Source organism: Neoarthrinium moseri, assembly GCF_022829205.1.
Source record: "Neoarthrinium moseri strain CBS 164.80 chromosome Unknown scaffold61_Wmoseri_CBS_16480, whole genome shotgun sequence".
Taxonomy (NCBI): Eukaryota; Fungi; Ascomycota; class Sordariomycetes; order Amphisphaeriales; family Apiosporaceae; genus Neoarthrinium; species Neoarthrinium moseri.
Genome location: NW_026055175.1, coordinates 1 through 219,872, shown reverse-complemented (window position 1 = coordinate 219,872; position 219,872 = coordinate 1). Strand labels below are relative to the sequence as shown.

The window sequence follows — 219,872 nt, the reverse complement described above, 5'->3', positions numbered from 1 at the left end:
CCCCCCCCCCCCCCCCCCCCCCGACATAGCCGCCCAGCATGGGTCTTGCGTACAACACGTATCTGGACAGCAATAAGATCTACGGGTGCAAGAACTGCAAGGCGCACCTGGCGAACCATGAGGACATAATCAGCCGCGTGAGTGTTTTTGTCTTTCCCCCGGGGGGTTGATGGTCCTCTCTTTCCCCATCTGCTGGGTTCCTGCTCTGCTGACATGGGATCTTTCGTCGCGCCGCAGAGCTTCCGCGGCCAGCACGGCAAGGCGTACCTCTTTAACAGTGTGGTCAACGTCGACGCCGGCGACCCCAGCGAGCGGTCCATGACGACGGGCCGCCACATCGTCCGCGACATCGCCTGCAAGCAGTGCAAGGAGACGGTCGGCTGGAAGTACGACAAGGCCTACGAGGCCAGCGAGAAGTACAAGGAGGGCAAGTTCATCCTCGAGGCCGAGCTGCTCTGCAATGTGAGTTAGTTGGCTTGCTGAGGGAGGGAAGAAACCCAGGCGCAGGGGCCTGGCCGTGGACGTTCGGCGGTGGTGGTCGTGGTCGTGTGTGGCATCTCTTGCATTTGGCTCGGCGTTGTTGGACTTGGTTTGTTTTGGGTTAGGGACACGGCAGCGAAACTTGTTTCTGGGAGGTTTCTGGATTCCGGGATGTCATGTTTCTACGGTCATGAGAAAGGGGCAGATCTGTTTAAGTAGGCGGCATGGGCCAACTAACGTTCTCCCTCACGAAGTGGTGCGGTCATATTGCTCCAGAGTGCATTGTCGAACCTATCTTCCTGTTCGAGGCGTCTTCCTTGTGTAGGAGGTACCTCCTTCTGTTTAAAGACCCCCCCGGACTGTTCTCTCTCCGCATTTCTTTATCGACTCTTGGGTTTCAACCCGTTCCTCTCTTTCCTTGGCAGGCTCCATCTTTATACCGTCTTTGGCTCTTCCACCTTGTATAGCAGCAGCTTAGTATTGCTTGGGCTGTCCCTTGATGTTGCGAAGGCGATGTACCTCGCGAAGGTGGCGGATAAGGTTGTGCCGGTTGCTGAACGTCTGGTTGCAGTCCACTTCGCCGCAAGGCAGACCTCCGCTCATGTCCGCGGTTGCGTGGCGCTGGTACGCCGAGTTGCCGTTGTGCTGCCTATAGGGGTGGTCACGCGAGTTAGTTTAATTCAAGTACAAATCTGTCAATAATCGAGGGGGGGAGAGCAGCCCGGTATCTAAAGAAGACAAAGAAAAAAAGTGAGGAAGGGAGCACCTACTTGGAAACATGCGAACGAATGTTGTGCGCTTGGTTCTTCATGATGGCGCTGCACTGCTGGCTCTGGTCGGTGAGCTTCCGGTGGCCGCAAACGAAGCTGCCACGGTAGTAACCACTAAGGATCACGCGGCCCGGGGTGTCCTTCACGGCAGGGGTCTCCCTGATCACTGTGTCCTATTTGCAACCGTGAGTAGAGCGCCATGGGACGGGTCGAAAATCGTTCTCATGAAGACACGAAAGCCGGGGTGTGAGAAAGGGTTACGTACGGCTGTCATGCCCGGGATTTTGAATCCAGCGTTGCCGCCCGGCGCCGCTGGAACAACTGAGTCAGGCAATCCCGGAATAAGCTTGCCATGCGCGGTCCCGTCGGAATCGCCCATCATGTCGCACTCCAGCTGAACCGGAGCCGGAGCTGGAGCCGGAGAGGCCGAATCGGCGGCCTGCGCGGTACCAAGACTTCCGTCGGAGCCGGCACTGGAAGTAGGGATCTAGATTAAAGTATCAATATGTGGCAGCTATCAAGACGGGATCCATAGTGATTGTTTAATGAAAGGAGGGACAAAAGTGAAGATGTGCTTGACGCGACCTTGTCCTGCCTTTGGTAGAGGAACCAGTCCAGTTCTTGGTGAACACGAGAATGGGGAGCAGAGAAAGGCGAAGAGATAAGAAGATATGGAACACTTACTGAGGATATCTTCAGCAGACCTTGCTTTGGTAGGCGTCGGTGGGTGTTGATAGCTGTCGGTTACTGCTGATTGCTGTTGTTGCAGTCATCGACGTTGCTACAGGCAGCGTGGGAAACGAAGACGCGTTTTTATAGCAAGGAATATTTTGGGATCACACTGTCCTTACTACTCACCTACGCACGATTTTGCTCGAAGCACAAATCAGGCCGATCGATTGTTTGCTTGAGGAGACAATCCAAACCCAATTTCCGTGCTATCCAGGTCATTTCATCCATGGGTGGTGAGCTCAATAGCAACCCTGTGATCGGCTTTTGACTGCCCAGTGAGGGCAGATTGTTCTGGGACGCATGCAGAGTGATACGAGCAGCCAAATTGAGTCTGCTTTTGCGTACCAAGCGTGTTTCAATGTAAAAGCGGACCCAAGATACATACATGGAGTGTCATTAGTACATATATGAAGGGCGGAGACCTTAGGTAGCAGAGAAGGGTTAGGGGGCATCGTCTCCAAGCTGGTGTGTAAACTTTCGTCAGCGGACCCTGAGCACAGCGAGCTTCCAAACCGTCAACTCGTCTGCGCAAGCCTCTGGGCGGATCCTGAAAATTATCGCCACACCGTGTTAGGTCTACGTTATTGAAAATATCGTATCTCGTCACAGCGATCCCTAGCATGTGTGTCTGGATAACTGATAAAGAAAGGAGATATTATGAATGTTAACACTAAGGGGTAACTGAGATGAGAAGATAAAAGTGGATGATATCTGTATCTCCTTAGGTTACACACGGTGATATGCGACGTGGGTGGTGAGCTTTTAAGCACTGGATCTCGACTCATTGACACTGGTTGTTTCTTCGCCCCAAGCCAGTGTGCAGGGAAGCCACAGAGATGAAGCCCGTGGTGCCTGGTCGATAGCATGCGAACAACAAGTTGAGTGCATCCGAGGCAAGTTACGTACACTCTTCAGAGTTCCAAACGAGAACCAAGTCCTCTCTGAATGAGGCTCGTCTGCTCACCTTCCGTCTCGAATCTTTAGTGTGATTCATCATCATGCACACCTCTTTGCTAATTCTCATAGTACCACTGAATTGACATGAGGACCGTAAGTGCTTGGATTATCATGGGTACTGGCTCCTATCGTCAGAGTGCCTTGGATGAGACTGATAATGAGACACGGTGTGGAGACCATCCTCTTAGTTTCTCTCATAGATATCGAACTTTTCAATTCCGCATCCTACGTTGAGACCTTTTAATGGGGGGGTCGCGCTCTTTATGCTACCAACTCTATTCTGCTGATTAGGAATCGGATAATTGGCCGCGACACATCCGTAATAGTACCGCGAGCAGGTAGTTGTCAGAAGCAAACCGCCGGACAGTCAAACACTGCAGGTAAATTGGGTATGTTGCCCTTCTTCATGGCCGGCGAACTCTCTTGACATCTTCCTTGGCTGTCCAGAAGGTATTCTGAGTCCCTTGAACTGGATATGGGCTGGACACGCTTGAGACTGCTGCAATAGTTACCCATGCAAGGAGAGCACATAAGACAAACAGAGAGGGGACAATTACCTTTTTGAGGGTGGGCAGTCATCTATTACTATTCCATTTACACATATTCTCAAGCGTGGTAACAGAAAACCGGCGAACAAAGTTTGCGGGTTGAGCATCCACTGTACACAGCTCGGGCACAAGGTGAGATCTCACTGTTGTTTTAATAGAACAGTCATCTGCTTGGAACGGGTATCAAAAATCTAGCTCAGCATTGTGGTATCTACGATGGCCTAAGAACAGCCACTTCAATACCTGCAAGTTCTTATGGAAAAAGTCGCTCTCTGCATACCAGAGCCCATGTCTAGCGGCGACAATCATTACGCAGTATGCTCAATGGGTGTCAACCGACGACCCCGACCGAGTCATCAGATCTGGATCTTGATTGTCAGAAGCTGGGTAACAGCATGATCTGGCAGGGATAGGAAAGAGCACTATGGTATCAAATTTGGAGGCTGTATCTTCAGGAAGAGAGATATAGAAAAACCATTGAGACACATTCAGATACTGAGCGTAATCTCTAGACTTGCCGGGCTCGTTGACGGCTATGGGCTTGTAGGCAGTCGCGACCAAAGCAGGCATCTATTATCCTGGGTGACACGAGTTAAGGATCATGCGTTCTCATGTACGTCCACATGCATGGCGGCCTTCGAAGCCTTTCGGAGGCATCGGTTCTCTCCTTGTACTGCTCCGTGGGCTGATATGCCACGGGGTGTGTGGCCTCTAGGCACATATGTCTCGACGAATGATACACCTTTCGATACTGGCAAATATGCCGGGCATGTTCACGGCTCCCATTGCTACACTCTTGAATCTCGTGACGCATTACCCGGGGCGAGAGCACTTGACTATGGTGACATAGAAGGAGCTGTATTGGTGTCCAGGTGTGTTGCATGGCACTTTTCATGGCCCTTTTGATGGCCCAGGGCTCGCAAAGTATTGCACCCCGCAACTTTCATCCTATCATATCCTTGTCTTTCGACGTGATCGCGGGCTGGACGACTATACAGGAAGCTACGACCATCTGGGTTAATGTGGGATGTTGGTTCCTCGGGTGTTGGTCGCTGTCATCTACGACTCCGCCCCACAGTCCGACCTTCTCTCTCACCTTTCCTTATTTTCTTCACACCGCAATCAGCCCCATGCAGTGCAATGCCTTCCTCGGAACAAGGTCGCAGCGGGCGTGGTAGTTTTCCTCTGCATAACGGCTCGTTCTCGTCCGCTCGACATAATTCGTCACTGCCTATGCAATGCATAAGTCGTGGGCGAATAACAGCATCTCGCGGAAACTTGAAGGCCGGCCAGATCTTTCCGCGAAGCTCTCAAGCCGGCGCCACCCACTCATGGCTCGGAGCAGTACTAACATGATGTGACGATGGGGCCGGAAATGCACAATGCACGACATTGATCTCCACCAGCTGCAATCTCGGCCAACTTTCCCTGCATGGTACTGCCGAATTCGACAAACCCTTGCGCGGCGCTCTCGATTGGGTCAGGCTGCTGCCGGAATAAAGTGGTTGGAAACTCGCATTGCATACAATCTGCACCTCTGGCAGTAGCCAATGGCTCTTTGATGCAGTTGGAAAGGCGATATTGGCCGGAGTCTTCGTGCAACACTCCTTGTATTGATCCGACGCGGTACGATAAGCAGCATCATCGTGGTCAGTTGACTTGATTCCGGCCCGCTCGGACGGCCACTTGCCTCGGCCAAGGTGTGATGGTCTGTTTCGCTCGCGGCCGTCACTGATTAAGTTTGTTGCTGCTGAGCGCCACGACACCCCGGCATATCCAAACTGGGAATAGAAGTAGCGGTCTGGATGCAGCCTTGTGAGCATTCGCTGTGCCTTTCAAAAGTACGATCCAGCTAATAACATAATGCAGGTCAGTTGTCATAAGGCGGAGGGAGTGTCTTCTCGACATGTGAGCCCGCTTCTGACCTTGTGCCCCCGTATCCCGATGAGTTGGAACTTTTGTCCCGGCCATTTCATTTGTTTCTTAGGGTTCATTGAGCGGCTAAGGCGCTGTCAACGCCCTAGTGAACTCGCCTGATTGGGCCTGCTCCAGGGTGGACGCGCTTACGCTCGACTTAGCAGCCGCGAGGACTATAAGAAACAAACAGTTTAGCTACATGTCCATTGCCGATATCTGGTTACACGTCTCGAACCCAAAAATTAATATCATTGCCTTCGTCCGCCATACGAACGATGTTTTCGGCAATCTGAGAATCTGCCAGCCCCTCAACTCGCTGCCTGCTCTGTTAAGCATGCGGCGGAACGCAACGACGGTGGAGCCATCTCGCAGAATTATGGGTTGTCGCCTCATATCACACACATCATGTCTTTTGACGGGTGTTGTCTCGTCTATCAAGGGTACTACCACATTGAATATTATCATTGGAGCCCTAAAGTAGTCTGTAATCTAGCGAGGAGGTGATATAACGAAATGGGTATGCGCTGGCCTCGGTTGCCCGATGAGCACAACGGCGGACCGGCACGCTTCCGTTTCGAGGAACCTGAATCTGCAGACCAGTCGGGTATGATTTGGCCTGCAACCCGGCCAATTCGGGTCCTGATACGCCTGAATTTTCTGCATGCACAGCCCACCACACCTCGGATCATAATCCCATGGACACAGGCTCAGGTCACAACCAGTAATAGTGCCCTGTTCCTAGAAACAACCCTATTGGGTCTCCCGCAGGGGATCAGGTCGATGGGGATATTATCACGCATACATATCTCCTCACGGCGCAGTCCTTGTGTCCAGGGAACTCAACACGGTTTTTTTCTAATACTAGGCATGGCCCCCACGAACTAGGCCGAAAACATTCAACACGGCATCACAGCAGCTCGCCCAAGATGATTCAGACAGCAAAGATTCCCAACTTGATCCGCGCTCAAGATTCGTTCATGCCGATCGATTCGAGGGGATTTCTGTCGAATTGTGCAATCAAAAAAGACCGAAACGTCATTTCTTGCGAAGATGTAAAAGAGCCCACCAATACAGCCGATGCCGATATTGAAGAAGCAGTCACTACCAGTCGACCACTGGCTGTGAGGGGTCAAGGAAACTACATGTACCTGGATGATGGCCGCGAAATATTGGACTCCTGTGGTGGTGCCGCCGTGGCTTGCCTTGGACACGGGGTACAAGAGGTCATTAACGCCATGATGAGCCAAGCGGCTGATATATCCTATGTTCCATGGGGATTCTTCGAAAATAGAGCTAAACTAGCTTTGGCCCAATGGCTTTCCAGAAGCTCAGGGGGGCATTTTCAGAAGACTTACATAACATGCTCTGGTATGTCACATCGTTGAAGTTTCGGTAGAACTAACATGGTGACATTGATTAGGATCGGAGGCTGTCGAAGGAGCCATGAAGCTAGCTCGAGAGTACTTCGTCTGGAAAGGGCAGCCCCAGCGCGTGAACTACATCTCCCGTGAAGAGTCCTATCATGGAATCACCATTGGCTCTCTGAGTTTGGGTGGGCACCTGTCAAGGCGGGCACCTTTCGAAGACTTACTTCTGTCCAAAATATATCGCATCCCTGCTTGCAATGCCTATCGACAACGACGCCAGGGTGAGACAGATACGGCCTACGTCGCTAGGAAAGCGTTGGAATTGGAAAACATGTTCCAAAAACTCGGCCCGGAGACAGTTGTGGCCTTTATTGCCGAACCCGTAGTCGGAGCTGCGTCAGGCTGTATTCCATCAGTTCCCGGCTACATCAAGGCAATGAAAGCGATATGCGATAAACACGGGGCCCTGTTCATTTTGGACGAAGTCATGTGTGGCATGGGAAGAACTGGAACCACACATGCCTGGGAACAGGAAGGTGTTATGCCAGATATACAGACCATCGGCAAAGGGCTTGCAGGTGGATATCAGCCCGTGTCCGCTATCTTGGTTGGAAAGAAGGTGTTCCAGGAAATGGAGATGAAGAATGCAACGTTCACGCATGGCCACACCTACCAGGACCACCCGGTCGGGTGTGCTGCGGCCTTACAGGTCCAGCAAATCATTCAAAGAGACAATCTATTGTCGAATGTCCAAATCCAGGGAAACCTCCTTGCAAAGCTCTTGAAGGAGAAATTGGGTGGTCATCCACATGTTGGCGATATACGGGGCCGCGGGTTGTTCTGGGGCATTGAGTTCGTGGAAGATAAGGAAACCAAGAGACCGTTCGAGCCAACTCTGCAGATATCTCACCGTGTACACGACGCGGCCATGGCACCGCCAAACAACCTGGCCATATACTATGGCCAGGGTTGTGCTGGAGATAAGAAAGGAGATCATGTCATGATCATGCCTGCTTACAACATTGACCGCGCCACAATCGAGGTTATTGTGGACAAGACCGTTGCCGCGGTGCAGAAGGTTTTTGCAAAGCTCCATTAAGAGCGCAACTGATACGTTTTCCATGGTGTATCCCTTTCCACGAGTGTCTAAGGGTCAACGAGCGAGTAATGTGTTCATAAGGAGGAGGACAATGGGAGATTGGATCCGCATGCGCCATTATAAATGCGCACTTTGAAGAGAGATTCGGGAATTACTCCGCGTATAATATTGCTGATGTATCCTTTTGCTTTTGGCCCTAAACAAATCCCCTCTTTTTCACCCGTGCGTGTTCTTGGGAGTCCGTTACAGACAGTCTGATGCCGACGGGAACTTGGCCGACTCGCAACCCAAATCCGCAACCAATCAGTGACGACCCGAGCGATGTAACTGGGCCCGCCCTGCAGCAGTACCTAGATGCCGAAGTCAAAATAGGCTACTTCCATGGGTTAACTGCCAGCTCGCACCCCGGGCGCTGAAGAAAACGTGCATGCGTAGGACCGCGGGTACTGCACCCAGACGGCGCCCCGTCGGCAGGTCTGGCCCCAGTAGAGTGTCTGCCTGGCCGGGTCACAGGCTCAAGGCGATCTATTCGTCCGAGTATATGCAGACCGGGACTTGATCCATCCCCTGCTTACTACTCGCGAGGTTGCCGGTCTGATTCTTCCCGGGTATTACCTTCAGGGTCAGCTATATGATGAAACTAACATGGATTCACAGTCGGTATCGAATGGTCTGATGCAAGGGCAATGTCTAGCTTCGTCATGGAAATTTATTGGGTACTTCATATCTCATATCAACTTGTACCCAGCATGCCCATCCTTGCCTGCATTACAGATGGGGGATCCAATCCTCAGGCAAGGGGAACCTATACACATCTTGGTGGTTTGCGACTGGCGAGGGTAATGTCTGCTAATCTGGTGCTACTTAGTGTTACCACCGATGCTGCACAATATTGCAGAAGCCATGTGCTTCTGCTTCCCTGGTTCTCTTGGTCCATCAGCGCTGATATGTAGCCTAGTCCAAGCCCACGACACAAGCTCAGCTCCTCCGTGTCCTTTTGGTGGCATGCCTTTCAAGCATCTTAGAATCCAGAAGTGGGGAATGTCACGGATTTGAGCTGCGCGTTCAAGTTGTAGCGGAGTGGTCTATCTTGACCGAATTGAAACCACAAACGGTCAAGATATAGGGTATATTTCAACCCATTGGCGCGTTCACGTCGTTAGAATTTGCTTGCGTATGTCGACCTGAGAGGACCGGTCATGCTATAACCGCCTGGGTGTGTAGTAAATAGAATTCTTGGCCACCAGCCGAAGGTGCTCTTGAATCCCGTAAATAAGTGGTTGTGTGACCCAACAGTGTACTGTGTACATCCTGCGAGCCGTCTCTACGGTCGGGAGAGACGGACTCTTCGGCTGCCATATCAAATCCCGTCTTTCTTGAGAGATACAAGTCGTTGGGCAGATGTTTGGCCCTAGTCACTTTCACCTGCGCCGGCGCTTCATCTTCCCACCACGACCACCACCGCCGCTGCCCTGGATCTCCTCGACGTCCCGCTTGCTCAGGCGCAACATGCCGTTGCGCAGCTTGCCGACGGCGGGGGCGTCGACGGCGCGGTCGCGGCTGCCGAGGCGGCGGTCACCCTTCTTGACCTTGGCGGCGGCGGGGCGCTCGAGGATGATGCCGTTCTCCTTGGCCTCGCGGCGGCGCTTGGACTCGCGGGCGGCGGCGGCGCCCTCGATGCCCTTGCGGTGGGCCATGGGCATCTTGGCCTGCTTGTAGATGCTGGCCTTGGACCCCAGGGCCGCCAGGCGCAGGTCCGTGGCCAGGTGGCGGTTGCGGCCCGCGTGCGCCGTCGTGTCGACGCTGGTCCCGATCAGCGACGACGACACCTTGGACGGGTTGAACAGGTGCGACTCGGACAGCAGCCGCTGCAGCGCCAGGTCGTTCTTCAGCAGGTCCGCGCTGTCCTCCTCGGTCGGCGTCGGCTTGGCCTTGGCCTTGCTCGCGGCCGACGCGGACGAGGCGAGCGACGTCGGCACGCGCGACGACAAGTAGGCCTTGGCCTCGCGTTTCGAGAGCGCCGCGGCCAGCGGGTTGGCGGTCGAGGGTTTGGTGTGGTCTACGACTTCGACTTCGACGGCGGCTGCCTCGGGGGTCTCGTCCGACTCCGAGAGCCCGTCCCACTCGTCGCCATCTGCCTCTTCGTCTTCTGACAGCGACAGAAGGGAATCTGCCCGGTCGTCCTCCTCCTCTTCACTATCGTCCTCTGCGGAGGCCGAAGACTTCCCTGGCTTGCTGTCGGGGAGCGGTGCGAACTGCGCCTCGAAGTGTCGGCGGAAGATGGCCTGGGCCTCCTCTTCCGAGACGGCGGGCTCTGCGGCGGCGGCAGACCGCGATTTCCGCTTGCCGAGTACGGTCGCCATGTCGCAGAATCTGAGATTGCGCCAAGAGCGTGGTTCGCGAGACGTCGTTACAGAATGTCTCCTGTGATGGGACGATCTGAAGGTCCTCGGAAACTTTTTTTTTCTTGCGTTTCGTAGACTTGGGCAGCCTCGTTGCACCCGCTGGAAGCTAGTGCTTTTCGGCCAATTAGCAGTGGTTAAGGTGCTGGGATATGATCAGGTACAGCAGTGCCCCGCGGCAGCCTCGCCTGATTTGGGGAGCTTTTTAGGCGTAACCCCACCATGAGATTGAGTATGTGGGTGAGTGAGGCTGGCCATAAGAGAGTTTATGAGAACTTCATCAATAGTCCCTATTCTGGTGAGACGGAACCATGACCCGTTTTCGCCCCTGTATAGACCTGCACGCAGGCCAGGTCAAACAGATCGTGGGCGGAACCTTGGACAGCACCACCGCCGAACTGAAGACGAACCATGTCTCGCTGCATCCCGCGGGGCACTTCGCGAAGCTGTACAGAGACAATGCCCTGACGGGGGCGCATGTCATCATGCTGGGCCCCAAGAATGATGAGGCAGCCACCGAGGCGCTCGCAGCATGGCCTGGCGGCCTCCAGGTCGGCGGCGGTATCAATGACCGGAATGCGAAGGAGTGGATTGAGAAGGGCGCTGAGAAGGTGAGCGAGCACACCATCCTGCCGTGACCATCGCCACCACCATAGCACCTCCCCAGGTTCACAGTGAGGCTGATAGATTGCCGTTAGTAGGTCATCATCACATCCTACCTCTTCCCAGAGGGCAAGTTTAGCCAGGACCGGCTTGACGCCGTCCTGAAGGCCCTGGACGGGGACAAGAACAAGCTGGTCATCGACCTAAGCTGCCGGCGACAGGGCGACGACCGCTGGTTCGTCGCTATGAACAAGTGGCAGACCATGACGGACATGGAGGTCAACCAAGGTAAACTGCCCATTTTTTTCTTTACTCCATACTTCATATATATCACACGGGGTCCCGTGTTTCTCCGTCGGTATCGGGCAGCCAAACTAATCTCCGGGGTTTCGCTCTTGCGCCCGCAGAATCCATCCAGCAGCTCGAGCCCTACTGTTCCGAGTTCCTGATCCACGCGGCCGACAACGAGGGGCTGCAGAAGGGCGTCGACGAGCGGCTGGTCGGGCGGCTGGCCGAGTGGTGCAGCATCCCCGTGACGTACGCGGGGGGCGGCCGCCACCTAGAGGACCTGGACCTGGTCAAGCGGCTGAGCGGCGGCCGCGTCGACCTGACCATCGGCAGCGCCCTGGACTGCTTCGGCGGCGACGGCGTCAGGTTCGACGACTGTGTCCGGTGGAACCGGAGCCAGGAGTGAGTGCGGAGGGGAGGGGGGCAACGCTGGCTTCGTTTCGACTTGGGGAAAGGGCTCGACTGGAAGATCTGACTAGGGCTCACTGATTTGCGTGGACGAGGTTGCTGCCATCACAGGAGGTAAATTTCCTCGTCACCCAGAGCGCCATTGGCATACGACTACCAGGTTTTATGTTGGGAGACTCGACGTCATATGAGACAGCAGACAAACAACATTGCTCTGATAGGTATTTGAATAAACCCTGGCAACAAAATTCCTAGAAATTCGTTAGGATGTATGTGGTCGTCAACCATGTTCATACATGTATTGTAGTACGAATGCAACCATTAAAATTGGCACATTGCACTGTAAAAGACATCTAGTATGTGTGAACACATCAACATTTCTATGAATCTCTCAATATTTTACGTTGTTTTGATCCTCGTTCGTGATCTTTCTAGGTCTGTTCGACCCATCTCGTCACCTGTCCTGCTCTCGTGCGATGCCTGGTATCATCTGCGGCTCGCCTGCCCCGTCCTTCCCCGACCGCAGTAACTACAAGGGAAATAAGTCTTAACAAAAAAAAAAAACCAAGTCAACAAGACTATATATACACATGGGTGCGAGGCCCGCCGCCCATTCCTTCCATCCCTTCGATCGGCCATGCAAGAAAAAAGCAACTCGAGTCCAAGGACGGGACCGAACCATGGTGAAAGAAAAAAAAGAAAATCATGGAAGCAGAAATATCAGCCGCCGCTCTATCGTCGCGTTTTGGTATCCCTCAACTGTCGAAATGAAATATGACCGAAAAACAGTGTCGTTGACTCGAGAAAAGAAAATGATGCGTGTGGGCAAGCCAGGTCAGGCGAGCCGCATTGCCCCTCTCTCATATGGCGACATCAGACGCCGCTCGTCTCCCACATATGCGACGAACCCAGTCCACAAAACCCCGTGATGCCAGATGCCCGCGTCGTTGGAAACCAACGAGCTAGTAGTTCGTGAAACCCTTTGGAGAAAGGAAAGAAAAAAATCAAGGCATATCCGATCATGATGCAAACCCGCTGGAAACGACAAGAATCTAAAATGACTGCGACCTCCTACATCATCGCACCGGCAGGCGTGCTCATGGTCATGGGCATGCTCAGAGTCTGGAGACTGTTGTAGGATTGTTGCGACATGGTGGTGGCAGGGCCGTGAGCCATGGAGTTGAGCGACGCCGGCATGTAGCCGTTCTCTGACGTTGGAGAGGCTTCCTCGAGGGAGCCAAGATGGTCCTCACCCGAGTACTCCTCCTCGTCCTCGCCCGACAGGGGGAAGCTGCCATCAGCGCCTTCACCGCGGTCGTGTGTTCGCTTGTGTCTGCAAGGAAAATAGTTAGTCTTGAGTCCCTCGTTGTTTCAAGCCGCACTGTGAGAGTTTGATGTTGTGGTTCGTGTTGTGACTTGGATTGCTGGTTCATAATTTCGCATCTTCGAGCTCGCACCGTACATCGTAACTCATCACAGGTTTCGTGCGTACAAAAGAAATATACATGTAGGAAAAGGTTGGGGTCATACTGTGCTAGGTTGTCGGATCTGGAGAAGGCCTTGCTACAATATGGGCAGATGTAGGGTCTTTCTTGTGTATGTGTTCTCACGTGTCTAGAGTTCTTGGTTAGATACATGCGCGGCGCAACACACATGAATGAAGAAAAGAAAAGTATCGGTCTTACCGCTTCAGGTGCTCTAGGCGCTTGAAGAGACGGCCACAAGTGGGGATAGGGCAAGAGTGCGACTTCTGGGGATACGGGCCGAGCTCCATGACCGTGGCAGATCGGGCCCGCCTGACGACGCTGGGTGCTCCGCCGTGCATCTGGCCACGCTCACTCATGGCGTCGCCGTTCATATCGTTGTGGCCCATCTGGAGGTAGTCCTGATGCTGGAGCGCCAACGGGTTGAGGGCGGGGCTGCCCTCGACAGTCGACAGGGGAGTGCCATGTCTCGACATGTCGAGCATTTCCTTGTGCTGCTGGCTTGCCATCGACATCTGCGAGTTGCTGTATGCCAGGCCCGGTGGCGATGTCTCACCATCGTCCTCAGCCAGAGGGCCAACGGACGCCGAGACGGATCTTCTCAACTCAGAGGGTCGGTGTGCGGCAGCCTGGACCTGAGCAGTGGCGGCAGCGATGGCAGACATGGAGGGAGGGATGGAAGAGCGACGTCTCCTCTGCTTGTAGGTCGGGGAACCTTCAATGACGGAGTAAACATTGTTGGCACCATAGGCGCGAGAGAACTGGGGGCCGGCCAGGTTGGACGGTGGCAGCTGAATCATGCCGTTGAGTCCGTTGACACCACCCATGTGGTCGGGAATGGCGGTGTACAAGCCAGTCTCCTCGTTGGCAATGTACGCCGGCTCGGCGCTCATGCCCATAGCCTGCTGAGGAGGGGTGATGGGCTCGAATGAGATGCCGCGGTTGCTGTAGTCCTCGTACTGCGAGGAGACGAAGGAGGGTGCTGGCGAGTACTCCAGGCCGTAGGCTGGCATGGAGGCGTGGCGCTGGTGGCCCTGAGCAATCGGGACTCCATTCTGGTTGTACTGGACACGAGCGTATTCAGGTTCGCGCTTGACCATCTGCTGGACTTGAGGAGGCATGGCCGGGGCCATCGCCATGGTCTGCTGATACTGAACCATCGTGTCCATGCCATCCGCTAAAGGGGCCATGCTGTGGGGGATCATCTGGGGAGGAGGCATCGAGTCCATTGCCCTCATCACTGGGGATGGTGCCTGGGACTGGGGGAAAGAGACCTGCTGGGCGTTGAAGGAAGATGAGTTGGCCTGCTGGGCCTTGGTGAGCTGCTCGTAGAGCGACTGCGACGAGTCGTACTGGAAAGACAGAGCAGGCTCGCTGACGGCCATGGTCGTGGCCTCCTGGCCCATCTTCTCCCTCTTCAGGTCTCTCTCCAGAGCGTCCAGGAAGAGGCGGTCATGGGGTACGCTATACCAGTAAAAGACCTTCTGCTTCTTTTGCGTTCGGATGCAGTTGTTCTTGTACAGGAAGTCGAGGAAGGGGCTCTTGGGCTCCTCGAGAGATGCATCAGTGCCGGACTTCAGATTTCTCAGGTCCGAGAAGATGCCCTCTTCGAACTTCTTGGAGTTCTTGACGGGTCGGCCAAAAGCCTGGAAGCGGAAAGACAGGCAGCGGACAATGTCGGTGCCGGAGATGTGGAACAGGTTGTTCCATAGCACACAGGAGACATATTCGCCGGTGGGGAGCAGAAATCTGCGAATGTACTGATCCGGCTGCCAGTCGACAGGGGCAGAAATGAGGAAATATTTCACTGCGGATCGTATAAGCTGCCTGCATTGCCATTTTTGCGGCCCACGCGAAGGAGGGCAGAATACTCACGGTTATCAACTTGTTGCAGAGCTACCTGCGCATCATGTGGTAATGCTTGTTGGGCCTCTGTGCTCAGCATGAAAGTCTCTGGTTTTTGGGGTGCGGCCGCCATAGCTGCGGACTGCGTGTACATTCTCTGTACAAGCGCGACTGCTGCTCAGCGGGACAGGAGGGTCCAGGTATACACCGGGTCGCTTACGCAAGGTAGAGGACCACGATCCACCAGGGTGGTGTTCTTGATTAGGTAGTAATGTAAATGGCGAAAACAATGACTAGTGGGTGCAGCGGCAAGGTGCTGCAGGTTCGTGGGTTTGGCTGCTGTGCTATGGGCTCCAAGGCGCTGCCTTTCCGGACAATAGCGTTCAGCAGTGGTGGGGTGGATTTGCTTTAGAAATACGTCGAGTCCAGCCCGCGGGTAATTTTTTGTTGTTTAGCACACGATGATTACAACGCCCCAATTTGCCTCAAGCGAATGGGTAGGCGAAGCCGGTCGGTGTGAACCTTCAAGGCGATGTAAGTTGGTCGAAAAAACGAGGCCAAATGATCCGATGCGATCCTCCGTCCGTCAGTGCGAAACTGTGCGCCGAAGTGCGGCGATGGCGTCGTGTCAGTAAGCGCGAACCCGCTGCTAGACTGGTGTCCTCGACGGCCCAACGCGGAGCGTGGAGCGGGGACGACGAAGGGCGAGGGCGAGAGTATCGAACCGAAACAGTGACGACCGGAGAAAGCGGCAGTGTGGTTCGTCGTCGTCAATTGACCGGCAAAACAGACAAAAATAATCAACAAGACTCTCCCGAGGACTGTGAGTGATGGGCCACGCCGGGGCTTCGGGGGACTGATGTCGTGGGTGAAGAGAAGCGTCTCGCGGGACTAGGTGAACTCTTTTTGAGGGGTGTGCAGCTCTCCGGAACAGATGATGGAGAGAGGAAGTCTGCAACACAGCAAGTCACGAGACGCGAGGGGGGGAGAGATGGAGAGAGAGAGAGAAAAGGAAAAAAGAGCGAGTATGTCTCGAAGTGAAGAATCACAAGAGAGTCAAAGGGCCGGGAGAGGTGGACGAGAGGTGACGGCGGCGGACCTGGGGGTTCTAAATGAATTCGACCCTCTGCGATGGGGTCCCACGGGTCTGGCTGGTCTGTCTGGCTGGTCCACGGCCTGCCACTACTACTTCAGCCCGGGTACCTTGACGAGAGAGAGACAGGACCGACCGACCAAAGAGATTTGGGTGGGAACCTGACCACAGTCCGGCTGGGCCCTGCTGGGCCCTTTGGTGCTTGGATGGTGGTGGAAGGGCCAGGGAAAGGATGCGCAGATGGGGTGCCACCCACGATTGGGTAAGTCTTGCCCACACACGGCCCTACCACACCAGAGTAATACAGCGGTACAGCGGTACATCCACCCAGCCAGACCAGCAGACCAGGTGTGCTTGATGCGGCGCGCGCAGAGCCAGGCCAGGGCATGTCGATATCCATCCATCCATCCATCCATCCACCCATATCCATCCATATCCCCCATCCCCCATCCCCCATCCCCCTCCCCATCCTGGATGGCATGGCAGGCATGGCATGGCATGTACTTTCCGGACGGTACCGCAATTCTGCCCGTTGCATGTACTCGCTGCCCGCACTACGCGCGCCGCCGGGGCCCAGGTACCTGACCGGCATGCATGCCATGCTGCTCGTCCTTGCCCGCGCGTGCGTGCGTGACCCTCTAGCTACCCTACCTACACAGTAGCCTACAGTAGTCACTCAGCCTATGCCAGATACATAATATAACAGCAGACGCCAGCCAAAATGAGCGGCTTCGAGCGGTCACTGCACAGAGCAGCCAGCGGCGGTAGTCAACGGTGTGTGCTTTTTTAGGGGACCACGCTAGGGCGCGCGGTCGCAAGGCAAGCCTCATCTGCTTCTTCCCTTCTCCTCCCGCTCTTCCAGCTCTTTTCCCTGTGCTGGACTGGAGACAGCGTTGAGTAGCAGCAGTAGTACTTTTGCCCGGCTTCGGGCCATTTTCTCGAATGGTAGTCCGTCTACCCTGTGAACAAAGCTTTAGTGGGGATCTGCTGATGGGAAAAGAACTGCGCTGCGCTGTGCAGTACATGCGAAAAGGGATCGCGGCATGGTTGAGGGTACATGCGAGGAGGACAATGCTCAAGCACCCTTGCTCCGCATCCCAGATCCTAGAGCGCCCCGAAGCGAAGATCGCTCGCTCGCTCTCAGCTCAGAGCTCAGTGCATGTCTGTCACCTGTAGCCCGTAGCCTGGGCGAGAGAAAGAGATGCGAGCGCGACCGAAAAGCGAGACATTGCACTGCGACACCCACCCATCCACCCACCACATCCAGCCCATCAGATCACGATACCCAAATATAGGCTTGAGCGAGAGTCAACGTCATTTGTGTCAACTGCCTAGCTGTCTGCCTAGCTCCGGCCCGATGCTTGCAACGAGCCCGTTCTCCAACTCAAATTTTTCTCCCCATCTCATTAAAGTACAGTAATGGCAATCGTCCAGAGGCTGATGGACCTGCTCAACCGTTGTGGGTTGTGTCACCGGGGGCCGGCGCCCAGGGATTGCTTTCTGTGAGAGAGCGAATGCTAGCTTGGGTAGGTACAACACATCAGCCCACAAGGATTCGTTCTGGTAGATTACACACGGCCCTTCTGGCTTGCATTCTCTCGCCAGGGGTGTTCTGCTGGTTGCTTGCTGAAGATGGTCAGGAACGGCCGGCTTCGACTTCTGCAATGGTAGGGGGGACCCAGGTTGCCCTTGGCGGGCAGCTTTTGCCAGCAAAATGATCGTGGCCAGTCGACCCGCTCCCAGTGTCACCGTCGTCGTTCATGCTCGCTCGCCAAGTGGATGCACTATGGCACTTCTGCTCGTGAGAGAGTCATGAAGCGAGGGCTTGTCATTTCTTTCGCATGCCACCTGTCCCGCCATTTGGGCGTCTAGCTGCTCCTCATCATCAGCAAAGGCGTAACGCTCTGAATTGTCCCATTCTGGCCGCCAAAAGTGGTCGCGCTCAATCAAAGTAGTGGTCCAGAATAGATCATCCCGCAAGCCCGCGAGATCGTGATGGGGACTTTTACTGGGTCCCCCGATTAGAGCCTGGCAGGGATTGTACCCCATCACGTAAAAACACAGCAGAAGAACTTTCTACCGTTCCGCGGTCAAAGCGGCAAGCCCGGCTTGTACAGGTACCAGCCACCAGTTTGTCAGTTGACTATGCGGTGTGCTATGAATAGCTGACCCAACTAGCCCGTCCTCTTGTCTCTCTGCCTTCACAAAGAGATCTCAAGGGACAGCCCAAAGACAATGTCGCGGGTGCTGTTCTGCCAACATGTCACTTGTCTGCAAAAGTATATCAATCAATCGCCCACAGAAGTCCAGACTGCACGCTGTCTGAGACAATGCTTTGAAGAAGTTGTCATCATGTCCATAGAAAACCCCACACTGCACAGAACGTAATAGGTAAGCGATGTAGTAGTATGCGGAAATTGCGCTGAGCCATCGCGCGGAAGGGGAGATTATGTAGAGACCAACTTCCAATGCTACGCAGACCGCTAGTCCCAACGGTTCTCCCGGTCACTCCAGTTCATGAGTCGACGGTGTCTTCTTTGAAAATGACACCCAGCCCTAGAAGTCCGCTAGAACCTAAGGCTGAACAGAGAAGTTGCGCCAGTGTGAAGATCGTTCAGTCATGCCCGTCGCGTGGATAGCAGACCGGAGAATACCATCAGAGATCGACCGCTTCGGGTCTGCTAGGCTGGCCGCTGTCAACAGTATTACGAAATGGCCGATCAGGTGAGCCATGTCAAGATGCTGATCCAAAGATCTCCAGGCTCTATTGTCGACTAGGCCTAAACTTGAGATCCGGCTATAGAGCTGTCTGCGACAAGAGACTCTTTTTGGGAGCGCATACTCTCTGCCTTACCACCCATAACCATTCAAACATATCGCCCGGCAGTATCGGTACTTTGACAGCACCGCGTGCTAGGCGCAATGATTTGTCAATTTGCGCCGCTGCTTTAGTCTGTCCTCTCCAGACGGGCAACGGTGGTTGTTTTTCTGCGCGTCGTCCCTCGTCCCCCGCCGTTGGGCGCGCACAATTGGCTAGCTCGCCAACAGGGGGGGTGCCGGATCCCTGTTTGTTTTAGGATTTCTGAAACCTAGCGCCAGCTTTTGCATGGGCTTCAGAAGCGATGCCTGGTTGCTGTTCTGGGACTTGCATCCCATCCCATCCACTGCCAGCCATCCACCATGCAGCGCATTCTGCTTCCCGCGTGAGCCCATCGAGCAGCAAAAGTTTATTCCGTCATCCTGGCAAGCCGGCATAGACGCTGGCATGGCTGGGATGCCCGCCCCCTCTTTCTGGACGAACCACAGCTCCGCGCGCCGTGGCTCTCTCTATGCACTCTGATCATCTCCAACCACTCGATGGCCGACGTGCATAGTGGTTATTATCGCATGGCTGGGGGGAAAGTCTTGCGCAACCTGCAGATTGCTGTGGCTTAGGAAAGTCACAATTCTCTTGCATGGATCTACACCAGTAGAAAGCCAGGTACTATGGCTAGTTGCGTATCACGATTGTAGCAGTCGGAAGCCGTTGGACTGGAGCATCTTTTGTCCCTGCTCTCGCTGGAGGGGGGCTGTGAGCGACTGCCTATGGCCTCTCGACCAGAATTTGCTTCTCTTCTGAGAAGCCCAGAGTTTCCTTGGCCTGTAGCTATGCGCTGGACAATCCCACTTTGGCCCGTTAGCCTGCCGCTTCCAAACCAGATAACGGGCTTGGTTGTGCTCCAGGCCACTGGGTCAAACACGCAGCGCAGCATGCACACGTTGACGTCGACGGCGCCCGTCCGAATATCGTGGCAGCCGCTGTTGCCCTCCGTGCGTATGGCTCTTTGACTTTTTCGGGCGGTCAAGTGACAGCGAATGTCGAGAAACCGGAGGGCCAGCTGGAGATCACGGGCAGCCTCTACCGGCCCCAGGCCCGAACGTGCACACGCTGATGCATGCGCGAGCAAGCAGCTCGAGTCCCAAAGAGGTAGGCGGCCCTGTTTGATCGGCATTACCAGCATAAGCCGAAACTTGAAACCATCACATATCGCGCCTCGACGATGGGCAGCATTCAAAGCCCGCCATAGCAACGTGCTAGGCCCTATCTGCTTGCTTGATCGTCCCGTTACCCTTGCATGAACTCATCGCTGAAGCACGCGAACTATTCCTACTGGAGTAATCGGTTCCCAAGAGCCTCGCAACCCGCCTTACCGGATGTGAGCTCCCAAGGGCGCTGGTGGTGCTCGTATTCAGGCAAGCGTTGTTTCCTGGCAGCGAAACTCCACAGCGCTAGGGTAGCATCGTCGGACGCAGAGCTCCTCCGCAATTTCAGGTCCTGAACAGAGGAACGGCAAGGCGTGCAAACAAGCGTGCGCCGGCAAAGATCCCCGATCAGATCTAGGAGGAATGTTCCTCGTCTCAACTGTTGCACGAAACAATTCGTCACTCTCGTCAGCAAGCCTCACGATCCTCCGTCCGGTATGGCGCTGGCGCAGTCTACACGCAACACATGCATGCGCATGCCTGGATAACGCACATCATGACTGTGATGTGATAATCCCGTATACTACTACTCCGCCGCCCGACGGCTGCGACATCTGGACCCAGACCAACACATCCGAATTTCTTACTATGCTACGATAGGTCGGGGGCGCTCAGCCTTTGGGGCCGGTAAGACAGCGCGTGATGTTTGAAGGGAACATTCAGGCGTCACAATGAGCTACAGGCAGCCTTCCATCGTGAGCATCGTCGTGTGACCCTCCTACCAGAGACAGATGTTGTCGTCCAGACGGAGTTGTCTCTGGCGCTTGAGTGCAATTCGAGAGAAGTCGTGTTTCACCTTGCGGCCGTCGGCCACTATGACCAAGCTTAATTTTTGCATCCGAGGAGCACCACCAATTGGTTGTTCCACGAACCAATGACACCGTTGAAGAGCTCATGACCGCCCCTTTGCGTATCGCCTGCAGTGCAGGCGCTTCGGCCGCCTGATTGGCTGCTTTCGAGCTTTGCTTGACTATGCCGTACTTCGTGTGGAGGAGTGCAAACCAGAAATAGAAATTCGGCAGCAACTCTCATCCACTGATTCTGCTCTATCCGCTGGCCGCTTCCCAGACGACCTGCTTGCCCGCCGGATGGCTGCAGATTAGTCCACGGGTGTATCCTCGTTGCTACCGAAGATGAGATCTGGCGATGCTGATTGCGTGTACCTGCGTCAACGAAAACACTACCCGCAAGTTGACAAGCCGCCGGGAAGGGATTGGGTATCGACAGCGGACTATGCTTGTCTGCTGGTGCCGGGCCAATAGCAAGACGACGACACGGCGGCTCTGGCAGGGGCCATCATATCACAACTACTGTCAAACACTATGTACTCCCGACTGATCAGATGCATAAGACCGGGTTATTTTGTTCAGATGAAATGCACCAGTGATCAGGCAAGCCAGGTATAATGACTTTGAGGCCGGGTAGTATACGTTCCTGGTGGGGTGTGCTGTCAGGTAGCTGCCCTCTGTGCACTCCTCAAAGTAAAGATCAACACAGGTGTGATGATTCAGATCATGTAGGATTGTATGCTGGATACGGCCTCAACCCAACGAACTGTACTTCGTCATTCGGGCAGTTACCGAGATGCAAGCATGAAGGTCGCCCAGGCTAGACGGCAAGATGATCGTCCGTGATGGAAGATCTGCTCTCTACCGGTTCCTGCCATTGCAGGTGCTGAAACACCGCTCACGATGGGATCGTTATCAGACAGCATTGTTGAAACAAAATCCCAACCCCATGTCAACGCACCTCACGAAGGCTCACCCACTGTAGCTCGACTCTGAAGCCTGCTCTCGGTCGTATCAGCGGACTCGGTTGCAAGGTACAATGGATCTATGTAGCAACGGCCAAGCAGCGGGTGCAGGCGCTCCCAATTGGTGTTCCTGAGATCGTTGCAGGATCCGGGGCGATGACCAGAAGGGCCGACCTGCATTTGCGCAGGGATATACTCACTCCAGCAACATAGCGCCGTTTCTTCGCAGGGACTCACCCGGGCGGAATTGATGACATTCTTTGCCTCGACAGCCGCAAAAGGGCACGTTCCCTCTCAGGTGGACGCGCTGGAGGACGTGCGCTGGAGCGAATGCTTGGCAGCCCACCCTCAGGGCGACCATGGCTTCATGGCGTCTTGTCTCATGTTCCTGGCTATGGCTATTCTGGGACTACTGAAACGTGCCGCAGGTTTTTCTGGCCCCCTTCCAGAAGAACGTCGTGATGTCAGCTCGACGGGCGATTCGTACGAAAGCTACCCAAGCCAATCCACAACAGCCAGCCCAGCCATGCTCCGCAACCGACCCAGTCACGCCTAGTCTCGAGCTGACCTCTATAGAGCTCCCCACAACCTGTTTTAGGTTATACCGAGAGCCCGCCAAAGAGAATCAAGGGTCCATCACATCTGCCTCAATGACTTCACCCCACGGCCTAGGTTCGGGCCCGGGGTTTGGAATAGATTGCTCGCTGGCCACTGGCGTGTGGTAGTGCCGGCGAGATCGTGGAGAGGACTCCCTCCCTACGAGGCTCGGCGGCAAGCAGCATAGCACGGTTCGGCTGCTAAATGAATTGCCCTCTGCGGCGGCGGCTCCGGCACAGGAAGCAGACTCGGCTCTGCTGGGCAGCGGGCTGTCTGGGGGCACAGCTGGGTAGGGTAGGGCCTGCCCGCCGCATTCGGCATTGAACATGGACTGCTGATTTATGCCAGCAATAGGAGCCTGGCGCCTGCAGCATGCCGGGGCAGCGTCTTCGCACATGCAAGCGCGGTGACGAGAGTGTGAACGGACAATGCATAGTTACACATCTTACCCAACCTAGCCACCGCCGGGCATGATCCAGCTTGATGCTACCAGACGGGTAAAATAGCCCGAACTCGTTGCCCATGTCGATGCTGGCGCTTGGCCAGTGCTCTGCGCTCTTCGTGTTTCACCTTGTCGGTACCGCCTACCATCACGAAGGGTCCTCTTGGCGTTGGCATCACAGGTCCCATTCGTTTGGTCCCCTCCGGTTGGAATTCCGCACCAGGCGCGCGCGCCCAGGAAACATGGCGTTGGAGGATGCCAGTTCGCTCACGCTCAAACATCCATCGTCGTCTAGCTTCTCGATCCCAAGTGGTGGGGCAGGTTGCGATCCGTATGTTTGGCCTGTTCGTGTTTGTTGAAGATGGATGGGCTATCTGAAACCATGACAGATGGGGGCTCTGCCGTTACAGCACGAGTCGCTTCCTCTCGCTGTTTGGCTGACGCGGACCTGCTCGCCGCTAGCTAGCCGACAAGACCGTAAGGACGCTGCTGGCACAAGCGTGTCAGCGATATGGGAATTTGGCGGTACACAGTATAGTCATCAAGATCCTGAACTGGATCACACGACGCTCACAGAAATCCTTTCCTCAGCTGTGTTGCCTCTGCTGAGGTGGGTTGCAGGTGAGCGTTCGCCTCCCAATCCTCCCGCCCCCCTCCCTCCCCTCGTGGCAACCCTCATGTCATACATCCACCTCGAGCTTCGTCTGCTACCTTCTCGAATCATGACAACAGGCCAGCCCACATTTCCATCCCAGTTCCTCGCGTCCAAGACCCAGATCTGCGTTGGCAGAAGCCCGCGTGAGCAGGGCTGGCCCTTCTACCGGAGAATATACCGGTCTCCACCGCCCGTCCAGAAGGGATCGGCTTCTGAAACCGCCAGGGGGTCCCTCCGCCGAGAGCTAGCAAGCTGGCGATAGTTCAGAGGTCCAAGGATGGTGCCTGTAGGGTGTGAGCTGCGGCATAAAGCCTAGAATCCGCAGAAGAAAGCCGGATGGATGGGCTGGGCGAATGGGTCTCCAGGGCACTAACTATAGATCCCTTGGCTTGGTCCACCGTGAGATGGTTCTGGCTCGTCGACGATCAGCGGATACTGGACAAGGAAACCAGTCCATGGTCGAGGAGTCCAAGTTGGACCCTTGGCAGAGGACTCGGTCGTCAGGGTCTTGTGTACCGCGCTTACTGTGGTGTGTGAAGTGTATGTCGACGTGGTAGTCTAGGTAGATCTTGCCCGATGTGCAAGTACCGCGTCTCGCTCTGTTCCTGAAGGGTCCGCTTTCGGTCTGGGAGACCAGGTTTCCGAGTGGCAAGAGCTCCATCCTGTGAATGGACATGTGTGATCCTGCGTCATGGACTACGAAATAGCTTCCAGAGCGCGAGTGCTGCTGATCTTGATGGGTCTGGCTTAAATCGATGAAAACAGTGCGGGTCATTTGTTTTGTGTATGGCGTTATTCTGGATATCTCTGGTCAGGATAATACCCAGATTTAACTTGGGAACGTAAATCGGGCGGCGCATCGGCCGTAGGTGTAGCTGTCGTCGCCTTATGACACATCTGGATATGAAGAATGTCTTGTATCTATACATCGATAAAGTCCCAGTTGCGGGTGATCTGATATGAATACCCAGGAGCAAAATAACTTGAATGGTTCCTAAAGTGGCCAACAAGGTAATATATGGTGGCACGTAATATCTACCAGTGCGCTGCAATTGTACACTTCCATTCCTCTGGTTGTGATATTCCCGCATGTAATAGTTCCGCTCATAGGATACTCAGTAAAATTGTGACCGCCAGTCACTCTAATTTCACGCATAATTAACTATAAGACGGAAGAAAAATTGGAGGATCGCATGTCAGCTTTATAAATCGGAAAAGTCTACACTACTAAGTCAACGCTTCCGAACGACTGAAATTATGAAGCTTGAAGACATGACCAGGCTGTCGGTGATGCCTTGAAGGATACAAACAAACAATGCGCATGCTGCTCTAGTTGAGCATCGTCACGAACTTGACCACACCGTTTATGCAGGCCGTTTCTGAAAGTTACATCTCTGGGACATAGAAGACATTTAAAATTTCATTATATCAGGTCTAGAGGTTTACGCTTGTACTGAAACGATGGTCAGGACGTTCCTGAAGTTGCTTGGCGAATCGATGGAAATGATTTGGTCAGACTTAACGATACTGAACGGTTACGTCCCGCAAAACATTCATAGTCATACGGTTTTATATGCATACAGAGCTTTCTGTTTGATATCATGCGAGCCAAACTCGTTCATGGATACTGATGGAGATTCCCGACTATTTTCAAGCCACTACCCCTGACCGTGGGCTGTACCTCTTTCGAAAGAAGCACAGAACTCCTCCTTTTCTTTTTCTTTTTGATTTTCGGGGTATTTAGTCAGTCTGTTTCATGAGGTATTCTCAGTCATTGTCCAAGTTCACTTTTTGACCTGCCCTACAACTACGCTTCAAACCCCATTAATCATCCTCGTCATCGTCGCTGCCGCTGGACCAACCCTCATTGTATCCTTCGGCAATCTCGGCTAGTTCGTTGCCAATGTCCTCCCTATCCTCAAGGCCGATCGATCGTACTACTGTCGCTCGCAGACCCTTCATGTTGTCCGTCACCGACGAGTCTGCCGAAAGCACGGTGCGTATCGACAACGGTTCTGTCAGACGATTTTCGTCGCTATCCCGGAAGATGCGTGGATAACTATCTAGCATTGGGAAAGACAGATTCGATTTGAACCTATCGTGGAGGTCAGCGCTGCGTACCCACAAGCATCCGAGAAGGTGTCGGATTCTCTTCTATAGGGGGGGGGAGGGAGGAACCCGACGACTCACCGGTGAGTCTTTGGCCGTTCACGGCCACGATCTTCATCGTCTACCTCATCTAGGTCATTAGCTTTCGAGGCTTCGTCCCCTCTCACCGTGGTCAGCTGAGAGAATAGGTATGGTTTTCTCCGCGGCCTGAAGCCCACCGGCGGAGGCATACCGCCATCCAGCGACGACAGGTTAACATCCAAGGAGGCAACACCACTCTGGGGCCCCTCGTCGGATTGGTCCTCATACTCCATGGCGTTGAGGCTATCGTAAAGTTCCCCTCTCCCAGTGGGAAACTCCATACCTCCATTGGTGCCATTGTGTGCAGGTTTGGGGGGGTCTACGGAGCTGAACTGGAGGTTCGCGATGGTCTGCTTGCCGAAGACATTGAGTAGGTCGGTGGCGGTGCCAAACGAGGTAGAGTTCACTTGGTCTGACGTCCTAATGCGGGTATATAACGACGTGCTCTCAATGGCTGCATTGAACAAAGCAGACACTTGCCATAGAGAAGACCGATCTAGGGAGATCTTCGAAGGTAGCCTCTGTGGGATAGATAGTGGGATAATGAGCGATGCCTGAGAATACATATCGGCAAGAGCTCTGGCTTTGTTTACAAGCCGGAGAAGACGTTTTTCCTGTGGGGAGTTAGCGGTGAAGTCGCTGATTGCAAGAAGGCCGGCTTACCCTTGGTAGGTTCATAACCGGTTCTTGGAGTCCCCAGACCCAGATGGGGATCTTCCCATACTCGTCTCTGAGTCGCTCCAAATACTTGGCGGCAAAACCGCCCCAGGCGTCGTCGATACCGGTCATGATCTGAAGTCCCTGCATATGATCCGCCTCTTCGGCGAATGGCCGCAAATCTCGGTCCACGATATCATGGTCCTTGTCAAGTGAGGAGAAAAGCTCCTCGCCCATGGCCCACTTTTCGAACGGCATCAGAGATGAGTTCAGCTCATACTCGTTCAGTTGGACAATGGACCTGGGATGGTAGTAGACACGACTGAAGTCGGACCAATACCGGACGCTACTTGACGTCAGCTCGGGAGCCGCGGTGCCAGCGTCGAGACTCTCTTGATAGGCACTTTGCCCAATAGGTTGTTGCCTTTGCACGACCGTTTGCCCGTTCCTTGTCCCGTTAGCAAGTACAACCCCTCTTCATAACGCCATGTCCATACCATAACGCAGTAGGTTCTCCATCTTCGGCCTCATAGAGCGCATTGATCTTCCGCATCGACCCGAACCCTCCTTTCAGATCGTATATCACCGTCCTTGGCATGTACGTCTCCGTCCCGTCGGCGCCAAGGCCAGGCCTGAAATGGACGTCATGGTCCACAGGCGACTCCTCCTCTTGGCCATACGTGAAGTAGGATTCCTGGGTATCTATCAGTGCCTGTCGGGTTCAGCTGCTTGAATGGCCGGCCTTACTTGAGTATTCCAGAAGTGGGTACCTAGGTAGTTGCTCTGCTGCCCAAGCTGCAGGGTGATGATTTCACGCATACTGGTTCACCAGCACTCATGCGTAAGCATGGGGGATAGAGGATAAAACGGATAGAATCCCAAGTAGCAGCTTATGATTTCTCTCAGGATCATGAACCAGGATCATCGGCGGAAACTCCTCTTGAAAATCGGCCTCGAAGTGGGTGGGTGTGGCGATCGAAGTTCCGGCGGCTGTCCACAATTGGCAGCCGCATCAGACCGGCGCCATCCAAAGCTTCACGCTCAAGCTCGACGTTATGCCGTCATTTCATTCAGCCCATTAACACCGAAGACGCCAAGAACAGCCCGCAAATCATATACTCGCATCCTTGAATCCACCTGAAGCCGTCGCCATCGCCATCGACAGCGACAGCAGCACAGCATGTCTGCCGCACAGGAATGGGACTCGTGGAAAACACCACCGCCCAAGGATGTGAAGCCGGCACCCAAGGCTGGCGAGAAGGCGCCCGTCAACGAGAATCTCACCCTTCCGTCTGATAAACCCACACTGATTGTATTTCTGCGGCACTGTGGCTGTCCCTGTAAGTTCACGTTTCGTTGCCATCCTCTTCTCTCGTCCCTTTCTGCCCATATCTCCTTTTACGCGCCACCTTGGGAAGGCGGGGACCCACCGAGGTTAAGCACCTGCAATCCATGCCACCAAGGTACAGTATGGCAACCAATTCCAAACGCGGGCTGCATATGACAGAGCGACGTATAGAGGGCCACGGTTCTTATCTGCTTCCGGAATGCTGTTTTTAGTCTTATCACAATGGTTAGATGGCATCACGAAAGCAGTGTTTTAATAATAGCTACACTCGGTGCATCAACAGACCTTGAAACAAGTGGACAGCTTCAATACAATACTATCCACGTGCTCCGGATACTGACATCCCCACGCAGTTGCAGAGAAGACTTTCAAGCAGCTCACAAACATCTCGGCCATCTACAAGGGCGACCTCAACTGCGTGGCGGTCTCGCACTCGTCGCAAGAGGCCACCGAGCGCTGGGTGATCCAGGTGGGCGGCAACTGGGACGTCACCATGGTGGTCGACCACGAGCGGGAGCTGTACGCGCAGTGGGGGCTGGGCATCTCCAACACCTGGCACGTCCTCAGCCCGGCCTCGCTCTACAAGGTCTTCCAGCTGGGCAAGTCGGAGCACATCTGGAACCGCCCGACCGAGAGCGGCAGCCGGTGGCAGGTCTCGGGCGCCTTCACCGTCGACAGGGACAGCTCCGTGCGCTGGGCCCAGGTCGCCGCCTCGGCTGACGATATGCCCAAGTTCGAAGAGGCCATCCTGTCGGTTGGGCTTGACCCCAAGAGGCTTCGGGTGGGAGACGGCGAGCTCAAGAAACTACGAGCGGGCGCGGATGGCATTAGAAGGGAGGGTCTTTCTGGGTAATGTACCAGAATCAGGGTTTTCTCTTTCATGTACGAAATACACAATCTCCCAAGCAGCCTTGATGAGGTCAACGAGCGAAGCAGCAGGGAACCCACGAGTATAGTCATTCAACTCATATCTTGATTCAGGTCTAGGAAGTTGCCTTTGCTTATATGTATTAACCATGGCACACCATACTTCTGAAAGGAGTAAGCTGATACCAACGTCGTTCAAATCAGAGCGAAATTACGTCCATCACTTGACACCGACCTTTTTCCAGCTCTTGAATTCTGTAGCCGTAGGACTTCTTGTCCCTGGGAGAACCAGTTGAGACACATGTTCCCTGAACCCTCTGTCTCCTCCTGTCCTGTGCGATAATAGTTTTCAAACGCGCTGACAGCGCGCGAAGGACAGATAGCGAACTCTAGCTGCGTCCTGGCCCCCGGGAGGGGAGGGGCTGGGGGTGGTGAGTGTCCGCTCTAGTGCTGAAGCTCGCGCACATTGCACACCGTTGACTCCGGCGTTGGCGCGCCGTGGATTTGGACTTTTGGCGATATTCGTGGGCTGCTTGTTTACCACCATTTTACCCTCCAGACAACCGTTCAACGTGACGGCGCAATCGAGGAGGAATAGATCGTCCCTGTACTTGAGCATGACTGTCGAGATGCTACGGAATATGGTCGCCCCCATCTCGATATCATATAAAGGCGTGTAAGAACGGAAGGGATTTTTCGTTTTATGCCGCAGGCTCCACGCCGGGGTTGTGCGTCTCGAGAGAGGGTGCTCCAACAATATGACAACGGCCTGCTGACGGACTAGGACGATAGAGCCGAATAGGCATGCCGCCTTGAGTTGAGTGTGTTGCTCGCCACTGGCTGGATCCATTTCCAGCAGGTACTCGAGTGAGACTGCTACAGATTTGCAGAGCTCACGAAGCCCACACGCTCTCCTCTCATCATTGACAAAGAGCAACCGGATGTGCCAGGAATGCTACACCTTCTTGGCCCGCTGGGTTGAAGACCACGAGCGTGGGGCTGATGGCGAGCTCCCAAATCTGCTGGCGCAGCTCGGCAGGCAGTCGGGGTGGTTTGTTTCTCAAAATCCGTCATGATGCTGGCGAAACGATGCCAATGCCTGAGACGTTGGTGGGTGACGGAGATCCGACGTAGTTTTTGGTTCTATGTGGAGGCTGATGCGAAGCTAAGAAACCCGGGCGGGAGTTAAGGTGAATGACACGGCACATTCATATCGAGCCCTTGACGATGAAGAATGTCTGAGAGCTTCACTGTGGGTGACCGTTTCTGAGGGCAGCCTGAAGCACCAAAGTCCTCTGCTCTGACTGGTCAACGCAAGAGCGTCGCCAGGTTGGAATCACAGCAGAACCCTCAAGATGCTTGGAAGGAGCTACAATGCGATTTGTTTGCGGTGTGTCGAGGAGTCAAGTATCTGAGGTAATAGTGCATCTAACATTGATTGACAATGCCCATGCGTGCACAATCAACAAGCAAGAGCAGACATTGGAAGAATTTCTGAATTGATGTATTATACTCCATACACAAGAGTGCCGGTCCAATAGGACCAAACGAAGCGACCGTGAAACTCCGCCGTCCATTATCCGAAGAAGAACAGAAAATAAAAGAACACGCAGCGCAGCTCCATCGCAACTTCCATCCACTCTCATCCTCACTCTCACTCTCATCTTCTGTTTCTCTCTCTCCCTTTCGCTTTCGCTCTCCTCTCCCCTCCGCCGCCGCCTCGAAAACAAAAAACGGTCTTGGTGAATTGTGTTGTGTATCAAGTATGGTGGAGTATGCCGTATCATGGAAAAAACAACTTTTTACTCTCCGATACTTGCGTATGCAAAATAAGGAAAAAAAAGACAAATATGTGACAGTTGTCGTGCTTCCCGTGGCCTGACAAGAAAGCACGGGGGTTTCCCAGGAGAAGGACCTGGTCGCCAATCTTCAAGTTGACGATGAAAAATGACTGGGCTCGTATCCGGTTTCGGAAGGCTGAAAGTACAAACGGGTACGCAGAGATATACTGGGGAAGGGGGTTGGGGGGAGCCAAAGAACGCCGCATGATCATGAGCTTCGTCCTGGAATCGTAGATCGTAGCCCGCCGATATCATACCGGGCGTAACATACTCGTAATCAAGCCATGGCCAGTCTGTGACAGGCACAGCCTGCTTAGATAATCATGCTCTTGGTCCTCGAATGCGTGCGCCGGCCCTCCGCCTTCTTCCGCATGGCCTCCTCCCGCTTAAGGATGAGCTCGCACCACTTCTTCCTTGTGCTACCGCTGCCGTCGTCGTCTTGACCGTCACGTCCGACAACCTCGTGGAAGACCTTCATCCAGCCCTCCTTATCTTCGGCAGTGTCGGCGTAGAAGTCGATAACTTCGCCGTTGTTGAATCTGATGCGGAAGCCCTCTTCAACGAACATGTAGCCTTCCTCTTCCTCTGCAAAAGCAGAGCGGCGGCGCTTGCCATCTCGGCCAGTGGTGTTTGGCTGTGTCAACTGCCGCCGGTCATCAATGATCCTCTTGGCATTAGAGAGGTTGATCGTGGCACGAGGCTGGCGAGTTGCTTCATGGTACGCAGTAAGCTTCGTACCAACGAGCTTGAAATAGCGACGACGCCAGTACTATCTCCATGTTAGTTTTCTGATCTATATGTTCTGAGAATGAGGGGTGAGAACTTACTGGGCAATCGCCACCCTGCTGACTGAGATGACCTTCCCAGCACTGGCTCAGCCGCTCCTCGGCCGCCTTGAGCTCGCGGATGCACGAGTTCATGCTCTTCGGCATGTCATCATCCGAGGAGCCCTTTGGCCTGGGGACGAACAAGAGCTGCATCTCGAGCTTGCCGATCTTGTAGGGTGCCTTACGAACAACCGAGGTACTAGTTCCGGCGCGCTTGCTCTTGACGCTGCTGGCAAAGCCAGCCTCCTCGGTGGCCCACTCATTGAACGCAGCAATCTCAACCATGTACGGGCGGCCGTAGCATCGTGATTCGTGCTCCTTAAGGCAAACGTAGGATCGGGCGAAGCTGCCGTCTTCGGCAGCCAATGGGGAGAGGAGATCCCATGCTGTGGGAGCGACGTTTCGTTGCTTAGCTGCCGCGTCCCGTTGAGCTTGAGCATATGCCTCTTCCTCTGCCTTGAAGCGAGCCTCCATCTCCTTCCGCTTCTTGGGACTGGCAAAAACACGGGAGAATGTTGATGTCTTGGGCTTTGTCATCTTACTTGGCGAAGCCGGGAGACGCTGGGGCTCGGGACGCTCAAGTTTGACATTCAAGGTCAATTGGAACTCGAGATCATTAGGCACGACGAGTTCAAATTCCTGACCGATTGGCGCATTGCGCGCCATTTCGAGCCAAGCAGTGGTAACGCAGTGCACGCCATTATCGAGAGTAAGGCTGAACCAGGTGCGTTCGTCTACTAGCGATTAGTTCGGTCTGACGGAAACATGTGGGTGCTGTATGAATTAACTCACTCTTTGGGATGGGGAGGTCAAGGTCCTTTACGCCCATGACCTTGACGAAGAGCCTTCCTCTTTCTCCGGCTTCCTCGGTCGCTGCTTCAGGCTGCGGCTCCTCTTCAGCCAGAGTGTTGAGGGCAGCGGCATTGCTCTCCTGTCCAGGCAGAGGGGGAACCGGACCGCTCATGCTGGGTCCGTGGCGGCCCCTAATGCTGCGCTGTCTCTGCTTACCGTTCCATGGTTCGACGGTCCAGGACCGCGGCCGGCCTGTCTGCTTCACGGGTGAGTTGCCTGCAGAACGAATGCCATCTCTCATGTTTTCGTCAGAGTGCTTGTCGTTGGCAGTGACAACTTTGGTGTTCTGACGCATGATATATCCGCGCTGTTTACGAGCAGTAATGTTAGCATTGAGATGTGCTTCGCGAGATCGTCGACGACTTGGGGTGCGACCGGGGGTTTTGTCAGTCGCCACGACTATTTCTTGAGTTCCAGACACTTGTCTTGTAGGGCTTTCACTTGCAGCCAGGAACTGTTTTTCAAAGGAGAGTTGTTGGAATGCCACCTTTTGCGCCTCGATGACCCTCTCAAAGTCCTGATCAAGGCTGAGACCCAAGTCAAGATCCAAAGTCAGGCTACGGTTCTTCAAGCTGGGTCGGCGGTCTACAGCGCTTTCGAGTTTTTCGGCGTCGAAATCACGAGAGATTCGGTTTCGGTGCCTCTCAGGGATCGTGGGGATAGCAGGGGCGATCTCACGGCTGACTTGCCGGCGTGCTTCCCGCATAGTTTCAAGGTCGGATGGGGTGGCGGACGGCCGTGTCTTGAGCTTGGATCCAGAGGCCTTGATGGTGGCGACACGTTCGGGAATGGCTGGTGACTCGAGCACTTCCTCCTCTTCTACAAACGACTCCTCTTCAATCTCCTCTTCAACTTCCTCTTCATCGTCAGAAACCGGGTGGTGAATGACGGATTCGGGAGTACCAGGCATATCTTCCTCATCTTCAGGCTCGCCCCATCCCGAGCCATCATACAAGCCCCTAGGTGGTGGCTGTTCTGGGGTATGAGGCCGCTGGAGGTACTCTTGTGCTTCAGCCATCTTAAGGCTCTCAACATGGGTGGTAGCATCCCCGTCCTTTGGCTTGGGAAGCATGTAAGTCTGGAAGCTGCGGGTGAACTCCGTGTCTTTAACACCGTTCTGCACTTGGGGTAGCGTAGCACTGAAGTTTATGATGCCTTCCGGGTGCACTGGTGAGGCTGCCCGAGGTGTAGTGACTGAGTCATCCTCGGGACTTCCCAGCTGTGCTTTTTGGGCCTCATCTGAGTAATGACTGTCAGTGTCATCATCCTGAACGTCCTGCTCCGCCTCCGACTGTTCGTCTTCGGATCGCTGGTAGAGATCCAAGACATCGCTCTCTTTATCATCCGCACCATTAAGAATGACGCTAGACTCACTCTGCTCCGTGATATCCTCAAGAACTGAGTCCTCGATGCTAGCGATGGGAACATCAGGGTCGTAGGGCAACTGGCGTTCAGGGCTTGATGGGGCAGGGGAAGAGTTGAAGGTGTAGTCAGACTCTCGCTCAAAGGCCTTGTTGCCATTGACGCGGCTCAGAATAGACTGCCGAGAGATGCTGGGAAGCTGGTAGTCCATCTCCAGGGCTGAGAGATCGCCCACAGTGTCATCTTCTTCACCGGCTTCAGACTCGGCGACCTCAGCTTCAGGTGTGGGGCTTCCGACTCTATCGCGAGGCCCAGCTCGTCTCATGCGGCGCTCTCGCTGCTGTTCTGCGAAAGACTTTGCCGACTGATCAGACGCCTTAGGGCTGGTCTCGTCGGAAAGCATCATGAGCTTCAGACGCTCTTCCAACGACATCTTGCCGTTTCCGATGTTCTGGATCTCAGATTTGCTGGCCGCTGCTGGAGGCGGTGAGGGCAGGCCTCGTTGAGATCCAAGCATGCGATCGGCTGTGGCAGACAAGCCATTGGAGGAGTTTGACTGTGTCCTCTGGTGACCCATTCCCGGCAATGGAGGAAGGGGGCGATGTTCGCCGGAAGAAGTAGACGAGTCAGTTCGTCCATGCTGAGGGCGAGCAGCAGCAGGTTGCGAAGGCGCAGCCTCAGGCATGGGGCTGCTCTCGTAGTGAGGCTCATTGTCTTGACGCCAGTCATCGGGGCCGACCACCGGGGTCTTGTCCGTGTCTTCTAGAGTGGCGTCAAAGCTATCCTCATGCAGGTCGGCGTCCTCAGGATGATAGAGGCCGTAGGCGTGCTCCTCGTCATCTTCCTCGGTGTCATAGCTGCCCTCGCGAGAGTTGGAGCTGATGGAGGAAATGTCAGGCGTAGCCATCTCATACTCATTGATCTGAGGTGGGGCATTGTCGAAGGTGACGCTCTTCATGTGGCGGTTGAGAGTCTTGCCCAGGGGAAGCTCGCGCTCGTCGAAGGAGGTGTCGAAGGACACGTCAAACTGAGAGTCGTGGCTGCTCTTGAAACGCGATGTCGACATGGATGACTTGATTGGCGAGCCCTGCTCTCTGCTGGGAGTCGCAGGCTGTGAGAAAATGGGCTTGGGGCTCGTCATGGTCCGCGATGGGCTATAGAGTGTTGGGATGCTGTTCTGACTCTCACTGCGAGCGTGGCCTCGGAAGCCAGCAATGCCAGTGCCGCCATAAGCATTGCCCTGGACCTTGGCGAGTGGTCGTTCGAGAGTGGGCACGCGTGTCGGGTCATATTCCTGCTTCTGCTCGCGGGCAAACATGGTGCTATTCTTGACGCGCGAGGCCTTCTGCAGGCGCTCGATCGATGTGCGCCGCGTTGGGGATGGCGACCCTGACCGGCCACCATACAGGTCGTTCTCACTCTGGGTAGGTCCATTACGACTCTGCCAGAAGAGGCGTGGTGAAGTGGTGCTGTCTAGGGGCGAAGACTGGAATGGGGAGGAGTCGGTGTTGAGGGCCATTTTCTAGATGTCGCACGCGTTAGACCAAGCTATCCTCGATGGCAGTGAATCATGGCGACGGGCTGGTTGGTAACTGACCTTGGTTGATTGGTTCCAGCTTGGCGAATTGCGCCTCTTCTCTGTCGCTGGAATCTCCGAGAGCGGGCGTGGAACGCCCGGCGAGGATGGTGTTTTGGAGATGCGCAGCGGCTGCGTGACCTATATGGGATGCGTCAATGAGATGTCCGTCCGATCCACGCCGGCGCGATCAGTCTGTACTTACCGGCTGCTCGGAAGCCATGTTGGTAGTTGATATGTCTGATCAGTTGTCGCAAAGCTGCCAGCTCATCTCAACTCGAGGAACACACAGAGCGGTGGCGCCAGTCGTGGTGGGACAGCTCTAGGCCGTGACGGTTGACCAACGGATGGACGCCGGGCCAAGCAAGACCGCCTGTTGGGTGCGATTCTGCAGTAAACAACTGCAACGTGGACAAATGCAATGCGATGGATGCTGTACAGGGCGAAGGCGCGGTGCTAGTAAGCTTGCGCTCGAGCAACACCGGCAGGTCAAGTCAAGCGGAAAGCAGATAGTAGGGAATAGACGGAGTAGGTCGCGATGCCCAGCTTGCAGAGGGGGGAAATCACACAACGCAACGAGGGGGTATATCGAAAATCGATATAACCACTTGCCAGAGAAATCCCTTGTGAGAAGGACGAACAGAAGGGTTGCGTTGGCGAGCTGGAGGTCTGCGAAGCGAGTCGACTATTATGAGCTCTATGTTTGTGGTTGCATGTCCGAGAGCTGTGAGACGTCGGCGGCGGCGGGCGCTGATTGGCCCGGGGGCTGCGACGTGTAAACAGACATGCAGGCCAGCCGCCGGTTTCGACAGCTTCCCCCGCTATTGTGCTTGATGCCGCCGTTGCCCCCTCAACCGACCAACTTTCAGCCCGCCCTGCCGCCATCCCATCCCATCCTATCATCCATATCCATGCTCTCTCTCCCTCTCTCTTATGCCTGCCGGGCACACCACTCTGCTGCCCAGGTGTTGAGTCTCTTGTTGCTGCTGCCATTGCCCGGCCCGGGCGCCTTGCCTCGTCTGCCCCCTCCCCCTTCGTTCGCTCGGCATTGACCTCGACACCACGCCTAGGTACACTGTAATTCTTGCCCTGGACAAGGCCGTAGAGAACCAATCCACTCCTTGACAGGGACATGCCACTATCCCAACGCCTGAAATGCTTGCGCGCAATCTTCTCGCCACGACAACGCATGTTTGTTTCCCATCCCGTAAGCGTCGATGAGATCGCAATTCGCAAAAGACGCATCGTCCCGTCCCAATTGCCATGGTCCATCAGCTAGCTCCGACTCCAGAAGGATAGAAGTCGACCTCCCGTTCGGAACATTTTCATGGGGCTAAAGGCGGGCGCTCCGTATCTGCTCGTCCCCCCAAAGCTGTGTGGAGCATTCGAGGCTTACTATGGACTGCCCAGCTCCGCAGGCCTGCAGTAGGCCATCTTTCTGAAGCAGCTAGCTACCCGGATCACCTCATTATGCGGTGTACACATGTAAGTAATAATAATATGCGCATCATCTCTTGTGTTGCACGTCCTTTGCTGTGGTAACCTGCCCGGCCGCACTCGAGTGACGAGCCTGCGCTGTGACGGCCCAATCGTTGTATATCCTCCAGGCGCATTGAGCCATAGGTAACCCACAACCTTTCTACCAAAAGTAAAAAATATGGGCATCCCCGTCCTCAACAACGCAATGCCACAAGCATGATTGGGCGACCTGATCCGGGGTTGGGCCTTGGCATAGGAATCCTTACTTTCTGTTGAAGATGGCGAGTAACTCAAGCTTGAACTGAGTAGGCTGCTCTGTCAGTATGAATGCCGTATCTTATGAGCTAGGTTGTGAGTAGTTTCGAAGTTGACTTGGGTTCTAAATTAGGAAAACTTGAACGGCGGCCTACGGGCCGCTTCAAGTCGCCTGCTTAACTAGTACAAGTCTACGCCGCTTTGAAGACTTTGACGCCACAACTCGAGTGATTCTCAGTGATCTGTGCCTTGTCTCTTAGTCCTAGAAATCAAAGCCTTGCCTCGCAAACTCCAGAACCTAAAAGCCAAGAGCGAGTTGTCTAGCCCAGTCTAATCGTTGTCACCATGTAAAGGGAATGTTTACCAGCGTTGCCATCTGGTGAGACCGCCCCACTTAATCGACAACCAGCATTATGCCTACCACCCGAGCTCGCGAAGACCAATCAACAACCTGCATAGGATCATGTCGCTTGTAGGAGTTCACTTTTCAGCGCTTCTCTGCGTTGAATAAGACCTCCATTCCTGGTAGCAATGCCGGCTGTTTACTAGTTCGAAGACTCTGTCTAAATAAGCGTAAAAAAAGTGAAACTAATCGTGTACAATCTTTCATAGCCTTCCCTGACAGTAATAGCGTAACCACAATACAAAGAAGTATGCAATGCTCGTTCAGAGCTGATGTGGGTTCTGACTTGATGTTAGGAGACTGCTTTCATGTGTGAGGAGCGTGCTATTCGGGCTGCAGAGTACCCAAAGCTTGTTCATGGCATGGTTCTGGGTTCTGGATATGTTTAGCATGGAGTCACAAAAGCATCACAGGGGCTGCAGTAGCTCGATAAATCTTAGAACCATGCCTTGGTTGACAGTTGATTACAGCGTCACGAATGATCACGTCGCCCATACCTGTATATATATCATTGCAGGTTGGGGCAGAGGCAGATTATCACAGGGCGTCTCTTGGAACGGCCAAACACAAATGCTCTTTTCCTGTCGACAACAAAACTATGTCGCGTAACCAACCAACGCCGTGTGCTTGCTTCGAGCAACCGGTCACATTCCATAGGTTGCCATGATATAGACTAATTTGAGTCATCGCCGAAGCGCAGTGGGAGCGCGTAGCCCCCGTGACAAACCCAATGCAGTCATCACAGCCCTGCACTGTACCAAAATGACACACCCTTATTCGTCGTCAGCATCCGCCATCTCCTCGTCCGCGTTATCGACGTCAGACTCGCCGCTACCGCTACCACTCGACTCGTGGGCCGAGTCGTACTCCTCGGCGACATCCGACTCGGAGTCTGCTCTGAAGTCCTCGTCCACACTCTCCTCATCCTCATCGGCAGAACCGCGGTCAGCGCGTGCGCCTACAACTTCGTCCTCACTATCAGACATGGCGTTATCACGTAGGGCAGCCGCAATCAGGTTGGCGTCTTCATCGATCTCGTTCTTAACCCGCAGACCCTTGTGCTTGAAGAAATCCTCGAGCGCCTTCAGATCCTCACGATTAATGTTGCTGAATTGGGTCGCAGCACTGCCGCCCTTCATGTGAACGGTGATATCGAATGTCGAAAGCGTCGAGACAGCACCTCCTACGCGAGAGAAGGTGACGCTGGCGGTCTGGTCATAGGAGATATATGTCGCAGGCTTGGGGACGAACATGAAGGCCTTCTCCAGGCAGTATAGGAAGCCCTCGCTCGCCTTGATAAAGCACTTGATACCCGTCTGCTGTCTGTGGGTCACAAAGTCCTTTGCGGGGGAGACGATCTTCTTGTTGGCCAGGCCCTTGAAACAGTAAGTGATAACCTGGTGCAGAGGCTGTTCGTAGTGTGACTGTAACTTGTCCTTGTAGCTGGCCTCCAGCTGCTCCTCGGTGAGGTTCAGGTCGATGGTGACCTCCTCGTCCTTCTTGCACTGCATGACCAAGAAGGGGTAGCGCGTCTGACCCTGGCGCAGGGGGGGATCCAAGCCGATGCAAAGCATGCAGTGCAGGTCGTCGGGCTTGGGCAGCACCATGAACTTCTTGATGTGGTCGTACTGGATCTTGTAGTCGTATGTCTTGCCGCGCAGGCGGAAGGAGCTCTCGTACATGTCGATGTCGAAACGACCTCTGGGGGTGAGGTGCAAGACCTCGAGGAAGGTGGCGATGGCGTCTCCGGCGGTCTCGCCAATCTCGGCCTTGTCGATGAGGGTTTCGTAGAACAGGGTGGCGGCGTTCTTCTCTTCGCCGCCCTCGGCGTCGCTACCGGCCTCCTCGCCCTCTGTCTCCTTGCGGGTGGTGACGCCGGGGACGTAGAAACGCATCTCGACGAGCTGGTCAGCGCCGGCGCCCGACTTCTTGCCCTTGCCGCGCGCGCCGCCGAGGTGACCGTTGGTGCCGGTGTCGGCCTCGTCCGAGGCGGCGAACTCGATGGCGACCTCGTTGCGGCCGGCCAAGTTTGTATTTGTGATTTCCGAGTAGGGGATCTCGAAGCCGGGGCGGTTCTGGACGTTGAAGACCAGCTCTGCCTTGGTGAACTCGGTCTTACCCCAGTTCCAGCCTCGCAGGGCGTGCTCCTTGGTCTCGAGGTTCACGCTGTACCAGTTCTTGAAGATCTTGCTGATGCGCGACAGGTCCTCCTCGAGGAAGCCATCGATCTGGACGATCTCGGAGGACCGCTTGATGATCTTGACCTCGTAGCCCTTGGCAGCGCGACTCCACTGGGCGTTGGCGATCTCGCCGCGCTCGAGGGTGAAGGTGTTGCCGCCGCCAGACGGCTTCCAGCCGAGGCCGTTCTCAGAAAACCGGCATTTCCCGCTGTCCTTGGAAAGGTCGAGGTAGATGTTGTCGAAACTCTCTCTGCCGGGAGCCATGGCGGTCAGCTGGGCTGTTGAGAGGTGCACGTACGGATGAATAGATGGATGGGGAGACAAGATGGAGAGAGTGCAACCTGGGATGGGGATCGGACACAAGGAGATTGGCAATTGCAACTGCCGAACTGGAAGCGTACTCACATGGCCGACATGTTGAATCTCTACACACCACCGAGGTGCCGGGTCGCAACGCTGTTGGCTGTTCCGGTGCCTGGGCGGGTTTGCGACGGGTGCCCCTTCCAGTCGCCGTCGGATGGAGCTGGGAGCTGTACCACGGCAGCTATTCGTACTGCAACGATGCGCAACTGCGGCCGACGACTGCGACAAGTGCCGGGACCAGAATCAGGATGGCGACGTGGAGGCCGCAGGAGATGGTGAAGGAGAGAATGAGGGAGTGAGTGGGTTGTGGTCGAGCTCCAGCTTTGGTGCAGCGATGTGCAAGGCTGGGCTCTCGATATGGACGAGGAAAAAGTTGGGTGTTGCCCGCCAACGCCCGCTGCCCGCCCGCCGGCCTCGCGCCTGCCAGCCTCCAACGACGCGCGACGTCCAAGCTTTTCGCGTTAATGGGCGGGCAGGCCACGCCGCACGTGATGGCTCATTGGGGGAGTGCCTACGGAGTAGTCAAGTGCCTAGTCAAGTGCCTAGTCAAGTGCCTAGTTAAGTGCCTTGAGAGCGTCAAGACTCCCAAGACTCACCCAATACCTACTCTAAACTAGGTACTTATGAACTTACGAACTTAAAGTACACTGCCTGTCCGCAAGCACTCAGAAACCTTTGATAGGCAGCCAAGTAGATTCTTACATACATCCATATAAAAATACATATATGTGTGTTACTGTCGCAATACGTCCCAGAGAGCTATGTTTTCCTAGATGCCCAGTCCATTCATGACTTACTATCAACCTGACTGCTGTTAATATACCTTGGAATATCCTCTCTCACCTCGCTGCACAACACCGTGCCGCACTGGCAAAGGTCGCCTACAGAGCTCATCCATCCTTGTATGCTTGCCTGTAACATGGAGATGTCAAATTGTTATGATCAATGAACTGTCATCTTGTTTTATGCCTCGGCGCTGCTCAAGGGACAATTCGCAGAGCCGAATGCGCATCTTGCAACGCTGGTCGCAATATAGAACCACCCACCAAGAAACCCACCTGGTTCATAAGTCATCTTATAACAGCATGGGAGAAATAAAAGGGGGGGGATGGGGGGTTTCGATATGGGACCTCGCGAGAAAGAAGAAAGAGGCTTAGCTCTGTCGGCGGCCTGGACTTGACCCCACTAGATTGACAGCTGGAAGAAGGCGCCCCATGGCCCAAGTTAACCCCCGAGTTACCTACAGCAAGTTCCCTAGCCCCCCACTGGGCATCCCTGATTCTGGGCCAAGCAGGACAAGCAGGACAAGTAGGACGAAAGCTGGTGTGCTTGGCTACGGGCTACGTTAGACTGCTCCCATTGAGCCATTGAGAAAGGGCTCGAGGCGCAGTTCGCCATCAGGTTTCACTTGACTTGACGTACGAAGTACCTCGTGAAGCTTTGCGCTCGCCTTTCGCATCCCCATCCCCATCCCCATCCCCATCCCCATCCCCATCCCCCATTCACACTTTGTTCCTCCCGTTTTTGCTTAGGCGTCTAGCTTCTGTTTCTTTTGTATGCCCGCAACCCCCCTTGGTTTTCTTGAATATCCCCTCTTTCTAGTATCATAGATCCCCCCCCCTCTTCAAGCCCGACCACATCAGCAAACATGTCTGGCCGATTTGTGCGGGCTTCCAAGTACCGTATGTTCCTCTGAGCCGTGATCGCCATGGCCAACTGCCTCCAAATGCTGACTCTGCCTCCTCCCCAGGCCACGTCTTTGGCAAGTCTACAAGGAAGGAGTCCTGCTACGACAACATCCGCATCAGTCGCAATGCCTGGGATACCAACCTGGTCAAGGTCAGCCGGATAGCCCCCCCAATCGCAATCGCAATCGCAATCGCAATCACCCCGTAGGCTATGCGCCGTGCTGTGCAGCTGCTGACACGAGAGTCGCAAAGGCCAACCCCGAGTACCTCTCCGTCAATTGGGAGGCCAGCGGCGGAGGCGCCTTCGCCGTCATCCCCCTGAACGAGAAGGGCAAGCTCCCCGACGTCATCCCCCTGTTCCGCGGGCACACGGCGACTGTCCTCGATACCGACTGGTGCGCACGCGACCTCGAACCCTCGTACACACTCCGTTGACCCCAAGTCTGACTCTGCTCAAGGAACCCCTTCAACGACCGCATCGTGGCCTCCGCCTCCGACGATGGCAAGGTCATGATCTGGGAGGTCCCCAAGGGCTTCACCCTCTACACCGACGCCGAGGAGCCCGCCGATGTCTCCCCCGTTGCCAAGTTCACCGGCCACTCGAGAAAGGTCGGCCAGGTCCTCTTCAACCCCGCCGCCGAGAACATCCTCGCCTCCGCCTCGGGCGATCTCACAATCAAGCTCTGGGATGTCGCCACCGGCCAGGCTGCCCTGTCCATGAAGCACCCCGACATCGTCCAGTCGCTGTCGTGGAATGCGAGCGGCAACATGATGGTCACAACCTCCAGGGACAAGAAGCTGCGCGTGTGGGATGTCAGGCAGGAGCGCCCCGCCTCGGAACACCAGGGACACGACGGTGCCAAGAACAGCCGTGCCGTATGGATGGGTGAACAGAACAGGATCGCCACGACAGGTTTCTCCCGCATGAGTGATCGCCAGCTGGCTCTGTGGGAGCCCGGCACCACCACGCCCATTGGCGGCTTCACCACGCTCGACAGCATCTCTGGCGTCTGCATGCCCTTCTGGGGTATGTTTATCACTTCTTCTCTCTCGGTGCTTGGAACAACTATACTAACGTCTGGATAGATGATGGCTGCAACTGCTTGTACCTGGCCGGAAAGGGGTAAGCACACCAGGAGTCCCACTGGCCATTGTCACGGTGCGCTAACATGCAGTATTAGTGATGGAAACATCCGCTACTTCGAGTACCAAAACGACAAGTTCGAGTTCTTATCCGAGTACAAGTCCGGCGAGCCCCAGAGAGGTCTGGCGTTCATGCCCAAGCGTGGTGTCAACGTACGCATCCCTATAAGACCGAAGAACCAAGCACCCGATATGTATCACTAACACCCCTGGCAGGTACACGAGAACGAGATCATGAGAGCATTCAAGACCGTCAACGACCAATACATTGAGCCCATCTCTTTCACCGTCCCTCGCCGCGCCGAAACCTTCCAGTCGGATATCTTCCCTCCGGCCGTAGGATCCAAGCCGGGACTGAGCGCGCAAGAATGGCTGTCTGGCAAGACCGCCCTCCCCTCCAAGATTGACTTTGAGAGCATCTACGAGGGCAACGCCCCGGTCGAAGTCCCGTCCGACTACAAGCCTCCTGCCGCTGCTCCGGCCCCGGCGCCCGTCTCGAAACCCACGCCCAAGAAGGAGCCCGAGCCCGCGCCAGCTGCCGTCAGATCGCCACCCCCCACGATGAAGGACCAAAAGCAGTCCATGGCCGCCCTGGCCTCCAAGTACGAGGACCATGAGGAAGAGGAGGACGACGACGATGACGAGTCGAGCTTCGAGGAGATCTCCAAGCCCGTCCAGCGCAGCGCCATGCCCGCCAAGGTCGAGACCCGGGCGCCTCCCCCGACCAAGACCACCTCCGCTCCTCCACCCAAGGCCGCATCTCCCATCAAATCACCCACGTACGCCCCCTCGCCCGTCGCCGCCGCGGCTGCCACGCAGTCCGCGCCCGCGACCAGCGCTTCCTCGGGCGGAGTAGAATCGACCCTCGACCAGATCAAGCAGCTGCTCGAGACGCAGACCAAGATGATCAGCTCGCAGGGCCAGCAGATCGCCAACCTGACGGGCGAGGTGGAGAACCTGAAGAAGCGCGTCGGCTCGGGCTCGCAGGACCAGAGCGAGCGCATCCGGCAGCTCGAGCTCGAGCTCGAGGCCCTGCGGTCCTAGAGATAGATCCTCCCCGAGATAAACGAGATTGGCGTGTCTACGTTCTCTTTGCAGGCAGGCGATAGGATACGGATGGCGAAAAGCTTCGTTGCCACGTTTGAAAATAGAGCTGGTCCGGGGGTTTTATATTGAAAGGAAGAACGGAAAGCAGACAATGGAATACCGGGCACCGGGGCCGTGAGCTAGATGACGCCCCAGCCGAGAAGGAAAAAAGAACAATGGATGGATGCATCATGAATCTTGACGAACGAGCGGGGGACACCCTCCCCGTCTTTGTAGCCTAGGCCGGTGAGGAGGTTAGCTGTTATACCAAAAAGTTTCGAAACCGCCCCTTAAGATCGTGTCTGTCGCGCCTGTGAAGCTATGAAGCCAGTAGTCTTGGCCGAGATGGAAAATGCTGACAGTGAGAGGCGTGAGGACAAGAGATGCAAAAAGTGGGTATCAAAAGATCGCTCCTATTTCCTACTCTGCTGCTGTGCTGCTGCTGCTGCTGCTGGTCTTTACTCTATTTCTTCGACCTCGGCCTGCCCCTCAGCGTCTTGAGGGGATTGGACTTGCGGCCACCGCCGGCCTTGCTGCCGCGTCCCTTGAACGACCTCCCCCTGCGCCCCTTTCCTTCGCGGTCCTTCCGGAAGGGCACGAAGCCCACCTCGTTGGCCGTCAGGGCCTTTTTGCCCTCAGCGGGCAGCAGATAATCTGGGACGCTGTTCCCCCCGTGAGGTTAGCATCGAGCTTCGTGGGTATAGGTGTTTAGGAACAAGAGGAAGAAGGGAGGGGTCTGGGGGCTTACTGCTTGAGATGGGCCTGGGTGCGGGCGGCGCGCAGCTCCGTGTCGTGGCGCACGAGGTGGGAGAGCTCCTGGGGGTTCTCCTCGAAGTGGCGCTTGAGCTTCTCGCTCTTGGCGAGCTCCTGGCGCAGCTCGCGGACGCGGGCCTCGCGGACGGCGACGGTGGTGACGGCGCGCAGGGCGTCGTTCATGCGGTAGCGGAAGCTGTTGACCTGCTTCATGTCGAAGGCGTACGGCTTGACCTCGCGGCCCTTCTTGGCCTGCTGCTTGGTGATCTTGGCGAGCACCTTCTCGTCGTGCTCGGCCGACTCGACCGACGTCGGCATGTGCTTGCGGTACTGGTCCTTGGGGATCACGAAGGACAGCGCCATGCCGTTCTGCGACGCCCTCGCCGTTCTGCCTATACGGTGTTCGTACGACTTTGCCGTCGTGGGTAGATCGAAGTTGATGACCTTTTGAGGAAGGTCAGACTTGGCACCGGCGTAGGAAAGAAGAAGAATGACAAAAGATATGACTTACACATGAGACATTCCGGAAATCTATGCCTCGCGACACACCGTACTCCTTATCCTTGGATGCCTTGCGCTTCTTCTTTGGGGGTGCGTTCTCGCCCTTCTTGGACTTTGCTGCGCCGTCTCCTTCCTCGGCCTGCTCGTCATCTCCGTCGCGGGGAGATTCCTCATCGGGAATCACCTCGTTCTCATCCGAGGCGATGATGATGTTGTACACGTTACGGTTGAACTCGGACACAACGTGCAGCCGCGAGTTGACGGGGAGTTCCGAGTTGAGGATACAGCTGCGGATGCCGAATTGCTCAAAGAACAGCTTCAGCCTGTAGCTGCGATCAACGCTCTGGACAAATATGATGGATTTCCCCTTGAACAGCTGGAGCTTGTAGGTGACATATGTGAGAAGAAACTTCTCGTCTTCAGCACACCTGGTGCGTGTCAGTGATGATATATTGCACAGAAAAATGTGGGCAGACTCACTTGACAACAAATTGTGTCAGCGTGTTGGTTGCAGTATCCTCATCTCCAAGGTCCAGCAGGGTCGGATTCCGGCAGAAGATGCCCTTCAGTGTGTCGACCTCGGCGGTCAGGGTGGCGCTCATGAGGATGGTCTGGATGCCCTTGGGTATGGTGCCGGCGATGCTCTGCAAATCATCGTCGTAACCGTAGCTCAGCACCAGGTCGGCCTCGTCCAGAACCAAGTGTGTGAGCTGCTCGACAGAGAGCGATGCGTTCTTGATGTTGTGCAGCGCGCGGGCCGGGGTGGCGACCACGATGTCGGGAGCGTTGGAGAGGAGGGCCTTGGAGACCTGGTCGGGCACGTTGTCCGACAGCTTGACGACCTGGATCTCCTTTGTGCAGTAGGCGGCCAGGGACTCGATGACCTTGGTGACCTGCTGAGCGAGCTCGCGGGTGGGCACCAGGATCAGGGCGGCCAGCCCGGGCGAGGCCGCCTTCTGGGACTTCTTCTTCAGGATGGACTGGAGGACGGGGAGCAGGTAGGCGGCCGTCTTGCCGGAGCCGGTGCGGGCCCTCGCGATGACATCCTTGCCGTCGAGGGCCAGGGGGATGGCCTTCTGCTGGATGGGGGTCGGGGCCTTGAAGCGCTGGCTGGCGACGGCCTGGAGCAGGCGCGGGTCGAGGTCGAAGTCTGCAAAGGTCGGCTCTTTCGTCTCGGAAGGGTTTGCCTTGGTGTCTGTTACCTCGACACTGGGAGCACTAGACCGGGTTAGCGGTGGGTTGGCTGCAGACGGGGCTGCACATGGTACGCACTCGTTCTCATCAAGCTTGCGTTTGCCCATCTTGAAACGTTGCGGGTCCCTGTGATGTATGGATGGCCGTGATGCGATGTGGTGGTGGTGGTGGTGGTTGCTGCTGCTCTGCGGCCACCCAAGTGTAGCGGCCTGCACTCATGAAATTTATTTCTTATCTTATCGCCATCGGCCTGGCGGGTCCCCTCCTGGGCAGTCCATTCCTCTGGTGGGGTCCAGTGAGGCCCGTCCAGTGCTGGAGGTCGTCTTGGAGATTTTTTGAGCCGCCCCCCTGTCCGGCCTAGGTACTGTGCCACAGCGCATACATACCTTACAGGTAGGTAGTTCGTTAGTGGGTTGCTTGCTTGCTTGGATGGAAACGAAACATCTTGCATGGGATGATGAGTGGCAGGAATTCGAAGACACTGGACCTTTGCCTTCTCGCCCATCCACCAGTCTCACAATTCTCGGGCACGGCTGCTGTTGGTAGCAGCAAGAGTCTCAACTTGGTCTACTTGCTTGCCAGCATCGGCCAATGGCCAGTGTGTGGTCTGGTTGCTATTTACAGCAGACCAATGAGTTGACCTGCTCTTGGATCACGGTCAACACCACGAGACGGTCACTTCTGACGTTCCAGTCCTGACGTTGATGGTGCGTTACTGGACTTGGACCACATCCACACGTGCCCAATGCAAGCCCGCAATTCAGTACTTTCAACCAATGCCCACTGCACTTCGGCTCCAGGTCCTGTCTCTGTAACCCGGCAGTTGAAGCTTTCAACCCCAGACTTTCCCATCTTTCCCCAGAGACACGTCCACAGCTGCCAAGAGCCTCGATTTCGAGGCCAAACCGCAGTGTCACCGGCATGATGCGCCTTGTTCTTGGCTTCGAGGCCGATCACTGCACCTCTGGGAGACTTGACAAGCAGGAGGGCCATCGCTCATAGGCCCTCCCCTCGTTTTGCGCCGCTTGGCTTTGCTGCGACTCGACGACTGTTTTGGCCAAGGCCGAGAGAGGAAGCGAGGCAAGTGCCGCGCCGGCCAGTCCCAGCTCAGTCCCAGCTCCCAGCCCTGCCAGCGTGCTCCGGGCGTGCCACAGACCCAAGGGCCGGCAGGGTCCAGTGGTCCACCGCCGCTAGCTCTGCCCGCTGGTGAGACAAGCTCTCAGTATCGCAAGCCTCCAAGGGTCACACTCGTTTGATCCCCTTCCCGTTTCATCAACCCGGGCGCAGACGCAGACCGCGCCCACAATGCCCACTCCACCCGAACGCCTATCTTCGCCCCCCATCTTTACCGTTGCCCGCCCAGCCATCCAGAGGGAGACAAAGATACGTAACTCGGCGGCTGTAGATGGGGGACGGCGACTGTAGCTTGCCATTCCGCAATCTCGACCAGTCTTCCGCCTGCCACGGCCGCCCGGGATCGGGCCTGGACAGAGGTCAGAGCGCTCGCGGGCTAATCCCAACACACACATCGGTTGCACATTCTCATACCCGCCCGCCCGCCGCAAGGCAACCCTACTTACCCATAGTAGGTAGCTATTCACATGGGGTGCGTATCCTCATGGGGGCCGGAGTTGTTTCTCTTGCACCCTGCGCAATGGAGCACCATGGTAATACTTGGAAAATCCTCGACAAGCCTCAACGCCCCGTGCAACTCGGGCGTACTCGGGTTGTCTGACCCTTGCGCCGCGAGCGAAGGGGGGCGATGAGTCCTGGGCTATCCTGGCGCCGGGCGGCGACACATGGCGATGGTGCCGTGAGCTCCTTGCTGTCAATCATTGCTTAGTTCCGAGAGCCCTTGAACTCGCTACGGCGGTACTACTCTGTGTCTACACCATGTTCCGCGAATAGGCACAGTATGCACTACTTGCACGCTGCTGCATTTTGGTTCCTATGCAGGCCAAGTCTCTGGTGAGAATCATTAAGCCTTCATGAGCGGCTTGGCAGTCCTGTCGCTGTTTCCGTTGCTGTCTGACCTATTTCTAGTATAGATGATCTGTATCTCCTTTGACCTAGCGCCGATGTGACTTGAGCTGGAGATCGTCCAAGTGGCCTTGTCCTCGCGCGCGTCTCGGACCGCTTGGCAGCCAAATGTGTTTCTGTAGTCGCACAGCGCCCTTCTGTTTCCGGACGAACAAAGTACTCTATACAACCTCTGATAGGCCGCTCCACGTTGCTGGCAAGTCTCTCGGCGGTCTAGCTTGGTCACGTGCCCCCCTTGAGCCGCCAATGGGGACTGTTTCAAGTCCCATCGATGCTGAAACTTCGACAGGGGCCGTTGTCTCTCTGGGGACTCACAACTCCCACGGACCCTTCGCTGTCTCTTCTCTTTCACCCCATTCGCCCAACGTGAGGCATTTTCAGATGTGCGGGACCGTTATCCGCCTTGCTATAGGGAAAAGTTGAGCGTAGCCAAAATAGTCCGCTCGAAACCGATCGACAAGTCGCATCGGGCTCCTTCATGTCAGAGCGACCCTGGGGTGTTGCTGGAAATCCAACCCTCTGATAGGCCAATTCATCTCATCTAACATCCCTACCGTGGACGGCAATCCTCAGTTCGTAATGGCAAGCTCCCGTAGCTTTGAGCCCTTCGAATGGAGAAAAAAAAATCCCTCCACCAAATCCTAGTCTTCTGTCTTCGCGGTGGACCTCTCCCCCTGCAGACCTCCAGTATACCTGGTTGCTTCATGGGAAACCGCCAAGCTCTTGGCCTGGGCGGTAACGATTTTGCCTTCGTAGACTGTAGCAATGATTCCCTATAAGTAATCTCAAATCCCATCCCGGGATGACGGGTTTGTTCTCTCTTCTCCTTCACCTCACTCCCCTTCTCCTCTTCTCTCCCTCTCCGCGGCCCGGCTCCCGGTGTTTGTTGTTTCCTTTCCTTTCCTTCTCTCTTCTTTTTTACAGCTGGTCTGTAGCGCGGGTCGTACTATGGCGCCAAACATTAAGAAGGTGAAGATGTTCAGGCAACACAGGGACGGGATGGGTGCCCCCGACTATCTCGGTCCCTCGATAGACGAGACTACCAACGCCGACCTGGAGTCTGGTAGCTTCTTGACTGAGAACCAAAGGAACAACAACATTGACAAGCCGGCTGGCGACAACAACCATGGCGACAACCCGTACTTGGACGAGTACAGAGCGTAAGTCTACTCCTCCCCCCCAATAATCATCCCATCTTCCCACGATGGGCTAGAAACGGTTCGGTCGTCTGATGATTGGCATAGTTTGGTTCGTTACGTCGACACCTACCGGGATCCGAACGCCGCGGCGGAATCAGGGGAGGAGGACTTCGCAGAACAGAGCAAGCCCCGGCCATGGTGGGCCTTCTGGAGGGGAGGCAAGGCTGGATACGCTTCGGCCTCGTCCAAGAGCGATTTCCAGACCCCAAGCGACTGGGTGAACACCGACCTCCGAGATGGGCTCAACGACTTGGAGGTGGAGCGGAGACGCAAATTCTCCGGATGGAACGAGCTCACCACGGAGAAGGAGAACATGTTGAAGAAGTTCATTGGTTTCTTCCAGGGACCTGTCCTATACGGTAAGACCATGTGCGGAACCCTGTGAAGATCTCCGTCTAACAGCCCCCTAGTCATGGAAGTTGCCGTCATTCTCGCTCTCGGTCTCCAGGATTGGCTTGATGCTGGTATCATTATTGGCATCTTGCTTCTCAACGCCATCGTCGGTTGGTACCAGGAGAAGCAGGCGGCCGACGTTGTGGCTAGCTTGAAGGGAGATATTGCTATGAAGGCTCGTGTCGTGCGAAATGGTCAAGAAAGAGATGTTTTTGCTAGAGAGCTTGTTCCCGGAGACATCGTAAGTCACACTCGACAATTCTGCCTGATATCTCATTCTAACAGCTGCAGATCATCATTGAGGAAGGCCACGTCGTCCCGGCTGATGCCAGACTCATCTGCGATTACGAAAACCCCCACGGCCAGGCCCAGTACAACGCTGAGCTGAACGCCCAGGATGTTACTTCCCCTCGCCGTGAAAAGTTCGAGGAGGAGGATGAGGAGGGCACCCCCCATGTTGGCCACGCCATTGTTGCTGTCGATCAGTCTGCCATGACCGGTGAATCCCTTGCTGTCGAGAAGTACATGACCGACACTGTCTACTACACCACTGGCTGCAAGCGTGGCAAGGCCTACTGTGTCGTGACCTCCGGTGCCCAGGCTTCCTTCGTTGGTAAGACTGCCTCGCTCGTCCAGGGCGCAAAGGACAGCGGTCACTTCAAGGCTATCATGAACTCGATCGGTGGCACGCTCTTGGTCCTCGTCGTTCTCTGGATTCTGATCGCCTGGATCGGTGGCTTCTACCGCAACATCCGCATTGCCTCCCCCCAGGAGAGCTCCCGCACACTCCTCCACTACGCCCTCATTCTCTTGATCATCGGCGTCCCCGTTGGTCTGCCAGTTGTTACTACCACCACTCTGGCTGTCGGCGCTGCCTACCTCGCCAAGGAGAAGGCCATTGTCCAGAAGCTGACTGCCATTGAGTCGCTTGCCGGTGTCGATATCCTCTGCTCCGATAAGACCGGAACTCTGACGGCCAACCAGCTGTCTGTGCGCGAGCCGTTTGTCATGGAGGGTGTCGACATCAACTGGATGATGGCCGTGGCCGCGCTGGCCTCGTCGCACAACATCAAGGCTCTTGACCCCATCGACAAGATCACCATCCTCACCCTCAAACGCTACCCCAAAGCCAAGGAGATGATCAGCGAAGGCTGGAAGACCGAGAAGTTCACGCCCTTCGACCCCGTCTCCAAGCGCATCACGGCCGTCGTCACACACCAGGGCGTGCGCTACACCTGTGCCAAGGGTGCCCCCAAGGCCGTCCTGGCCCTGACCAACCCGACCGAAGAGCAGGCTGCCCTGTTCCGCGAGAAGGCCGCTGAGCTCGCTCGCCGTGGTTTCCGATCTCTCGCCGTCGCCGTCCAGGAGGAGGATGGCCCCTGGGAGATGCTCGGCATGATCTCTCTCTTCGACCCGCCCCGTTCCGACACTGCTTCCACCATCGCTGAGGCTCAGGCTCTGGGTCTCCAGGTCAAGATGCTGACTGGTGATGCCATTGCTATCGCGAAGGAGACCTGCAAAATGCTGAACTTGGGCACGAAAGTGTTAGTATTCCTTCTTCATCAACGGCGCTTGGATTCGTAGACTAACTTGATCCAACAGGTACAACTCAGACAAGCTCCTTCACAGCGGCATGGTCGGTACCTCTATCCATGATCTCTGTGAGCGTGCCGACGGTTTCGCCGAAGTCTTCCCCGAGCACAAGTACCAGGTCGTCGAGATGCTGCAGCAGCGTGGCCATCTGACTGCCATGACTGGTGACGGTGTGAACGACGCTCCCTCCCTGAAGAAGTCGGACTGCGGTATCGCCGTCGAAGGTTCCACTGAGGCTGCCCAGGCCGCCGCCGACATCGTCTTCCTTGCCCCCGGTCTCAGCACCATTGTCTCGGCCATCAAGATCTCCCGCCAGATCTTCCAGCGCATGAAGGCCTACATCCAGTACCGTATTGCCCTGTGTCTCCACCTCGAGATCTACCTGGTCACCTCCATGGTCATCATCAACGAGACCATCCGCTCCGACCTGATCGTCTTCATTGCCCTCTTCGCCGATCTGGCCACCATCGCTGTCGCCTACGACAACGCCCACTACGAGAAGCGCCCGGTCGAATGGCAGCTCCCCAAGATCTGGATCATCTCCGTCGTCCTCGGTGTCTTGCTCGCCCTCGGAACCTGGATCCTGCGCGGAACCCTCTGGCTGCCCGACGGCGGTGTGATCCAGAACTACGGTGGCATCCAAGAGATTCTCTTCCTGCAGGTCGCACTCACCGAGAACTGGCTCATCTTCGTCACCCGTGGATTCGAGACCACGCCCTCGTGGCAGCTGGTCGGAGCCATCTTCGGCGTCGACATCCTGGCCTCCATCTTCGCCCTGTTCGGCTGGTTCAGCGGCGGCGGCCCGTCCGAGTCCATGGAGACGGCCGTCTCGGTGTCGTCCAAGCTGTCCGAGAACGGCGCCACCGACATCGTCACCATCGTCGTCATCTGGATCTACTCGATCGCCGTCGTCATCGTCATCGGCATCATCTACTACATGCTGACGGGCTGGTCGACGCTCGACAACCTGGGCCGCAAGAAGCGCAGCAAGCAGGACACCATGATGGAGAACATCCTGACCCACCTGAGCAAGGTCGCCGTCGAGCACGAGCAGGACGAGAAGGGTAGCGCGCGCTACTACATTGCGCAGAAGCAGATCGTCGAGGAGGAGGAATAGATGGCCCCCCCTCTCTCAAGGGAAAGAGGAGAGGTGAAATAGGAAAAGAGAAAAAGAAAAACCCAATACCTGCTACTACTACCGCTAGACAGACCTTTAGACGCATTACTATATTTTTCCTTGGAGTGCATTTACTTGTACACTACCATCTGATACCACGACGGTCATTACAGGTCTGCGAAGGCTGTGGGGAGAACAAATATATTCTTTATGTTCAATTTGCTGGTTCCAACTCCGGCCACGTGAACACTAGCAGTAAATCAAAACCCAATGAGAAATGCTAATTTGCAACTGAATCGCTGGATCAGACTTAACAACAGCAGCTGGGGGACAGTTCCCACGTTATTGGCTTAGTAAGACCCAGCCTCTCTCCAGTTTGCCGGACGTCGGTTGTAAGGCGTAGAATGAACGTCCGATAGTTTACAAATATTGCACACTCTCTGTGTTGTAGGCCGGCAGCGAAACCCCGTATGGCTTATGAGCCTTCCTCGAGGATGTGTATTTGGCCAAGCTGAATTTTTGATCATTGTAACTGACAGTCCATCAGTCAGTAGTATTTCATTTTTGACCCGCATCCATACTTGGCTGGGCCGGTGTCTCCTGTTAGGGGGTTGGCAATGATTAGGGGCGATCTAGCTTAGTTTCACTAAGGATTGTTTCTACGACATACGACGATCAAGTGGTCAAGAAATTAGTGTACATCAATCATGCAGTATATTAGCCTAATTTGATATCTCGATCTCGCGGTGATGAAAATGCGAGCACAGTGCCAGGATATAACACAATGAAGCCAAAGTACAAGCCAAAGCCCAACAACTGCCGGATAGCAAAACACGAGCCACGGCAGTGTAAAAAGAACTCCGGAACCCCAGTCCAAGCATCCCCTCGTCCCCCTATTTCCGTCCTCGCCCTTCGGGAAAAAAAAAAAAAACAGTAATCGTTACCCGTGCCTTCGTGCCCCCTTGCATCTACCGTGGCGCCTGGCCCTCGACAAAGTCCAGCGCCTGCTCCGTGGGCACGCAGCTGATGTTGCTGTTCTTGTTTCTGAAGGTGACACCGTAGCACTTGTCGGCAACGTGGACGATCTCGGGACGGAAGGTGGTGCAGATGAACTGCGTGCCCGCCTCCTTGGAGATGGATTCCAGAAGCCCGGCGACTGCGGTTCGATACTGGGCGTCGAGGTTGGCGTCAACCTCGTCGAAGATGACCATGGGGCTGGATTCTGTCTGCTGCAGGGCAAAGATCAGGCACAGCGCGCAAAGACCTAGGTTCTCATGTTAGTCTGCTCGTTGGTTGTGGCTGGCACAGAAGTGATTGGACTTACTCTTTTGACCGCCAGAAAGTTGCTGGATACGTTGTTGTTCATCGAATTGTTTCGAGTTGAAAGAAACGCTGATACCGACGCCTGTGTAGTTCTCAACAGATCCGCGCTGCTCCTCGTCTGACTCTTCAGGGTCCATGCGACGATCAGCCTTGCGTTGGATCACAAGTCGGCCGTGGCCAGCTGGTACAAGACGCTCAAAAATGGTTGCAAACTCCTTGGATACCTGCTTGAAGGTACGCTCGATAGCTTCGTCTTTGCGCTGGTCCAAGTGGTTGATGAGCTCCTGAATAGACTCCTGTGATTGGTCGAGTTCTTTGCGTCGTTTGAGAAGTTGGTCCTGCTGGTTGGTGAAGCTGTTGTACTGCTCAAAGGCCTTCTTGTTGACGTGCTTGTACTTCTTGAGCGCGTCGTTGACTTTCTTGAGCCTTGTAGCAATCTGTAGACCTTGTCAGTGAATCAGCACAATGGCAAGACCGGAAATGACTCACGTTCTTGGCTTCCAGCCTCTCATACTTCTCGAAAGCCTCTTCAGGTAACACACCAAGGTCACGGATGTTCTTGGCGCACTCTGTTGCCTTTGTCGTGAGAAGAGCCTTCTTCTGAATGCTTCTCTCCATCCTCTTCTGTTGCTTCTGAATGTCCCTGGCAAGGTCTTGTTGCTCGGCATCCTTGGTAGCCTTCTGCTTCTCGAGGGTTGAGATGGAGGATTCTGTGCTGTCAATTTGTTGCTCGTTTTCTTGCAACTTGGTCTCCACCGAAGTGACAGACGACTGGGCTCGCTTGAGCTCCCGCTTGGCCTCCTTCAGGGTTCCACTGTTGCCGCCAACAGACGTCTCGAAAGCTTGACTTGTCAACTCGTCCAGTTTGCGGCGGAGGTTGTCACGCAGCTCGACATCTAGGATCTGTTTCCGCCCTTCTATTTCACGCCTGCCTCTGCTGACTTCGGTCCACTGCTTCTGTAATTCCTGCACTGATTGACTCAAGCTCTCGAGTTGCTGCTCTTCGGCGGCCGACAGCGCCTTCTTGAAGTCCGAGGCCAGCTCTGCCTCGTGTGCGCCAACAGTGTCGGCAAAGTCCTTCATATTCTTGTCAACAGCATCGCGGCGCCTGATCGCCGCCTCGAGATGATCTTGTTCCCGGCCGATCTGGGCAGTCTTTGCGTTCAGCTCGGCCTTGAGGGGGCCGTAGCCATCTTCCATTTGGCGCAGCTTCTGCTCAAGCTTCCGAACTTCACCCAGGGCGCGTGTAATCTCCTGGTCCTTCTGCTCAATCTGCCTTCTGATGGCAGCGGCTTCAGCCTCTAGCTTCTCGTATTGATCGCGCCAGTTGGTGACATTGCGGACGGCTTGTAAGCGTGACTTTCCAGGATCAATGTAACCACCAGTCATGGCACCACGCTTATTCGTAGTATCACCATCAGGGGTGATGGCATCACAGTTGTGACTTCGGGAGTACTGACCAGCAACTGTCAGGTTGGGACAAACAATGGTCCGTCCGAAGACTTGCTGCATCGCAGACTCGTACATCGGATCGTACTCGATCTTGCTGATCAAAGGAACAGCATCGCCTGCGCGCGGCAGGTTGGCCTGGCGCGGACGAAGCTTGCTCAGCGGAGCGAAGGTGACACGTCCACCACGTTGTCTTTGGAGAGCATTCATGAAGTATGTCGCAGTCTCCTCGTTGTCCACGATGTAGTGGAATAGACTGGCACCGGCAACCTGCTCAACCGGCACGCGGTAGGCCTCGTTGACGTTGATGAGCTCTGCAAGAGTCCCGTAGGCACCAGGCATATTCCGCTCGCGCTTGAGGCGTCTGATGGTGGCAAGACCACGAGAAGTCTCGCCATCCATCGTGTGTGACAACTCGCGCTCGGCTTGGTCCCGTTCCCTTCTAGCGTTCATGATGATGGTATCGAACTTGTCGTCTTCTCTTCGAAGAAGTTTGCGCTCCTCATTCAGCTTGTCGAAGGCGTCCTTGGCCTCGGTAAGCTCGTCAGCGACGGAGATGCGGCTGTCTCCAAAGCCCTCGTTCTTGGTCCGTAGATCGGCAACGTCCTTTTCGAGCTGTTTGATAGAGGTTTGCACGGACTTGACCTCTTCATCGGCATCCAGACGGTTGGCCTTCTGTTGGCTCAGGGCCATGTTGAGCTCGTTGACCTCCTTCTTCAGGTATGCATCGCGCTCGCCCTTGTTTCGGAACTGGCTGCTTCTGTTCTGCTTGGTGAACAAGCGCTGACGGCTCGCTTCAGCCGTGTCGAGTTCTTGCCTGATCTCGTGCTCCTTTTTCTTCCTCTTCTCCAACTCCGGGGAAATCTTGGCCAACTCGGCCTCCTTGGTGGAGATGTCGGCCTTGACCCTGTTGAGTTGAGCATCGTGTTCTTGCCTGGCTTGCTCTTGGGACGACATGCTGTCGTTGAGGCGCTTCACAGTCAACTCGGCCTTGGCCCTGGACTTGGTGCTCTCCTTCCTGTCCTCGTCTAACTGGCGGCGGTCTAGGCGAAGAAGCTCCATTTGCTGCTGAAGCTTGTGTATTTCGGCATTTAGGTTGGCAATGATCTTCTCGCCGGCGGTATAGGCCTCGCGGTTCTCGTCTGTGTCGTCGATTCCGCCCTGGCGAAGCTCTTCCAGCTCCTCGAGCGCATCTTGAACAGCGACTTGCTCCTTGTGATAGTAGGCATACTCGAGACATCTGCGCTCACGGTCCTTGTCCTGGTAGCCGCGGAGCTCCTCCTTCTCCTCCTCGAGCTCGCTGAGACGTTCCTTGATGTAGTCGAGCAGCTCGTCGATCTTCCCTCTCTTGTTGTTCGTGTCGGCCATGATCTTCAACGACTCGGTGCGGCGGGCCTCGTACAGCTGCGTACCGGCAACCTCCTTCAGCAGAGCCAACCGGTCGCTCTCCTTCATGTTGGTCAGGGCTGTGACGCGGCCCTGGGGCACGATGTAGTAGGGGTTCGAGCGCGAGAAGCCAGCGGCCTCCAAGAGCTGGTTGACATCCTTGAGCTGGGTGACCTTCTTGTCAATCGAGTATTCGTCCTTCTTCAGGCTGATGGTGCGGCGCAGGACGACCTCCTTGTTGCCGGTGGGGAATCTGTCGTCGCTGTTGTCGAAGATGACCTCGACGTAGGCGGACATGACGGCCGAGCCCGACCCCTCGTGCAGGAGGCCCTGGCGCTGCTCGCGACTCAAGTGGGTGTAGTCATCGCTGAGAACGAAGCGGATGGCGGCGAAGAAGTTGCTCTTGCCCGAGCCGTTGCGGCCGACGACGACATTGGTTCCGGGAGAGAAGGGGTCGATGACGGTCTGGTCCTTGTAGCTGTGGGCAGTGTCAGCGCTGCAATGCGGTTTGCACGAGGGTCCCGGCGTCTGCGCACCTCTTGAAGCCCTGGATGATGATCTGCTTGATATACATGTTGCGCACGACGCTGCCAGACGGGCAGCCCGATCAATCGCAATAACACGGTGTCTGTCGCATACGGTGTCGCGAGGTCCCCTGCGGAAGTGAGGGCGATGCGACGCGGCGGTTGTCGCGATGGGGCACTTGGGGGATGGGGGATCGCGGACAATGTGCAGCACAAAATCACGAACAAACGCGTCGCGATCCAGAGCGACAAGGTGGGGAGTAGGTACCCCCGTGCTGGGCGCCCCCCTTCCAGGTTTGGGGGGAACATGGCACCAACTGGCGTGGCCTGGCGTCGGGATGGCAAGGCACGGCCGGGGGGGCACAGCCACACCAACTCAGGGCGGATAGATGCCACGCCCTGTGTACTCCGTACCATACATAATACCGTAGTAAGTATGGGACGCCTGGAAATTGCGGCTTGAATCTCGGGAGTACTCCAAACCTCACGGTCTAAGATACCTACCGTCCGTAGCCAAGGCCATCTTCCTGGGCAGGTGTGGCGCATCACAATAGATATAGGCAACGATGTGGATGCCCGAACGTGGACTCTCATGCTTTCTCCAAGCCGGAGAGAACTATGGTGATTTTTGACTTTGGGTCAGGGCTGCACATCCCTCGACTCTCGCTCGCCATCTCCAGAGATGGGCCTACCGTAGATTTACAGCAGCACCTGTGTATACATCCACCGGGGTTCTGAGGTGTGTCCAGCTTAATGGGTCCTTGTTTGTGAACAGTTACGGGGGGTGGGAGGGGCAGGGAGCTCGAACTCGGCATGGTAGCCAGCTGGTTCTGCTCCTTGCTCTGCTGACTGCTCGAGGCTCCCGGTTCGGTCGTCGTCGTCATGAGAAGTTTGATGCGCCCCGCCAGATAGCTACAGTAGTATAGGTATTTGCTCATTGGATGTTATCCAACGGCCCGCTTGAAGTTGCAACCACACCGATCCAAAGTATGGGCCACTAGGGAGACCCAGCCCCTAGCTACTGTCCTTCGACCCTGACATCCGTCCCCGATTGCCCAGATGCCGGAGGCGACGAGGACACAGGACGCGAGAGCTGTTCGGACCCTCGGAACCGGGTTTCTCAGCGGCGGTGGATACCCCAGCCGGACCTTCCGGTGCTTGGCATCACATGTGGAATCTTGAGAACGCATTCCAGAATGCATCCGTCAGAGGTGGCATCAATGCACTGGGCCGGCCGGCCTTGTTTGACATTTGTGTCGTGGGCGTGGAGCTGAGAGGTTGAAATCGCGGAACACTGGGATTTGCTAGACTGATCGACACGACGACCAGCCCGGTACGTGGCTGGCAGGGTGGGGAGAAATGGAGCTCTTCAATGCCGCGGAGAGCGCAAGGGCCCACGCGACCCGTGCTGAACTACCCGTTGCAATATCCGCTTGGCACATAATAAGACTAGCCATGGCACTTGCCGACAGTCCAATAGCCATGAGGCTGTATCGGTGATCTGTTTGTGCGCAATGTTGCACGCAGTGCCGCCATGCTTTTCTTTTCTGAGGACTCGTCTGTCCCGAGGTTAGAGTTACAGATCGCGTCAAGGTTGCAGATGCTTTTGTTCTTCAGTGGTTTAGATCTCCAGTAACGCGGTCCTTGGCTGCATCGCCTGGGATCGTAGGTCGAGCGAGAAGGGAGCCTCCTCGCAGCTGCGAACTCTATAATCCCGGGTCCCTACGCTGCATACCGCTTCTCTATACTACCGACCCTGTACTCCGCACACAGAAATTGCACAATATCGAAACACCGCCGTTCGCTGATGATCTCTATATACAGAGCTTGCTCACACCAGAGTGTACTTTGGTTCCCTGCAAGAAGGTATCAGGCAGCCCCCTTACAGGTTTAGCAGGGCACGTCGAACTGCACAATCGTTGACTGCGTTGCTATCTGTTGATGTGAAGACCATCCATGCGCATGGCAAGTGATGGAGAACAGATGGAGCACGCCGTATCTGAGGAAAGCACTCCGTTCGACGGTTAGAATCGAAGTTGCGTACCGGTAGCTCACAGGCACGAGGCTCGTTGGACTCAGCCGGGGTATCGGGATGGGAGCTTGGGGAAGCTGCAAGGGTTTCTCTGGCTCAAGCTTTCCTCGACAATGACGGGTCACGTAGCGTTGCAGGACAGGGTTTTCGAATCGAATGGTAAACTCCCAATCGGTCGAAGTGGGAGTTGCGGTCTTTTTGGACCGGAGTCGTCTGCCATCCTGTCAGGACCTGCCTGCAACAGGACGTCGTTTGCCCGCCAGCTCGGCCGTGCAAGTGACTGCACTGCGCTGGGCAGAAGAGAGAGGAAAGAAAAAAGACCAGATCATCAAAAACTGGAATCGTCATTCCAAGGATCCAACCCACCCCCGTCGAGCAAAAGACGCCTGGCAGCGGCGTGCATGAGCTAACGGCACTAGCGCGATTAAGCGAGAGCAAGCATGGCCTGGCACTGCTGGCAGACCTGGGCGCGTTCAAGGTCGAGCAGCGAATTGGGCGGCGCGGCGGCCTCGAGGTGGCTGCCAGAGGTCCGGCGGCAGGTGGCAGGAGGCAGGGGTGGGTGGGCCAAACCCCTGCCGGCGAGCTTAGGCTTGAAAAGTACTTAAATATGGGTAGACATATTAATGGACGAGCTCGCCCACTTTGCGAAAGGAAGTCATCAGACAGGACCTGCAGCTTGTTTCCGCCGACGCGTTCGACCGTCCTCCGAACCACACCCGGCAACGGCCACGGCCACGGCCACATACAACCACGCACACAAGGCTCCAGCCCAGCCCAGCCCAGCCCAGCAAGGGCCCCCCCGAGCTTGGCCAGCCAGTTGCGACAAACGCGACTTTCCACCATCCCCAGGCCTGCCACATCCAGTACTGCCCATTTGGTCAGGATTGGGGACTGCGCACGCTCCACACCCGCAGTTTAACGCAGTACCACTTTGTGAAGCGCCGCGGCAACCATATCGCGTGCATCAAGCACTACGTGCATTTATCGCCAACTCGTTTTCAAGGCTGCATATCTCCCACGATTCCATTCCTGCCCACCAACGCAGAGTCACTGCTTCCATCGCCAACCCCGGGCCTCCCCCCTTGCAATACTTGGGACCTACCTGTCGCTTTCAAAGCATCTTCTGGCGTTGGCGGTTTTGTTGCGCGTCGCCGAGTCGACAAATCGATTCCCAACCTTTGATAGGTTGCACCAACTTCACCACATCGCATATCGGGTAAGTGCGACTACCACTCACCTTTCCGCCCACCCCTGCAACATCGCACCCCCACAGGCCCCATCCCACTTCCACTTCCACCTTGTCGCGATGCCAAATACGGCCTCCTTGATACTCCTTCAGTTCTGCTGCATTGCTCTCCATGTTGCACAGCCTCAACTGCAGCTACTCGGGGGCTCCTTGTGATTTCACCGCTAGCGCCACGTCAGTGTCGCTTTCAAAGGTGTTCCCTCTTGCGCCCAGGCCTCACTGCACGTAACTCTACACACGATGCTTGGCATGTAGCTATACTCGCTTGCAGCTAGGAGCCAAGCCCACCCTATGCAAGCCGTAGAGTACTCAGCCGTATAGTAGACTCTGCCAGCGTATTGCATCACTGTCACTTGCCGCAGCATCTTGCACAGTCGCTGCCTACTGTAACTGACAGTATCGCGTCATGCTGTCCATCTATAGGCTGCTAGGCATCCAAGCTTCCTCACACTGCACCCACTTCTAGTGAAGCGTTGTCCAGCTACATGGATATGAAATATCCAATATTCTCTTATATCATCTGATCCACAAGCGTTGCTGAAGCAGAAGCTGACTGTCTCAAGAAAATATCGCCATCGAGATGAACCTTTAGCGAGTGTAGGCCCCACAGCCTGCCATCGTGAACACCGAAGATGGCGTCAAGGTAAGCCGAGATAGACTCACCTGAAGGAACATCTGCTGACTGCCTAACAGATTGGATCGTCTCGTAACGTAAGTGCCAGTGGCCTTTATTCCTTCCCATCGCCATATATGCTTGAGACGAGCTTTCACCTGGATCCGACTCAGTCCGAACGACATGGTGCAGCTCAAAGTTCACTCGATTACACAATACGGCGAGGCATGCATCGAAGCTAATACCTAAGCAGGATCCTCGAGACGGGAAGCACAAAGCTGATCAAAGATACTGCCGTGAATCAGCTAGCCGACTGGCAGAAACAGCATCCGGAAGAGCTTTTCAACCTCCTCTCCAGGGTGGTACCGTATCTGCGGCACAAAGACTGGGACACGAGGGCAACTTCTGCCAAGGCGATAGGCAAGATCATCGAGAATGCACCTCACTATGATCCCAATGAGGATGAAGACTCCTCCGTAGAAAAGAAGGAGGAGCCTGCAGGCGAAAATGGCCACGTCAAAAAAGAGGAAGAATTGGAGGTGTCACTCGAGGCTGATGAGTCTTTCAGCCTAGACACCTTGGACATGTCGAGGATTCTGACTTATGGACGAGACTTGCTCAGAACAGGCAATGTGGACCTTGCCCTGGTGAGCCTGGATCCCCAAGCGCGGCTCGCTCACCAAAAAAAGACACTCATTGGGCGTCTCGGCCTGCTTGGCCGTAATTTCGAAGATGATGAAATACCCATCTCCGTCGAGAAATCCGCTAGCCCAATGACCCCTGCAGATGTGCCGGCCAGCAACGGTCTTGCGCGACAGGACAGTTTAGCGAGCTCGGGGCCAAGTCAGCCGGCAGAGGAATCAGGACTGAGCGCCCGGCAGCTTAACGTTCTCAAGCGGAAACGGAAGCGAGACGCACAGAAAGCGGCCCAAGGCAAAGGCGGTTTCGGCGATCTTTCAATACGCCGCTCGTTTACTGACAAGTCCGACTTCGATGATACGCCGATGCCGGATGCAGAAACCAAGAAGAACGGCAAAACAGACTACTTCTCACTCGACCGACCCGAGAACATTGATGAGGACTCCAAGGTCGTTTCCGAGTTCAAGGGTCCTGTCATCCCCATCAAGTCCGAAATAGAGACTGAGGATGAGCTTCAAGGAGCTGAGTGGCCATATGAGCGATTATGTGAGTTCCTCAAGATCGACATTTTTGATCCACAATGGGAAACACGGCACGGTGCTGCGCTTGGACTGCGCGAGATCTTGAGAGTCCACGGTGCTGGTGCTGGCCGATTAAGGGGGAAATCAAGGGCCGAGAACAACAAGCTCAATAAGAAATGGCTTGACGACATGGCTTGTCGCCTCTGCTGTGTTCTCATGCTTGACAGATTTACGGACTATGCCTCGGATACATCTGTTGCGCCAATCCGAGAGACCGTCGGCCAAACCTTGGGCTCGTTCTTGAAGCACGTCCCGCCCGAGTCTGTTTACAGTGTCTATCGACTGCTCTACAGAATGGTCATGCAAGAGGATCTCGGTTTGGAGAGGCAGGTATGGTCTGTCTGTCACGGAGGAATGGTGGGCCTGCGTTATGTTGTTGCTGTGCGGAAAGACCTTCTGCTGCAGCATAACGACATGATTGACGGCATCGTACGCGCTGTTATGAAAGGCTTGGGCGATCTCGACGACGATGTACGGTCGGTCAGTGCAGCTACAATCATCCCCATGGCAGAGGAATTTGTCACTCTGCGCCCTGCTGCGTTAGACGAGCTCATCAACATAGTATGGGAGAGCTTGTCCAGCCTTGGCGATGACCTTAGCGCCAGCACGGGTAAGATCATGGATCTCCTGGCTACTCTATGTGGCTTCCCTCAAGTCCTCGAAGCCATGAAAGCCTCGGCCGAACAAGACGAGGAACGATCCTTCAAGCTCCTGGTGCCCCGCCTATATCCATTCTTGCGCCACACCATTACATCTGTTCGCCTGGCAGTTCTGAAAGCTCTTACCACATTTGTTAACCTAGGCGAGGAATCCCTTGGCTGGTTAGATGGCAGAACTTTACGTCTCATCTTCCAGAACCTGCTTGTTGAGCGGGATAGCACCACCTTGAACACATCTATGGAACTTTGGACGGCTCTGGTCAAATGCTTGGCGAAGAAACCGGATCACCTCGCGCAAGAGTTCCTGCCCCACGTTGATGCTCTGATGCAACTGACACTGCATCCTGTCGGCGTGTCGCGCAACCCAATTCCAATGAACGCGTCTTTATTCCAGAAGCCATCTGGTGGCACCTATACCATTCCAGGCTTCATGTCCCAGGCTACGCGGAAGGGATCCGAACCGGAAGGCGAGCGGTCAGCAAAGAGAAGACGCAAGTCGGGCAAGGCTGATGACGTTCCGACAACGACGCACTCCCACGACCTCGATGGACATATGATGCAAGGAGACGTAGACCTCGTTGGCATGGAAACACTCGTCCGGTCCCGTGCCTATGCTTCTAGAGCAATGGGTTTAATCATGTCTCGAATTCCGGCGTCTGGGTTAGAAGCATACGATGCGACATTGCTACCCGGTTTTACCTCATCATACTCGTCAACTCAACTGACGTCTTGCATTATCATTGATGAGTTCGCAAAGAACAGCCCCAACGGCAGCGCCGAGACGAGATATGTCGACGAACTACAGAAGATCATCGAGTCCGGAAGACCTTCCCATTACCGCGACCTGGTTAGTTACGTGCAGCGGGTGCGTTCGCAGTGTTCGCAACTCATGAACTTGTTCCGAGATCATGGCAAAGTCTCTCAGAGCAAGTTGCCAACTCTGCCCGTGGTTGTCCAAGGTGAGGCAGAGGCTGGGCCCAATGCTTTCTCTGTTTCATTAGCCGAGAAATATGTTGGTGACGACTACGAGCGCCTTCGGAAAGCCATGGCACCCGCCCAACGTTTGATAGTTACCAATGATCTGGCCGAGGCCAGGAAATCAACGGTCACAGCAATCGACGAGGCCAAAGCCGTCAAGGAAAGCCGTGATGTGCGCATCAAGGCCGCCGCAGCTTGTGCGCTGATTGCCATGAAGGTCTTGCCAAAGAAACCGAGTCCTCTCATTAAAGGCATCATGGACAGCATTAAGCTGGAGGAGAGCCACCTACTGCAGTGTCGTTCCTCGGAAACTATCTCACGCCTTGTGCAACTCTTTACTGAGAAAGGTCGCCGTGGACCAGCAGACAAAGTTGTTGCTAACCTCGTCAAGTTTTCTTGTGTGGAGGTTGCCGAAACGCCTGAGTTCCCTGTACACGCCGCAAAGACAGACTGCATCTTGTCAATGCAGAAGGAAGAGGATCGCGTGGATCATGAAGATCCTGAGAAGTTCGCACGCGAAGCCAAGGCAGCTCGTATCACGCGACGCGGAGCCAAGGAGGCCTTGGAGATCCTGGCGAAGACGTTTGGCGCCGAAATCTTCAACGCGGTCCCAAGTCTGAAGAAGTACATGGAGGAGCCCTTGATAACAGCCTTCTCAGGCGATCTGCCCGCCGAGGCGCGAAACCCAGAGCTCACACTAGGCCAAGAAATCGTTGACGCCATGTCAGTGATTAGAACCATGGCGCCTACCCTCAATCCGGCTCTGCACCCCTTTATCATCGAGCAACTACCGCTTATCATCAAGGCTCTGCATTCCGAACTTTCTGTCTACCGTTATATGGCTGCTAAGTGCATGGCAACGATTTGCAGCGTCTTACCAGTCCAGGGTATGACGTCGCTCGTCGAGAAAGTGTTGCCATCTATCAGCAACCCGTTAGATCTCCAGTTCCGTCAAGGTGCTACCGAGGCAATATATCACCTGATTGCCGTGATGGGAGATGGCATTCTGCCATATGTGATCTTCCTGATTGTCCCAGTTTTGGGACGCATGAGCGACTCCGACAACGATATTCGTCTCATCGCAACGACCTCGTTCGCAACCCTGGTCAAACTTGTGCCACTTGAGGCCGGTATACCGGATCCACCTGGTCTGTCTGAGGAACTGCTCCGCGGCAGAGACCGTGAGCGGACATTCATGGGTCAGCTTCTCGACCCGAAGAAGGTTGAAAACTTCACCATTCCAGTGGCGATCAATGCTGAACTCCGTTCCTACCAACAAGATGGCGTGAACTGGCTCAACTTCCTCAACAAGTATCACTTGCACGGCATCTTGTGTGATGATATGGGTCTTGGCAAGACGCTCCAGACAATTTGCATGGTTGCTAGCGATCACTACAACAGAGCCGAAGAGTTCAAGAAGACAGGGGCATCGGATGTCCGCAGACTTCCCACACTTATTGTTTGCCCTCCCACACTCTCTGGCCACTGGCAGCAGGAATTGAAGACCTACGCCCCCTTCCTAAGTGTCACTGCTTTCGTTGGCCCACCCGCAGAGAGGCGATCTAAAGCATCCCAATTCTCCACCTCGGATGTAGTCATCACTTCATACGAAGTCTGTCGCAACGATACTGAATACCTTGAGAAACAGAGCTGGAACTACATTGTGCTCGACGAGGGCCACTTAATCAAGAACCCGAAGGCCAAGATCAGTGTTGCAGTCAAGAAGCTCCCAAGCAACCACCGATTGATCCTTACCGGTACGCCAATCCAGAACAACGTGCTTGAGCTATGGTCGCTGTTCGATTTCCTTATGCCCGGATTCCTTGGAACCGAAAAAGTCTTCCTTGATCGGTTCGCAAAGCCAATTGCGGCCAGTCGTTTCAGCAAGGCATCATCCAAGGAGCAAGAAGCTGGCGCCCTGGCCATTGAGGCCCTGCACAAGCAGGTGCTCCCATTCTTGTTGCGTCGTCTGAAAGAGGAAGTGCTTGACGATCTTCCTCCAAAGATTCTGCAGAACTACTACTGCGATTTGAGTGACTTGCAACGCAAGCTCTTTGATGATTTCAACAAGAGACAGGGGAAGAAGATCAGCGAGACAGCAGGCAGGGAAGACAAGGAGGCCAAACAACATATTTTCCAGGCGTTGCAGTACATGCGTAAGCTCTGCAATTCTCCCGCTCTTGTCATGACGCCAGCGAACAAGATGTACGACGACACCCAGCGATTGCTTGCCAAGCAGGGGACCAGTATCGATGATCCCGTGCATGCCCCTAAGCTCAGCGCACTCAAGGACCTCCTGGTTGATTGCGGCATTGGCGTTGAGGGCACTGACTCCAACGACCCGCTCTACCAACCCATCAAGCCACACCGTGCCCTTGTCTTCTGTCAGATGAAGGAGATGCTTGACATGGTCCAGAACACGGTCTTGAAGCGCATGCTTCCATCAGTATCGTATTTGCGACTCGACGGATCCGTCGAGGCCAACAAACGCCAGGATATTGTCAATAAGTTCAACAGCGACCCATCTTATGATGTTCTCCTCCTGACCACAAGTGTTGGTGGTTTGGGTCTGAACTTGACAGGCGCTGACACCGTCATCTTTGTCGAGCACGACTGGAATCCCCAGCGTGATCTACAGGCCATGGATCGTGCACATCGTATCGGTCAGAAGAAGGTCGTCAACGTCTACCGGCTTATCACGAGGGGTACCTTGGAGGAGAAGATCTTGAGGTAAGTCAAATCATTTCCCTCTGTTTACATCTGACCAAAATTTTGACTAATTCCTCGTTTAGTCTCCAAGCATTCAAGATTGATGTCGCCTCCACCGTCGTGAATCAACAGAACGCCGGGCTTGGCACCATGGACACGGACCAAATATTAGACCTCTTCAGTCTGGGTGATACGGGACCCAACCTCATAACTGATAAACCCAAGGACGGGATCGAAGGGCGCGAAGAGGATATGGTGGACGTTGAGACCGGTGATGTACGGGCTCCTGGCAAAAAGGCCTGGATTGACGACCTCGGCGAGCTATGGGACAACCGCCAGTACGAAGAGAGCTTTGATCTCGATGGCTTTATGAAGACGATGCAGTAAGGGGCGGGCTTTCTGAAGGCCGACCCCGGACTCAGATCAACAACGGACAAGGCTCGTGACTCTCGCGACTTACGGTAATGAAGGGACGGAGGGATGTACTGGTATAATGTAGCATATCTTATCTCGCCGGCAAGCGAGCAACGCGACTGTCTTCGCGTGAACCAAATGCGATTTGTTTTTTCTGTTCTGCGGCCGATGGGGCTGACAGAATTGTTATGTTCTACAATACGCTACTTTTCCGCATCGCAATGTTGTGACATGACTCTGACCTCCTTTTGTGCTGGGCGAAAACCAGCTCGAGTTGTGACATAGAAAATCTGGCAGTGCTGGTCTCGGCGGCGAACCAACTGGGAGAATGCTACACTGGGGATCGATTTCGGTATTTCTTCTTGATACTGCTGCCCTCAATAACCGCCAGCAGGCGGTTTCATCGGCGACCATTCTTTGGGCCTGGCACTACTCTGTCTGGCTAACGCTGTTCATGGGCCGGCCTCGGCTGTGCTGCCGGGCATCCATGAGTATGAAACGTGAATTTTTTCTTTTAACCTAGTTTGACCAACGAATAGCAATGATTGGTGGGTGGGTGAGTAGTAAGTATGGGTTGCACGAAGCTAGGACAAGCGGCGCCGATGCATCTTTTAGCGCCCATGGAGTAGCGATACTGCCGCTTGATGCTCTGGACGTGTCTGAGTTGATATAGCCTCGCCCAAGAAATTTCGCAGGATGTTATTTCATCAGCAGCTACATAGTATACCATAGACTGCATGTTTCGATACCACATTGGGTATCACGTTGAAGAAATGGGCGAAATCTACCGACCTCACAACATGCCCATGAATCTCTTCATCTTTCTAAAGCCAATAACGGCAGCGCTCTATCGTAGCTGTATATAATTTATTGCTCAACGCTCAATATTGAAACATATCTTAAAGTAATGTACAACAAGCTCACGAGGATCCAGCTGTACTTTCAACAGAATCAGACTCAATCGTATCAGAGCAAGTCGATCATCCAGTCATACCTCTACAATCAAAGATCCTCGAACAGTGCTTCCTGGTAGCGCAGCTTCTACAAAATCATGGCAAATCTTTCGAATAGGAGATGGTCGCTGTTCGTGTTTGCATGATGGCTTCCTCGCTGCCCGTTGCCGAGACGTGACCGGTGCCTTCTGACTTCCGACTTTCAACGCCGACGTGGTAATGATCAGGACTGAACTGATCTCCATATTCGATCTCGGCAATGGTGTCGAACTGACGGCTCCTTGGTGCGCCAAAGGTTCGCAATGGGAAGCTGTCCTTAGTGCCTTTGCCGGATGAGCTGCCCGCACTCCCTTTCTCGGTTCGGTTCGTTTTGGAGACGACGTGGTTGAGCCACACCCGGAAAGTGGGAAGAGAGCCGCAGAGAATGATCAAGTTGGACTCAACCACACTATGAAAAGTCAGCAGGGCAGAACATTACTGTCTTGAGCTTTTGAGGATCACTTACAGCCAGAGCATAGCATCAGCCATAGTCCATGGTGTGTCAGCGCTGTTAATCATGGACAGTAGACTGATCAAACGCATCACAGCTGCCGCCAATGTGATGGTACCGATGCCGAACCAAGCTATCAAGCCTGCCTTGCGCTTTGCAGACAGTTGTAATCCTATCACGGTTGGGATCGGCTGTATCATCAGGAGTAGATCAGTCACACCCCCAGTAATGGCTTGCAACATGTACCACGGCGGGCGCGCGATGCAGTTGGTACCGGTGTAGAGCCTGAGGTTCCACGCCGCAGCCACGGGCCGGCATGCGAACAGGACGGCGAACCATACTGAGCCAAAGCAAGCGATGCAGAGGAAGCCGGTAAACATGATGCCGTATCTATACCACCGAGCCGGCGACAGTCGATAGTAGAAGAAGCAAAGCGATAGTTTGGCCAAAACCGTGCCACTGTTGTCAATGTCTTGTCAGAGATGACCATGAGAAGGCAAGGGGTCGTTCAAGGGATACTTACGTGATGGCGGTCAAGGTTAGAGCAGTGATGACCTGTGGTTACTCCTGTTAGGTTTCATCTCTCTGATATAATCACAAGTTGCTGACAAACTGACCTCTGTCATATATATGCTCTTATCCAAGGACTGTTCCCAACCGTGGAGCCCGACCAGCCCTAGCCGCCACAAGTGAAGCATCATTACCTGTGTAGCTAGCAGAAAGCCCTACGCGAATGTGGTTAATATACATCAAGGTTGAGAACCGGTAGATCTTACTTACCCAGGCGATAACGAGCAGGTCTGGAACAAAACATGGGTTAGAGCATTCGTAATGGACACATTAGATTCTCGTTGCTTACAATCATCGATACGGAATTTTCGTAACAGATACGCCGATGTATAGACGCGCTGTATCAAAAACAAGGTTGCGATCGGGAACTCCACACCAAAAGCCCACATGACATGTTCTCTCGTTTGTTCGTCACGGTACGGGTGGGTGAAGTTGACGACCCAGCCCTCAGGCGGAGGCAACATCACTTCCGTGCCGTTGATAATGGGAAACGCCATGACTAGTTTTCCGGCAGCTAGATTGATGATGGCTATGCTGAAGGAGACAATCAACGGGAAAGGGAGCACAGGCTTATAATGACTGAGGGCGAAGCCGAGCGACAGTGATCACTCCCTTTTCGATCGACTGGCCTCGCGGTAGTTGTTGCATTTTGCTGCGCGGCAGCGACCGCATCAAAAGAAAGAGCTCCCTGTCCGTATTGGGATTGAGACCCCTGTTTACTGGTGTGATCACATCTTCCGGGAATTACAATATGACATCCGACGGAACCATGGCCTTAGGAAGCAATACTCAGAAGTGTGCCCAATAATCGACGACTGGCAAGCACTCTCTGAAACCAGGTATCTCATTAGTGAGTGTTTCTGCGGCGGCACAGATAAATCGCTGCGACCTCTCACAAGGCCAGCGGTTCAATATAGGGGGATATCAAGGGTTTCTTGATTATCATCATCGGCAGTGTGGTCACTACATGGGTATTGGTTACTAGTGCCATGGTACTGATTGGCATAGCATAGGTACGGCAGAGTCGATGCCACAGCCATGCATCGGCTTCGGCGTGTTCATCATAGGTTGCCGAGAAACGACCCCCACAGCCAAGTATAACCCCAGACTGTCTGTTTTTCCCCGACTGAGTGCCTGATTTGATCATCGCCTAGGCTAACGATGGTCAGATTTCATTACGAAAGATTGGCATGTGCATGCCGTTTATAGAGACAGCCATCTCGGAACGGTTTTGGAGACTCAAGAAAAAGCAATACTTGTGGAGACGGCTGGCCAAAGTAACCCTGCTGAAGCCGCATGCAAGGCTAGCAACGGTGCGTTACTGGAGGGAGCCCGCGACTTGATCAGAATCCTGGTTATAGCCCCCCACCTATCAGGATGCCGATCACTGGCATGCCCCCGTACAAAGCTGTAGTAATTACGACCAACGTCGTATCAAAGGAATCTAGCCCCTCGCCGTCTCTGAGGGGGATTTATGGGTCTATAAGTGCAAGGGAGGTGGGAATAAGACCCGGGTGCGGTTCCGCGGATGCGGGAGGCCCCACCCACGGGCAGCATCCTACAACGGGCATTCAAGCGAACCGACTAGGGCAATCTCAACGGTCTACAGAATACGACTGAGGTTAGGAGAATAATACCCTGGATCCAAGTCCTTTTGATGTTGATCCTCTCCTCTCCCGGGCTCTCCTATGCTTGCCCCCCGCATTCCAAGGGTTCCGAAGGAATATGACCAAGGCTCGCTACCAATCCAGATGCTGGCATATGTATGCGCGCCCTTGATAACGGCCATGTGCCCATTGTTGCAATTTGTGTCAGGTCCTGCAGGTCTTGTGTTCCCACCGCACGCGTTTGTGACATTTTCGTGGGTGCCGTGTTGAATGTGAAACTCTACGTCCAACTGGTGTATACCACGTCTTGATCATGCAGTCCCTCGTCGGTTCCCTATTTGCTTTTACCTCATTGATCGTACCAGCCGTTGCTTCTCTCTCTCGCCGCTGCAACATGCCAACCCCAGCTCCCGGAATCCCGAGCATTGACACGACAGTAAGTGAAGCTGGAGCACCAACTCGTCCGTGCTTCTTACTCTTCTTGGAATCTGACCTGTTGCTTCTCACTCAGTGCCAACTCTTGGAAGTCGCCGGTGTTAATGTATACCGCCCCAACAGCACTCAATATGATGATCGTGAAGCTGCTTATTACTCGGCATCGGCTCGGATGGATCCGGCCTGCATTGTGCAGCCTACGACACCCGAGCAGGTCTCTCAAATAGTCAAGACGTTGAATGCCACTGCCGCGACCAATTGGGCCGTTCGCTGTGGCGGTCATATGGCCTGGGGGCCTGCTGCCGACAGTGTGTCCTCTAGTGAAACATGGTTTATTGCATGAACTGATGCCGAAGCTGTCTAGTCCACGATGGGATCACGATCGATCTTGGTAAGTCAGACTTGAACCTTTAGTGAGGATTGCTCGCATGACAACATGACTGATGATCTACTTAGGACTCATGAATAAGACCGAGTACGATTCTGAGACCAAGATAGCCAAGATACAGGGGGGTTCGCTGTGGAGTGATGTCTACTCAACTCTCGAGCAATTCGGCGCTACTGCTCCCGGTGGTCGTACCTCGACCGTGGGAGTTGGAGGCTTCACGCTCGGTGGAGGTAACAACTTTTACAGCGGCAAAGTTGGGTTTGCGTGTGACAATGTTGTGAACTACGAGATCGTCCTTGCCAATGGGTGAGTATTATTTGACGTAATCAATCGACGTGCTCTTTCAGACACTGGTCAACTAACACAATCTCACCCTGACAGAGATATTGTTCAAGCCAACAGCACCGACAATGCCGACCTGTGGAAGGCTCTCAAGGGTGGCTCATCTAACTTCGGCATCGTCACGCGGTTCGACGTCCAGGCTTTCGATGCCGGAGACTTGTACGGAGGCCTCGTGATCCACCCGCTCAATACTACCGGTCAAGTTGTCACTGCCTTCTCCAACTTCGTGGACAATATTGTCAATTACCAAGCCGGCTCCGCTTTTAGCTTCTGGTCGTGGGTCAAGGGAGCCTCTGAGTCGGTCATTATCTCTGCTCTTCACGACACCACCGGCACCGAGAACGCGCCCGCGTATGCAGAGTACGCAGCCATCGAGCCTACGGTGTCGTCAACCCTCAGGCAGGACAGCCATCTGAATTTCGCAAAAGAGCTCGAATTTGCGAAGGGGAACCAGTAAGTCGCCCAGATCAGCGAGAAAACTAAACACCGTCTGACAAGCCTTCCAGGAATGTCTGGTTCGCCATCACAGTCAAGAACGACCCGGAGATCCTGCAGTTCATAGTGGACCAGCACAACGCATTCATCCCAGCCTGGCAAGAGGCGACGGGCGATGACTCGTTCAGCCTGTACACGGTGTTCCAGCCGCTACCGAAGATCCTCTTCGACCACGGGGTGGAGAAGGGCGGCAACGTGCTCGGCATGGACCGGCAAACGGGCAACTGCGTGCTCTTCCAGGTCTTCATGGTCTTCACAGGCGCGGCGCTGGAGCCCCTCGCCCGCAAACAGCTGGTGGCGTACCGCGAGGCCGTTAGGGAGCAGAGCGTCAAGACGGGCACCGATGTCGACTTTGCCTATCTGAACTACGCCGACAAGACCCAGGACCCGATCACCACCTACGGCGAGGAGAACGTCGCTTTCCTGCGCGAAGTCTCGGCCAAGTACGACCCGGACCAGATTCTTCAGACACGTCTCCCGGGTGGATTCAAGATACCCAAAGCGAAAGCCGGCACGGTGACGAGATAATGCGTTAATGTGTAGTTGTTGAGTTTTCGTGTGTAATAAAATACATAGTCGTGGCCTATTTATAGTCAGCTTTATAATGATATATACTTCTGCCAGTCTCGCACTGGCTCCACCTTCAAAACATTGCAATGCTTCTCTGCGCACATCATATGCACAGGACCAGAAGGAGGACGTAGGAAACGGCCATAATAGGAAAAGAAAATAGAGTAGAAATAAAAGAGATGGCCAAAGAACAAAATCAACGGTCGAGCAACGTCGATTAGGCCTACCTAGCTCGCAATCTCGTACTAATCTGCGTCCCCGAACGCTTTCGCTCTACCGCCCAGGCCTGTGCATGGGACTTTACTTGCCGTCGCTTGATCCAGTCGAAGGCATTGCTGCCGCAGGGATTCAAACACTGGCCATCTCCTTGTGGGAGCTTTGGGCACCAGAGAAGTGTTTTGCAGCACTACGTACCGATGGAGTTACGAACGACTAACCATGAGTGCGCTGCTGAACGGAAGAGCTTCAATTACCCACGTACTTTGATACACGAAGCCCTAGGATTCTATTCACCCTGCTCCCGACTACTAGTTATGTACCTCCGTTACCAAGATCCCTAGAGAGATAATATCATCGTATATAATCACCGGAACGTACGCTTACTACACCAGGGCCGATGTGGGCAAGACTCGGAATAGGACTTGATTTGATCTCCTATTTTTCGCCCTTCGCAAGTAAGTCCTCGACTCTCTTGACCTTGTCCTGCGCCGTCTGCTTTTTGTCCGTCCTAGAAGAAGTCAGAAATCCACATTGTCCTTATTGACTCGTCTAAGGGCATCACAACTTACCTCGTCCCGACTCTCATCGAGGTCTGCACCCTCAGGACCCCTTTCTGATGCACTACAGAATGCGCCTGTCCAATGACCCGCATGACCTCGTCCCAGGAGCCCTCTACATGTGGCTGATTAGCCTCTCGCTGTACGGGAAAGCAAACCGACAGACAGAACTCACCAACGGTAGTGCCGGCCGAGTGCATTGTGTAGGCGAGCCCGCTGTCCTTCAGCAGCTTCTGGACCTCGGCCACCTCTTCGGCTACCGAGACGTTCGCCGTGCCGACCTAGTGGGCTTGCGTATCAGTCATGGTCGCACTTCGTAAATCCTCATGGTCCATGACAAGTGCGTCGGACGGGGAATCCACCATCACTTCCGCCTCTCCCGCCGGATAAAAGAGGGGGGCAGCTCCATGCCCGAATTATTTCTGCAACAGCATCCCGTCGGGTTGATTAAGAGACGAAGGGAAGTCTCCGGAGAAAAGAGCACCGCCAACTCACAGGCACGAGACAGAAGTCGGCATAGCACCGCTCGGGCGTCGGGACGGTACTGTAGCCCATCCTCACGGCGCCTCGGCACGGGATAGCAGTTTCAAGGGCCGGGTAGCGCCAGTGCAGAGCAGCGGCGGTGGTGAGTCTCGCGGGCCGTACGACGGCGGAACGGAGCATGGGAACTTTCTGGCAATCTCCGGAAGGCCGCACTACCGAGACAAACTCAGCCCCTTTCGTATGGTTGATGGGGATAGATGCCGTGTATGCGCGATGCGTTGTAGCTTTTGGCTGTGAGCCCCCCGTGACGTCCGTCTAACTTAGTCCGCTCGGGGGGTTCTGCGGCGGCAAGACCCGGCACTAGGCCAACTCGGCTCTGAACTGGCGCCCCCGGCTTGACGTTACGTACCAAGATTGCGCAGCTCTGGGGCGTCTCAATCTCGACTAACGTTAGTGAAATAACACAGGTGAGCGAGATGAGGCGACCACGGCGCGCAGAGCCGAAGCAGGATTACCAAGGCAGGTCTCTTCGAGAGAGGATTTGGTTTGGGATCATTTGTTTAGATTGAGAATCTATCTATGTAGAATAATAGCCTGGAAATTTCCCTACTATGCTGCTATATGTCCCGTCTCGCAATTTTTTGGTTTTGAGACTGATGCTGATTTGAGATGTATGTACGGCCCCTTTTAGACCGAGAGGTTAACTCTCATGTGCTCAGGGCACCTCTGTCTCCTGATGTGCGCCCCCGTGAACCAATCTATGCCATCCGGCTGATGCGTGGGTAGTCCCCAAAATACAAGAGAACGCCATCGCTATGCATATAAGAAATGAAACAAAATGGAAAATGTGAGATCTTTGCATCGCCGTCTAGATGAGTAATACGGCACCGGCCAACGCCGCAACAAGGGCGCCAGATGCAAGACCCAGGTTGCGGGTCTGGACGCTGCCGCTCGTGCTCGTGCTTGTGCTCGAGCTGGTAGAGCCGCTGTCTGAGCGGCCGGTGGCAGTGATGCCATTCAGATTGTCGGCGGTGTCGATGGCTGGGCCCTTGTTGAAGAAGTCGACGAGCACAAACGTGGGGCTCTGGCCCCAGTCGCTGTTGCAAGTTTTGGCGTGCAGGCCCAGATTGCCCGCGGTAGTGGTGTCCGGGCTGTTGGTGGTATCGATGTTGGTAACATCGGGAATCTCGTAGCTCAGGACGACCGAGTAAGCAAAGTGGTTCATCAGGGGTAGCATGCCTGCCGAGATGGCGGCCGCGGACGAGGCGTAGCCCGAGGGCCGGTCGAGGGTGCAGTTGAAGCCCGAAAGCGAGGTCACCTCGTACGCAGTCTCAAAGACGTATGAGAACTCTGGCAGCAGGTACGGGTAGCTCGAGTCGGCGTCGATCGAGGCAATGAACGTGACCAGACGGGTGTTGGCCGAAATCATGTCGGACAAGGTAGGCCAGGTCGTGCTGTTGCCGGCGCTGCCACTGGGCGTGTAGCCATACGTGTCGATGCCCGAGGCCTTGAAGACGGTGCCAAAATCCGACGCCTTGAAGTCATCCGAGTTGACAATCAGTAGTGTCACCACCTCGTTGGGGTTGTTGTCCATCCATTCCTTGATAATCGAAAGCCAGGACTGCAGGGTTCCTGCATCGAGCAGCTCGCAGGTGGTGTGACACATCTCGATGGCGCCGTTCAGGTCATGGACTTGCACCTGAAGCAGGCGGAGACCACTGTTCAACGCATATGTAGCATTCAGGAACTGTGTCCCTGCTATCGAGTCATCCGTGCTGGAGTCTCGGAGAAAGGAGGAGTCATGAGCTCCCATGTGTGTGACGTTGTCGTAGGTGCGGCTGCACAGGTCGGGTGAGTTGTTGCATGCTGTACCCGACGACACGGCCTTCGCTGCGGATGATGCCGTAGAAAAGCCGGTGGCCGAGCTGCTGCTCGCCGAAGCATAATTTAATGCTGCTGATGTTGTAGTCGGTGTCGTCGAGACCGAGTTGCTTCCGCTGCCCTGGCCACCCTGGCCGCCCTGCCAACTACCTGATGAGTCGCTCCATCCTTGAGGAACTGCATAAGCTGTCGTCGACAGAGCGGCAGCAGCGGTCAAGAATTTGGATATCGAAGGAAACATCCTGACCGGGTCTGTATTAGAAAGGAGGGAAGAATGGACAGGAGAAGATTGTATGTATAACCCCCGTCTTCCTAGTAGCTTATTCACGAGCGATAGAGAATACGGCAGGACGAAGAAGTAAGAGACGTATAATAGATAAATAGAGAAGGAGTAGAAACCTTCCTACCTCGAGGCGTTTTCCGGAGGCCAGCCAAACCCATATATCATCTTACCTGGAGAAGGGGACCCATGGATAAACCCATCTGACGCATGATCCCCAACCATGCCAAGCACTGCGGGAAACAAGCAAGAGGCAAGGGGTCGGTGGCTAAGGTAGAGAGCCGCACGTTCCCGGGCTCAGCTCATGCGCTGGGAGAGAAACGCTGATCCCTTGATCCCCTGGGCCCCACGGGTCTGGCGGGTGCCGTGGGGCGGTTAGCCCTCTGGGCCTGGGCCAAAGGCGGGACCAGAGGCGGGACCAAAGGGGAACTGGGGAGGCGCAGTGCCCTGGTAGCGACGTCAGCTCTGGGCAACTGGGCCTCGTTTGGTTTCGAAACCAGGCCAGACGCGCGGTGCCCGTATTTTCATCTGAAGGGGCGACGGCCTGAGGCTTTAGTCCGGACTTGGGTAGAATGCTCTGCGCCGCCGAGGTTGACGAGCCTGCTCATAAATCGCATTAGATGTGTCAAGCGTAACTAACATACGTCGCTCGGCCGCGTCAGTGAGACCCGTCCACCCGGTCGGAGCTCTATTTTAAACTCTCTAAACTCTCTAGATCCTGTCCGCCCTGGCGCCTTGCACCAGCGGCCGTGAGCTGCCAAACGTTATACACAGTAAGCCAAGCAAAGTAGGAAGCCAGGAATAGCAAGCTTTTCAAGATCTCATTGCCACTAGGACTTGACCTGCGTATGTACTACCACAGCGTCAGACCGGCCAGTGCTACATACGTGACTGTCAAGGAGGTCGATTGGTCGACTGGGGGCGTCGCTTTGCTGGGCCATTAGACGAGATTCCCAAATGAACGAAAGAGAATAGTGACCCAGTGAACGAAACGCGCAAGAGCCAGTCTCTGGCGAGTGCAACCTGCACCGCCACGGTTGAGCATCTCGTGAAATTGGGAGAGGGCGAGAAAAGTAAGGGGGTCGAGGCGGTTGTTCGGCCGCTAACCGACAGCACCGCCGCCCATCCACCACCCTCCATCGTGTGCTGTTTCGCTGTTCTCTGCCTCCGTTGGCACGTTGCAGGTTTGTTAGTGGCCAGCGTGGGTGTCCCAGCCAACGTCTTTTTCTGCCGGGACCCACGTCCCCTGCCAACCTGCCGGCAGTGGTCGCCCCGTATGCAGCCTGGGTGGCAGGGGGCCGTCGATCTTTCAGGGTCCAAGGTTGCAGATTCGCCTTTCAAGATCATCGCCGATGGTTGGGATGGGTTGATCGAGGCAGTGGGACTGCGTCTTTTTCTTGAATTCTCTACATTTTACGATCGCATCGTTGTTTTGACATCATGAGGAAGTAGCATTCTATTTGTCGACTACTTTATGCATGTGTTTCCTGTTGTTCCTTGCCGATCATGACAAGTTTTCTCTCTCCAACCTCGACCTTTCTGTTGTGTGAATACGAGGTTCCACCGAGAGCTACTATACCTCGTCATTGAGATAGAGATGAGCATGGTCCCTGGGGAACCAAGCTGTTGGGTATTGGCACTGGAAACAACGTGAGACCAGCAACTATTGCCTTTGGCCCAACCATCGGTCCGGCCCCGTGATGTTTCTACTCCGGGTCATCGGTGTACGACTCCATTGCCGCCTGCTCCTCCATATCCTGGAGGTGCTTCTTGCCCTCTTCGGTGGTCGCATCGATGATCTGCTCCTCGAGACTGAGGATGTTGGCCTACAGTTGCATGTTAGTCATCAACTGACAAATTGCGCCCGTGGTTTTGACGTTGGGGGAAAACTCACCTCACTTAACAAGCCAACGAGCTCCTCGGCCTCGTCGACCTTCATCTTGCCCAGCACCTCGTTGACCTTGTCCAGGCTGCCCGTCTCGAGCGCCTTGCGCATGTCGGGCTTGAAGCCCTCGAAGATCTGGCGGCCGTGCTTCTCCGCCTCGTCCTCGCTGTTGGCCGGCGGGATCTTGATGTTGATGACCGTGCCCGGCTCCACGGCGTGGAGCTGGATCTGCTCGACGCCCTGGCCCCCGTTTGCCGCGTCGGCAGCCCGCTCCGCATTGATCTCCTTGCAGCGGCCCTTGATGCGTGCGTAGGTGTCCTGGACGTCCTTGTAGAACACACCCTGGGCGTTGTGGCCCTTGGTCGTGATGCGCTTGAAGAACAGGGCCACGCCGTCCTTGCCGAGGGCGCGGCAGTACTGTAGTAGTAGAGCCTGGTGAACGCAGTTCCGTGCGAGGTCTTCCTTGCCTTCGAGCTGTGCGTCGAACGCCATCATAAGAATTCCATCCTGTTCCTTCTCGGATATGATGTTGGGGTGCGACGAGATGAAGTTATTACTGTCTCTGTATTCTGTCGACTTGATCTTGGCGAACTTCTGCGCATCCGGAGATGCCTGGACCTCGGAATCGTCATCTGGGTCCGTTTGTCTGAGTGACTCCGGGTTGTTGACATCGAAGCTAGGGTTCAGCAGCTCGACCTTGCTCTCCTCCTTCTTTGTCCCTGCCTCTGCCGGTGTCGACTTTGCGACATGTGAACTGTCAAAGCCCGTCTTGTAGCTGTCGCTCGTGATCTTGCCCTTGTCGGCGTTCTCCAGCTCGTCCAGCTTCTTGTGAAGCTCCTTCTGGAGGTCCTCGACCTTCTTCAGGTGGCCGGCGATCTCCTCCAGCATGCCCTGGTACCGGCTGGCGGGCTTCTTCTCGTCCAGCGCCTTGTTGACCTGGTCCAGCAGCGTGGCCATCATCTTGGTGTAGGTGGGCGGGTTCTCGACCTCGGAGTGCACGCCCTCAGGCCGGGCCGGCGGCTTATCCTCCTCGGGGCTGCTGGGTGCGGACTCCATGACAGCCTGGAAGGCGACCTCGGCCGGGTTCCGCGACTCGGCCTCGTCGGCGTGGGCCTTGAGGGCGGTCAGGAGGGAGGATATCCGCTTGATGAGCCCATCGTTGATCTGGCGCTCGTACTTGAGGGTCTCGATATGCTGCTTACGCTGGGCGCGCTCGGCGTGGATCTGGTTCTGCTTGGCGCGGATGAAGGAGCGTTTGTCGACGTTGGGGTGGACTTCGACGTCCGAGTCGTCGCTGAGCTCGAGGGCATCCTGTAGGGCGGGGGTTGGCGTTAGACCATGATTATAACGACATGAGAGATTCCACGTGGACAGGAGGCCCGACGATGACTTACCCACTTGCTGTAGTCGACAGGCATCTTGGCGAAAGTCTGTGGTGTACTGAGTGTGTGGAATCACAAAAGCTGGCGGAGCTCAAGTGTAGGCTACGATCTGCCTAGAGCCTGATGTTGACCAGGTTGTAGAGAAGCTTCTGGACACCGATGTGTGGGGTTGCAAGGCGGCTTGCTTTCTGGGGCTCAGACTTCGTATCTTACAGGACTGGTGAGTTGAAAGAAAGACTCACATACCGAGGCACTGAGAGTTCTATACTTGTTCATGTAATAGTGGTCCAGACAGAGATTGTGTCTGGTAATCACAGTTGCTACACGGCGTGGAAGCGGGGTGACGAAATGCCCCGCGTTTTGGAAGCGCGCGTGAGGCCTCAAACTAAGGGCCATTGACTGTGCTATAGCACATGCAGATTACAATTGGAACCCTTTTAACACAGCCGAAGAGTATATGGTAATGAACTGTCTCATATGAAATATGGTATGCTATCCTTCCGTTATCACGACTTTCCCATGGTCCAGATACTTTTCATAGGGGTATTGGCGACGTCGTTTTATGAGTTCATTATAGGGCTGGGAGTATAACATGCCTCAACTGTGCAGTCTCAATATAAAAACCGTACTCACATCCGTAGGGAGTACTTTCACACACACACACACACACCAACGTAATTCCACAGGTAATTCTCCATCAAGCACTGGATCCAGACTCATGGTCTTGTTTCGTACATGCGCTCCTATCTAACAATGCACTTTTGTGTAACCTTTTGGGTATAAATCCAGTACACTTCCCTTGTTCTTCATTCCATCAGTCCAGCTACAGTACGGCTCCCAGTGACACTGCCATTGTCACCGCCTCGTCCCGCTCCCAGGATTCCCAACCCGTGTAGTTCTCAAGCCAGCTCCCTCCCGGCCGGATGCAAACAGTGCTCTACCCTCGGACGGTCTGTTTCTTGCTGGCCTTGCGCATCTGCTTCTCCTTCTCCTTGTCGAGGAACTTCTTCTGGGCCTTGGCGTCCAGGGCATTCAGCTCAGCATCGCGCTTGGCCTTGCGTGCCTTGTCTCGCTCCAGCGCACGCTCCTCGGCCTTCTCGTCATCGGCAGCCTTCTGGATCTGCTTGATCGTCTCGGCACGGATCGTGTTGACCTTGCGCATCACCTCGGCCCGGAAATGACCCGTGGCAACCAGATGGTCAGGGAGGCGCAGGAAAGCGGTGAACAAGGGGACCAAGTCGTCGTAGTTGTTGTTCGAGGGCAAGCGGTAGCGCAGGAAAAGTCGCTTGCGGGGAGTAGTCTCCTCAATACTGCAACGCAGTTAGCCAGATGAATTCGCTGCGAGGGCCAAGTTCCGGGAGCTAAAACTTACGTCGTAGGCCGCTCAAGGGGCTGGTCGGTGACGATGAGAGCCTCGAACAGATCGCCGGCCTTCTCCACAGCGGCAGCCAAGTCCTTGGTGAGGAGCGCATCGGTAATCTCGGCGCTCTCGCTCATGACAGTCAACCAGGCAGGCAGCTTTGCGTTGTCCTTGGTGAAGGTGATGGACAGATCGTAGCGATCATCACGGAGCTTCTTCATGTGGTCCTTGTTGACCACGGCCCAGACAAATCCGTCATAGGTGCTCTTAGCGTCCTTGCCGCGAAGCTCAGAAGCGCCGGGGAGGTTGGGGGCGATCGAAGCCTCCTTGCCATCGAAAGGATAGATGGTGGCCTCGACATAGTCAGCCGGGGCGCCGAAGCTGTCCATGAAGAAGCCGAGGATTGTCTCGGCCGTAGTCATGAGGGGGTTGAAGCGCTTCTTCAGCGTCAGGATGACATCCACGAAGGCGATGTTCTGACGGCCAGTCGCGTAGGTCGAGTACTCGAACAAGCTCTTCTGCTTGAGGAGCTTCTCAGGCTGCTTCTCGGCGCCGGGAACGCCATCGAAGCCCGTGAGCGCAAACTCGCTGGTCAGGGTGGGCGCATGGGCCTTGATCCATGCCTTGGCCTTGGACTTGTTGAGCCTGGAGCCGATGAAGTGCAGGGTGAAGATGACGGCGATGACGGCCAGAATGACGCCCTCAGCTTTGAACTCGGAGAGGCTGTGGCGCTCGTGGATGTTGTACCACTTGGTGTAGGGACGGTCCGTCACAGCAGGTCCACTGCTGGACAGCGTAGCGCCACCAGGCGGCTTCTCGAAGGGGACGGGCGAGGGGGAAGGTGCCTCGGCAAAGTCGGCGAAGTCTGTTGATCGCTTGTCAGTCCGTCGTCGTCTTCTCTTCCTACAGTCGGACGATACGAGGAGGACGTTCTCATGGAGACGTTGCCAGAGGGTGCGGGCGGCCAGTCGCGGACCGCTGTGCCTCGAGCCTCCGAGGCCGCTTGCGAGCGCGACTTGCTGCTGCACGGCCTGAGAGGGCAAGGAAACAAGATCAATTGGACTTACCCGAGTCGGCCGACGGGGCTGGCTCGCCAGACTTGCCCCCTCCGATGATATTCTTGAGAAAGTCCGCCATGGTAGCTGTCTCGGATGGCAGGCGGTTGAGACACGACGAAGGGGGAAAGGGAGCTGTTGCAGGTGGAAGCTCCCCGAATTGAAAAGGGTTCAGAAATTGGCCCATGCTGCGCGGCGCTGCGCCGCTCCACTCAAACCACTCGTTCTTCTTCTTCGCTCTTCCCCCCATCCCGTCCCCATGCAACAACCATGGACCTGGGTCTTGGCGGATGCGGAGGAAGCCGGCCTTTAGATCCAACTTAGAACGTCAGTCCGCCTGGACCGGTCTGGCCATCCTTTTTGGCCTCTCCTTTTCCAATCTAGGTCCACCTGCACACCAGCAAGACGACAATCAACATGAACAGAGAACACTTAGTTTTCTGGTCATGCGAGCGTCTTGGTCCGGTCCGTTGAGCATACCCCGAAATGGCAACGAAACCATGGTTCAGAGCGAAACGCAACCCTCACAGTACATCTCACGATGATCCTGGGCATATAAGTCGCCATCAAAGAGTCTCCAAAAATCGTTCGCTTCGGATGCGAGGCGCGCTTTCTTCTTGACTTGGTAAGAGCGTGTACAACACTATGCCATTAGAACTACGTCGTCAGTATTCCAAAAACCCAAATTGAAATATAAAGGAGGTCCACCTCGATACACGGTCTCTGTGACGAAGAGTCGCGTTGAAGAAGCCCAGATTGCCCCAATCTTCATCAGCAGCATTCTAAGAGCGCTAGCATGTGTCCAACATAAATGGCCATATCAGAACCATTAGCTGTCTTCCATCAAATCATACATGCCCGAAAGCATCAGGTATGACATGCAACTCCCGAGAACCTCTGGCTATGTCGTCCAAATCCCGATTACTTTTATTGGAGATCAATTCATACCTGTCTTGAGTAGATCGTACGGCCTCAGTGGATACCGGTACCAGGTGATTGTTAGCCCTGCTGGCTTGAGAGGATACGTCTTCTATCCGCCCTGCTCATCTTCTCTCAAGCAGATGGGTATGAACCTGGTCCACGATCAACTTTGGATCTGCTAACCTAGGAAGCTAGTGATTTGTTAATTGAATGAACTGACAGTGGAGTTTCGCAGCGCGAAAGATGAGATGAGGTCAGCTACATCCAGCGTATTCAATTTTGGGCAGTTCCAGACAGAGACCAGTTCTTGTTCTACAATGTGTGGTAATTAGCTTGCTCACTCGTACATGTACTGATGCCCTCGGAAATTATCCCAATGACGGATAAGGAAGTATTGCTTCTACTGGAGCGATGATGATTGATAGTTGAGACCTTGTGGTTCATCTTTTGCAACGGCCACAGCATGCCTGGTTCTATGTAAAATGACTGCTACCAACGCAATATCTTTTTAATCCCAACCTACTCTGGATGCATTAACAGAGGCGGTGGATACTGCTTATAACGGCATATGACTAAGGGTGAACAATACATCGACGACAATAATAATGACACGCCACCTTGTATTCACTACTCTTATCTCTTCATTCACTTCCATGTTATACTATCGCCGATATACCCATTCATCTGGTGTTGTCGCCGATATAGTCTCACGCACATACACCAGACGACATCCCACATTCACATCTGTGCCCTCGCCGACATAGCCTCAGACAGCCACATCGCCGATATACCCCTCGTCGTCGATGAGGTCTCTCCAGACATTCGATATTCACCTTGCGTTCAATGATGTCGTCCTTGAAGTCTTTGATCCACCATGAGGACTGATTGTCAACTTCAAAAGCTAACTCGCCCCCATCTGTTCCTCTTCTTCTCATCTCCTCTTTCACCAACGCACATCATCTTCGACAAATCTGCATTGGTACTACTATGGCGGATTCACGATATGTAAGCATATGCTTTCCAGCACTATCTCCTACCATGTTTGCTGACCGTTCCATACAGGCTTGGAACATGGCGTCGGCTGACAGCACTGATACTGCCGGTTTGGTGAGTGCCGATGCTGTCTCCGGTCCGTCTGATTCCGCTGCGGTTGCTTCTACCAGAGGCAATCTCAGTTTTGACCAGTCTGGTGCTGCCGTGCTGCTCGATCCCGGTGTCCATCTTGGCCATTACGGTGGCGACACTCGGTTCGCTACTGGTACTATCCTCGGCCAGCACGGTGGTGGCCTTCCATTCGCTACTGGCACTGTCCCTGGTCAGCATGGTGGTGGCCTTCCGTTCGCTTATGGTACTGGTCCCGGCCAGGCCATTGTCTATCCCGATGGCCAGCTCAGCACTGGTACTGCTACCGCCTCGTTCGCTGCGGGCATCCATCACAACCAGAACATTACCCTCGCTCCGTTCAAGGCCGGTTTCTATCATGGCCAGCATGGTACTATCCCTGGGGAGTTGAACGGTGGCATTGTCCCTGATCCCTTCGGCACTGGTGCCTATCTCGGTTCGTTCAACGCTGCCACTACCGGCCCGTATACTGGTCAGATCGATCCCACTGCGTTTTCTGCTCCGTTCGGTGCTGCTGATGCCCATTTCGATCCGTTAGACGTTGCCACTGCCGGCCCCTATACCGGTGAGCTTGGTGCTACCAATACCGGCTTCTATCCCGGTCAGCTCGATGCCACCACGTCTTCTATTCCGTTCGGTGCTGCTAATGCCCATTTCGGTCCGTTCGACGTTGCCACTGCCGGCCCCTATACCGGTCAGTTCAGCGCTACCGCTACCGGCTTCTATCCCGAGCCGTTCGATGCCGCCGCTGCTTCTGTTCCGTTCGGTGCCGGTCGTCCCAACAATCCCTGTCCGACCCCTCCCAAGCGAGCCAAGAAACGCAGATGTCAGGTAAAGAAACCATGAGTTTCATGAAGAATCGTCGCAAGCAGCTAATACCTATCGAATAGAATCCTCGCGCACCTGGTCTGGTTTCAACCCCGAACGATCGTCATGCGGCCTTGATGGATGCTACCTTCCATCCTTACCACGACGGCTTGAAGACTGCTATTAGCGACAAAGGTGCGTACGGCAAAATTGTGACCGTCGGCGACCAGGAACGCTTCATTTGTCACCGCGCCAGCGAGAAGGATCCGAACAAACTCTGTGGCGCGAACATCAAGCCCGAGGGCAAGAACCTCTGGAACCACGATCACAAGATACACGTGAAGACGTCGGCGTATGCGAGGAACGCAGCCGTCCGGGACACAGGCTTGCTTGTGTGTCCCCAATGCTCCGAACAGTTGGACAATGACCACAACTACGTGGCCCACATGCGCAGGGTGCATGACCTGAGAAACAAGCGCGGCCAGCCCAAGAAGTACTAGTCTCTTGCAACAGTTCTCCAAGACAGAGGGACGCTGGTAGAATGCACGCGGTGAATCTCTGACGACGATGGCGAAGCCTACAACTCGAGTAGGCTCGTGGAACGCGGCGTCGAATGTGCAGCTTTTGAAGAATAGTATACTCTTCAATAAAACCGTACATCTATCTGCTTCTTAGTGCCAGTGACATGAAATACAACTATGACTTGTGTGTCAATTTCTAAAAGTTAAGTTGAGTCGCAGTCACCATCGCCATCGCGAGTGACACTCATGGCAGTGGGCAGTCACATGCCAAGCGCCGTTGTCGTGCCAACACTCTAGACCCACATCAACACGACCACCTCGCTTAATGGAGTCTTCGTAGAACCTTGAGACAGAGGGTGATTAGTAAAAGCCAACTGAGAAGCAATCGATCATGAAAAGATGTCGAGACAAGCTACGGTGCGGAAATATGGCAAGCAGCAGAAGAAATCACGCTGTGACCGGCTTTTCGCAGAGCTGCCGCAGAGTCCTGTCCGGCCGGCGCTCGTAAGTGCGAATGCCGTCCAGCAGGTTGACGATGCAATCGGCAAACTAGCGGAGAGAGTCACTGCCATTAACATCCAAGACGAGAACGAAGAGCCGCATAGGTCTACGCCGTCTGCAAAACGGGCGCCTACCAGGCGTAAACAGAAGCCAGCATCACCAGAGCCAGCCCAGGAGCCGACGCCTGAGCCGGTCTTGGAAACCACGCCTGAACCAGTCCAAGAGCCCACTCCAGAACCGGATGAGCCTTCATATGGCGATTCAGAGGCTGTTGAATCCGATGCACCGGAAGAAGAGTTGAGAGTTCTATGCTGGTCTGAGGTATGTCCCCCAGGGGACAGGATCATGAAGATCGCGGAGGCGTCCTATGCGGAGGTTTACCGGGTCACGAACGAGCGAGGAACCAGCATCATCAAGGTCATCCGGATGGAGTCGCCCATAAAAGCGCAGACCAAACCCCAGCAAAAGTCAGGCCTGGTTGATGAAGAACCCCACTCTGAGGCAGATCTTCTGGGCGAGCTGCAGATATCCGAGTGGCTCGCCGACATCCCGGGATTCGTCGTGTACAAGGAGCGCTATATCGTCCAGGGGAAGGCGTGCAGGGAGCTTCTCGAAACGCACCAGGCTTATCACAAGAGGGCGAAGCGGCAGGATCCCGGGAGACTGCAGTTCTATCCTTCGCCGAGCCGCTACCTGGATGATACTAGGTTCCTCGTCATAGAGCTCGGCGATGCCGGGACTGCCCTTGAAGACTTCCAACTGCTATCATCGGACCAGTTGTGGGACATCTTCTTTCACGTAGCCATCGCTCTTGCTCGCGCTGAGGCCGAGGTCGAGTTCGAGGTAAGCCACCATCATCTCCAAAGAATTTGCATTCGGGAGCTGACACAGGCAGCATCGCGATCTCCATGAGGGAAACCTTTGCATACGGCAAGTTGGGGAGCCAGTGGCCGAGGAAGACAGAGATACAGCCGCATACTTTGGGCATTCTGGGTTCGAGATCACCATACTGGACTACGGTTTGTCCCGCGCAAGGGGAGATCTGGACGACGAGACCATCGAGCTCGTGGCCTACGATCTTGAAAGGGACTTGAGTCTATTTGCAAGCGAACATGCACCACAGTGCAGGGTTTACAGGCAGATGCGATCGTTCCTCTTGCGTGGCGACCGAGTATGTCTGCCTCCCAAAAGCCACAAGATCGCCTACGCTGAAGGTGTCGACGGCCCCATCAGCTGGGCGCTGCACGAGCCGTACACGAATGTTTTATGGCTTGCTTACCTCTACGACTACCTCGTCAGCAGCTTCCTTGGGCCGAAGAAGGAACTAAATGCTTTCAAGCGGATCACCAGGGACTTCTGGACGCATCTGAACCCTGAGGCGGATGACAGCATCCCTGGGTTCGCGAGTGCTAGCGATATAGTCATGTTCGCCGTCGAATCTGGCTGGATAGATGAGGACCAGCTGATGGGCGGCCGAAGCATAATCGAGAAGTCGATATTGTCCATCTTATCCACCGACGAGTTCGCCCGAGACTGTGACGACTTCGAAATGTCCTCACCATCAGCGCGGAGATCACCGAGACGGCATCAGCAACGGCACGTCATTGTATAAAAACTGTGGACGATAGATGGGACCTGGTGCATTGAAATAAGATATGGTGTTTATTGGGTTACGGTACTGACTTGGTCATTTGAGCGTCGCAGTTGCTATTCAAGATGGGGATCATGGTGGTGGTCGTCAGTTCTAGATACTGAGGATATATATAATGTGCTCTTACATATTAACGAGTCGATGCCTGGGCTGCTGCTGGACTATGAACTATGCAATACAAGCTTTGGCATTTATCTAATAGGGACACGTTGATCCAGACGATGGAATGCATGCATGAATTCCCGACACAGGATGGGCTTCAGAATCGCCTATGTCTCCTCTCACTTCCACAAGTACTAGCGTACGTCTGACACTCTCAGGACTCAGATGGTAGTGGGTTAGTCGTTATCTCGCTCCATTTCGTGCACGGAACACATCAATCCTGCCTGGTTCAAGTGCCTTGCCCGCATTTAGTTGGGATTGAATTATCTACCCCTCGTAAGAACCGACAAGCTGGTTCTGTATAAATGTAAGGGGACTCAATTGCGAGAATAATACATTATCCAAAAGGACCATTCTGTGGCATTGATTTACGCATTGTTATTAATCCAGAGGCAGAACCTTATGAGCTTGGCTACTTTAGCTAAGTCGGGCCTGTTTCCAACTGGGGCTCAGATTGCGGGGAATAGCTAAGTCGCTGGGCCTTGGCCTTGGCATTAGTTACAGAAATGTCCCGTACTCACTTGTCTACCTGTCTTCTGTAGCAACTAACTCGTGAGCTACAAGCGCAATAGGTAGTAGTACTTGCGTAGTAGGACAGGAAGCGGGTAGCCTGACCGGGCTGGCTGAGAACTACACAGCATACTCGACGTCTATCTGGGTAGCATAGTCACTGGCAGGCTTGCTAGAGAGAGCCGAAAGCCAGCTCGGCGTCATGGAAACAACGAAGACCGCCGCAAACCAGCCAAGGAAAGTTACAAAGCGATCGTCTAACGCGTGAGTTGCTTCCGGGTCCGCTACAGAGAAAACGTCTCATTGAACCATTCCTACAGGTGCACACGCTGTCGCAGACAAAAGATTAAATGCTCCGGGCTGCAGCCGTGCGAGGGTTGTAGGAAGCGGAAGACGACATGTGATTTTGATGATAAAGATGACAAGGTGGTGGTTACGAGGGCGTAAGTGGGCAATACTCGGATATCCTGATGGGTTAAGGCGGTTATTGATAGACATCTCCCAGGTTTCTCTTGGACCTGCAACGAAGGGTAGAGCGCGCCAACCGACAGCCTTCGAATGCAGGTGAGACTTCACAACCACTGCCTCACAACCAGTCGGCGGCCGACAGCGACGCATCGGCACCGCCTCTGTCCGGCATTGAGCATGAAACCAATCAAGAGCAATGTCAGTGACGCCGCTGGTACACGTTCAAACGCTTCTCACCACTAACTTGCTGCAACAGATGGGAGCCCAGATAATGACGACCTTACATCAATAGAGGGACAGAGAGCAAGCCAACCTCCATTCACAAATCCTCTCGCTGAGTCGCCATCCACCTTCATAGCAGCGTCAAACGGAAAACGGTGTTCGTACCTATCTTATCAACTTCTTCCCTTGGCCAGAGGCTGACAATTTTTCACAAAAGTCTATTTGGGCACCTCCTCCAATTGGTCGTTCTCGAGAAAAGTCCTCCAGTTGGCCCATCAAAATGTCCATCAGGCGCCACTGGCATCGGATGCTCTGCTTTTCGATGGGCTGGCCTACGATTTGGGCTGGCTTGGTTCTGATGGATCGGTCGCACCGGACATGCTAGCCATACCGACCCCCGATCATGCTATATATCTCATCAACGCCGTCAAATTCCATTGCGGCCATATGTTCCATTTATTTGAGAATGACGAGTTTCACATGCGGCTTCATCAGTTCTACGCAGATCCCGAGTCTACAACGACCACAACAGATCTATGGTACATCCACTTCCTCCTCATCTTGGCCTTTGGGAAGATCTTTATTATGCAAAAGTCCGTGGGCAAATGGCCAGCTGGTGCAGAATTCTTCCGGAGGGCTTTGCAGCTCCTCCCTCCAGCACATATACTTTGCCAAGATGCTGTGGTCGGCACCGAAATCCTGTGCTGCATAGCGTTGTACCTTCAATGTATTGACCATCGTAACGCAGCACATCTATATGTAAGGCTGCGGATCTTGCCCTTGCTTCTATCCGGGTTTCGACTGACAAGAGCAATAGATCGGCGACGCCATGCGCACTGCGCTTTGCTACGGGATGCATACGGACATGCCCGTCGCGCAACTCGGCGAGGAGCATGTGCAGCGATGCCGCAAGATCTGGTGGACAGTGTACGTCCTCGACCGGCAGATGACTTCACTAATGGGGCTTCCTCAGTCTGTCCGAGACCAAGATATCTCGTGTCAGGTGCCTATATTCCAGGAATCCAATCAGCGAACGACCACCCTTGGAATGCATATCCAGCTGGCCCGCGTTGTTACAGAAATCAATAATAGTTTGTCTCTAAATCCGTACTAGCAGCTTCAATGTCACTAATGCAGCGTTGCACGTTAGATGTATATGGTAATAATGGCAGACTGAACCGAAAGTTTCTAAGCAGTACCAAAGAGTGCTTGGAGGTCCTCGCGCGCCTGGCGCCTGACCTGAGTCAGACATTGCCATTGAAATTGGCTCAAGCCGGCCATGGCGTATCGAGAATCTCGGCCTCGATGCACCTGCTTTACCATCAGGTAAGAGTGCTATTCAACGTGCCGGTGAAAGACAATTGGCAGGGCTGACTTCTTGACTGTAGTGTATCGTGTTAGCTACGCGTCCATCAATATTTTGCTTCCTAAAGATGAAACTTGAGGTGTCATCATCCCGGACCAGCCCTGCACAACACAGTTTCGGCAATATCAAGAACGCGTGTCTAGAATCCTCTCAGCAAATTCTCAATATTTTAGAGAGCTTGGAGTCTCAGGGGCTTCTTGGTGAGCAGTGTCCCTCCAGAGTTCAGATTTGGTCATGCCCCCTAACAATGTATCCAGAAACATTCCTTTCCTTGGACTTTGACTCTTTGTATGTGTCAGCAGTCATATTGGTCATTGCCCCAGTCATTGACGAGAGCCATACGGGTAATCACATCTCCTGGGTGCAGAGATGTATGGCTTTGTTTGACAGATTGATTGCAGCCGGCAATCTGATAGCTGCTTGGCGCAAGTCAGAATTGCAACTGCTATATGAGATGGTAATACAAATACTGCGCTCACACACGACATTCGTGGACCCGCCATCCCAGGCTACCCGCGCAGCGGCATTACAAGTCACGGACCCTACAATTTCTCTACCAGCAGACTCGATCATTCAGCCGTTCGCCATGAATAGCCTCGGTAATGGTGACGATATAATAGCGGAGCAGATCATGGCGATTGCCAGTTCCATTCAAGATGAAGATATTGAATGGATGGATGATGCAATAGTCGAAAACAGTATCTGGTAAAGCATATAGGCCTTAACGAATGGGGCTGTGTCCAAGACCCTGTATCTTGTAAGGAAGCGATAAATTAAAAGTCAGCGCAATTGAGATACGCGAGGGACATCATCTTCCTGGTTTCGAAAATATACTGCTTTGAGTTGTACACACAAGTCAGTAGGAAATCAAGTAGATGCATGTTCTGGGCATTTTGTGAGCACTCCACTTAGTCACAACGGCAATATTTGATTGGCAGATTACAGAAGTGGGAATTAATACCAAATTTGCCGACGTTTTCACATAGTACACCTGTGCGGAACGTACGGCTCCTGTTGAGCGCTACAACCACACCGGCACCAAGCACTTTCTATAAGTATTCAACGAACGAAGTACTGAGCTCGGGTGGTGTGGCTTGTCCGGTGGCGTAGTATGGCTTTGCGTTCTATTTCCTATATAGTTGTCTTTGTTGCGTATGGATTCCAAAAAGACAACGCTCCTTTCACCCACATAATTGGACCCTGCGTTCTGGCGACCGACAACCTTTATTGTGCACGTTACGGAAGGAATTATCACTCTGATAAGTCAGGTCCCATTAGACAAAGTACGTTAGATTCGTCGGCAGTGACGTTGAAGACTACTTTAACTGCTGTGGACGTTCTGGGACGGCGCTGTCCTGGCGCACCACTCCAGTTCAGTACAACGATCAATGCGAAGAGTTTCTGGAGAAGGTAGAAATATAAGGATAAATGAACAAATTTACATCGCATGTGCATTGTGGCCTTGATGCTGTATTCTGATTTTTCAACAGAACCAGAAGAAGAAGCAGAAGAAACTGATTATGGTGCAAATTCCGATATCACGGCTATAGCTTTGACTCTACCTTAAACCTCCTAATATCTTTGTACTCTGTAGTGGTGCCAACACGCCAGCTCACAACATCACCCCAGCCACTGCCCGCCTTAACTTTCGAGGACTTCCATTTCCATTGCTCATTGCTCTGGGTTTTTTGTGGCCCAAGGAGGGCTAAAACCCATGAGCCTACAATGGGAAACATCTTGAAACCGTGCCCTGAGTCGCCAGAGAGGATGATCACCGACTTGGAGGAATTCGGCACGTAGTCGATGATGAAATGAGAGCCAACTGTGTCGGCAAACCAGCAGAGCGATTTCTTCACAAATGGCCGGTCCGCCAGCGCTGGCAGAGTATGGCGAAGGAGTTCCCTCAGCTTAGCCTCATCCTCCTTGGGGGGGAAGCCGACACTAGCATTTATCGGTTCTGGGGGGAGGGATATACCCGTTTCCTTGTTGGTGTTGATATAACCGCCACCCATGGGGCAGAGCTTGAGAAGGTTGGTCTTAGGGTCTGGCTCAAAATAGAAGCCTAAATCTCTGGCGTAGACAATGGGGATGCCACGCAGGGCCGACGTCTCTTCGTCCGTAAGCTGGATGTGAGCGACGGACCAGGACTTGGCTTCGACGGTTGTGCCGACCTCGGGGACCAGACTCGCAGCTTTTGCGCCGGTGGCGATAATGACTAATTCGGCTGCGTGTATCTTGCCATCCTTGGTCGTGACACCCTTAGTCCTCTTGCCATTTGGGCTTTGCTCGTACACGATGGAGTTGACAGTGCCAACGGACTCCCCAAGGAAAAATCTGACGCCACAGCCCTGGAGGACTCTGTATATTCCCCTCAGCGCGTCGGCGGAGTGAGTGTACCCATCGAATCGATTGAAGTAACCATGCCAGCCAGGGAGGTCGCCATCCAATTGCCAAGCCTGCTCCTGGATGTCGCTTCTTGAACTAAGTGGCACGACAAACTTGCTCAAAATAGGGTGGCTTTCTGCGGCCTTTCGAAATCTTTGCAAAGTGTCCTTGGCTCTTTGTTCAGCCTTGCCGGAGACACAATGCAGGAAACCTGTTCTATGGAAATACGGTGCAAATAGGGGCGTTTTCCAGGCTGCCATGGCTTCCTGGTTCAAGGATTAGCAATAGCTGGATTTGCGCTCCCGCCCCACTCTTCACTCACGATAGCTAGATTTGTATAGAAAGGATCTTCATACTCGGGTCGCATAATCTTGTTAAGGTCATTTGCTGCTGAGTATGGTGAGGGCACCTCATCACCCCGATCAAACACGGTGATGTTGGTGTACCCATCCTGTATGAGATGCAAGGCAGTGGAGAGGCCGAAGGCCCCGGCCCCCACGATGACAATTGGGCATTGTCTTGAGCCCGCCATGCTGATACTCTCGAGCACTTACCAGTGAAGATTGGTAAAGCGATAACGGCCGAAGAGCAGGTTGCCGGAAACAGAAGATACCCTCTGAGTTCAGATACACTATTGACTCTAGCATTGAGATTAGATATATGTATGAGTTGTGGTAACCCTGTAGGCTAGGCCGTAGCCATGTATTGTCATCATCATCACCATCTCAGTTGAGTGAGTTTGCGAACGAGCATGCGGATCTTGTTCCCGAGCCCCCATTACTCGGGCTCGGTGGTCGTCCGGCTTCGGACACGCATGAGATAGAGTAAGCCCCGCATACTCACTCCACTCGGAAATCAGGCCGATTGGCAGACTGGGGGCTATCTCCAAGAGGCTACTAACTAATTGCACGAGTGCGGATTGGGATCAAGGCGTATCACGAGTATGTTATTAACAGCTAGTGGATACTGTGCGGGGTATTTATCGCAGTCGTTGCCGACGCTAAAACATTGATAGCGTCAAACCCCGGGAGGAGTATACACAACGGCTCAAAGGCCGCGGTGATAAGGGAGATCTTTGCTAACCGCAAGCTGACACTTGACGGCAAAGACATACTTCGGTAACCAATGTTACTGCATATCTTGATTTGAACTACCCTATCGATTTGTTTCTTCTTCAATATTTTCTCTCCATTGGCTCTCGCGTTATCTTGCCACAAACGATCCGCAACGCCGAATGATGTGCACGGCATAATGTCATGCATAATCTTAGTAACCACGGACAATAGGAATTATATATAGTGATGTAGTGATATGAAACACGGATGTTACCAAGGACATTAGACAAATCCTTTAAGATAATTGCGGCCGGGTTGTCGAAGATCATGCAAATCTTATCTCGTTTATACACTAATGTCATATCGGCTGTCCCGCATTGTTCAAGCCTCCTCATGGTCAGGTGCTTGATAAGTTGCATATATGCAGTATTGCTTGCCTAGAGGTATGCTGGACCTTCCTGGACTGCAAGCAAAAGCGTAAATTACAAACCTGCTTGTAGTTACTCAATACAAAATTTCTTACGGCAGGGGAAGAACACAGCATGACTGAGACACATAACGCCACTCCCGTGGAATATTACACACAGGCTTCACTGCAACGTCAGCTGCCAGCAGACGGAGCGGCTGCAGTTGTTGCGGCCGCTAGTATATCATCTATCATCACAGTAACCGACAGGTAAGTGCCTCTCCATAGCTCTTGGATTCACCTGCTCAAGAGTTTCTACAGGTCGGTTGTTGAAAATGTCTCTACACGGAGCCCGCTCCTTAAGATAATGGCGAAGAATTTTGCGGGCATATTCACGAGACCCCGAAGCTTCTTCTCGACCAGGGCTCTCTACATAGTGTGTACCATGTACACACTCACTTATTTCACCGCAAATTCCAGTGAAACGTTGATCGATAACTTCACAGACACAAATAGAGCTCTTACAGGCACATGTGTCTCATCCGCAGTGTTCGTTGTCAACACACCGCTCGGTGTCTGGAAAGACGTCCGTTTTGCTCAAGTCTTCGGTGCGCGCCCGGAAACCGTGCAGGGAACTGGCTCAAAAGTCGTGGCTTCTTGTGTCAAGGCCCCCCGAAAGATGCCTATGTCGGTGACCTCTGTGTTTCTAGCGCGAGATTTCATCACCGTCTTTGGCTCGTTCTTTCTCGCCCCCTATGTTTCGAAAGCCGTACCCGATAGTTTGGTCCAGTCGGCCCATGCCAAGGCCTCAGTGGCTCAGCTGATTGTGCCTGGCTTGACCCAACTGCCGTCAACGCCAATGCATCTGTTAGCATTAGACCTGTACAGTCGTCCCAAGTCTGATGGTGTCTTGGACCGCCTGAATGCCACGCGGCGGAACTATTTCTCAATAACCCTCATGCGCGCTGCTCGATTAGTGCCAGCTTTTGGGGTTGGAATAATACTGAATAGCGATTTACGGCGAGCGTGGCGAGGCACTCCGCCCAAATACCAGCAGGGTGACACAGAGGATATCAAATCCAGGTAGATGAATAGACCTCTTCCCATTTTATAATCACGGCTGGATGGCAAGACTGCGGAGTGCGTCGGGAACCGTCATAGGTCGCTGTCGAGGATGCTAGAGAAGTTAGCAAGTCTTGATCAGCAACAATCACTATACTTTGGATATCCCGGGTTGGTATTGAGAATACTTGTGCGATGGGCAGGGAAACTGAGATCAGTTAAGAAGGTATACAATGGGTTCTCCCCGAAAGAAGTAGAATTTAGCACATGAAAATTCGACGCTAATTATACATCAGCGATATAACGTGAAGACGTGGGACACTCAATTTCGTACGAGGCTTGAGGACAACTTTTGAGACATTCAAGTTCTTATTCACGATTTTCGACTTATAAAGATGCTGCTTTAAACCTCTCAGCCCAGCTAATTGCTCATAAACATTTCGCCCACTGGCTAAATACGAAAGATTAAGAAAGAAAACTCTTTTTTAGGTTGCGAAAGTGTAAACTCCCATATTTCCAGACATATTCTTGAGAACTTTCAAGTAGGGAAATATAATTATGTGTTTTTACAATTATGGAATTTTCACCCAGAACAACTGCATTGCTTACCAAATGAAATGCTCAGATTTTAAAATCGATCGAAGCCCTACGTCTTGCGCCTTCAATCATTTGAATTATTTTACTGCTTAAACATTGCTAGGGTACTGGAATTCATGCTGCTCAAAGAATTCCTCTTTGATCAGCCGAGGACTTGTGAAACGTAACAGGACGTTAGAACTGCCGGCCTTGTCATTGGTGCCGCTCGCTCGGCTACCGCCGAACGACTGCTGGCCAATGAGAGCTGCAGTAGTCTTGCAGTCTATGAAAGTCAAAGGATTAGCATTGATCAATGAAGAGAATTCGCGGATATAATCACTTACTCAAGTACAGGTTGCCTGCGGAATATCGCAGGGCGTCCTCCGCCTCTCTGAGCGCAGCACGACTGTTAGAAAAGATAGAACCGGTCAAGGCAAAGCCGCCTCCGCTCTTGTCAACCTGCTCCAAGACAGATGACCATTTGTGGTCGGGGTACACGTAAATAACCAAAACAGGTCCAAAAATCTCTTCATCAAACAGCCTGTGTGTCGGCGAGTCTGATAGATAAACTGTCGGCTCGACGTAGAAGCCCTTGCAGTCGTCGTACTTGCCGCCTGCCAGCAGCTTGAGCGATGGGTCGTTGTTGCTGGCATCGATAATGGATTTGATCTTGTCAAAGGATCGTTGGTGAATAACAGGACCCATGAAAGCTGCAAGGTCTTTGTCAGGGTTACCGATGGTGATTTCCTTGACCTTCGACTGGAAGCTGTCAAGGAATTCCTTGGATCTAGATTCTGGAAGGTAGAGACGTGAAGTGGCTGAGCACTTTTGACCCTGGTACTCGAAGGAGGCACGAATAACGTGGTTCACAGCGCTGGGGACGGTGGCTGAAGGGTGGAGCAGGGTGAAGTTCTTGCCACTAGTCTCGCCCACGACTCGGGGGAAATCCCGGTAGACGTTTTTGCCAATGCCATCGCCAATCCTCGCGTATAAAGAGCGGAATACGTCTGAGGAACCAACGAAGTTCAACCCTGCGAACTCTCGGTGGTCAAGGACAGTAGATGTTACCTCCTCGGCATCACCGGGGACGAACTGTATAACATCGGCAGGGAGACCAGCCTCCAGAAGGATCTTATAGACGATTTGGCTGGCGTAGATGTTGGACGCGGATGGTTTCCACAAAACTACGTTGCCCATCAACGCAGGCCCTGAAACCAGGTTACCACCGATGGCAGTGAAATTGAATGGAGATACTGCATAGACGAAACCCTCTAGAGGCCGCCAGTCCAAGCGGCTCCACATTCCATCACTGCCACGGTCCGGTTGCCTTTCAAGGAGCTCTGCAGCATAATTGCAGTTAAGGCGGAAAATGTCGGCGAGTTCGGCAGCAGCGTCAACCTCGCCTTGCCAGATATTCTTGCCCTGGCCGAGCATGGTAGCCGCGATAATCTCATAGCGGTACTTGGTAGTTACAAGCTCGGCAGCCTTCAAGAAGATTGCCGCTCGGTCGACGAATGGTGTCTGTTCCCAGGACTTCTTGACCTTCAGGGCTGATTCAATAGCGTTGCTCACTTGCTCCTTACTCGCCAATGGACAGCTGGTGAAAGTAGTGGCATGCTCGCCAGGAAGTGGCTGATCTATTGCCTTCGAATGTGCTTGCGCTTGGCCATTCACGATAATCTTACTCTTTAGGGGAAGCTGTGATCGGAGCTTGGTCAAAGCCTCCTCGAGCTTCTGGCGCTCAACAGAGCCTTTTTTGTATTCAGGCTACGTTCATATTTGTTAGTGGTCATTTCCAAAGGGATAATTCGGAACACTCACATTGGGCTCATTACGAGGAGCTGGTAGTTTGAAAGGGACGGTGGCCCTGCCCCTCTTCGCCGTCACGCCTTGCAGGCTGGTGCGAAGCTGCCTCACACATGGCCTCAACACGAAAGTTCTCTGCATGTTGGAAGTTCCTGATAATCTAGCCTCTTGTCCTTTGTGCTGGCTGGGCTTAACTAAGGACAGAAGGTTCAAGGAAGAAATGAAATGGATTGTGATGGTGATAATATACTTGGAGGTCGCCTGAAGAGACTTTTGTAAACGAGTTCAAATATCCTTCAAGTCAAGGACCGAGATAGTATTGGTCACATCCCTTGACTCGCTATCGAAAGCAGCGTCACTAATGATGTTTCATTGGCTATACTCCTCGGACTCTCAAGCCGATGTCTCCACCAAGCATATCTTAGCACCCCGCGCTGAGACTGGGTCCATCTTCTCCACAACAGATTATAGGGCAGCTGGGTAAACGATACCACGAAACTTTAGTCAAACTGGATGCGGATGGCCTGCCGACGCATCTGGTCCAACTCCGCATCGGAGCAAGTCTGCGGCCACTGTCGGACGGATTGGGCCTGATAGCCCACTGCTGTAGCAGCTGCATACAGAGCGATCTGTTAGACGCTATGCAAACAGCTGAAGCCGCATAAGATATTGGAGACAACCTCCTGCGCCATCTTGGATGAAAGGATACCATTTCTTATTGAACACATTCATATATGATCCTTTAATATATTCTGTCAAGCTCTATTGCACCCCTGAAAAGTTTTATACGACAATGACCCAGAACATACCAGCCAGTGGGGTGTGGGCCCCAGCCCCGACATTCCTCAACCCTGAGACGGATAACTTGGACCTGGAAGCACAAGCTGCTTTCTATTCGTACCTGTCTCGAACAGGTCTGGCCGGGCTGGTCATCCTGGGAACCAATGCTGAGGCGTTTCTGATGACGCGCGAGGAACGCAAAGTCCTCGTTTCTACCGCCAGGACTGCAGTTGGCCCCGGTTTCCCTCTCATGGTCGGTGTTGGTTCGCATTCTACCAAGCAGGTGCTCGAGCTTATCGCTGATGCCACTGAGGCCGGTGCCACCTTTGTGCTTGTTCTTCCTCCGGCCTATTTCGGCAAGGCCACCACTCCTGAAGTAATCGAGAGGTTCTTCGATGAAGTTGCCAAGAATAGCACACTCCCAATTGTGGTTTATAACTTCCCGGGAGTGTGTAGTTTGGCTTTCCTCAGCGGTCATTGCCAAACTCGCGACTAAGCACAAGAAAATTGTTGGGTGTAAGCTTACCTGCGGTTCGGTGGCAAAAATCGCACGTCTGTCTGGTGCTTTGTCCAATTTCGCGACTTTCGGTGGTCAATCCGACTTCATCATAGGAGGTTTGAGCTCTGGGTCGGCGGGCTGCGTCGCAGCCTTCGCGAACATCTTCCCAAAGACTATTTTGAGGATATATGATCTCTACCGTCAAGGGAAATACGACGAGGCGTTCAAGTTGCACCGCATTGCTGCCCTGGCTGAACAATACATCAAAGAGGGCGTCAGTGCAACCAAGTATGCGGTGGCAATCCGAAGTGCGGCAGCTGCCGGAATCGTCGATGCAGTCACCAAGCTGCAACCAAGGCACCCGTATGTTGCGCCCAGTGACACTGCGAAGACAGCTATACGTGAAGGTACCAAAGAAATAGCAAAGATCGAAGACAGTTTGCCTCTTTCGGCATGATTCACAAGGCACAAGGCATGAGACACAATTAATAGAGAGAACATCAGAAAGTTAAGACTCATACCTTACTAGAGTTCGAAAAAAAAGTATCAGGGAAGTGATCGCGTTAATTACTTAGCTAGAGAATTCAGGCTTTGAAAGGGGCCCAGGGATTATATGGATCGTGAGGGGAGTCAATACCAGCCATCGTATTTCAACGTAAGAGGCAATCAATTGTATTCTAGAAGACATCGTTGTACATCGAAATTCTTAGATAATCTCACATTGCAACAATCAGATGAATATAGTAGCGGTAAAGACAACACATGCGCATGTGGAAAGCACTCGAAGGGCTGGACTGTTATGGAGCATACTCTTCGGTTCCTCATGTCTTCAATTCGTGTGAATGCCCTTGCCGATCGATCCAAAGACGCTTTCATAAAACCCGTTTGATTATGCCGCAACTTTGCTCGTAGTGATCTGATGCAATGGACAAGCATAGAGACATTCAATCTTCATTGAATACCAGAGAATTGATAGGGACCACTCTCATCAAGACTATTTACGACCGTGTGTCGTTGAGGTTTTCTCGCCCTGATCCCATCAATCTCGCGACCGTCACAGCCTCACGAAGACCACGACTTAGACCGCCGCGGACCCCTGTCTCTTCGAGAACCATGAGACCAGCAATCGTGCATCCGCCAGGGGAGGTACCCTGGTCCCGAAGGTCGGCGGGTCGTAGTCCGTTCTGTAGGAGGATCGCAGAACCCAGCATGGATTGCGCAATGATCGCATTCGCATCGCCCCTTGGCACACCTGTAGCAACAGCAGCATCAACCAAGGCGTCGGCAATCACCGCAAAAAAGGCGGGAGTGGATCCGCCGACTGCCGTGAAAGCATCAATACGGCTGGGGTCCAAGTGTATTGTCTTGCCGATGCAGCTGAAAACCTCGTCCGTGACTTCCAAATACTTGCTTGGGAGCCCTGGGCTTGGTGTTTCGATTGCGGTGATAGATTGAGCAACTGTAGCAGCAATATTGGGCAGAGTGCGAACAACCCAAAACTTAGAGGAGCTATCGCTAGAATGCGCAGTAAGGGCAGTCTCAATTTTGTCTCTCGTCCATCCAGCAATCACACTGATTAACAGCTTGCCTGCAAGAGCATCGGCCAGACCTGGCTGCCTAATGGTGTTTTCGACATCCGCAGGGTCAACCGCCAGCACGACATAGTCCGAGGACTTCACGGCTGCGACATTGCTGCCGCCGCTCAGAATTTCTAATGGGCCCTTGTAGGTACCAAATCGCTCGGACAACCGCAGCCGGGACCTTTCACTGCGTACACAGGCAGTGAATCTGTTGATTGAGGTCGAAGGAGCATCTGCCTTGGCTGCCTTAAGTAAACATTCCAGGATGGCAGCCCCGAGGTTGCCTGATAATTGTATTAGGTTCGCGAATCCCCGACATCCAGGGAAGTATCATACCACAGCCTAATATACATAGGGAAGTCATGATTTCTTTCCTTTATTGAGGAGAAAATGACATGGATTGGTTGAATAGCATAAAGTCTGTATCTGTGAGAAGATTATATATGACAGCTTGAGCGGTGGTGATGTGCAGTTGGTATGTCTTTTGCACATGGTAAGACAACTACCCTGGGATGACTGAACTGCCCATCTGACATCAAGCCCAAGTGTGCCAAGTCGCCTGAGCCTTACGGGTGAAGCGCAAGATCCCAGCTCCATCGCAGTCCCCCCTCCTTCGGATGGCGCACTACGGGTTCAACTACCGATCAGTCGGCTGCGGAGGCCGGCTCCAAGTGGGTCCACTTTCCATGAGTTGCATGGGCAACCGTGTTCGTCAAAGATTCACCCAATTCGATAAGAGATAATGCAGGTTTCTGTTCTCTACGTCATGTTGATGTTAGAACCAGACCCAACTCAATGAGTATGCGTTTTACTAGTGTAGCCAAAGGACACACCAGGTCAAGTTGTTGATAGTCAAAGTGCGATTCCAACTTGAGCAATCCTCGAAAGGAGTTTCAATTTGTAAAAACAACGACACCTAACGGACAAAACGAGCTCCCGACTTGATTCTCCTCCATAATTCAGACTTTAGCGCTGTAAACTCGTCGGTCGTGCGCAATACTGCATCGCGGTTCTCAACCGCCCTCCTGAGCATGTATGCCAAACACTCCGCCATGCTGCCCCAAGTGGAGCATTTAAATACTTCAGGGGTACGCCACATTCATCTTTCTCGGACAAGAGTTGGAAGCTCACTTGATCCGACATTCCGTGTAACTGAGCGAATCCTACAGGGACTGTAGGGAGACCTTGTCTGATCCGTTCTTGATGTAACCTGTGGGCCCCTATGACACTTTGCTTGTTGTGACTAGCAAGGAAGAGGTTGACAGATGGGAAAGGTTTACTGCCACTCTGTCCAAACTCGCCGATCTGCTGCTTCAAAGCTCCTGTTGTGATGTGGTTGTACGCATCGTCCGTCTCTTGTTTCGTGTCGTGAATCAAAGATCGATCATCCGAGAGCATGTAGGCGCCGCGGACTAGTTTTAGACCAAGCGTAAAGCCCTCTTGACTTGCAACTTCGAGATGTTCCGCAATAACCTTGGGGGTATGCTTCAAGTAGGCCTGATATGTGTTGAATATGATAGCCGAGCCGTCACGGTTGAAGCGGTTCATTAGTTGTAGAGTCGTAGCAGCAATACCTTTCTGAAAATGTTGAGATTCCCCATCGACAATGATACGTATCGATCGGGCTTTGCAAGCAGCGCAGATCTCGTCGAGCGCGTCTAGGAACTGTTGTGGCACCGTCTGTTCAGCGACAAAGGCAGCCGTAACCTTTGAACCAGCGCCAGTCATCCTAAAATAGCCTTCCGTTAGACAATGTAAAAATTCAAGCAAAGAATGGTCGACCTACTTCAAAGCAAGCATATCCCCTTCCGCAATCAGTTCGATGGTTTTGAGAGTGCCTACCCTCCACTCCTCAATACTTGGGCAAAAAGAGGCTTTGGAGGAGGTAGCCTCCTTGTCTTCGACCTCCTCAACTCCTTGCATATTCCCCGACTTGGAATCGTTATCGAAGACAGTCTCGCGTGCATATGTAAGAATCACACCCTTGAATCCGAGGTCTTTCAGAGCTTTCACACATTGTTTCGCCTGTGCTCGGGTCTCGCCGGCACAGAATTGGTTGTAAAAAGTCTTTTTGAGCAGTACATGGATGAATGGGTTCTTCTCGGGGTGCAACATGAATCCCCTGTCTGGTTTTGAGAAGAAGGATAGCAGTTTAAGAGAAGGTAAAAGCAATAGTCGTTTCGATGATATCGCCGCGATGAGGGCAGACCTGATCAACACGCCATTGGGCAATATGGCAAGGGGTGCATGTCTCGCAGCTTGAGAGGGCAATAGCGTGGTCCTTGATACGACTCCCAACATTCTAGAAAGCGGCATATTCTGTTCTTTAGATTCAAGTTCAGTAAGAAGCGAGGTCGCCATGGAAATACCTCGTTTGCGATATTGTAGCTCGTTTTATCTCTGAATATGCGTACGAAAGTATGTGAGTATGTAAGTCTCTCTTCACGACGCCGGCTTTGGATGCCGGAGGGGTTAATTGTCACTATCCAATACAGCAATCGAGACTATAGCATCCATCAGCAGCTCCACTGTTACCCCTCACGAGCGATAGTAGCTTTGGCGAGAAGGTGCAATTGGAATTGAAGCTGATGTCAGTCTGGGACACTCGAACTAATGATGGGACAAGCAAGACGACGTAGGAGGTCACATGTGACATCGGCCTTCCGGCCCTCCATCAGAACGTGTAGCGTCCTCATTGATCTAAGCCTCCAAGTCTAGCTCTGTCTACAGGAGTGACCAGGCGAAAGCGGGATTCCCTCCGACGCATACCGTTTTCTGAGGCAATAGATATCTACCGTGGTTGTGCTACGATAGATAAGTCATCTGCACTGGCTAACTACCGATCGCATGGACTCGACGCGTCGAATTGTGGCTTGTAAGTATGTGGTGGTTAGCTCGGGTGTTGTTCCGTTAGCGTATCAACCTACACAGTACCTCTATGGTCTGCGACTCATGATAAGCTGTGGGGCAGCAAAGCAACAGCCCCTGGGTCTCCCCAGAAATCTATTCGTTAGCTAAGGAAAGGAATACGGGGAGTAGCCAGGGAATTTGCCGTAGCTATTCCAACAGACCGTTACCACCCTGCAATAGTTAACCCGGCCATCTTGATAAACACCCAGGAGTTACTCTGCCTTCATAGTTGCCTACTTCCCCAAGCTTTCCTGGTGCGACGGGTTCTCCGCTGTTCCTCCATTCAATTGTGGTGTCACCACTTTGACATATTAGATATAGAACGTGAATAACTCTTTGCAACTCCGACTGTCTTTCATTATTCCCCCTTGCCGTTGCTCGTCACTTCAAAGCAGCCGCTGCTATATCTTGAAATCATGGGCATTCTCGACGATAAAACAGGTCTGGACGACAATATCCTTTCCAGAAACGAGACTCGCGGAGAGAGTGTCCACGTGGGCACAGTCGACGAAGCCGAGGATCAGTTGAAGCGACACCTTGGAAATCGACAGATTCAACTGATTGCCATCGGTGGCTCCATAGGAACGTCTGTCTTCGTCAGCATCTCCAATGGACTCATCGCTGGTGGACCAGGAAGCCTGTTTCTTGCTTTCATCCTTTACGCCGGTGTCATGGGTCTAGTAAACAATTGCATGGCCGAGATGGCCGTCTTTCAGCCCGTGACTGGTTCCTTCATCCGAATGGCCGGCAAATGGGTCGACTCCTCCCTGGGCTTCATGGCCGGTTGGAACTTCTTCCTCTATGAGGCCTTGCTGATCCCTTTTGAACTTACGGCCTTGTCGCTTGTCCTCTCGTTTTGGCGTGATAATATCCCGGTGGCTGCTGTTATCTCCATATGCCTCGTTCTATACTTGTAAGTCGTGCGGCACCCGTGTCTTTCCTTGTTTCAGACAGCTTACTCTTCTGCAGTTGTATCAACGCATTTGCAGTCAAGTATTACGGCGAAGTCGAGTTCTGGCTGTCCTCCGGAAAGATCCTCCTCCTCGTTATCGTCTTCTGCTTTACATTCGTCACCATGTGCGGCGGCAATCCTCACCACGATGCATACGGATTCCGATACTGGAGGGAGCCTGGGGCGTTTGCCGAATATATTACCACGGGCTCATTAGGCCGCTTTGAGGGTTTTCTTGGTATGGTCACCCACCAATTTTGGCAGTTTCTCTTGGACGAATCATCTAACGCGTTTCAGGTTCCCTCTGGTCTGCAGCATTTGTCATCGTTGGACCTGAATACGTGGCCATGGTCGCTGGTGAAACAAAGCTGCCTAGGCGATACCTGAAGGCTGCTTTCAAGACGGCGTATTGGCGATTTGCCATATTTTTCGTCGGAAGCGCGCTATTTGTCGGTATCGTTATTCCCTACAATGACAAGGACTTGATCGCAGTTCTCAGTGGCTCGTCCGGCGGGGCTGGAACTGCTGCAGCGTCACCATATGTGATTGCCATGAACAACTTTGGCATTAGTGTGTTGCCAGACATCACCAATGCCTTACTGGTAACAAGCATTTTCTCTGCTGGAAACGCGTATACTTATTGCAGTACGAGAAGTCTTTACGGACTTGCTTTTGATGGACGTGCTCCCAAATTCTTGCGCCGCTGCACCAAGCACGGAGTCCCCATTTACGCGCTTCTTTGCGTTATGGCCTTCTCTACTTTGGCCTTCCTCAACTTGTCTAGCAGCACTGCCTCGGTTTTAAGCTGGTTCGTCAATTTAATTACGGCCGCGCAAATTATCGACTACATCATTATTTGTATGACATACATTTTCTTTTACGCCGCATGCCGCGCCCAAGGTTTGGACCGCCAAAGCCTGCCGTACGTCGGATGGTTTCAGCCCTACTCTGCGTGGATCGGGTTGGTTTTCATGAGTATTATAGTCTGCACCTACGGCTACAGCATTTTCCTTCCCGGAAAGTGGGATATTAAGTCATTCTTTACTTATTACGCCATGGTTCTAGTTGCCCCCGTCCTCTTTTTTGGATGGAAAATCCTACACCGTACTAAGTTCGTCAAGCCGTATGAGGCCGATCTTGTATGGGTAGCGCCATTTATTGATGCTTACGAAGCAGCCTATGAAGAGGATGTCGTTGGTTTCAGGAGGGAAATCTTGAGAATTTTTGGCATTGGGAAGAGGGGCAAGGCAGATAATACAAACAGTGCTTCGTGAAGATAGCTATTGTCTAGTGGTGATGAGGCGAGAGCTTCGTAATAAAAAGCCGATGCAAAGATTTTAGAACGTTGGTAACTCTTGACCAAACCAAATGTAGGTCATAGGCAAATTCATGAGGCTAGTTGCTTATTAGGTACCTTACGTCTTCCATGCTACCGAATGTCACCCGAAGTACTATCTGTCGAAACGAAGTCGTAAATTTTGGACGGGTCTTGTTGTTCAGTCTTGGAGGCCTCGTCCATATTCTAGTACTGTGCTAGCATATGTATTAATGTCCCACCATTTTATTATCCATGTTTAAGAGTGCAGCTCCTAGCCTGCCGGACCCATGCTCACCTCACAAGGCCGATCTTGGCGTTGGGACTTATTGGAATGAGTAGGTTTCTTACCACGAGATGGAGACCATCACAAGAATGAGCCGGCTTGGGTTCATTGCGTGACATTACTCGCCCTGCTGGTCTCGAAACATTATTTTCTGTCTTGTTGGGCTGAGCGCGGCTCACTGCAACTACTACGACACCAAACACGGCGCAAATGTAGCAGGTATGCTGGGGACAGTGAATAAAGCCCCGCGGAGGAGTGTTTTCGTTTTTTAGAGTTGGTTGCAAAGTCCTACTGGTGCAGATATAGTAGCAAAGCTGTGGGAGCAACTGCCCACTGCGTGCTAGCTGCGTGAGGTGTTCCTTTCTTTGACATTAGGTGCCAGGGCCCCGAAACCGGGCTTCACGACATTGCCTACGGCATCCCATATTTCGCGGGTCTAAGCCTCGAGATAGTCGTGGCCCAGCAATTCGCCAACAGTTCTGGCTATACGGCGAACGTGCAGGCATGCTCCATATTGTGGGCAAAAGCTGGCAGAATGCTGACGACATCCACGATCAATTGCGCTCTCCTATTCGTTGGGAGTTCTCCTCGTCTCAAAAACGCATGATCTTGGGTGATACAGCTCTAACCTCTGACCGGGATATGGTGAGTCGTACCGATAGTGATGCACCAACTAGCAAGACGTGGCTATCAGTGGCGCAGAGTACTTATCGATTATGGATCAGTACAACCACGCAAGGGTTCTACTCGTCATTGTACCCAACCTTATCAAAAAGAAATATACAGTATCGCAAGTGGCTGTGTATCTTTCGTCGAGCGTGTCCATCGTATAAGTCCGTCGGAGCTAGCCGTCTCAATCTTTGACTTCATGTGCCCCAACTCAGTATTGTGCCTCTGATTTATCCTATAGTACGGTTCAATATGATCTAAAACTCCCCCCTCACATGTAGTGTGAAGTTTGATTTCCTAGCAACCCAACAAGAACCCAGTCCCTCTGAAAGATTGAGGCATGCCGTATGAGTATAGTACATCCGTTTTCTCTTGCGCTTGTGGCTATGACTTCAACTTGAACCTACCTAGTTATCCATGGTTGCGTCCTCCCCGCGCGCCGGCCCGCCGGTTTGTGGTGCATCCCCGTAATGCTGCAACTTAGGCAATGCTCAGCTGGTCTCGCTGATGCTACTTGCTCATGCCTGCCGACGTCAGGTGTAGATTATCGAGCCAGTTGTCGGGACCTATCCCGTGCCCGTGGCTGTCCCGGTAAGTTCGGCACACCCTAGGCAGCATCGGAACCCTTTCCGTCTCCGCAGAAACTCGGGACAGGACCCGATCCCCACCACCTGACAGCAACTTTCAAAATCTTGATTGGAAATTTGGCAGGCTTTTGAGGATAGGCTCAGCTTAGTCGGCATTACAGAGCCAGTCGCTTGTCGAACCCTATCGCGGAGCCGTAGATAGCTATTGCAATCGCCGGTAACGGAGGCCGGGCATTCGGCCGCCATTCTAGAAGTAATCGATGGAGTACCGTTATCGTTCACTAGTCTGCAATATGGACGGTTGTCTGTGATAGACTATTTTGAATGTCTCATTATCAGGCTACGAAGAGGACAGCAAGAGAATGATAGAAAAAAAGAAAATGAACCTTGCCGTCCGCATCTGCGTATGATTTTAGCTTTTTTGGCATGAATGTAGCGACCGGGCCTCTTGCGTTTTGTATATCCAATCCCAAAAGTCATAGATTTACTTGTTCTTCGTCAAACTATTTCTCTGCAGCTGCAATGGCACCAATTCAAGTGGGATGGATAGGACTAGGTTCCATGGGTATTGGCATGTCCAAAAATCTGCAGAAGCATCTGTCGTCGCCTGGCGCGCCTCCTCTGGTTTACACTAATCGAACACTATCCCGCGGTGATGCCTTGAAAGCACTGGGGGCAACTTCTGTCACAACCGTTGCGGAAGTTGTGTCCATGACGAACATCATATTCTCATGTGCAAGTCTACTGTGCACCTTTTCTCCGACGGTGTGTTCATGCTAATCAATCTTGCCGTCCAGGTTAGCAATGATGCGGTGCTGGAGAGCACAGTTGATGAAGCTATTGCATCGGGGAACCTTGCGGGCAAGATATACGTGGATTGCTCTACAGTACATCCCAATACGTCCATAGCGGTGTGCAGAAAAATCACTGAAGCAGGAGCTAAGTTTGTGGCTGGTGAGAAACTACGCCGTACATGGATAATTTGTTATATGTGTAACTGACGCGACTCATTAGCCCCTGTCTTCGGTGCATCGCCTGTAGCTGAGGCCGGTAGGCTGATCTTTGTATCTGCCGGCCCCGAGTCTGCTCGAATGGCCATCGACCCCTATTTGAAGGGTGTTATGGGACGCTCGGTTATTGATATGGGCGAGGATGTCTCCAAATCGAGCCTTTTAAAGATTGCCGGAAATATTTGCGTTATCTCTTTCATGGAGGCGATTGTGGAGGCCCACGTCTTCGCTGAGAAGACTGGCCTAGGGCCAGCTATCCTTGAGCAGATGCTGGGAGACAATTTCGGACCAGTTATCGAAAGCTACTCCAAGAGACTCACAACAGGTGCATACGCCCCTGCTGTCGACGCAAAGGCTGGATTCGACGTGGCGCTAGCTATCAAGGACGCCAAACATGCAATCAACTGTGCTACCGAAGCAGGCACTGATCTCGAGGTCAGCCGTGTGGCACTGAAGAACATGGAACTTGCATGCGAACTTCAAAAAGGCAAACCCTTGGATAGCAGTTCCATGTATGGCACAATCAGGGAGGATGCGGGGCTAGACTTCTACACAGATCTGTGCAAGAAACGCGACGGTGTTGCGTAAGCACGAGAGTACCATCAATCCTAGCGATATTATTTATATAGGAGAACAGACGGAAATGCCTCGTTTAGTGGGCATAACGAGACTGCCTGAGCTATCGTGCTACTTTGCCAGTCCAGAAACATGCATTATAACAGTTTTGGCCCAGTCCACGTTAGATAGTATGACCTGCTATTATAATATTCTCACTTAGCTTAGAGCCTACGAGTCCTTATGATATCCATATTCGAAGAAAGCAGGCACCTAAAACCGCCGATCGGGGCTAGGTGCTGAAGTTGAAGAGATAAGATAAGCCATGCACATACAGTACATTCCAAGTCTACTATGTATGGTTTTCATGCCCCGCAGCGAGACTCTTGCAATCCATCCGTCTTCCATACCCCTTTGAAACCCCTACCCTTGCGTACTTGTGTTTGGCCTTGTGAAAAGCAATGGTGCTGCAGAGTATATTGTAATTGAACAGATGCAGACTCTATTATCCATTTCTTCCATGATCAATGCTGTAATGTAGTCCCTTAATCAACCCACTGCCGCTGTTCTCGGCCGCTGTACTTCGGACCTCGGAGTCCGGAAGGCGACCAGGCCCGGGCCGGCAGATGGGCATGGCATTGACTCCAGTGATTAGCATTGGCACCTGCCGGGTTCGTCTGCCAACGTGAGTATTTGAAATCAACTGGCTCCATCACGGTCGGCACCTCGCCTGGGAGGCCTTGTTGGTCATGAGTGAAATAGGGTTTAACTTACTCTGTTTGCGCCCATGTCGCTCAACCTTAAATCATCCCAGCCCAACGTTCGACGTAGGCAGTCATAAGACCCCTGAGTTTGGACCATGTCAACACAAGGAGCTGCGACAATGCAAGCTGTGCCTATGCTGCGCTGCACGGAGCAGACTGCTTTGCTTGATTGTTCCTGCGTCGTGCATCCTGCCTTACTGCATTCCGTCCTCACTCCCGAGTTGATGGCACTGAGACCCGGAGATTATAGCCCGGGAATGCCCCGTCCCACGCTGATCCAGGAACGGGGGCAAGGGGCGGGCGGCATGGCCAGCATATGGTTGCAGCCGCAAGCGGGCGGCAGATTGGTTCGTTTCAGCGCCTCGCCTCACCCGCACGCTAATCTGGATAAAACCTAGGTACTGTACCTGGGGAAGCGGTAGCGGGCGACACGACGTCTAGCTTGCAATCGTGAGATTTACCTCATCAACGTGATGTGACAGTCTACCTCGCTTGGTGGCTACGACATCATATTGGGTCCCTCGTGTTATTGTCGTCTTTTGTTCCGCGGGCTGTTCGTTGGGGCACTTTCTTCCATTCTATCCGCGGGATCCGTATGTCCAGCCTGGCGCGTTTTCCCCGACTCCACAACTCGGCATGGCCCCCTGGCCTTGTCTGTCTTCTGCTGTCTACAGCATGGCCGCCTTGCTAAAGTACCATTCGACCATGATGACGACATTATCTTTGCAGTTATAGGTTCGACGCGACGGTTACCTGAGGGCCTGCTGTAATAGCAATCCTACAATTCGTCAGCCGAAGAGCGGCCCACAAGGCGTCTTGCAGCAAGGTTCCGTGATACTACACAGTACGCGGTAACTTACGGGTCGAGAATGTCCCTCGTTCAGATCGAGCTCGGGCAAGATCATCACCAGCCCGCGTTTTCACAGTTCTCTTATGTTGTTTCGACCGTGGTGCAGTCGTATGACGGGCCCCGCGCCAGCGGCCAGACTCGAAATTTCATCCCAACCCACCTCTGAAAAGCAATGCGGTCCGGGTGACTCTCCGCTCTTGTCCGCATCCTCACGGGATTCTCTACCAGAAACATCACCCCACGATGACTACCGGATCGGTGGGGGCTTCGCTGGCCTCGGCAGCCTGCGGGTGGCATCCTATTCGATCCAAGTGCCGTGCAAGGCGCTCAGGCGCTCAGGCCGCTGCGAAGCGCCAGCCTATAGACAGGGGGGTGCAGTTTGTACAGAAGGCCAAGACAAAGCCAAGCCTGTGTGATCCGAGAAACAACCCGGCATGCGTACATCCTTTCCAAAAGCCCAATTGAAGAACTGTGCTTGCCATGACCTCGTGGCATTGGCCACTAATTGGGATTTGTCCAGTACTTTCCTTGCCAACCCTCGCCGTCGTCTTCCAACTACAGTTGTGCGCGTGAGGAGGCAATCCAAATCCAATAAGCCCCGGAGCTTGAGTCCACTGTAGGTATTGAAGATTCCACATCGTTAACCTATTCCGGCTCTCGATCGTGCTCGATCCCAACGTTTCCCGCACCGGGATCCACAATTGTACAGAAACCCGATCGGGATGGCCTAAGAATGAACGAGTGGGTGTAACGTCATGCAAGGTCCCCAAGAGACTGGGCGCATTCTATCTGTACCTGGCCGTCGAAGTTTGCCAGGGATTGGTCCCAGTTCCCATAATACAATTTCTGGGCAACCTGGGCATGCAGAAGTCTGGCGTGATCACAACTTTCTGGAGCTTACACCGTACTTCCATGAACTAGTGAGTCGAGTTTGCTTTATTTTTGGTAGCGCCTTTCACTCTTGACCGATTACATTGCTCTATTGACATCACGGGACGACCCCCTTTCTTTCTCCAAGGTTCTTCTGTTCCATTTCGAGACTCGACCCGGGCAAGGTGTCTTCCAACAGCTCACTGTCCTGTTCAACTCATATGCCGGGTGCCGGAAAGTTTACCACCGCCGTCAATATCGAATATCCCTAACCAGGTTGACTTGCGCCAGCATATAACTACGGCCTGGGTGACCCTTTCACTTGGCTAAACCCGATTGTAACTTACAAGGGCTGCAAGAAACCATGCAGCCTTGTTGGTGCTTGGCGACAGAATGTGTGACTCCCCTGGGTGTACATTTGTGCTATCAAGTGACACTCCATGCAAGATGTTCTGCACTCATCACATGTAGTCCAAGAATAGCACAAGTCTTGAGATGGGTTCAACACTGCAAATGAGCGTACGGCGCAATGCCCACCTTGCATATGTTTCACGTTTCCTGCGCATATCTCGCTTGCATCCATGGCAGAGAATTAACGTTCGGCCTGATGAGGTTAGATATACAACCCTCTAATCTCCATAATCAGATCAGTGGAACGATGTCCAATTCGACCTACCCAGTATGTCTCTGGATGTAGGATAATCATCAACCTCATTCGTCAGTGCACGGATGGATCCCCTGTGGGTACCTTGCTCATGACTCCATGCCCACTTGGCCCGTCTATGTAAGTTGAGATTAGCTCGCCATCAACAGGGTCGATTGCCAGTCAGGAAGTCGAACCACATCCATGCAAGCACGAATAACGACCTTGCTGTCCCGCACGCGGATTAGAGCCCGCAGCTATTGTAGACTTGCGCCAGAGCCGCAGCTATTGAATCGGATGCTGTACTTTTCACCACGATCCGCAGCACGGCAGAGTTCGGCGCTAGTCTCAGAAGCAGGTATATATGTAAACAACCCGATCTGCCTCCCACCGGCTTCCAGGCTCCTGCTTCCACTCCTTTGGCACCATCCTCCTTCCAGTACTTCCAACCGATCTACACATCGGGAACACAGGAAAGGTTCAAAGTCAGCATCATGAGTCGCCAACTCCTCACATCAACTGCCCTCTTCGGGTTCCTGGGACTCACTACTGCCATCGGTTGCCCCTACGCCAACCCTGGCGCGCTTGCAGCCCGTGCCGATGGCGCTTCCGACGACTATCTTGCCCAGTTCACTGTGGACGATAGCGCTGGTTACATGACCGACGATGTTGGTGGTCAGATCTCAGACCAGGACAGTCTCAAGGCCGGCGCACGTGGAGCAACCCTTCTCGAGGATTTCATCTTCCGCCAAAAGTATGCATCCCGTTCGTCTGCTTCTGCGTGTTTAATGCTAACCATCGCATAGGATTACACACTTCGATCATGAACGTGTAAGTTGTGCCCTTTCCTGATCTCGTCACGGTTCAATATTTGAGTCCCAGCGGGGGCGTGAAGCATCAATCCTCGCCCCAACTATCTGGGGGACCACACAATCATGAGACTCTTCCTTGAGAATCCCCACTGACATGTTGTCACTAGGTTCCCGAAAGAGCAGTGCACGCAAGAGGTACTGGTGCTCACGGCAAATTCACGAGCTATGGCGACTGGAGTAATTTGACTGCCGCATCCTTCCTTGCTCAGGCTGGCAAGGAGACACCTGTCTTCGTCCGATTCTCCACAGTCGCAGGCTCTCGAGGAAGCGCTGATACTGCGCGTGATGTCCACGGATTTGCGACCAGATTGTAAGTAGTTCCCGCATTGAACCCAACTCAAAAGATGCTCTTTCTCTGACTCATTGCTCTAGCTACACCGATGAGGGTAACTTTGGTATGGGATAATCTACACAGCGCAAATTGTTATGACATACTAATGCCATGTCAGACATCGTTGGAAACAACATTCCTGTTTTCTTCATTCAAGATGCGATCCGTTTCCCCGATCTCATCCACTCTGTCAAGCCTTCGCCCGACAGCGAGATTCCCCAAGCAGCAACTGCTCACGACTCAGCATGGGACTTCTTCAGCTCGCAGCCGAGTACTCTGCACACCTTGTTCTGGGCCATGGCAGGCTACGGTATTCCCCGAAGTCTTCGCCACATGGTGAGTTCCTTCCATGGACAAGTAACATCCGCAAGACCCCTGTACTGATGTAATCCAGGATGGGTTCGGTATCCACACCTTCCGTCTCGTCACCGACGAAGGCAACTCCAAGTTGATCAAGTGGCACTGGAAGAGCAAGCAAGGCAAGGCCTCTTTGGTATGGGAGGAGGCCCAGATCGTCGCCGGAAAGAACGCAGACTTCCACCGACAGGATCTTTGGGAGGCTATTGCATCTGGCAACGGCCCTGAGTGGGAGCTCGCAGTCCAGGTTGTGGATGAGGAACAGGCCCTCGCCTTTGGTTTCGACCTCCTCGACCCTACCAAGATCATTCCCGAGGAATATGCACCTCTCCAGACTCTTGGTGTCATGAAGTTGGACACGAACCCTACCAACTACTTCGCCGAGACTGAGCAGGTCATGTTCCAGCCCGGACACATTGTTCGTGGTATTGACTTCACTGAGGACCCTCTGCTACAGGGACGTATTTTCTCGTACCTTGACACCCAGCTTAACCGCCACGGTGGTCCCAACTTTGAGCAGCTCCCTATCAACCGTCCTCGTGCTGCTATCCACAACAACAACCGAGATGGTGCTGGCCAGAACTTGATCCACAAGAACAAGAACGCCTGTAAGTCAAACTGCCTCATATTTAGTTCTCGAAAACGGTAATCTGATCTGCTTTTAAGACTCTCCCAACACCCTAAACGGCGGTTACCCGCAGCAGGCCGACCAGAAGAACGGTCGCGGCTTCTTCACCGCCCCAAGCCGTACCATCTCTGGCAATCTTGTTCGCGCTCTGTCATCCACCTTCGACGACCACTGGAGCCAGCCTCGCCTGTTCTACAACTCCCTGACCCCCGTCGAGCAGCAGTTCTTGATCAACGCAATCCGCTTCGAGACGAGCAAGTTGACGTCTGCCACCGTGCAGCAGAACGTGCTCACCCAGCTCAACAAGGTCAGCAATGACATTGCTACCCGCGTCGCTGCAGCCCTGGGCATGGAGGCCCCCGCTCCCGATGAGACGTACTACCACAACAACGTCACCGCCGGCATCTCGATTACCAACAACACCCTCCCCACCGTCGCTACTCTCCAAGTCGGTATCCTGACTACTACCAAGTCCCTGGACCAGGCTACCGCCCTGAAGGAGCGTCTTGAGGCTGATGGCCTCGTCGTTACTATCGTTGCCGAGACCCTGTCTGCCGGTGTTGGCAGAACCTACTCGGCCGCCGACGCCACCGACTTTGACGCCGTTGTCATTGATTCCGCCGCAGACCAGGCTGGCGTCTTCAACACCCCTTCTTCTTCGTCGTTCTACCCTCCGGGCCGCCCGACCCAGATTGCCCAGAACGCCTTCCTCTTTGGCAAGCCCGTCGGCTACTTCGGCAGCACTGCCAACGGCACGCAGAGTGCCTCCATTACCGGTGCCGGCTTCGTTGAGGGCGAGGACGGTGTGTACTATGGCTCTGATGTCGAAGGATTCGCCACCGGTCTGAAGGAGGGTCTGACTACATTCAAGTTCCTGAGCCGTTTTGCGGTCGACGCATAAATTTCATTTCTATGTATATATTCTACACGTTTCCATCTTGAAACCCCCACGGGCAGATGAAGCACAATTCAGAGAAGTTTAATTATCAAACATGAGCCCCATTGTGTGCTCTTGGTCATGAAGGCGTATAGATGGCTGTATTCATTCGTCAGATGCTCTTCCCATGTTAAAATTACGATCTTGCCTTCACACCCTACAGTCTGTTTGAGCCAGGGAGCCAATCTCCCATTTTGGTTAGCTTCGTAGGGTATACTGCCTAGCATTAAGCATACTATGCTGGGGGAAAATTCCGTGCCAAGCGTCCATTGCAAACTCACGCCTACTTCAGCCCTTCTCCGCCTGCATGGCGTATGCATAGCCGAGTACTAGTCCCGGCATTCACATGACTCAAGATCCACGTGCCTAGCAAAGAAAACAGTTGCATCAACTATGCACGACATACTTCGTCGCAGAAGACCGTGATCACGTGGAGAAGTACCCAGCCACGGGCGCCAGGCTGCATATAGGGTCGCAGTAGCAGCTCGCTTAGGAGACTCTACGGAACTTAAAGTTTCCCGTCCGTCTTGGCTAGGCTAGCCTGTTAGGACGCTGTTGAACGGGGGAAGCCAATGCGAGATATCGATTATACCAACATATGTCCTGCAGTCCAAGGAGAAGCGATACGTGAGTTGGTTATAGAACGGGCGCGGGAAATGCTGCGAGGCTGGCGGTTATGACACGATAACCCATAGCCTTGGGAGTTGGAGCACGTCTGATTAGAACTTGGAATGTTTGCTGGACCCCGGTTCCACGGTATGCAACATAATGCGACGCAGGTCTTCTGGGTGGTAGTCGGCGGTTTGTCACCAAGCTAGCTGATGACTAAAATCCTGACCAATCTCGTTGACCAGCGTGTCTTCCCCAAAGGGACAATCGGGCTGTGCATAGCATGGGATGCTGAGCGAATATTGGGCAAGTCAGCACATGTATCTTCGTATGCAAGCTTCTCCTACCATGCGCTTGCTCCAATCAAGTAGATGTGTGTAGTAAACGAGATACCTCTAGTATAACCAACACTGTTAATCTCTTTCGACCGTTCCTCAAGGCCACTAGACGCTCTTTTAAAGGATAAGCTAGCTTGCTGCTTATATAAAAGCCTTTAATGGTATATACATTTGATATACCAGAGAAACCCTGCTATATTAAATAACAAGTAAATCGCAAGTTGCGGGCTAAGCGCGCTCACTTGCTCTGCCTGGCCCCCAATGGCCATCATAAAAAGAGGCCACCAGTAACCGACTCGCATCTTAATTACCTAAGCCATGCAGCACAGCCTCTTCTCATGAGTGGGGAAAGGCTGCTGCGTCTCTTGTAGCCAGCTGAATGCGCTCACTACGTAGCAGCACAGATTCTCATTCTTCCCACTTCTGACAACTTTTCTACAGCGCAGTAATGTCATCGGACAGAAAGGTCCGTTTTGGCGAAGACACCAGCCATGGTGGGGTTAAGAGCCGTGATTCCGGCGTCGGATCGTCGAACCAAAGCCGTAACGCCGGAACAGACCGTAGCACAGAATTTGAGGGGCAGCATCTCAACATCCACGCTTTGCAAGAAGCGCTGATGGTTGCAAACGCAAACGTATGGAGCCAGAAAGCGAAGAATGTAGAGCTTGATCGGGCACTGTCCAATGCCCATAAAGCTGCGCGTGAGCGCGAGGCAGAGCTGCGGGGTCTGTATGATGAAATCGCTGCCCTCAAAGCGCAACTTGAAGATTGCAAGCATACAATTGACGAGTTAAGAACTGCTCCCAAGCGGTCTAACCAATCCAAAGACTCGGATGGTGTGATGAGCGGTAGAGCCGGCCCCCTTCCTTCTAGGCCTAGCAGGTCCAAGAGCAGCCGTGAGGAACCTATGAAGGAACGTCTGAAAGAACGCTTCAACAAAGACCACGAAGAGATATTGTCACAACAAAATAATGAGCCCGCCTTTCGCTATGTTATTGTCGGAGGAAGTAGCAAAAAGCAGTATCCGGAAACGAAGACTCATTCAGTGCCTCACCGCGCAGACCACACTGTTTTTATAGATGGCAATCCACAGCCTCCAAGTCTAAACCCCGCCTCGCAAATTAGTCTCCCTGTTGAGATCGTTCAGCGGCGGGCTTCTGATAGAGGTCTAAGAACTGAACAGAAAAGGACTTTATCTTCCGCTGTGCCGCCCAGCATAACGACCTCTACTCCTCGAGACCTTACACAAACCATTGACTCCGACATGAGCCAGGCCAATTCGGCTATTGGCACATTGGTTCTCATTATCGACCGCGCCGAAAACCTACTCATCAGAAAGACGAATGTGAAGCGGTATCCGTACGTGGCCCTGGAAGTAGGCAACGAAGTCAGAAATGCCTTCACAGAAATGCGAGGTGGCCGGACAATCAAGTGGTAGGTCTACATATGCAACTTGCACTTGTCCACTCTACCAAGGCTTTAACTATTTACCGTGAACGGTGTGTCAAGCTTTGAATTAGCTAACCGTTTGGCCTGATTTAGGGACCAAGAACTTAGATTCACAATCTACGATCTGCCCAATTATTACCAGCTGAAGCTAACTATTTTCAATGACGACGTGACAAATGAGGTGATTGGAGAAACACGGATTAACTTACGAGATATAATAGTACCTGGGGGTGGTCAAAACGATAGCTGGCGTGCTCTCGGTCGCTATGGAAGCTACGCAGGCGAGATCAAGCTCGAAATTACCTACTATGACACCAGGCCAAAGCTCAAGAAAGCTGTGGCAATTCAACCCAGTCCAGTTCGCACGAGTCCTTCAAGTTCAACTGTTCTCAGTGCCGCTTCCAAGGAATTTTCACGATTTCTCCTAACAAGGGAACTTCCTGAAGAATTGCGCATGGCGATGAAGCCTGAGAGAGGGACATCAGTGGATTGCTGGACATTGAATTCGTCCCCTGAGCTAGCGGGCTTCATCACACCCTTACGTGTTGATAGCTGCCCGGTCATCATCCCTGTGTCTTTTCGATACCCCTTGCACAATGCCCTGGGACCACCGCCAGATCCGCACCCACAACCGATATCACCTTCGAAAGTCATTACAGACGAGGTGGTTGCGGATTTATTCAATACTTACGACATGATTCTGGGATTTTATATTCTCCTCAATGGATGGATTCAGATTATTGTACCCGAGGATTTCGATTACAGTTACGCCCTTTCCCACCGACCGAGTCGTTTCGGCGGCTTATACGTCAGTTACATCCCAAGCATAAGAACTCCAACGGCGGAGCGATCTCAGGGAAACCCGGCTCTCCCGGCAGTCACGTCACCTCAGCCATCAGTCTCCTCAGCGAGGACGACAGATCAACAAACAGCGTTTACTAGTTCTAGCCCTGCAAGGCGGCCCGGTTTTTCACAGCGTGGCAAGACCAATGTCAAAATAGGATCTACTGTACGTTTGACGATAGGAGACCTGCGCCAACGTGAGAGGATAGAAGGAAAGATTGGCGTCAAAACTAGAATGGCGAATGGACAGCACTACTTGACCATTCCGACTCATATGATTACTGAGGCTATTAAGCTGTCAAAGGGCCCCAACTTCAAATCTGTGATCGATCGAGAAATGGCCAAGGTAATGTTTGGAGAGCAGGAGGTGAGCAGTTCTTGACATGGTACTGAAGTGTTTGCTCATAATTTCCCAGCTGGGTGCTGTTGTCCAGACGTTTGACTCGGATGCTGAATCCTTCCCGAATGGCTTCATGCATGATGTGAGCCTAGTGAACGTGAGCAACAATTCACCTTTGGTATCTGAAGTCAGTACACACGGGCAATTAAGCTGGATCTCCGAGGAAGAGTGGCATAAGATTCGCTTCGATACGAGCAAGGTATTTGTCCTCAATGACGCTGATATTGAGGCTAAGACTATTAGTATCAAGGACGAAAGCCATAATATTGTTGGTACTTTCGCTCTAGATTACAACAAGCAAACGCTGATAATTTCTTACAGATCGTTGGGCAAGGCATATTCAGGAATCAACCAAAAACAACCTGGAAGGATAAATTAAAAGGAAAGCCTAATGTAACACATCCGCACGAAACGTGGACGTCCATGGTCTCGCGATCGCTGCTCTATCGAGTAAGAATGAACAGCCCCATGGACCACAATGCAATCCCCATGAGCGGGTCAGTTATCTGCATCACTGATGAGGTAAACGGGCTCTCTGAACCAAAATTGGCTGGATTTCAATCTTTCGTTCAACCAGCCGGATTTGCGCCAAACTACGAGATGGAAGGCGAGCGTTTGTGGAGAAGGCTTCAGGATGGTGATGTCAGCTTCTGCGGTGCTTTTCAGCTTCCAAGGGAGCTAACGAAGAATCATGTTATAGTCTAGAGGTGACCATGAAAAGAGCGAAATACGTAGGTCTTGGTGTACATGAGCTAGATTAACTGGACGGCTGCCGCCTTAGATTATACCTCTATAAGCCCACAAGTCTTGGGAGAGTTTAAGTAGGAGAACAGGGATCGCTTCCATATATGGAGTCAAAGTTAATCAGTGTGCTGTGCATTTTGAATGCACGATATTAGTCTCCTTTGAAAGACCCTACAACTTGTGCAATACTCAGAAATACCTGGAGTATGGTGAGTATCAAAATCAGCGTTCCGAAGCTGAGAGTCAGTCAGAGTCAGTTAACTACCACGGAGTGCCTGGTATTAACACGGGAACTCACAGGAACGTCCAGTACTGCAAAGTGTCTCGGTTATCTCGAAAAAGGACCCAGAAGTTCCATGGCCGCGACCGGTTCATATGCTCGTGGAGAGATAATAGCCGGGGCCACAAGTTTGGGAACTCCGTGGGATCCCATGGCACAGCCTTCGCCTCTGCCAAAATGCTTAACAACGGGTCATAAGGTGGTGTGCTGGCGCGGTTGCGCGGACTCGATGAATCAATGTGATTGGCTTGCAGCTTGCGAAATTCGCGCGTCTTCAGTCTCCGAGACGAGCAACTGAGACACCAACACCAATAACCCATCGCTAGAATGGGCTTCATGATGCGGTGTATTCGAGATAATCGGACGGGGTTGAATAGGTTGGCATAGGAGGCTTTGATATCTTGCACAAGCTCGGCAGGTATTCCGCCCTTCTCAAGAACGTACTCCGCGCCGCCATGGATCGCACAAGGGATTGCGAATATCTCTAGATAAGTTAAGCCGCCTTGGTTAACGAGAAGAAGATGCCTGCAGATGTCATCGGTCCACTTGATGCGAACGCCACCGAGAGCAACTAGCTTGTATAAGTTGAGGTCACGAGCATCAATAGATAAAGACTCGATTTCATCCATCCGGTGTAGTTCAAACTCTTGGACCTCGTGTGAGGCGGGAGCAATAAAAGGCCTAACAAGAGGGCCACTCTCTGAAGGGTTGGGAAGCAAACAGCTCTCCTCCATCAGACGCGGTAAAGGTAGTTTAAATGCAATGCTCTCATCATAATTGATGTTTCTCGACTTGCAATAAGCTGACACGATATGGCGGTGTTGATCCCCGCGCGGCAAAGGCGTAAAGTACCGTGGCATGAGCGTCCAGGATCCTAGAACTATCAGAATGCTGCTAGTGACCGTTCTCGTCCGCACTTGGCCAGCCGGAAGGCCATCCTTGAAATACTCGTGGTCGGAATCAATGAAATGGTCGATACACTCCTGAACTGACACTGTGTTCCCGCCTCCAACCCCCGACGTCCCTGATCTGTATTAGCGATCGGTTTCCTACGGCCTGGCCTGACGCACCACTGAATAGCTTGATAACTTGAACGAGCAAATCGACGTAGGCCATCCGAGGTTCCCTGCCGGGCCAATGAGACAGGATACTGGCAATATACGGACTTGCAAGTTCTCTGTCGCGGCTGAAATCGTACCCGAGAGCCTCTACCAGGTCTTGCAGAGCCCTGTCGCTTCCATTAATGGTAAATGTGCGCCCGGTTGAGGGGCTACCCGTTGTCTCTGTATTAGCCGTTTTCTTCGCTAGCGCCTGCGTTACCGGTCTGAACCCTCCGCCCCATACCAAGCCTGACTTAGCTTAGCCGTAGTGAAGGACTTGACTGGGTGGGTTCTGTCTTTTTGTCCTCTGTGGGCCATTCATTCTAATAAGAGACGGTGGTGGAACCATGTCAGGGCCCCGCGTGCCAGTAAAACGCTGCATGTTTCGCGGAATCTGGACCGCTGCTCACGTGTCCGGAGCCGCGAGCTTCGGGACAGACACGAGATAGACCACGTGGTATAGAGGGTCGTCCAGGGTTAGCACGATACTAGAGGGTGTCCACCGTGTAATGGTTGGTCCGGAAAGCAACCGGCCAGAATGCGGTGCAGACAATATGCTTTGCCCAACGAACAGCTGGTTTCCAATAGTAGAGCTTTACGACAGTGTCGCAGGGGGGCCACCTGACTCGTAAGAGATGTGTCAGCTACAATAGTACATGAAGCCCTCCCGCATGTATGCCGTCGCGCGAGGGCCGACACTAGTGACCAGGCTATCCTGTAATTCGTTGTCGGGGACCAAAGCCTTACTCCAGATATGTGGCTGGTGGCATCATTCACGGAAATGATCATCAACAGTTCCCGCTGAGGGACGAATCGATATCTGAACATCCAACACTCCGCCTGTGGGCTGTTGCTTTTGTTGCTGGACTAGCTCACTGGGCTGAGACAATATGTGGCTTGCCAACTTGCACTCTGTCAAGGAGCAGCTGGGAGCCATTAGCAATCCCCACACGCGCTACAGAACCGCACTGGATTATGTGGGTAGGCGCTAGCACCGGGGACGCCGTATGCTGAGTTTTGATCACCATTTGTAACTCCCCATTTTGCAGCACTTGCTGCATCATGTCATAGCCCAATGGATCGATATCTTGATAACGGGGAGGCCTCGTGTTAGGCGCACCCTGACATATTTTCATCTTGATGTCGCCATTCAAATCCGGAAGAGTGGTGTTGGTGTTTCGTCCGGACTCTGTTACTGTAAGGCGTTGACGCATCTGGGCCATGTCAACCGAGCATATAGCGCAGTAAATGATAAGGATGTCGTCAAGAGCACCCAAATGGCGTGGTTCTTCCGATATGGAAGAGGGAAATTCTATCACAAGAACAGTACGTTTCACTAGCGAGAGGAGTGGTAGACAGCTTGCTGACTCAATGTACAGAAACCTCGGCCACGCGGGAGACCACCACGAGCATTGAACCGCCAAGACGCGGCTGCTGTACATTCACTGAGGACAAAGATGCAGAAACTCGAGGACAAGGTACACACAGTAAATCAGATGATTCAGGAAGAGTTGCAGGCGAAACGATCAATCAAGCAAAGCCCTGGTAGCTTGGAGGAAACACCGTCAATGGGCGTGGCCAGTAAGTACTTGGCGATGGCGGAGCAGTATTCCGAAGACGGCAACGACAATATAGGTCAGATTCATGCACATGTTACTTTCCAGCTGTCGATTTTCGTCTGAACTAGTACTTACGTCTTACAACATTAGATCCACCTGATGGACGACCTCTAGTTACTGTCGACTTATCTCTACAAGAAACAACCGTTTCAATCCACGATGCTCTCATTGGCCGATTTGTGGACTCGTATGGCTCGCCAGGAACTACGACATCTCAGCCAAAATACTGGATTCACGACGGGCGACCGTGGTGCCTATGGCGTTCTGGTGCTGAGATATGCGCCTTCTCTCCACTTCTCCACACTGCTTATCTTACAATTGCCACAGCTTATTCCGGCCTTTCGCTCAATGACAATCGCCTTACTCAAGCTGGGGCCCGGAGCTACCCTGTTGTTCTCAGGCAATTGCAGAAAGCCTTGGATGATCCAGAGAGAAGCAAATCTGACGCTGTTCTGATAACCATTGGACTGTGCATGACTTATGAGGTATGACAGAGCGTTATCAAACTTCACATGCGCTGAACATCAGCTAGGGTCGACTATCTCGGGAGGCGAAAGCTGGTTACTCAGTCCATATTTCTGGGCTGATGCGGCTGTTGAAATACAGGGGGGCATATGCTCACACATCTGGCATCTCGCATTTTTTCTTCGTTGACGCCCGGCTATATATTGTACGTTATTCGTCAGGGAAAGTGGTTTTCGCTAACAGGACATAGACTTGGGGCGCCATAGTGTCGAGGAAACCATCGTTCCTCGCAACTCCAGAATGGAAAACCATGCCCTGGTCTTGTGGGACTACCGACAAAGACCTAGCCCAATGTTTATACGATAAAATGCTGGAGATCCCAAGACTAATCTGGCTCTTTGATCAAGTCACCGCATGCTGCAACCTTCAAGAAAAAGGAAAACTACGAAAGGAAACTTCTGCATTAGCTAAAGACATAGCTCTGTCACTACACCAGTGGAAGGCTGATTGGCTGGACTGCGTGCCCCAGCGACGGCCCTACGAGAAACCACTTATTCATGAAGACCCAACGATACCCATTTTCCGATATCAAGATTCGAGTAATACCGACACTTTAATTGAGCCGCAAGCATTGTATTATCCAAACTGCGCAATCTTCGCTGCCGTTTGCAACTATTACGCGGCAATCTTAGTTGTCCTCGATACTGTCCGGCTCCTGAATGGGCAAGTACGGAACCAGACTCAGATGACCGTGGCATATGAGATATGTCGGTCCATGAACTACTTCTTAACACAGCTGCCGCCTAGTATGCTAGGGAGAGTGGCAATACCGATCTCGGCAGCGTACGATACTTTGCCGCCGGGGGGTGTTGAACGGAAGTATCTCGAGGATGTTTACCGTTCCTGTGTCGGTGGCACATGGCGCTCTTTCAAGGACTTTGTACAAGAGTTCTCAGTTTTAGAGGCGTCCTAGCATACACTTTAAACAAGCTCTATAATTAGTTAGTCGTACAGATGACCAGTCATTGTGATCGCACCGCCAAGGGCTGCATGACAATTTTTGTTTTTCCCCAAGCTGTTACCCTGCGCATTTCTACAGCCTTGCTATTTGTCCAGGTTCTCCCCATTGGGTAGTGACTTGTTGGGTAATGGATTCTGAGCGGCATAGGCTACTGGTAGAAAGATGTAGGAAGATTCCGCACGCCTGTCCCATAATTTCTCTTTTCCGAGGTGTCCCAAGTCGTCTACGCTCGGTGACGGAGACGATAGCCGACACTAAAGCCGAGCTACGAACCTGAGAGTTGCGACGTGACAGTCTCGGTCATAGCGCCGCACTAGGCTGAAGATCTCCTTATACCTATCTTTGAAAGGTAGACTCGTAATTCCGAGGTCACCAAATAAGCCAGGTCGTCGTGCGCAATACCTTTTATTTAATTTCAGGGCTTTTATGCTCACCCACGTATCTTCACTGCCATGGATCAATATTTATACTGGTTTTTGCTTCATTATATAACCTAGGAGGAACGAAAAAACACAAAGAACAGGTTTGTACGGACATTCAAGTATAAAAACACGATGGACCTGGTGCAATCTCAACTTCTCTCCTGAGCAAGAAACGGGGCTACGCACTTCTCAGCTGCTTGAACTCGTCCATCTCGGACCCTCACTTCAGATAATAAGCCCCGGATTTTCGGTAATTGCTGGCGTCTCATGGCCTTACGGCACGTGGCATCAGTATTCATCCCAAGGACTTTTGGTTGATTGGGCCTGACCAAAGGAGTGGGGTCAGAAAGCTTAAGAGCTGTCCGCCAATTCTCAGCTAGCGACCCCGCTTGATCGGGCTAAAGAGCCCCGGCACGACAACAAGACGCTTCGCCTATGTTACCATGAGCCAGCATCAACCTCATCTGGGTCAACTTTGCATCTGCTAAAGCCAAAATATTCCCAAAGGTCCCAGGGAGCGATTTAGAGCATGGTGGTACGTCCACCATTTTCCGCACTTCCACTGGATCCGAATGGCCCACCAGGAAATGCTTGGGGGCTATATGGTGACTTGGACCAGCTTGGGGCACTCAATCTTTTGACACCCGAAGTCGTGGCCAAAGCTGCATCCGAGATCCGTACAGGCCAGCGCGTATCCCTTGACTGGTCTTTGAACAAACCATCATATCCAAGCTTTGACAGAGATCCGTTTGAGTGGCAACTGAAGAACAGGGGTGGCCGCACTGTCAACGACGATCATCTGAATTTCAATACACAATGTAGCAGTCAATGGGACGGTTTCCGTCACTATGGTGAGTGGCCACTGCCCAATGTTCACATATGTGGGGCCAAGGGAAAGTTTTCTAAGAGTATTCCAGGTTACCAAAAGGCTAAAAGGTACTACAATAATACAAGTCAACAGGACCTCCAAGATCCTAATAACATTGGCATTGACGGTGAGACTCAACATCTGTAAGCCAATAAATCTTTTGAATGATGCTACTGACAGGTCATATAGCCTGGGTTGACAAGGGGGGCATCGTAGGTCGAGGTGTGCTACTGGACTATCAGTCCTATTGTGAAGAGAGAGGCATCCAGCTCTTCGCTATGTCCAGCTCCGCCATACCCTTGATCCACCTTAAGGATATTATTAAGGAACGCCAAATCACCCTCAATGAAGGGGATATTTTGTTGGTGCGCTCCGGCTTCACGAAGGCCTATGAGAAGCTGTCCATCAATGAGCAGAAGGAACTGGCGGCACGCCCGTCGCCGGACTTTATCGGACTGGATGCGACCAAAGAGGTTTTGCAGTGGATATGGGAGTCTGGTTTTTCTGCTGTGGCATCTGATGCTCCAAGCTTTGAGCGAGCCCCAATTGCCGGGCCTCATACTGCTAAAGGGCTACAGTGGGCTGGGGAGGAATGGGAAGACGAAATCATTGGTGGCGGGCTCTTACACCAGTGGCTGCTTGGAGGTTGGGGTCTGCCCATTGGCGAGATGTTTGATTTGGAAGCACTGAGTGACAAGTGCAAGGAAATGGACAGGTGGACGTTTTTCGTCAGCAGCGTCCCTCTAAAGGTACACGAAAGCTTTACTTCTGCAAAAGCATGAGTGCTTGGCTCGCCAGGTAACTGACATCTTCTAGGTTCCAGGCGGTGTTGCTAGCCCCCCTAATGCGGTAGCCATTTTTTGATGGTGTATGACCGTGGTCAAGGTTAATTATATGCTATTAGTATGAACCTGACTAATGCTTGTGGCACTTGACATTTCATGTGAATGTTGCCTTATGTGCCTTTGTATTGTCATAACTGCACATGCCAGCACCGTGCGCTAGTTTTTCGCATAGCGAAATTGTTCACCCAGTTGCACTATATCTAGAGAAGTTGATTGGCAGGCTTGCTCTGGGTCTTTGGGGCTCCCATGTTATACTGATGTGCAGACCCTCTCCTTATAAAGTTCTCCCCTGAAATTGTGATCTGGAAAGGTCAACGGTGTCGGGCATGTATACAACGAGGCAGTGTGGTGACAAGGGAGTAAGAAACCCAGAAACACAAGGCGATAAGTTACGCCTGAAGCCTTTGACTAGCTTATGATTGCTGAGGCACCAAGCCATGGCTCCAAAATAGCTGCCCATGACAATGTGGACTGACTCCCCCACTAATTCGTTTCCTGCCTCTGACCGCGAAACATACGCGTTGTGCTCAAGATATCAACCCGCGAACACAACTCACTTCGCCAATCCTACACCAACCGCCGCGATAGCAGCACAGAAACAAACGAACACGTTCAAGGCATCAAAGCCTGTAGAATATTCAGTGTACGCCGCACCCATTATCTATCGATTCCTCATACCCAGTACACATCATGGTTCTCCATGTGTATTTACGTGACTTTCTCGAGTGGAAGTAGCTTCCGAAGCCGTTTGTCTCGTTGATTTGTCTATTCAGTATATTGGATCGCGCATTGTGTCTCCTTACCTTGAACCGTCACACTACTTGTACTGCCACGATACCCCGTTGCGGCGTTGGGCTAACCTACTTGGCGTATGCAGGATCGGCTATCAAACAACATACTTATAAGCATCATTCAACGTGAGGATGAATTCCATTCAGGCCAAATTCGATCGATCCGATGAAGCCTGCGCAGCTTGCTCCATTTCGCATGAGGATGTAAAGTCTCCGGTCGGTAGGCCTTTGGTCGACTTCAATTTCAACCGCGGGATCTTTGACAACGCCGACTACTTCACCCACGATTGCAAGCCGGATTCGAAGAAGGACCAAAACCATGAGAAGCAAAACGCTCAATATTCGGAAGTCCATCGCGGAGTCCCTGCTCTGGTTGTACCCTCACCGATGCACACCAACTCCCGGCCACAGCGCGTTCCCCTTGGTCAACTCGACGCCTCGTCCTCCAACGCGAGGGTTTCCCTGGCGCAACTGCCACAAGCCCACGTCTTACCAAAGGCCCAGCCGGCCTCTGGTATTCAAGGCACAACGCACGTCTCAACGCCACTTCCTCGGTGTGCTAATTACCATGATGATGGAACGACGGACTGTCATTTGTCGATGATGCCGCGAGCACCAGACCATGCTGTCAATCGTTTCATTAGCAGATCTCATGCATCCGGATATGATAACACCAAGAAACGAACCCAGGCTATCTGCATAGATGTGCCAACCAAGACATCATATACGCAAGCCGCTTGGGATCGTCGGGATGACGACCGCTCACCATGCCTGACGATTACCGACCACGAACACATGACTGTTTTGTGCAACGATTCGTCAACCAATTTCCAATCGACAAGGCAGAACAACTCTGATGGAACCTTACAAAGCCTGGACGATTCCAGTGCCGATCATCAGAATGTCTCTGGCTCGGTAACTGCAGCTTGGGACTATATGCGAAAAGATGACGCAAGTCCTCATGGTCGCTATCCCGAGCCTCGTATTGCGTACACCCCATTTCATCCCCGTCATGCCAGTGCTATCAGCAATGAGCCACTTGATCGTCCTGCACGTGTCATTGGTGTCAACCAGAGCGGTAACCTGGACATGAGAAGTGCCGAAGCTTATTGTGAAACCCGCGAAGGATGTGGCGGGAATCACCAACCCACTGCAACCTACAGTCAATCAAGCGACATGACCATGGGGTTTCCAGAAACAGCGATGTCGATGTATTCCCCTACATCCTATCGCAACACGGTGTGCCCAGCCAGAGTAGGCCCTTCAAGCGATTCGACTGCTGGACAGATGCTCGCACAGCAGCTATGGGTACCCCTCGGGATGTCAGTCAATTACAAGGGGAACATTGGACTGAGAGCCAACCAATCTGCTGACATCCCCGACTACCTGTCATGTTCTCTGTGGATTACCAATCTCAACCTGTCTGCTGCGAACGGCGAGCATGACCTTCTCTCGCAGATCAAAGGCTGCGGCAAGGTGTATGCATGCGTTATCAACCCTCCGGACACAGTGCTCGGCCATACCACCAGCGCCGCCAAGCTGGTTTTCTTCCGTACAGAGGGCGCGGGTGAACTTATACGCCGATCGCAGATGGGCGACTTTGTCGTCAACGGTTACGTGCCCAAGGTGGTTTACAACCGCATCCGCACAGCCCCCCAGCAGCCCGGGCCCGAGTCGCGGGTCATCCACATTGATGGTCCCAAAGCCATCGTCGATGTAGACTTCCTCACGTTGTGGTTCAGTCAGCGATTCGTATTTCAGACAGACGAGGTTCTCGCACTGAGTGAGGAGGCTGGTCCCAACGGACGACGTCGTCTGGAGTGGCGATTTGGGTCGTATCGCTGCCAGGCCAGCGCGGCCATGTCCTTCATTGATAAGGAGCGCCGACGAGGCTACTGGAACATTGGACAGCACCACAACCTCTGGCGTCAAGTCCATACATATTTTGCGGTTGATCCGTGCGCCTAAGATGCCTCGAGACTCAGAGGAGGGATGAGAATGGCATGGCAATGCAATTGTGGGTTGGTTGGGACCACGAGTTACAGCAGGTTGCTGGCGGACCGGCCCACGACATCTAGTCTGGAGTCAATGATGCATGCAACCACTGTGCTGCACGATTTTGGCTATAACACACAAGCGATATGATACTCCATGGGGACGGCCGAAAGGGATTGACGCCGCAACGAAATGAGAGCGATGGGGTAGCTGGTCACATCAAGAAAGGTCATGATGGAACGCATGGATACCGGCTGGAGATTGGATAGTGTGTCGCACACAAAGAGCGACCAAAATCCCACGCATTCATGTACATATTGATGAATTGAGACTTCGTACCAAAACCGGCACCCTTGTGACTTGAGAGTGCACGAACGATACTTGGCAGGCAGGTTTGACGCAAAGCACCAGTGCGAGGTACACACACCAATTCACCAGCTGATAGCTTCCCTACGGATGCGGCATTTGTATGGACAAGGGCCGGGGCCAGCGCCACCCAACGCGAGACCCATCACCTATACCTACACATATCGAATATGCTATCGACAACACGGGTCGCCGAGATGGGTCGTCCAGACACTGACTAAGCAGGGCTTTGGGCTTTGGGCTTATCAGCATGTGATGTGCCGCCTTAGGGCGTATCCGTGGGGCGGTACAGTAAGTAGCTAAGGCACTTAAAGTACCTAAGATGCAAGGTCCACAGGGCACTCCGTACGCCGCGGCGCTTTGGCCAGCGGGCCCCCGGGGCCTCAGCAAACAGGCAGCCTGAGCTGCGTCGCCTTGCACTGCGTGCAGCACCTAACCTACCATAACTGGTGAAGGCAACCAACCTAGCGCGGCCCGGGATCGCAGCAGCTCAACTTAACCTACACCCAACTCGTACAAAGTACTGCAGCCCGTACCTCTGGAGCTTGACATCAACATCAGAATCAACCGCTTACCTCCCCCTACCCCCATCTCACCAACCGCCGTCAACTGTCCCCATTCTGCTTCTGATTCTGGCTCTGGTCCTGAGCATCCCTTCGCATCTGCGCGCCGACGTCCAGCCCGCCCCGCCATTCCTGCCGCTCTCTGGTGTCCGGATCATTCACCATGGCGGACGCAGCGTTCAAGCCCGAGAAGGACTTCACCAAGGAGGTTGACAAACAGATTCCCGAGGCCGAGAAGCTGGCCAAGGTATGCCCCTGCCCTCGCTCCGCCATTTGCTCCCAGACGTCTTCCTGACTGACAATCGCCCCCCGGCAGAACGATGTCACGGCCGCCGTCGACAAGCTCACAGTGCTCGAGAAGCAGACTCGTCAGGTCAGATTCACGCCCAACGACAACCCTCCGGCCCTCCCCTCCGGACCTCACCACGCTTGCTGAACTGACCCCAACCTAGGCATCCGACCTTGCATCCACGTCACGGGTGCTCATTGCCATCTGCAAGATCTGCAAGGACGCCGGCAACTGGAGCCTGCTGAACGACCAGGTCCTGGTCCTGTCCAAGAAGCATGGTCAGCTCAAGCAGGCCATCACCAAGATGGTCCAGACCGTCATGACCTTCCTCGACGACACCCCTAACCTCGATACCAAGCTCTCCGTCATCGAGACCCTGCGAACCGTCACCGAGGGCAAGATCTTCGTCGAGGTGGAGCGCGCCCGCGTGACCAAGATTCTGTCCGACATCAAGAAGCAGCAGGGCGATCTGAAGGCCGCCGCCGACATCCTGTGCGAACTCCAGGTCGAGACCTTTGGGTCCATGGAGAGGCGTGAGAAGACAGAGTTCATCCTGGCCCAAGTGGCGCTGTGCATCGAGAACGACGACTGGACGCAGGCCGGCATCCTCAGCCGCAAGATCTCGACGAGATACCTCGCGAGGAAACCGAAGAAGACCCCGGAGCAGCTGGAGAAGGAGAAGAAGGCTCGGGAAGACAAGCTGAAGCGCGGCGAGGAGGTGCCCGACGTGAAGGAGGACGACACCACCGACCTCAAGCTCCGCTACTACGAGCAGCAGATCATCCTGGCCAAGCACGACGGCAAGTATCTCGACGCCTGCAAACACTATAGGCAGGTTTTGGACACGGAGGCAGTAGAGGAGGACCCTAAGAAGCTCCTTCCTGTGAGTTGCCCCCGACGCCCCTCGCTTCGTGGCTCCCCGGCCGCGACAAGAGAGACTAACCGCACCTCCCCGCTTCCAGACCCTCCAGCGTATCATCTACTTTGTCATTCTCGCCCCCCACGACAACGAGCAGCACGATCTCTTACAGCGCATCTTCCGCGATGCGCGGAATTCGCAGATCGAGGAAGACGCTAGACTACTCAAGCTCTTCACCCTCCACGAGCTCATGCGATGGCCCGAAGTGGCCAAGATCTTTGGCCCACGCCTGTGCTCCACAGATATATTCGACAGCAAGTCAGACGTCTCGGGCGATGACAAGGCCTACCAGCGCTGGGAGGATCTCCGCAAGCGTGTCATCGAACACAACGTCCGCGTGGTCGCCAAATACTACACCCGCATTGGCATGAAGCGTCTCACACAGCTTCTCGACCTGACGCCCGAGGAGACGGAGAAGTACATCTCGGAGCTGGTCTGTTCCAAGACCGTCTTCGCCCGCATCGACCGACCGGCCCAGGTCGTGAATTTTGCCAAGCCGCGCGACGTTGACGATATCCTCAACGAGTGGAGCCACAACATGAAGGACCTGCTCGGCCTACTGGAGCGTGTTGATCACCTGATCACCAAGGAGGAGATGATGGCGCGCATCCAACCCGGCGCTCAAGGCAAGGGTGGCAAGGAGAAGAAGGGCAAGAAGGCCAAGGCGTAATCGGGGACGGGTTCAAGTACAGCAGCCGTACCTAATTCATGACTAGGCACGAGACGGTTGTGCTGAAGGGGAGATACAGGTCTGCATCAGGCTTGCGGAATGTACATTACCGGTAGATCAGAGGCATATCGCCATAGAACTGGGTTGCATCTGGCTTATTCTGTCTGTCTATCGGGGAGTGGCCTGAGGTGATTGTAAACGACTTCGGCCTTTGACACCCTTCCGTGTGGCCCCCAGCAGCACGCGCCTTGTAGTTCACCGACTGGCACAAATGATTTCATAGGGGTAGCGTTGGGTGTTATGGCCAATCCGAAAACCATGATTTTTCCGCATGTCGTCGAATGCAACTGTTTTGTGCTGCAAGTCGGGTTCGTATCCTCCCTCAGCAAGAGTCATGCCGGCCTCGGGTGTGGAGTCACCATCGCGAGCAACAAAAAACCCGGCTCACCGAACGCCTCCTCACCGGCGCCCTTCCGTTGGCGTGGATCGGCGAGGAGCGACCGACCACATAATCGGAACCTTTTCTCATTAACTGAATGCTGCGCACTTCTCGCAACCTATTCGCAGTCCTCAACCTTGCGAATCCACGCTCGTTCGACAGGCGATTCTGCATCGTTCCGATGTCCACCGCCGCGGCGCCAGGCTCGGGCAAACCAGCCATGAATGCGAAAGGAGGCGCAAAAGCAGACGCAAAGAGGGACCTGAAGATTCTCATGCTCCATGGTACGTATGATACTATACTTTACACTCCGTCCTGTGAGGGCTGGTTTGCCAGCGCAGTGCACTGGTCGGCCGAAGGAAGCAACCCGTCTTGCGCTCGCCCATGAGACTCTCATGCGGGATGCCGCCTCGCATCTCAGCTTCTTCCGCTAACTCTAGAACAAGGCTATACACAGTCCGGAACCCTCTTCCGCGCCAAAACAGGCGCCCTTTCCAAACTGCTTGTCAAGGCACTCTCCCCAGCGCCATACTCCATGACTCCCCAGCTCATCTACCCGACGGGCCCGCACCGGCTGCGTCCCTCGGACATCCCGGGGTTCACGCCGCCCGAGGGTAAGTCATTGGAAGATGTCGAGGGCGAGGCAACGGACAACTGGGCCTGGTTCCGGCGCGATGAGGCCACGGGAGCGTACCGCGGCTTCGAGGAGGGCATGGCGCGCATCGCGGCCACGATCGCCGAGAACGGGGGCGTGGACGGTGTCATCGGGTTCAGTCAGGGCGGGGCGACAGCTGCGCTCGTAGCCGCAGCGCTGGAGCCGACGCGACCCTTGCCCGAGACCCCGGACAAGGAGCCGGACTCGTGGGCGGGCAAGCTGCGGGCTGCCAACGGGGGCAAGGGGCTCCGCTTTGCGGTCGTGTACTCTGGGTTCTACGCCCGCGACGACCGCCTGGCGTGGCTATACGGCGGCGGGGGTGTCCAAACCCCGACGCTGCATTTCATCGGAGGGCTGGACACAGTGGTCGAGGAGGCGCGGAGCCGGGGCTTGGTCGAGCGTTGTGCCGAGGGGACGAGCCGGGTGGTAGTGCACCCGGGGGGTCATTATGTGCCGGTCAGTAAAGAATGGACGGCAGCCTTGGTCATGTGGTTGAGAGAGGTGTTGGGAGGGAAGACGAACGGGGAGGCAGAGGGCGAGAAATTGTAGATGGCTGGGTGTTTGAGATACAAGTGCGAGACACAAGTTGCAATATAGAGCCAGCTAGACCAAAGCGGGAACCGAGCAGAGTATAGTATAGGTATTCAGATAGATCTACAATAGCCCTGATAGTGGACAGAGGCTCATGGGCTACATATACACTCAGTAGTACACAGCATCAGCGTTCCCTGGGCCAGCAAAGAGAGTTTCCCAAAAGCAGACGCTGTGCTGCATAGTTGAGGAATGGCATCGGTGTGCAGCTAAAGAGCTTTTCATTTTCTTATCTCTTGCCGAGGGTCATCAGCTGATGCGCATGGTTGCTCAGGTGACTTCAGTTGCTATTCTTCAGGATGCGGAAAGAGCAGGCTTTCCGAGAATCGACCTGGAACAGGCAGGAGGTCAATGGCCGTGCAGGAGTTTCATCACCACCTGGCCTCGGGATTGGGCATCTCGTGGTCCAGGGTGAACCCGTGTTCATCTTGGTTCCAGTTCCTTTCGACGAGCGTGGAAGTTGGTGGCCAGCGACAGCGGGGAGCTCACACACACATGGCATGGCGGTCGAAGGGGTGATGTCAATGCAACCTTCGATTCGGGAAGTTGAAGTTGCTGTCTATGATACAGATCCGCTCCTCTTGTCTATGATGCATCTGGGCATGCCATTCCAGCTTCGTCCGGCCAACAGTGCCCTCCTCCCATCGTCAGGGCCCCGCGGTCCTTAGTGTCCACCAGACTTGGCATTGGGGTTTCTAGGGTCGTTCTTCCACTCATCGGCTAGGAATTGAGGTTATCAACATGGCCGAGCAGGCATGCCCACCGGGGCGGATTGGGGAGACATACTTTGCATCATGGCGTTCTGTGCCGAGTTGACACCGTAGGCAATGATGGCTCCTGGGCGGACGGTCAGTAACGGGGCCGGGGGCAGGTGTCCGGCAGGACAAGGGAACGGCATGGAAGCATCGCGTCGTACCGGCAATGAAGAAAGGAGCATAAGGCCGCACTAAATGTACAGACAGTCAGTAGCTGTAACCGCAGGGGGCGAAGGAGCATTGAACCGGGGGACGTACGGACGGGGGCCGGGAACTTCTTGAGAGGGGTGATTCCGAACCAAGACATGTTGACGGTGGTGCGTGAGGGGAAGGGTCTTGACGGTGTTGTCGGACGTGTGTTCGATGGCGATGTTGAGAAGAGGTCGTGCGATGCCGGGGATGCGTGCCAGAAAAGCCGCGATGCTTTGCTTCAAAGGTCTTGCTTAGCGTGCCGGGCTGGGAAGTTCTGGATGCCTGACATGTGAGGCGACGGTGTTACTGGGAGAACGCCGGGACTGGACGGGACAGCCGGGCGCCCGGGCTTCTCTGATCGGTGAAAGGTATTGCCGGCGGCCGACACAGAGCGACCTCGACTTCCCGCCGCTCAAAGCGCGGGCCCAGGCCGTGGCTAGTGCCGGCCCGCCCTAGCCTAGGTATGACCTGGAGCCTGCCTGGGGCCTGCCTGGGGACTGGGAAGCTTGGGGCCGCACCAGCTGCCCAGTGGGCAATGAGCCATGACATCACCTACCACTCCGCACGTCCACATGCGGAGTACGTGACTGGGCACTTGACTTGGTGACTCTCGGTTGTACTGTAGGTACCGGTATCATACAAGCCACATCAACTATAGGTGAGGTCGCCCAGCTGGAGCACTCGCTGCTGGCTGGGTGCCGGGTGCCTCCAACTGAGCTGTTAGCGGCCCCGCGTCGCGCTGACCCCCAACCAACCGCATGGAAAGGATCAACCGCCATTGTCCGGCCATCCATGCAATTGCGGAGGAGATACTGCGGACCGCGGGAGCTGGGGAGCTGGGGAGCTGGGAGCTATATGACAATATCCATAGGCTACACCCGACAGCTCGTAGTTGCTCGCGGCCTACCATCGAGAGTGCGGGGAGAGTCGACCATCCATCACCTCACTCCATCAGCCTCGACGGTTTCATAATACACCCAGCTTTACACACTTGGCACACCGCCCTCTTTTCTCTTGTTGCATTGAGTGCCTGGCACAGTTACGGTCTACGGCCAGCCCACGGCTTCGCTCCATCTCCATCTCCATTCCCATCGGCGCCACACGCCCCTGCACCTCGCAACATCACCGCACCTCAGCTCATCTCACGCACATTGAGTCTCGACGCAACACTGGACGTGCGTTTGGCGGGTCGTGTCGCAGAACCTCGCAATCATCATACGTTTCCTCCCGGTCTTACGCCCTTCCCGTCTTCTCAGCTTCGCACCGCTCGGTTTGTACACCTCGCCGCGACCCCCTTCCCTCTTGGACCTGGTGGCTGAACTAAACCCAGCTCCCCTTCCCTTTGTCTGGGCGCGTCAACGCTCCTCGCCTCGACTCGTCCCCCTCTCCCCGTCACATCCACCCCATTCCCACACCCGTCGCCGGCATCGAATACCGCCACGATGCTGACCCGACGACTGGCTCGAGTGGTGGCAACTGCGCCGCGCTCGCTGCGAGCTTTCAGCGCCACGACTGCACCCAAGAAGACGCCATCCATGTCCGATATCACGCCCGACCAGGTCGGCTCTTTTAACGCGAAGCAGAAGGCTTTCCGTGAGCATCTGGTCCAGGTGCAGAAGGAGCGAGAAGAGAGTACGTTCTAGAGCGTCATATTGTACTAACTGCCCTTCCCCTCCTATTCTCTACACCATGTACCGTAATCTCAGCCCGCCTCTCCTGCCTCCTGTCTTGTGCCTCGTACCTCGCAGCTTGAACCCAGCTTACCAGCCGTCCTCCCCACAGGACAGAAAGCCGAAGCTCGTGAGAAGGCGGCCAAGAACGAGCCCGAACGGCCCGAGGGCCTGCTCACCAACCTCATCTACGGCACCAAGGAGGGCCGCGAGCTGGACGCCCAGCTCGAGGCCTCCTTCTCGGCCGTCCTGGCACGCGGCAAGTACGTGCACTCGATCGTCTTCCACGAGGTCCGCCCCGACAAGGTCGACGAGTACGTCGAGCTGGTCGGCTCGTGGTACCCGCGCATGGCGTCCATCGAGGAGAATAAGGTCCATCTCGTGGGCAGCTGGCGCACCGACGTCGGCGACTGCGACACCTTTGTCCACATCTGGGAGTACCAGCGCTACCAGGGCTACCACCAGAGCCTGCACTCCATCAGCCGCCACCCGGATTTCCCCGCCTTCGACCGCAAGCTCAAGTCGCTGATCAAGAGCAAGCACACGTCCATCATGCAGGAGTTCTCCTTCTGGCCTACCACACCCCCGCGCCAGCTCGGCGGCGTCTTCGAGCTGCGCTCCTACACCCTGCATCCCGGCAACCTGCTTGAGTGGGAGACGCACTGGCGGCGCGGCCTGAAGGCCCGCAGGGAGGTCATGGAGGGCGTCGGCGCCTGGTTCGTCCAGATCGGCGACCTCAACACGGTCCACCACCTGTGGCAGTTTGCCAACCTCGAGGAGCGCAAGACACGGCGGGAGCAGAGCTGGAGAGTCGAGGGCTGGGCCGACACGGTCCACAAGACGGTACCCCTGATCCAGACCATGAAGTCGCGCATTCTGACCCCGATGCCCTGGTCACCCGTGGGCTAGGTGGGACCCGCACCTCTAGGACTGTGGCAGGTTCCATGTCTCGCTGGGAACTCGGGTAAATCAGGACTCGGGCTTGCAGCAGCAGATATGGCAGCGACACGGCAGCGATACGGCAATGATATGGCACCGCATGGATATTGGCCTGTACGAACGATTCTCTAGCCTGGGAAATGCAACAGGCGATCTTTGTACTTTGCAATCAGATTTGGCTAGCTTCTAGTCGCCAAAAAATAATAAACAAGGATCCGAATTACGTCAGTGTTCATATGCGATCTCCGGCTTGCCTCTTCGTATTCCCTCGTTCCCATCAACGTTAACAGATAGAGCCATTCTTTCTACATACTCAGTCTATAGGTCTTTACCAGGTGTCGGGATCCCTTCTCCAGGAGCCTAGTTAGGGTGAGAACTTGTCCACCCACCCAAGTAGTCAACTGCATGACTTGGGTGTAGAGTAGATAGCTATAAACTATCCAAGCGGTAGTACCACTACTGCACATGACTTGTGCCCAATACAAGCGTCAGTTCTTTCCCATTTTGCTTCAGCAGCGTCACTCGGCTGTGTACTTCTTCATGGCCACAGGACTGCCCACCGAGCACGTTCTCCACGCCGTCCCAAAATGTATCGCCCACGGAGCCTTGAAGGCCTCCTGAGATACTGCCTCATGTTGGCATCGTGGAGCCGCTTGTCTCCACTCTTGAGTAAAATCCATCCCTGGATCGCGGCACCGCCACGGGAGTAATAAGCATCCACGGCCAGGCCTCCGGTTCCCATCAGGTTCATATTTCTACTCCGCTACCTTGAGCTCGTCCTCGTCGTCGCCCATGACAACGCCCAGGTTCTGTCTTGCAAGGAGCAGCGTATGTCCCAGAGCGCCGAGCTTGGCGCTTACGCTCAACAGACTCGGGTCGGCGCTCTCGACACGAACCTTCTCACGGACGTATACCTGTGTCTCGGTACCACGTCCCTTGCCCATGCCGCCGCCCCTCCCGCCGGGTATCGAGCGGGTCCTCTCCAGCTTTGGTGGCACGTTGACGGAGCCGGACGCCGTGATGGGTGACTGGGCATCCGCGCCTTCGGGGCAGAAGCCAAACACGCGGTCTGCCTCGTCGTGCTCCAGGCGCCGGGCCGTCCCGATGGCCAGCGCCAGCTTGGTGCCAAAGTTGACGGGGGCGTCGGCGGGCTCGAGCACGCGGAGGTACAGCACCAGCGAAGCATCCTGCAGCGTGAAGTAGAAGGATAGGTTGGCCGGTAGGGGCGGGGCGAAGCACGACGGCGGCACCGAGGACGAGGTCCAGGCTGTATCGGGGACGGCGGCCTGGTCGGTCAGCTGGGGGCCCTTGATCAGGGCCAGGGATTCGGCGAGGTATTCAGACAGCAGGCGCAGCTGCGTAGAGAGGAACTTGGGATCGATGGACGCGCCGCCGCCGCCGCCTTTCCTGCTGTTGGTGGATTCTGACACGATGAAGCTGAGGATGTCGACCGACTGCGTCAGCAGCGTGTTCAGCGTCGTCAGCTCGGGGATGTGGATGGGGTTCGCGGGATCCAGCGCGAGGGTCTGGGCCGGCAGGGTCTTCAGGCGTAACTGGATGCTCCCCTTGACCAGACGGGTGCCGACGCGGGTCACATGCCCCTTGACGGCTTCGTGGCGGGGGGTGGAGACGACGAGGGTGCTGCCAGGGTCGGTCGGCGCGAGAAGGGCGTAGGTCTCCTCGAGTGACGCCTTTAGGGTCTTGAGGGTGGACTGAAGTTCGTCGAGGAGCCAGTTGAGCTCGCGCGCCTGGAAGGAGGAGGTCAGCGGGCTGGAATACGGGGGAACAAGAAGCCAGCCCTCGTCTGGCTCGTCTAGGCAGGGAAGAGAGGGCCAGGAAGATGAGAGGCAAGGAGGCGGCGGGACGAGTTGAGCCATGTTGGCGCACCACAGAGGGGGAAGGCAGGGTATGGGCAAGGGCAAGGTGACGACTCACAAGAGCGGCGTCCTCGTCGATTTTAAGCTGGGCCGGCGCAACAGGAGGCCAGATGTCTACAGACATGGTGTCTGGTCTGGTATCTATGATATTGCTGGCTGTTCCAACTTGCCGGGTGGCCCACCAGCTAGGCACCCACCTCTAGCACATATCGGGCTCTGGGACAGGGGTACCTGAAGCTCGAGAGGAAGCTGTGTTGCGATATAGCCAGATATCTAACAAGTCGGGGGGAGTCGTGATGGAAGCTTGCCGTGGGTGGTGATTGAGCAATGGAGCCGGTGCCCAGAGTGGAGAGCTTGAAGCTTGAAGCTTGACCATAACGACCAGGCAGCTGGGCTTTCAAGGCAGTCCGCTAGACCGCCCCTGGCATAAACCCGCTCCAGCGCTGTGGAGCCCCTGAACTCTCCCCCAATGCCCCCCCAGCGCCCAGTTGCCCAGCCCTGCCAGCACCCACCTGCAGGGTTTCCGAAGGCAGTTGGTACTCCTCGATTGTAGGCACACACAGTAGTCGACTTTACCTCAGGTTACTTTCACAGGGGGGCCTGGGCAGCAAGTAGACCTGATACGTAGCTAGTTTATGGAGTTGCATCCAATCGTTTGCACAACCTACTCAAGTACCCAGGTATGTATGTGTAGGTGTAGGTGTAGGTGTTGGTACCTTGGGTACAGTACCGCCAAACCACACCCCTCCCCCACCTTGAGCCGGAGGAGGACCAAAAGTTGGTGCTAGAGCCCGGGTACGAGCATTTTCCATTTCCAGCTGATCGAGCCCATTGCCATTATTTCCCTTCTCTGCCACACCTCGACACTCTGGCACGCGACCGACCTCCTGTTTGCCTTGCCCAGCGTCGACCGCAAAGCACATGGCGACCCAGTCACAGCCTCCCATGCTACCATAGGCTGAGACGGGGACGAGGACCAGTACGCAGCCGTTGTCTTTGACGCCCACGCCCAAAACAGGCTCCTCCGGCCCTGAGCGCCATCAAACCCGTCCCGGGGAACAGTCTGCCACCATGGCCCCGTCTACTGCGTCAGGCCAGCACTCGCCACGGAAGCTGCCACGAGTCCCGAAAGGCAAGCTCCCTCCGCTTTCTTGCCCTCATGCCCTCGCCGTGGCCCCCGTTCTAACACCGCTGCCCAGGGTCTATCGTCCACCGTGCGACTCTGTCCCCCCGCGTTCCTTCATCTCATGCCGCCTTCCGCCTCCATGTGAATCCGCGATCCCCTTTCCGCGCCGTCACCACCCGTGTGCGGAAGCAGCTGGACAAGAGTCTTCGAACCGCCTCCTCCACTCACCCCCAGGTTCCCACCGCCCGTCTGTCCGGAAAGGCCCTGCCTCTCTCCGCCAGGGTGCAGGCGTTGCAGCATGCCCAGGGGAGCGGCATCGGGCTGGAGCATGCCAGCAGCGTTGTGGTTGTGGGCACTGGCAGCGCTATTGAGAAGGTGGTCAACGTGGCCGCATTCTTCCAGCAGCAGGGCGATGTCGAGGTCCAGCTGCGGACTACCACCTTGGCCGCCGTCGATCAGCTCGCGCATGGAGCAGACGGAGATGGAGACCAAATAGGGGCCGTCGGTGATGGCGAGATCAGGGAGAGGATGGTCAGCTGCTTGGAAGCTTCCATCAGGTTGAAGTGACTTCCTGTGGGGTGGGGAAGCGGCAGGTTGAGAGGCTGCTCGAGTTCACCCTTACAACTTAAGCCATCCCGCGGTAAACTTGCAACGCGTATTTCTCAGGATGCGTGGCCACGCTTTGTCCGACGAGTTGCCCTCGAGCGGCTTTGGGCATTGCCAAGACATACTGACAAGACGTATCATCTTGTGCTTTATGTCAAGAGCTGAACCTTTCGGCCTGCCGCATCTGTTGAGGCTGTGTTGTGATCCAAGCTAGAGGCACATGTGACTTCTCATCCATAACGTCAATTGAGACCAGCCATGAACTATGTCCCATTCCTTCACGTGCAATATGACACTAACGTTACCGCAAGCAATGAGATAGCCCAGGAAAACGCATAGAAGGGATGTGAACGGGGAATGATAATGGAGGAGCATCGCTGGATGGTAAAGAGATCTCATTGCAGCTACTGAGAATACAGTCATGACGAAGCTACAGGCATTGATCTGAAGGTACAGTAAGTAGTACAGTGGTTGATCGTTTATACTCTACAGAGGAGCTTCGCCAGATGACGTATCTTGATTGTCGTGCATAGAACACTTGACCAAGCTGCAAACAGGACTGCCCGATACATTTGATGCTCGCGCTCTGATCAGTCCCAGGCTCCGCCAGCGATTATGGGCTGCATGTGTCCGCTGGTCATCACAGAGGCACTCTTCGGAACCCTGCAGATGCATAGATATGACTCGTAGGTTTGAAGAGCCAGTAGTACTCCGCCCAACCCGTATAGTAAAAGTTCCCGTTCTGGTAAAGGGAAGAAAGCTCACCGCGACCTAATATCACTTGACAATTAAGCTATATCTGGCTTCAGAGGATTTTATCTTCGACTCCAGCCTGAATACCATCCTAGGGACGTTTGACGTTATGATGGGCAACGTGCAACTTTAATGGGCTTGATAACCAACATGGTCAATACAGATTAGTCGAAAAGAAATCAAAAATTGAAAATAAAGGCTATTATATCATACGAATTTACACAAACTTCTTGCTTAGGGTATATAGCTTTGCTGCATAGCTCATCAATGACTAACCAGCCCCCAGTTCTCAGACCAACGCCTAGATTTAGTCGTGTCTTACGGGAGGGGTTGTTCGCATATGCATTCCTGTGCAACACCTGTCTCTTAAGGTGGCTTCTAAAAATCATTTGTGCTCCAAATTGTTAGATCGAGCAACGCCGTGGGACCTGCCTACTTACAGAGTCGCGCATGAGTTCTCGGGCTTTCATGCCGTCACTCCTAATCTTGTCTTGGCCCAGACTTCCTGATTTTGGGCTGTCATGTGTAAGAAACGATCAAGCTCATCCTGCAATTCTCTCTTCCTATCCTCCGGCAAGCGGTCATCGAGTTGAGTGGTTAGTTTCGAAAGATACTGATGTGCGAAGTCCTCGCGCTGCGGCTTTGCGGGACGTGAGTTGCACCCTCCCATTTCAGCTGCCAAGCGTGGACCGATGTTGACTTCGACTTGCTCCGGCGCACACAACACGTAGTCACTCAACAACGCCAGTGCTAGTGATGATGGATTGGAGAAGTCAGACATTGTCATGACCGTAGTGATCATGCACCTCAGCCGTCATGAAACTGCTCGTCAGCGCTGCGCCTCCCGCATTAGTCTGACTGGGATCAGCGCCGCCAACTGCCCAACTGTCAGCCCCTCTTCGTGCAATATCCCTCTGGCCCCCAAAACTGGCAACAAAAGTGTCAACTACACGTGACATGAGGTCCGACTACCCAGTTTCGTAGGCCGTCTGTAATCCACGCCAAATTTTTGTTGACCGTGCTAAACCAGTCGCCCTGTGGTGATATCATCCCGAGGTTGGCCTAAGTATCCATTGATATCTATTAGTGACATCTCCTCCGATACATTGGCATGGACACGGATATAGGCATTCAGTGATTCCGAGGGTGAACATGTGGTTGGCTTCTCGTCGATGGCAGCTGCTTGCGCAGTATATATAGAAATCTCATGTAATGGAATGAGGCTCAGATGTCTCAGTAGACTGAGAAACAACTCCTCAGTAGCCCTTCTAATCCGTCCACCTTTATACTGCAGAAACAATTATCTCGCTTGTTTGGGAATAGCCATCGACACTTTTAAGGGGTATTCTCTATATGATACACCTTTCATGGCGTCGATGGCAGCTTGAGCCTGTTCAGGTGTGGCGAAATCCACGAAACAGAAGTTGCGTCGCCCATCTCCCGCCTCGCGGGGGCTCACCCTCTTACTTACGCCGTCACTGGTTGTACGTCAGTCTGGAGAGTTGCACCGTGTGCTGGCAGTGCAACTTACATCTCGAAATCCTTGAAAATAGACCGCATCTCAACTTCATTCTCGGCCTGGTCAAGCATCCTGGGCAACCCTCCCACATACAACTGCCGCCCTTCTTCTTGCGCTTTCGATACCTGGAAATGCTTTAGTGCATCATTAGGGCCGCCCTTCCCTGGAAGACGAGCACCCGCCCGATCTTCACCTGGCTTTGAGGCATTCCAGTCACCCCAACGATTGGATGCAGTGCTGGCTCGATCCTCGTGTGGCCAGCGACTAGCTTGACGCACATCGCCTTTGGGCTGACACGGGCGGCATCTGACCGCTCTCTCGCCCATCAGTTTGCCATCCAGTGTCGCAATCGCTTTCTCTGCAGTGTCCGAATCCGGAAATTGTACAAAGCAATAACCAGGGTTCCGTCCTGTGAACGGGTCGACCGAGATGTGAACATTCTCAAACGCACTGAAACCATTCGCATTGAGGAACTCTTCGACACCGTCGGGCGTCGTGTTGTATAGCAGGTTGCCCAGGTAAACACGTCTTCCCTCTTCGATAGCTTTCCCAGCCTCAGCTCCATCTCGCTGTCGGGCTGGCCTGTGGACTCTTAGGTCTTCGGGGCGACTTCTCTCAGCTAAAGCCACAATTGGCTGCCGCTTGTGAGAGTCGCTCTCGCCAGAGGGGCGGTCTCTATTCCATGAAGCGGTGTTTCGCTCGGTTTTCGGTTTCTGAGGCTTGGGAGTAGATGAAGGGCTCCGCCAGTCTGAAGCGTCACGCCAAGTTCCCGACTCTGCCATTTTGTGCTGTCTCTGCTGCCGGTCGCACGTGTGGATGCTGTTGCTGTGAGTGAAGTTGAATTTAGCCATGGCGAAATTTGCTGCCAGAAGTAAGACTCGTCAGTAGCGGGCCGCTACGCTGGAAGCGGACAAGCTTACCGCGCAATCGGGTTGGTCGTCTGTCCACGCTGTTGTATTTGTTGATTCATCTGTCTCAGAGATTTTAGTTGTCGACAAATCGAAGACTAGCTATCCTTTCTGAGGACATGGCTGATAATTTATAGGTGAGTCTCGTTTTGAACATGTCGGAGCGCTTGGTAGGAACACAAAGCCAAAGCTGAAGAATGTATGTGTCTCGCAGCTGTAGAGTCAGGCACCAATCTTGGTGTTGGATACTTATATTACTGCGCCAGCAGTGGAACAGCTAACCTTAAAGTTCCCTGGAAGGTCTTTTTCTGTGGGGTTTCTCTGGGCTTTATGTGCGGTTTATAGAACAATTCGTGGCCGATTTGATTGAGGGGCCGTTTCCAACTTGGTTTCGTTTTTAGACTGCATAATCTTGAACACTGACATCTGCCCTTCGGATATTGTGCTGTGGGTGGAGGCCCAACTGCAAGATAATTCTTCTCACACCAAGTAGAAGTATTCACGTACAAAGCAGGCATATAAAGTTAAGACTACGAACCGTAGTCACATCGAACGTGGCCAAATCACCTGATATTGCTTTGTGCTCTGTCAGAATCGTCGTGGTGACCAACTCATGAGCCGATGACATTCATGTTCTCTCCCGGGAGGGAAGACTAATACAACAAACACCATCTCTAGACCACATCAGTTTTTGTGAAGGAATTCAGTGCGTAGTTCTTTTACTCCGGTGAGGTGCTATTTTAAGGTGGTGTGTTATTGGAAACCGCACTTTTAATAAGAAACCTTGAACATGATCGAGTAGGAACGGGCACGGGACCCGGTGTGTGTTCAGCCCATGGGCTACACAATTCATTAGACTATCGAACGAGCTCGTTGAAGCCCATGGTGATTTGAATTCTAGAGTCGATGGTATATTCCTTACCTGTCACAGATACACGGCTCAATGACTGAGCTACCTTAATTTAGCCTCTATCAAGGCCAACCATTATGAAGGTCATATCAGTGATCAATTCAGTTGCTGATTAAGCTAGTGTGCTAGTATCTAATAGTGTCCAATACAATCCGGGCAGTTTATGCTCGTGTGAAAGATACCGATATCTTGTGTCCAGGTTTATGATAAGTTATGTCCTAGTCGTGGCCTCGGAAATGTCACATAAGGAACCGAGTAAAGCTGAAATAAACGAATCAATTTGGCAAAGAAGCTGTATACCAACCAATAAACAAACCCAAGGCATTTGTGAATAGACAGTCCCTATATATTTATCCATCCACGAGCCGGCTGTCTCCGTACACAACTCTACCGCGGTTGAATCCCACCCAAAGAGAGTAATTAGTAGGAGTATTTGGATACTCTTCAGGCTATGCTTGCAAGCATAGATGAGTCTTCCTTGTTCCATGGGAACTACTCAATACCGGATCTCAGCTTTACAGCATTGGACTGTTGCTTGTATCATCGACACTAAGATTTCCCTCGTTGACAGTTTGTGTCAGGCTTTGCCTTTAGGAAAGCCGTTGTGCTGCCACCTGCCGTGACAAACCGCCCTGTAAGCAAGTTGAGACCGGCTTTGACCGCCCATATCGGGTTCCTGGCGACCTTCCCTGTCGTACTTCCGCATGAAACCATTTGGCTTAGCAGAATCCGGACTGTTGGGGTGATAAACTGCCGTCGTTCAGCTTCCAAGTCTGGATTGAGAGTGACTAATAGGCCAAATAAGGCGAGGAAGATGGCGGATAATAAGACGATCATGAGAGCTTGGGTCCATGCTAATATTGGCGCTGTGCGATTGATAGACTGCGATGCTTCAAAGGTCGCATTCATAAGTGGCTTCAGCTCCTTAAAGAGCGAAGCCATGGTGCCTGTAGTTGTCTCGGGGTAGGTTGGCTTGCTGTCCAGTAGAGCGACCGCGGCCGAATGTGCCTTGGTGCTTTGGTTGGTGTTCCAGAGGATCGGGTAGGTTGACGTGATTGTGAGATGTCGTGTCTCAAGCGCGTCACGGCTCAACTCAAATGCGGGGATGCGTATCCGTACAGAGCACAACACATTAAGGCAAGCCACTAAGTTAGGCGATCAGGAACTAACTTGGAGAGCGCTTGGGCTAGTGCCCCCCAACTCTCACCCAGGATTTATGTACTGCTGTTGAACAATATAGTAAGGCTGAACCCGCATACCTAGCTTGCTGGGTACTTTATGTCTTTACCGCGCATACCATCTCTTGAGTCGTAACTGAGAAGGTTCTCAAGTATATGTGCACTGCAACACGTAATAGTCCTGGCCCCCTATGCCTTAACAATGTTGACATTTGAGTCCATAACCGCGCAACTCAAAGTAATGACTCTCGAAAACAACCGACTCTAGCAACCAGTGTCAATATATTGTCCATGATTTGTTCGCCTGGCCTTCTCAAAAAGCGTTGTTGAAGCAGCTTTTCTGCCACGTGCCCGCGCCACACAGCTCTTTCTCCTGTGTGGCGATTTGACAGACTCACAATATTTAGTAACGTTGAAGATCTGCGCTCAAGTGCCGTTTACACACGACAACTTATCACATGTCCCCATCTATAAGACATTAATAGACAAGCACCTCGGCCGAAAGTAAGGAGAGGAGCCGTGCTTCGGCCATTGTGGCGAATTGTCCGCGTACTTCGAAAGCCTGGATCTGAAAAGACCATTTCGATATGTAGGCCCAGTGGCATAGATGCTTCGCGTCAGCAGCGGTGGATCCCAATTCGGAGAAGACGCTAGGCTACCGCCCCTCAAAAAGGAAAAATCTCTAGGATGGACAGGATGGAGCACCCCTAGGAAGTCGTGGAAATGCTGCTATGCGAGGCGCTTTTTTCATATTCTTTTTTTTTTTTTTTTTTTTTTTCATGACGCTATCCCCCCCGGCCCCCCGCTCCCCAAACCCTCCCAAACCCCCACCCTTCAAAACCAACAGCCGTTCTTTTAATAGCTGGCTTTGCATAAAAGAAGAAGCTAATGTACGGTGTTCTTAAGAAGGCCAATCAATTAGAAGCTATAAAATTGACAGTAGAGCACTTGAGTCGTGAGCTACTTGACGTCTCACACATAGGAGCCGTGAGTACTCGGCTGCATTGCACATGATTGCTGAAGTGGAAGATGTACATTCCAGGGGCAAGCTTTCATGGCTATTGGCTTTCTCGGGAGGATCCTTTTAGGGCTAGCCAAGACCTTCCGTCATGAGCTACTGTACCAATCTGTGATGGATGACTACGGAGATGGCGAATAAAGATTTAGCACTGCTACCATAGACTCTAAACGGAACGGTTCCCGCCCGTACGATTACCGCTTGAAAAGGGGGCTTGGAAGAATTATTTCCGGCCGTTGTCTCAATAGAGTTGCGGCTCTCGAGTTAATTCCGTAACTCTTCAGAGACTCTGGCGGCACCAACAGACGATAATTGTGGACCACTTGCAAATCCAGTGCGTTTTTGCGTTCCCGTCCACGCAATGTTTGCCAGGGCGTTAACCAATCGACGAGACTCCACTTGCGCCTCAAAACTCGACCGACTGGCACACGCTAAACATTGACACTGCTTTAATGAATGACGTGGTGGAAGGGTTCTAAGGCAAGCAGGACATTGGGCGGCAGTCATGAATTATGTAGGCTGAAGTCCCTGAACCTCGGGGGCTAAATCGCCAAATTCTCAGACAAGTAAGTACCTGCCTAACTTGCCTAAAGGAGGTATTTTTGGAGCACCTCAAGCCTAAAGGGCCCTGCAAATATGGCTGGGTCTTGTCCAAAGGTCGAGAAGGTCAGTCTTCTTCGGGCAGTGGGGCTGCTATGTCGCGCGTTGAAGGGTAGGGGGTTTTTCCATCCATGGATAGTACTGTGGGGGTGTGGTAACCCTGCCCTCTGTAGCCTGTCGCCTTGTAGCCCACCTGCGCAGTGATTAACTGGCTGGCGCAGATGACGGCCCGGAGGTTATCTGGCGAAATAGGGCAGCAGCGGTACCCTGAAGTGCGTTCTACTGCAACATAAGTTACATGATCCAAGCAACCAACACTGGCTGATCCCACGGAGGCGTTCCGGACGTCCCTGCAAGTGATCGGCGGCAAAGGTTGTGGCGCACGCCTGAACACTGCAAGACAACGGACGGGCAATCTTTAGATGCTCATGAGCACCTGGCAGAAATCGGGTTCTTGTTACCGGCTGTGGATGCGGAACATGGGAGGGGTAGACTCGTGCTCTTGACAGTCGCCTTTGAAGGGGGCCGGGTGTCTGGATGGGGTCGGGGCGACGTCTGTCCCGCACCGCACCGCACCAGCTTACATACGGGCAGCTTAGGAGTCAGGACTTGTCTGGCGATGGTGATACCAGGCCATGGGCTTATAAATCGCTGGTGACACAGGTGAAAACCCTGGGCACCTATGCCTAGGCTCGGTAGCAAAGCCGCACACAAAGCATTGTCGCGTCGCCTGGCTGGGGGCCACTAACGTGGTAAGCGCAGCGACTTGGCCCGGCAGCCAATCAGTGCTCAAGAGGAGCAATTGCTCCGGCGCAACTTACAATACTTTTGTGAGCGAGTGCGCTCAACGACTAGACATTATCTGCGGCGGCTGTCGAAGCCATGGCTCGCTCTGTATTCTGTAATTATTCTTGTATACACGTCGCCATCATCCGCTGGCCACCGCAGGCTTTCCAAGGGCTTCTCTGGCGACCTACGAGACGTAAGTGGCAAACACACGACCCCATACGGCCACGTCTTTGGTGAGCCACGGAGTGAGAGCCAGGCCTGAACTCTATAACGGCCACGCCTCCGACCTACTGCTGGCATGCAACGTGAGAGTTTGATGTCGAAAACAGCCCTGCTAGGGGATCTTCTGAAGCTAGGTCAGGTCCGCGCCTCACTGGCCATATCGAGTGAACGACTTTCATGTGTGCGGAGCACACAGCCGAGTGCCCAGTCTGCGGGAAACAATATCTTCTATACGTCAAGTTCTGTCAGGCCTACCATCCTCCACTGACTCGGTGTGCGAACGGCGTGTCCGAGGTTAAGGATGACATGGAAGAAGGGCAATGTCCAAGTCCTGTGTGTCCATATAGCCGGACTGGGGGATGTCAGGTTATATGATCAAGGGGCACTGCATGTGTGGCATTACTTTTGGACAAGTCCTACTACCACCCCGCGACTTAGAGCTTCTGTCCTGTCGGGCCGGTCTCCACGATTTGGTCCAGGCCTTGGTACGCCGGCATCTCGAAGTCGTACTTCTTAGCAATCGAGGGGGTAACGAACCTAGTTTTGAAAGTCATTGGTATGTCAACATTCACCAGACCCAGGGGCTACGAAGGGGATTCTCCCGCTTTGGACTTACCGGCCACCAATGAAATGCCTGCCGTTGAAATGCTCCACCAAGGGCTTAGGAGCAGTCAGGCTAATGAGATACTCAGGCATGAAGGAACTGCCCAGCCCCGACTTTGGTGGTCCTTCCTCAATGTTCCAGGATGACGGTGCATCGACCGATGTGACAGGAACCTTCGTCTCCTCGAGTGCCTTGATGACGGAGGGAAATGGTTCGCGGACCTCGCCCGAGAAGCTGAAGCCTGTGACCCAGTCAGCGCTGTTCGGCGATCCGCGATGCTGAAGCCTACCGAAGATGGCATCGACGATATGATCCGTAGACTTGATGGCCGAGCCAAAGTCGTCTACAAAAGGGACCTCGAGGTCTTCGAGCTGCTTAGCCAGCCGCTAAGTACATTCATGGACTTGGTCAGCGAATTGGGCACGGCGGTAGTAATGCAGATGCTGTCAGGGACGGAGACGTTGGAGAACCAGGAAGAGTCAAAAGTTTAGTCTTGCCGGGCCTAGGCCGGATGACGAGGCCAAGGAGCACGCGGGAATCCAGTGGAGACAAAAGTATGTCCAGAAACCACATAGTCACGAGAAAGACAAGTTTCTTTTCCAATGGAAGATGGTGTGCTCTGAAACTTCATGGGATGGGATGGGGCCAAAGTGAGGGCGATGAAGGGTGATAAGGACCATCAATTGTCTCGGTCAAGTCACTGGGCGGGGACACGCAGGCCCAGGTGATATATCAATGGTCGCAGACCTACCTGATACAGCTCATTCTTGCTCCGCTTTGGGTAGTAGATGGTAGGCAGGTAGCCGTAGTGTCTCAGATGACGGGCGGCGACGAGTCCGTCTCCTCCGTTGTTCCCGGGGCCACAGGCGACTAGGACGCGGGGGCCTCGAGCTGGTGGATGAACTCGGTAGACTGAAGCATTTGGTGAGCTGGCGAACATGTAAGCCGGTAGTTAGGGGGCCCTGTTACGCACCGGCTTGAGAGACCGACAGGCCAGCCAGCTCCATGAGCTGGTCGATAGAAAAAGCGCCGGTGCTCATGAGCTCCTTATCCAATGCGGCAGCGGCCTTGGCGGACAGCGTCTGGGCTGCGTGTAAGTGAAAAGGAAGCTCCACCGTGCGTGACGGACGGGCGGTTGGGCACTGCCTACCTTGAGGGCCATGGTTGTTTGCTCTGTGCTTAATCACGGGGTTTAAGTCGGCGACGACCGGAGTATCGCGTGGAGAGTGGTGCTCGGGGCAAGCTGAGGTTGGAGGCCAGAGAAAAGGGAAGCGGATGATATGGTCTTCGGACGAAACGCTCTTGGAGGACTGACATCACTTCTTTCCACACTGCAGGGCCCCAATTGACCATTTCAGTACCTAGCTACCACCTACAGCGACCAGCCGGCCGGGCTACAGAGGGACAGGGATGTCTCGGCGGCCACTGAGGACGATTGGCCACCAGCCCTGGAGGAGCCAGGAACTCCTAGTCCGGGCCACCCCGGGCCGTGACTTGCACGACGGACCTGGCGGAAGATTATAGCCCCGCCTCCGACAAATTTCATGAGAGCTCTCCCAGAGCAGCCATTCCCAGGCAGCGTCCCTCGCATCGTCGGAACAGGCGAGCAAGCAAGGCAGCAACGGGGTGACGCGCTACTTAGACACGCACCGGAGATGACGGTCAAGATCCGTCTCGCGCGCTTCGGCCGCAGGAACGCACCTTTCTACAACATTGTCGTCGCACATGCCAGGTGCGTCCCTCGCCTCCCCTTGCCTTCGCGCCGGCAATCGCCAGCTTGTGGGTGGCCCGACTGACTCTCTGCGCAGGACGGCACGGAACAGCAAACCTCTCGAGGTCATCGGGACCTACGACCCCATCCCCAAGGCCGACCCCTACGATGACTCCGGCAGACTGCACAAGGACATCAAGCTCGACACCCTGAGGGCCAAGTACTGGATCGGCGTGGGTGCTCAGCCGACAGACACCACGTGGCGCTTATTGTCCATGGTGAGCAGGAGCCTCGTCTGACCTGGTCCAGTCAGGTTGCTTCAATCGTATTCCAACAGCTGACATGTGCCATAGGTTGGAATCCTGGAGCCGAAGCACCGAAACCAACAGCCACGGACTGCGCCGGAACTGCCCGCCGACATTCGACAAGGAAGCTGAGCGGGTGGCGCCAAAGACGCAGCTTGAGGCAGTACCAAGGACGCGGTGAGGTGTATGATACTATGTGTGCATAGGGCATATTTGGCGTTGGGGGTTGCAATTGCGGAACAAAGACCACGACGGTACTATGCGACGAGGCAGCGGACACGGGCGCGCTACAACGGTCGAATGCCGCCTTCCGACTTGGCTCGAGATTGCAGCAATCCCGCGAGCATTCAGACATTGGGCGCCGGGGTTTAGAAGCGCGACCCGGCCGGTAGACTACGGGCATTCTAGCGTCTTGCCAACCACGTGTACCACCAATGGACGTTGTTCAAGACCATTCCACTATGGGAATTGTCTAATGCTTCAGGACGAGCCTCACGTATGACGATGACTGAGGGGCCGATGAGCTGGTGAAGCTGAGCCTCTTGTCTTGACTAGTTGTAGCGAGCTATTGCCAAAACTCCTGCGGTAATGCTCTTGCCCATGAAAATGCCCTCGGGCCCCAGTAGACAAGGCTCATGGAATTGAGTGGAATGCGTCACCGACCCGTGGCTTTGGCTATCATCTGGAAGCATTGTGACAGCCAACACAACCGAATGCTGGAGCTGTAATACTCTCGCACCCAGTCCTCCCGGACACCATACAATACACGTAACACAACCTTCCCCTGTCCATACTCATTGCTGTATGTCATTCGTGGATAACTATATAGTTAGTGCTCTAGCTTTACTACCGCAGCAGTCTTCACGCCCACATCACGATCGAGTGTCCCTCCGAGCCTACAGCAGTCGACCAGCTTACAACACCATTTCCGAGGACCAGTGACCAAAAAGGAAACATTGATCGCGGCAACCAAAAGACATACAACACCGGGGGTTCGCTGGTCGTCACCGACCCAGCTACTAATCCGGCGCTTTCTAGTTTATCTTTGGGAGAGCGGACGGGATCCCGAGTTCTCTGGAAGCTATGGTCGTATGTGCTGGTCATGGCACCAGAGACAAGTAATATAGCCAGCTGGGTAGACCCGCCGACGACGACGACGCATCAGACTGCGAGTATAAGTAACACCAGCCCCATTACAGAGTAGCCAACCAGGCCGGTCCAACCCAGCAAAGGCGTGAATACCGGTGGCGATATTCCGCGCAGTCGCTATATTCCATTGACATTTGCCGAGGTGCCGGCATTTGCGAGCACGTAGTCCGTGACGCCGCCCTTCCAGTCACTTGTCCTTATGTCTTTGATGTTGACCAGGATCACTCGGACTTCCTCGCCGGCAACGAAGCAATTCCGGCCACCATCTTCCTGCGGGCTCTGTGCTTGGTGCACGAACAGATCGCCGCCCTCGGAGTCGAAGGTGTTGTTCTCGAGGTGTTGGTCCCTGTAGAACTTCTCCTCGTCCGAGCCACGGGTCACCAGGGAAGCTGTCCCATTGATGGTGGCGCTGATGCTGCTGATGGCGCTCGTGTTCAGGTTGAGCAGCATGGAGGCGAGGCTCGACCTGTGTTCCGGGCCGGGCGACCCGCCCGAGGGTCGACGCCCCTGGGTCGGCGGGCGGTGCGATACCCAGTCGTGCACCAGCAGCGAGACGTTGGGGTTCTCGACGAGGTTGTTCATCTTCTTGGAGGAGGGGTTGGTGGTCATGACGATGACGGGGGCGGCCGAGTGCGGCGAGGACGGCAGGTAGGTGTAGTTCATCAGCGACACGTGCGGCTGGTTGTCGGTACAGGTCGCCAGGTGAAGCTATTCCAGGCGGGCGGGAGCACGGGGTCAGCTACCGCTACCGGGACGAGGGGCATGCCACAGCGCATCTAAGCTAGGGGCCAGGACTCACGAAGCGGGCATTCTCCAGACACTGCACCACCTCGGGCGGCAGGCAAGTGACAACCTGCTTGTGGCTGTCGCCGGCCGAGGCCTCGTAGTTGAGGGGGATCTGGTCCATGGCGGACTGGGTAGCTGTGTGCCGTACCGCGGACTCCTCGAGATGCTTAACTTGGGGTGGTCGTTCAGTCGAGGCGCGTTCCGTCCATTGGGATCCGGCGTCTGGGGGTCGTCGGTGTTGCACGATCTTCGGTCGGGATGGAGGGGCCCAAAAGTTGGCGAAGTGGCAAAGGGGGGCCCAAGGAGGGAGCTATGACCCTCCAGCGCTCCCCGGCTCCAGCACTCCAGCACTCCAGCACTCCAGCCAGCCGTCTTCCATAGGCTGGGCTGCTTAGGGCCCTGTCCGTGCAACACAGCGGATGACCTCACTGTAGCAGCGGGGTCAAGGTATCTAGCGTACCACAGTAGTCTGGTCTACCGGGGGTCCCAGGAGGCAGTCATCCACAGCACCTGAGCTGGGCAGTGGAGGACGTCTGAACCTGACTACTATGGTGAAGTACAGTTATTACCTCCAGCTTGTGCCCAACTGCTTGCCTGCTGCGGACTGAATCACCTCACAAAAGTGACCATGCACTGTAGGTAGCGTGCCAAGACCACTTAAGCCCACGGTAGACCCCGGCCCCCACCGTTCCCAGCGGCATCCAATCCGCCTGGGGACAGCCCCCGGCCCTGGCTGGCACCTTGGAGCTTGGAGGAGGAGGACCTCGGGACTGGGCGGCATGGAACGGCTCAGCGAACTCAGCGCATACCATCGGCCTTTAGCCCAGTCCTGGAAGGCAGGACGACGACGGGGGAGCAATGCACTTCAATGTCTTGCCTTGCCCTGCCGCGCCGACGATGGCCTCGAATTCCCCTTGACTTTCTGCGTCTCCGTGGCCATTGGCAATGTAGACCTGCCCGTTTCCCTTGACCCCCGACCAATCGCCCCATACCAAAGTCCGCCCTCACCTATATCAGTCAAGATGCGCTCCATCAGGCCGCGCCATGTCCCCCACGGCCGCCGTCTCTTGAGCTCAACCACGGCCACATCTCCTGTGCCCGTGACGCCCATCACGTCCCTCCTGATCGCCAACCGCGGCGAGATCGCGCTCCGTATCAACCGGACGGCCAAGCGTCTCGGCATCCAGACCACCACCCTGTACACGGACCCCGATGCCTCCTCGCAGCACGCCGCGTGCTCGCCCAACGCCATCGGCCTGGGTGCCGCAAATGCCTACCTCGACGGCGAGCGCATCGTGACCCTGGCCAAGCTACATGGCATCCAGGCCCTGCACCCGGGCTACGGCTTTTTGAGTGAGAATGCCGCCTTTGCCGAGAGGTGCGAGAAGGAAGGCATCGTCTTTGTCGGGCCGCCCGCCAAGGCCATGGCTGATATGGGCGACAAGGCCCGAAGCAAGGAGATCATGACCAAGGCCGGTGTGCCATGCGTCCCTGGATACCATGGTGGCGACCAGGGCGAGGCCGAGCTTCTGGGGCACGCCAGGGAGATCGAGTTTCCCGTCCTGCTGAAGAGCGTCAAAGGTGGCGGCGGCAAGGGGATGCGCATCGTCATGGAAGAGGGCGAGTTTTTGCAGCAGTTGAAGAGCGCCAGAGCCGAAGCCCGCGCTTCGTTCGGCGAGGGCGGCGAGATCATGTTGGTCGAAAAGTACATTGTCCGCCCGAGGCACGTCGAAGTCCAAGTCTTTGCCGACAAGTGGGGAAACTGCGTTGCCCTTGGCGAGCGAGACTGTAGCATACAGAGAAGGCACCAGAAGATCCTGGAGGAGTCTCCGGCACCCAACCTGGATGACGCGACAAGGCTTGATTTGTGGGAGAAGGCCCGAACGGCGGCCCTGGCTGTCGGTTACGTTGGCGCCGGCACGGTCGAGTTCATTCTCGACAAGGACAACGGGAACTTCTATTTCATGGAGATGAATACGCGGCTGCAGGTGGAGCATCCTGTCAGCGAGATGGTCACCGGAACTGACCTGGTAGAATGGCAGTTTAGAGTGGCGGCCGGCGAGAAGCTCCCGTTGACTCAGGACGAGATCATGCAGAGGATCCAGGAACGTGGCGCCGCTATCGAGGCACGGATATACGCAGAAAGCCCCGAAAAGGGGTTTCTGCCCGACTCTGGACGACTGCTCCACTTGGCCACGCCGAAGACAGATGAAGACATCAGGATAGACGCTGGGTTTGTCGAGGGCGATACAGTCTCGGAAGCCTACGATGGCATGATTGCCAAGCTCATCGTGAGGGGCGACGACCGAGAAACCGCGATCCGGAGGATGGAGCGGGCGCTTCGCGAATACGAGGTGGTGGGCCTGAGCACCAACATCGAGTTCCTGAAGCGGCTGTGTATATCGCCGGCATTCATCGAGGGCGATGTTGAGACTGGGTTCATCCAGAAATGGGAATCCGAGCTGTTCCAGCCGCTTGTTGCAAAGCCCGAGGTCTTCGTGCAAGCAGCTTTGGGACTTTTTGCCTCTTCGGCACAGGCAGAGACTGGGCCTCACGGACAATCAGTAGGTTTTGGCCAGTGCGCCTCACAGCGTACGTACGCCTTCAAGTCCTTGGATCCGCTTGTCACGGGAGAAGGGGAGATTATCAACGTCAGCGTCACCCAAAAAGGACATCAGCTCTTTGACGCAACGGTCAGTCAGAAAGATCAGAACGCTGCAGAGTACCAGGGTCTTGTCTCTACGCCTGTACCAAGCTCGCAGAAGACCAGTCTCACGACCTTTTTCCCGGAAGCGAGAATAGAGGCTACCGTCGTGCAGGATCCCAACAATGACAACAAAATCTCTGTCTTCCAGCACGGATTGAAAACAGAGCTATCACTGGTGTCATCGGTATGGTATGAGAAGGCTTTGGGAATCAAGGAAGCCACCGCCTCAGTCGTTGCGCCCATGCCCTGCAAAGTTCTAAAGAATGAGGTTCAGGAGGGAGACGCCGTTGCGAAGGGAGCCCCGCTTGTTGTGTAAGTCGGTTTTCACATCAAAGGCATTTGTGAAACGCTGACTAGTGGAATAGGATCGAATCAATGAAAATGGAAACCGTGATCCGCTCTCCCCAGGACGGAGTTATTAAGAAACTTGCACACAAAGAAGGGGTAAGTCGCCACATATATCGAGCAAATGGAGGCGCTAACACTCCTGCCAGGACAAGTGCAAAGCTGGAACGGTGCTGGTGGTGTTTGAAGAGGAGGATGTTTCAACTACGTAAGCCGGGACAGATTCTAGTGCCTATCCACAGGGTAAAATCGACATTGCCATGAATATGTAGTCTAAAGCTAAACAAGATCTTATTGAGTCAGTCGCTCACACTGCTAATATAGATGTGAAACCTCAAACACGGACATCATAGATTGTTCACCGACCTTTTATAGATTTGGCAGGTCGAGTAGTGCTCGGCAGTAGCGAGAGAGGGAACACGATGATCAGATGTGTCTGATGTTCTAGTAAACGGATGTTCATATACTAGTATTATGCATAGCAGAGAAACGAATGTGCTTTTTTTTAGAGTTTAATAGCGTCGACCCCCCGAGGAGTCGAGCTCCTGTCATCCAAGTAAAACCCTTATTCGCGGGGGCTTGCTCAAGCCTCTCAATAGTATATCAAATTCCTCACGGATGTTTGGCTAAACTTTCGTGAGAGAAAAGCTACATCCGTAGTACCATCAGTGACGTGTTTCCCATCGAAAGAAAGTGCCCTGTAAGCTGCCATGCTCAAAAGAAATGCGTGCTGTCTATATTCGTCGACTTTACACATGGTAAAATGTCTTGACCTTTATCCTTCCTAACATCGTATTTCGAATCAATAGACAAATATATTATATAAACACAAAGTTTCAATTCTGACTGATCATGCCGATTTCCACCTAAATGAAGAATTGTATATAAATGTGCTGGCAGTGATTTGAAATAGTGTTAAATCTTGTTTATTTGTTCTTTTCTATCAAGATTGCTATAGTATCAGAATTACTTAGCCCATTTCTCCGTCGAAGTCTTGGCAATCCCAAAACTCATGCAAGCTCCACGGGAATACTTTCAGCTGGAGCTTGTTTCCATATCCAGCTGTGGATTTTCTCTCACGAGGTTCTCCACGGGCAAGAACAGCTCCTGACTGCCGCTTTCTCTATTAGCCATAGATTTGATTTCTTGCCAGCTCTTCCAGGACCATCCCTCGCATTTGTTTGGCTCCAGCCTCTACAAAGGGACAATAAGATTAGCTTTTCAAACTTAGCAGGCGAGAAATGGCATGCCCATTGCTGACCTGTGGCTCTTGATTTGCGTCCTTTCGCACACATCTTGTGAACACGGTGACGTAGTGTTTATTCAACTCTGGAAACTTATCGTTGGTCAGTCCAATGACCTTGGTTGCCCGAATCTGGAGGCCCGTCTCTTCTAACGTCTCTCGCTCCACACAGTCGAAGAAGTCCTCGCCCTGCTCGAGATGTCCACCTGGGAAGCCCCAATGCCCTGAGGTCGCGGACAACGTACGAGTAAGCGCTTGGCCAATACGATAGGCTATTGGGGGAGCGTGATTTACCTTTGCCTAATGGGCTAAGTCGGCGCCCAATGAGTATGCGGCCTTCTTCGTCGCTGATGATAGCAAAAATACCCACACGCGGGTGCAGTCCGTTGCAAGCCATGTCTCCTAGGAACTAGACAGATGATTGGCCTAACTATGAATCTGGTTGCACTCCTTTCCTGCTATGTTTAAATGGAATGAGAGACTGAGACTGGATAGAATCCGAGAAATCGAAGAGGACTCGTTACCTCGAACCACAGTGGGGCAGCTAGGATCGCTGCATTGTAACCAAAACACGCTCTTGAAGGTGGTTGGTTACTTGGTTACTTGGCTATGCAGCACATTGTGTGATCCACGCTACTATCTGCGGGGAAGTTCGTATGGCCTATCTTCATAGGCCACTTCTGAGTGATACATTCGCGATAGACACTGCGCCGTAATCATGCAGGATGATTGCGTGTTATATGGAGTAAACTGCCCCACTAAAGGTAAGGAAGTAATTAACGCTTTATCCTAAGGGAACATCGGGGGAACTGCCGGCCCCTATATGGAATCTGCGAGGGGAACCTGTCAGGTTATGGTGCCAGGCTGGTGATAAAATGTCGCAAATATTGCGAATATGAACAGAATCAATTGACCATGCTGCTGAACATCCTTTAGAGCATGAGAAAATACATCAAAAAGAGGGGGAGTTCAACTTTTCGTCTTTCACAATGGGATCTTTCTATAGCATTCAGAGGGCAGCCCAGGGCCCGGCGAAGCTGTCTGGGCCATCCAAGCCCGGTCGCGACACCGACTTAGACCTCGCCCAGTAGGTTTTTCCATAAAACTTTGTTGCTGAATTATCCTGACTGAAACTGTTAAAAGGAGCCATTACATTCCGGGCAAAAAGGTGCGTCCTCGGAATGAGGCAGATATAGAGAACCATACTATGGGCACCTCTCTGCCACGATATCTTGAGATCAAGGTCCACCAAGCGATTTTGAAACAAGCCTACAGTGAGATCGTGGTCCGAGGTCTTTATTCGCGCTACTCGTCGGATTCCATTGCGTTTGACGGGGAGAAAAGAGATAAACCGTTCAACTGGGAGCGTCCAACAGCCCGTGCTGAAGGCGGAATACTCTACATTGAGTGCTTTCCGGGGTACGATCACGTCGAGCACTACGCCGAAATCATAGCCAGCTACCTCAAGATTAGGGAAGCGGAGGGTTGTGTCAACCTGACTCCGTCTTCCCGAGTTTCGTTTGTGCCGGCCTCATGCTCAGATACGCAGATGGCCCTCCAAGCCACCAATTTGGGTGATTTCCCAGGGGATGGAGTGGATACGGTTGTCCTTGGACTTGTGTGGCATCTACCACGACTGACAGGCTCCGCACAGTGGTGCGGCAGCGGTCCGTGGCAGTGGATTTTGAAATCGTTTGGGAACCGGCGGGTCGCATTTCTGGGATTTCGCCCTGCGTTCTGGGGCGACATCTCGGGGGAGGTGGTGTACAAGCTTGGATCACGCTTTAACATCAAGGAGGTCATCTACCTCGGCAAGCTTGGAGTTCTCAAACCAGACGTTGCGCCTAACAAGTGGCTGGCTACTGGGGGTACGTCGCTGGTCAACGGTCGGGTGATTGAGTGGGAGAATGCACTGGGACCGTCTGTCGAAAGTCGTGGTCAGAATTCAGTAATTGTTGGCACCCACGTCACTCTCGGCAGTGTCCTGCACGAAACTAAGAGCTGGCACGCTGAGCTAGTCCACGAGGTCGATTTTGTAGATCCGGAGATCGGGATGATGGCGCAGGCCGCCGTGAGGAGCGGAATACGCTATGGCTACCTCCACATGATTACAGACAATCTGGGTCACAAGTACGACGAAGACTTGTCGAATGAGAGGAAGGAAAATGTCCTCAGGCATCGTGAAAGACTTCATCAGGTGGTTCAAGACGTGATGGACGAGCACCTCACAAGATTCAGTACTGAGCAGGGTGGCAAGTAAGGAACAGAGCTCTACTATTTTCATGATACAACACAGCGCGCAACGTGAAATGTATGATATGTACTTGTAGTATGTCTTTTTGCAATCTGGGCTTTGTACCTGGCTACGACAACGAAAAGCCGACGCTTGGGATAAGTGGACATTTCGAACAGTCGTTGCATTGATAAAAGTAATAGAGAAATACTGAAAGGTGGCATGTTCATTCAAGTCTGGTCATCATGCTATATGGAATCGGAGAACGTCGATTTAGACACCTTGTAACGTTTTGCGATGCATGCGTTGACCCACCAATGTTCTTTCTGTGTTTTTAGGTCTGCACGAACTGAATATTAGCAAAATTCTATGCTAATTGGCTATTTATAAGTCTGCGAGATACTCCCCATGGTAATTGGTATAGGCGAATTCAAGATATGGTAACGACGCCACGATAGCATCAACCATCCACAATCATGGGAGTATGCACCGCAAGTCTTCAGCATAATGGCTGACCACATAAGGTTCTGAATTGTCCATCGCTAACTCAAAACCAAACACCACTGCATTAGAACCCTTTTTTCTGGCCCTTTGTTTCTAGGAGCTACCACTCGAGGTTATGGGGGAATCAAGGGACTAGTCTGGGGCTCCCTGTGAGTCTAACTTTTAAGGGCGGGCAGGTATCAATTACCGGTTAGAATTTTAGGCATTTTAACTATTCACATTGTGTAGATGCACTGGAAGGAGCGTTTAAGAAATGTACCCTCGAAAATATAGCAAGCATGGCTAGTGTAAAAGCATCTATACTACAGAGTTGAGGATTGATCACTTAAGCTGGTTGAGAAGCCTGGAGCGACACTGCGTGGGGATGCTGTCCCCCTTGCAGTTTCAGAAAGATTGATCATTGACAAAATGGTGGCTCTCAGCTTAACTGCGAAGGTGGTAACCATGTGGTGGACGATATGTGATTGTGTACCCCTGTGCCTAAACACTTATCCGTCCCTCACCTCAAACATGGGCCTGCTACAATACTTCTATTGCAATTTTTTTATGCTTCAGCCATTCCGCCGAATTCGGATCATTCAACCGGGCTTATTCGAAGGGTTTCACACTGAATGAAGCAGAAAAGCCACGCATAATGAAACTTTCTTCGAGGTTAAAATACTGTCGTTAGGAAACAAACGAACGGCGAAAATATACTACACAATTAAGCAAATCACCTGGAAGGCACACTAGGTGTGGCGTACTGCATATGAATCATGTAAAGTGGAAGGCTATGGCAGTCTATGCATTGCCATTTGAAAATTCACAGCCATGCTTACATATAGTACGTACTGAATGGTATGCGAGAACTTTGTAACCACTCAGGTCTCCGTTCAGTCACCATCCAGTGTTGAAGACTACGACAGGTGATCAATATGGGTATAACAAGCAGAAGTTGCACGTAACCCATTCTTATAGATGTTGGCCCTAGGAGTAACATATCTAATGGAACTTATCCATGAGCCTGGGTGGATGGGGAACACTGCCAGACTACACTAGAGTTCATACTCAAGTCACCACGAGGTCCAACCGCCTCCTGAGAGAAGTCTCAAATGTCGCTGAGCGTCGGCCTCCAGGGATATAAATCATTGTCTAAACTAAAACATTAAGCATTATTGCATCTAAGTATGGATTTGCCAATTGTATCGTCCCTAAGTAGATGAGATTAGATTCCCTAAAGCCCACGACTGAGCAAAGGAGGTGTCATATCTAGCATGGAGCCAGGGAAGGTCTTGCCATAAGACTCGTGTAAGCCCATCTCGCCAAAGCAGTACCGCCTTGCCCCACTTAGCTATTTACATGCAGGCTTTCATATAACTCGTGTGCTCATGAGTATGACAGACAAATCCATTCTAACCAAGACAACCGGATATTTGATTAACCCCGGACCACGGCATGGCCAGGGAATTCGGGGCATTGCCTGTGCCTTGACTAGTCTGCGTATAGTGTAGGGCGATACGTCAGTTGCGGCAGCGAACTTTGAAGGCTGCAAATGGAGGAATGGTTGGAGCACACTGAGGATCTTGTATTCACCTTCATTGCGGTGTCGGGAATATTTAACAACACTCGTCGTGGTAGGCTCAAAGCCAACAATGTGGACCCCGAGATCGAATGGGGTAGACGGCATCCAAAACCCGATAACCAGGCGCCCGTTGACACCCCTACGGCCCCACAACCATTACGAACCGACGTAGGCACCGAGGGAAAGTACCTAGTGGTATTGGACAGGGGGGGCCAGAAGGGGGGAATGGCTGGGTTTATGAGATTCTCTGCGGCTCTATGACAATGCCTGGTACTTTGTAGTGTTTTCCACTGTGATGTGACGATTTGATTGCGTCCGCTGGGTAGCCTAGCTAGCGCTTGTTTCGAGGACAGGATTGTGGGGGTTGCAATACGGGGTTACATCGTAGCACCCGTTACCTACATCGTAGAGCCTCAAGGTGGTATGCTTAATCGATGGCGCGATCTGTCATGGATAGGTCATCCAAATCGTTTAAATCGCAGACCTCGTCTCATGTTTTGGGAACTCCCTGCCCTGGAGCCCTTCTAGATCAGTCAGATAACCCACTAGAGATGTTGGGATGAAACAACTTTAATTGAGTAGCTGGTCAAGTTGAGACGCTTGGCAGAAGACTAGTGCACTTTGTCTGTCGACACGCAGGTCCTGCCAAGCAAACAATATTCACTGCCCCTGGACGCCTTGCTGATACATCCTTGTGAGCTTCGAGATTACGCTAATAGTAGGTATGTGCCAAACATCGTGGGGATTCTTTAAGCCTTGTATAAAGGCGAGGCATGAGAACGCGGATGCGGTGTCTAGATAGTCGCCATCTCAGATCTCAGTTCGCTTCTCGCACTTTCTTTACGCCCATTGACGTTCATTGACTGAGCCGTCTTCACATTCATTAGACTTGACGTCCTTACTCTTTTCCTGGGCTACTACCACACTCATTTACAATTCCCACAATGAAGTATAGCTACACTCTCTCCGTCGGGCTCGTGGGCCTAGCCCAGTTGGCTTCGGCTCACTACTTCTTCGATGTCCTAGTTGTGGATGGCGTCGCGTCCAAGAGCTACGAATATGTGCGCGCGAACTCGAGAGACAAGAAATACATGCCCACTAAGTACATCAACACCTTCGACAACCTTACTCCGGATGATACCGATTTCCGCTGCAACCTGGGTGCCACCAGCAACGGTAACACCGTTGGAACTGCCGAGGTGGCCGCTGGGTCTGAACTGGCCATGGTGCTGGGGGTTGGCGCTACGATGCAACATCCTGGCCCTGCTCAGGTTTATCTGTCCAAGGCCCCTGGATCCGTCGCCGACTATGACGGGTCGGGTGATTGGTTCAAGATTCACCAAGAGACAACTTGCACCGACGGTGACTTGACCTCAACAGCATGGTGTACTTGGGATAAGGATCGCGTCACCTTTACCATCCCTGCGGATACTCCCGATGGAGAATATTTGGTTCGCTCTGAGCACATAGGCCTGCACGGTGCTCACAATGGCGAAGCCGAGTTTTTCTACAGGTAAGCTTGATTATAATCGGATCCGAGATTCATGTTCTCATTGCTCATCGTTTTTGTAGCTGTGCACAAATCAAGGTTACTGGCGGTGGATCAGGAACCCCAGGTCCAGTAGTGTCGATCCCTGGAGTCTACAAACAGGACGATGCAGCAATCAACTTCAGCATCTACGGTACAAAAGATTACACCTTGACCCCCGGTCCAGCAGTCTGGGGTGGCGGTTCCAACTCTTCCAGCTCCTCGGGGTCCACTGGAGGTTCTCAATCGTCGAGCTCCTCTGCCAGCGCTTCCCCAACTACATCGGCCACACCCAAGGTCTCGGCTGTCCCCACCAGCACTGCGTCAGTCGCTCCTACTAAACCAACTGGTTTCCCTGGTGCTGGCAAAGGATCGAAGGCTTCCTGCAAGAGCGCTAAGTTCCGAAAGATGTAAGGCGGAGACGTTGAATAATGGCGCTTGAATCAGGGTTTGTGTGGGTGCTCGGTGTTTTTATTCGTCTACTTGCGTTGGTCACCCTTTCGCAAGCAACTTTTATCCTGACCTCTCCTTTGAGTCTGGGTCTGTACATTTAGTTGAGCTCTATTGTGAGACTTCGAAAATATGATATTGGAGTTTCTGATATGTACTGGGCAATTTGGGTGCGTATAACCTTGCGGCTGGCTTATGGATTTCGTCGCAATGGGAAAAAGTTGTTGCACGCATAAGTAATCATTTAGAGAGAAACACTATATTGAAGCGCAGCTGTATTTCATTGATTGGAGACTTGCACTATTGACCTGGGACTCTATCGCGTGCCAACATACCTCACTATTTTTTTGACAACGTATTTAGAGACACTCTGCGTTCATCATAATATCTCGGGAGGCTAGTCCGAATGCCTCATGTATCTTTGGGCGAGGATATCCTAATCCAGTCAGATCTTGTTCCATCGTAATTAGTTGAATGAATCGCTAGCTAGTCACTGGCGAGACAGGTTTCAATGTCAATTTCATGCCAAACTACCAGCTTGCCACGAGCACAGATATGGGGTAACAAGCTTTGACGATCCATAAGCTAAGCAGTGTCTGGGAGACTATCGATTGTAATGGTGACGGGAGTCACAGTTTGACCGCAGACCAAAGTTGGGCCACCACCGGCGCGGCAGTAAGTCGGAACTTCCCCAGCACCATAATAGCCAACACTAAGTGCATGATTCCAGTTAGTTATCATTTCTATTCATACCGAGCTGATTGCTCCTCGTTATACACATGGTCAAAGACTTACGCGAGACCAAGTTCGTGATACAGACGTAGCGTGAACCCGCTGGAACTGCTTTCGCCCGGATACAAGGCAAACCTGTACTTGGAGTCTCCACAGGTAAAAACTTCAGAAGGAATGCCAGTCTGTGCGGAGCATTCGAGGTTCGTAGCATTCTCGCCACTGAGCAAGAATGAGACGCCATCCACAGTCGCTTCCGTGGTACCGTTGATCAGGGCCTCATGCACATAAAAATCGGTCACCGAGATCTCTTCAGAAAAGTCCCTGGCGACAGGGGAGGCTATGGCGAGAGTGCCACAGGCGGCGGCGACACTGGTGAAAAAACGCATGTTGATTAATATGTGGTATGTGAAGTAGGTGTAGTTCGTGACTGGGGGTTTTCGGTCATAGTTGAGGGCAAGCAGCCAGTTTATGAATGGAGTGGGCGCTTTCTGTGCTTCTAGCAGCACTTTTTCCTTCTGGACGTCATTGTGGCTAGCTTCCCCTACAATGATACCCTGGCAATGGCGATTGGGCCGCTAGATGCAACTGACCAACAGGTGGGGGCGCGAGGTGCTGCCTTGGCCCACCACCAGTGTTACGGCACTGGGAAGATTGCCTGGCGAGTGGTTGAATACGAGGTTTTCCCCTGGCTCCTAACCATTCGTCTGCAGCATCAATTTGCTTCGATACGGAGTTTCGGCAAGCAGACCTCTTGTGCAACTATGGAGACATTCGGGACCAAGCTGGATGATCGTACACAGTACTAGTCAAGAAGAATGTCTAAGGCTTGTCCTGATTGAGACCCTGCCATGATCTAATTCCGTATGATCTCTCGCGGTGAACTATCGGCACGCGACAACAAACAATCTTGGTTGAGTGCCGGGGTCCAGCTTGCTTTGCCCGACGTAACGGCCCGTAATACAGCAAACGTAGATCCCTCAGTGGCGAAGATATCCGATTAGCCATTTTCGACACGCTAAGCAAAACACACAACTGCTTGCAATGGTCCTTCCTATTATAGTTGTTACAATGTACTAGACGTACCACGCGAGCAACAATTAATTAATTAGGTAGTTAATAATAATCCACTATTAAGTTTTGCGCACAATATTTATATATGAATTCAAAGTGACTTGAAAGCTTAAAGGGAATAGTATTTTTTATGAAGTATAACGTATTGAATTTGTTAGTAATGGTCTTGACGAGGGACCCGGGGCGGCGATGATGGGAAAAAGAAAAGAAAAAGGGTAATAGTCGCTACGGAGTACTCGTAGCGGAATTTACAATGCGATGTAAGCGATGGCTGAATACGGAAACTAGTATACGGTTGTAGATGTTGAAAGTTCCAATCGGAAATCCTGCTCCTCAGCATTGAGGCAGGTACCGTATTCCACGACCGATCATATCCCCCAGGTGGTGAAAATATAAGTACACAAAGCAGAAAAGAAACGTGCGTTAAAACTTGTACCCGCCGACCCACATCACTCGTAGGTGCTTTGCAACAGGTACGACAAGTTAACGTTAACTTCTTCCCGAAGCCTTGCGGGCGGCGCCGCCACTTGATGCACATCCCTGTTGTAACTCCGCCGGTCGCCAATTAGAGTGGGATCATTAGGCGTGTGTTTGCTCACTTAGGCACGACACGCGCACTCAAATACGCCGGGTGCTGATCTCACTTTCAGTTGGGCAGGCTAACTTAAAGGTTAAGGAGCAATCAGTTATACCTGTCGGGCGATGCATCTCAAAGAGGCAGATGCCCCATACCATGATGTGATTATATCCACTTAGCTTGCGTAAGCTTGCACGGTCTCTCTAGCGCTGTTCATGCCGACACGACGGCAGGCCCCCAGGTTTATTTCGCTGGATAATTTATTGACTGTTCCACAGCTTGTGATGCCGGATGTATCAAGGCAAGCAAGCACCCATAAATCTTGAGCAGCTGTGTGTCTAAATGGCTTTTCAGAAAGGGCCACGCGTCACTCCTCCCACAACCCGAGTGACCATGATGGAATGACATGGGCTTCGTCAAATTTGACGCAGTCAATTGTACGAGAGGCTGCGCCTGGATGATGTTTAAAAGACGGTAAAAGTACCTGGAAGTGAAATTGGTTTCTCGCCAGCTGGAAATTCGAGCCTTGTTTCTTTATCGAGCAACTTCTTGAGAACACCATCACGATGCAACTTAGAAAAGTCCTTCTCATGGCTCTAGCAGGAGAGAGGGTGATCGGGCACCCTGGCGCTGACCACTCTACCGAGGCGCTCCAACGCAAAGAGGCTCTTGCACGAACGCGCACTCTTGCATCATGCAGCACTGCGCTTGAGGCTCGTGGCATCCCCCAAGCCGCGGCTCGACGTCGGAATGTTCTGCTTTCAAGGATGCAAAAACGCACAATCCATGAACGCGATCTCGACAAGGCGCTTAACTCTACCCACCACTCCAACCTCACTGGAATCACAACAGAAACAGACCCGTCCATACTCTTCTCTGGAAACGGGTCCTGCGCTCTTGTTCCCGAGACTACTCAAGGTCCCTATTATGTCACTGGGGAGCTGATTCGCTCCGACCTGACTGAGGATCAAATCGGCGTACCGCTGTATCTGGACGTACAATTCATCGACACGACCACCTGCGAGCCCGTGGAAGGAGTTGCCGTGGACTACTGGCACGCCAATGCCACAGGTTCTTACTCAGGCATTGCTAGCCAGGCTGGACTGAATACTACCTGGCTGCGCGGCATTCAGATTACTGATAAGGATGGCGTGGTGGGCTTCCGAAGTATCATACCTGGGCACTACACTGGGCGGACCCACCACATACATCTCCTTGCACATAGCCCTGGTAACTGGTCCCAATTGGAGAACGGCACTATCACTGGCGGCAACAATACGCCGCACATTGGTCAGGTCTTCTTCGACCAGGATCTTCTTGATGAGGTTGAGACGCTTGAGCCATACACCCTCAATACTCAGACTTGGACCAAGAACGACCAGGACAACATTGTAGTACAAGAGGCTGAGGCCACTGGCGTTGACCCAATGGCCAACTATGTGCTGCTTGGCGATTCTGTCTCTGATGGCGTCCTGGCCTGGATCTCAGTTGGCATGGACCCTTCAGCCGTCTACAAAGTCGATTCCGCTGTTCAGCATACCGCGGACGGGGGTATCGAGGATCCATGCTTCTTGATGATCAATTTGACTCCAGACGATCCAGCACTTCCTCCTCTCCCAGCTTCCTGCACCGCTGTCAGCTCAACAGCTGCGAGTGTTACCGCCAGGTCTTGAATAAGACACTGTTGTCGGCAAGATGAAAGATGTATAATCCATCATAAAGGGAAAATTATCGAAACTGATGATGCGGGCGTGCTTGGGGGCTTGGTGGATAGGTACCACTGCTACTCTGATACAATTTTTCGGGGACAGACTGTACAGATCCATGGATAAAAAGCCGGGCCTGATAGAAGCTCTAGCCACGGCAGGGATGCCTTCATTGCTTTGCGGATGTTAGGCATATCAAGTGCCTGCATTAGCGATGATGTCGGTCTTTCTCATCTCGAGTATAGCCCGAGTTGTTTATTGCAAACATGATCAACTATGTAGCTCCAGGCAGGTAGACATCATCTCCGAAGTGATACGTTCGAGCATGATCCAGTCAGGAATACACAATGCCAAATGGTAAGTGCCAGATGGGCACAAAACCAATCTTCGTCAGTAGGCCTATTTATTTTCAGTGGCAACCTAAGAGCGCTTCGGGTCTGGTCCCATCAATCTTTATGTAATTACATGTTGACGCGTGACGTCGCTAGTGTTGAGTTGCGTGGTAGAAAGGCGATCTTGTGGGGCGGCAGAGTTGCAAGCTTGACGTGGAAATCTTTGAGGTCATTGGCTCCTCGATTGATGCAGGCCGTTGCTTCTCTCACACTTGAATGAATCCCGCGATTGGTGCGCTAAGATGTGCACCAGTAGGTGTTACTACTTGAAAACCGCAAGGGCCCCAAGATCCGCAATGTAGATCGTTCTCCCGTGTACACAGTGGTACCAGGACAAGACTCACCAGGTTAACGTTAAACGCGCCAATGGACATTTCTTGTTGCTAAATTTGATCTTACGAGGACTGACGAATCTGCCTAGGATGCAAGTTGTGAGCCAGTCACCGATTGAGGGCACCATCAGCATCCTTGCGCCCCGCGCCTGAAAAATCATAGGTACATCCTGATCGTCAACCCCACAGAGTAGCAAACGAGACTAACTACAGTAGTGACGCCCAGGGAAGTACAGGGCATTGTCGCATCTTGACAGAAGAGCCGACTTATGACAAGTCAGAAAGTTTTCGGGATATGCCAGATCTGCTTAAATGCTGGCATTGCCTCTGTGAGTTGTGGCCATGGCAACCTACTATCTGTTGATTCGAGCTCTCGTCTATGAACCCAACCCGTTCGGTCTTATAATGTTGTCGTCACTCTACTTGCTGTTAGCAACACCTGTTGTCTGGGCCGGGCCGACCGATCGGACTGGGGTCAAGGCGTTGAGCGCCAGGGCGTCTCTGCCGAGTACTTTCACTTGGAGCTCAACTGACGCCTTGATTGGGCCCAAAGAGGACTCGCGCAACCTTGACGCAATCAAAGATCCATCTATCGTGCAGTACGACGGAGCTTATCATGTCTTTGCCAGCACCGTCTCAGAGGCAGCTGGATACAATCTTGTCTATTTCACTTTTACAGACTTCTCGTCGGCAAATAATGCAACATTCCATTACCTCGACGAGACGGCAATTGGATCAGGCTATCGGGCTGCCCCGCAGGTTTTCTATATGCACTCTCAATCGCTATGGTATCTGATTTTCCAAAATGGCAATGCGGCATACTCCACCAATCTTGATATCAGCAATCCGGACGGGTGGAGTGAGGTGGAAACATTCTATGAAAGTATCCCTAGTTCGGTTACTGAGAATATCGGAAATGGTTCTTGGTTGGTTAGTAACCTTTAATTCCCTCTGGCATGCGGCTTGCTAACCAGTGCAGGATTTCTGGACGATCTGCGACAGTTCGGATTGCTATCTTTTCTCGTCAGACGATAACGGCCATCTCTACCGGTCTTCAACATCAGTCACCAGTTTTCCAAGCGGCTTTGGCGAGCCAACAATTGCATTGGAGGACGAGTCCAACATTTACGCCTTGTACGAGGCATCTAATGTCTACAACGTGGGCGGTGAGTACCTGCTCCTGGTAGAGGCTATTGGAAGCGACGGTTATCGATACTTCCGTTCTTGGACAACTTCGAATCTGGATGGCACGTGGACACCGCTTGCTGACTCTGAGAGCAACCCGTTTGCTCGCTCCACAAACGTCAACTTCACCGGAACAGAATGGACCAAAAGCATCAGTCATGGAGAGGTTGTGCGAAGCAATGTTGATCAGACGATGACCATTGACACTTGTGGTATGCGTTACTTGTACCAAGGTCTTAATCCAAGTGCGACAGGCAATTATAACGCGCTGCCATGGGAGCTTGGCCTTATTACATTAACCAATCCATCGTGTTAGACTCCAGCTGAGCATCCTTTCAAATAAGAAACTAAACTGAATTTAATAAGGACTGGTGTAAATCTTTCATTTGTGAAAGAAGATGCTGTGCATTACTAATAATAGTATACCCCATTCAAATGATGAGATCAAGAGCAGAATCGGTAAGGAGAGATGTACGCCTTGCCTCAACATCAGCCTGTACTATGTACACGTTCAGACGATGTCGTGATATTGCTTGGAAGTTGGAACTCACACCTTGAAATTTGTCATACGCATGTTATCTGCATGCTGCATCCATATCCATGAATGCATCCGCGCAGTCAGAATACCTAGAGATGCGCTGAACGTGGATATGACAGGCCGCCCCTGCTTGCCTGCTAGCTGATTTGACGCTGAAAGAAGCCCCGTAATTGCGTTTACATCCGACACCACCCCCCTCGCTATCACAAGCATTCTGGAGTAATTAGACCGCGCCCTGGCGCCCTGGGTGCGTTCTGTGCAGGGCACAACCTGCATTGTGTTGATCACACTACATACTTCTCGTATTGGTAGATCTCCCCTCCCGCCAAGGGGGGACCAAATCCTCAAGGCAAACTACCACTGGACGATCGGCAAACGGTACAGGAGAATGGCCATTTCATAGAAAAATGTCGGGATTGAGAAACAGTTTCCATCGATCGCAGTTTTACTCAACTATCACTTTAGTGCAAGAATGGGGTCTAGCACCATACCTACTGTGGTGGTGTCATGGCGAAACGCACCTAAGTGGCCAGGCTCGCTCAATGCGTTCGCGTGGAGAACGACACTAAATGGAAAGGATGACATCCGAATGATCCTGCTTGTTGTGGTACGTGAGGACGTATCACCTGCAGTGATTGGGTCGCCTATGGGTCTCGGTACTTACTAGGGGAAACAAGTGGTAAATAGAAAAGTCCAAGCACAAATGTCAGGATAACTTCCGTCCACTATCAAGCACCGTTAAGTTGAATGACCTGTTTCATGCGGCTGAGGGTCCCAGGGTACACGAGCACTAGCGTCGGCAAATTTATTAGGTACGTACACCGTGTACACTGGGTCAAGCCCACCAGGGCGTGTTTTACATGGGATGATTAAAGTGGGCGACCCGAAATGTAGTTAGCATCCTTTCTAACTTGTCTTTGGTTGTCGGAAACCTCGAGGCATTGGAGGAGTGTGATCGTGCGGTGGCCGCTGAGAGATCTTTATAAATTAGCTCGAGCCTTCTGCAATGCAAGCCACACCACCTGCGACACTAACTCTCTTCAACTCATATCCGATTTGTGTCTGCATTTCCATCTCGCTCCAAGATGAAGAGCCACGTTTTCGCGCTTTTGATTGCCCCACTCGGCGTCATTGCCTCACCATGTTCCTCTCGGTCTACCAACAGTACCCTGGGTAGCACTCAAGGTGCGACTGAGACATCTGATACTGCCGCTGTTGCCAGCGATAGCATCAACGACCTGTTCGTCGCCAAGGGCAAGATTTACCTCGGTACTGCCGCCGACAAAGGTACTCTTTCAAAATCACAGGTCTCAGATATTGTCAAAGCCGATTTTGGCCAAGTCACACCAGAGAACAGCATGAAGTGGGATGCTACTGAGCCGTCGAAAGGAAGCTTCTCTCTCGATACCGCTGATTATCTGGTCGATTTCGCAACAGATAATGGACTGAGCATCAGAGGACACACCCTTGTTTGGCACTCTCAACTGCCTTCTTGGGTCAAAGCCATCACAGATGCGAACGAGCTCACTTCGGTGATCGAAAACCACATCAGCACTATCGTGGGCCGATACGCTGGAAAAATTAGAGCTTGGGTATGTGATCGCGTTCTCGCCGTGAATTGTGAAGTGGGTGTCTAATGGGTCAATAGGACGTTGTAAATGAGATCTTCAACGAAGACGGCTCGCTCCGCAGTTCAGTCTTCTCTGACGTTCTTGGCGAGGATTTCGTCTCAATCGCCTTCAACGCAGCTCACAAGGCCGATCCTAATGCTAAGCTCTACATCAATGACTACAACCTTGACACCGCCTCGTATGCTAAGGTAACCAAGGGCATGGTAGCCCATGTTGAGAAGTGGCTAGCTGCCGGCGTGCCCATACATGGTATCGGTAAGCTTTCACACCTGATGTGATCTAGCCTGTAGCTAATTTATCATGCGCAAAAGGTTCACAAACCCATTTATCAGAAGGCGGCTCGAGTGGCGTATCAGGTGCTCTTACCGCTCTTGCCGGTACTGGTGTCGAGGAGGTTGCCATCACTGAACTCGATATCGCAGGTGCCTCCGCCAGTGACTATACTACAGTTGTCGATTCTTGTCTGAATCTGGCTAGCTGCGTTGGAATTACTGTTTGGGGGGTTAGTGATGCAGACTCATGGCGATCCGACAAATCACCATTGCTATTTGACTCCAGCTACGCGCCCAAGGACGCGTACAATGCGATTGTTAAACAGTTGAGCTAAACCTCACATCGGCGTCACTTTGTCTCATTTACGTTCAAGTTCAGATATGTATATATATTACGCTTTCCATTCAACGGCCAGGGTTTGGCTGCTCCACATGCACATATACGTGTAACCCTAACCGAAAACTCCAGCAAAATGTACATGTTCGTTCGGATGACAATTATCGGCAGTGAAACCTTGTATGCCGTACATAACTTCTGATAGAGGTCGCTTGGTGAGCTCATACAGAAAGGTTCCTGAAGTATTCTTGTGTGAAAGGCGAGTATTCACATCATTCCACCAGTGCCTGGCCGTCGGTTGGATACTATCTCACTATGAGATTAAGCTCATCCAGGTGCTAGAGACTCCTTATCGACTTGAGGTTAACAGTAGATACCAGTCGGTTACACCAATTCTCCAAGTGTCACACATGCAGCTACTTTGCGCAAGACTATTTATTAAGCAAAGTATATACCTCAAGCCATTCAGAGGAAACCAAGCACCGATTATAAAGGCCATTCAACTTAGATAATTACAGATATCTAAACTCAGAAGTGTTGTATTCGTGATAATTGCAAGGCTAATCATTGGAAGACTAAGCCTAGCATACCGGCTCTCACTTGACAGAAAATGGTCTGCCACAGCGAGGTCCAAGTTCCAGCTCTAAACGTACTCAACGCATATAACGTCGCCACCAACATCCATAACATCAGCAACAGTAACATTTGGAAGCATCTCGTACATAGACAAGACATGAGTAAGCGTGGTAACGTTGCCGGGGTCGCCGCTGTAATCGGTGAAGTTTGCACCAGGAGCATCCCAGTTGTTGGCAGAGTTGAACTCGTCAGTGGGAACATTTTGACCTCCCATATCGATGAGACGAGCTGTGAGATTGACGGACTGCCATTCCCACCAAAGTCGGTCGAGATTAGTGTGATGCAGAAAGAATACAGGATCACCAGGAGACAGCACCGGATCTTGCATCTACACGGCGTTTTAGCGATTACACGAAGAAGTAGCGGGCTTTCGTCAACTTACGGTCCCGCCGGTACCAGCGTGGCCGGCCGAGTGTGGGCCCTGTCCGTAGCATTGCCATGCCTCCTCGTACGAACCGAGCGCAAAACACTCGTCCACGGCCGACTGACTAGCTGATTGGAAGGTCATGGAACTTATGGAACGGTTTAAATGGTAGGTTGCGGTCTTTGGTATCACGGTGTTGAATGACCAGGCGCCAACATGGAGTTCCATATACGCAAATGGTCCGTCGGTGACGATTTGGCTGTCGGACGAGTTGCCATCACCTCCAATACCATACACCGAATCCCAAACAGAAGACAAGGTAATGTTGTCAGCATCGACCTGCTCATCCCAGTAAGGCATTCCGCCGGTGTAGTTACAATAGGTCTGCAATAGTTTCTCGTGCAAAGTCATGTAATATCGGTGCCAGGGTAAAAACTGGCCCTGAGAAGAATTAGTGTCTGGGAATTCTAGACGCAAAGCTGAAAAGCGCCTAATGCGATAAACTCACAACACCATGTATATAGTTGGACATGGTCAAGTGCAAGTACTGCTGCTCATCCCACAGTGTGGTTGCACCGTCGTAAAGTCCAAAAACAGCGTCATGAGTTGTCAAGCAGACTTCAGCGTCCAACCAAGCCAGCTTCTCTTCGTTGCTGAGGGAGGTGAAATTTTTTCGCTGTACCGGCGACTCGCAGGTATCTGCTACAGCAAGAGCCACGCAGGCCAACAAGACCAAGACAGACTCCATAGCCATAGCCAACGGTCGGTAAAGAGGGGGAGGCGACTGTCACCGTCAAAGGGTGAGGTAACTGACGGGTGAGATATCAGAGCAGTTGAACAAGTTAGGCTAGAAATTATTGTCTGACTCGTAGTCTCTCAAAGTTTAGAGCGGACGACGAAGGTTTTAATCTTGGTTGATATAGCTAAATAATCCCTATTGATTATTAGTCATAAGGAGGATACTGTTTGGATTTCTAGCCCGTCCAGATCCACCGTAGATGGGTCCGTTTGCGAATCGACTTCGTCAGCTGCATCTCGGCTTCGGACGGTCCTTGATCAGGCTCTTTGCAAACCCAGGCTCACACAGTCACCCTCAATGACATACGAGGTGCAATGAAGCCCCTGTTAGACCCACTTCATACTGAACTACCTTGGGAATAATTTGAAAGTCGATCGAGTAGTCAGGAGTAGCACAAGAATAGTATCCGAACACGTCAACCATTGGCGCAGATGGACCAGGCCCTCCACTGTGCAGTCGTCATTAAACTCATGGCCTAACCTTTTCAGAGGAAACTACCGTGTACGAAGGTAGCTTGTGTGGGCGCGACTGACAAGCGGGCGATTAAAGTGACGGCCCAAAGGTGCTAGAGTGCATACGAAGTAACTATGTCCTGCGTCGCATTACATACCGGGTGAACTGGGTGGCCTCCCAACGCGTGTAGCGGAGCCACAGAGCCTCAACATTACGTATGTCTTCCGGCTTGGCATATATGATGGGGCAACCCGCTCTGGCCCGTGCGTAAGACGTCAAAGGCCTGCACGTAACTTAAGTAGTCATGAAGTACGCAGTTGTGTGCTGATGGCGACTGCGCCTCAGCGCTTCTGCTGCCAAACGATAACTAGTGAATGTCCCGTGGGCATCAAACTGCAGCCAGTACTTATTGACCAGTCGGATAGCTCGAGCGTTCGACTCAGCTACAATAATGGGATCATGTTCAGCATTGGCGGGCAGTATTTTGAAGACCATGATTATGGTGCGAAGCAGATCCTCAAGTCTGTTGCTAGACGAGTACACAAATCCATTTCAGATATCTAAGTGGGCCCCCTGAGTGGACACCTTATTGCTAAAACGAGGCATTCCTGCCAAGAGACCAAGATATATCCCCAAGTATATATATATATGTAGGCAACCAGTTCAAGTGGCAATTCACGGCTCATGGTAGATGCCTCAATTGTTCTCTTCAGTTGAACCATACGACATTAGCGGGTTGGCCATCAAGATCCAGATGGGCAACTGGTGATGCAGAAGCCCCGTCGATGCGCCAGACTTCGATGAAATCATCACCGGAATCTGTTATAGCAAAGTAGTCCTCGTTATACGTGGCAACAGAAACGGAATTGGCATTTCCACCCGAGCCAGTCGTCTCGGTGATGAAAAGCTGCTCGACAATAGCGCCAGTCTCAGGGTCCAAAGAGAATGCTGTGACATAGCCCTTCTTGGTTTCGTCGTGAGAGCGAGTAGCAGCAATCAGATACCGAGGGGTCACAGTTGTATCCAGTATCGTCACCTCATCAGCCCAATAACTGCTCGTGTTGGTAAAACTTGCCGGGATGAGAGGATAAGTGATGTTGGTATCAAGCAGTGTGCCGGTCAGTTCGTCGCGGCGGAAAACCGCAAGCTGGCACGCCTCTTCATAAACCACGAAGACAAAGGCGCTATTGGGATGCACCGCTAGGTGTCGGGGATTACTGCTGGACGGCGCAGCAATGTACTGCAACTCCGTAACTGTGTCAGCATGTGCATCTACGCCGTGGGCCCAGACAGCATTGCCAGCATCTGCAGCAGAGTACACAAAGTTACCGTCGGCACTGAGGGCCAATCCATGGATTCCACAATCAGCATTGTATGTCAGATTTCCGAAGATCCCTGAGATGGAACCCGAGTCGTCAACATGCATGGCAAGCGCATCACAGCCAGTGGTGTACGGGACGCCATAAACCGGATACGGCTCGACATGTGATGCCGTGATGAAGTTGGAGTTGGAGCAAGATTCATTGGGGTTGCTGATCGCACTCTCCAAGTTGAGACTGAAATCCGTCCGGTTTAGCGAATAGCTGTGGAATCCACCAGTGGTGGTTGCATATATATTCCGCTTTTGCGCCTGACGTTGTGGTGCGTTAGCTTTGCCTAATTAGTTGGTGGAAGCATTATCACAATCTCCTACATCAAGAGCTATCCACTTCGGGTCGGAGGAAGAGACGGTGTTGTTGGCAAGCAGAACCAAGCTGCCAGCCGAATCATCAAATTCAAGGGCATAGATTGACGACTTGCTGAAAAACCCGGTGAACATGATGTGTGACTCTGCTGAGGCCAACCCTGCAGCACATGCCATACCCAGTAGAGCAGAATAACAGCGCAACATCATTGCGGTGGTGGGGTGAATTATAGCGAGGCTTGAAAGCGATTGCCAGGGTAGAGAGTTATATTCAGCGCGTTACGCAAGTCCTGTCTGTCAAAGGTCCTTCTTATACGTTATTCTGGGACTGCACAGGTTGTGGACCCATAAAAAAGTAGTCGTAAGATCCCCATAGCCAAGTGACCTTCTCATTTAAACCATGCCAAGCTCTCGGACAAGCTATGGTGGCCCGCGTTCAGTTTGGGGATGGAAGGAGGGTGTAGAGTGGCTCAGTGGTTTTGATTGGCTACCATGGCTTCGGTCCTACCCGCACCATTACGCGGAGCCGCGCACGATGGACAGAGCTAACTACGGGTTACGGGGCTTATCCCTGCACTTCCTACCAACGGGCCTCAGAGCCTGCCAAGCACGCCTATTGCCTGCTTCACATGGATAGGTTGGGAATCAAATCCAGAGCAACAGGGTTTAATACCTGGGGAAGAAGGAAGAGACAATGATGAGACTGGATGCAGCATCGGGAATATTTGGAGGACAACGTCACAGTCTACAGCACAAGGTTCTCCAGTGAGTCCAAGGAAAGGATCTTTGAGAACATGTCTAAGGGCCAGACCCCCATAGACTAACTCATCATCTGGCATGCTCCCACCCATATTTGTTCTGGGAGGGAAATATGGTGTAGCCAACGCCTTGGCGTGTGATTGACCATACACCCTTCATCGCCCTTTTTCAACCCTCGCTTATTCGCGTCATACTTATAATTAAGTAAAGGCATCTATCTACCTTAAACTTCGGAATCGCCGACGGTGAGGACATACTCCGTCTCTCAACACCTCACTTATATGGACGACTAACTGATCAATACGCCAAGTTCATGAAGGAGTGGCTTTGGGTGAGGAAGGTTGCAGCACTGAGAGGCGTTCATTCATAGGGAAACCTGGACGTCAGTCTCGCACAACCGTTAAAAGAAATCATGACTCCAATCCGTGGCGTAATACAGCAATTGAGCTGCTCCATTCAAGCTACATAATCCTTCGTGTTATTTCCCGCAAAAGCTCCTCTTAATTAGAGAGATTCCGTTTTACAGTAGCGAGCACTGCAAGTATGCTTTATCTACTTGCCTCAGGTAGCTATGCAGCTGTCAGACCCATACTGCCCAGTACCTGACCCAGCACCCAATGCGGGGATTGACCCCCACCCCTTGGCTAATATCTCCCCAATCTGAGAGTACGTGCCGAGCTCCCGTCCCGACGCTGCTCCCTTCGGTATAGACGTTACTTTTCCCTACATTCCCAGCAACACTATACTATTGCTTTCTCCGCTTATCGCCAGCCATATTGTCTTTATATCCGTTGGCAGTCAACGCATGACAAATTATCCTTAACACCGGGCATTGATCTGGGTGACCATAGCTAGCTAACAAGATACCCAAGGGTATCTCCGCAAACATCAGATATGTTGAGTGTAATCGACGAAGTCAACGCCGCACAGGAAGCTCTTCGCCGGCGTCTGGCTGGTGCCATCTCTACGCCACCTCGTGGGGTGTCAGAAGATGCCCTGCCTTCAGTGCCTTTGATCGACCTCAGCAAGTCCTTTTCTCCGGATCTGGCCGATCGTCAAGTTGTCGCTTCTTATCTCCGCGATGCCTGCACAGCATCCGGCTTCTTCCAGATCAGCAACCACGGCATTACCGCCTCCGCTATCGCTGGAGTTCTGGGGCAGGCCGAACAATTCTTCAAGAAGCTTAGTCCTTCGGAGAAGGACGCTTTGCATATCCGCCATAATCAGCTCTTTCGGGGCTACGAGGCCGGGGGCGATACCTACGTCAATCCGGACGACCACGATGGAACGTCCTCGCCAGAAGTTGAGACTAAGGAATGTAAGCTCAGCGAATATATTGCGAGCGCTCTCTAGCACTGCAGAGCTGGGCTGAATTTATGTGTTTCCAGGCTTCAACTGTGGTTATGAGCCGGCCCTGGATCCCGATTCCACATCTACAACGTCATATGTCGAACTCGACGGCTGGCCTCCGTCAGGCCCAGACCGGTGTAACGTCTGGCCAGACCCGTCGCTTCTCCCACACTTCAAGGCCGCTCTGGCTGTATACTATGGTCAAGTGCTATCCCTGGCCCGTCATCTCTTCCGGCTCTTTGCACTCAGCTTGAACCTGGAGGAAACCCATTTCGACAAGCTCACCACCCACCCGGGCGGTATCTTCCGGCTCCTGCACTATCCAGCACAGTCGACGGCCCAGCTGGCTGGGAAAGAGAAAATGCTAGGCCTCGGAGCTCACACGGACTACGAATGCTTTACCTTGCTGCTATCGACACCACACCCTGGGCTCGAGATCCTGTTCCCCCCATCGCCATTGACGGAGAATAAGCCGATCTGGAGACCCTGCCCGGTGCGCCCGGGGACGCTTACGGTCAACGTTGCCGACTTCCTCATGCGCTGGACCAATGGCGTATACAAGTCTACAATTCACAGGGTTGTCAGCCGGCCAGTGAAAGAAGTCGTCGGTGGTCAAGAGCTGCTCAGGGGTAGCGAGGCGCGGTATAGTGTCCCGTTCTTCTTTAGTGTCAACTATGATGCGGACATCGAACCGCTCCCGGAAGAAGCTGTTGGGCCGAGCAAGTTTCGAACCATGAAAGCGGGAGAATATGTGCTTGAACGGCTGAAGGCGACTGCTTGATTGGACACGATGACCCACGCTAGGTCTGAGCATCGACGGACCGGGGACACATGTTATACAGGCAAAGATTTATAGGGGTCTAGATCATAATAACCTCCTATGTTGCGTGTCTAGCTCCGGTCGACTTCATGTTTGTTCCAAAGGTCATTCTCGCGAGCTGCTGCACAGGAGTTTTCAACTAGATGCTAGTAACAACTTGGCCCCACCCGCCTCACCTGCCTGGTGAGTGCTTTTGGGAATACTTCCGCACGGCATCCTGCCTTCATCCTCCATCTCTGGAGTAGATTCTCCCGACGTTTTATTTTTTTTTATTTGTTGTTCCCATCAAATGCCAGAGGTATCCGGTCTCCGCAGACCGACATCACCGGGCCTCCCAGAGGCGGCGCAGTCCCGTCAGTCCAATGAACAATGCCTCGCCTGTGCGAATGGTGCGGCTCCCCTGCCCCGGCAAGATGTTGATCCAGTGGTCGAACAGCTCCTTGGTCTTGCCCCTGATGATGCCCATCTCTTGTAATGCAGGGTCGTTTTCGGCAGCATACTCAAGGCCCCTCGGCCCGCCGAAGACGATTAGGAGGTGATTGAACTTGAGCGGTTCCGGCTTCTTCTTCTCGGGGAAGGCGTTCGGGATCAGGACTCCACGCTCCGAAGTTCCTATGCTGACGTCGTAGCCGCCCTCGTAGGTGCACTCCTCAAAGATAGACGCCAGAGACTTGCAGCGCCGTATCGTGTAGCCCCAGTAGTACCCTCCCTTGGTCCTCGGTTCGGCGGGGTGAACGGCCTCGCCCCGCGATGGGTCATTCTCGTCAATATGCAAGGTCACGCGATGATTGGGCGGGATGTCGTCCTCAATAGTAACTTTCTCCTTGGCGCCCACATCGACGACGGTCCCTTTGCCGCCGCGGGCTCCCTCCGAGGTCGACAGCCCCTCGCGGTACGGTAGCCATTCTGAGGGATGGGGGTGATGGGGCAGATCCAGGCTCTCGAGAAGGCCCGCCCCGTGGAGGTTCTTGTGGAAGGGGATGAGGGTCTTGCGCATGAAGGGGGGCACCTCAACGTAGTTGAGCAGGTGCTCGACGTATCCACAGGGGTCGGTGTCGCCCATGTAGCTCTTAGGGTCCACATTCGACATGCGCTGGTCCATGGGTGAGTCGTCGAAGATGACGACCTCGTCGATGCTGAAGACGGCCAGGGCACGGGCGATCTGGTTGATGACGGCGATGCGCTGGTCGTCGCGACGGCAGGTGGAGACGACGCTGCCGGGAATGGCGACGGAGAGAGTCCAATCGCGGCCCTGCACCGGCTGGAAGAAGGCGCTCGGCCTCGATGTGTCTACATAATCGCCGTCCCTCGACACCTTGCGCTTCTGTGGCACTCATTAGTCTGTCTGGGCTCCATGAGGATAGGGAGCACTCGTCGGGCGCATGTGGGTGCAAACCTTGGACCGGTCTTGGTCGTGATAAGACATTTTGGGGGAAGAAATGATGGATGGTGGCTACGGCAGGTCGTGAGTGGGCTTGTGGCGATGCTGGGTCCTCGATGCGATCCAGTGTCTGCTATCATCGGATCAACCTGCCTCTGTAGCTGCGAGGTCTCTGAATTGGGCCTGGCTGAGTGAGGCAAAGCGAGCTCCCAAATTTTGGCGGCGAGGACAATTCTACCGGCCAAATCCCAAGGTGGGCTGCCCTGACCGCCTGCTGCTTTAGCGAGGGAGGGCCCTTTCTCTAGTGGACTACCCACTATGACAACGCCTAACTTATAGAGGTACCTACTAGGTAGGCAGGTAGGCAGGTAGGCAGGTAGGCAGGTACCTCAGTAATTGATTCTCGGCCCCAGCATCCATGAAAGCTCTCGGCCGCGAGGTTCTGCTGGCTCGACAGGCACGACCACTTTCATATGAACGTACTGAGCCACCGGGACGAGGCCCGGTATCTCTGTTACTTGAATCACGGTTTGTGAATATACTCAAGTCCGGGTGGTTGTTCACCGTTGAGCTGGCCAATTCGGTGGCCTAACCTACCGCCCACCAAGCCTACCAAGCCTACCAAAGTTAGAGTACCTATCAAGGTGGGTAACTAACTAGCTTACCTACGCCCGGGCAGCTTGGGTGGCGGGCTGTGAGGATTATGTAGGTTAGGTAACTTAGTGGACAGCGTTACCGCCAGCCTCCAGCTGTACATCACCTCGACAGTCAGCCGCCCAACCAACTTGGAACACCTTGCCTAGGTAGCTTTGCCTCCACGTCGCCAGGTTGCTACCTCTCTACTGGGCTCCAGATCACATTCGCACATTTCGCAAAGACGAAGAGACCGTCACAGCCGCAACCACAACAATGGCAGTTAGCATTGGTTCCCAGGGCGAGTGGCAGCGCATCCTCGGCTCGTCCACCATTGTCGTCGCAGACTGTAAGCATCGCCCCTCCGTCGCGCGCGCATGCAATGAGCCGACGAATGCGTAAAGGCCAACCGTGCGAGGCATCCGCCACTAACGTGTCTGACGCCTGCAGTCTACGCCGACTGGTGCGGCCCATGCAAGATGATCGCGCCGACGTTCGAGTCGCTGGCCACCAAGTTCTCCAAGCCCGGCAAGATCACCTTCTGCAAGGTCAACACCGACAGCCAGCAGGCCGTCGCCTCGGCCCACGGCGTCCGCGCCATGCCCACCTTCCTGATCTTCAAGAGCGGCTCCGTCATCGACACCATCCAGGGCGCCAACCCGCCCGCCCTCACGGCCGCCGTCGAGAAGGCTGTCAAGCTGGCCGGCACCGCCGCCCCCGGCGCCTCGTTCAAGACGCCCGGCCGAACCCTGGGCGGGCCGGCTGCTGGTGCCGCCGCTGCAGCGCGCAGCTCTGGCGGGCGCTCCCTCAGCCGGCCCTCGAGCCTGAGCATGTTCAACATCTTCAATATGCTGATGACCTTTGTCGGGCTCTACTTTGTGACCCTCTTCTCCGTGAGTTTCCGTCGCAGTCCGTGGGTGGGCGCTTCTACTTGGGTGTGCTGACGCTCGCGCAGTTTGACGCATACAAGGCGGCCGAGAACTCGGACTTCAATGTCCACAAGCCGCGCTCCCAGACGTTCGGAAGGGGGCAGGCCACGGGGCAGGCCACAGGGCAGCCAGGGAACAAAGGTGGACCAGCTCGCCCGTCGACTGGGGTGAGGACGCTCGCAGACTTTGGAAACTAAGCCATGCTGATTTACTTGTTACTTGTGATATCCTCGGTGGTTGGGCGTTCTGGCAGGCAATTTGACATTGAGCATTCTATTCTGGGTCTCCTCTGACTCTGTCCCTGGTTCGCGCGCGTAGACGATACACTGCCACTATGGTCCGGACCTTCTCACATGACCAGGCTTGCCTGTGTGTTTCCTAGTGCCGAGATGCTGTGTTTCCCAGTCCCGAAATGCTACAATACATGCAGTATCACGGGACTGTGGTATAAAAGTGGATCGATATGGTACTACTTAGGGTGATGATGAATAATTCTGGCCTTTTGGTTGGTTCGAATTCCAGCCTTGCTTGCCGTGTACACTCGTTTGTTCCGTTCAACTGCTCAATACCAGCTGCCTACTCATGTAGTTACCTGCCCGTATCCCTTCCACTGGACGGCCCCGCTCGATGGGGCTGCTTGCAGGGGCCTAGATATTTGAACTAAAAAAAAAGTTAGTTACATGTGGTACCTCCCAAATAAGTTTTACCAGAGCTGTAAAAGCTCCCGGCCGGATCTACAGCATGCGACGAGCAAGTCGCCTCCAGTCGTAATTTTTTCGCGTCTTTGCCATACTGCTCCCTCGCGCTTTCAGCTTCAGCGCCAGTGCCAAGTCAGTTTGGCCCATTATGCTGTCCGCGAGCAAGGTCCCAAGGGCTTGTCCCAGCTGCAGAGCCCGGCTGTTGAGTCTCTTCGAAAATGGCTTCACCAACCCGGCGGCGCGACCCCAGCGCACTCTGGTGCCAGGCTTTAGGCACAAACAAAGTCTGGCCCGAGGCACCCCCCGACCCTTCTCCACGGCGTTGCGACGACAGCAGGACGCTGCCGCCGAGCCGTCGCCCGAGTCTGCAAGCCCGAAGCCTCAAGACATCGAGCTGATCGTGCGGCAAGCCAAGCACCAGTTCGGCAACACCCTGCCCAAAGGCTACCTTACCGAAGAGGAGCTCCAGCTCTACACGAGGTACTACGGTGCCCCCCTGCGAGAAACGAGACCCGAGGATGTTGGCATGCCCATCGACAAGGCACTGCTTCAAGAGACACACAAATATGTGCTGCTGAAGAACAAGAACATGCTCCTCCAGGAGAACGAGACTGGCGAGCTCGAGGAGGTTCAGTACTACGTTCCGCAGCTCCCCGAGACGGCCAACGCCGCAGAGACGGACGCCGAGCCCGCTGCCACGGAATTGGTTGCCGACGACTCGGAGCTCCCATCCGATGCGGGCATCGACTACATCAAGGCGATTGCCAAGAACCAGCGAGAGTTCAACGCTCTCATGACACTGCAGAGGGACTTTGAAAAGGCGAGCCTGCGACCCGCGGAAGAAGAACAGGAGGACCTGGACGAGGAGGAGGAGCCTGCCGAGGAGCAAGACGAAGTCGACGAAGACGAGGAACAAGAGGACGAAGGAGAGCCAGATGCCATACTCGCTGGAGAGGTGGCAGAGAGGGACCGCGTTCATCAACTCAGCCAGCTGGGTCAGTGGAGAACCAACCCATCCACCCTCCACCTGCCCAAGGCCGAGTTCGTCGCCCCCATCCACGCCCTGCTCGGCCGAACCGATATCAAACATGTCAAGGAGGCTGCTGAGAACGCATTTGGTGGACGAGGGTTGCCTCACTCTGTGGCAACGCCGCACTCTGGGAGGAGCTCGGGCCAGAAACCCATTCCCATGGAGGCTGGCCATTCCAAGATGAGCGAGATCGAGGCTGATGCCTATATCGCAACCAACCTTCCCGGCATGTACGCTTCGACCATGGGCGTGCTCGTCGAGGTTCGAAAGCGGATGGGGCCCGAATGGATCCAGGGTCTGCTGAGCAGGAACAAAGGCGAAGGGCCCCGGATGCTGGACGTCGGCGCAGGTGGTGCCGCTTGCGCTGCCTGGGAGCGTGTTCTTCAGACCGAGTGGGACCTGCTTCACGGCCCCGAGAGCAGCAAGGCTCTCATGGGACCCCCGGGGAAAAAGACGGTCGTCGTGGGATCCGATCATCTCCGACACCGCATCTCGCGGTTCCTCAATAACACCACCTTCTTACCCAGATTGCCAGACTACCTACACTCGGGCGACCATCCCCAGAAGATGGCAGACTCTCAATTACCCACACCCCGTAAGGTCTTTGATGTGATCATCGCCTCGCACCAAATGATGCCCCTGAAAGAGGGTTACAAGCGCAAAACTTTTATCGACAATCTTTGGGAGATGCTCTCTCCCGACGGCGGCATCCTCATCCTGCTCGAAAAGGGCCATCCGCGTGGTTTCGAGGCTGTCGCCGACGTTCGACAGCGTCTTCTTGACGAATTCATCGAGTGCCCTACGTCGGACCCTCAACCGGAGATCCTTGAACCTGAAAACCGGCGCATTCGAGAACCAGGCATGATTATCGCGCCCTGCACCAATCACAAAAAGTGTCCCATGTATTTGACGCCCGGGCTCGCACATGGCCGCAAGGACTTCTGCCGCTTCAGCCAACGATTCATTCGGCCGCCGTTTCTGCAGAGGGTTCTGGAAGCAGCTCATCGCAACCACGAAGACGTCGACTTCTCGTTTGTGGCAATCCAGCGCGGGGTCACATCCACCTCGCCGACACCCTTGCCCACCGAAAAGGGCCGTGACGCCAGTGACGCGGCCTTTGAGGGCTATGAGCACTCTGCAGAGCCTCCAAACCTCCTATCTCTTCCGAGGACCGTCCTGCCACCCCTCAAGCGCACGGGTCACGTAACCTTGGATATGTGCACGCCAGCCGGCACCATCGAGCGTTGGACCGTCCCCAAGAGCTTCAGTCGTCAGGCGTACCACGATGCTCGAAAGGCACAATGGGGCGACCTGTGGGCTCTTGGTGCAAAGACTCGCGTCGTGCGTCCCGTGCGGCTGGGCAAGGGTGGCGTGGCTCCAAACGATGGCGGTGTCAGAGCACGGAGAGCCGCCGAGGCGGCCAAGTTCAAGGGCTCCAAAGTAGTCAGCCTGGATGCCGATGCCGGCGGTATCTACAAGGCTAACGAGAAGGGAGGCGTTTCGGGTGGTAACCTGCTGAGTGGACGTGGTAGGGTGCCCACCGAGAGAAGGACGAAGGGCGGCAAGAAGGTTCGCCAAAGAAGAGTTCGAGATTTGATGGACGACATGTAAGCTATCCGGCGTTCGACACTATATCATCCTGATTGGAGTGCATACGCGTGTATACTAGTAGAGTTCGGGGGGGAGGCGGGAAGTTGGTTGGCATGTACAGTAAGGTGTTTACGGAAAAGGAAGGCGTAGCAGCCGCCTCGACGAAGATGTACTAGCATAAAGAGTGTGTGTGTAATATATAGGATATATAGGATAGCTTCCAACGTGGATGCGATTGAATTGGCAGTGCTGAGTTCCCTGGTGAGAAAACACACCTCGCTCCAATCATTTGCCGAGCTCTCCAATGTGTCAAAGAATAAGTATGCAACAATATTTAATCAGCGTCTCAATGCTCATTGAGATACCTACATAGGTATGTTGGCATCGCTCTTGTTTCGCCTCTAGACTGGTCGGCCCACCGGTGAACACCTGTTAGCACTGCGGCACGCGAAGACACTGCCCAGCATGTGCCTCGCTCGGACACTGATAACAAAACGACGCCGCATCCGTGACACGACCACACTTGATGGAAGAAATTCGAAATAGACACCACTCTATACTCCGACTTATAGGATGTCGCGAGGCGAGGCGATGCCCAGCAATACACGTGCGCGAGAGCTCGCTAAGTAGTTGCTGGTAAGTAAGCACCATTGGCCGTAACTGGTCCCTCTGACGCACGTGTGCGCTGTGATTGGCCATCATAGTTGCAGGAACCCCAAGCTAATTGGCTCGTGTCATTGGTCCCCGCAGTCCTGCCCGCAATCCTCTATACCCCTGTTGCACGCGTCCTTCGCTTCATCTCGCAAGATACATAAAGAGTGCACATTTCCACAGGCAATGCACGGGTTAGACGTTTGGAAACTAGTCATTGACTTATTTTACCCTCGTTTCGGTGGTCCGCATCTCATTATAATCATGAAACCCTGGGTCCTTTGCGTCAGTGCCATCACTGCACCACTGGTGTTGGCACAATCGGACATCCCTATATCTGGCTCCCTTCAGTCGATCCTGTCTCATGGCGCATCAAACCCATTGTATACCTATCCGACGCAGTTGACGCAGGGGATCATTCCAAAACCGATTCATAGCCACAATGACTACTGGCGTCCCTTGCCCTTCTGGAGTGCCTTGTCTGTCGGGGCCGTGAGTATCGAGGCCGATGTATGGCTGTACAACGAGACACTGCACGTCGGCCACGAGCAGAGTGCCTTGACCAGTGTCCGTACACTAGACTCGCTGTATATTCAGCCCATCCTGGACGTCCTCCACAGACAGAACCCGAACAGCTCGTTTGTGACCAGCCCGCCCACTAAGAACGGAGTCTACGACACTTCCTCGGGCCAGACGTTGTATCTTTTCATTGACGTCAAGACAAATGGACCGAAGACGTGGCCCTATGTCGTCAAAGCTCTGGCTCCACTACGTGACGCGGGCTATCTAACTACCTTCAACGGCACGGCTGTTACCTCTGGTCCGGTGACTGTCATTGGAACCGGCAATACGCCTCTGAACCAAGTCCAGGGCGTATCTCCCCGTGACTATTTCTGGGACGCCCCAATCCCGACGCTGAACACGACTTTCAGCAACATCACAAAGGAAGTGTCACCCATCGCCAGCACAGACTTTGCGGTGCAGTTCGGAGACGTGAGGAACCAGGAGTTCAACAGCACGCAACTCGCGCTGCTGCAGAGCCAGGTCCAGATGGTCCACGCCAAGGGTATTGCGGTGCGGTACTGGGATCAGCCGGGCTGGCCGGTCGGCACACGAAACGCGGTCTGGCGCACCTTGTACGATGCCGGCGCGGATCTCCTCAACGTTGATGATTTGGAGGCTGTGGCTAACTTTTGGGATAATAAAGGCTGATGAATTTCGTAGAGAAACATTGAGGACTTTGAAAAGTCTTACAAACGCGGAGATTAAAATGATGCACAAACATGGCTTTTTACAAATGTCGCTTTGCTAGATAGCTCCAAGCCAGGCAAATAATAATCCTACTTTAATTATCAAGAGGCAACATATTTGCGTCACAAACAGACCATAGTGAGCTAAAGTAGACCTAAGATTAAAACCAATTGTAAACCCAATGATTGAGTAGACTCGAGACTTAAAAGTATGTATATCAACCAGCATTCTTCAGATACGAGGGTAGCGAACAATCATACTTTCATAAAAACTATGCTGTATGCCACTTGACGAGACTAAGGCAGAAGCCTGTCGGACCATGGCCCAACCCGAGCCGGATAAACATGTTTGCTTCTTCATAGTTATAGCTTCTGTCGAAGTAATCGTTCGTCCTTCCTTCGCCGCAACAGTCTCGCCACGGCCCTTCTAGGACTTACTCCGTCAACGTAACCGATGAACGGAGATGCAACTTTGTAGCCTAACATGTCAACAAGGCGGTCTGGAATGATATCTAACTTGTCCCAATCCACAGCGAGTATCTGGTTTTCGAATGGCCGCACCCATGGTTGGCAGTACTGAACAGTGAGGGAACGCCGTTCCTCACTGGACTTATTTTGGCCGCCGCCATGCCACAGAGTCCCTAGGAAGTACACTATGCTACCTCTGGGCATAAGCACTGGAACTGTTTGCTCTTGAGTGGGCATTGGTTCAGCACCCCAGCGGTGAGATCCCGGTACGACGACGGTAGCACCATTGGTCTCTGTGAATGCATCAAGAGCGACCATTATAGCCTGGAAGACTGGAATCAGTGAATTGAAGAGAGGGATATGAATCGACTGTAAAAGTCTCACCGTTCCAAAAGGTCGATGCGGCCGTGGAATGGTAATAAAGCTGTCATCATGATGGAGCGTCTGCGGGTTTTCCCCTGGTTGGATGAAGATGCTATGATAGGCATTGAGCTGATAGCCCGGGTCAAGGAAATAGTCATTGAGAGCAAGAACCCTTGGGTGTATGGCGAATTTGTCAAAAACTCTTGACTTGTTGAGTAATGCGTAGATGCGATGAGTATTGAGCCCCTCGAACTTGTTTCGCCCGCCAGCTGCAGTCGGCCCAGCTTCCTCTCCCGAAGCTATTCGATGCAGTTCGGTGATTGCTTCCTCTACTTCAGCGTCCGAAAAACCGTGTTCTATTACCACGTAGCCCCTCTGAATAACATGGGCGATGGATCTGCGCGTTTCATCATCGAATGGCGTCTGGGTTCGGGCAAATCTCTTGTTCGCTCCCACCTCTTGATTGATAAGGGAGCTGTTTCGGGGCTGCCGATGATCCATAATCAAATATTGTTCGAAATCTCTGGGGCCGTAGATACTGGGTATATCATTACTGCAAGATGGGCATGCGGTATCGATATGTTACTGGATGTCAAGTTTTGTGTGTATCAAGAAGCAGAAGCAGTGGAGCAACCGAGGCTTATATAACACCCGCCATTGCGGGGTTGGGGCTTTGCATAGGCTCACAATTAGATGGATCTCCAACAGGTGGCTTACGGCAGATTTTGGCAATAGTCTTGATAGAAGCACCGTTTGACATCGTTCTTTTAGTGTGTCGGTCAGCTAGAGGGCATGGAATCAGCTCCAGTCTGGGCACCTGTTATTTGCGGAGAGCTGCGAAGTGGCAATGCAGCATAACTATTTCCAGCAATTGTCCAGGGCACCCGAGCGGCAAGAAAAGCCGCGACGATACGAAATGACTACTCCATACGGGCCGCGACGAGTACGCATAAACTTCCGCTCCTTATCCCGAATACGCGCGATGAGGTGCAGGTCAGTCTATTATATTACTTATCCGAGACTGATCCAAGGCTTACCACAATAGAAGCGGCGTGGATAAAGGTTTCAGTCGACTCATTTCAAAACCTAGTACGTCCTTCTACAGACGCTATTTTCATAAGCTACAGGTCATTTGAGTCCAAGAAGCTACCCGGCCATGATCTTGCCCTCTGCCCTGTAGCGTTCGATTCGGTCAAGGATTTCCTCGCAGTCCTTCCATATACGCCGTCTGTTACGCAACCCCAGTATGCTAGTAGAATTCCGTGCCAATTCGCAGCGAAGGCGGTACCAATTCGTCTTGTTGGCGAGCAGAAATGGAGCGGGTACACTTTCTTTTATACTTGCACCCTCTTCTTCCATAGATTCTATCAAACTTTGGACAGTGGATATCGCGGCCTCATTGATGTTTCGTTGATCGTTTCCGTGGTTTCCCTCCTGAATTAGCACCTCAACTGCCGCCTGGAGTTTTTCCAATCGCTGCCGGTGCTGTTTGATTTTGGCTTCAAGCACATCTCCTGTAGTCGATGCCCAAAATGAATAGTCCAGGGTGGACCATGCCTCCCAAAGCCATGGCATTTCCCGTAGCGTCAGCGAGCGGAATATATACTGTGGGATCTGATAAAATGTGCGGGAGGCCAGGCGCAAGTTTGCCACGTCTGGAGAAGTCAGATGGATCAGGATGAGACTTCGTAATTCCGGCGGCAGGACTGAAAAGACATCAGTACACCTCAACCGGGTGTATTCTGACTTAGAAGATGTACTGGTATCAACGATTTCATTGCCTAGCCGTTCCGCCGCTGCCAATACGTTGGGAAGTTGCGTGATAAAACAAGGGTTTGCCGCGAGGAACTCGTCGCCATCTGTGTGATGCCAGTGTTTTCCCTTCTGTACTGCAGAGTGGCGAGGAAAGTCATAGAAACTTTGTTGCGTGGCTTCTAAAAACCACCAGTCTGCGAGCCCCTCGATATCAATCTGCCCATACCGATAAAGGGATGCTCGTTTAAAAACCTCTAAGCAAGCTGGGTGAAAAGGCATGGCGTAATCTTGCCCATCTTCAAGTGTCCCTATGACGTTCTGTCCATTTGGTGAACTGACGTCGTGTCGTCGAGGGAATACTTCAGACTTGAAATCGCAATGTGGCACAGAGTCGCTTAGACCGCTGAGGAAGTAGTGGCCTGACCTCTCGAACTCATCATCATCAGGTGCTGCACACCACTGATCAGGTTTGCGAACCAGGAACTGAGCTGTCTTGCACCACCGCATGTCTTCAAACGAGATATTGTGACCATTGTAGCCTCCACCTTCCAAGCCTAAGCAGTTAATCCGACAGTCAGACCCGCCGGCAATATGTTCAGTTTGGAAATAGGGAACAGTGTCGAGGGGCTCATTGGCGCTGTTCAGGTCGGTGGCAAGGCTCAAGTCAAGATGATGGGGTCTCATCTTGAACCCCTCGGCTGGGTGCTCGAGTAGGTGAAGAAAACGACGGTATGCCTCGTTCGAGGATCTGCGTAGGTTTGACGATACTTCTGGTTCACCACGCTGGAGGCCATCGCTCACAGAACCATTTGCCGAGGAGATTTGCGGAATTTTGTATAATTCAAAAGGCTCATCGTTCTCAGGACAATCTGGAACGTAGTCACCATCGTCTTCGATGTCGTCCATGTCTTCTTGGAAGCCGTGTTTCCCATTCAGATCCTCTGCCGAAGCGAAAGGTATTCTGAAGACAGACATGCATTGGGCGCTCTTCGGGCAACCGCCTCCCGGAAACTGGGCAGGGTATGAGAGGACGTATCCTGTGCTGAAACCGTCCCAAGCTGCCGCAGGTGGCTCGTCTGGCCTGCGGACGCGGCCGATGTTGAAGCTCACTCCACAGATGTGGCAGCGGAGCTGCGAAGACATAGCTAAGGAACTCTTGTTGATTATTGTAAAGACCATGAGACAGGGAAAATCTCAAAAGCTACGTAGAAGAAAATATTTCGGGGGTTCAAGCTGTTTGTTGGTAACTTGGAATGCTACGCGCGCTGTTGGTTCATAGAGCACAGGGGGACGACCAATGAAATTCCCACGACGTCTAATAGATGTGGATCCCTATGGCGTATCCAGGAATGGTTGAGTGAATAATGGCCTTTTTTTTTTTTTTCACCTACCCAATGCACCATCCTTTTTGCAATTATAAAATCACAATAAGGAGGCACACCAAGAAGGGTTGGTTCACTGTAGCATCGGCTGGGAGTCATAGGAGTTTGGTTAGCCATGCCAAGGCTGGGTGGTTTGCCTCGGCGATTGATTGGGCCAACTGAGCTGTACATTTCAAATACCGTATTTATATATGATGTAATTAATGCTTCAAAGAACTAAGTTGGTCTGAACCCGCAGCTCCTATCTGTAGACTACTGCAACACCTATAATGCCAAGTCCCGAGGCAAAAGTCATATTAGCAGAGCATCAACGCGTCCTCGCTGTGTCTCTCCAAGGCCGATGCCAGTTTTCCAGGGTTAGCGCCAAGGTTACACACAATGCTTCGCGACAGCTCCCTCACTGCTGTACTGTACTGCTTTATAGTCATCTCTCCAAGCTGTATATTTGCTACAGTGTCAGCTAAAGCTTTTGAGTTAGTATAGCCAAGGCTATGTGCATATGTTATGTTGCTACAGTCTACGCTGCGAGCCATTCCCTATCCAATTGAGGATGAGCCGATGGCTGAACGTACATGTTGAACGTTAACATAGCTTATGGCTATCTTCATCGGAACTGACACCATTGCGACGATTCAAGAAGAGAGTGCAGGCAACGAAAGAAATGGGTGTCAATTGTGATTGTGCAAGTTGCAACTCTGGGGTCGTCGGGGCGGGGGGCAGTCGGTACCGATCGCTCCGCGGGTGTGGGTATGTGTTTTGTATCCGGATCTTAATGGTGGGTTATTTACTCCAGTAAACCACCCCTTAATTCAGAAAGGTTTGGCATGAATCTGGACTGATGTGACGTCCACAACTATTAAAACAAAGGTATTTCTCTTGTGCGCCGTATCTACGAGTAAAGTTAAGATCCCTTTGTACTATGCTAAGTATGATGATGCAGCATTTAGCGACTGTTTTCGCCGCGTTCGCCGTCGCCTCAGCCCTGGCCACCCCTGCTCCTGTGCCAACGCCAGCACCGAGGCTGGAAGACGCTGTCGCCAGGAGAGCTAACTCGTGCACGTTCAGCGGGTCGGACGGGCATGCATCTGCTAGCTCATCCAAGGCCGTCTGCTCTACTATTGTGCTCTCCGCACTGAATGTTCCCGCCGGTGTGACTCTGGATCTGGATGGCTTGAACGATGACACAACGGTACGTGTGGTAACTCTATGTGGTATGGTAACCCTCACTCATACCTCTCACAGGTCGTCTTCGAAGGCAACACCACGTTCGCCTATAGCGCGTGGGCTGGGCCATTATTCGCCGTTAGTGGAAACAATATAACCGTCCGGGGGGCAGAGGGCTCGACTTTGGATGGACAGGGCGCCTTGTATTGGGACGGCAAAGGTGGCAGTGGAGGCGTCACAAAGCCAAAATTTTTCCGGGTACGTTACTCGGAATATAGGACAGTTCGCGGTATATCGAGCAGATGTTGTGAGATTTGATGCGAAAGGCGACTACAGTATTTCAATGACAAATCTCTCGTGCCAGATAGCGTACGTGGATTTATAACGTTGCTAACTCGCAAATAGGCAAACCACATGAACGACTCGATTCTGGACTCAATAACTATCCACAATGCACCCAGGAACTCGTTCAGCTTGAACTTCGTCAATAATCTGCTGGTGAAGGACGTGACCATAGATGATTCAGCCGGCGATGCTTTGGGCAAGAACACGGACGGGTTTAACATTAACAACGCCGATGGCGTGACCATCACCGGTGCCAAGGTGTGGAACCAGGACGACTGCGTCGCCATAAACTCGGGCAAGAACATTCTTTTCACGAACGGCTTCTGCTCCGGCGGGCACGGCCTGTCGATCGGCTCTGTCGGGGGCCAGGACAACGACAACGTTGTCCGCAACGTGACTTTCAGCGACAGCGTTATGGAGAAGTCACAGCAGTCGGTGAGAATAAAGACCATTTCCGGCGCCAACGGTACGGTGGATGGCATTACATATCGCAACATTGCCATGAGCGGCGGTACCGATTACGGTATCATTGTCATGCAGTCGTACAACGGCGTGGACGGCCAGCCGACGAATGGGGTCAGCGTCACTAACTTCGTACTGCAGAACGTCACGGGTACGGTGGAGAGTGACGCTGTGAACACCTACATCGAATGTGGCGAGGGAAGCTGTAGAGACTGGACGTGGACGGACGTTTCCGTCAACGGCGGCAGGACCAGCGCAGATTGTATGAATGTGCCCAGTGGAATCTCATGCTGAATGATGACTTGTTCCGGTGGAGCTACACCCTGGGCGAGCTTTTAGGTGTTCAGTGGGAAATCCATTGCGCTGCTGAGTCGACAGCAGCAAGTTGCAGTTTGGTGTATGAATGGGCTTGAAGGTGCCGATCCACTCATTGGGGTCAAATCATCAACATGTGCAAATCTAAAAAGTCACACAAACACGAGAGCAGGTATGGAGGAAAGAATTTTTTTTGGGCAAATCATCAGCATTTTTCGTATGAACCGTATTTCAACATGGGAGCCATGCGTGTGCCACGCCTGCTGCATGTTGATCGGCTTTAAAACATCGCAAGAAAAGATGTGCTTCAACCCAGAAGCTAACTCTGAAGCCATTTCGCGGACATCCCCTTCCACCCGAGTGATTTCACCCTGACGCCGAACCGTCAAAAGCCGAGTCTCGGAAGATGCCATGCAGAAAGGTAGCCTAGATACAAGAAGCGAAGAAATCAAAAACAGGGGCCGAGACTCGACGATGAAGAAGCATTTCCTCTCCTCAGATGCCGGCGCAGTAGTTCAAAGAATCCACAGGTACAATGCCCAAGAAACCAGGAAACCAAGGCAACCGCAGACAAGGGCGGTGGAATGTATCGCGACGAAAGCCTGGCAATGAAGTGTAGAAAGATGCTGAAGTTTCTGGATTGCCCCCTTCCCCCCCTACGCCCATATATTTGGTCATTGACTGCATTGAGTCGTCATCGTGATATCGATGCGGGCCGTTCCGCCATGCACAAGTCTGATGCGGTACTGCGCAGTGAAAATGTTTGTGGTTTGTGAAGTAGACATTGTGTTTGTTCAGTTTACACACTACAAGAAGGGTAAGTGCTCTTTTGATTCGCTCCAGGCTCATCACAGCCTCCTTGCATGGCAAGGCACATTTGCGACCGAGGTCGTGTCGGGTCCAGATGAGGTGACATCTAGTTGGTGACTGTGGCCTCACCCAGAGAAGTGAGAACGTTCTTGCCGTAGGATCCACCAACGTTGCCAGCAGGCCTGTAGTTGCAGACCATGTACCACGCATCCATATCGTCGTACATGGTTCCCTTGGCGCAGAGCTTGGCGTAGCAGCCGAGCTGGGTCGAGTCCTTCCAGACGAGCTGGGAGAAGTGACCCCAAGCCTCGAAGTCGGACATGTCGGGGGTGTCCTTGCCGTAGTACGAGGGCAGGTACAGGCCGACCTCGCCGTTGTACCACATGTCGTGGCTGGCCATGCCAATGGCGCCGGCGGCACCAAGAGCAGCGGCGTTGTCGGACGAGGCCCACATGGCGATGTTCTGACCGTAGTTTCCGCTACCTTGGGTCCTGTTCTGCTGTCAGTCCTGGGCGGAGGAGAAAAGGTGGGCAAATGATGAGAACTCACATATCGTGCGCAAACTTGCAGCTGTTGGCGGTGTTCTCGGCGTAGCCGGCGATCTCATCGAGCCAGCTCATCTCGGGAGCCGAGTGGTTGGCACGGTGGATGTTGTGGGCGTAGAGAGCGGTGCTGGCCATGTCCGAGGGCGCAGCAGCAGCCTGGCTGGTAGCCGAGCTGGCAGGGACCTGGACGTAGGTGGAGGCGGCAGCAGTGGTGGGAGCAGCCTCGGTGGTGGGCTCGGCAGGCTGCTCGGGGGTGTAGGTCTCGGTGACGTAGACAACATCGGGAGCCGAGGTGGGGGTGGGCTCAACGACGACCGAGGTGCTCCAGCTGGTCCAGCTAGACCAGTAGTGGTTGGGCTTCTTGCGGTTGCCGCCGTTCACGAAGACGCTGGGGGCGGCCTCGGTGGTGGTCGGGGTAGGAGCCGGGGCATCTCCGGTGACGGTGACGGTATAGTACTCGACGACGACGTCGGTCACGATGGCTCGCTCGTCGATCTTGTTGACAGGCGACGCCGATGCCAGCAGGGCGCAGGACGCCGCAAGAACCGTGGAAGACTTCATGTTGACTGATATGATATCGAGTTGCGGTGATCACAAAGGAGTGTCTGGGGTCGGATTAGTTAGAGAGTGTACGCTTTGCCAGGCAAACGGAATCGCAGATGTCGCCGTCCAAGGGTTGCAGGTGGGTGTGATATATGCGCCTTGCACAATCGTCCCGCCTTGTCCGTGACCTTGGAGCCGAGCGGCGTTCCTTTGTTTGGGTCTTGTCTGCCGGCAACAATGGGCGTCCGGGGCCTGGGCCTGGATCCCGTGCTCGACGACGACCTCAACCCAACCAGCGCCGATGTCCACGGACGGGGGAACAAGGAGACGGGGGTCACGACCTGACTTACCTTGGGCGGACGGGGTTCTCTGGCCTGCGAGAGAAGTCGAGGTTATCGAGGTGCGGGGGGAAAAAAGAATGTCCCTGTTTTTATCAAGTCGTCAAGACGGGAGAGACAGTACACGCGCCAAGGCGGACTCTGAAGAATGAGTGGCAGTGAGTGGTTGGTGGGTGCTGAGGTCGGGTGTCTTGGGCTCGCGGGATACAGACGTCCACCAGCGCGAGGAGGGGGGTGTAAAAGCGGGAGCGACGAAGAAGAAGAGAGCGTGGTGAGAATGTAGAGTCAAAGGAATGGACTGGCTGAAAAGTCGGCCGTGCTTGGGTGGAAGCGGGTGAGAGGTGGGAGAGGTGAGAGAGAAGGTGAGAGGGCAGCAGGAACGTGAGGTTTTACACTGGGAAGAAGAAAGGGTGCCAAGGTGCTGCAGGTGGTTACGAGTCGCCGGTACTGGACTGTGGTGGACCACTGTGGTACCTGGTTTGGTCCCCGCTCGCGCTAGCTCCTGCGGGGCCACTACTTAGTATACCGTGGTCCTGCTGTTCTCCTAGCGGAGGGCCCGCTAACTTAGGGGGTGCGCCTAGTCTCGCGCTACCACTGGACGGTACCTGGTGCCTGGGCAAGCCTGGCAACCCAAGTGACATTCCACAGTCAACTCTGTCGCTGGAAGTCCAGGCATCCCAGCTCCCTCTGCTCAGGAAACCCAATCTAGTTGTCTAGACACACCCAGAGACCCTCCATGGCACCAAGGAAATCATTCTCATGCCAATGGCACCGCGCATTGGCTGCGTTCCCATCTCATCCATCCCTCGATGCCGAAATAGAAAAGTGGAGGGGGAAGCAATCTGCAATCCGTACCATGCTACCCGCCTGGAGACTTGCCGCCTTCCGCCTTCCCCCCTTCCCCCCCGGGGGGCGTCAGATTAGATCTCGGCCCCTTCATTTCTGCTTCGTCCGCGTTACCACGTCACGACCCCAGCTGGCGATCATTTGGGGTTCATGTTCCCTCTCGGCCGCCGCGGCCAGTCCGCTTGGCAGCAATCTGGGGGCACTGACTACTCGCCTGTCCGTGACTCGGGCTGCCACCAGATGGTCTGCTCATGCGTCAATGGTGGAACACGCCAGGAATCAGTCGTGTCTCTCTTTGAAGCCCAAAAGCACCACCACCACCACCGCTAACTTACTCACCATACGCCTCGTTTGCTCGCGGCAGCATTGAATCTCACCCTCACCTCACCACATGCATGCGTGCATCTGCGTCAGTGCCGTTCCCCGAAAAAAGAAATAAGCAGCCCACCGTGCCAATAATAGCAAATAGTAGGCGGTTGAATTTTCTTTGCCAATGCGCATCTCACCCATTGGGGCTGCTATCCCGCCAGCAGACGGGCATGACCGACGTCATTGCTGCTTGATGACGGGCTGCGAATCCGCGGTAACTTAAGTTGAAAAGTGATTGCACGATACAAAGGGGTGTGTGTGACTTGCCGCCAACGGGACTATCTGAGCGGTGATCTGCATCCCATTTCCCGCTGGCTGCGCTCCAGCTGTCGAGGCGTTCGAGGCGTTCAAGGCGTTCAGGGCTTCAGCTTAGAGTCTACAGCCTGCCGGGCGGGACCAGCGTTCTCTCTGCTCCCCCGCTGCGAGCTTCTTCCGGTCACAAAACGGCCGATCTGTTTCCTCAAACAAATTCAAGCTTATTCTGTCCTTGTGCTGCTCAATGAAACCTGGCCCTCGCCCGTCACAGTTCGTCCGATCTGCTCGTGTTCTGGTTCGCTGATCTGGCACACGTCCTCCCCCCTTTTCATTCCGCCGTCCGAAGGGACACCCATGCCGCCACCCCTGCTAGAGCGTTTCTGATATGCAGGTACGACAGCCCAGGATCCACACCAAGCAAGCCACGCGCTGACGGGGCGCACAAGGGGGACGCCAGGGGCGGCGGTCGAGCCGGTACGTACCTGAGCGAGGCTCTGATTTGCGGGGGAGCAGCGCAGCATTGCAGCAGCTTCGCTGCATACCTACATATCCGTAGAAGCAGGGCGGCTGTCCGCCCGTTGCAGGAATCCAACGCTACAAGGCCGGCTGAGGAACCATCCTGCTGTTCTACTGTTCTCGCGGTTTCCATCCTGCGTGTTTGGGATCGGCCTCACTAAGACCACGTTGTAAACCGCTGGCGAAAGGTGCCTCTCCTCCCGTCACAGATGTCCTGTATCGTGCAGTGCACACTGGCCAGCGCTTGTTGGTCCCCAATCCACACCAGGCCAGCGGGCCAGAGACCGCATCGGCCTCACCAGCCATCGAACCAATGGCCTACTACACCTGATCACAATGCACACCTGTCCCATATCGGTCCCAAGGTGCAATTTGAAGTTATCAAAAAAATGCCCAGCGGGATGCCCGTAAGCCTTTCGCTTATATGCGAGCCCTCTCAGGATTGTTATATTACATCTTACGTAGGATCATGCAAGTACAGATTAAGTCAATCATCGTTCTCATCAACAGTCACTGGCATTGCTCGCCAACCGGGCTCCTGGGTTCCAACACCCGGGTGTCGCTGGTCGGTCGAGGGCCAGCTGAGGCGCCTGGTCGGTGTTCCTCATGAAACGGGCTAGGCGAGTGGCGTTGCTGGTGTTCGCTGGGGTCCTGGGACTGCATTGGTGGGAACGGCTCCAATTCCTAACGGCACGGTAATATTAGCCGCCGCCTGTCTGGCGCTCGCGATCTAGATTTGCTGGGAATTTGGTCGGATGTTGAGTCAATACCCAAGATAATGGATCCGAGAATGACTTGCAACCAACACGCCCACTCTTTATTCGTCCTTTTTACTTCTGAGAATACTTCCATTAGTCTTGATCTACGTAGTATATGTGCCAAGTACATAACTACCTACGACGCGGACTATCCACAAGCAGGAGACTAGGCTACTAAGTGTATAGTCTAACTGCCCTGTCCAATGACGGTACGTAGGGAAAAAGAACGGGATGGGCATTTACAGGCTCAAGTCAGGATTCGTCGACCAGAAAATCTACATTCTGTGCGACCGCTGGAGGTTTGCCATCAATTATTCCGCCAACTAACGGCATATGGTGCTAGGTTATCCGTCCGCGCAATCCCCGTTCATCTGGGACCTGCCAGTACGTGGCACGCGGCCGGAGTCCCTTTGTCGTGGGACGTCAGCCTTCGCGAATCACGTCCGTGCTGTTGTCGGTTCCAAGTGTGGCAAGTCTGGACATCAGGCCGTAAGAGGTCTTCACAGTGCGGTAGTACATGAATCAGCTTATCCTGACATGACACGGATCGTGAGCAATTTTCTGCTAGTGTTATTGCCCTTTTCCGCCCTTTTCCCTCTGCACTTGAAGCCGTTGACGAGACGCACTTGTGCCTTCCACGGCATGGCCATTCGGTGATTGAGTCCAGACCCGGAAGGCGCCAATTGTCGTTCTGATTAGCTTGTTCGACATGCCAAGCAACGCTTCTATTCGCAAGGTCTGGTCATTAGTGAGACCAGGGACGCTTGACGGTAAGGTGCCTGGCAAGCCCTGGGTAATAAATAATGTGGAGCCCTTACTCCGCAACATGAAACGCTGAGGCGTTTGTCCCCTCCAAAACTTTATTTCTCAGCTGCAAGGCCCGCCAAGCGAGTTAGGGTGATGATGCATCTATATTGCCGTCCCGATCCTAAAGATTTTGGACCAAAACCTACGTGAAGAGCGCGTCGAAAAGTACACAGTCGTTAGCATAATTCGAAGGTCCACCTGCGTCCCTCTAGAAATGTGCTGGGTTTGTCGCGGAAGGTTTATAGCCGGGCATTCACATTATGTCGGCGTCTATCGTTCCACCACTTAACCACTAATGCCTAGTAGTTATACACAGTACACCCTCTCTGACTGTGCATCTCTGGTAAGTTACTTATTACCCTGCACGCGAGAGAGATTGCAGATGTCTGTTCGCGAAGCCGCACCTCCCTGCAGCATCCCCTGCCAGGACAACTTCCGGTACCCGGCAATCATCTCATCCAAGGGAAAACCCACTATATTTCTCCACCTCCCATCGATTGCATTGATGAGATCGTCAAATCGTCCCGTAAACCGAGATTCCTGCCCCAGTCAGTCAATCCCTGCTCGAGGATCGCAGGATTCAAGCTTTCTCGTAGCTAATTACCGCAACGCCTTCGAGTTGGTCGATGGCTGCTTGGTATAATTGATGTTGGCCGTCACAGTGTAGAACCAAAGATGGCGCCACACGCATTCCCTAGATGTTTGCCTTGCCGTTTTCGGGCTATTTGCTGGCTGTAGAACGGCGAGGTCTCTGCCCCGCAAACCTTGTACCTGACCCAAAGGCAATCTGTTGTCCTTAACCCCACAAACCACCTAGAGGACTACAAATTCCATGGATGGCCAAGCTACATTCTAGGGTTCCGCAAGCTATCTCATAGTAGAGTTAATGGGGGCGGGACATGGCACGGAACGTGGCAGCGTCTGAAGCCGCTTGCAGGGCAAAGTTTGGACGAGTAGCTGCCGGCAGCCTTCGGAACGCTACACACTTGTCTGTGCAGTGACCGATAATTGAATTGCCGCGTGGCTGTGACTAGTTGTTACTAGAAACGAGACAACATTAGCATGGGAGCGGTTTTCTTTAATCAATAGTGTAGATAACAGAATAATGTGCACTTCTGGAGCGGATTGCAGTGACTAACATACATAGTAGTCTCCGTGGACAGCAAGTCAGAAAAAGGGTAGGCGAAGTTAGAGGCCATCGCCTCGACGGCCAATCTTCAAGTAATGATTGACACAAACAAGAGTATAACAGATTCGTCTAGTGCTTGTCTCGATTACATCCAATAATTTGAGAGTCAAGCCCTATTTGTAACAGTAAGGACCTCACCAGTATTTCACCAGGCTTCTTGTAGATACGTCTCTATTACGTATAGCCATTCGATGCAGTTCACCATCGTCGTGGCTTGTCATGATTTAATAACAGCTGCCAACGCCTTGTGAGGCAACGCGCGATTAGACCAACCTGGAAATATGTTGGGAGTGTCTCTCACTGCGCGCGAGCCAGCGAGCGTGTCTTATAACGCCGGAACTTACTCGCTAACATTTCACTGCCGCTGTCTCAGTCAGTGTTTGACTACAAAAGCTGGAACTTTCGTCTTTCTTCCATCAACGGCACTGTGCCGTGTCTGTCTGCAACGCGGTTTGGTTTGCTAAAGATATCCACAAATACACAAAACCCTTGTAGGTTGTTGTCTTTATTCCATTTCCACTGTGTAGGACACATCTCAGGGATTGAAGCTAGAAACGCCACCATAAAAATACAAGGCTTCGCGAGGCGCGGCTCCTGAGATCTTTGGGCCGTATAATGAGACATGCTGTGTCTGTTAGCAGCTCCACAGTAAGTCGTCGAGCATATCTCCCGTGCTCTGTCATCTTAAGTCTACTGTGGAGTATCTATGCGCAAGCGCGTCGATTAGCCATACTTGACATGCGGTCTAGAAGCCAGATCGTGTGTTAGTATATTGGAAACACAGGCTTACTTATGCCATGGCTTCAGGTAATGGGCTTCAGATGACCTTCGTGTCTCCGTGCGCGGCCGGGAAGCAGCCGAAGCTACGATATAGAGCTACCCAGTTCCGCCAATAAGCGTGCAGCAGCGGTGCCATCTATAGGTTACTGCTTGTTTATAACGATGACGCTAACCTGTGATGAAGCACCTAGTTGCATCCGATATCTTCCTTGCGGCGTTCCCTCACACGGAGTTGAAGGCCTAGACGCTAGCGGGTCACAAATATAGTACCCATTCGGTGGGGAAGAGACATGATGTGCCTCTGCATACATCGCGCGGATGTACCCGAGCGGTACTGTAGGACGAATCGCAGATCAAGCCTAATTCTCCGGACTAGATCGATGGGATGACACCAGCTTGCATAGTCTCTTCCGAGTTCCTCGGCAGATCCCACTACCGACACGAGTATGTCTTAATCCTCCTTGAATACACTACGCAGGCCTAGCCCGTACCACCATCTCTTGCCACTCCCAAGGTTTGGGCCGGAGCCTGATGATCAAATGGTTCCCATTATCCTGATTCCTCCTTTTATAGTAAACATGACTGCTCTTGTGTCCAAACCAGACCTACCAGATGCGGAATGCCGTCCACATAACTTGAATTTGGATTGTTAGACCCATGAAATAGCTTTCTCGTCTGCGAGAAGCCTGGGTACTTATCACAGGAATCTGTTGTGTTGCGCTGTGGCCGGATATTTGCTGGATAGGTGATGTGAGGCTTTAAGGCATGTGGCATACGACCACACGGAACCGGCACCTATATAGCCTCAGGATGTCGTAATACCAATCCATGTCAAGATTGACTCTGAACCCGCCGCTCGGCTAGGTGCTCATCCGCTGACAGTGTGCCCATGGTAACATAGTCACACTTGCAGGTGACATCCAGTGAGAGGGGGCCTCCATACGCATGCAGTCTTGGCCGACCACGTACATTGTGAACGAGTCATTCTGTCGAGAAGACTGCCACTCTTACTCAACAAGATGCCACGACCTGGCGGCTTCGGGCTGTGATGCACCTTGGGTTGCATGCGTTGATTCCGGGCGCGGAAGCTGCCAAAGATATCAAAGTCACCCTCGCGCCACCATAACGTCTCTCCAGCATCCTAGCCACATTTAGTGGGAGCTCAATGCGAGTTGGCATGTGGGCGCCTGTCTGAACCCAATATCTGCTGTGAGCTCGTGGCTAGACGAATAACGCTATACAAGACTCGGTGATGGTTGATCATGCATTACCTTCGCGCCCTCCCTCGCTGGGCTCATGTGCTATATCAAAGACCCGCCAGAAAGAGCCCGTTCCGTAGGCCCTGATCCTTCTGGGGCACATGGGAGCCTGAATAAGAATCGATCTCTTTCACTCTGTATCACCCTCAGGCTGGCACCGTCATTACTTCCCTTTGCTTTCCCCTCGCCGTCTTATACCACTGTAACAGTCGTGGATTGCCGTCAAACTTACGAAGAGACAATGAGCAACTCTTGGGATTGCAAACCCCCTCGTGTCTGAGGATATTACTTCTTCCAACTGTAGCTCAAGTTACCGGAGTGCTCAGGCCTGTGAGCCAGAGAATTACCGTGCACACTCACAAATATCTGCCAACCGCGTATGAAAATTGCGTGATAGTTGAAGCATTGGGGACTAGCACCGATATAGACAAGTTCGTATACTATTCTCGGATTGGAGCAATGCGAAGCGGGCTAGGTCGTGTACATAGGGGGAAACATCATGGGCCTCGAGAATAGAGCATGTGTCACAGGAAGCGAGCTCCCACAATGAACCAAGTAAGTCACACGTGGCAAGTAACAATTGACTGATCGGTCTTCGGCCTGTTGAAAACCACCACACCTAATATTGCAGCTCTATATACACAGACGGGGCTTCTGCCGCATCTTGAAACGTTAACCCGCGGCCGCTTCCTTGACACACAACGCCCGAAACAGCGTTCACGATGCGGGGGCCGACGGAGGGTCAACGGCCTTGGGGAAAGGCTTCTGGCCAGGATCTCTGAGGATGGGGTAATGGGCGTAGATCTGCTTGGAACGTAGGTGGACGGGGATGCCGACGGCATCCGGGAGCTCCTTCTCCAGTTTCTACAGACGGAGGAGTCAGCGGACCGACGGGGTATGATGTAGGGAGGAGCCGCAGCAGACGTACCAGGTTGTCGAATACGCACTTGTTCAACTTCCACTCGTCCTTGCGGCACTGCCATAGTTGGTGGTTGTTGTTGTCTAGACATTGCCAGTGCTTGCGGAACTCATCGAGGCAGTGCTTGTTGACGTCGTCGATCCTGTGTTGAAGCGAAGACGGTCAGCAAATGATCCCCCCCAGCCGTCGTTGCAGATGCCCGTCGTTCCCTTTGTCTTTCTGCATACACGGCCGGCCCAAACAATCGTGGCGCTGTTCCCGCCACCCAAAAGAGGGAGAGCTAGATCGGGAGCCGGGGCTGTACGTACACACTGGCGGCGCATCTGGTGACCCGTCGGCCCTCCTTCAGGCACTCGGCCTCGCCCTTGCCGGGGTTCTCGTTCTTGCACTGCATGAAGTCATCGTTGTAGGGGCGGCAGCGGGCGCCGATGAAGAAGGAGGCCGAGAGCAGAGGCGCAGAGGTGGCGCCAACCTCGGGGACCTTGGGGATGGAGTCGGGCAGAGGGGTGGTGTCCACCAGGACTTGCTGGTTGAAGCTGTGTTGCAAGGTTAGCGGCGACGAAGGCAATCTCAGGAGGGCGAAGGGGGCCGTGAGGGGGGATGTGAGGAGACGGCGGTGCGGCGGCGGGGTCGGAGCAGGTGTGGGACGTACATTGGCTTCCGGGCGGCCATGGTTGTGGTGCTGACGGCCTCCTCGTTGGTGGTGCGTCGTCGTTTGTCGTTCGTGAAGCTTCGCTTGACGTCCGCAAGTCCCAGCAGCAGCCGGGGCCGAAAGGTTGGAAATGGAGGCCGCTGATTGGATCCAGCCACGCAACACAGGTTGGCCACCGCACTAGCCACATCCTGTGCCCGTGCAGCCCATGCAGCCCATGCTGGGGGCGTAGATGATGAGTCAGCAATCGACGTGTTGTTCAACCTCAACGCGTGTGCTGAGTCTGCCAACCCTCATTCATACTGGCCGGTTGTGAACTGAGACGTATTGCTATTTGCAGCCAGTCACATGCAACGAATGGGCCATCTCACATCTCCCCCCCAATTGCGATAGCACCCACCTGGGCAAGCTGCCTTTGCCGCCAACTTCAGACCCTGCCATACGGTGCCAGCTGGCGGTGGACCGCGGCAGAATCGCAACCTGGAAGCCGCTGGCCCCAGAGCCCCCAGACGCGACAGAGCTCAGGTCCCATCGCAGACCAGACATTTCGCTGGCCCTGGAAGCTTGAGCCTCTGCGAGCTTCAGGCCCGACCACACCACCGCCGCCGCCGCCGCCGCCGCCGCCCACCTTTTCCTCATTGTGCACTCGCCTCAGCTCTGCGGCCTGCCGGTTTGTTTGAGTCTGCCTTGCCGTCCCTGCCCGTCCATAAGCTGCCGGCTATCCCCGTCCTCGTCACCGGCCTTGTTTGCCAGTAAACATTAGTCCTCGCCGCCATGTCGCTATTTGCGCCGGCCCAGACCACGACCACCACAGGCTCCGGCCTCTTCGGCCAGTCCTTGGGTGGACAGCAGAATCAAACGCAGAACCAGCAGCAGCAGCAACAACAACAACAACAACCGTCGACCAGTGCCTTTGGTACCAGCAGTCTGTTTGGCCAGCCACAAGTCCAGCAGCAGCAGCAACAGCAGCAGCAACCACAGCAGCCGAATGCATCCTTCCTGGGCACCTCTCAAGCCCCAATGCAGAGGTTGGGCGCTTCCCTATGGGAACCAGGCCGCGATTCGCCGAGTAAGACTCTCCCCTTACCCTCCAAACGGCTCCAGGGCACGACTAGTCACTGACCCATGCCTGCCTTGCTCAGACCAGAAACCGATCGACAAGCAGATGGAGGATATCAACGCCAAGTGGGATCCGGCCAACCCCAGCACCGTCTTCACGCATTACTTCTACAACAAGGTCGACGAGGCTCGCGTTCCCTTCTACCGTCCCGGGCCCTACGAAGACGAGCAGGAATGGGACCGAGCCAACCGCGAGAAGCCCGGCCCCGCCTTTATTCCGGCATACGCCAAGGGCTTCAGAGCAGTGGGCGAGCGGCTTAAGATGCAGCGCGAAGTTCTGGCTCAGTTCAACGCCCGGCTGCACGAGATCAACAACAGCCTGGACGCCATCCTGTCCAAACACGATCTAGAAACCAGCGTCCGGGCCGTGAATGCGCGGAGGAAACATGTGGTTCTCCGCCAGCGGTGTCTGGCCTTGGCCAGCAAGGTCCAGGTCCTCCGGAACCGCGGCTACGCCTTGGACACGGACGAGGATGAGCTGAAGACGAGGCTGGAGCAGCTGGACAGGGGCATGGCCGACCCGGCTCTGAGCGCGAGGACGGAGGAGCTCTGGAGCCGTCTGATACTGCTGCGCGGGCATGCCGACACGCTTCGCAACGAGATCAATGCGCGAGGGGGCGAGAGCGGCGGAGGCATCCCCGAGGAAGCCGAACAAAAGGCAAAGAAGGTAAGATGGACGTGGCATCCCTGCCCCGCCTTGACAAGATGCTGATTTTCCACAACCGCAGCTCCTCGAGTACTACGACAAGCAGCTGCAGGAGCTAAAGAGCACGGTCGACAAGGTCAAGCAAGATTATGACGAGTGGGAGAAGGAGAGGAACCCGGCACCGTCGTCGTCGTCGTAATCATGGAGCAGGTGCTTTTGGTGGGATTGTACAAGTAATGATACCATATAGATGAGACTTGGTCATCGCAGTCCGTCCATGGCCAAGGGAAGACAGGGTATTGGGAGCGACACAAAAGAAAAAGGGCGGCATATCTGGGTTCCTGCCGGAGGTGTTGATCAAAATCATACTTGGCTATGTTGTGCCAGGGACTCGTCGTAAAACACAACGACAATACAACACACAAAAACAGGACATGCCATGTCAAAATCACTATGAACAGTATACAGTGAGTGCTGTAAGGTGTGGAGATGTGCAAGCCCCGCAGGCATTTTCTTCAGCCAAAGTGTTCATACACATGATGTACAGCCGGGGCACCGTCGCCAGACCAGACCTGACCTCTATCCTGGGCCACCATGATCCATTCCGCCTATGCAGTACAACCGAGCCCAAAGTCGCTATAATACAAACTGGTCCATCGTCGACTCGCGTAGACCACAGCCGCCGCTGCCGTCGTCGTCCGCGTCCGTCAGGTACCCTATCCCTCTAGAAGATGCTGGAGACGGCATCGATGACAAAGGGCGCTGGCAGGAGAAAAAGTCAGTCAGTGCCACGCCACGCAGGGTCCGCCGCCGAGGTCTGGCTCACAGAAGTAGAGGGCTACGACGGTGGCAGCAAAGGACTTGACGGTGAAGTTGGCCTGGCCCTCGAGCTCCCGGATCTCCTCCTGGGAGAGCTGGGGCGGTGCGACTTGTCCTTGCGGTTAGCGGATGCTAGGAGAGAATGTAGGACGCGTGACCGAGGGGAGAGGAGGGAAGGGAAGGGGAGGGAAGGGAAGGGAAGGGGAAGGGGGCCATTGGGATCGAGCTTACATCCTCCGAACATGTTGGGCTAGTGACGAGACGAGGAGTCCTCGGTATCTGGGCTGTCGTGGCTGCGGTGGGCAAGGGGGGAATCGGTCGCGGGTGCGTGTTTGTACGTATCAATTCGCAGCTTGGGTATGGGTATGGTTGACTACAGACAGTCGTGTGTGTGCAGCTGGTGATACCGGTCGCTCAATGACGCTATCGCTCGTCGGGCCAGGAAAAAATTCTGAGAGCTCCAACTTTATCGCTGCTGATCCCCTTGGTTGCTTCCATAGGTTGGGCCCGTGGCTCCCCTGACACGCTACGCAGCCTGCAGCCCGCGAATCACTGTCGAGGCTAGGCCGCTTCAGGCACTGCTTCGCGGTGGCAGCGTCCAGCAGGCCCGCCACGCCGCCAGGCCCCCCGTGATGGGTCCTTATCGGGCGCTAGGGCCACGGCTACGGGGAAGACTGAGAGGACCAGAGGGGGAGAAGGGCAGAGACCACCCTGCGCTGCCACCCCCCGCCAGAGCTCTCTTAGCGGTCCGCGCAAGGCCCGTCGCAAGCCGGGGTGGCTCTTGGTCGGCCAGTTGGAGCCCCTTTGCCCTGTGGTGCGCCCTGCGCCCTGGGCCTTCCATGGGGGACCATCCTTGGGGACTACCTAGGCATCATGGATCCTTGGGGCCGAGATAACCCGCGGTGCCCGCGGCCGGTCGTCCAATGTGTGCCTCCTTGGCTCCTTGCCTCCGGCTGGAGGAGCTGTTCATGTGTCAAGCTTATCGCTGCAGATTTGGTGATTAATGATTAATTGCACGACTGGAAGCCGACCAACGGCGAGTCAAGTCTCATAGGCCCTCTGCCCTCTGCTTCTCTGCTCGGCTCTGGCAATTTTTCTTTTCTTCGCTGCATCAGACAGGACTCATCCTGTCCACCCTCGTTCCCTTTGCTCGTCCCCAACGTCCCAAGTCAATTGCCCGCCGTTGTTTAGGTAGCTAATTGGCAGCCAATCGCTTCGCTTCCGATCTGGTGGGTAGCTCCTGGAAGGCGACCTCGGAACTGCACCCGGCGACTTTTTGTGTTGTTGTATCATCTTCGCCCCCGTCCCTGTCCTTCCTGTAAGTTGACAATCTTCGCACACAAATCTCACGCAGTGGCTGACCGGCACTCGTAGGCTTCCGTTCAAAGAGCCCAGCAAGCCCTCGCGACCATGGCCAGTCCCGTCCGGGCTCTTCCCCGTCGGCTGGGCCAGCTGGCGGCTCAGACCCGGCTCTCAGCTGCCGCCAGAGCGGGCCCATCGTCGAGCTCCTGGGCGTGCCGTCGCGCCCCCGTGGCGGCTCCTTTGCTTTGCAAAAGACATTTTACCGGTACTGCGCCGTCGCCGGCCGATGTCGATGTCAATGCCGTGCCGCATTCCACCGAGGCCAACCAGGAGTATGCCGAGCTGGACACCTTCGCCCGTCGCCACATCGGCCCCGATGATGCCGACACGGCCAAGATGCTCCAGGCCCTCTCGCCTGCGGTTGACTCCCTGGATGCCTTCATCGAGCAGGTTGTCCCTAAAGACATTCTTACCAGGCGCTCTCTGGCCCTCCAAGAGGAAGATGAGGCTAAAAACAAGCCCTGGGCCGAGTCGGCCCTCACGCGCAAAGCGACCCAGGCCGCCAGCTTCAACAAATCTCAAATCACTCTCATTGGGCAGGGCTACTATGGTACCTTGACGCCCGCCGTCATCCAGAGGAACGTGCTGGAGAATCCGGCTTGGTACACTAGCTACACTCCCTACCAGCCCGAGATCAGTCAAGGTCGCCTGGAGTCGCTCGTCAACTTCCAGACCATGGTCTCCGACCTTACAGGACTTCCCATTGCCAACGCCAGTCTTCTCGACGAGGGCACCGCCGCGGCCGAGGCCATGACCTTGTCCATGAATACTTTGCCTGCCTCGCGGGCCGCCAGGGAGGGCAAGACTTTCGTCGTGTCCGATCGGCTCCACCCGCAGACCATTAATGTCATGCGCGCCCGTGCCGACGGCTTCGGCATCCGCATCTTGCCCATGGACGTCGCGGCCGACTCGGCCGCGGCCGAGATCGAGGCCCTCGGGCATGATCTGGTGGGTCTCATGGTACAGTACCCCGACACCTACGGCGGCGTTGACGACTTCCGAGACCTGGCTGCCGTGGTCCACAAGCAGGGAGCGCTTCTCAGCTGCGCAACAGACCTGCTGGCCTTGACGCTTCTCACACCTCCTGGAGAGTGGGGCGCCGACATCGCGTTTGGGAGTGCCCAGAGGTTTGGGGTCCCGATGGGCTTCGGAGGTCCTCACGCTGCCTTCTTTTCTGTCACCGAGAAGCACAAGAGGAAGATCCCCGGTCGCCTGGTTGGCTTGTCGAAAGACCGGCTCGGCGGCAAGGCGTACCGACTCGCGCTGCAGACCCGCGAACAGCACATCAGAAGAGAAAAGGCCACGAGTAATGTCTGCACGTCACAGGCGCTCTTGGCCAATATGAGTGCCCTCTACGCTGTTTATCACGGCCCAGAGGGCTTGAAGGCTATTGCTGAGAGGACCGTCCGCGGCGCTCGTGTCGTGCAGTCCATCGCCGAGCAAGCTGGCTATCAAACGGGTGCCGTGAACACGACTACGGGCAAGCCGGTCCTTTTTGATACTGTTGTCATCCAGTTAGGCTCGCCAGATCAACGAAGAGACTTCCTTGTCGCTGCCAAGGAGCTTAAATACATCCTCCGACCGATCGGAGACAGTGACGTTGGAATCACTGTTGATGAAACAACCACCCTCATGAATTTAGAGGTTCTGGCCCGCATCATCCTGGACTCGAAGCGTGCTGAAGGTCTTGCGCATTCGAAAACAGTGAGCAGCAAGGCGAAGGAGGCAGTCCGCAAAGCGCTTGCCGAGAACGCCACCGCCCTCGACATACCCGACATGTTTCGAAGGAATAGCAGTTTTCTTACCCACCCGGTTTTTAACACTCACCACTCCGAGACTGAACTGCTGCGGTACATCCACCACTTGCAGTCGAAGGACCTGTCCCTGGTGCACTCCATGATCCCTCTTGGCTCGTGTACCATGAAGCTGAACGGGACTACTGAGATGTCACTAATATCACAAAAGCCATTTTCCCAAATTCATCCCTACGCACCCCTAGGACATTCGAGGGCTTACCGACGCATATTTGGGTGGTTCCAGCGGCAGCTGTCAAGCATTACTGGCATGGACTGTACCTCACTCCAGCCTAATTCTGGCGCCCAGGGTGAGTTTGCCGGTCTCCGCGCCATCCGTCAGTACCAGAAGGAGCATGGCAAGGGTGACAAGAAGCGGGATATATGTCTTATCCCTGTCTCAGCACATGGCACGAACCCCGCCTCGGCAGCCATGGCAGGAATGCGCGTCGTCCCGATCAAATGCGACGTCAAGACGGGCAACCTCGATCTTGTGGACCTAGAAGAGAAGTGCAAGAAGCATCAAGACGAGCTCGGCGCCATTATGGTCACGTACCCAAGCACGTACGGTGTGTTTGAGCCTGAGGTCAAGAAGGTCTGCAGCATGGTTCATGAGTACGGCGGTCAGGTCTATATGGATGGCGCCAACATGAATGCGCAGATCGGGTTGTGCTCCCCCGGCGAAATCGGAGCTGATGTCTGCCATCTCAACCTCCATAAGACGTTCTGCATCCCACATGGTGGCGGAGGGCCCGGTGTTGGGCCCATCTGTGTCAAGGAACATCTTGCCCCCTATCTTCCAGGAGATGCCAGGGAAACCAGTGATGGAACGAATCATCCTGTGAGCAGTTCCCAATTCGGAAGTGCAAGCATAAACCTCATCAGCTGGGCTTACAACACCTTGATGGGTAAGTATTCGTGTGTCTACATCTCCCCGCCTCCTTGACCGTCCTCCTTCATGTCAGCGATTAACACAATGTTCCCCAGGTCCCGAAGGTCTCCTTCATGCTACCAAGATAGGGCTCCTCAACGCAAATTACTTGCTATCACGCCTCAAGCCACACTACCAGATTCTCTACACCAATGATCACGGCCGTTGTGCCCATGAGTTCATCCTGGACGTCCGACCTTTCAGCAAGACGGCGGGCGTCGAGGCTATCGACATTGCCAAGCGCTTGCAGGACTACGGCTTCCACGCGCCCACCATGAGCTGGCCCGTTGCGGGAACGCTGATGATCGAGCCCACCGAGTCCGAGTCGCTCGAGGAGCTCGATCGTTTCGTTGACGCGCTGGTGTCGATTCGAAAGGAGATCCGCGAGGTTGAAGAAGGAAAAGTTCCGCGCGAGGCCAACGTCCTCAAGATGTCCCCGCACCCGATACAGGACATCATTGACGGTGACGGTGAGGGCAAGTGGAACCGTAACTACTCCAGAGAGAAGGCAGCGTACCCCCTGCCTTGGTTGAGAGAGAAGAAGTTCTGGCCCAGCGTCGCTAGAATCGACGACGCATATGGCGATATGAACCTGTTCTGCACTTGCCCTCCGGTTGAGGACACGACTGGAGGAAACTAGCGAACAAGCTGCAAGTTTGGCTTGCTTGGTTCTTGTTTGTCATGGAGTTCGCATATTTGTTCACATTAGACAAGGCTAGACCCGGGGAGCGTGGACGGGCCATGACTCCGGGTCAGCTAAGATAACGATTTCAACATTTTGGGAGGCGCAACGCGGAGAACACAGCGATATAAAAGGCCGGTTCAAAGACGCATCGTCGGCCTGTTACATTCTTCAACTATACACAGCGTGGAGTTTTCATCAACTTCCGAAGGGCAGCCAAAGGGGGTTTTGGCTGGGCAGAAAGTGGTTCAACATAAGCATGCATATTAGGATTTTATCTTTTCACGGGGTGACGGTAGATTTGGCCAGTGGTTCGTTGAGGCCATGCAGAATCAGCAAGGGACCCTTTTTATGCGGATCACGGTGCTCCTATATAGTGAAACCCATAACTGGCCGGGTTACACAAATGACATAGAAGACATGTTCGACAAATTCGTGTTTCCTCTTACTTGATCAAATGTGCGATGATCTGAGCGTGCAGCCAAGTAACTGTACCATTATGCTTGGGGCAGATGCAGAAACCCCCCCCCCTTCTTGGCCCCTTCTTGGCCCCTTCTTCGAAACAGTGCGTTAATCTCTTATGTACAGAACCAACCCAAAAACCAGATGGGGTATATGAATGTACGCCGATATCTACCTTTACCGTCTCATGTCTAATCATGCCAGTTGAGGGTATGATCTATAATCCATTGTGTCGTTCACCCCTTTCCCCGTATGAAATGTGCTCGTCATCAGCCCGCCCCATCCCATCCCATTGCAAGTGCTGTCGTCAGAATGGCGCCGTGTCATTGCTGTTCATCAGTGTGTCCTTCCTCCGTGGCATTCCACCGTCCCCCTCCGTCCTCGGCGGTCGAGGCGCCAATCAGCGCCTCCGGGTCACGGCTGCCCTCGCCGAATGCGAAACCATCATTCCGCATTCCGACTTCGTCCTTCCACGGGCTCTCATCGCCGGCGGCGTCTTCCTCCTCGGATCCTTCCTCCGCACCACCCTGGAGATGTAGGTCCTGCGCCGTGGCGTCCCTCGCCCCGGCGCCTTCCACCTCGCCCTCCTCGACCAGCAGCGAGTCAGGGTCCAGGATGACATCCGTCGGGAGCCTGCGTATGGGCTGGGGGCTGAATGGCCTGACGCCCCTGCTCTGGTTGAAGTCGCTGAATATGCTCTCCGTCTCGGCCCGGTCCCGGTGGTCTACGGCGCCGGCCAGGCTCTGGTACCGATCCGTCTCGACCTGCAGGCTGTCTGCCCTCCCGTGGCCCCTCTGCCGGCCCGGATCGCCGGACGCCGAGTCGGCGAGTATGCTCTTGGGCGGCAGTATACTAAACAGCTTGGCGCCCTCGGCCCCGGCGCCGGTGGGCCCCGTCACGCCCGTGCCACCGGCCAGGGCGGCGGCGTCGTCGTCGCTAGCAAAGAGGTCGCGGCCCTTCTCCAGCAGCTCGTCCAGGCCGCCGCCGCTCCAGCCCTTGCGTGCGAGGCTCTCGAAGATGTCGACCTCGGCGCGCACCAGGCTGCAGCTGGCGTCGAGGATCTTCTCGCTGGTCTCCTGGCTCTCGCGCAGCAGGGTGCGGGCGTGCTCGCCGTGCAGGCCGGTCAGGCCGTCGAGGCGGCCGGTCAGCTCGACCAGGTGCTCGCGGAACTTGGCGACGTCGCGGCGGCGCTGCTTGTGCAGCTTGAGCCCGTCCTTCTCGAGGCGGCGGATCTCTTTGGACCGCTGGGCGACCTCGCGCCGGTACGTCTCGTCCTCGTCGTCGATGGCGCCGCGCCACTTGTCCAGCTCGTGCAGCAGCGGCACCTCGAAGCTGCGGTAGACGGTCTCGCTCAGGATCTGCTGGTGGTTGGCCACGAGGTGGTGCACGCCGCTCGCCGCCATGAGCAGGTCGGCGGTGCACGAGCCCTTGGCCGTGAAGCTGTTGCTGAGGCTGGCGCCGCCGAACTGGCCGCCGGGGGGCCCCAGGGCGTCGGCCCGCGACTCCTTGAGCCGGGCGCAGGCCTCGAGGCTGGAGCCAAAGGCCGAGGCCGAGGTCGAGAGCGTCGCCAGGGCGGTGCGGTAGGCCTTGGCGGTGGCGAGCAGGTCGGCGTAGGCCGTCTGGCTGGCCTCGAGGTCGGCCTTGGTGAGCACGGCGTGCGGCGGCGGGGGTGGCGGCGGGATGGGCAGCGTGAACGTGGACATGCGGTTGGCGGCGGTGCTGGCGTAGGTGAAGGTCGGGGAGCCCGGGATGGGCGGGAGTTGCGACGGCGAAGGCGAGGACGGCCGGACATTGCTACTGTCGCCGCCGCCACCCCCGACCGGGACGGCGCCCGCTGTGTTGGATGCCATCGTGGGCTTGAGCCGTGGTCGCCCTCGTCGTTGTCGTCTGAAGCCCGCCGAACGTCAGGGAAGGGGGAAATGGTGGACCCTGAGTGGTCGGCTTTGTTTACTTTATGCAAGCCCGCGGGGCCGGGCTGCGTTGCGCTCTGCCTTTTCGTCTTGGACCGGACTTTTGATGAGATCTTTGGCGCAGGGAACTGGATACACCCGATGCCCCGGGCGGTAAGAAAGGCTGGATGCAGATAGGCAGATCTCGGGTTTGACCAAGAAGTTGCAAATAGCGCATGAAGAAGCAGGATTACAGAGCAGCTGATGGCCGGCGGGTTGCTGGTTGCCTTGTGATCTGGGATACTTGGTCCACATGCCGCCCGCCTCCCCCAACCCCAACCGCCGGTCCGCCCGCTAAAGCAAGCTAGCTCCGTGATAGGGGGCCCTCGTCCGATAACCGTCTGGCATGTTGCGATACACTTCTGGTCTTTGCTATCGGCGCAATGTGCTGTATGGTAATGCTGGTGACAAATGGCATAATTCCATCCTTGAGCATGTATCTGAGCTACTGTGGCCTCTTGCACTACACGGAGGCTCACTGTGGCTCTCACTCGGTCATGGATGCCTGGCCTTCCCAATGGTTGGTAGACTGTAGTTGGGACCGTGCTCTCTTCGATATACGAGCAAGTAGCAACAGCTTAGGACTTCTCATATACACACGGAACATTTTGTTGTCCTACATACGCGGCGCCGCTTCCTGCGCCCTGCCATAAGCCTGGCTACACCAGCGGCTGACCAGCTCTAAGTAACTCTGGGCTATGCTTGCTCAGTCGGGATTCTTGGAGACATGTTTCCGCATGTCGGCGCCCATCCGCATGACGATAGTCCCTGGTGTTGCTGCTCACGATGTAGCTTTCCAGTGCTGGAACGATGGCTTTTGATTTGAGAACAAACAAAGCCCACAACCTGTGGAGTTGAGAGCCCTTCCAAGCAGATTATCATGGGACTACTACAAGTGAGAATGTTCAAGGTTCTACTTTATTTAAAGCCTGCGTTCGATTTTCTCGCACAATGTAGAGAGTCTGTAGGCTTACATTGAGACACTCGGATCTTACTTGGCAAGACACTGGAAGAACTTCACGTTTATATTATTATACTCTCTTTACCTTTGATACTACAAGAAGGCTAGCCTTGATCGAATATTTTATACGGTTATGAGTGCTGTATAGACGACGTGTTAGCTTCAGCAAGTCTTCGTATAAGACTATACTGAGATTCCGTGTTCTTTCTCGCGGCCGTGTCTTCAGCAGTTCTCCCCTTTGGGTCTGAGATCTTTGGCGCAGCCAATTGCTGTACCTGTGCCGTAAATTCTTTGGCAGCAGTGGCGTGTTCCGCAGGCCCGTCAGTTCCCAAAAGGTATGCCTCGTCGTTCGAGAACTGCTCCTTCTCTGCGAGCCAGCTAGCGAGAGTTTGTCTAGCCAAGACCTCTTCAGAAGAAGGCTCTGACCTCTGGCTCACTTTCCTTCGTCGAAGCCTTTCAATAGCAACCGCCAGCTCATTGTGCCAGCTTTCCTTGGACAGAAGGCCACCATCGCACAGCCAACGAAATAACATCAACCGGAATAGAGCGACACATCCGGGTCCTTGACGCGGATCTGAATACGCAACGTCGAGGTGAGCCAGTATAATAGACGCGGCACACAGTCTGATTTGGTGGTAATCCATCTTCCGTAGATTGCAAGACAGCTTGGTCACTGGGTGGCTCGGGCCGAGTTCGATGGCGCACATCTTGGCTACGAAGTTGATGAAAGATAGGGCTACCAGCTCGTCCGCTGTATCGAGCTCGACGATCACGGTGAAGAAGGCCCACACCAAGGTGGCCTCCTGCAGCCGGGCAATTGAGCTAAACTGGGCACAGCAATCATTGAGCATCTGGAACCCACGACCGACGTCCCGCTTGGTTCTCAGCTCGATAGCCGCCTCCCCCAGGTGCGTCCCCCAGACACACGTCGCAGTCATCAGGTCGGCCGTAGTCGAGAAGTCCCACCTCTGCGTCGAGATGCCGAACCGCGTAAATACACAAACCTCATGCAGTGCGGACTCCACCAGCCAGAGGTGCTCAGGGGCCCTGACGTGCATCGGAGCTGGTGTGTTAGGCCGAGTTGCCTCCAGCTCTTCGTGGCGCTGCTCTGCTGACCGCACCAGGGCCTTGAGTCGCCTGGAGCCAAGACGTAGGCCGTGGGAGGTAGGCATAATCACGTGTCCGGTATACAGCTGCCGTTGAACCTCTAGGAATTCTTTTTTGGTCAGGTTTTTGCGAAAGCCCCATTTCTTCAGCCGGCTCTTGTACATTTTTACCGTGGCGCGAAAGTCATGCTTCTCTCCCAGCAACTCTGCTACCACGCGCAGGGGCTTGTGGAGCTTGCAATAGAGATACCAGATGGTATTTCTGTGCAATTCCCAGTCTTCCTCCGTTGCCCATCGACAATCACTTGCCGTTGCTGCCATTCCGGCTTGCGTTGAGCAGGAACCAGGTTAAACAAGGGATAAGGCCGGTGGAATAATAAACCTGTACGTCTTCGAGGTTGATTCAACGATCTATTTTCACGTTGTCAGTGCTTGAAACTTTGGAATGGGCTTTCATGTCATGATTGGGAACCTACGATGCCTGACCGACCCCTAAATACCCAGCCGATCCTGCTACGCGCTGTGATGCGTACCCCTGACCTTCGGCAGGCACACCACGTAAGCATCAGATCATGTTGAACTTTGGCGCGTCTACTAGGCGCGTCGTTCCGAGCGATTGATCGACTGTTAATTGTTACAGGCCTAACCTTTTATAGGTCAGACCCAGTCATTTTAACAGCTGATTGGTCTTGGAAGATTATCTGGACTAGCTACTCGCCTATACAACGCTCCAAGGCATGTTGACACCAGCACCATGTGCATGCGAGAAACTCCGGCGGAGTATCAGATAATGCTGTGGCAAAGCCGTATCGTTCAAAAATAGAGGCACCATGACATTTCCCTATTTGAGAACGTCTTGGTCCCCGAAATTCAAGCAAGAAGACACGTCAGGGTTGGGGCAGTCCACTGCTTAATCGTATCTGTATGGCGATTCTGTGTTCAGGGGGGATATTGCCTCAATGACCCCCGGCCTGAATGGATCCTCCAGCATCACGAACGATCCGCACTCCCAGTGGCGTCTTGAAGAGTTGAGTTCGAGCCAAGAAATGCATCGTAATGTATTAATTGTGTCAAGTCTTTGATTGACCGCGAATACCTGCTGAGTCTACCAGTCGCCGCAAAGGTTACCCCCCGTTTTCGAACCCTGAACTCCTGAAAATGGCTGCCGTCGGCTGTGCCGACCCCGTCAATGTACAGATCCCATTATTCGTCAATTGCCATCCTATGTCCAGTCCACAGCCTTGAATGCGCCCCCTATGGTCACCCTAGTCCTCCTTCTCGGGATGGTCGATCTCATGACCAAACAGCCCAAACCAGTAGTCCAGCCACCACATGAACTGCCAGTATAGACTGGCCCGGTTGAAGTCAAAGTCTCCGCTGTCGGTGCGGGGCACCTCGTTCCCGATCATGCTCCCGCTGAACCAGCCGAGCAGCGGCACACGGCTGGTGATGCGCTGCACCAAGCCCTTTCGCGGAAGCAGAGCCTGCTCCGCGCCCAGGACCTTAGCCCGGCGCGCCGTAGGGATGACTCTGCAGAACTCGCTGTTGGATGGCTCTGCGGGGTGCTCGGGCCTCTGGATGCCGTCGGCGGCCACGCTGCCGTTGAGAGCGGCACCAGTGATGGTGGCAGTGGAGGCGGTGCCGGTGGTTGAGGAGAGGGTCGCCGAGTCGATGGTGTGGGTTGACGTCTGCGACTCAGGGGGCGACCCGTCGTACCATAGGTCGATTGCCGAACCGCGGCCGGTAAAAGGTGTTGTCTGGAATCTCTTGGGCAGAGGCGAGGCCTTGCCTCTTGATTGTCGGCGAAGCGACTGGGCTCGCGACAAGGGTTGTTCGTCCTGCAGCATGCCCACGTCACCCACAATGTCCACAACAGCGGCATCCTCCAGTGGGGGCAGCCCTCGGTAGGGCTCGGCATAGACCAGATAGCCGAGGATCTTCTGGGGCGAGGAGTAGACGGCGGCGCTCGCAGCATCGGCGGACTCGAAGGTGATCTTGATCCAGTGTTCTCCGCCGGCGACTTGGTTGACCTTGGACCTCTCCTGGGGGGTCAGGGGCTGGCGGCGGGTGAAGGCGGGATCGCGCAGTTCCGACTTGTACTTGCGCTGCTCGATGGGAGGGTCGCGCGGGTAGTCTTCGCATATGCGGCCGGCCAGCTGCTCGTAATGGCTGATGGCGGCGTACTGTTGCAGCGAGGACCTGTAGCCCCGCAAGACGACCTCGGTCGGCTCCTGGACGATGCGCGGGGGTTGGGCCGAGGCGGCATCGTCGACGCCATTCGACTGGGCCATGAAGCTCGACTTGCGCTGGGAGCCGGTGGCGGTGGCAGCTTGTTCCTGGTTGGCGAGGTAGTCGGAGAAGACGCGGTCGGCGGACTGCATGGTCGCATCCTCGCGCTTGGGCGGGAGACTGCCCGTCCTGGACCGCGACCTCCGCGTCGACTTGCCGAAGGAGCCCGTCTCTGCTACTGCTCGTCGGCGCGGCGCATCTCGTTGGCGGTCGCTCCTGTAGCAAGCAAGGCGAGTCAGTGAACGAACGGGTGGCAGTGGGTACATGGCGGGTATGCATACTCTGGAAAGATCATGGCATAGGGCCGTTGGATGCCGTCCTCGCCCGTGTAGAGCTCATCGTCCGGGACGTTGTGGAGGATAAGAGGGCGCATCGTATCAGAGGGACCGCCCCAGGGCAAAGCGCGAGGGAGCGGGCTGCCTAAGTACACCGGCACGGGATAGGAGGAGAGGAGGCGGGTTCCTTCGAGCTGAGAACGATGGCGCGGCGGTTTGGTCCAGTCCGGTGGTCGAGCGGTGCGGTTGGAGTCGAAGCTGGAGCTGGAGCTGGAGTTGGAGCTGGAGATGGGTGTAAGTCCTCGATAGCTAGACGCGGCCCTCGATCTTCAACTTTCTCGGTGCGTGCCACGGCAACAGGCGGGTCCCCTGGAAAAATGCACTTACAGGGGGTTTCCGGGATCGCGTCAGTGCCTTAGCTGCTGCTTTTGGGGGTGGCCCGTCCAGGTGCCTTGGCATCCGGGCTAGGCATTTTGGGGCAGCCTGGGGCCAGTTTGGGGCAGGCTCTGGGTGGCTGCTTTGAGGCTGAATGCCATGGATGCCACAGGCACTCCCAGTGCTCTGAGTGTCGGCCGCGCTATTCCCGAACGGTATCCTGGCAGCTAGGTAGGCAGGTAGGCACAACGACATCATAGGCCCGACGTCAAAGCTAAAGCTGGAGCTTCCCTCTCTCGTCTTATGCTCCTCCCTCGCCAGCCTCAACACCAACCCACAACCATCTATCTCGACCAGATACCGTACAAACAGGTTCCAACATGTTCCGCTTTGTAAGCCGTCCCACAAAGAAGTCAGCCGACCTCCCTGTAGACTCCAATGACTGATGCCCGCCGCCTTGCAGCACAAGACCAAGGACATAATCACCGTCTTCCACAAGGCGAGCTCTCCGGCTTCCGTGAGGGTGGCCAACCTCCTCAAGCAGGTCTCGGCCAACGCCTCCGAGCCCGCCACCGAGGACCAGGCCAGTGACCACACCCCGCAGACCGACCCTAAGCGCCAGGAGTTCGACCTCGAGATCACCGAGTCCGCCCCCACCCCCGACCAGCTCAAGTCCATCCTCGAATACGTCGGCACCGGCAAGATCAGCTCCGTCATTTCCGGCGCCAGCTCGGAAAAGGACGCCCTGAGGAAGTTCAAGGAGAGCAACGACAACTTCAAGCGCCCCGTGGTACGTCCCACCAGGGCCTTCCCCCGCCCTCTCGTCTCCTGCCCTCTCCCTTTCCTCTCTGCCGCTGGAGTGCCTCGCTGACCGCCCCTACAGGTTGTCGACTGGAACAATGGCAAAGCCGTTGCCAGCGAGAGCGACTCTGAGATTTTGAAGATGCTCAAGGATCTCAAGAAGGAATAATTGCCACATCGCCCCGTCCACGATTGATTATGTACAACATACCTGCCAGCCTTCGCCTCGTGTATATGTCCCGCCTCTCTCTGTCAATATACTGATACCAAACCCGTGCATACTATTTCTCGATTCGATTGAATGAATGCGCCTGAGATTGATTCCATGTTTCCGGACGACCAACCATGCCTTCATTGAACCTGCTCTGGAGACCACTTCCCC

General features: G+C 53.8%; 73 protein-coding genes across 73 annotated transcripts; 38 read left to right on the top strand and 35 right to left on the bottom strand.

Annotated features, from left to right (window-relative positions):
• Positions 1 to 38: 38 nt before the first annotated feature.
• On the top strand, positions 39 to 471 carry JN550_011006 (uncharacterized protein; the record flags this gene model as incomplete). The annotated part of the gene is made up of 2 exons (XM_049309324.1): positions 39 to 137; positions 238 to 471. The coding sequence occupies 2 exons, from the start codon at positions 39 to 41 to the stop codon at positions 469 to 471; spliced, it is 333 nt and encodes a 110-aa protein (XP_049167097.1).
• A 483-nt stretch (positions 472 to 954) lies between these two features.
• Positions 955 to 1,629, bottom strand: JN550_011005 (uncharacterized protein; the record flags this gene model as incomplete). The annotated part of the gene is made up of 3 exons (XM_049309323.1): positions 955 to 1,129; positions 1,251 to 1,423; positions 1,516 to 1,629. 3 exons carry the CDS (start codon positions 1,627 to 1,629, stop codon positions 955 to 957), a joined length of 462 nt encoding a protein of 153 aa, XP_049167096.1.
• A 4,701-nt stretch (positions 1,630 to 6,330) lies between these two features.
• On the top strand, positions 6,331 to 7,870 carry JN550_011004 (uncharacterized protein; the record flags this gene model as incomplete). The annotated part of the gene is made up of 2 exons (XM_049309322.1): positions 6,331 to 6,772; positions 6,825 to 7,870. 2 exons carry the CDS (start codon positions 6,331 to 6,333, stop codon positions 7,868 to 7,870), a joined length of 1,488 nt encoding a protein of 495 aa, XP_049167095.1.
• A 1,421-nt stretch (positions 7,871 to 9,291) lies between these two features.
• Positions 9,292 to 10,233, bottom strand: JN550_011003 (uncharacterized protein; the record flags this gene model as incomplete). The annotated part of the gene is made up of 1 exon (XM_049309321.1): positions 9,292 to 10,233. One exon carries the CDS (start codon positions 10,231 to 10,233, stop codon positions 9,292 to 9,294), a length of 942 nt encoding a protein of 313 aa, XP_049167094.1.
• Positions 10,234 to 10,494: 261 nt separating this feature from the next.
• On the top strand, positions 10,495 to 11,569 carry JN550_011002 (uncharacterized protein; the record flags this gene model as incomplete). Its single annotated transcript, XM_049309320.1, has 4 exons — positions 10,495 to 10,504; positions 10,609 to 10,883; positions 10,974 to 11,163; positions 11,283 to 11,569. 4 exons carry the CDS (start codon positions 10,495 to 10,497, stop codon positions 11,567 to 11,569), a joined length of 762 nt encoding a protein of 253 aa, XP_049167093.1.
• Positions 11,570 to 12,642: 1,073 nt separating this feature from the next.
• JN550_011001 (uncharacterized protein) lies at positions 12,643 to 15,033 on the bottom strand (the record flags this gene model as incomplete). Its single annotated transcript, XM_049309318.1, has 4 exons — positions 12,643 to 12,904; positions 13,102 to 13,185; positions 13,257 to 14,862; positions 14,931 to 15,033. The coding sequence occupies 4 exons, from the start codon at positions 15,031 to 15,033 to the stop codon at positions 12,643 to 12,645; spliced, it is 2,055 nt and encodes a 684-aa protein (XP_049167092.1).
• Positions 15,034 to 25,287: 10,254 nt separating this feature from the next.
• JN550_011000 (uncharacterized protein) lies at positions 25,288 to 27,129 on the bottom strand (the record flags this gene model as incomplete). Its single annotated transcript, XM_049309317.1, has 5 exons — positions 25,288 to 25,558; positions 25,654 to 26,267; positions 26,317 to 26,758; positions 26,808 to 27,012; positions 27,081 to 27,129. The coding sequence occupies 5 exons, from the start codon at positions 27,127 to 27,129 to the stop codon at positions 25,288 to 25,290; spliced, it is 1,581 nt and encodes a 526-aa protein (XP_049167091.1).
• A 361-nt stretch (positions 27,130 to 27,490) lies between these two features.
• On the top strand, positions 27,491 to 28,511 carry JN550_010999 (uncharacterized protein; the record flags this gene model as incomplete). The annotated part of the gene is made up of 2 exons (XM_049309316.1): positions 27,491 to 27,650; positions 28,012 to 28,511. 2 exons carry the CDS (start codon positions 27,491 to 27,493, stop codon positions 28,509 to 28,511), a joined length of 660 nt encoding a protein of 219 aa, XP_049167090.1.
• A 2,168-nt stretch (positions 28,512 to 30,679) lies between these two features.
• JN550_010998 (uncharacterized protein) lies at positions 30,680 to 35,206 on the bottom strand (the record flags this gene model as incomplete). Its single annotated transcript, XM_049309315.1, has 5 exons — positions 30,680 to 31,135; positions 31,194 to 31,927; positions 31,986 to 34,929; positions 35,005 to 35,124; positions 35,189 to 35,206. The coding sequence occupies 5 exons, from the start codon at positions 35,204 to 35,206 to the stop codon at positions 30,680 to 30,682; spliced, it is 4,272 nt and encodes a 1,423-aa protein (XP_049167089.1).
• A 2,687-nt stretch (positions 35,207 to 37,893) lies between these two features.
• Positions 37,894 to 39,564, bottom strand: JN550_010997 (uncharacterized protein; the record flags this gene model as incomplete). The annotated part of the gene is made up of 1 exon (XM_049309314.1): positions 37,894 to 39,564. The coding sequence occupies one exon, from the start codon at positions 39,562 to 39,564 to the stop codon at positions 37,894 to 37,896; it is 1,671 nt and encodes a 556-aa protein (XP_049167088.1).
• A 1,747-nt stretch (positions 39,565 to 41,311) lies between these two features.
• On the top strand, positions 41,312 to 43,538 carry JN550_010996 (uncharacterized protein; the record flags this gene model as incomplete). The annotated part of the gene is made up of 7 exons (XM_049309313.1): positions 41,312 to 41,345; positions 41,414 to 41,502; positions 41,604 to 41,746; positions 41,810 to 42,378; positions 42,438 to 42,474; positions 42,533 to 42,647; positions 42,711 to 43,538. The coding sequence occupies 7 exons, from the start codon at positions 41,312 to 41,314 to the stop codon at positions 43,536 to 43,538; spliced, it is 1,815 nt and encodes a 604-aa protein (XP_049167087.1).
• Positions 43,539 to 44,043: 505 nt separating this feature from the next.
• JN550_010995 (uncharacterized protein) lies at positions 44,044 to 46,135 on the bottom strand (the record flags this gene model as incomplete). Its single annotated transcript, XM_049309312.1, has 5 exons — positions 44,044 to 44,242; positions 44,329 to 44,777; positions 44,845 to 45,262; positions 45,315 to 46,052; positions 46,107 to 46,135. The coding sequence occupies 5 exons, from the start codon at positions 46,133 to 46,135 to the stop codon at positions 44,044 to 44,046; spliced, it is 1,833 nt and encodes a 610-aa protein (XP_049167086.1).
• A 2,908-nt stretch (positions 46,136 to 49,043) lies between these two features.
• Positions 49,044 to 52,370, top strand: JN550_010994 (uncharacterized protein; the record flags this gene model as incomplete). The annotated part of the gene is made up of 5 exons (XM_049309311.1): positions 49,044 to 49,228; positions 49,313 to 49,626; positions 49,678 to 49,901; positions 49,952 to 51,204; positions 51,263 to 52,370. The coding sequence occupies 5 exons, from the start codon at positions 49,044 to 49,046 to the stop codon at positions 52,368 to 52,370; spliced, it is 3,084 nt and encodes a 1,027-aa protein (XP_049167085.1).
• Positions 52,371 to 53,338: 968 nt separating this feature from the next.
• Positions 53,339 to 57,102, bottom strand: JN550_010993 (uncharacterized protein; the record flags this gene model as incomplete). Its single annotated transcript, XM_049309310.1, has 4 exons — positions 53,339 to 53,634; positions 53,695 to 54,130; positions 54,183 to 57,006; positions 57,065 to 57,102. 4 exons carry the CDS (start codon positions 57,100 to 57,102, stop codon positions 53,339 to 53,341), a joined length of 3,594 nt encoding a protein of 1,197 aa, XP_049167084.1.
• A 3,860-nt stretch (positions 57,103 to 60,962) lies between these two features.
• JN550_010992 (uncharacterized protein) lies at positions 60,963 to 66,896 on the top strand (the record flags this gene model as incomplete). Its single annotated transcript, XM_049309309.1, has 4 exons — positions 60,963 to 60,973; positions 61,024 to 61,041; positions 61,197 to 66,530; positions 66,593 to 66,896. The coding sequence occupies 4 exons, from the start codon at positions 60,963 to 60,965 to the stop codon at positions 66,894 to 66,896; spliced, it is 5,667 nt and encodes a 1,888-aa protein (XP_049167083.1).
• A 1,076-nt stretch (positions 66,897 to 67,972) lies between these two features.
• JN550_010991 (uncharacterized protein) lies at positions 67,973 to 69,433 on the bottom strand (the record flags this gene model as incomplete). The annotated part of the gene is made up of 6 exons (XM_049309307.1): positions 67,973 to 68,324; positions 68,382 to 68,825; positions 68,890 to 68,921; positions 68,984 to 69,091; positions 69,147 to 69,166; positions 69,226 to 69,433. 6 exons carry the CDS (start codon positions 69,431 to 69,433, stop codon positions 67,973 to 67,975), a joined length of 1,164 nt encoding a protein of 387 aa, XP_049167082.1.
• Positions 69,434 to 70,937: 1,504 nt separating this feature from the next.
• JN550_010990 (uncharacterized protein) lies at positions 70,938 to 72,731 on the top strand (the record flags this gene model as incomplete). Its single annotated transcript, XM_049309306.1, has 6 exons — positions 70,938 to 70,979; positions 71,055 to 71,286; positions 71,343 to 71,369; positions 71,477 to 71,672; positions 71,748 to 72,161; positions 72,215 to 72,731. The coding sequence occupies 6 exons, from the start codon at positions 70,938 to 70,940 to the stop codon at positions 72,729 to 72,731; spliced, it is 1,428 nt and encodes a 475-aa protein (XP_049167081.1).
• A 696-nt stretch (positions 72,732 to 73,427) lies between these two features.
• Positions 73,428 to 74,212, bottom strand: JN550_010989 (uncharacterized protein; the record flags this gene model as incomplete). The annotated part of the gene is made up of 4 exons (XM_049309305.1): positions 73,428 to 73,500; positions 73,562 to 73,664; positions 73,725 to 73,830; positions 74,045 to 74,212. 4 exons carry the CDS (start codon positions 74,210 to 74,212, stop codon positions 73,428 to 73,430), a joined length of 450 nt encoding a protein of 149 aa, XP_049167080.1.
• A 688-nt stretch (positions 74,213 to 74,900) lies between these two features.
• On the bottom strand, positions 74,901 to 76,154 carry JN550_010988 (uncharacterized protein; the record flags this gene model as incomplete). The annotated part of the gene is made up of 1 exon (XM_049309304.1): positions 74,901 to 76,154. One exon carries the CDS (start codon positions 76,152 to 76,154, stop codon positions 74,901 to 74,903), a length of 1,254 nt encoding a protein of 417 aa, XP_049167079.1.
• A 1,745-nt stretch (positions 76,155 to 77,899) lies between these two features.
• On the bottom strand, positions 77,900 to 79,496 carry JN550_010987 (uncharacterized protein; the record flags this gene model as incomplete). Its single annotated transcript, XM_049309303.1, has 3 exons — positions 77,900 to 78,019; positions 78,088 to 79,389; positions 79,473 to 79,496. 3 exons carry the CDS (start codon positions 79,494 to 79,496, stop codon positions 77,900 to 77,902), a joined length of 1,446 nt encoding a protein of 481 aa, XP_049167078.1.
• Positions 79,497 to 80,397: 901 nt separating this feature from the next.
• Positions 80,398 to 82,125, bottom strand: JN550_010986 (uncharacterized protein; the record flags this gene model as incomplete). Its single annotated transcript, XM_049309302.1, has 3 exons — positions 80,398 to 80,770; positions 80,833 to 81,685; positions 81,888 to 82,125. 3 exons carry the CDS (start codon positions 82,123 to 82,125, stop codon positions 80,398 to 80,400), a joined length of 1,464 nt encoding a protein of 487 aa, XP_049167077.1.
• Positions 82,126 to 83,783: 1,658 nt separating this feature from the next.
• Positions 83,784 to 85,225, top strand: JN550_010985 (uncharacterized protein; the record flags this gene model as incomplete). Its single annotated transcript, XM_049309301.1, has 3 exons — positions 83,784 to 83,801; positions 83,859 to 84,749; positions 84,809 to 85,225. The coding sequence occupies 3 exons, from the start codon at positions 83,784 to 83,786 to the stop codon at positions 85,223 to 85,225; spliced, it is 1,326 nt and encodes a 441-aa protein (XP_049167076.1).
• Positions 85,226 to 85,645: 420 nt separating this feature from the next.
• Positions 85,646 to 87,359, top strand: JN550_010984 (uncharacterized protein; the record flags this gene model as incomplete). Its single annotated transcript, XM_049309300.1, has 2 exons — positions 85,646 to 86,590; positions 86,643 to 87,359. 2 exons carry the CDS (start codon positions 85,646 to 85,648, stop codon positions 87,357 to 87,359), a joined length of 1,662 nt encoding a protein of 553 aa, XP_049167075.1.
• Positions 87,360 to 88,272: 913 nt separating this feature from the next.
• On the top strand, positions 88,273 to 90,835 carry JN550_010983 (uncharacterized protein; the record flags this gene model as incomplete). The annotated part of the gene is made up of 9 exons (XM_049309299.1): positions 88,273 to 88,334; positions 88,391 to 88,513; positions 88,576 to 88,736; positions 88,795 to 88,917; positions 88,978 to 89,519; positions 89,578 to 89,851; positions 89,911 to 90,086; positions 90,149 to 90,326; positions 90,384 to 90,835. The coding sequence occupies 9 exons, from the start codon at positions 88,273 to 88,275 to the stop codon at positions 90,833 to 90,835; spliced, it is 2,091 nt and encodes a 696-aa protein (XP_049167074.1).
• An 835-nt stretch (positions 90,836 to 91,670) lies between these two features.
• Positions 91,671 to 93,043, bottom strand: JN550_010982 (uncharacterized protein; the record flags this gene model as incomplete). Its single annotated transcript, XM_049309298.1, has 2 exons — positions 91,671 to 92,777; positions 92,834 to 93,043. The coding sequence occupies 2 exons, from the start codon at positions 93,041 to 93,043 to the stop codon at positions 91,671 to 91,673; spliced, it is 1,317 nt and encodes a 438-aa protein (XP_049167073.1).
• A 1,065-nt stretch (positions 93,044 to 94,108) lies between these two features.
• JN550_010981 (uncharacterized protein) lies at positions 94,109 to 95,059 on the top strand (the record flags this gene model as incomplete). The annotated part of the gene is made up of 2 exons (XM_049309296.1): positions 94,109 to 94,242; positions 94,294 to 95,059. 2 exons carry the CDS (start codon positions 94,109 to 94,111, stop codon positions 95,057 to 95,059), a joined length of 900 nt encoding a protein of 299 aa, XP_049167072.1.
• Positions 95,060 to 95,720: 661 nt separating this feature from the next.
• On the bottom strand, positions 95,721 to 97,557 carry JN550_010980 (uncharacterized protein; the record flags this gene model as incomplete). The annotated part of the gene is made up of 3 exons (XM_049309295.1): positions 95,721 to 95,893; positions 95,955 to 97,377; positions 97,432 to 97,557. 3 exons carry the CDS (start codon positions 97,555 to 97,557, stop codon positions 95,721 to 95,723), a joined length of 1,722 nt encoding a protein of 573 aa, XP_049167071.1.
• Positions 97,558 to 98,209: 652 nt separating this feature from the next.
• On the top strand, positions 98,210 to 99,152 carry JN550_010979 (uncharacterized protein; the record flags this gene model as incomplete). Its single annotated transcript, XM_049309294.1, has 2 exons — positions 98,210 to 98,626; positions 98,718 to 99,152. 2 exons carry the CDS (start codon positions 98,210 to 98,212, stop codon positions 99,150 to 99,152), a joined length of 852 nt encoding a protein of 283 aa, XP_049167070.1.
• A 541-nt stretch (positions 99,153 to 99,693) lies between these two features.
• Positions 99,694 to 100,639, bottom strand: JN550_010978 (uncharacterized protein; the record flags this gene model as incomplete). The annotated part of the gene is made up of 2 exons (XM_049309293.1): positions 99,694 to 100,559; positions 100,612 to 100,639. The coding sequence occupies 2 exons, from the start codon at positions 100,637 to 100,639 to the stop codon at positions 99,694 to 99,696; spliced, it is 894 nt and encodes a 297-aa protein (XP_049167069.1).
• A 552-nt stretch (positions 100,640 to 101,191) lies between these two features.
• On the bottom strand, positions 101,192 to 102,390 carry JN550_010977 (uncharacterized protein; the record flags this gene model as incomplete). The annotated part of the gene is made up of 3 exons (XM_049309292.1): positions 101,192 to 101,300; positions 101,357 to 102,004; positions 102,062 to 102,390. The coding sequence occupies 3 exons, from the start codon at positions 102,388 to 102,390 to the stop codon at positions 101,192 to 101,194; spliced, it is 1,086 nt and encodes a 361-aa protein (XP_049167068.1).
• A 1,211-nt stretch (positions 102,391 to 103,601) lies between these two features.
• Positions 103,602 to 105,411, top strand: JN550_010976 (uncharacterized protein; the record flags this gene model as incomplete). The annotated part of the gene is made up of 3 exons (XM_049309291.1): positions 103,602 to 104,098; positions 104,155 to 104,375; positions 104,435 to 105,411. 3 exons carry the CDS (start codon positions 103,602 to 103,604, stop codon positions 105,409 to 105,411), a joined length of 1,695 nt encoding a protein of 564 aa, XP_049167067.1.
• Positions 105,412 to 107,725: 2,314 nt separating this feature from the next.
• Positions 107,726 to 108,592, top strand: JN550_010975 (uncharacterized protein; the record flags this gene model as incomplete). Its single annotated transcript, XM_049309290.1, has 2 exons — positions 107,726 to 107,948; positions 108,009 to 108,592. 2 exons carry the CDS (start codon positions 107,726 to 107,728, stop codon positions 108,590 to 108,592), a joined length of 807 nt encoding a protein of 268 aa, XP_049167066.1.
• A 3,588-nt stretch (positions 108,593 to 112,180) lies between these two features.
• Positions 112,181 to 114,775, top strand: JN550_010974 (uncharacterized protein; the record flags this gene model as incomplete). The annotated part of the gene is made up of 7 exons (XM_049309289.1): positions 112,181 to 112,440; positions 112,493 to 112,517; positions 112,666 to 112,868; positions 112,931 to 112,953; positions 113,008 to 113,225; positions 113,284 to 113,854; positions 113,913 to 114,775. 7 exons carry the CDS (start codon positions 112,181 to 112,183, stop codon positions 114,773 to 114,775), a joined length of 2,163 nt encoding a protein of 720 aa, XP_049167065.1.
• A 1,431-nt stretch (positions 114,776 to 116,206) lies between these two features.
• Positions 116,207 to 119,155, top strand: JN550_010973 (uncharacterized protein; the record flags this gene model as incomplete). The annotated part of the gene is made up of 4 exons (XM_049309288.1): positions 116,207 to 117,192; positions 117,301 to 118,417; positions 118,467 to 118,718; positions 118,772 to 119,155. The coding sequence occupies 4 exons, from the start codon at positions 116,207 to 116,209 to the stop codon at positions 119,153 to 119,155; spliced, it is 2,739 nt and encodes a 912-aa protein (XP_049167064.1).
• Positions 119,156 to 119,345: 190 nt separating this feature from the next.
• JN550_010972 (uncharacterized protein) lies at positions 119,346 to 120,892 on the bottom strand (the record flags this gene model as incomplete). The annotated part of the gene is made up of 4 exons (XM_049309287.1): positions 119,346 to 119,430; positions 119,493 to 120,498; positions 120,545 to 120,744; positions 120,795 to 120,892. 4 exons carry the CDS (start codon positions 120,890 to 120,892, stop codon positions 119,346 to 119,348), a joined length of 1,389 nt encoding a protein of 462 aa, XP_049167063.1.
• A 572-nt stretch (positions 120,893 to 121,464) lies between these two features.
• Positions 121,465 to 123,631, top strand: JN550_010971 (uncharacterized protein; the record flags this gene model as incomplete). The annotated part of the gene is made up of 6 exons (XM_049309285.1): positions 121,465 to 121,551; positions 121,624 to 121,900; positions 121,954 to 122,010; positions 122,063 to 122,209; positions 122,284 to 122,678; positions 122,909 to 123,631. The coding sequence occupies 6 exons, from the start codon at positions 121,465 to 121,467 to the stop codon at positions 123,629 to 123,631; spliced, it is 1,686 nt and encodes a 561-aa protein (XP_049167062.1).
• Positions 123,632 to 124,630: 999 nt separating this feature from the next.
• JN550_010970 (uncharacterized protein) lies at positions 124,631 to 125,751 on the top strand (the record flags this gene model as incomplete). The annotated part of the gene is made up of 3 exons (XM_049309284.1): positions 124,631 to 124,952; positions 125,019 to 125,096; positions 125,159 to 125,751. The coding sequence occupies 3 exons, from the start codon at positions 124,631 to 124,633 to the stop codon at positions 125,749 to 125,751; spliced, it is 993 nt and encodes a 330-aa protein (XP_049167061.1).
• A 986-nt stretch (positions 125,752 to 126,737) lies between these two features.
• Positions 126,738 to 128,573, top strand: JN550_010969 (uncharacterized protein; the record flags this gene model as incomplete). The annotated part of the gene is made up of 1 exon (XM_049309283.1): positions 126,738 to 128,573. One exon carries the CDS (start codon positions 126,738 to 126,740, stop codon positions 128,571 to 128,573), a length of 1,836 nt encoding a protein of 611 aa, XP_049167060.1.
• Positions 128,574 to 129,692: 1,119 nt separating this feature from the next.
• JN550_010968 (uncharacterized protein) lies at positions 129,693 to 131,407 on the top strand (the record flags this gene model as incomplete). Its single annotated transcript, XM_049309282.1, has 4 exons — positions 129,693 to 129,776; positions 129,846 to 129,902; positions 129,982 to 130,701; positions 130,781 to 131,407. 4 exons carry the CDS (start codon positions 129,693 to 129,695, stop codon positions 131,405 to 131,407), a joined length of 1,488 nt encoding a protein of 495 aa, XP_049167059.1.
• A 620-nt stretch (positions 131,408 to 132,027) lies between these two features.
• JN550_010967 (uncharacterized protein) lies at positions 132,028 to 133,050 on the top strand (the record flags this gene model as incomplete). Its single annotated transcript, XM_049309281.1, has 2 exons — positions 132,028 to 132,130; positions 132,293 to 133,050. The coding sequence occupies 2 exons, from the start codon at positions 132,028 to 132,030 to the stop codon at positions 133,048 to 133,050; spliced, it is 861 nt and encodes a 286-aa protein (XP_049167058.1).
• Positions 133,051 to 135,481: 2,431 nt separating this feature from the next.
• Positions 135,482 to 136,618, top strand: JN550_010966 (uncharacterized protein; the record flags this gene model as incomplete). The annotated part of the gene is made up of 2 exons (XM_049309280.1): positions 135,482 to 135,671; positions 135,822 to 136,618. 2 exons carry the CDS (start codon positions 135,482 to 135,484, stop codon positions 136,616 to 136,618), a joined length of 987 nt encoding a protein of 328 aa, XP_049167057.1.
• Positions 136,619 to 137,403: 785 nt separating this feature from the next.
• On the bottom strand, positions 137,404 to 138,649 carry JN550_010965 (uncharacterized protein; the record flags this gene model as incomplete). Its single annotated transcript, XM_049309279.1, has 2 exons — positions 137,404 to 138,396; positions 138,584 to 138,649. The coding sequence occupies 2 exons, from the start codon at positions 138,647 to 138,649 to the stop codon at positions 137,404 to 137,406; spliced, it is 1,059 nt and encodes a 352-aa protein (XP_049167056.1).
• A 1,116-nt stretch (positions 138,650 to 139,765) lies between these two features.
• JN550_010964 (uncharacterized protein) lies at positions 139,766 to 140,380 on the bottom strand (the record flags this gene model as incomplete). The annotated part of the gene is made up of 2 exons (XM_049309278.1): positions 139,766 to 140,222; positions 140,274 to 140,380. The coding sequence occupies 2 exons, from the start codon at positions 140,378 to 140,380 to the stop codon at positions 139,766 to 139,768; spliced, it is 564 nt and encodes a 187-aa protein (XP_049167055.1).
• A 1,403-nt stretch (positions 140,381 to 141,783) lies between these two features.
• JN550_010963 (uncharacterized protein) lies at positions 141,784 to 143,380 on the bottom strand (the record flags this gene model as incomplete). Its single annotated transcript, XM_049309277.1, has 4 exons — positions 141,784 to 141,887; positions 141,961 to 142,072; positions 142,371 to 142,488; positions 142,542 to 143,380. 4 exons carry the CDS (start codon positions 143,378 to 143,380, stop codon positions 141,784 to 141,786), a joined length of 1,173 nt encoding a protein of 390 aa, XP_049167054.1.
• A 5,208-nt stretch (positions 143,381 to 148,588) lies between these two features.
• On the bottom strand, positions 148,589 to 149,920 carry JN550_010962 (uncharacterized protein; the record flags this gene model as incomplete). The annotated part of the gene is made up of 5 exons (XM_049309276.1): positions 148,589 to 148,691; positions 148,771 to 149,144; positions 149,510 to 149,670; positions 149,732 to 149,840; positions 149,909 to 149,920. 5 exons carry the CDS (start codon positions 149,918 to 149,920, stop codon positions 148,589 to 148,591), a joined length of 759 nt encoding a protein of 252 aa, XP_049167053.1.
• Positions 149,921 to 150,302: 382 nt separating this feature from the next.
• Positions 150,303 to 150,906, top strand: JN550_010961 (uncharacterized protein; the record flags this gene model as incomplete). The annotated part of the gene is made up of 3 exons (XM_049309274.1): positions 150,303 to 150,490; positions 150,567 to 150,747; positions 150,823 to 150,906. 3 exons carry the CDS (start codon positions 150,303 to 150,305, stop codon positions 150,904 to 150,906), a joined length of 453 nt encoding a protein of 150 aa, XP_049167052.1.
• A 1,134-nt stretch (positions 150,907 to 152,040) lies between these two features.
• JN550_010960 (uncharacterized protein) lies at positions 152,041 to 152,830 on the bottom strand (the record flags this gene model as incomplete). The annotated part of the gene is made up of 2 exons (XM_049309273.1): positions 152,041 to 152,631; positions 152,723 to 152,830. 2 exons carry the CDS (start codon positions 152,828 to 152,830, stop codon positions 152,041 to 152,043), a joined length of 699 nt encoding a protein of 232 aa, XP_049167051.1.
• A 658-nt stretch (positions 152,831 to 153,488) lies between these two features.
• Positions 153,489 to 155,973, top strand: JN550_010959 (uncharacterized protein; the record flags this gene model as incomplete). The annotated part of the gene is made up of 3 exons (XM_049309272.1): positions 153,489 to 155,728; positions 155,782 to 155,860; positions 155,911 to 155,973. The coding sequence occupies 3 exons, from the start codon at positions 153,489 to 153,491 to the stop codon at positions 155,971 to 155,973; spliced, it is 2,382 nt and encodes a 793-aa protein (XP_049167050.1).
• Positions 155,974 to 156,796: 823 nt separating this feature from the next.
• Positions 156,797 to 157,401, bottom strand: JN550_010958 (uncharacterized protein; the record flags this gene model as incomplete). The annotated part of the gene is made up of 3 exons (XM_049309271.1): positions 156,797 to 156,955; positions 157,023 to 157,228; positions 157,299 to 157,401. 3 exons carry the CDS (start codon positions 157,399 to 157,401, stop codon positions 156,797 to 156,799), a joined length of 468 nt encoding a protein of 155 aa, XP_049167049.1.
• A 592-nt stretch (positions 157,402 to 157,993) lies between these two features.
• JN550_010957 (uncharacterized protein) lies at positions 157,994 to 159,264 on the top strand (the record flags this gene model as incomplete). Its single annotated transcript, XM_049309270.1, has 2 exons — positions 157,994 to 158,091; positions 158,148 to 159,264. The coding sequence occupies 2 exons, from the start codon at positions 157,994 to 157,996 to the stop codon at positions 159,262 to 159,264; spliced, it is 1,215 nt and encodes a 404-aa protein (XP_049167048.1).
• A 2,982-nt stretch (positions 159,265 to 162,246) lies between these two features.
• Positions 162,247 to 163,244, top strand: JN550_010956 (uncharacterized protein; the record flags this gene model as incomplete). The annotated part of the gene is made up of 2 exons (XM_049309269.1): positions 162,247 to 162,815; positions 162,875 to 163,244. The coding sequence occupies 2 exons, from the start codon at positions 162,247 to 162,249 to the stop codon at positions 163,242 to 163,244; spliced, it is 939 nt and encodes a 312-aa protein (XP_049167047.1).
• A 621-nt stretch (positions 163,245 to 163,865) lies between these two features.
• Positions 163,866 to 164,398, bottom strand: JN550_010955 (uncharacterized protein; the record flags this gene model as incomplete). Its single annotated transcript, XM_049309268.1, has 2 exons — positions 163,866 to 163,992; positions 164,076 to 164,398. The coding sequence occupies 2 exons, from the start codon at positions 164,396 to 164,398 to the stop codon at positions 163,866 to 163,868; spliced, it is 450 nt and encodes a 149-aa protein (XP_049167046.1).
• Positions 164,399 to 166,226: 1,828 nt separating this feature from the next.
• On the top strand, positions 166,227 to 167,333 carry JN550_010954 (uncharacterized protein; the record flags this gene model as incomplete). Its single annotated transcript, XM_049309267.1, has 1 exon — positions 166,227 to 167,333. The coding sequence occupies one exon, from the start codon at positions 166,227 to 166,229 to the stop codon at positions 167,331 to 167,333; it is 1,107 nt and encodes a 368-aa protein (XP_049167045.1).
• Positions 167,334 to 168,432: 1,099 nt separating this feature from the next.
• Positions 168,433 to 169,591, top strand: JN550_010953 (uncharacterized protein; the record flags this gene model as incomplete). The annotated part of the gene is made up of 2 exons (XM_049309266.1): positions 168,433 to 169,020; positions 169,070 to 169,591. The coding sequence occupies 2 exons, from the start codon at positions 168,433 to 168,435 to the stop codon at positions 169,589 to 169,591; spliced, it is 1,110 nt and encodes a 369-aa protein (XP_049167044.1).
• A 1,307-nt stretch (positions 169,592 to 170,898) lies between these two features.
• JN550_010952 (uncharacterized protein) lies at positions 170,899 to 172,051 on the top strand (the record flags this gene model as incomplete). The annotated part of the gene is made up of 3 exons (XM_049309265.1): positions 170,899 to 171,405; positions 171,462 to 171,699; positions 171,756 to 172,051. The coding sequence occupies 3 exons, from the start codon at positions 170,899 to 170,901 to the stop codon at positions 172,049 to 172,051; spliced, it is 1,041 nt and encodes a 346-aa protein (XP_049167043.1).
• Positions 172,052 to 172,696: 645 nt separating this feature from the next.
• JN550_010951 (uncharacterized protein) lies at positions 172,697 to 173,801 on the bottom strand (the record flags this gene model as incomplete). Its single annotated transcript, XM_049309263.1, has 3 exons — positions 172,697 to 173,017; positions 173,072 to 173,494; positions 173,562 to 173,801. The coding sequence occupies 3 exons, from the start codon at positions 173,799 to 173,801 to the stop codon at positions 172,697 to 172,699; spliced, it is 984 nt and encodes a 327-aa protein (XP_049167042.1).
• A 1,213-nt stretch (positions 173,802 to 175,014) lies between these two features.
• JN550_010950 (uncharacterized protein) lies at positions 175,015 to 176,124 on the bottom strand (the record flags this gene model as incomplete). Its single annotated transcript, XM_049309262.1, has 2 exons — positions 175,015 to 175,935; positions 175,999 to 176,124. The coding sequence occupies 2 exons, from the start codon at positions 176,122 to 176,124 to the stop codon at positions 175,015 to 175,017; spliced, it is 1,047 nt and encodes a 348-aa protein (XP_049167041.1).
• Positions 176,125 to 177,642: 1,518 nt separating this feature from the next.
• JN550_010949 (uncharacterized protein) lies at positions 177,643 to 178,879 on the top strand (the record flags this gene model as incomplete). Its single annotated transcript, XM_049309261.1, has 2 exons — positions 177,643 to 178,066; positions 178,137 to 178,879. The coding sequence occupies 2 exons, from the start codon at positions 177,643 to 177,645 to the stop codon at positions 178,877 to 178,879; spliced, it is 1,167 nt and encodes a 388-aa protein (XP_049167040.1).
• Positions 178,880 to 179,240: 361 nt separating this feature from the next.
• On the bottom strand, positions 179,241 to 180,344 carry JN550_010948 (uncharacterized protein; the record flags this gene model as incomplete). Its single annotated transcript, XM_049309260.1, has 2 exons — positions 179,241 to 180,242; positions 180,315 to 180,344. The coding sequence occupies 2 exons, from the start codon at positions 180,342 to 180,344 to the stop codon at positions 179,241 to 179,243; spliced, it is 1,032 nt and encodes a 343-aa protein (XP_049167039.1).
• Positions 180,345 to 181,208: 864 nt separating this feature from the next.
• JN550_010947 (uncharacterized protein) lies at positions 181,209 to 182,058 on the top strand (the record flags this gene model as incomplete). The annotated part of the gene is made up of 3 exons (XM_049309259.1): positions 181,209 to 181,281; positions 181,383 to 181,825; positions 181,888 to 182,058. The coding sequence occupies 3 exons, from the start codon at positions 181,209 to 181,211 to the stop codon at positions 182,056 to 182,058; spliced, it is 687 nt and encodes a 228-aa protein (XP_049167038.1).
• Positions 182,059 to 182,707: 649 nt separating this feature from the next.
• On the top strand, positions 182,708 to 185,200 carry JN550_010946 (uncharacterized protein; the record flags this gene model as incomplete). The annotated part of the gene is made up of 1 exon (XM_049309258.1): positions 182,708 to 185,200. The coding sequence occupies one exon, from the start codon at positions 182,708 to 182,710 to the stop codon at positions 185,198 to 185,200; it is 2,493 nt and encodes an 830-aa protein (XP_049167037.1).
• Positions 185,201 to 186,094: 894 nt separating this feature from the next.
• JN550_010945 (uncharacterized protein) lies at positions 186,095 to 187,042 on the top strand (the record flags this gene model as incomplete). Its single annotated transcript, XM_049309257.1, has 1 exon — positions 186,095 to 187,042. The coding sequence occupies one exon, from the start codon at positions 186,095 to 186,097 to the stop codon at positions 187,040 to 187,042; it is 948 nt and encodes a 315-aa protein (XP_049167036.1).
• A 401-nt stretch (positions 187,043 to 187,443) lies between these two features.
• Positions 187,444 to 188,412, bottom strand: JN550_010944 (uncharacterized protein; the record flags this gene model as incomplete). The annotated part of the gene is made up of 2 exons (XM_049309256.1): positions 187,444 to 187,872; positions 187,933 to 188,412. 2 exons carry the CDS (start codon positions 188,410 to 188,412, stop codon positions 187,444 to 187,446), a joined length of 909 nt encoding a protein of 302 aa, XP_049167035.1.
• A 645-nt stretch (positions 188,413 to 189,057) lies between these two features.
• On the bottom strand, positions 189,058 to 190,809 carry JN550_010943 (uncharacterized protein; the record flags this gene model as incomplete). Its single annotated transcript, XM_049309255.1, has 1 exon — positions 189,058 to 190,809. The coding sequence occupies one exon, from the start codon at positions 190,807 to 190,809 to the stop codon at positions 189,058 to 189,060; it is 1,752 nt and encodes a 583-aa protein (XP_049167034.1).
• A 1,167-nt stretch (positions 190,810 to 191,976) lies between these two features.
• Positions 191,977 to 193,313, top strand: JN550_010942 (uncharacterized protein; the record flags this gene model as incomplete). Its single annotated transcript, XM_049309254.1, has 3 exons — positions 191,977 to 192,237; positions 192,291 to 192,470; positions 192,618 to 193,313. The coding sequence occupies 3 exons, from the start codon at positions 191,977 to 191,979 to the stop codon at positions 193,311 to 193,313; spliced, it is 1,137 nt and encodes a 378-aa protein (XP_049167033.1).
• A 937-nt stretch (positions 193,314 to 194,250) lies between these two features.
• JN550_010941 (uncharacterized protein) lies at positions 194,251 to 195,250 on the bottom strand (the record flags this gene model as incomplete). The annotated part of the gene is made up of 2 exons (XM_049309250.1): positions 194,251 to 194,635; positions 194,694 to 195,250. The coding sequence occupies 2 exons, from the start codon at positions 195,248 to 195,250 to the stop codon at positions 194,251 to 194,253; spliced, it is 942 nt and encodes a 313-aa protein (XP_049167032.1).
• Positions 195,251 to 203,066: 7,816 nt separating this feature from the next.
• Positions 203,067 to 204,466, bottom strand: JN550_010940 (uncharacterized protein; the record flags this gene model as incomplete). Its single annotated transcript, XM_049309249.1, has 5 exons — positions 203,067 to 203,213; positions 203,278 to 203,410; positions 203,577 to 203,804; positions 203,921 to 204,184; positions 204,321 to 204,466. 5 exons carry the CDS (start codon positions 204,464 to 204,466, stop codon positions 203,067 to 203,069), a joined length of 918 nt encoding a protein of 305 aa, XP_049167031.1.
• A 228-nt stretch (positions 204,467 to 204,694) lies between these two features.
• JN550_010939 (uncharacterized protein) lies at positions 204,695 to 205,884 on the top strand (the record flags this gene model as incomplete). The annotated part of the gene is made up of 3 exons (XM_049309248.1): positions 204,695 to 204,989; positions 205,063 to 205,706; positions 205,768 to 205,884. 3 exons carry the CDS (start codon positions 204,695 to 204,697, stop codon positions 205,882 to 205,884), a joined length of 1,056 nt encoding a protein of 351 aa, XP_049167030.1.
• A 2,030-nt stretch (positions 205,885 to 207,914) lies between these two features.
• On the top strand, positions 207,915 to 211,230 carry JN550_010938 (uncharacterized protein; the record flags this gene model as incomplete). Its single annotated transcript, XM_049309247.1, has 2 exons — positions 207,915 to 210,567; positions 210,647 to 211,230. The coding sequence occupies 2 exons, from the start codon at positions 207,915 to 207,917 to the stop codon at positions 211,228 to 211,230; spliced, it is 3,237 nt and encodes a 1,078-aa protein (XP_049167029.1).
• Positions 211,231 to 212,057: 827 nt separating this feature from the next.
• Positions 212,058 to 213,584, bottom strand: JN550_010937 (uncharacterized protein; the record flags this gene model as incomplete). The annotated part of the gene is made up of 1 exon (XM_049309246.1): positions 212,058 to 213,584. The coding sequence occupies one exon, from the start codon at positions 213,582 to 213,584 to the stop codon at positions 212,058 to 212,060; it is 1,527 nt and encodes a 508-aa protein (XP_049167028.1).
• A 1,191-nt stretch (positions 213,585 to 214,775) lies between these two features.
• JN550_010936 (uncharacterized protein) lies at positions 214,776 to 216,071 on the bottom strand (the record flags this gene model as incomplete). Its single annotated transcript, XM_049309245.1, has 1 exon — positions 214,776 to 216,071. One exon carries the CDS (start codon positions 216,069 to 216,071, stop codon positions 214,776 to 214,778), a length of 1,296 nt encoding a protein of 431 aa, XP_049167027.1.
• Positions 216,072 to 217,015: 944 nt separating this feature from the next.
• JN550_010935 (uncharacterized protein) lies at positions 217,016 to 218,412 on the bottom strand (the record flags this gene model as incomplete). The annotated part of the gene is made up of 2 exons (XM_049309244.1): positions 217,016 to 218,255; positions 218,321 to 218,412. 2 exons carry the CDS (start codon positions 218,410 to 218,412, stop codon positions 217,016 to 217,018), a joined length of 1,332 nt encoding a protein of 443 aa, XP_049167026.1.
• A 657-nt stretch (positions 218,413 to 219,069) lies between these two features.
• Positions 219,070 to 219,659, top strand: JN550_010934 (uncharacterized protein; the record flags this gene model as incomplete). Its single annotated transcript, XM_049309243.1, has 3 exons — positions 219,070 to 219,081; positions 219,153 to 219,479; positions 219,573 to 219,659. 3 exons carry the CDS (start codon positions 219,070 to 219,072, stop codon positions 219,657 to 219,659), a joined length of 426 nt encoding a protein of 141 aa, XP_049167025.1.
• Between the last annotated feature and the right edge of the window lie 213 nt (positions 219,660 to 219,872).